The 288,358-nt window shown below is 41.7% G+C and overlaps 1 protein-coding gene and 1 long non-coding RNA gene across 2 annotated transcripts; one reads left to right on the plus strand and one right to left on the minus strand.

Annotated features, from left to right (window-relative positions):
• Positions 1-18,348: 18,348 nt before the first annotated feature.
• On the minus strand, positions 18,349-199,346 carry ADAMTS16 (ADAM metallopeptidase with thrombospondin type 1 motif 16). Its single transcript, XM_050793134.1, has 22 exons — positions 199,244-199,346; positions 191,461-191,786; positions 155,198-155,459; positions 151,288-151,487; positions 149,721-149,804; positions 147,452-147,611; positions 145,824-145,929; positions 137,397-137,534; positions 127,508-127,661; positions 115,408-115,503; positions 106,414-106,562; positions 104,512-104,684; positions 102,600-102,730; positions 100,467-100,590; positions 99,819-100,063; positions 97,614-97,752; positions 76,193-76,319; positions 35,953-36,154; positions 35,656-35,850; positions 33,138-33,362; positions 20,388-20,535; positions 18,349-19,647 (listed from the first exon to the last, which is right to left on the minus strand). The coding sequence occupies exons 1-22, from the start codon at positions 199,329-199,331 to the stop codon at positions 19,532-19,534; spliced, it is 3,588 nt and encodes a 1,195-aa protein (XP_050649091.1). The 5' UTR covers positions 199,332-199,346; the 3' UTR covers positions 18,349-19,531.
• Positions 199,347-255,222: 55,876 nt separating this feature from the next.
• LOC126957194 (uncharacterized) lies at positions 255,223-263,678 on the plus strand. The gene is made up of 2 exons (XR_007726691.1): positions 255,223-255,328; positions 263,355-263,678. It is a non-coding gene; the product is annotated as an uncharacterized LOC126957194 (long non-coding RNA).
• The last annotated feature ends 24,680 nt before the right edge of the window (positions 263,679-288,358 follow it).

Consider the following 288,358-nt stretch of genomic DNA (forward strand, 5'->3'; position numbering starts at 1 on the left):
GGTTACACCTGAGAGTGGAACTGCTATGCATATGGGAATTCTATGCTTAACTTTTTGAGGAACTGCCAAAAGCTGTTCCAGGCTGCAACATTTCACATTCCTGAGAGCAAAGTTTTAGGGTAATTTCTCCACATTCGTATCTAGACTTGGTATTTAACTTAAAAAATATATCACTGCCTTAGTGGATGTGAGGCACTATCTCCTTGTGGTTTTGCATTTCTCTAATGACTAATAATATGTAGCACCTTTGTTCGTTCTTGTTGGCCGTTTGTATATCTCCTTTGGATAAATATCCAGTTAATTTCTTTGACTATTTTTTATTTGGGTTACTTTCCTTTTTACTGTTGAGTTGTATGAGCATTTATATGTGTTGAGCATTTATATGTGTAGAGCCTATTTTAGTCCATTCTGGCTGCTGTAACAAAATACCTTAGACTGGGTAAGTTATAAACAACAGAAATGTATTGCTCACAGTTCTAAAGGCTGGGAAATCTAAGATCAAGGGAATAGCAGATTCTCTGTCTGGTGAGGGCTGCTCTCTGCTTCAAAGATTTCATCACCACATCCTCACATGGCAGAAGGGGCAAGGAAGCTCACTTGAGCCTTTGTCTTGAGGACTCTAAATGCCATTCACAAGTGTGGAGTCCTTATGCCTTAATCACTTCACAGAGGCCCCACCTCCTAATTTTATCTCATTGGGTATAAGGTTCTGATATGTAAATTGTGAGGAGACACCAACATTCAGACTGCAGCTGACCCTTCTCAGCTAACTCATTTGAAAATATTTCCCCCATTCTATAGGTTGTCTTTTCACTTTCTTGATAAGGCCTTTGGTGCATAAAGGTTTATACTTCTTAGCCAGGCGCCGTGGCTCACCCCTGTAATCCCAGCATGGGATTACTTGAGGTTGGGAGTTAAAGACCAGCCTAACCAACATGGAGAAACCCCATCTCGACTAAAAATACAAAATTAGCCAGATGTGGGGGTGCACGCCTGTAATCCCAGTTACTCGGGAGGCTGAGGCAGAAGAATCGCTTGAAACCAGAAGGCAGAGGTTGCAGTGAGCCGAGATTGCACCACTGCACTCCTGCCTGGGCAACAAGAGCACAACTCCATCTCAAAAAAATTTAAAAACAAGTTTATACTTCTCATGCAGTCCAATTTATTTTTTTTCTTTTGTTGCTTATGCCTTCCTTATTATAATAAGAGACTTGCGGTGGATAGACCTGGGTAAAAGACAGGAAAACAAAGAGAAACAGGAATTGAAGGAGATTCCTGGAGAGGTCTCTGGAATGAAAAGTTCTTGGGGTTTGTGACCCTAGAAACCACAAACTTTGTGGTCCTGGTGTTAAGGACAGAACTGCTGAGACTTGAGGAATGCGTGCACACGAGTCCCTGAGTGCCATGACCTGACGGCGTCTGCAAACAATGTCTCATGTGATTAAAACCAAAGCATGACCTCAGAGATGGGGACTCCTGGCACACAGCAGCTTAGAACTCCAGGGAGAGTGGGTATTTTCTTTACTTGAAAGCACTCTTTGCATTGAAGAAGAATGCACACTCGGGGGCTGCTTTCACACTCACTGTTCGTTTAACCCCGGTTTGTAAGATGTCATGGTTGAGGAGGAGAAAAGAAAAGGTATCTTCAATGATTAGTTTTGTTTTCCTTTGTCATAAGATGGCAACCGAGGAGTGATTTAAGGAGGTCTGAGATGTGTGCTTAAGATAATCCTTTTAAAATGGTAATTAATCATGACTGAGTCATAGACGACTCTATCAAAACAATATCTTACATTTTATAGAGTTTCAACTTTTCCAAGTATTTTTATGTCTTTTATCTGTTTACTTTTCAAGGGGAGGCCAGATCCAGCATACCAGCTTCCCATGCATAGGTCTTTCTCCTTATCCATGGTTTTGTGTGCATAAATATATAATTTGGGTTACCCACTTAATTTCAAATAATCCTTATTAAACACTGAGTATTTGTTAATCATCTTTACATCTGCTATTTCACTGATGAGGAAACATGGTTCAAACATACACATTTACTCTCTCAATAATTCCTGACCTCCACCCTCACCAAACTAAGTTGCAAGAAAATTGGGACCTAGTTGGAAGATAATCTTGGTTCTTCCACTCTGCACATATTTCCCCACTTATGATGCTTGTGGAAGGCTGGAAGAAGTTTCTCATCTTTTCATTTTTGGCAGACTTACTGCCTGAGAGCTTTGGCGTGCAAGATACCTCAGCCCATGAAACACCATCTGCTACTGGACAGAGACTCTTCCTCGAGGCCCCAACATTCTCCACCCTGGGCTTCTAGGCTGAGCCATCCGTCTTTTTCTATCTCTTTTCAGTAAGCTGAGGAGAAATGCTAAGCAGTCAGGTTGATAAGAAAATATCTCACCACCTGCTCCCATCCACAAGAGAACCAGGTGCGTTTGCAGGATGGATACTTCACACTCATTTTCTTGGGACTAGATACTCTATTGAGACAAGAGGCTCCTTCCTCATTAAATCACTTCCTCGGTTAAATGAGTGTATTTCTGAGATTCTAAAAGTAAATTCAGCCAAGTCTAAGGATATTCGGACCAAAGATGAAAGTCAGGTTGTTCTTGTGTGGATGGAAAGAAGAAAATGTGCTGGGGACCCCTTGATGTCCTGTGGAGGGACTGGGGGTGAGAAGAATGGATAAGGGTGTGGGGCTTGTGGGAGCCCAGTGGGGTTGGGAGGGAGCTGGGGGCAGGTGTGGGCTCATGCTTGCACATGGTGAGTGTGTGGCCCTGCCAGGACACCCAGGAGAGCTTGTCTCAGGGGCCAATTGACAGGCAGAGGCCCGCGGGGGAAAGATTTGGAGGTTGAAGATTAAGCAGGGAGCCAAGCGGGCACAGGGAGCCCTTGGGAAAGGAAGAATGGGAGTCACCCCTGCTGCCAAGCAGACAAGGTGGCCACGGACTGTCAAGGAGGAGCCATGCAGAGTCAGCCTGGGGGCTTTTGTCTTTCTATATCTTTGACACACAAAATAGAGAAAGTGAGCTCAGCTTCCAAAACCACCATGTGACCATGGTGAAAATCTGGAAAACAGGTTGATGAGAGTTTGCAGCACACTGGAGCAAGGTCATTGCTCTACTTCAGAGTCTAGGAAGGGGCCATGCCCTCCACTAAGGCCCTGAGAACTGTCCGGGCCCTGCGTTTTGCCTCTTGCCGCCCCTAGAATAGAACTTGTAGAGACCTTACAACTCTGTGGCTGACCAAATGCAAGTGGCAGCATTGTCCACACGCGGCCTTTTCCCCATTGTCCGCTGATCTGCCGTCTGTCCAGAAGCAAAACTCCCTCCCTGAGTGTGGAGAGCCGCGAGTATGTGGAGGAGAGACTGAGACAGAAAACACTGTCTGAGACGTACCCTGGGAGGCTGTGGGTGTTGATGTCCGTGTACAGACAGAAACGTGGTGGATGTGAAAAGTGACTGACCACAGTCCTAGGAACTCTGCCCTGCTGCTGAGGAGCGCCTGAGAAGGAATGAATGATGCTGAGAAGATCCTTGATGTTTATTTACCGTGGTTTCCTGTTTCTCAAAATGGAAGACAATGTCACTGGTCATGGGGTCTTCCCAGGCTGCACCCTCAGTGAAGACGATAATGAAACAAACTACTGTGCACGTGTATGTGCCTGCATGTGTGCATGTATGTGTGTACATGTGCATGTGTGCCTGCGTGTGTGTGCACATGTTTGTGTTTTTAAATTGTCCATGCAGTTTGCTCTATCTTGATAAAACTTCCAATGTTGAATTGCTGTGCCTACCACTTTAAGGCCTATGTGACCACCAATTTCTAAAAGCAGCATCAGGGCCGGGGACAGTGGCTCATGCCTGTAATCCCAGCACTTTGGGAGGCTGAGATGAGCGGATCACCTGAGGTTAGGAGTTCGAGACCAGCTTGGCCAACATGGTGAAATCCCGTCTCAACTGAAGATACGAAAATGAGCCAGGTGTGGTGGCGGGCGCCTGTAGTCCCAGCTACTGGGGAGGCTGAGGCAGGAGAATCACTTGAACCCGGGAGGTGTAGGTTGCAGTGAGCTGAGATCACGCCACCGCACTCCAGCCTGGGTAACAGAGCAAGACTCCATCTCCCAAAAGTAAATAAATCAATCAAAACAGTACCAGCTGCTTTTTTCCTCCTACCGCCTCTCCTTCCTTCATTTAAACTCACCAGGAGCTGGTGGAGGCAACGGTGAAGACACAGGGCTCATTTTGAAAATGGAAATAGAAGAAAGAATAACAAAATTCTTTTTTGAGAGAAAGAGAGAAAAAGATAGAGACATACATATCTAGGGTGGCTTAAACAACACACATTTATCTTCTCACAGCTCTGGGGGCCAGAAGTTTGAGGTGGAGGCCCCTGTAGGGGTGGTTTCAGGTGGGGGCTTCCCTCCAGACTCATGCATGACGCCTTCTCAGTGTGCCCTCGCATGGCCGTTTCTCTGTGTGCACAGAGAGCAAGAGAGAGAGGTGTCTGGTGCCTCTTCCTCTTCTTATAAGGACACCTGTCCTCTTGCCCCACCCTGATGACCCCATTTGACCTTGATGACCTCCTTAAGGTCTCTATCTATTTCCAAATACAGTCACATTTGTGGGGACACAATTCAGCCCATGACGTGTGGTCCTGAGGAGGGGGTTTGGGGTACTTAATGGTCTGGAAGTAAGCTTAGTGGGTACAGACCTATGACAAAGCATAGTACCTTCGAGAAATATTACACTCACTCAAAAATGATGGGATAGAGTTAAAGCTGAACAAATATTTGGTCTGTTTCCCCTCAGGCACTGATCCCCAGTGCAGTGATGGGCTATTTAGGTGCACTAAGTACAGAAGACAAATAGAGCTAGGGCCCCTTCTGCATTTGCAGGAGGCCTCCTCCAGGGAGGACAACTTTGTGACCTTCCAATGCTACAGGAGAAGGCGTGGCTTTCAGGTTGAGTGACAATGGGAAGCTAACAGCACACCATGGCGGAGTTATTTGGTGAAATGAACCAGGGGAAATGGCACTCCAGGGGGATTATGGAGACAAATGTAACCTGTCTTTCATTTATCCCGATGGTTTTCAGCCTGGTTTTCCTGGGGAGACCAGCATGCCTTCTTTGGCTCTGAGGAAAGGATGGTGACAACCAGATGTGCAAGCAAAGTGGGCAGCACTGCCCCTCCCCACGATCCAGGCACCCACCTGGCAGAAGTCCTCAGGCCTGGGTTCCCACCAGGGCTCAGCACTCGCTTGACTCTTAGCCCTGGGGCACCTGAGTGTTGCTGGCTCTCATTCCAGACTTCAGATTAAAGCTCTTAATGATTGCAGACCCACTACAGAGGCTTTGTGGTTCAGCCTCCAGCTGGGAGTCAGCTGGCTGGGTCAGCCGTCTAAACCCTGAAGTCGGAAGAAGAGATCCTGCCACTGAGAACCATGCCCAGAGGCTGGCACTGGTGTGGAGCTTTGCGAGACTCTTCTCAAGCATCCGGACCATGGAGGGGAGCCAGGTCTCTGCCTGGGCGACTCTAGAAGGCTCACGGGCATGGACAAAGCTTCTGCGAAGGACCACTGGCAGGAGGATTTGCCCGGTGGACAGGCAGCCTTGGATATTCTGACCTGCACTCTACTCACTCTCGAAGTACTACAGGTGGTTCTAGCTCTGTCGGCAGCAGGAAGTCTGTAAATGTAGCTGTAAAAATGTGAACAGGCATTGCCAAAATCCTTAAAAATCCTCCAGAGCCCACTTTGTCTGGCTTCTATTTCAGAGCATAACTTTCTATCCGTCTCCTATATTACATGAGTTGAGATTCTGTTTTAAAGTTTGGTGCATGACTTTAAGCAATGGATTAATTGAAAAATAGTAAGTGAAATGGAAAGGCTGGCATCTCAGAATTTTGGAGGAGCCTAAGGAATCCAATTTCTTTGTTTTATAAGTAACAAATCCAACAGCCAGAGAAGTAAAGTGAGTTGCCCAGGGTCACCCAGCTAGTTAATATAACTGCCTGTTGCACTCTGGAACCCTAAGGGAAGGGGTCATGCCTCATTTAGTTTGGAGCCTGGAACATAGTAGGTGTGGTGGGTGGTATTGTTCTGAATTACTCATTCCCTTTCTGTGTGAGTGCCGTACATACCCCACCAGTGACATTTACCATGCAGAACCTGCCTGTAGGAGTTCACTTCCCTGCCTCATTGACACTGGACTTGACCATGTGCCTTGCTCTGGCCAGTAAGGCATGAATATATGACAGAGTGCTGGTTCTGGGCAGAAGCATTAAGAGGCAGTTGACATTTCTAGTAGCTTTTCACTCTTTTTCCTCTGCCAAAACCACAGGACGTCCTGCGTAGGGGCTGTTCTTCAGCCTGGATTCTGGAGTGAAGAAAATGCAGAGGACAGACCCACAGGCAATGTGCAGCCAAGATATAACATCTCAAAGACGTGAACCTTTATCGTTGTAAGTGGCCAAGATCTCGAGGCTCTTGTTCCAGTGACCAAGTTGACAGATACAGTGGTGTGCAGTGACTATAGGTTGAATTAATGGAACGATAAATGACCAGGGATAAAGGTTGTTTCTTTCCATGCCCTCTAGATACTGTGGTGTTCATCTGGATTTCAGGCCGTTACTTTTACGAGTTGGTGATGTGATAAATGGGGTTAAAGTAGAAGAATTTGGGCAGGGACAAGGGATACCAAGATGAAGGAGCGTTCTTGAGAATACAGCCTGGGGCAGGTGTGGACCCAGTGTAGTGACACTGCCAATATGTATGCTTTGCACGGCTCTGCAGGTGACCAGCCTCAGCAATGTGACCCACAGAGAGCATCAGCTCCTGCTGCTGCCACTTCTGGTAGGTACAGTGAGTAAAGCCATTGTCTCGCCTGGTGGAGACTCAAAGCAGTTCCAATGAAATGGCTAAAGCAGCGTGTTGCATGTGTTAGTGAGCCTGTGTCTCCCCCGCCATCCTGGCGAGTGTGTTGTTTTGCCTTCTCTTGTCCTCCAAAGTGAGGTGATCCTTCTTGGATGATGAGACACATGGTTGCCCTACGGAGGGCTCAACTCCAAATGCAAAACTAGTTCATCTGGACAGTAGCAGATAGGACTAGCCGAAGACTAAGCAAAAAGTCTTTAATCACTTTGGGTTGAAGATAATTAAAATGAATCGATATGAAAAGAACTTATTATGTATCTATCTGTCCTACTGATAACTCAAATACACACACATTACTTAAATATTGCATTTGCATATCTGAACGTATGTGTAGAAATAAATCAGGATCTTGAATTCACAGATTTGTGTTTTCGATCCCTCATCACAGCATCCCTTTTCCATGTCTAGGTGATCAGGTAAAATTGAGGTTTGGTTCTAGGGCAAATGATCATCCCAGTGTGATCTCTGCTTGATCCTGGGACTCTGCTCACCTGAGTTATGCTCTCAACCTGGACGGGTCAAGGCATCTTTTCTCCCTGGTGAGCTCTTTTAAGCCTGCCATCGTGACACGGAGGACAATGACATGTAGATGGTTACTGAGCCTAGAGTCACCATAAAATGGGACAAAAATGTGTGTGAGAACCAGGGTGTATTCATCTGTTTTCACACCGTTGATAAAGACAAACCCGAGACTGGCTAATTTATAAAGAAAAAGGCAGTGTGCTGCCAAGATATAACGCGTTGAAGAAATGAACCTTTATTGTTGTAAGTGGCTGAGATCTTGAGGCTCTTGAGCTTGGAAAGCCAGCATACCAAGTTAACCCAAGATGAGCGCATTAGTCAGGGTTCTTCCGTGAAACAGAACCGATAGGATACCTGCATATGTACATAGACAGATGTGAATATCGATATATAGATATACGAGAGGTGATTTATAATGGGAATTGGCTCACATGGTTATGGAAGTCCCCCTTTATTCTGTCTGTGGGCTGGAGAACCAGGAAAACTGGTGCTGTAATTTAGTCCAAGGCAGAAGATCCGAGAGCTGTGGGGCTTGGGAAGGGGCTGGTGTAAGTCCTGGGGTCTAAAGGCTCCGGACTCAGGGGATCTCTGATGTCTGAGGGCAGGAGAAGATGGGTGTGTGTCCCTGCTCAAGCAGAAAGGGCTGATGTGCCCTTTTCTGCCTTTTTGTTCTATTTGGGCCTTCAGTGGACTGGATGGTGCATACCCACATAGGTGAGGGCAGACCTTTACTCAGCCTGTGGGCTGCATGCGACCCAGGATGGCTTTGAATGCAGCTAACATTAAACATTCTTTCTTAAAACATTGTGATATTGTGTGTGTGTGTGTGTGTGTGTGTGTTTTATAGCTCATCAGCTATCATTAGTGTCAGTGTATTTTCTGTGTGGTCCAAGACAATTCTTCCAATGAGGCCCAGGGAATCCAAAAGATTGGACACCTCTGGGTTAAAGGGACCTGGGCATCCCTTAACCCAGTCAAGTTGACACCTAAAATTAACTATCACAAAATTAACCAACTGAGTTAGTTGGGTGCTGGCCTCCGACGACCTGCTGATCTGTCAGCACCTACTCAGCCTGATAATGCTGACCATCTCTCTGCTTGCAGCAGTGGAACCGTTTTCCAGACTGGCTGCTCCACGACCTCACCAGGCTCCCAGGGGGCCCACGCCCAGAGGAATCTGTTTTCAAGCATCTGAATTTATGGCACTGTTGAATGGCTGCCATTTACTATTAGAGTTTCACTGTATTCCAAACTCCTCATGACTTCCTGAAAATGGTCTTTTAAAGAGTAGAATCTTCTACAGGGTAAGGGCAGACCATGAAGTCTGCGAAGCTGAGCTTGCAATGAGGCGATAGTCTGTTCTAGGATTCCGCAGAGGAAATAAGAGCCTATTAGGATGCTCTTGAGTTGTAAAAAATAAAGGGTACATTAAAACTACCTGCTGATGGCTGGGTGCAGTGGCTCACACCGGTAATCCCAGCACTGTGGGAGGCCGAGGCGTGTGGATCACAAGGTCAGGAGATTGAGACCATCCTGGTGAACATGGTGAAACCCCGTCTCTACTAAAAATACAAAAAATTAGCAGGGTGTGGTGGCAGGCCCCTGTAGTCCCAGCTACTCGGGAGGCCGAGGCAGGAGAATGGCGTGAACCTGGGAGGTGGAGCTTGCAGTGAGCCGAGATCACGCCACCGCACTCCAGTCTGGGAGACAGAGCGAGACTCTGCCCCCCCCAAAAAAAAAGAAAAAAAAATACTGATTATGTTTACTTTTCAACTATAAATGTGACACTGGAATCAATGATAATTTAGGAGCAGAAAAAATTTTGCTTGAGATAACTGAGATGGCCTCAGGCTGGTATCGTGTCCTCTGTAGTGTGAGCCAAATCATCCTAATTCACACTGCAATAGGTTTCCCTCCATTCTAGCAACCACAGAATGGCATCTGAATTAAATGTCAAAATATGGGACTCTTATATTTAGCCTTTAATCTTAATCTTGATAAAATATCTCCTTGCAACAACAACAAAAAAAAATGCAAAACATTACCGAATGAGGTGTTGTTTCTTTCCAAATGGTAGCTGCTTTTCTTTCTGAGGTTTAAAGTTTGCCATCAAATAGTAAGGGCAAAAAGTGAAGGCTTTCCCCTGAGCTATGAAATCCTAGGGAAGGCGCTTGTCTTTCTTGGGTATCAGGATCTCCCTCTATAAATTTAGGCCTGGACTGCAAGGTCTCTAAGATTCTTTTCAGTTCTGACAGCCTGCACCTCTGTGATACGTTTTGGCTGTGTCCCCACCCAAATCTCATCTTGAATTGTGGCTCTCCTAATTTCCATGGGTCATGGGAGAGACCCAACAGGAAGGTATTGAATCATGGGGGTGGTTTTCCCCATACTATTCTCGTGGTATTGTATAAGTTTCATGAGATCCGATGGTGTTATAAAAGGGTTTCCTGTTTGTTTGGCTCTCGTTCCCTCTTGCCTGCTGCCATATAAGACGTACCTTTCACCTTCCACCATGATGGTGAGGCCTCCCAGTCTCATAGAACTGTGGGTCCATTAAACCTCTTTTTCTTTATAAATTACCCGGACTTGGGTTTGTCTTTACCAGCAGTGTGAAAACAGACAAATACACCCTGGTTCTCACACACGTGTTTATCCCAGGCAGTTCAAATCTCTTGGAGCCCTTTCCACAGGGTCTCTGGTCTTGGTGAGCCAGAGCCCAGCATGTGATGTCCCTGGAGGCTGTATCCCATCTTTGCTTATTATTTTCCTCTTTCTTGGTACCTCTTATTTGGTACCATTCTTGCCGACCTTTCCCTATTTCTTTGACTTCCTCTTGTATAAAGTCCTTTCTTCTTGAACCTTAATACTCTGTGTTTGCTGAGGCACACTAGATGCCAGACCCTATCTAATCTCAGGACATGCACAGTTGGCTGAAAGCAAAGTTCCTACCCTTGAAGAAATCCCCCCAAGGTGAAGAGGCAGGAGGCCAACCAGCCTCACATGCGGTGGTTGGTGCTGTGATGGGGTCTCCACGACCCAGTACTGGGGGCTAGAGGAACTTGGGAGGCTGGTGAAGTCCTCTCAAAAGTACCCGTGTTTGAGAGGGAGGACCCCCTAAATAAACTGGACCTTTCCACCTGCACTGGAGAGGAAAGTACAGTGCTGGCTCAGAGGTGACTGGAGATTTCCAGTGAAAGGCTATTGCTAATTAGGAGGAAACAGAGGAATTTCAGCCCACAGTGAGGGGCTCTGCACACCCCACTGAGAAGCACAGGTTTTATCCACAAGTCCTTCACCCAGTGGCTGACTGTGATCTGATGGGTTCATATGGCAGACAGAATGAGAAAAGACAATTGAATGGCAACCATTTAAAAGATTATTGCAACCATCTAGGCAAGACGATAGAATAGAACACTTTTTAAGACCAGACAGTGACAACGCTCACTGGGAGTGATTTGGAGGGGGTTGTAGAGTGGAGTTGGAGCAAGAGAGGAGTCCAAGGATGACTCTAAGTTTCCAGTTTAGGACACTGTGTGAGTAGCGACCCCAGGATAGAGCAGACAAGAGGGATAACTTTGGGTGCTGAAGAGTAGGAAATGGTGAGCTTGGCCTGGGGTGTGTGGCATCACAGTGCCTGGGAGCTTTTGGAGAACTAGGAGGAGACAGAAGAAAGGTACGCCCCAGGCCCAGGAAGGTGAGTTCTATGGAGGAGGACATGTCTACAGCAGAGATGCTTGAGAGAGGCCATCAGCAGCTTTAGTAACAGCAGTTTCCTGAGAGAGAGCAGGGCAGGAATCAGAGACAATAGATGAGTGGGTGGTACTTGAGGGGTCACCAAAAGGGACCTCTCTCCCCTCTCCAGAGTATTTTTGATTACTTAAACTACAATGAGACACTGGAGCCGAGAGGGGTTGGTGACAATGTTTGATGTACCCTTGGCCCTCTGTCCATGCAATGAGATGCAACCACATGGTCTTTGGCCTCCAGCCATCTGAGCTCTGCACCCCGAGCCCCTGTGGCTGGGAGGGACGGAAGACCGGTGCACATTCTCTGCAGGTGTGCCCTGTGCAGAGTTTGGGGCCGCCGTTCCAGCAGAGTGCTGGGTGCTGTGACCTGTCTTATTACTGTGTCTGGACTGGGGTGAAAGCCCAGGGGAGGAAGCTTGCAATTACATTCCCCAGAGCAGAGCCTTGCTGCCTCTGCCAATGGCCCCTCCAGACACAACCGAACAACAGTACATCATGGGGGAAAGAGAACAGGGTTTTCTTCTGATGTACGCAGGAGCAACAAACGGCAAGAGGGAGTGAGCAGCTCCCTTCCCACAGGGGCTTCCAGGCGAGTGGCTTTGTGGTCCTCCTGCAGAGCCGAGGAGTGGCTGCTGTGTAGGGAAGGGCCTGGTCTTGCCCATGGACCCTGGACATGATTCCCATTAAGGGGACGAGCACTAGTGGCGGGTCTCAGGAGGCCCGCCTCTGCAGGATGTCCCAGATGACCCCATCCTCATGGAGGAAGTGAGAAAGCAAACACAGGGCCCAGGGCACACAACTTGCATAAGTGAGAGCAGGGTCAGGAGGGTGCCTTTGGAGGGACAGGTGCAGCACCTGGCATTGCTGAAGCTCTCAGAAGGGGACTGGGAGAAGTGGAACACCAGGGAGAGATCACAGGGTGGGCTCAGGGGGGTTCAGGGAGGCCTGGGGGCAGCCTGGCCTGCTGCCTTGGGGAGCAGACTCCGCTGGCAAACTGGCCTGAGGAGCCTCTGAACCCATCCCGTGCGATGCAGAAGTGAGAATTCCAGGCCGAGAAAGGGCCTGTGCTGAGCCCCTGGTCCAGGCTCACACACACTGTTCAGGATGCAGACACGATGACAGGGGTGGGGTGGGTGGTTCACATGGTTTTTGTCATAGGAAAGGTGCAGTGTTCTGGGGTTTTGGGGAGAGTTTCTTCACTTTCCCAAGTCTCCCGCTGACTTTCTCTGTTAAGGCTGCTGAGCTTGGAGCAGCAGTGTTTCTAGCTGGGGGGGGGGGTGGGGGTGGCATTGGAGAGCTGCAGGGAGACAGAAAGAGGCAGCCTGATTGCGGGCTGGGATGTGTCCAGCTGGGGCCAGCCCCGCTCCTCCTCCAGCACAGCTTTATTTTGTCTGGACTCCTTCACTCAGCCTGGAATATCTGGGGGCTGCCTTTAGTCCAGGGCATTGTGCTTCCTGCCACACAGGGATGTCCCCCTTCTCCCCCTCAGGTTCCATGGGGCAGCTCCTGGTGGGCTTCCCGGGGGTCCAGCGAGACTGGAACAAAGGCTCTCTGGGCCCTGTCCTGGCTCCGGAAGGCAACTGAGAAGCAAGTGGAGAAAATCCCCACAGGCAGCCCCCTGCAATGAGAAGCCTGGGTCTCACCACCTGGTGCAGCTGGGTGTCCGCCTATACATCAGCCAGGGCGCTGTCCAGATGCTAAGACGGCTGTGTAACTGCACCAGGCTGGCCCCCTTGTCACCCATCTAGGGCAGGCAAGGGCAGTGAGGATCACACTGTGATTCGTGAGAATCAGGTTAACTCAGCGCCCCCCAGACAAAGCCCCCCGCAGCCCAGGAACCACACAGCGACTGCTGGGGAGCTGCAGTTTTACAGCATGGTGGCCTGCGACTGAGTGGAGAGGGGAGTGAACCTGTGGATCCACTGAGGCTGAAGGTTCAAGATATTCATGTCAGGAGGGGATGCAGGTGAAGGAGGTCTCTCTAGACTTGGATTTTGAAGTCACCCCTGTGGTAGCTATCAACTTCACATCTAGAGCTTGTTTCCAGCCAACCATGCTGAGACTATATTGTGCAAAAACAAGGAGAAGAATCCCAAACCCCATCCCTCCAGATGGAAAGAGATTCTCGGCTGGCCAGAAGTTTCTAGAGTGCTCGGTGGGCAAGGCCAGGCACCTGCCTCTGAGGAGCTCTTGGAACATCAGGAAGCCAAGAGGTGCCGGCAGGAAGATGGTGGTGTACAGGGAGGGGCTGCGCTGTGGAAGAGATGACGGACATGGCCCGGCAAAGCCACAGAGGCCAAGATGACATGGGCACTGTGCGTCCACAAAAGACAGACCAAGTTGAGAGAGGAACAGGAGGTGAGGGACACAGGGTGAGGTGCGAGGTCACAGTTTAACACCCAGCTGTGCCATTTACTGGCTCCATGGCCTGGGAGAGTCACCAGGCATCGGTGTGCTGCTCCCTCTTCCTCCTGCCGTGGACAGGCCCATTGATGGCGCCTCCCCCAAGGGAGGGTCAAGTGGGGCTTTGCACATGAAGTACTCATCTTAGGGCTTGGCACACAGCCAGTGCTAAATATAGCCTAAGGCAAATGCAGCCCACGCAAGTTGGATGTTGTGATGTTGGCCATAGAAGCAGATGAAGGCTTTGGCCAGTGCTGATATGATCTAAGCCAGCCTCTCTCGAGCCCCTTGTGGGGGTGTGTCAGGCCAGTTGGAGTGGCCAATTGGGACACAGAGATGGCCTGGGTGAGGGATGCTAACCAGGTGCCAGGATGACGAGTCTTGCAGCCCCAACAAGCCGGGCCCTAGGCAACCCCTCACCTGCCACGCTACCCTTCTCCTGCCGGCATCTGTCTCAAGTGCACGGTCATGAACAGAACACAGGCTGGTCATAGGCAACTGATGGGCAGATCATGGGCAGGTCACAGGCAAGTCATAGGCAGAGCCTGGGCAGGTCACAGGCAGACCACGGGCAGGTCACAGGCAAGTCACAGACAAATCATGGGTGGATCCTGGGAAGGTCATAGGTGCTTCTTCCATCTGCCCCTCTTGCCCATGCTCTCGTTTCACTGTAAGAGCCCAGGTTGAAGAGCACAGGTCTCTGGTCTACCATTTCCCTCCTTAACAGAAGCAAATCCACCCCCTCATCCTAGCCCCATCCTGTGGTCATGGTCAACCTCATAGTACATCCATTTGCAGCCATACATTATTTCACTGCTGGAACATAAAGCCCTTGAAGGCAGGCCCACATCTTGGCCATTTTTGCCTCCTTCGTGGGACAAGGTCAGCAGGTGTCCCATGAAGGGCTACTGACGATATGATGAAAAGATTACTGAAAAGCCTCTGTTTGAAGGACAGAGGTCTGGAGGACAGCCCCAGTGCCTGGGTGAATCAATAAGACTGTGGTACCTGACGGCTCTGGGTTTTGGAATAAGCTGCCCCCAGCTCCCCAGAATCCCGTAGAATCCTGCAGAATCCCCCTTTCTCTCTGGCAACTCCAGAAAAAGCTATGTAAATTTTCTGTCAGAATTTCTGCTCTGTAAAATGGGACTGGGAATATCTCCTCCCATAAGTGGGTCTGTGCGTTGGAAGAGGTGGTGCAGAGCCTGCTGTGCCACGTCAACAGCTGGTGTTATGCACAGACCAGGCAGCCGGAGCACGTGTAGGACCAGCCATCCATTCCAGCGGCTGACATCCCGAGAGCAGGTGTCTGCCTCTGTCACACCAGTGGTAGTGGCTTCTCACTGGGTCCCAGTTACTGCAGGTTAAATCCAACCCCAGGGAAAGGGGCATAATGGTGAATTTTATGTGGCAATGTGGCTGTGCAGTCTTGAGGCAGAATTGCTGCTTCTCAGGGAAATCTCAGTCTTTGCTCTTAAAACCTTCATCTGACTGGATGAGGCCCACCCATATTACGGAGGGTACTCTGCTTACAGTCAATTGATTGAAATGTTAAGCACTTCACAGACGCAACATAGAAGGCCTGCCTGGCAACAATAAATAGCTTCCCAACCAAAAAGAGCCCTGTACTAGATGGATTCACAGATGAATTCTACCAGAGATACAAAGAAGAGCTGGTACCATTTCTGCTGAAACTATTCCAAACAACTGAAAAGGAGGGACTCCTTTCTAAATCGTATTATGAGGCCAGCATCATCCTGATACCAAAACCTTGCAGAGATACAACAAAAAAAGAAAACTTCAGACCTATACCTTTGATGAACACCGATGCAAAAATCCTCAATAAAATACTGGCAAACTGAATCCAGCACACATCAAGAAGCTTATCCACCATGATCAAGTGGGCTTAATCCCTGCGATGCAAGTTTGATTCAACATATGCAAATCAATGAATGTGATTCATCACATAAACAGACTAAAGACAAAAAACACGATTTATCTTAATAGATGCAGAAAAGGCCTTTAATAAAATTCAACACCCCTTCATGTTAAAAACTCTCAATAAGCTAGGTTTTGAAGGAACATACCTCAAAATAATAAGAGCCATATATGACAAACCCACAGCCAATATCACAGTGAATGGGCAAAAGCTGGAAGCATTGCCCTTGAAAACTGCCACAACAAAAGGATGCCCTCTCTCACCACTCCTCTTACACACAGTATTGAAGTTCTGGCCAGGATAATCAGGCAAGAGAAAGAAATAAAGGGTATATTCAAATAGGAAGACAAGAAGTCAACCTATCTGTATTTGCAGATGACATGATCCTACATCTAGAAAATCTCATTGTCTCAGCCCAAAACTTCTTAAGCTGATAAACAACTTCAGCATAGTCTCAGGATACAAAATCAATGTGCAAAAATTGCCAGCATTCCTATACACCAAAAGGCAAGCCGAGAGCCAAATCATGAATGAACTCCCATTCACAACTGCTACAAAAAGAATAAAATACCTAGTAATATAGCTAACAAGGGAAGTGAAGGACCTCTTGAAGGAGAACTACAAACGACTGGTCAAAGAAATCTGAGATGACACAAACAAACCATTCCATGCTCATGGATAGGAACAAGCAATATCACGAAAATGGCCATACCACCCAAAGCAATTTATAGATTCAATGCTATTCCCATTAAACTACCATTGACATTTTTCACAGAATTAGAAAAAAATCTATTTTAAAATTCATATAGAACCCGAAAAGAAACGAAATAGCCAAGACAATCATAAGCAAAAATAACAAAGCTGGAGACATTACACTAGCTGACTTCAAACTATACTACAAGGCTGCAGTACCAGCATGGTACTGGCACAGGGACAGTCTGGCACACAGACAAATGGAACTAAATAAAGAATGCAGAAATAAGATAACAAACCTACAATTGCCTGATCTTTGATAAACCTGACAAAAACAAGCAATGAGGAAAGGAATCCCTATTTAATGAATGGTGTTGAGAGAACTGGCTAGCCTTATGCAGAAAATTGAAATGGGACCCCTTCCTTACACCATATACAAAAATCAACTAAAATGGATTAGGATTAAAGACTTAAACGTAACACCCTAAGCTACAAAAACCTTAGAAGAAAATCTAGGCAATACCATTCGGGACATAGGCACGGGCAATTGTAACGAAAGCAAAAATTGACAAATGGAATCTAATTAAACTCAAGAGCTTTTGCACAGCAAAAGAAACTATCATCAGAGTGAACAGACAACCTAAGAATGGGAGACAATTTTTGCAATATATGCATCTGACAAAGGTCTAATATCCAGCATCTACAAGGAACAAATTCACACACACACAAAAAAAACAAAGAACCTCATTAAAAAGTGGGCAAATCACATGACTGGACACTTCTCAAAAGAAGACATACATGAGGCCGAAAAGTAAATGAAAAAAAGCTCAACATCACTGATCATTAGAGAAATTCAAATCAAAACCACAGTAAGATACCATCTCACACCGGTCAGAATAGTTATTATTAACACGTCAAAAAACAACAGATGCTGGCGAGGTTGTGGAGAAGAAGGAATGCTTTTACACTGTTGGTGGGAGTGTAAATGAGTTCAACCGTTGTGGAAGACAGTGTGGTGGCTCTTCAAAGACCTAGAGACAGAAACATCATTTGACCCAGAAATGCCATTACCGGGTGTATACCCAAAGGAGTAGAAATTGTTCCATTATAAAGACACATGCACGTGTATATTCATTGCAGCACTATTCACAATATCAAAGACATGATTAATTCAAATGCCCATTAGTGATAGATTGGATAAAGAAAATGTGATATATATACACCATGGAACACTATACAGCCATAAAAAGGAACAAGATCATGTCCACTGTAGGGACATGGATGGAGCTGAAAGCCATTATGCTTAGCAGACTAATGCAGGAACATAAAACCAAATACTACATTTCCTCACTTGTAAGTGGGAGCTGAATGATGAGAACATATGGACATGAGGTGGGGTGGGGACAACACACACTGGGTCCTGTCGGAGGGTGGGGGATTGGGGTAGGGGAGAGCATCAGGAAGAACAGCTAATGGATGCTGGGCTTAAAACCTAGGTGATGGGATGATCTGTGCAGCAAACCAGCATAGCACACATTTACCTATGTAACAAGCGTGCACATCCTGCACAATTTCGAACTTAAAATAAAAGTTGGAAAAAAGAAAAGAAAAAGAAAGAAAAGACACTCTGCTTGGGGCACCAGGCTGCTGTCCTGTGGAATTCAAATTAGAGGCTGCAACATCAACTTTTACCATATCTCCAGCCTGCCGGCCTGCCCTCCAAATTCCCAAACTGCCAGCCTCCACAATCCTGAGAGCCAATTTCTGAAAATAATTTCCTCCCCATCCCCCGCCCCACCAACCCTCTTGATGTCCTACTCGTTCTGCTTCTCTGAAGAAGCCTGGCTAATAGGAGTTGAGGTGGCACGGGGAGGTCCCACCTCCTTTTAATTAAATGCAGCAGGAAGCCACCATCACCAGTGGCCACCATCTCCCCTGCAGCCTCCCCTTTACTCAGGGGCACTTTCTTCTAGGCCATTTCGAGTTTTCTCCTACAGTCTAGAGCCCCATTTCCTCCGCTTTGAGACCTGTCTCCCAGTATGTTTGTTCCATCCTTTGATTTCAGAAACTAACCTTGTGAAGAATCATGAGGTAGTTCAGAAGCACACTGTACAATATAAACTTTATTATAAAGCTTCAGCAAATATAAATATCCAGGTGCCCCTTCCGAATGGAGCCACAGCGCCGGACAGGAGAACAGCAGCGGCACTGAGGATGGTGGGGGTAGGGGGGCATGCCGGAGACGCCGGGCAGATTCCCACCCAAACACCCGCGGCCTGGCTTCCCACCTGGCATTATAGAAATGGCCAGACTCACCAAAAAAAAAAAAAAAAAAAAAACAGATTAAAATCTCACAACACACAAAAACAACAAAACACAGGACTCTAAGGTTATTGTCACATCGGCTGTGTGGCTGACGTCTGCTACAGCAGAACCATAACTCTTCTCAGGATGGTAGGGTTTTGATGTAACCTATACTTCCGATCTGTCATTTACAAAGAAAAGCATGAAGAAATGGGGTTTTAAAAGGACACTCACTTGCAAATAACTGAGAAAGATAAAACATAAAATATAAAAATCTCTCCTTCAAGGCATGAATCTGAAAGAGATGGAAGCACCTTAGCAGGAATTTCATTTTTCTCATTTCCATAGGCAAAGTCCCAAATCAGAATGCAGTCCTCTGGCCCTAGAGATGACGCTGGCTCCGGCGGTGGCTCCAGGTTCCTAGTAAGAGATGCTCAGCAGCTGGGGAGGAGGAGGAGGAGCCTGGGCAGCCTCCTGGAGCTCCCCTGACCTCCACTCAGGAAGTTGGTCACTCCTGATGGCTTGAGGGGCCTCCCCAGTGGGAGGGGAGGCTGGTGAACTTGGGGGCAGATATTTTGTATGTTTTCCTTATTTCATGGCCTTTCCTTCTTTTTATAAGGCACCAGACATTAAGCAAGTTCAGCCCCGCCTGTCTTTTTGACTTGATTTAGCTGCAGTACAGGCAGGGGTGAGAGCTGCCTCTCCCGTTGTGGAGCCTGCCTTCTGCCTCACGAGCCACAGCTGTGCCTGCCAGGGTGCCACATTTCAGCCTAACAGGAGAGGCTTGTGCGCGGGGACACAGGTCTGCACGCAGGCTCACGGTGAAACGTGCATACATACACTCCTGGTCAAAGAGCCTAACACGGTTTTCTTCTTTTGGCTTTGATCTTCCTCGGATGTATTCCGACATAGATTGTACAGCTCATTTGTGGGAAATTTCCCTGCCACACAGCCACTTTCTCTGCCGTGGAAAGCTGTCCTGACTCACAGGTTGGACTTGGAGCAGGTCTTGCAGCACTGCTTGCCGTAGAACTTGTGGCTGCACATCCCGTGCGGGGGTACCAGGTAGCACCAACGGAAGTAGTCTTTGCAGAAGGCATCTGAAAACGAGCAGAGCTGCATTACTCAGTGATCCCGAGCGCAGTGGCTGATGTTGCCAGCTAATAGCTCTGTTTGGCAAATAAAAGCGCATTTGTCACACTCCGCGGCTGATGCACAAAGGCAGCCCCCCGGTCTGATGCGGGTCCTGTGGAACACATTATTTTCACAAGACCCTTCTTGGAAGCTTCCTGCAAAACTGAAATTTTCTTCTTGTGCTGAACCCACTCACTCAACCATGCATCTACCCATTGGAGTCTCTGTTGACTGAATGTCAATTCTCCAATCCTCTGGTTGAGCCAAACCACTCGCCTTCCTCGAGCCACATTATCTCTCAGAATAGCCTTAATGGGCGCCTGGCCATCTGTCTCTGCAATGCTGGGGGAATTTCTGTGTGCACAGGGATGGCATTTAGAGGGCACCCAGTTAATAAGGGAGGCTTTTGTTTAACCTAGGGAGAGAAGCTGCTTTAGTTAAGATTGATTCTTTACATACAGTGAACAACATTGATATAGGAAAGAAGTCATGCTTATGTCATGACCATCTATGTTGTCCTGGGGTGTCATGAGAGGCAGCAGGGTCAGCTCTATGGACCATTTCATTGTAGAACTGGAGAAGATGCAAAGACAGAAAAGGTAGGTCAGACGTAAGACCCTAACTCCAGGCCCTCCAAGGAACTGCTCCAGAAACCTGACATTCCAGCCCCATGCCCAGGCCATGCTGAGGGGCCCCAGGCACTCACCTTTCTTCTCTGCAATGGGGCAGAAGTGAGTGTTGCAGGCCAGGGAGGCCAAAGGCTTCTGGTGCAGGAGGCAGCCTGAGGCCGGCCGGCCCCCCACCAGGCACTGCACGGACCTCGTCTGAACGCCACCCCCACAGCTGGCTGTGCACTGCGAGAGCAACACACACATGTCACCATGGCCCCAGGCTCTCAGGCACCTGGTTAACCTCGGTGTGCCCACGTTTCTAAGAGGCCCGCTGCTGCAGGCCAGTGAGGGAAGAGTGACTTCAATGGGGAAGAGAGCCTCGTAGAGGCAGGTGGAGTTATGGTTGGCCAGGATGTGCGCGAGCGAGCCCCATCCCTGCTCACCTTTTCCAGAAGCAAGCACCAGGCATGCGCTCGGCCAGGCCTCAAGCAAAGCAGTCTAAACCAACCAGCTGACATAGCTCCTGGAACCCTTCCTGTTGTTCAGACAGAAGACAGCCTTGGCCAGTGACAGGACTTGCGCAGGCTGGGATTTGAACTGCTAGAGTTGGATGATACGGTCTCAACAGAGGGTTCCCAGGCTTGGGCTTTGTCGGGGCTGAGTTCACTTTTTTAAAAAGTAAGTATACTGACGGGTGTGGTGGCTCATGCCTGTAATCCCAGCACTTTGGGAGGCTGAGGCAGATGGATCACCTTGAGGTCAGGAGTTTGAGATCATCCTGGGCAACATAGTGAAACCCCGTCTCTATTAAAAATACAAAAAAAATTAGCTGGGTGTGATGGTGGGCACCTATAATCCCAGCTTCTTGGGAGGCTGAGGCATGAAAATTGCCTGAACCTGGGAGGCGGAGGTTGCAGTGAGCTGAGATCATGCCACAGCACTTCAGCCTGGGCAATAAGAGCAAAACTCTAACTCAATAAATAAATAAATAAATAAGCATACTGATTAAAAAAGCTGATATTCATGGATTATTATTATCTCTTCAAATTACAGGCAGCAAGGAAGGACAAACTTAGATCCCTCTGCCAATAAAGTTACGTACAAGTTATCCTTCTGATTTAAAAACATGAAAAGACTTAACATCTTGGTTTCTATTTATGGTATTTCAGAGAACACAGTTGCTGATGTTACCATCTGGGACCTGGCGCAAAGGTACTTACTTACCTGGACTGGGTTCTTCCCTAACTCTTGTCCTCAGGGCCAGCCCTTGTCACTGCTGGTTGGGGTAACCCCTCATTTCCTCTTGCCTCTCCACTTGAAAGCACTGCCCCCTCCACCCAGATCATTCAAGGTGATCTCTCTCTCTACAACTGGGAGTGGCTGGCCAAAATTAATCTCAGGTATGGATAGAAGGAGAAGTGCCTGGAAGTCTAGAGTATTTTTTGAGTGTGTCAATGATGGTTGTGTGGCCACAAGGAAACTTGTGCATATCTGGGGATAGCAGGCTTGTTCTCTGAGCCTAGCGTGAAAGAAGTAGTGCCCTTCAGGGAACGCCCTTGCCAAGCCATCCTTTCTGGTGGTCCGATGGGGAGAAGCTTGACAAGTCAATCTTTACAGTGGCACCATCACCCACATTCCCAGGCCCACCATGCATGAGGGTAGGCACTGGCAGCTGCTGGGGCTCATTTTGCTAAGGTGTTGGCATCCTATTGAAGCCTCCCCAATACTTGGAGTATCAACAGCACAGGGAGAGAGAGGGAAGGAAGGGAGTGGGCTTGGTTAGATTATCTTTCATGAGCCGGCCTAATGCACACACCACAGAACACAAGTGGGACCCATCTGAGATCAACCACTGCAAAGAAATCAGGGGATAGGCAACTAAAGAGACAGAGACACTGGAATCTGTGATTGAGTCATTTGAAAAATAAAACTACCCACTGTCTAGACTAAATCATGTAAATTGTGCTCAGACAAGGCTAGGGTTGGAATATGTTGAAAATGTAAGCAATTAAAGGAGCGCCTGCAAGAAGACTGGGTCAGATAACATTTTGGAAGTCCTGGCGCATGGTGGGCAAACAAAACAACAAAACTGTTGCTTTAAAATGCAAGGATCATACTGTGAAAAACTGGGGACACGCATGATTCTCTTTGCACCCCAAACCTACAAGAGAGTATGTCAAAGACCATTCCAGCAAGTGAAGGCATCAGGCCTGGGGCTGGTTCTCCACAGCCCAAACCAGCCTGCCAGTGAACAACCAGGGACTGAACCTTTCTGGGACCTCCTGCAATCAGAGCTTTGCAAAGTGACTTAAATCGCTGGGGACGGGATTCAGTGATGGAGCAGTCAAACATCTTTATCTGCCCATTGAGAGGAGAAAAGTTGGAGACACGAATGGCCCTGAAAGTCAGAAGCTGAAACTGTCTGTCTGGTTTTTTTTTCCTCTTTGGTTGAAGAATGGTTGAGCCCCTTAGCATGTGTCTGGAACATATCTGGGAGGCTTACTCCCTTTGCTTCAAACCCAATTTTAGCAAAAGTTGTCAACAATATATGACTATAGAAACTGGAAAAAATAATGTGGGGGAGATTCATGTTTGATTTCAGAATTATCAGGGTCACAAGGATAGAGCCAGATGCTGCCCATCACATATTACATCTTTCTGAACATTCTGCAAAACCACATTTCTGCCTTTTTTCTCCGCTGTCTGCATTCCAGACACCCTCTGAGCTCACGCAGCGCACCGAGAACCTTGGGGCTGTGGTCACTCTGCTGAGAAAGCAGGTCCCAGGAACTCATCGGTCACATCCGCCTCTATCAGTGTCTACAACATCTTTTGTTTCTTGGGTTAGATTTATTTTACGACAAGCAACTCAGGCAGAATTCCATTCTTGCTTAAGATATGCCTCAATTAGAAATCAAGAGATCTCACCATTGTTTTTGGGGTTTTTTTGTATCATTAAAACAGTTCCAAAATAATTAATATGTGGTTTGATTCATTTTTGTCACTGATTCACTTATTCAGCAGATTTTAATCACTGATATGGTTTGGCTGTGTCCCCACCCAAATCACATCTTGAACTATAGTTCCTGTAATCCCTAAGTGTCATAATCCCATAATCCCCATATGACCAGGAGGGCAGTAACTGAATCACGGGGGCAATTACCCCCATGGTAGTCTAGTGATAGCGAGTGAGTGAATTCTCACAAGATCTGATGGTTTTGTAAGGGGCTTTTCCCTCTTTCCTCAGCACTTCTCCTTGCTGCCGTCATGTGAAGAAGGACATGTTTGCTTCCCATTCCACCGTGATTGTAAGTTTCCTGAGGCCTCTCCAGTCCTGCGGAACTGTGAGTCAATCAAACCTCTTTCCTTTATAAATTGAGCATCTCAGGTATGTCTTTATTAGCAGCGTGAGAACGGGTTAATAAAATTGCCCACCTCCCCAGTACCAGGCACTGTTCTAGGCACTTGATACAAGTGATGAACACAATCAACTTGGCCCCGAGCCTTAGGACAGTTGCAAATCCTTGCTACTTATGGTGAGGTTCTTGGCCCAGCCACAGGGGCCTTGGGGGAAGCTTGTTATCAGGGTTGACTCTCAGCATCCCTGCTTCCAAGACGTACAGCATCAGAATCTGCACCATTCCCAGATGATTCCTACGTACAGGAGGTGTGAGAAGCACTCATCCTGAGAGTTTTACAATTCCCCGTGAAAAAAATTCATGGGGAAAAAGCTTCCACGTTTCTCAAAATTTTCATTTCTTTATGTAAGATGACAGACAGATGTTCAGCTGCACATTTTGGAAATATTTTGAATGTATAAAGATGGTTATATGCTTGGAGATGAAAAAGAAGAAACCTGAAAATGTATATTCACTTTTCATTCCAGGAAGAAAAAAATCCAAGTTATTCCTCAGTCTCACAGATACGATGGTTTAAAACTCAGCACAGCCATTTAGAATTCACCTTCCAGACGTTCCCTTGGATCTGTGACTTCAAAACAGATGGATCCTAAAAATCACCTGGAGCCTTGATAATCACACAGACTCCTGGGTGATGACAGAGGGGACAGGCAGGTCTGAGAGTGTCCAAGAGGCTGCAGTCCAACAGGTGTGGTGGGTAAGTCATATGACACAGCACCTTAAGGAAACATACTACTCAGTGGAAGGGGGGCCTGGGATTTGGATCTGGAAGTCAGTGCTTAGTGCTTCTTCCTCCGGCTTCATGGGATCCAACCTGAGCATCCTATCGATGAGGCAGTGAGAGGGGACACCAGGCTGTGCTGTGATGGTGACTTGCACCTGTACCTCCTACCTATCCACTGTCAGAGCCAGCTGTCCAAACCCCCATGATGGTGGCTTCACCCCCTGACTAGCAGCTCTCCAATTTGAATGTGCATTAGAATCACCCAGAGGACTTATTAAAACAGACCACAGGACCCCACCCCCAAAGGGCTCAAGCTTGAGTCAGTCTGGGTGGAGCCCGAGAGCCTGCACTTCTAACCGGGACTTTGCTGCTGCACTGCAGTGGGGGTCACACTAGGAGAGCCACCGCCCTAGGTTTTCAGAATTACACTGGGAAATGCTCTTCTGCCTTTTCTTATTTTTAGAACTGACTTCAGCCACATCTTAATCTAACAAAAGTGGTACATAGAGCCAGCATGTGCCCTGAGCAAACATTAGAGAGACTGAGACTCCTTTCCATCATTCTGGACAGATGGTTCCCCACCCTGCCCCACCCTGTCACAGCCTGCAGAGGACCTTGTGATCCCCAGTTCTACAGAGCTCTCTCCTGTCATAGACCCCTCTTCTGTACACACAGCAGTTTTACAGCGTTTGTGAGGACCTGTCTTTAAGGCTTGCCTCTCCTCCAGCTGTGAAAACTCCCCAGGGGCAGAGAAGGGTAAGCCTTGGCAGGCGTCCTATCTGAATGACTGGGGTTGATTCATCCCCCATGGGAGCGTGGGGCAGAGTGTGATACAGAAGCATTGCAGGCTCCCATGGCCATCATCGGGCTGGTTGTCCCACAGCCACCCAATCTTCCAGTGCCTTAGTAAGCCTCTTGGCCTGCGTCCCTCATGGGGGTACGCAGCACTGCCCAGTTGTCTACCCGGGGCCTGACGCCAGTCCCAGGTGAGCCCAGGGGCTCTTGCCAAGACTGTTGGATTTGGGAAATTGGGTGTGGAAAAGCATCAACGCAGTGTCCAGGGGATAGTTCTCCCCGAGGTCCTGCAAGCAGGGCCTTTTGGTCATCTTAGGACGCAATGACTTCTTCAAGAATGATGGCAGCTTCTTCTTCACCTGAAAGACCACCTTGCTGACTTTCATGCTCTAAGAGAGGCTCTGCAGATAGCCTTAGCCCCAGCCCCCTTCCAGCAAGTCTAATCCAAGACATGGACTAAGCACCAAGTTTCCTGAGCGCTGAAGTACTAGAAAACCTCTCCCTCCTAATCTTCTGTATGCTCCTGTTTCAGTGGCAGGCTCCATGCTTTTAGAGAGTTCAGCTCATGTACCAGGGATGAACCACACAACTACACAAACACTACTGGAGAATAGGAAGTCAATCCTTACCCTTAGTCATTAATAAAATAAAAGAGATGCATTTTGTATAAGAACATTTGCTTTTAGTTTTGTTTTGTTTTTCTGTTGTTGCTTTTTTTTTTTTTTGAGATGGAGTCTCACTCTGTTGCCCAGGCTGGAGTGCAGTGGTACGATCTCGGCTCACTGCAAGCTCCACCTCCTGGATTCACGCCATTCTCCTGCCTCAGCCTCTGGAGTAGCTGGGACTACAGGCACCTGCCAGCACGCCCGGCTAATTTTTGGTATTTTTAGTGGAGACGGGGTTTCACCGTGTTAGCCAGGATGGTCTCGATCTCCTGACCTCGTGATCCGCCCGCCTCGGCCTCCCAAAGTGCTGGGATTATAGGTGTGAGCCACCACGCCCAGTCTTTTTTTTTTTTTTTTTTTTTTAATTGGAGCAATTCCTCCTTGTTACATCACTGCTCTTTATGGAAAGGAGCTAGCGGGACTTGAGCCTGCCAGTCTCCCTCATGACTGAAGCTCTGGTGGCCTCTCTCCAGCATGCTCAGAGGAAGCATGACAACCTTGGGGCTTCAGCAGGGCAGAGCTCATGTCTCAGACAAAGGGAACAGAAAACAAACAAACACATGCTAATTCCTGGAGGCCACAGGCTTCACACACTTGTTTTCTTACCATGAAATCTCTCCTGAGAGGCCTGCTCTAAGTCCCCCTCTTTATTCCCCTTCCTCCTGAGGGCCTGGGTGTGCTGTCTCTCCCGGTTTAGAGCTTCTGCCCTGTAACTTCCCACTATCCCAGGACCAAATGTCCATGCTCATTTCAGGATGGGATGGCAGAGACCTCAATGGCCTTATTCACAGAAACCTCTGCTGTCCACATAACCGAGGTCGTGAATTTTTGCACAAACCCCACTGGTTCCAAATACAAACTCCCTCAAACTCAGGAGGTGTGTGTGGTGACCTTCTCTATCCAGCAGCAGGCCGGTTCATGTTTTTCTGAGCACCACATAATTTTGGAAGATGATGAGACCAGATTTACTGTGGAATTATCAGAGGTGGGAGACTAGATCAGGGTTCAGGGAATAACCCTGGGATGAACAGCGCAGTGCTCACGCAGCCTCATCGGTTGAGATGTCCATGCACTCTGTGTGTGTTTGTGTACACACGCAGGCACATGTATGCTCCTGTGTGCGCTTGGTGCAGGATGCAGTCTTATGCAGGCTTAACTGCCACGGTGGAAAATCAAATTCATTCTCTGACATGGCTGCTGCCCCTCAGTGCCCATGAGTTTCCAAATCAGTGTGTGTTCTGTCCTGGTCACAAATTGACCAAATTGTGGGCAGCTCCTAGAATGAGCCGGGGCTGCCCCACACTGCCCAGCACCGAGGGCACACCCTGTCTCTACATGTGGGGTCAGTGTCCAACAGGTGATTGCACGCAAGCCATTCCCAGACCAAATTAGCGTGGGAACAACCTGACACTAAGCCCAAATGACTGCAGTGATTTAAATCAGTCCCGGGCTGCCCTGCACCATGAAATGTGAAGATAAGCAAAACATTTAAATCAATAGAAATCCTGCAGACCAAATAATAGGAACGGCGATCTTTAGACTGTCGCAAGAATAAGCCTGTCTGGTGGCAAAGTTCAGCCAGACCCGGGCCATTCATTACTGTCTGACAATTTCCCACAGTGTGAAGGCAGAGACTTAGGCGCAAGTGCTACGGTAAACATAGCCCTTTCAGCCATTACCACCCCCAGGAAAAGTTACAACCTCAGAACGCAGCAGATGAATCATGGTGGATAAAGACTTCAGCCAGCTTATGGTAAAAACGACTTAGACAAACAGATTGAGTATCTCAGAACGGCAACAGCTATTAAAGATGCAGTTTAGGTTTTAGATGTATTTTAGGGCATACGTTAAATAATGATAAACCTTGTCTTCTACTTTCTAAATTTGCTGAAATCTCTGCAGTAAGCAGGGGGGTGGCGAACATGGGCTTGGCAGCCAGAGGACAGGGTTCAGTTTCAGGGTCCTCAGTTTCCTCTTTGTCCCTGACCCACATTTCTCACAGACAGACAGAGAAGGCAAAGTGTCTGCCTGAGAAATGCCTCGACTCAGCTGCCTAGCTCACTTGCTGTTTCACCTGGCACAAAAGACAGCAGCCTCAGAAGAAAATGAAAGGAAGGGGGCTGGGTACAGTGGCTCATGCCTGTAATCCCAGCACTTTGGGAGGCCGAGGTGGATGAATCACCTGAGGTCAGGAGTTCTAGACCAGCCTGACCAACATGGTGAAACCCCAACTCCACTAAAAAATACAAAAATTAGCTGGGCGTGGTGGCTCACAGCTGTAGTCTCAGCTACTCGGGAGGCTGAGGCAGGAGAATCCCTTGAACTGGGGAGGCGGAAATTGTAGTGAGCCAAGATCACCCCACTGCACTCCAGCCTGGTGACACAGCGAGGCTCCATCTCAAAAAAAAAAAAAAAAAAAACCCGAGAAGCAGACTGATACACAGCAATGCCGTCTCACACATGTACATCCAGAGCTCCAGTGAGCAGGGTGAAGTGTGGTGTCATTTGGAGGAGATTTTGAACTGGTTTTATTTTTGTAAAATTTTAGCTAATACTGAAGAAAGATTCCAGGGTGGATTAAATTGCTTTGGAATTTTGCTACGTCATACTCGCCTGGTTCATTGCAGCTTCCCGTGCAGGGCTGAGTTTAAGTTGGTCAGTGCTGATTTTAGGTCTCAGGTGGTGGTGGGTGTGAGTGAAGGCAAAGGGCTGCAGAGCTGGGGCTACTCCGGTTCAAGGGGAGTCAGGAAGGCCGAGAGTGGAAGAGCCAGCAAGTCCGTCCCTTCTCGATGTCCTGGCCACAGGGGCTGCGAGGCCCAGGGCCCTGAGGTCTTGATTCTGTGTCTCTTGGTTGACACAGGAGAAGTCCAAGTGCCAGCAGAAGGCACGGGCATTCAGTGAGACCCAGCCCCTGCTACTCACACACCCCTGGTCCTCATGGCTCCGGGCTAGGGCTCTGCAGCACTTAAAGCAAAAGAAGACGCTTGTCTGCAGGCAGCTGACCCTCTCTGGGGTCAGGAACAGACACAAAGAGACAAGGACACGAACAACACCCACGTGAGTTCCCTGGGGCTGCTGTAATCATTGCTACAGACTAGGGGCTTGAATCAACAGAAATTTATTCTTCCACAGTTTAGGATGCCAGAAATCCAAAATCAAGGTATGAGCAGCAGAGATGGTTCCTCCTAGAGGTCGAGGGAGAGCCCGTCATGCCTGGTCCAGAATCTGGTGGTGCTGGCAGCTCTCGGTGTTCTTTGTCATATGGGCACCACTCCGACGCCTGCCTCTGTCACCCATCACGCAGCCAGTGCCACCCACCACTTGCTCCCCACGTGAGGAGTCTCTGTGTCTTCCTGTGGTCTTCTCACGAGGACAGCCAGTCCTTGGGGTTAGTACCCACTCTAATCCAGGATGATGTCAGCCCAGGTAATTACATCTGCATCTATTTCCAATAAGTCTACATTCGGAGGTCCTGGGTGGACTTGAGTTTTGGAGACATTACTCAGCTCAGGATGCTGCCAATGAGACATGGTGTGGGGTCCCTCTCCAGACCAGTGGCGGGCTGGAAGTGGCCACAGAAAAGGGAATTGGGGGCTAGGAAGGATGAGAGATGGGCTGTGCAGTGTGGGTGGGGTCCTACAAGCTGGAGGATGGTGGACACGAGAGGAGAGGCACAGGCTTGGGGAGAGCTGGTCACTGTCAGGGACCAGTGATTCCAACTGACCAAGCATTCGGGGGATGCTTGGTTGCTGAGCTCAGCCTCCCTTGTTCACACCTTGACTCTAGCTGCCCAGCAGGCACCTGCACTGATTTCTGCACTCCTCTGCCTGCGGAGTGGCCTATGGTGGGTTTTGCCCCATTGGCAGGTCCGTCTCAGGAATTCCTCAATCCATAAAAACCCAATCAAATTGGTTACTAGGTGATCTGGCCACCTGACCGGGATGTGAACTGTGCATGACTCTTTATGAGCTCGTCTGGCCACATTCCATTTGCTTTCTCTGGCAGTGCCTCTCCCTCTTCTGATCACATGCACACACACACACACACACACACACACACACACACACACACACACACGGACATGGCCTGGATCTCCTAAACCCACACATGCACTCTCCTGCCCACCCCAAACCAGCCACGTGCTTGGGTGTGTCTGTTTCCACTTGCACCCTGGGTCAGCAGCCAGGAAGCACATGGTTGGCCAATGAGGGTTACCTTTGGCTTTTAAAGATGACACCATCACAGACAGGTCTCTCGACAGATGCACAGTATCCACGGACAATGAAAGAAATACCCAAGACAAGGGTGTGCTTTGATAGTCTGTGCTGCAGGAGGAAACTTCTCTAAAGACAGAATCTTAGTAGCTGCCGGGACTCGCTCACTGAATTTGCCTTTCCTTTAAAATTCACCATTCAGCAAATTCAGAATACTCAGTATGGGTTAGGTGCATGGCTGCCATATATATGGTATATCAAAGACAGTAAGCCCTCCTTATCTGTAGGTTGCACATCCCTGAAATCAACCAACCAAATCAACCAACTGCAGATCAAAAATATTTGAAAAAAATTTTTCACAAAATTTCAAAAAGTGCACCATTACTACACTGACTCCATGAAAATGAAATGATGTGTAGCATTGTATTAGGCATTATTAACAATCCAGAGATGGCTTAAGGCACCTGGAGGATGTGTGTAGGCTGCATGAAAATGCTGTGCTATCTTCTTTCAGGAACTTGTGCATCCTCAGATTTTGGTATCCAATTCCCATAGATAGAGAGGGATGACTGTATATGTGGTTTATGCATGTGTGTGTGTGTGTGAGTACGTATGTGTGTGAATATGCACACATGTAAATATATAGAATATACATGTAAAACATGTAGCATAACAAAGCAATCTGGATAAACATCATTTTTGATGGTTTTCATGTGATCCTATGTGCTTTGTTTGTTTGTTTGTTTTTTTGAGATGGAGTCTGTTTCTGTCACACAGACTGGGGTGCAGTGGCGTCATCCAGGCTCACTGCAACCTCTGCCTCCTGGGTTCAAGCAATTCTCCTGTTTCAGTCTCCTGAATAGCTGGGATTAAAGGCATGCACCACCACACCCAACTAATTTTTGTATTTTTTAGTAGAGATGGGGTTTCACCACGTTGGGCAGGCTGGTCTCGAACTCCTGACCTCAAGTGATCCACCTGCCTCGGCCTCCCGAAGTGCTGGGATTAGAGGGATCCTATGTGCTTTTGAGCAGCCTTGATCTATGCTGGCCTTACTAAGTTTGGGGCCCACTATGGGATGGGAGGCATGTCCAGGCAGCTGTTTTCTGTCCATACTTCTTTCAGCGCAGGCCCTGGGGGAGGTTGAGGGTGTGAGGTGCTCCCTGGGAGGACGTTCGCTCCTCCGTGGGATGGGCTTGTTATGCTGAGAGCTCACAGCAACACCTAGCACAGTGCAGGGACCCAGGCCAGGGTGGCCTGGAGAGGAGGATGAGTGGGCAAACCGGGAAGAGGACTCGTGGGAGAGTCCAAGCAGGGACTTCTCTGTGGACAGTGGCAAGAGGTGGGCAGAGAGGGAAGGCTGGACGTTCACTGCGGATAGGGTTATTCCTGTGGCACCAGGCACCATGCTGATCATTTGGGAAATGTCTTTGGAGAGAGACAAGGACCTGTGAAAGTTTTTCTGAGTGACAGAGCACAAGCCACAGCCCAGTGGCCTCTGGAATCAGATGCTGGAAACCACGGAGGCCCAGCTGGAGTCTGCAGGAAAACTCTTGGTGATGGGCGCCTTGGTGGCACGATCAACGTAGGACTTCACCTTGGGTGTGTTGGGGCAAATGCCACCTGTTATGGTCACGCAACCCTGGCGAGGGGCGGAGGTGTTTTGATAAGACGGGAAGCAGAAGCACACGCATGAGCTCATTTTTACTTGCTTTTTAGCAACCAGCATTCAGTCCCCATGACAACAGGCTCCCATCGGGTCAGGTCTTTGTTCTGCTGCCCTCATCCAGGAAAGGCAACCTCTGTCTGCCTCCCAGAAGTGGGGATACAGGGCAGAGGGTCCCGGGCAGCACCATCGCTAGGACCCAAGGACCCCGACACAGTGACTATTCTCCGAAGCCAGATGACGCGTGTGGCCCCCATTGAGCAGGTGAGCTTGTGCCTCTCAACAGCACTGTGGGGGCTGACTCTATGCCTCAGTTGCCTCATCTGTGAAACAGGGATGATAATGTCACCCCCTTAGAGGGCTAATAGGAGAGAGAAAGGACTTGGCTCAGAGCAGCGCCAGCACACGGGGCTCTTGGTGGGGGCTAGCTGTTGTCCCTGTGCTTATTCCTCTTCATTCCACTATGGGAATTCCTCATTCCCTGAGGGCCCAGTTAGGGACCCTCATGGAGTTGGGCAAGACAGTGAGAGAGCGCATGTAGGGGGCTGCTGCCACACACAGTCACTCCTGTTCCCTTCCGCCTGCTTCCCTCCACCTCCATCCTCCAAAACGAGAGAACCAGAGCCAGGGCCTCTGCAGCAGGCAGAGAACCTCTGTATAAATTGGAAAGAGGCTCACTCTCCCAGCCAAGAGATGGGAAAAGAAGGCCAGATAAAGTGCCACTCTGCTGGGCAGTCACGAGCCAGTGCACACGGTTGCGGTGAGCTGCAGAGAACTGAGTATCAGCCTTCGGAGCTCCTAAGGGGTCTGGGCCTACCATGACCCAAAAGCAGAACCACTAGCAGCATCGAGGGGGCGGAGCGAGGCGCAGGCACAGACTCCGACGAAGATGAACACAGAAACAAAGATCCCAAGGAAGGAACCCCCGCTCCATTGTGGGTGTGAGGCTGCCAGGGACCCCAGCAGGAAACAGCAAGGACTGAGGGTGGGCTGAAAAGAACCGTAAACTTACAACCACCTATTTATTCCAGGGCTCACATTCCTTTCCTGTTCACACTCGTCTCTGGGGAATTCAGCCCAGATTTTACCCAAAGCATTGCATTTCCTTATTCTTAATTGGGTGACATTTAGAGGAAAACACATGTGCCCAGAAGATTCAGCAACACTTGGAGACCATCCTCAGAAAGCCACACCCACGCGCAGGAACCAGGCCACCCGCACACGCTCTGGAAGGAAAACCTCATGCAGTGGCTTGGGCAGCTTTGGGAAAACATCGTCGCAGAAGCATCCCCGGGAGCCACGTGCCAACCCCAGGCCCGAGCTGTGCTCACCCACTCTCCAGGAACCGAGTGCCTCCCCTACCTGAGACCACGGTGAGGCAAACCAGCTGCCCCTCGAGGGTCCTGCAGCAGCAAATGGGGGGTGCTTGGGGCACGGAAGCGGGGCACAGGCACGTTCCAGCTCCAGGCTGGGCTTCGGCAAATGCGAGCACTTCTTCGAGGCCAGCTCTCGATACTTTCCGGAAACATACTTTTCAGCACATTTTAAGAATCTTTTCTGTGTTCCTCTTTCACATGTCACAGAGCACTAAAAATAGGAGAACAAAAGATGTCAGTGAAAAAAAATTCTCTTTTTTGCAAAATCTGTGGGTTAAAATATCAAAGATATCTGCTTGAACATTTGTATAAGTGTGAACGTTCAGTGAAAATTGTTGGACCTTAGCATTTTTAAGAGACATTATAGAATCCATCATTAAAAATAAGAGGACCTTGAGGGCATCATCCCATTTCACTGGAAAATTAAAATGTTGGGTTGTCATTGCTATTGGAACATACTGAAACTTAATACGTAAGTACATGTGGTAACTACCACGGCTCTATGGATTGATCCACCCAACTGCAGTGATGTTGGTTCCCAAAGCAGGGGCAGGTAGAAGAAACTCAGGGCTCACAATCTTCCCTAGGAATCCGAGTGCTGCCTGTGAGGAAAGGAAGGGTGCATGGAGAGCAAATCTCTTAGCTCCCCGCTAAGGCAGACTCTAAGCTTGAGCTGCTCCAGTTGCAGACACCCTGGCTTATGCAGAGGTGCCCTGTGCAAACCAGCAGCCCAGGCAGGAGGCTGCAGCCCCCGCTTGCCGGGAGAACACACAGGAGCAAGGTACACTGTCCCACCACAGACTGGGCACGGAGGGTCTCTGGAGCAGAGGTCCTGGCCCCCGGCGTTGCTGTCTCCTGCTGGGGTAGAGTGGACGATGTTGTGCAGCTCCAATGGACCTCTGGCTGAAATGCCCTCAGGTTCCCCAGCAGAGAAGCCCAGGTGGCAACACCTGCACAGGTCCTGACCTCGCATTCACACCTTTAGGCTTACAGGTGTGCTTTTTGTGCATCCTGATGGAAGATGGAGAGGAGTTGGAACACTCCTCTTGGTTGCTCGCTGATCCAGGTCTAAGAGAGAAACTCTGGCATGCGTGTGTGTGTGGTGTGGGATGTGTGTGTGTGCATGTATTAAATTTCAGGGCAAAGACTTTCTACCTGGACACAGCCCACAGATTATGTAGCCATGTCACTTACTTTCTGTAGACTCTGCCTCTAGGGATATGCACCCAGGGATGTGTGTTTTCCAATGACAGTGCATTCGGTTCTATGGGACACTCATTCCTACCCTCCAGGTGAAAGAGGGCCTGAGGTACATTGTTACCAATGGCAAGCTCACTCAAGCAAGCAAGGGTGCTCTTAGTTTTTAGTGACAAACTGGAACAGTGTTTCAACAGGATTCAATGCCTTGCTTGGCACTTCCTACCAATCTGAACAAAGAAGGCATCGTTCGAGGGTGGGGAAAACACAGTGCCTGATGAGACCTGGGTCCCTCCCTGAGGAGCGTGGGATCAGGGAGGAGCTTTCTTCCCACAACTGCTGTGGCAATACAAAGGCACAGCTCTGGGTTACGGTAATCTCTCAATACCCCGTTCAGACAGGTTCATGCTTGGCTGGTGGTGCTGTTACCACGCTGTGGGGTGTAAGATTTCCGAAGCGCTTTTGGAAGCATTTGGTCCGAAGCTAGTCATGAAACCATCAGTATTCCAAACTAATGATTCCAGTGTTAGTCCCATGATGAAGGGGTCCAGGACAGCTCCTGAACGGTGCAGAAGAAAGGGCTTCCCAGCCTCCTGCAGCACCAGGTGACCGATTTCAATAAAACTAACAGGAGAGTTTCCTTTCACAAACAGAACAGCTGCCCCCAGAAACTTGTCTCAGGAAATGGGTACTGTTTCTTTCCAAGCAACCCATGTTCTTCCTGCTCTCCAGGAGCCACGCATTTCCTGGAATGTGGCTACACCTGCCCAGGAGTTACATGATCCCCTATTCTCACGCTCACACCCCCTCAACCCTCTCGTCCACTGCTCTACGCTCAGGAGTTGAGTCTCCAGGGCCCTGCTGTCAATGAGACGAGTGATCCCCTATTCTCACGCTCACACCCCCTCAACCCTCTCGTCCTCTGCTCCACACTCAGGAGTTAGGTGAGTCTCCAGGGCCCCACTGTCAATGAGACGAGTGAACCCCTGTTCTCACACTCACACCCCCTCAACCCTCTCATCCTCTGCTCCATGCCGGACCAGTGATAAGAACATGGATGCCACTGTGTGAGATGCCCCCAGGACATGATTCAGAAGCCAAAGGAAATTAAGCAACCCCATGAAGTTGATGGAAGCCGAGAGGGTGGTCCGAAGCTGGCAGAACAGAAACTTGGCAGTGCAAGGAAGTCAAGAAGAGATAAAAAGGGAGAAGAGAGAGGAGCGGGAAGAGGAAAACCAGGAGAGAAGAGGCAGTCCTGGTGGGGAAATCTGGTCCACCTTGCTCCCCCGAGACCAGGGTGCACCTACCTGGGACCAGGCGGACACCAGCCACTGCAGCTTCTTGGGCTTGTGGCAGCGCTGAAGTAGACAGGCCTCATGCATCCTGGGCTTGGGCTCTGAGGTGCAGACAGTGTCGGGCAGCAGCTGCGCTCTGGCCGAGGGGTTGGTGCTCTTACAGGCCACTGCCCGCTTCCTCCACCCCTTCCCACAGGTGTGTGAGCACTGCACGGAAGAGTCAGGATCAGCACCCAGCAAGGGCCACGTGCAACACAGCAGATCACGCAGGGGCCCTGCCACCACCCATGCCAACCCCGCCCAGGTTACCTCTGCCCAGGGCCCGGTGCTCCATGCCGGTGGGCAGCTCTGAGAGTTGCAGGCCTGCCTGCTGGAGGGAGCAGGCTGTGGGCACAGGCTGGCCAGGACTGGCTCCGAGTCATAGTGCACGCGCCGTGTGCACTGCACGGGGCGGCTCTGGGCACCCCCGCCGCACGTCCGACTGCAGGCACTCCAGTTCCCCACGGACCAGCTGGGCAGGGACAAAGAGACCTCGGTGAGGGATGGCTCCATCACTCTGACAGAAGCGGCCCCACACCTGATGTGGAGGTGGCGGCAAGATTTCCCAGCCACGGTCATGCGTGTGCAGTTATTTTCAGTTCCACTGTTCCCGAGTGAGCTCTCCTACCAGAGTCTTCCTGCCCCTGCTGTTTCTCACCTTCCTGATCCTGATTCATGCTATGCCATTCTTTCCCTTCCTCTGGCTTTTGGGTTCCAGTGGACTTGGAAAGAACCCTATTCGGCACAGTGTGTCTGTTCTCTTCTTTTTTAAAAAATGCAAAATTTCAAACATATAAAATACAAAACATCTATGGGTTCCTGTCCACTCAACTTTCACAATTTCAGTGTATGTCCCCAACCCCTACTGCATTTTGAAGGTGATTCCAGACTTGAAAATATCTCATATGAATCTCTAAAAAATAAGGATTTTTTAAAAACATAACCATAATATCATCATAACATCTAGAGCATTAATGATTCTTTAACATGCCTGAAGAGTTAGTGTTCCAGTTCCCAGCTGTGTCATCAATATCCTAATTTGATATGTTTGTTTGAGGAATCCAAATAAAGTCCAGATTGTGCAACAGATTCACATCTTCTCTTGCAGGCTTTGGGCTTTCCCTTAAATTTTGTTTTTTTTTTTATGTTCGATGTATTCGTTAAAGACAGAGGCTCTTTCCCTTACTGAGTCTTCCACAGTGTGGAAGCTGATTTTTTGCTCATTACAGGATTCTTGGAATTACATCTCTGTGATATTGGTTCTTGCGTTCTTCTGTCTTCTATTTTTAATTCTTTAGTAGTTTGTTCTAGAGGCTTCTTCAGATTCTGGTTCAACTTTCTCATACGATTATTTCGTAAGTGATCACACATTCTTCCAGCAGGAGGCTCAAGATGTCAGAGTATCTTTCTTTCAATTTGTTAGCAGCTGTGGATGCTTGTAAATGTGTTTTTCTTTCCTGGTGATAAAAGCATACCCTGTCAACATGCACGTTGTCAGGTGATGGGGTGCGGAGTGAAGTTGGAGCCAGGCTTTGTCCAGTGGGGTCACCTTTGATCGAGACACTGTGCCTGAGTGTGTCTACCAAGACTCGGCTGGTTTTGCACAAGCCCATCTGCAGGAGGACTTGGTGTGCACCTTGGAGAGGTTGTCAAGAGGAAGGGGGAATCATGGCCCCATAACAGGGACTCACTGGGACGGAGGGCTTGAGCTCCCTCCTGGAGTCACTTCTGAGGACTTGACGATTTCCATTCATGTTAATTTCCCTGTGCAACCCCCTGTGGGCCAGTCACAAGGGGATGGGAGGGGAGCTGGCTTCCTCACCACCTCCTTGTAGCACATCAGTGCAGGGCACCAAGGGTCCCACCTAGGGGTTGCCTGCAAGGCTCTGCCTGCAGCTGTGTCTGTGCTGAGGATCCAGGGCAGGGGCATCCTGTGTTCCACTCTACAGCATTGCTGAGTAGAGTTAGGGCAACAGTGACTTGCTCCTGAATCTCAGGGTAAACCCGAGGACTTGTGAAGATACCCAGGCTTCTCCTTTGACCCTCCATCCTGTGCTCCCACACTGAATCCCACAGTCACCCTCAGGTTTAGGTGTCAAAGCAGAAGCCCAGGGAGCTTGGCCAGGAACTCCGGAGGTACCTCTGGCAGCAGCCACGGCACCTGGGAGAAGTATCCTCGAGGATGGCATTTGTGGACCCAAGTTACACAGAGAGAGACAGAAAGGAGAAGGGAAATCCACCATGATTCCTCCTACGAACATCACTGCGACAATTTCCTCACTCCTGCTTCCAGTGCTGTCTGTGTGTAAACATATTTTTAACATGGTCAAGAGCAGGCGGTATATGCAAGTTTTATTCAGCATTCAAAAAATTCATTGGCTAGGCTGGGTGTGGTGGCTCATGCCTGTAATCCCAGTACTGTAATTCCACGCTGAGGCAGGAGGAATAAGCCTAGGAGGAAAACTCTTAAGCCTAGAAGCTTGAGATCAGCCTGGGCAACATGGCAAAACCCTGTCTCCCACACAAAAATTACAAAAATTAGCTGGGTGAGGAGATACACAACTGAAGTCCCAGCTACTCGGGAGGATCACTTGAGCCCAGGAAGTCAAGGTAGTGGTGAGCTGTGATTGTACCACTGCACTCTAGCTTGGGTGACAGAGCGGGACTCTGTCTCAAAAAATAGAATAGAATACAATAAATAAATAAAAATAAAAATTCATTGTCCAAAACAAGCGTTTTTCTTATACTTCAAAGCCTTTATAAACACATTTCAGTGTTTCTCTAATTCCACAACCTGGATCGAGGTATGCAGATATCTAAGTAAGAAAATACAGACAAAAAGGTTCGGACCTCAAGCTCCAGGAGATCCAGGAATATCCTGAAACTGCCTCAGTTCTATGCATGCCTGGCTGGACGTGATTTCTGAGCAAAATGATGAGGGCCTCTCCTCAAGTTCTCCAGGGAGTCTGTGACTCAAGTAATTTTAGAGCCAAGGTTTGGACTCTTCTGAAAGTCCCGAGGATGAATTAGGTGGCAGAACCTCGAAGGAGAGGGAAATTGATGGGAAACAGAATTGATTCCACCCCGAACACAGAACACACCACATGACTTACGGCTTTCAGATCGAGCACCATGATAGTTTTACATTCTTTGGTTTGTAGAAGCTTTGAATTATTTTGCACCAAGTGTTTTTACGGAAAAGATACAATTGTAGTTTTAAGAAAATTATAAAAAGACTAAAATGCAAATTGTGTCCACATAAAAAGCAAACATGTCAGGGTTGTAGGAGTTGCCCTACATGGATTGTGATAATGCTTCAATTTTTCAGCGTCAACAAGATTAGTGTTTTTTCTTTAATTCCATGTTAAGCCACCTAAATTACATATCCTCATTATGAAAGACTGATTATTGGCTTCCTGGCTGTGATAATTCTGCAGGTAAAGCCTCTCGGTTACTCTGTGGCTGCTTCTGTGTGCTTTCCTGTTGTTTTTAACTTTCCTCCCATTTCTTACATTTGCTCTCTCAATCATGCAGCCTTATAAATTACAATGGGTGTTCTACACTGTGTTGGCTGTTCAAGAGCTTTTCACACCGCCTGGTTAAGTCTTCTGTCTCCACCACCGTAAGACGTTCCAACTGGGTGGATCCATTCTCTGCCTTCTCTCTTAGCTGCACATCATTAAAACAGTCCTCCTGAACAAAGCTCCTTCATACCACATCTGGAAACACCGAGTGTCTGTTTTGTTTAAAAAACCGAGCTTTAGGGGAATGCCTTCATTTCAGCTCACGAATGAGTCAAAATCCACGCAAGCTTCTGTGCTAATGTCTGAGGGTTCCACGAATGGTAATAAGCTGTGTTCAGTAGCTCACCAGTGGCCACAAGGGTTCTCGCTTTGTTTTGGTTTTCCTAAGTCCACCAACTGGAAGAATGCAAAGTGGCTGGTATTACCCAAATCAGTCAGTTTCCAAGGCAGGACTCTGGAGACGCAGTTCCCACTGACCCTCAGGACCTCCACTGCCCAAGGCTCCCTCCCAGGGTGCACCTTTGTGGCTCTCAACACTGCCCAGAAAAGTGATGGGGTTTATAGCCTTCACTTAACAGTCTACCCAGGATTTCCTGGTATCATCTAATCAATATGCAATATCCCTAATGCCAAACAGTCTTTAGTCATTTCTCAACAAAATGACTCCCTCTTCCCCATTAAAAAAAATTTAAATGACATTTTGGCTTTTGCATGTAATGCTTTCTTTGAAAATGCCAGTTTCCAAAAAGGGTTTAGTAATGTCCCTTGTCATGACGCACCACACAAGCAGATTATGTGTCTTAACGACAGCTCAGACGCAGAGGCCAGCCCTGGGCTGGACCCCAGCTGCTGCCTAGGGCCAAGCCCCACCAGGGCAGCCGTGTTCTGCCTGCGGCTTTCACATCAGCAAGTCTCCCTGAGCCTCACTTTCAGAATTTAGTTTCAGTGTCTTTTGTCTGCTGATTCTTTTTGAAATTTCACCATCCAGCACTCTGTGGTTCTATTTTCAAGAATAACTCTAGGAATCCTACACAGGAATCTCTCATAACACAATAAAGACAGAGAATAACAATGGGGCAGAACCCTTGTCACGGCACAAGCCTACACGAGGCATTGATGAGTGTCAGGGCTCCAGCTGCCAGCTGGATTTAGTCCAGAGGGGTGGGTGCTGGATGCCGTGAGATGCAACATTAGAACACAGCATTCATTACGCCGTGCCTCTTCAGCATCGGAGTTAACATGTGGGGACTCCTGACTTCCGCATGCTGGTGTGTGGGTCACAACTTCCCAGTAGGCTGTTCTAAATGAAACCGTTCATGTCACTGGCTATACCCAGATACTCAAACACTGCGGACTCAATGGCCCAGGGGTCAAGACAGCTGCCAACGTGGTCTGACAGGATCAATATTGCTTGGTTTTTGAAGACACAACAACCTTGTCTTCATATAAAATAGCAGCATCTTCACGTGTATAATTTAAGATCTAATGTAAGTAAATTGAATGTTTTAAAGATAACAATGCACATTCAACAATAAACAGATGACAACTGGAAAAATCTGCCTCTTCCACAGGGAAAACATTAGTTAACAAATTAACTAAGAGTGCAGGCCAGCTGTAAGCTGAAAGCACAGAACCCAAGATCAGCAGAACTTGGAAGACACTGATGTCCTAAGCCTGTCTGACAGGTGGCCAAGGGTCTTTTTAGCTTGTCGTCCTCCTCGGCTGGCTTGGGGATTTACTACGGGTCTAGGACAAAGGATGCTTCATCAGTATCACCTGGTGCCAGCTACACTTCAAGCAAGTTCAAAGGTAGAAGTCCAGCTCTGAAATAAACAATGATCTCCATGACCAAGTACACAAATGAGCACAACAGGTAGAACGAGTTATTAGACAGATTGCACCGTGCCCACACACGATGCCTTCTGGAGCAATGCACTGCAGTCTCCAAATCCTCCTAAAGTCCACCAGTCAGTACATCAGAAATCACATCCTCCAAAAACCCAGCAGTCAGGACATCAGAAATGACAGCAACATTCCAGCCCATCCCTCCCAGCCGCAGTTGGTTTTCAGAGATGTTCCTGACACTGCCTGGCAGGGCAGTACCCTCAGACTGTCTCCTGGGAGGTGTCCATCTAGGAGTTAATGCCAGGGTCTGGTCTGGTTTTTCACATGGGAACGGACAGCCCATTTCTGATGACTGGTTGGTAAGGATCAGGGCCCAGGACCTCAGGGCTCGCTGTGAGCATTTGGAAGCTTGCAACTTGACAATCACTTCATTTTCTTCAGCCTCAAAGTCAAACCACTTTGCCTGACTTGTGAAACCGAAGGAGAGATTTACAATGAGCCAGACAGACACCGAATTGTTTTCACCTCTAAATGCAGGATTTCTTCGCTGAAGCACACAAAGCCAAACTGAGGACATCAAAGCTCCCCGCAAAGGCGGCGCTGTGGGCGTCAACTTCAGGGACTGTGAGGAGCCAAAGGTGTGTGAGGAGTTACTGCTCTGAGGCCAGCATGCCATTTTTACCAGGTTTTCCTGTCTCACCATCCTGTCATCAGATCTTATCTTCAAAGGAATCAGTATGATCTACAGAGCTTTCAGTGATGGGGGAAAGACAGGAACATGGAATTATGAGACACACAGACCAAAGAAACTGACCTTGCTTTTCAAAACAGACAGCCTCAGTAATTCCCTCTTTCAACAAAAACCCCTCAGCAGAGGGTTCCTCTGCAGAACCGTGGGGGCTTTTGCATTCCCTTTTAAAAGGGAAACCAGTCAACTCTAAATGGCAACAGCGCTCTGGTTCTTGGGAGGCTGCGCCTCTGCCACTTTCCAGGGACGACTGGAAGAAAGAGCAAGGCACTCTACTTTTTTCCTCAGAGTAGGAGGTGTTCTCTTCTGTCTGGTGCTGACTCCTGCATCCTCTTTGCTGCGCTCCACAGCCATATATGCCATTGCTTACAGACCTCTATGTCTCGTGGGTAAAGGGCATCCAGAGCCAGTGGTCCCCATCTTTGCCCTCTATGTGTCGGGAAGGGCTCCAGCATTGATCACATTTACCAGCCTTGTCTTCTGTATGTGGAGACTGAGCTCCCAGAAGCAAGGAGACGCACATTGTACTGCCAGTCCCCTCTTCAAAACAGCACTGCTGTCACAATCAGAATCATTCCTGCCCTGCTCAAAAGAACAGGAGTATTTCGCCCTCTTCAGGTTTCTGTGCTGGAAGGGCACCTCTCCCTTGCTGCTTCTGTGCCCCTTCAACACCCACCCATTGAGCCAACCGTTTCTACTACAAATAACTTAACTTTGCTGTGGACTAAAAACTCCTGGGGTGGTAACACACGGGTAGGCAACCTAACGATCTAGACCTAATTCATCTGAGGTTGAGCCCTGTCTGAGTAAGAGGTAACTCCCTCTTTACCAGGCTTAACATCCAAGTTCTCATGCCCAACAGTAGCACAGAGGTGCAGCTGCCGTGGGCTCGCAAACACCTGCACATTCCTGGTCTCGCTCCTGTTCTGCATGAACCAGAAATCGGATGGCCTTGGCTCTCTAGGGGTTAGGGGTCAGGAATCTGAAATTGTGCAAAGCCCCGGGGGCCTGGATGACTGGCAGCTTTGGAAACATGATTTTGGAAATGTAACATTCAGTTCTTCAGAAAATCCCCGAGACTGACCACAAAAGTTCTGAGCTATCCTCCCTTCCCCTTTGTGGCCTCAATTTCTTGTATTAAAGTTGTACTAATTTTATTTTTCAACCATTATGAGGACTAACTAGGATGTGCCAATAAAAAAACTGGGGAGGGCAGGAGAGTCTGGTCAATCGATTCTTCCGGAGGAAAACAGATGCTTTCATTCCCTGTCGTTAGCATCTCAGCAAAGCCCATCTGAGCTCCTCTGAGGAGCAGGCTCTCTGGTTCTGCACAGCCCTCGTGATTTTGGAGAGCGTGTCTGCAGCAGGCTGCTGGCCCACAGCGCGTGACTTAGCCTCTGTGAGTGCAAAGTCATGGAAGCTTGAGTTCCTACCCAAAGAGGAACCCTCCCAGAACCAAAGGGGTTTCAGACCGGGGATGGACCACAGCTGCTTCCTTATATACTGACTCTTCCAATATTGAAATACAGATATCTGAAAAGTAAAGGTAAAGATCTCCAATATTAACGTTCTTTCAAGCCTCCTAAACAACTCAGCTTAAGAACTGTGGAGATATTCCTAGCCAAGGATGTCCTACCTCAGGGCAAGATCTTAAACTTCCATTGTATTTGGACATAGAAGGTTGTAATGGATGTACTGATAACTGTTCAGGGTACAAACGTTCTTCTGCTACCCCGACATGGAAGCACACAAGTGGTTTTCCAGTGGGTATAGAACTTCCTGTGCGAGAACCCTCGACTTTGTACTCTCTGGAGGGCAGAGCACTAGAGTATTCTCTGGATCTATTTCTGTGCTAGTGGCTCTCTACCTGTCGCTCCGTTCATCTCTGGACACTAGATGTGCTGCCTGGATGGGCTCCTCCTTGCCTACTGGTTTACTTCCAGCCTCGTTAGAAACTCTTCTTTAGTCATCCTGAACTGACACATGAGACTCACTGCGCCTCTTCATCCCTTGGCAAAGCACATTGGCGGCCGCCCACACCATGCTGAGCGCCAGTGGGTGAGGTGCCAGCCTTGCCCAGGGATGTCAGCATCCTTCTGCTGCCACTCCAAGGCTCGCAGGGAATGGGCTGAGTCTGTCCTCCAATCTGTTTATGGCAGCTGAACTTGTTATTGGAATTATGTAATATAATTAAATTTGGTGTAGGTCTATGAAACACGAGCATTAGAAAAGAAAAGCTGTTTCTGTGAAAACGAAGTAAAATCTTTGGAATGACTCAGCTGAGACCAGTCATTAAATGGCATTGCTGTCAAATTAGGTGTGGCTGAGACAAAAGTAAAATATTGAGGAAACATAAAAATTTTAAAATGACTTCCCACTCAGATAAATGGGACAAGTTTCATCCTTCTTTAAAGAAACTCAAACTGGAAATTATATGCAATGAGCATGCTCTATGAAATAATCTACTTAGATCCTTTCACAGGCAGACTCTACTCAAAAAACAGTTCGGCTCATAATTAAAAGAATTAGCAAATGAATGCACATTATGTCTTGTAAGTGAACGTAAATGTTTCAGGTACATGTGTGCATTTTTTAAAAATAATTTTTCCCTCTATCTACTTTTTTCATCAGAGTAGGACGTCTTCTGTCTGGTGTCGACACCCGCATCCTCTCTGCTGTGCTCCACAGCCATAGAAACCACTGATCACAGACATCTCGGTCCAGTGGTCCCCATCTATGCTCCCTCTTCCTTTCCTGTCACCTGCCCTTCCTGTGATCCCAGAAGTGGGATGCCCCTGGCTTCATCCTCCAGCCTTTTTCTGACCCCACCAAATCACACAGACTCTGCTTCCCAATTTTCCAGCAAAGCTACTCCCTCCTGTGTATCTGACATTCATGGTGGCTGTGCCCAGGCCTGTGATGGTTAATTTGATATGTCAACTTGTCTAGACTGCAGTAGACAGCTATTTAGCTGAGTGTTATTCTAGACATTTCTGTGAAAGCATATTTAGGTGAGATAAACATTCAAATCTGTAGGCTTTGCGTCAAGTTGATGACTCCCATAATGGGGGTGGACTTTATCCAATCTGTTGAAGGCCTGAATAGAGGGAGGTCTCCCCAGAAGGAGGGAATTCTGGGCTTCGGACGTGAACTGCAAAACTGCAACTCCTTCCTGGATTTCTGGTCCACTGATCTGTCCTGCAGATTTTGGACTTGCCGGTTCCCACAATCACATAAGCCCATTCCTTCGTTTGTCTCTCGTCAGCCAAAGAAAAGGCAGGCTTTTAAAGAATTAAAGTTAGTTTTCTATAGAAGTCTTATAGAGGATTGCAACCAGGACAGCCTTTCCCTCCCACAGGCACATCCACAACCAATTGGTTCTGGTTCTTTGCAGAACTCCAATATGAGATCCCTGTCATTTTTCACAGGCATTGCTCCTTAATTGTCCCCTAGCTTCTGAGTCTGAGTTGATAAAAGCCAATCTCCACTCTGCTGCTGAGAAGGAGTGTTTTCGGTGTGAACATGAACACACAGCACTACTATAATATTTGAAATTCTCCAAGGCTCCCCATTTCCCAGGACACAGGGCTCACGTACATGGACCTGTGGCCTCCACCCCCCACCTCTCTGAATGTCCACAAGCCCCAGTGGGTCAGTGGTTCTGGGAGTTCAAAGCTCCCAGGAAAGGGCCCCTCAGCTGTTAGAGTAAAGATGGGCTGTGTTGGCAAAGATACCACAGGATAGCAAGTCTCCAGTGTTGCTTCCTTTACGTCCAGACCTAAGGGTTTATTTGGTCACTCCAAGTACCTAACATGTCCACTGGTTGCTTTTTTACCAAACGCTCAATTTGGCAGTCTTGCCCTGTGTGTGGCCCCTGCCTCAGCAATATAGTAAACTCTTAACCTTTTAAAGGAAAGGAACGCAAGCTCACTGCAAGCACATTGGAAAGGCACGGACAAGGATAGAAACATAGCTGCTCACGATCTCAGGACACAGAACCCCCCTCTCATAGCATCCAAGCTCCCAGACAGACCTGACCACCTCCGCTCCGGAAATCCGGCCTGGGGTGCTCTCTGGCCAGCTCTTTTCTGACAGTGCTGAAGAGAGACATGGTGATGAAGGGACAGCAAGAATGAAACCACATATTTTAAGGGAACGAAAGAGACTGGTTTGCAGATCAAGAGGAAACAGCATGAAGGAGCTCTGAGGGTTTCGTCCTGGGCAGGAGGCCACTTTGCCCACTGAATATTTTCTTCTCACACAAAGGACTTGTGTGAGGGAACCGAGAAAGGAAGTTGGGAACACACAGCCACACGAGGCAGTGACTCCTAACTGTCCTCAGGTTCAATGCCACACCTATCGAGCTAAGAATGTGCCAGCGCCATCACCAGAAAACCAACGTTAGGAATTACATCTCATAAATTAAAAAAGAGCAAGAAAACCGTGACACCATCAGAGCCTTTTCCTGCCACCTGCACACAGGCCAGGAAATGGCCTGTCAAGGTGCCCTCCACCTCTGTGTCCTCCACTGGGTCCCCTAGACTCACAGGGTCATTGTGGCTTCCATTCCTGTGAGACGCACCGCCTGTGCCTTTCCCTCTATCCACGGCATTCGCTGTGTTGAAGGGAATGAAGGAAAGCCTGTTATCCCTGTCACAGACACCATGTGGGGCCCATGGGCCAGGCACCATAAGCCCGTGCACCCAGTCAGACCCAATCGAGGGCCTCCCTGGACATTAAGAATGGCTATGAAGAGGAATGACAAACAAATGTGTCCCAAGAAGGGGTAGATGTTAAGATAGGCTGTGCAGGAAGTCAACAGTGAAAGGTTATGGTGACAGCAGGGCAAGGAGGTCTTCAGTGTGGCAGGAATGAGGGCTGCTAGGACAGGGTCCGTGAAGACACTGGAGGAGGCAGTAGCAGGTCCTGGAGGGTCATGGAGGCCACATGACAGCATTTGGATACCAAGCAAATGACAATGGAAAGCAATGGAAGGCCGGACTTGGAGAAATGTCTATACTGGGTTTGTATTTTATTTTATATTTATTTTTTAAATTATTATTATTATTATTTTTTGAGCTGGAGTCCCACCCTCTCACACAGGCTGGAGTGCAGCGGCACAATCTCAGCTCACTGCAACCTCTGCCTCCCAGGGTTGAAGCCATTCTCTTGCCTCAGCCTCCCAAGTAGCTGGGATTACAGACTTGCACCACACCCAGCTAATTTTTTGTATTTTTAGTAGAGATGGGATTTGTTCATGTTGGCCAGGCTGGTCTCACACTGCTGACCTCAGGTGATCTACCCCATTCAGTCTCTTAAAGTGCTGGGATTACAGGTGTGAGCCACTGTGCCTGGCCCAGGTTTGTATTTTAGAAGGACTGCAGAATGAATAAGACACTAGAGGAATCTAGACTGTAGGTAGAAATTTCGACTCAAATCTCCTGAGGCTGCAAGGGTGAGAGGCTGGTGGCTTGACTATGACTAGAGCCTCCTTTCCATTAGAGGGGGCCATGCTGTCTGTCCACAAAACTTACGCTTTATAATTTGACATTTCATCAATGCCTCTGTGAAACTCACAGGACTGAGCACACGTAAAAATACTAAACATTTGTTGACCGGTTGACAATGAACATCACCCTCCTCAATTCACAGACACAGAGCTATGTTATTTCTTAAATATAGTAATATATATGTAATATATTAATATAGAAGTTTCCTTTTGGGCTCACCATAATGTACCTGTGTTTCAGCAGATTTGCTTTTGCCTGTGGATATAGAAATCCATAAAGTTATAACCAGGCACCAACAGGACAACACAAATCAAAGTTCTTTGTGAAGTCTTGCCCTGGTCCATGACCCTGGCTGGCTGACCGCCCGAGGACAGCCTTCCTGTGTCTGAGGCCTTGTGGTGCAGGGTTAGGGAAGCGGTGGCTCTGCAGTCAGGATGCCTGGATTCCAATCTCAGCTCCAACCTTGCCAGCTGGACGGCCTTCAGGAAATCATTGGACACCAATGTCTCCATTCTCTCCTCTGCAAAGGGGAGATGGTCACAGTAGCTTTTCTATGCAGTGCTGGGCAGGCTGGGAGGACTAGCAGGGAGGAAGTGCTCAGGAAGGGCTGGCTGTGGTTACCATGATTTCATTCCTTTGTCTTTTCCTCATCCTGTCCCCTGCCTCTTCTCCTCCTCAACCTCACCTGGGAAAGGGAGCTCATTCACATGTGGTCCACAGGATTCCAGACATTCAGTCCCTCAGCCTGTGTACAAGAGGGGAAGCCACATTTCCCTATAGCAGTATTATTTTATACTTAGTATATACATCCCTTCTGAAAATCAGCAAAGAACCACTAAAGACCTGACTGGTAAATATGAATTAAAAAAAAAAAAATCACAGAGACACAGACATTAATTTTGTTGTATTGCCTCTTAGTGATTTTCTGGCACGGGTAAAAATGATGTAATTATGTGGCCATTACATGGAAACTATGTGATTTTGGAATATTTACTCTTATAAGAACTCTTGAGAAATTTTAGAATTTCTAAAATGAGAAGGACGGGGAGGTTGAAAGAATGCAGAAAACAATGTTCCCAAGCAGTGGTAACTGGATGGATTTATTGATACCTAATGAAAAGAAAGTGAATGCCATCTCAATGACGCCGGAAGAGCCCGCACAGGTGTTCTCCACCTCGCCTGGGGAGAGAATGAAAGCAAATGGTCACAGCGGGAAGAACAGGCCTTTCATGTCCTATGCCATGAAGGTTTATAAGGGGAAAGAAAAGACTACCAGTGCCCCTTACAAATCCCTCCTTTCAAACAGAAAAATGATATTAAATACTTGATTAACTCCCAAGAGAAGCTGCTGAAGCCCACTGCAGCATGGAAACAAGAATTTTAGGGCCTCTATTTTGTGCAACACCTTTTTTTTTTTTTTTTTTTTTTGAGATGGAGTTTTGTACTCGTTGCCTAGACTGGAGTACAATGGCTCGGTCTTAGCTCACTGCAACCTCTGTCAAGTTCTCGTCTCAGCCTCCTGAGTAGCTGGGATTACAGTATGCACCACCACGTCCAGCTAATTTTTGTATTTTTAGTAGAGACAGGGTTTCACCATGTTGGTCAGGCTGGTCTCAAACTCCTGACCTCAGTGATCCACCCGCCTCGGCCTCCAAAAGTGCTGGGATTATAGGTGTGAGCCACCACATCCGGCCTGGGCAACACCGATATTAACATTCCCAGGGAGAAGTGGCCCTTTTGCCACAAAGTTCATGGACTGTGATCACGAGACCACTGACTTTGTTTAGATATTTTTAACAGCTGGCTAGGAAATGTCTTCCTCACACAGTTTAGGTGAAAGCCAGCTGCAAGAATACAAGCTTGTGTGTTACACGGATTTGATGATTTCGGATCTGACTTGCTTCTTTACCTAGGGAAATTTTCCTATCCTGAAGACAAGCCATTTTCTTGAGACAGGAAATATGTTTCCTAAAATCGCTGAGAAGATAAATTTACTAAACAATACGTCATCTAAGTCAACAAAAGATACTTGCACGCTAATAATGAGATGACCGCAGACTGACGCTAGCTTTAGGTTTTCTGAACTACTTGGAAATTCATGGCTGCAATGCCATTAACACTGTTATTTTGCCCAGATTGAAAGGTGATGTAGAGACAGCACTTTTGATTAAGACACGCATTTTGCTGGAGGATGCTTTCATATAGCCCAAAAGTTGGCAAATATCTTATTAAAGGACCAGATAGTAAATATTTCAGCTTGGTGGCGATCTCTGCTGCGAGGACTCACCCCTGCTGCATCACTAAGAAAACCACTGGAGAACCCGTGCAAATGAACAGGCCTGACTGTTCTCATGAAACCTTACTTACACAATCAGGTATGTCAGGCTGCACTCGGCGCACAGACCATAGGTTGCCACCTGCTGATTTAACCAATTCTACTTATAAATAATAGAATTGGACATATCTGCGAAAACCAGGAAACAACTAGTGTTTTTAAGCACCCAAGACACCTTACAAGATAGACCTGTTGGAGTTTAATACCTATGTCGAGCCTAGCCATCATAGATTACTAGGAGATTAGGACAAATGACCCCATTGTTGGGAATGTTAACAATGAAACTACAGCAATAACAACAAACAACAACAACAAGCCCCACGTATTAAAGCCTGAAGTTCTAAAAAAATATTTGCAAATCTTAAAGGGACGAAATGAAGCTTATGCAGACGGCTTCAAATATTGCAGCAAGTAAGAAAGCAAACAGCCGCATCTTACATGTAGTATATGAATTTGGTTACTAACAGCCACTCAGAATCAGTGGCCCTGCAGGACAAACCAAACGCTAGGCGGGGCACTAAGCTTTTTTTTCTATTATCTATTGACTGGTTTAATTTTCCCCTCAAACCAATGATGTGGACCGATGCTATTATTTTCTAAAAGTGAAGTGCAGAAAGGTGACATAAGTAGTGTGGGATGGGATTAAACCCAGGAAGCCCAGGGCCTGGACTCTCATGACTAGTTCTGGTTCCTTTTCAAGCACACACACACACCAAGTAACCCATTCACATACATTAGCCCACTGAACAACCTTACAGGGTAATGGCGTTAGAATTTCATTTCACAAACAAGGAAGCTAAGGCTAGAGACACCAAGGGCCCTGTCTGCAGCCACAGAGGTTGATGATGGTTAGCATTATACAGCTGGACGGCAGGATCAGGTAGCCCAGTGAGCCTGGGTTCTTATCCACTGTGCTGCATTGCTCCCAGATAAATACAACTTCTGCAAGCCTGGCTAGTCAGCTGGAGAAAAATCTCATGTGAGTTTGTAATTTAACATTGCTTAGCTCTAAAATGACCTGGGAAAAATGTATATATTTAGTAATCTTGTGGGCTTGAATATTTTAACTGGACAATGGCAATTTATGTGATGCCTATCTATTTTATACCCAGGTAACTACAGAATTCATTACTCCTGGTAAAAGTTGTGTATTTCTATTTTCTGGCTGATTATCTACTCAGAGCAGTTTTCCAAAAAGTCCTGAATGATTCAGTATTGAATCAGTGTCAAGTTATTCAGGGCCTTGATCGTTCCAAACAGGTTTCCCTTAGTCATTATGCACATACAGATTGTCTATAACATCTGAAATATCTTTTCCTGCCTCTCACCGGAGCTATTTCGTGGTATTCTAGAGAAAGCCTACGTGCCTAACATGAATTTAAACATTTCACGAGTAATGTAGGTTCATTTTTCTTTCTTTTGAAATGAATGACCTTCCCACAGGAGATGGTTTAATTCATTTCTCAAGGTGTGAAATGCAATTTAAATCGTGGAGGATTCACTAGCAACTGTATGGGCTTCCGTTCTTTGGCTTTTCATTTCTTGGGAACACTGTCAGTTTCCCATTCTATTACAGACATGAACCCTCCCCGCTGTAACTCCTTCCTTATGACAAGGATTTTAAAATGATGGCCTCCCTCCTCATCTAGTTCCGGGCTTTTCTGGCGCTTTTGCGTTAGGGTTTCTTAGATTAATACTTAGAAATGATGTTCTCCAGGCTCTTGAGCCATTTTCTGAGAATTTTTTCCAGGTGTCCTCCTGCAGCGAACCCGGATGCTTTGAGGCTGGCCTGCAGCTGCCCGGTTCCAAAGGCTCCTGAGCTCCACCAGTGCCAGGGCTGTGAGGGTCTGGGCCGAGCAGGACTGGCCAGTTAGGACCATCCACAAAGGTTTTATGTAAAGTCTTCAGTGACAGGGTCACCAGGAATCACCATAAATCTAATGGGTTTTAAGAAAGAAACCAAAGAAGTGGATCGAATCCATATTTTACACAGATCAAATCCACAAGCAAGCTGACACCGTCCGTGAAATCAACATCAATATCCCGCCTGGAGTCTCAGGGACATTCTTTGCTGTCAGGCAGTAAGAACATCTTGGTCACATCATTGGATCCACGAGCTCTCTACATTGCTTTCTAAGTGGTTAGCTTGCTCATGCTAAACAAAACTGGGAAGCGAATTTCCTTGCTTTTAAAGAAATTGGTGAAAGCAGTCAATTCCATTCAGCAACTGAATGATAAGGTATACCTCATATACCTTATACCTCTGTAGATGGGTCTAGGCAAAGAATTGAAAAGTGAAGAGTTGAAATGACAGCAGACTCAGGAATACTGACTGTCATTTCCACATAGGATTTGATTTTTTACAATGATTTGTAAGCATCTGTAAGTTTTATCTTTTAAGCTTTCAAATAGCTACCACGATGAGACTCAGGTATGAGGGCATCAGATGCTGCAGACAGTTTTTCTGGCCGATAGATGTTGTTAGGCCAGGGGTCTGCCTAGAGTATATGGCTAACATTTGACATCACAGTCATCTTTCTTGATAAGTCTGGAACAATTCCATTCTCTGCAGGAAGGACTTCACACTGTGGCACTTTGAGGAGATGAATCAGCTCCAGGAAATGAACATATTGAGTAGGTAGAACAATATTTATGTAACCTCCTGGCTCCCATCCCTTGAAACTACCTTTCAGATGCCTTCATTCTTCTTCAAGGCATCTTCAGATTAGTTATTTCTGATTTTCTTACTAAGTCTTAGGTACTCATTGGTTGAATCTTTTTCCCATCAAGTGGGTTCTATATATTAGCAGACACTAAAGGGTTATAAAAACGACTTAAAATATTTCAATAATATTGTTAGCTATTTAGGTTAGTCAGCTAAATAATTAGTTCAACAACAGTTACTGTTTCATTCTTTGGAATCAGCTTCCTAATGTAAAGCTTTAGCCATTACATCACAAAACTTATCAAATGAATCATGTTGAAAATGTCATATTTATCTATTGCTCTTAAAAACATTGGTCCAGAAAACTAAGGGAATATGAGGAGGAATATACTGTACTGGTATCTCATTAATGAAATTAGCTGTATTATAGTTGGCATAATTTATTGGTCTATGCTGCAAAAGAGCCTAATGATTCTCTGGTATTTATGTATATAAATATAGACATCAGAAAATACTCTATTTTAGATTTCAATGGTTTCACATGTGCTCAATATTCTTACAATGAGTTGGGGGTAGAGAAAGGCTGTATTTAAAGACGTCCTTCTCTAGTTCATCTGGTTTAAATGGGAAAGCAGCCAACCCTTGTAGCATTTATAATAATTCATTCTGAAGAGTCATATGTAGAACAAAGGAGCAGCGTCTGGGTAGTTTAGGCAGTGTTGTGATGTCTTCCTTGAAATGCCCCTATGATGCAAAGTCTACATACACACAAGTTGCAAGAGAGAATTGCATTAGCATTCACAAACTCAGGAAAGAACTGGGGAAATTAAATTCTTTGAAGTAAAGAAAAGGTTCTCCTGAAGAAGAAGTGAAGGCATCTGAAATGCTGACATTAGTGGAGAGTTGAATGCAGATGTCTAATGTACAGTTAGTTGTGTATTACAAGCTAAAAGGCATTAAGTGGCCTTGAACAGACAGTTAAAAATCTCATTGTCTTAAAGAAATCAACATCTATTGCAAGTCTCTGAACCATCTACCGTCAGATGATCCCTGCTGAGTAATCCAATGCCCAAATCCCTCTAGTTTATAGGGTTCCTATAATGCTAATAGCTAATGTTTAATGAGGTGCTTTATCTGCATGAAATTTTTAATTCTCACAACAAATCTGTGTGGTAGGTTTAATTATTGTGCACATGTCAGAGATTAATAAACAGGTGCAGAAATACTAATGAATGTGCCCAAGGCGATGCAGGAGCACGTCGTGGAGCCAGGATCCCAGCACAGACAGGCAGACGGGGCTGCACCCGAGTTTGGAACATCATGAGACCCATCATTTAGAGGCAGACCAAAGGCACACCCCAGATGTGGGCACACTGGCCACTGGGAGAGTGTGGCCACTGCCAGTGCTGGGGAAACCTTTCACAAGCATCCTTCACTGCAGGTGGAAAGGCAGCAGCATGGTTTTCAGACAGAAATAACGCTCCCGTTGGTCAACACACCAGATTCTGAGTTAATGTCTTTGGTAACTATCCATACAATAATTTGACAGGCATGGACCATTCTTTGATAGATTTATTTTTTTAAAAAACACATCTCTCTGAAACTTATTTTTTATTTTAAACATCATGGTGGTCATTTTGGGAGAGATGGTGCAAGTGAGGTAGTACAGATTCCTTTTCCCCAAATCAAATAAAGGCTGACAAACTGTGAACATCTCAAAAGAACCAAAACAAAACACTATTCTTGTTACAAGCCATTGATACTGGTTCCATAAAGCACTCAGAATTAATGTGCCAGAGGAACAAGGCCTGCAGCAGGGAGATCAGCTCCATTTTTGGTCTATAAATGCCTTGTATGGAAATGCCCTGGTCAGAATGAGTTGGGAAAAAACAAATCTCACATGGAACCTACAGAAAAATTACAAACCCCTCCCTACAAAAACACATATATGAAAAGGGCATATGGCATTAAAATTTTTAAAATATTCTGGAAGAAGACTGACTTCAGCAAATCAATTTCACAAAATGTGATTACACTGTCAGGTAACATAAGAGAGTGAGAATTCAATGATGACACCAAGTGGAGAAAAGAAGACAGAATTCTATCAACAGGAGCTGGCATGGAGCAACAGAGAAGCAGCCAGCAGCCGGGAAATCCAGGAGCAATCATCCTTCTGAACAACACTCCTGAGATGCTCACTCGCTGAGCAAGGAGACTTATACCATCAAACTTAAGAATCAGAAAGCTACGGCACAGAAAGACTGGCAAGGCCACTGGATCCACTTAAACAGACAATTCACCTGAACAACTGTGGTCAAGACTGTAAAACAGAATTTACATGCATTATTATTGAAGGGTTAGAGGTACACAATATAAAATTAATATTAAAGCTAAACTGAAACAAGGCAACTGCAAGCAATTATAACAAAGGTTGGAGCTTGAACTGAAATGAGAGGACCAGAAAATGAAAGAGGTGGAAATGTGCCAATAGCTTTATTTTGCCTGGGATGGTCTTTATGGCTTTAGTTTAATTTGTAACATTAACAAATCAAGAAAGAGTGGCATAAGCAATGATTTTAAATTGTAGAGGCAACTATAGTAGTATTAGAAATATACAGTATGTTTTCTAAATAACAAAAGGGTACAAAAAAGAAGACAGTCATATAGCAAAGGCTATAAAAGAAAAGTAAATGTTAAAAAACATGAAATAATTCAAATAAGAAGTAAACTTAGATGAAACAATATAAGACATATTTTGAAAGGTAACACACAAATAATATAGACCAATCTTATGAAATGTATAAAAAATTATAAAGAAAATACTATTAAAGCCACCAGACCATTAAAGAATACATAAAGATCAACTGGGGCTCATTACAGGAATGCAAGGATGGTTTAATTACTCACACACCCCAAGCTTCATTCACCTAAGGCTATATAATGAGATGCACTTTTCTTCACAAATGTAAAGTCATGACTGCTTACTTCTTTTGAGTGATGGAAATGTGAATGGGTTCAAGTGTTCTTCATAGATGGAGCTAACACAGTGCCACAGTGTCATCAGTCAACATTCAGCATCCTCTGTGACTCTCTGACTCTGGGGTCTTGTGAGTTTACACCTTTTGACTATTAAGCCCAGGATCCTGTGTGACTGGACAAAGCCAATCTTCTTGATAAAAGAAATAGTCACCAAGGATTGGTAGCCACAGAGCTTGAGGTAACAGTGTCCTGTGGGCTTTCTGGGGGTGAAGTGGGGGTAGGGGCATGGGTCTCTTCCTAGTGTCATGTACAGATTGTCACAAACTTTAAAAAACACATTTGTTAACTTCTTTTCTTACAATTTCTCCAAGGCCACTATAGAATAGTTATGTAGGAGAAAAGCCATGAGCAAAAATTTAGTCATGCTGAGAAGATGGAAATAAGTGAATGTTTTTATAATCAGATAAAAAATTACAATGTAATAGGTGATACATATCAAATAAGAGCCAGCACTTAATTGTGAAAATGCAGAAACATACCAACTGAGATCAGGGACAGGAAAAAATACATTGTAGTATTGTTCTAGAAATATATGCCATTGCCTTTAAACTAAAGGCAGGGGTGAGCAAGAGATATACACACTAGAGAGTGAAGCCAAAATTATCAGCATTGACTTATGATATTAAAATATAAGATTATTGTTTGAAAAAATGTAAAAATATAAAATTTTAGGATCTGGTTACACAATGAATATTTTACTCTATAAAAATAATACTAAATAAAATATAAAATTTTATTCCTGATATTAATAAAAATTATTCGACATTATTAATAAAAAATAAAAACACCGAAATTCCCCTACATAAATAAATCTATAAACTGTTCTTGAGAAAGTCTGTGACTAAAGTAAAAATTTTTAAAAATAGTTTCTGATAGGTAGCTTCCAAGCTTTTGAGTTTTCGACTTTGCCTAAATTTATCTAATAATACAATGTAATCGCAACCAAAATTTCAGAAAGATTTTTTTTATTTTTAAACTTGACAACAAGAATATAAAGTCCTTCTGGGAAAAATATTCAGGAAGAGCCCTAAACCTTCTAATAAAGACAGGTCTTGAGAGGTGGAATTTTCCTATTGGGGAGTAAGCTGTAGGAACCACTGCAGGGATGAAACAGTGGGGAGGAGAAGCCAGCGTCACAGGGAAGGGCGGGGAAGGACAGCCAGGCTTTGTGAACCACAAGTGGATTTAAGTGAGGAGAGGGTTGGCCTTCCAACTCAATGCAGAGAAAATAAATTTTTCGATAAATAGTGTTGGGACAGATTGGTAGGCATTGGAAGAACAACCGGGAACCTTACACTTCATTCCTTATATCAAAATAAATCTCATTTTGATCAAAATCAAATTTAATGTAATCAAAATGTTTGAAGAGAATATGAGTAAATATTTCATAATATTAGAGTATTAGAAACTTTCTAAGTGTATCATATAAACAAGAATCTATTAAGGGAAACTCCATTACAGAGCACAAATATAATGTGTAGCAGCAACAAATCAATGTGTCTGGCAAGATGCAACAATGAACTGTCATGATTGCTACAGTGTTAAATTAAGTCTTAAATTAAAATACATGTTTTAATACAAAAGTTTTAAAAATCTTTTATCATCATCATAAGCACTATTATCCATTATCTGAGTGGGTCCTGGAGGTTTTGTGAGGCCTGGAGCTTATGTAATTTAGGGATACCCTCTGTAAGAAGAGTATTTTCAAAATTACAAACTTGCAATTAGAGGAGCCTTAAAGCTTCAGCTTTCTTGGCTTCATATGATGCTCTCCTTCCCAATAATTACTATCATTTCTGCACTGACACTCCACTTGTATTCCCTGGACATTTCTGCTTCTCTTTTTAAAGAACAGTGATTATTTAGCATCCAATGGTGAATATTGCTGGCTAGAAGGAAAATAACTGGATTAACATTTTCTACTATAATTCAGTATGTTTATCAAACATGAAGAGATAGGGTAGAGTGAACAGCTGTGCTGGTTTACTTGAGCCTGAGAGGGTTTCCAGACTTGGGATTTCCAGTTTTAAAATGAGGACAGTTCGGAGCAACGTGGGACAAGTAGGTTCCCCTAGAGGTAATTTACTTTATTTTCTTCTCAATATATTTAACCATAGGCTTATATCATTTTTTCCATATTTCAATTGCTTTAGTTTCAATTTATTATTGCTAATTGTTACAATGAATGTCTTATGACCTATTAGTCGATGTTTTAAGCAACAACAATAGAATTCTGTTACTCAACAGGTAGGTTTAGCATGCGCTAAACCTCTCCACCACCATCCCCAATTCTAAGGAAGGCCAGGAAGGAGGTTCCCACAGCAGAGACTGACTTGGGGATACCAGTCAGAAGTGTTTAAATGGGAAATTCCAAGACACTTTCCCAATCTTCCCTCTGTGCTTCAGAGTGCTAGGCACACATGTTGAAGCACCCCAGAATGCACACATACCTCCAACTAAGTTGTCATAAGACACACAGCTTCCAACTAAGTAGTCATAAGACGTTCATTGTAATAATTAGCAATAATAAATTGAAACACACACACCCCTCCAATGTCCTTCACTCTGCCACAGGATCCTTATCTAGAGAAATGGATGAACCCAAAGGGAAGAATCTGGGAGGTGGCAGGGCAGAAATAAAAGGCTTCCTGCCCAGCCACTGATGAAGGAGTCTCTCAACACAGAAAACATCTAAGTAAAGTCTTGGTGACTCAGCCTTAACGTGCCTGGATTCAGGATTCAGGATTCAGTTCAGGATTATTAGATATTTATGGAAGATATCAACACACACAAAAAAGGAGCATAATGTACCACTCAGACACTGTGAGGAATATGGAGGAAAAATACTCTACAGATAAAAATACTTTACAGAAGACGAACAGAAGAGAAAGGAAAGAAAAAAGAAAAGAAAAGAAAAGAAAAGAAAAGAAAAGAAAAGAAAGAAAGAAAGAAAGAAAGAAAGAAAGAAAGAAAGAAAGAAAGAAAGAAAGAAGGAAGGAAGGAAGGAAGGAAGGAAGGAAGGAAGGAAGGAAGGAAGGAAGGAAGGAAAGAAAGAAAGAAAGAAAGAAAGAAAGAAAGAAAGAAAGAAAGAAAGAAAGAAAGAAAGAAAGAAAGAAAGAAAGAAAGAAAGAAAGGAGGGAGGGAGGAAGGGAGGAGAGAGGAGGGAAGGAAGGAAGGAAAAAGAAAATAAAAGGGAAAAGAGAAAAGAAGAAAGAAGGAAAGAAGGAAAGAAGGAATGGAGGGAGGGAAGGAAAACAAACTAGTATCTTCATAGAGAAACAAGTAGAGCAGGATGCTTTAAAAGAGAAGAAACAAAGACCAAAAAAGAAAGTGAGCATTTGAAAATATAAAGGAGGATAATCAGGTATAAAACAAACAAACAAACAGAAGCAAAACAAAAAGCAGAAAACCTGGAAGATAAAATTTAAAAAAACTTCCAGGACAAAAACACAAAGAGATGGATGTTTGAAAAGAAAACACAAGAACATCATAACATTTGTCTACTGTGTTAAAGTTCAGAAGGCAAGAAAGTAAACAAATGAAGGAGAGTATTAGTAAAATCTATTTTCTCCAAATTGAAAGGAACCACTGTGGACTCAGCAAATGAGTGAAAATACAAAGCCATTAAAGCACATAAGAAACCAGGAATAAATAAAAGTCCCTAAAGCTTCCAGAAAGGCTAGAGGAAAATGAAAAAAAGACAGTTTCCAAATGAAGGACTGGGGATTGGAGGAGCAATGAACTTCTCAGTAGCCACAGTGGATGGGAGACAAGGACATTATGCTAAATCTCCTGGGAAAAGTGACTTCTGCCCCAGAATCCTGCTCTCTTTGCTAGTTGAGAAGCCTTAGAGGCAGTCAGAAGATTGCTTCTGTGTTTCCCACATACAGACAATGCCTGGTATCCACAAACAGGGTGTTCATCATGGCAGAGACACACACGAAGCTCCAGGAGGGTGACAGGCCTGGACTGGAACAAGGAGGGCAGTGCTGGGAATGAGGAGTGCAGGGAAAAAGGGATGGAGAGATTAGCCTGTGTGGGCGAAATAGAGCGTGGGCATTTCATATGCTCATCTCCTCCTAACCTTTGTTCAAATGGCGCTTTCTGTTCAGTCTACCCTACCACCTGCACCCCCTTCTCCTGGAATTCTAATCTCCCTTTCTCCCTTCATTTTGTTTGTTTGTTTGGTTGGTTTTTTATTCATTTTTTTCCTCCCTTTTTTTCATTTTTATCCATGACACATCACTTTCTAAAATATGCTATCATTTAAAATACACTATGTTTATAAACATCTGTAAGTAAAAAAAATAGAAATAAACATAAAGTCAAAGCATATGGTCTAAATAAACACTGCATCTGTTGTTGACTCTGTGTCGCCCCCAACTTAAATACATGCTCCTCCAGCACGGGGAGTTTTGTCTGTTTATTCACTAAGATGTCCCAAGGGCCTGACACATAGTAGACACTCAATTATATTTGTTAAATGAATCCATGAACTTAATATATCTTTTGGAATTTATGTAACAAACTTAAGCAAACAAAAGTCAGGCAATCATTAGCTTCTAGACAAACAACATTCTATACATGAAAGAAGACAGAATCAGGGAGCTCTGCTTAGCTAGCAACAATAATAAGTAGTGATGACAATGAGCAACCATGGGTTCTAATCACGTAAGCAGGACGGAGGGACAGGAAGTTGGTGGTGAGAGGGCTGAGTGATATAAAACTGATAAAAGGTGCCACAAGAAGGCTAAGTCCTCACCTGCAATGGGCAATAAGATAATCTTTAAAATCAATAAATAGGAAAATGGCTATCATGCATGTTATTTCCAAATATTAGGATCCCAGAAGAAAACCAAAGTCACTGCAATTCTCGGTGCTGAGTCATTGAGGTTGGAGGTGGCTGGGGCAGGGAACTGTGACTTCTCATAGATGGCTTTAAAGTACAATACAATGTTTTAAACAATTCTCATGTGGTGACTAACTAATAAAAGTTCACTGAAATACTAGACATAAGAAACAAAACCTAAATTTAGTTTAAGTGTTGAATTTTAACAATTTATACAGATTCTTCTCTTCTCTTTAGTCTTTTTTTTTTTCTTTCTTTTTTTTTTTTTTAAGACAGAGTCTTGTTCTGTTACTTAGGCTGGAGGACAGTGGGGTGATCATAGCTCACTGCACCCTTGACCTCCCAGGTGCAAATAATCCTCTTGCCTCAGTCTCCTGAGTAGCTAGGACTACAGGTGCATGCTATCACACCTGGCTAATTTTTAAAATTATTACTATTTGTGTAGATGAGGTCTCACTGTGTTGCCCAGGTTGGTTTCAAACTCCTATCCTCAAGCGATCCTCTGGCCTCACCCTTCTACAGTACTAGAATTACAAGTGTGAGTCACCACACCCAGCTTAGTCTTTGTAAATTAAGGAAATAGATCACAAATGCATCAAAACAATGAAAGAGTCCTAACTATTGGAATTTCATTTGGTGTAAAAGTAAAATCAGACTCCGGGACAGTGTGGGTGGCTGGAGCTGAGAGAGGAATTCTTGCATGGATTCTTGCCTTGCACTGGATCCAGACAAACCCATGCATTCTAGAAGACTGTGGTCTTCCTTCATCATGACTGCAATCATTTCAAACCTTGAAATGATTCTGTGCATTCACTGGTCGGCCTGGTGAGCAACCACTCCTCTCTAGCACGTTGGCCCTATAGCTCAGGGGCCACTTCCAAACCATGTAGTCTGTGGCAGGTGCTGGGCTGTCTATCACTCAGTAAGTATCTGCCGAGTAACTGAACATATGCTGTAGTATATACAGTCTCCCCGATAAAAGCTGTCTTGGTGAATGGGGAGGAAGCTTGGTTTTCTTCTGTGATGTGGTTGAAGCATCTGTCCTTCCCCTGACATTTGACTGTTCTTTTAAATTACATTAGCAAACCTCAGACTGTGAGACAGCATGAGGGGAGATTTCAATCCAACTCTGTCATTGAAAGTCACAAATTCTAAAGTAGTGACATCTTCATACATTTCACGTCCAACACATTTAGGATGTGCGATTTTCAGAATCAAAGGATGGTTTAAAAGACCGCAAAGTGTCGCCATGTTTTCGTTAACAGACTTCAATGCTCTCGAAAACGAGGCCTAGGTGAGTATCTTGAAAGAAATCATGACACTAAAACGTATTTATTCTTAATAAACACAGGGTTAATAAAACAAGTTTTTGTTTGTTTGTTTGTTTGCGTTTTTGTTCGTTTTGTTTTGTTTCTCGTTTTTGGCAAGAAAAAAGGGAAAAATGAGGCTAGTGGTCATACTCTGAGGGAGATGTTCCCTTTCTGGGGCCAGTTGTGCTGGGTCCTATTTCTAGGCTCAATAGTCCTGGCTGACCCCACTCCAAATGTGAGCAGCCCCCCTGTGTGAGTCAGGGATGCCTTCCTTTATGTTCACTGGCCCAGTCTCTCTAGAGACCTTCCATCCTAGTGTGTCTGCAGCAGAGCACCTGACCCTTGACCTGCTGCTTTCCAACACCCCTTGAAGAATGTGCACAGAAAATCTAACAACACTGCATCACAGGTCTGCAAAAAGATTTCATCTTCAGTTTAAGCTCATCACAACTCACTTAGCTCTTTATGTAAATTACTTATTTCTCAGAGTTTTAAGATAATCATGTGTGAGTAATCCTGGATATTTAGCAAGTTATAGTTATTTATACTAGGGTCTGTCTTATCTATTTTAAATCAGAAAATAGTGGTCTTATAGCAGAATATATCACTTCCAGCACTAGTGGAAATGGAATAGAATAAAGGCAATTCTATGGATTCGTTAGAAATGAGCAGAGGCATGAAATGATAAGATGAAGAAAAGGAGACATGGTAAGTAGAAGACATACAGTAAATTGGTGAACCTAAATCCAAATATAACCACACTCCATAAGAAGAGATTTAGCTTATGTTAAAAGAGATAGGTTTGGTCGGGCACTGTGGCTCACGCCTGTAATCCCAGCACTTTGGGAGGCCGAGACGGGTGGATCACCTGAGGTCAGGAGTTCAAGACCAGCCTGACCAACATGGCAAAACCCCTTCTTTACCAAAAATGTAAAAATTAGCTGGGCGTGGTGGTGCATGCCTGTAATCCCAGCTACTCGGGAGGCTGAGTCAGGAGAATTGCTTGAACCTGGGCGGTGGAGGTTGCAGTGAGCCGAGATTGTACCACTGCACTGCAGCCTGGGTGACACAGTGAGACGCTGTCTAAAAAAAAAAAAGATTCTTCACTTGATAAAATCAAATTCCAGCAGAATATTATTTACTAAAGACATAGGAAAACATAACAACACTAACATATAAAATTAAAAAGAATTAAGAAATGTAAGACAAGTCAAAAAAATAAATAAATAAATGGAGCTGGTACCCGCAGTGTTAATTTCAGACAAAATAAATCATAAATTGGAAAGCAAGATTAGAAATAAGGATGGTCATTACTTAATAACAAAAGAACAATTCATGCAGAAACTATAACTACCTAACAATACAAAGTGGAATTTTAAAGTCAATGGCAAAGTAAAACTAAGAGAAGAAATGGAAAAAAAAATCATAATGTGAGATTTTAATAGACTTCTCTCAGAAGCAGAGAAAGTAGACAAATATAAAAACATAACAGATTTAAATAAGTAACTATGGAATTTGATCTAGTTGTCATATGAATAACCCTGTTCAGAACACATTCCTTGATTCTCACGGGAAATATTTATAACAAATTCCCATTGCTAAGTCATAAAGGAAGTCTCAAAACTGCCAAAAATAAGATAACTTTAAAACTTCCTTTTATTTCAACATAAGAACACTTTAAATAACAGAAAAATGTTATTTTTAAATAACAAAAAAAAATGAAGCTTCCATACATTTGGAAATATAGAATCACAATTCTAAATTAGTCATGGGTCATTGGGTCAAGAGAATAGAGCAGTGGTGCCTAATTATGTCTAAAAACAATATATTGAGTTCTTCCCTCCAACCCCAGAACCTTGATTCTGAATGAAGCTTGCAGTTTTCAGCAAATATTTCAGGAAGCACTTATCAGTACACTTGCAGTAATTGCATGGACATAGATATAAATAGATTTGTAATGCAATCTATCTATTCTATCTACCCACCAGTTTATTTTGTATTCTCATTCCAAAATATTTGAAGCATGTGCCATGGTTTTAATTATTAAGGGACAGTTATGCTGAGTATGGGAAATCTCAGTGAATTTTACAGCCAACCACACTAGAGTCCCAGAAAACAGAGTAATGAAAATATGAAAAATTTAATGATTTAACCTAAATAACCAGCTAAGTTTCCTGAAAACTAGAAGTATTCTTAAGTTCACAAGGTATCTTTCTGCCCTTTCTTATATGGATCATATACAAATATGTGTGTGTGTATACATATATACATTTAAAAATAAATGTGTATATATAATATATAATACACATTAGTATATTATATATTACACATTAGTGTATATATACACACATTAGTATATACATAATACACATCAGTATTTTAGTATATATAATATATAAGTTATAAGTATATATAATATATACTTATATATTATATATAATACTATATATTATATATTGTAGTATATTAATATAAGTTATAATATATATTATATATATACACACACACACACACATATAAAATACTAAAAATGTACTAAAAGTAAAACAGCCAAGATGTCCTTAAGCAGGTGACTGGATAAATAAAACTGGTGCACCCAGACAATAAAATGTTGTCCAATGCTAAGAAAAAACGAGCTACCAAAAGACACGGAGGAAACTTACATGCATGTGACTAAGGGAAAGAAGTGAATCTGAAGAGGTCACATGCTGTGATTCCAACTATATGACATTCTGCAAAAGGCAACACTATGAAGACAGTAAATAGGTCAGTGGTTGCCAGGGGTAGTCAGGGAGGGACAGATGAACAGGCGGAGCACGGAGGATCTGCAGGGCAGTGAAGCTCCTCTGTATTGTACTATCACGGTAGATCGATGTCAGAATACATTTGTCCAGTCCCACAGAATGTATGACACTGAGAGTTCGCGCCCATGTCAACGATGGACTTGGGTGGTAGGGATGTGTCTACATGGGTTCACACATTTTAACAAATAGAGCACTCGGGTGGGGAATGTTGATGGAGGGGAAGGGTGGATGAGTGTGGGCCTAGGAAATATATGGTAACTCTACTTTCTGCTTAATGTTGCTATGAAATGAAGCTAGAACTGCTGGAAAAAAATAGTCTTTAAAAATAAATAAGTAAATAAAACACATACACACACAATAAAATGAAAATCAAGCAAACAAAAAATAGAAACCCAAAGTACAAAATACTTTACAGAACTACTTACGTCACATTTCTAGACGTACAATGACACATTCACATTTAGAAAGTGAATGTTATATCCCCACTGCTTCTGCAATGGTTTCTATGCTACTTTTCAGTGTTTCATGAAATAAGTCCAATTAATCTGGCTTATGGTTTATTGTGTTTGTCTACAGTTATAACTTGACTTTCGTTAGAGACATATGTAGGCCAGTGTCTGTACCTGCTTAAATACATTTCAAGCTCATTGTTTTGGTGCGAAGTGACATCTTCTCCAGGAGAGATACAGTAATGTGTCATCTTTTATACCTCAGAATCAGCACTTGGAGGTGATTAGACAGTTTCAAGTCACGGCATTCCTACCTGATCTGGTGACGTCACACTGTAGCTGAACAGTTCCCTAACAGTGTTCATCTTTTATTTTATTTTAGTGCTGTTGTGTGTGTGTGTGTGTTTTTATTTTTTTTTTATTTATTTATTTTTTTTGAGACAGGTTTCACTCTGTGGCCCAGGCTGGAGTGCGGTGGTGTAATCAGTGCAACCTCTGCCTCCTGGGCTCAAGTGATTCTCCCACCTCTCCCTCCCAAGTAGTTGAGAGCACAGGCGTGCGCCACCACATCAGCTAATCTTTTGTATTTTTGGTAGAGCTGGGGTTTTGCCATGTTGCCCAGACAGGCTGGTCTCGAACTCCTGAGCTCAAGCCATCCACTTGCCCCAAAGTGCTGGGATTACAGGTGTGAGCCACTGTGCCAGGCCCAGCACTCATTCCGGAGGGGCCATAGCACTTCTCGTTTCCTGGTAAGACTGAGATTGGTTAGATGTCTTTGCAAAGGGCACAGTGGTGGGCAAACAGGTACCCAAAGACGATCAGGTGGGCCTCAGCACGGTGGCTCCTGTGGGTGAGCCACATAGTCCCATGCCCACACCACTGGACTCTCTCCCAGCAGAGCGGGGAAGCCTTGGGATCTAGAGAACGAAGCTCTAATGACTCTGGAAGGGCCCCTCACTGTTACTTCTTCCCCCTGCGAGTACTCCAAAGTTGAGTAAAACTGGCTCTCATTCCAGAAGCACAAGGAAAGAAACAGCAGAGAACTGCTGCCTGCGGACCTTTGAGGCTCACACCCATGATCCGACAACGGTATAGAACGGCTTCCTGAACTCAAGGAATGAGTGCATAGTAGATTTGCTAAAACACCCCGCATTCTAATACAATTCCCAAATATTCCAGAAAGCCATGTTGACACAGAAGTGGGGCTGCCTGCCACCCCGGCTGTGCCATTCGTGGGCCCCAGTACAAAACAAATGTGCCAGGCCCCTTGCTAAAAATCCTTTGGAGGCCAGGCCAGGCGCAGTGGCTCACACCTGTAATTCCAGCACTTTGGGAGGCCAAGATGGGCAGATCACAAGGTCAGGAGATCAAGGCCATCCTGGCTAACACGGTGAAACCCCGTCTCTACTAAAAATACAAAAAACTAGCCAGGCATGGTGGCAGGTGCCTATAGTCCCAGCTACTGGGGAGGCTGAGACAGAAGAATGGCGTGAACCCGGGAGGCGGAGCTTGCAGTGAGCTGAGATCGCACCACTGCACTCCAGCCTGGGTGACAGAGCGAGACTCCATCTCAAAAAAAAACCAAAAAAATCCTTTAGAATTTCACATCAGCAACAGCAGAGAATAAAACCACACAGGAGGCTCCTCTAAGCAGGGAGCCCTGGGGGCTGCACGGGTCTCTCTCCCAGGAAGCCCATCCTGCTGCTTGGGAACGCTCAGCTACTTAGATAATTAAATGAACCGAGATGTTCACTTCCCCAGCGTTCCTGTGAGCAAAACCCTCTCCTATACAAACACCACCTAAGCAACCAGGTTTCCTTTCATTCCCTTGGTAACCTGTGCATTACTGGGTGATTAGTATTTTCACGGCCTCAGATCGAAAAGAGATAAGGAACAACAGAAAAGGAAATTGCTCTCCCCTTTCCATTGCAAGTGCTTCTAAAGGAGAGCAGTGGAAATAAAGCTGCCCTGCTGAGCCTTATCTTTCATTTCTAGAGTGTGCAACAAGCAGGCAGAGCTACGGACCCATGTATCTTGGTTGTAAAAGGAATTATTCCACTAATGGGTTTTGTATACGCAAGAAGAATAAACCATCCAAATATCAAGAGGAGACGGGGCTACAGAGAAAACGAAGCATTTGATCACGATATGTGATCCAGACTCTTACTCAGCGTTATCTAGACTCTTACTTGGCGTCCCTAAAAGAGTCCTGAAAAACAGAGGGGGAAGTCTCCATTTACCATCTGGAAAGCATTTCCTCTTGTATCTTCAATCCCCTGTCCCGGAAGGTGTGTGATTAGTGTTAATGCTTAGAAAATGAGAGTTAAGATCAATGACCTGAAGAGCCACTCCATTTAGATAAACTGAGAAGTATAAAGGGAATAAATATTTGTGTGATTTATCATCCATGTTTCAAAAGCAAGTGATAAAAATGCCTGATTCATGCTAGAATGCAGATGGAGGCAGGGCAGCCACGGGAGGGCCGTGGGCTGCTTGTCTGGGCAGTGCCAGCACATGGAGGAGGCTCTGTGTGAGGGAGGAACGGGAAGAGCGAGAGCTGGAGGCTGAGCAGCTCCCCTGTCTGGGAGGAGCAGGTGGGAATTGCTGACGCCTGTTATTTCTCCAGGATACTCCTGCTGACCGAGGCTGCACAGACATTTTAAGAGAATCTCCGGCAAGACTTCTAGACACCCAACACCCTGCCCCCAGCAGAGACTTATGACTTAGGGGATCCCATCCGGCAATGCAATTGCAGGAGCTTGCAAGGCTGCAGGATGGTCTGCGGGTGCTGAGGAGGAGGCTGGGGCTCCAGCCAGCACAGCGGGTTTCCTTTTTCATTTAAGTTAAAAGTGAGAAGGCTATGGATTAAGATGTTTTACAGGTTCCACCCCTCAATCCTTGTGGGACCCTTCTTCAAGTTGAGCATGAAACACCAGATCACACCCCACTGAGCCCCACTTAGTGTCAGACAGAGCACGAACTGTGGGGAAGGAGAGCGCTGCTTATTCCCTCGGCGCTGCAGCTCCAGCTTTGCCAGGCTGCTGAGGACACAGGTCAGAGCACCTGCAGCCTCGAGGCCAGGGAAGCCTCGCAGGGAGACATAATTCGGTAAGAAAGATGCACACTCCATCCTCAGAGAAATGGAACATGGGTTTCCTGACCATTGAATCAGGAACAAAAAAAATTGTTAGTATCCAGAACATAATAGAAATATATTTTGCATTTCAGAAGAAAAGTAAAGTAGCATTTTAAATTAAAATCTATGCTTCCAACTCAACTGTTAATACAATGAAACAACAATCTCCAAGGGTTGATATGCAATGTAGGTCCATTATTCTGTATTTTTGCCATGGATAGTTTTGCTTTATAGACTAAATACCTAACTGTTGTGAATTTGTTTCTCCTTTTACAGCAACAATAATCATAGCCAAGATTTAGTGAGAGTTTATCACACATGAGAGCGTTTACGTGGAATCCTCACCTTATCCTAGCAGATAGGAGGCCTGGATCACGCCTGAAGTGGGGAAGGCAGGGTCAAGCCCAGGGAGGCAGGCAGTGTCACGGCTGCACCTTTGACAAGGAGCAATGCCGCCCCGCGTCTTTGTCTATCTCTGGCCCATGGATGTAACCCATGGCAACGAGGCCACTCCATAGAAAATTCCAGTGCAGGAGAGTTGTGGGAGGGGAGTCTGGAGATCTTGTTTCTCCTGTGAGACATAAATTTACTGAGCCCCACGGGCGATCAGGCCCCTGCTAGTTGCGGGCGTTGGATTAGGGGTGGGGAGATCGACTTGCTTCTCCTTAAGATTCTCCCAGACAGGAAAGCATGGCATCGGGTCCACAGAGAGCCTTCTGTATTGTCTCAAAGTTTCCCCTTTCAGAGGGCAATATGAACCTTCCAAAATATGCGGTCCACGTGTCAAAGGGTACCATCGGATGGGGGGCTCCAGGGTTGACTGAAGTGGATTTGAGGCAGCCTCAGTCTCATGTTTCTACCTGCTGTCGGATACATCAGCTCCAGCTTCCCCTAGACTGGCCCTCTGCTGCTGAACTGCACCTTTTCTTCCAGCACACGTGTGTGTTAAATTGTGTTTGAAAGAGTCAAGTATAGAAGATAGGACACAGCAGAACGCAGGGATGTCTCTGGCTCCGAATCTCTGAATACCAGAAAGACCAAGCATAGAGAGGCGGAGGCAGAGGAGGCCTAGCCAGAAAAACAGCAGGAACCACAGGGCGAAATGCGCCACTTATATGGAAAAAAAAGGTAACTTCCAAAGGCTCCTCTAGAGGCTCGGGCCGTCTGCCCTTTGTGATGGGAGGGAGGGCAGAGTAGGGGGTTGGAGGCAGAGAGATATTGGCAAGAGGAGGGGATGGTCATTGTTTCCTTCTCTTTAGTCTGAGGTCCCAGGTGGAGAGTGTGGGGCAAGGAGACGGAGGAAACTGCAGGTGACGTGAACCCAATGTCCTGGGAGGTAGTGAGTAAATGACCCAGGAATAGGTGTAAGGATTGTGTACCATCCTTGGGTGACCACACTTTTAGAGTGAGAACATGCGATTTGGGGGATAGCATTTACTGCTAATCTCCGTGTGCAGAGTGGGTCAAGAGTTGGGGGTATCCAGACTGAGGTGACCAGGGTAGTATAGGGGAGGTAGGGTGAAGCAAGGCAGCTCAGGCACTGGTGAGGGGAGGGTTCCAGCACTGCCATGGACTCTGCCTGGGTGGGGGCTCTGGGGTCCTGGGCAGTGAGTGGTGGGAAGACCAGCCACGCAGTGAGACAGAAGGACAACATCAATGTGGATCCTGAAGCACAGAAGCTGCATGACGAGAGGCATGGCCTGTCTGGAGAGGGGTGTTCAGGACCGAGAGGTCACAGGTGAGGTATGTATGAGCTCAGAATGTGGTTGAGCTGCACCAACTAGACCCAGCAGGGGAGGCTTAACAAGGGAGGGAGTGGTTCCCTTTGTGTGAGTCTGAGCTGGTGGGCAGCCGTGGGGTGGGGGGAGTGCAGTCCTTCTCCAGGTCACCAGGCTCGACTACCTCCGTCTTGGCCCTCTACTCCCCTAGGAGGTGACCCCTGCCCCAGGGGCTGCAGCTGCTCACTAAGGCTAGGCCCTGCTGCAGCCACAGAGGTGGGCAGAGGAAGAGGAAGGAGCAGCTGCCTCTTGAGGGCTTGGCATGGAGGGCACAGGCTCGCATCCCATGGGCCAGACCTCAGCCTGGGAGGACAGAAACAGTGTCCAGCCTGGATCCCCGTGCAGGTGGGTATATACAGTGTATGGGGCAGAGGCTTCTATTAACAAAGACAGGAAGGAGAAATGGACCTTGAGGGATCCTTCTGGGCAGTTATTGTTGACGGCAGGAGCGAGACACTGAATCAGGGGAGACCATTTGAGTGGACAGTCAAGGAACAGACAGGTGCATTGGAAGGATCCCACGGGTGGATTTAGTGTTGACAAACTGACCACAGCAGTAGCAGTAGCAGTCGCAGTCGCAGGAGCTGGGGTGACTGAGTGTCTGATGAGACCTCCGTTTGCAGCACGATGGTGAGTCAAGGATACTGCAAATGCTCCTATCTTGGGGTCCTTCCAGGGGAGCTCCTGAAGGAGGCTGATGTGAGGCAGATACTTTACACGGGAGACACGTGGGAACATACAAATATAGTTTAGATGTGTTAAGGAACAGTCGATTCCAGAAGCTTTGTGATGTCTGAGTAGTGCCTATTTCTCAACGGTGGCAATCCAGACAGAACCTGTCCAGCTTCTCTACAGAACAGCCCCAAGGGAGAGTGGAGTCACAGAGCTTGGCATGTGACTCCACACATTTTCTTTTTGTCATCTCACAACTGGGCAAACTGAGGCATCAAGAGGTGAAGCCACTTCCCCAAGGCCACACTGCAAGCCTGAAATGTCTCTTCCTGGCCTAATGGGACCATGGTTCATCCACGTCTCCTATGAACACATATTGAGGTCCCATGTGAGCCAGGCACGTTTCTCATCCCTTGGGATGTGTCAGTGGACAAAGCAAAGATCTGATTCTGATATGGGTACAGGGCAGGGAAGTGCTGGGAGGAGAAGGGCAGGGTCCCTGGTGAGGGCTCCACACTTGGGCCTGTGCCCATGGACCTAGGTGAGGACACGCATTTCTGTTTTCATGCCCAAACGTTGCATTTTCCAAGACCACCCTGGCCCACCATTTCCCCATCCTGTGCCTATACAAACCCTGAGACTCTAGCCAGCACATAGACAAGCAGCTGGACGTCGAGAGAAACACATTGTTGGAAAAACACACAAGCGGTCGGGTGTCGAGAGAAACACGTTGGTGGAGGGGCATGCTGACAGGCACCAGCAGATGCCGGCGGGGCCATCAACCAGAGTTTGTCTGGGACGGTCAGAGAACTCCACTGCAGAGCAGCCCAACTCCAGGGGAAAGACCACTTTCGCATTCTATCCCCTTTCTGGCTCCCCATTTGCCTCATTGAGAGCTACCGCCACTCAATAAAACCTTGTACTCATTCTCCAAGCCCATGTGTGATACAATTTTTCCAGTACACCAAGGCAAGAACCCAGGATACAGAAAGCCCTCTGTCCTTGGGATAAGGCAAAGGGTCTAATTGAGCTGATTAACACAAGTTGCCTAGGGAAGGCAAAACTAGAAAAGCACACTGTAACACATGCCCACTGGGAGTTCAGGAGCTGTAAATATTCACCCTTAGACGTTACTGTGGGGTCAGAGCCCCACAACCTGCCCATCTGCCTGCACCCCGTAGAGGTTTGGGCAGTGGGCCATCAAAGACGCGAGCCACACCCTCATTGTACACCCTGCAAGCAGGAAAAGGGAGCTCCTGTCATTTCAATTCCAAAGAGATATTTCCAGATAGTAAGTGTGAAAATTCTGTACCAGGAACAAAGATTTATCTAAATGGATACAAGAGGTGAGGATGACAGTCTTGGATAATGGTTGAGGGTAAGGGCAATTTTACCTGACCATGTAAGAAGCTGCTTAGATTTCCATTATCGAAATTCAATAACTGTATTATGGTCTCGCTTGGAAAGCAATGTTTGGACAGATTTAAAACAGGGTGAGACGATATAGAAACAGCAAACCACTAAGAGTGACAGTTAACGAGCAGCCACATAATCTCCTGTTGAGCATGTTCTACCTGAGGTTTGGTTGAAGAAGAAGTCTGGGTAACACCAGGAAGAGTAGCCCCAGGAGGAGGAGAGCTCCTTTCCCACCGGGCCCATCCCCAACATCCTAGGTTTCCTCTTGCAGTGAGTGTCAAGGAGAACATCCCTCTGGGCACTATGGGGGAGGCGGCAAGAGAGAAAACAAACAACCAACAAGCAGATTGCAACAATGGGCAACCATAATTTAAATGAACTCTTCTGCTCTTTCCAAAAAAGAACTGAAGCAGCTGCTAGCATTCTCCCCATGCAGTAGGACGGAGGCCCGTCCTAGGGAAAGGACGCAGTTGCTCCCCTCTGCCACTGCTTTTGCTTCTCTCTGCTGCCCTGAGGCCGCCCGCTCTCCTGCTTTCTATGCCTGGTCCTGTGGAGTTTGCAGATGCAAAGGGGTCTCTTCAGGGGTATCCCAACTATCACTTCGTATCTGAATTATGTGATACTTCAAAGCACACAATTAGGAGCCCAGACACTGGTAGCTTGTTCCTGTGTTGGGGTGAGTTTTCTCTAGCATTCTTTCTAGACGGGCTTCACTGAGTAGACCAGGGCCGACTAGACTGCAAGGCTATGCTTGATCCATTAATACGACTAGCTTGAGAAATGCATTCAAGCACTCAACATTTCCAATTACCCTGAGCTTTAACATCCTGACGGATTTACTTCCACATGGAACTAGTAACCCTCGTTCCTCCTGCATGTGAAACTCACACACGCGCGCGTGCGCGCACACACACACACACTTCTTTAAGTCTAATTTAGTGGTTTCCCCACTTCACAGCACTGGTAACTAGGTACCTTGAAGAACCACAGATGCTTCTCGCTTAACAAACCGGGACTAAACACGGTATGGAAAGAGGAATTCAGCACAGGAAGCGATGCTCCCAATTTCCATATGGCAAGGCAAGGACCTGCAATCAAGGTCACAGTGATGTCAACACCAACTGGAACGCACGCAGACTCCACTGTCTAGGGAGCAGGGGGTGGGAGGTCAAGTTGCTGCGGCAGTTGACAATGTTCTGTCCTTGGCCAAACTCTAGCCCGCTTCACCACAAGGCCTCACCTGGGCTTATAAAGTCCTGAACAAACACCAACATGGTTTCTGACAGCTCAAGGCTACATCCCTAAGATAACCCCAGCCCCTTTTAAAGTGCCTGTCTGAGAAATCTCAAGGCTTCCCAAAGCATTTCCTGTTTGTTCTGGCTGACACCTGAAGATAGGACCCCTGTCTCCCAGTCTCTGTGGGAAGGTGGGAGCCTCATTTCTATGATCGCCAGTTGGCAAACTGAGAGATTTCACAAGAACCAACCTTTCTTCGTGCTTTTTGCAGGTTTTCACCTCCCCAACTCTCCTGGGCCCTGGTTCTGCCCCTCCCCGCTCTTCTATTCTCCCTGTAAAATGCCTGTAAAATGTCTGTGCTGATCGAAGAGGAGTTCACTTCAGGCCACAACGTTTTCCCTATTGCAGCAGGGACCACTGACTAAAATCTCTCCTGACCACTTTACCCGGTATTTGGCTTCGTTTTTCTCTGACACAACTCAGCAAGGGGCCTCCATTTCCTTCGGACAGGAAGATCACTTTTGCCCGCAACGGTGCCATGCTACATACTGCCTCAGCCAGCCATGGGGTTTATTTCCTAAACGATGTGGGCGTGTCTGTATTTGGTGTGTCATTCCAGACACAGAGGGAGCCCCTGGTGAGTGGGCTGTGCTCTTGTCATGGAGCTCAGCACAGGCTGGAGGCCTGTCAGGGTGGGAAAGGCCAGCAGCCAGCTCTCCTGCAGTGGCCCACAGGGTTGGCTCAGGGACAGCTGAGGGCCGTGGAGCATCATCATGGGTGTGCATCAACTCCACAGGCCCTGGTTGATACCGGGAAGAGTCCCCCAGAGGGTGTCCCACGCCTCAGTGTGCTGCATCATTTTTTTTTTTTTTTTTGAGACGGAGTCTCGCTCTGTCGCCCGGGCTGGAGTGCAGTGGCCGGATCTCAGCTCACTGCAAGCTCCGCCTTTCGGGTTTACGCCATTCTCCTGCCTCAGCCTCTCGAGTAGCTGGGACTACAGGCGCCCGCCACCTCGCCCGGCTAGTTTTTTGTATTTTTTAAATAGAGACGGGGTTTCACCGGGTTAGCCAGGATGGTCTCAATCTCCTGACCTCGTGATCCGCCCGTCTCAGCCTCCCAAAGTGCTGGGATTACAGGTGTGCTGCATCTTAAGCACTTAATTTCTTGTGTAAATTCTGACTGCATCTCTCTCGATAGCAGGTCTTGGGAAGTGGTGGTTCAGGAACCGTGACTGGGGCAGAGCTGGTGGCTTTATAAGGTGACAGGTCCCTGATCACATCAGGGGCAGGTGTGCTGGGAGGACAAGATCTTCCCAAGGAGGTGTCCTCCTTACTGTGATTGCAAGAAGGGTCCTGGGTCTTCAGATGTTGGTAAGTGACCTCCTTCTCTTTACTGAGAGAGAGACCAGGGGTAACACCTCCAAAAAGAGACAGTGCCTCCCACCTTCCTGTACTTTATTGCCTCGGGGAGAGTGCCCAGCTTCATGCTTTTGAGGCATAGTTCAGCAAACTTGGGATCAATTTGCCAGCTATTGTGGATCTTTATCATCAAAATGTATTAGATTATCTTGTATTAAGTCTTCGAGTGCCTTGGGCTATTTGAAAGATCTAGTTGGAGCTAGAATTTCATTCTGTAAATATGTGATCTCAGGTGCATTTTAATAGAGGCAGGAGGCAGAGAAATCCTAGGCAGACAGGGGCAGGTCCCCATGAAACCCCAACTTCAAGCCAAAAACAGTCCAAAACCCACAGACCAGAGTGAGAACTTCCATTCCTGTTTGCCTACTCTCTTTCAATTGGTTTTTTCTCAATAATGCCTTTTAAGCAATCGAATGTTGCCCTTCCAATAGTACATATGGCCTGGCCTGCCCCCATCCTGTGCCTCTAAAGACCCCAGGCTCAGTTGGTAGAGGGGAGATGGCCTAACTTGGGGGAGGAGACCTGCTGACTTGGGGAGAAGACAACCTGCCATTTTCGTACCCTCTCCAGCTCCCCTCCCTGCTGAGAGCTATTTTCATCGCTTGATAAAATTATCTGCCCTCACCATCCTTCAGTAGTCAAGCATGACCTCATTCTTCTTGGATGCTGGACAAGAGCTTGGGGCCCACTGAGTGTGGGTACCAGAAAGGCTGGCCCTTTGCCCCCGCTGGTGGAGGGCAGCTGCCCCACACTACAGGGTCAGGGCTGACTGAGCGGCTAACACACCTCTGTCCATTGGGCTGTGGATGATGGAACTAAAAAAGCTAATTAGCACATTAACACCCACTCTGGGGATCTGGGGTCACGGGCACCCTTGCCTGGGTACCACTGTGTTCCTCTCCAGGCAACACGCCTGGTCTGGCTGCGGGCTTTACCCGGAGCTTGCTCCTGTGTCTTCAGAGCGACGAGCTGGATCCTGTACTCACTTGCTCACATGCTCCCTCCCACAAGGGGTTGAGTGCAGGAGGCCAAGTAGACAAGGCACCCCTGCTGGGAGTCCAGCAAAGAGCCTGAGAAAAATCTTGCATCAGTTTTCACAACCTTCTGTGACGTGTCCCACATAAAGATGAAGAAAGTGAAGAACAGCGGGATGAAGGCCTTGCCCAGACGTGATAGCTCCTGACAGTGCAGTAGGACCATGGCTGCCTCAAGGGGGTCCTTCCCCACGTCCTGCCTTAGAGAACCCAAGCTTGGGTTTAGGAACTCCTAGGGGCAGTAGCAGTGAGGGTAGAGTAGGGTGACAAGAACCCTGACTTTCTGTGGCTCCAGCCCTCACAATTGTATGTTTGCAAGGCACTGAGGAATCCAGGGTCCATTCCCCACTGGCAGGCCTTTTGATGCGTTCTTCCAGCAAGTTTCATTCGGCAAGAAAAGCACACACTAGTGGACAGGCCAGCAGGCTAAGAGAGAATGCATCATTATCACCATAGCGTGTTATCACTCCTGCCAGCCTGCAACCAATGAAAGCACAAATACAACAAATAGGACGCCATTCTAAGAATGTCCACTTGCAGTCACAAGAATTTCCAGACCACTTCCCAACTAAACATACTCTCTAGGTCCCTTGTCCAGGAAGCTCTTGTCCCCTTTGCTTCTCCACTGTTATGAGTGACATGATGGCCATCAGCACTTCTCTGTCTACATCAGGAGCTATAAGACTCGCTGAGCACGTCTGCAACCTGGGAAACCTGCTTTGATGAACACGATGCTTCTTACCTGGGAGGACAGGCGGATACTTTGCAAGGCACCAGCCCCGTGACAGGTCGAGTCTTGGGATTGCAGAAAGATGTATTTACTTGAAACTTCAGGTCTCTGTAGCAGCCCTCTCTCACAGTCATCTGTCCTGTAGAGAAGGATGAAAAGTAGAATAAAGACTCACATGCATGCCCCGCAGTAAAAGGTAGATGGTGAGCTAATAAAATCTCTTTTAAAAAATCTTAGCCACACTGGTATATCTTTGTGTTAATGACCAACTGGCCAACTATTAATATTCCACTTTTCTGACCTGTCTTCATAAGTTGTAATTAGTGAGTTTCATTCATTTTAAGATGTATATATTTTCCCTCCATATTTTTATTTTAACGTCTTTAAAGTCAACATTCGTTTTGCGATTGATGTCATCATACATTTGCTGAAGTGTACCTGCTTCTACTCTTTCCATAGCTGAAAACACCATTGGATTTTCAGCAGAAACACCAATATTAAATATGCCTGTTCCACTTTTCCATTTGAGATGACAACAAGAAACAGTAATAAATCAGCAGGAAACACAGACAACAAAACAACAAGCAGTTTGTCACCAGAGAATTCAGAGAGCTAAATCTGAAAGGCTAACTTTAACAATCATGGCTTAGGTGTTGCATAGAAGGAAGTCGATGGAAATGCAAGTTTGATTCTCAGCCTCTATCTATTTAAGACTTTGTGAACATTCCTATATTTGTTCAATATTTCAATTAATTAAATTTATCTCAAAGGGACTTTAACTTAAGTGAGGTACCAGGAATAGTCAATTCATTGAGACAGAAAGTAGAATGATGGTTACCAGGATCTCGGAGGAGGGAGAATTGGGAGCTAATGTCTAATAGTCACAGAGTTTCCGTTTGAGAAGATGAAAAAATTCTGGAAATGATGCTGGTGATGGTTGTACATCAATGCGAATGTACTTAATAGTACTAAAATGTACATTCAAAAATGGTGAAAATAGCAAATTTTACATATATTTTGCCACAATAAAAAAGAGATACTTTGGGAAGCTGAGCTGGGTGGATCACAGGGTCAGGGGATAGAGGCCATCCTGACCAACTTGGTGAAACTCCATCTCTACTAAAAATACAAAAATTAGCTGGGCGTGGTAGCATGTGCCTATATTCCCAGCTACTCAGGGGTTTGAGGTAGGAGAATCGCTGGAACCAGGGAGTTGGAGGTTGCAGTGAGCCGAGATCGTGCCGCTCACTGTACTCCAGCCTGGCGGCAGAGCAAGACTCCGACAAAAAAAAAAAAAAAAAAAATTACAGCTAAAAGACACTTTGAGGAATGATATTAAAGAGTGAATGCAGGACCAGGCATGGTGGCTCACACCTACAATCCCAGCACTTTGACAGGCTTAGGCACGTGAATCGCTTGAGTCCAGGAGTTTGAGACCAGCCTGGGCAATATGGCGAAACCCCATCTCTACAAAAAATACAAAGAATAGCCAGGCATGGTGGCATGCGCCTGTAGTCCCAGGTACTCAGGAGGCTGAGGGGAGGATCACGTGAGCCTGGAAGGCAGAAGCTGCAGTGAGCCGAAATGGTGCTTCACCACACTCTAGCCTGGATGACAGAGGGAAACCCTGTCTCAAAAGAGTTAACGCAGTAGGGGAAAAAATAAATAGAACCAAACTAGTGTTGATTTAAAATTAACACAAAATATTTGGGAGGCCAAGGCGGGCGGATCACGAGGTCAGGAGATCGAGACCATCCTGGTTAACACGGTGAAACCCCATCTCTACTAAAAAATACAAAAAATTAGCCGGGCGAGGTGGCGGGCGCCTGTAGTCCCAGCTACTTGGGAGGCTGAGGCAGGAGAATGGCGTGAACCCAGGAGGCGGAGCTTGCAGTGAGCTGAGATCGTGCCACTGCATTCCAGCCTGGGCGACAGAGCGAGACTCTGTCTCCAAAAAAAATAAATAAATATAAATAAATAAATAAATAAGCAAACACAAAATACATTCAGAACTAAAAGTGATTTTATCACTGCCTTTGGAAATACAGATGAAGGAGTCCTGCAGATTGGGCAGAACACCTGTTTTCACTCCTCTGCAGCCCAAGCCGTGTACAACTCAGATGGACCCAGACAACTCAGAGTTTGCTTATAAGGAAATACAACAAAGAGATTGTCTCCGAGGAGGAAAGGAGCAGACTGTAGACACCAGGCATGAAAATCTCTCATGCCAGTTCCACAGAAGTCAAACCCCTCCTGACTTAAAAGAGAATTGAAAGTCTCTAAAATATACATTGAAAACAAGTTTGACATTTTGGCGTTGCTTAGTCAAAAGGAGTGGGGCCATTCAGAAGGGAAAGTCACACTCCACACATTATCAGTTTTCTCAAGTGTAAAGAGGAGGGCAGCTCTCCTAAGTTCTAAAGCAGGAGCCACTGTAGGAGCTCATGGCTCTAAGCCCCAAACCACCCATTTTTTGGGGTTTAGCCCTTTGAGCATTGATAAAGCAGAAAGAGAAGTTACATAGGACCCTCCTAGTTTTGTAAAACCAGTCATCTCTCTGCTAACTTGGCAGAATTATATATTTAACCCAGGTAAGTGCATGATGCCCCCTTAAGGTGAATTTTGCAATTATTTCTCTGATTTTAGTGATCTTTGATCGGGAATAGGTTATTTAAAAATGACTTTGATACATACTCTAAAAATGTAAGAAAATTATTTTAACATATTGAGCCTCTTGAAAGAGAATATTTCTATGAAAGAACAAGATTTAAACCGCTACAGACTAAAAGCAAGAGGACTAAGGAGGCATCCATTGAAGATGGACCTAAATCCCTTTGGGCAACAGAAAGACAATACAAGTAAATATTTCTAGTACTCTGGTAAGTTTGCAGTTTCAACATCTGTTCTAAAAGATCAATTTAGGAAAATCAAAGATGGATTTGGGATTGGCCTTTGATTGTCCAACATCCCCCCAGGCAGGTGTAGTGGAGGTGGGGGGAGGGAGCTGCTCAGGGCAGCCTTTGAAAGGGGATGACACGGTGGGGCGAGAGTAATGCTAAAAGAAAAGAAAAACTCAGGATTCCAATTCACTACGCCAAAAGGAAAAATCAAGCTGAAAACTGAGTCATGCAAAAAGCTGCCTTTCCTTTTGTTCCTAAAAAGAAAGCTGCAGATACAAGGTTAAACACCCCCACTGGTAGCTACCGCATGTTCACCTTATCTGGTGTACAGTGCCAATTTACTGAGTGAGATGAATACTCAGTTGACGATTCCCTGCCTGCTCCTTTTCCCTTGCGACCTGTTGATTCAGTAGTGGGACCATAACCTTACTCTTTCCCCTCCAGTCCACTTCTCCCCTTTAAATACTGAAGCTCTCAAAATAAATCATCTTTGGAGAAAGGCACAAACCACAGACTGTGTTTCTGGGATTCTGTCTTCCTTTCTTCTGGCCTATCCTTAATCTCGGCAAAATAAACTTCTAAATTGACTGAGATCTGTCTCAGATACTTTTTACAGTAAACAGGGTGGATTTCTAGAATTCTGATGCTCAGCTGCCTGAACCTCGATTCAACAGATGTGTCCTTGTGTTGGAGACGAGAGTAGAAGTGGAATCTGCAGAAGCCTGAGTGGTCACAGGATCCCGCTCCATCCGTGATGCTGGACAAGGCTCGGTTGCAGCTCAGGTGGGACTCAGCGGGTCAGAGACATGTGCAGGTGTGTACAGGATTCACAGAGGTTGTGCACGATGACCCAAATCGCTGCACAGTGGAAAGGATGTCCCAGAAACATATAACTGTCAGTGTCCCTGAGATAGTAGTGGACCAGCTCTGTGAGCCAACACGTCACACTCAACACAGACACAGGTACCGAGGGGTGGGCAATGATGTGCCCCAAATGCCTCATAGTCAAGGCCTCATAACCACTTCCACCCTCAGGAGGGAAGAGCAGCACTCTGTTCTGGATCAGCTTCTGTTTTCCAGCAAATGAATGTCCTTTTAAAAATGGCATTTCCTTTTAAAAATATACATACACATGCACACATTCCTGCCACTCCCAGACTAAAAGCCCATTTTTTTTCTGTGTTTAAGCTCCGGACTTCCCAGCCTTGCCCTTCTAGCCCTGTGATGCTGTGACCCTGCCCTGCAAGCTCTTCTATGGTCCTCTGACTCCCCAGGGCCGTCCACCTGCTGTTCTCTCCACCTGGGGTGCTGTGCTCTACCGCCATGCCTCTGGGCTTCCCCGGCAGGTTTCTTCTCATCCCTTTCAATCGGAGTCAAATACCCGCTTCTTTAGATTCCTTGGCTCACTGGTTCTCAAGCTTGAGTGGGTATCAGAGCACCCTGGAAGGGCTCATTCATTAAAACAAGGAGTGCCAGGCTCTGCTTCTAGATTTCAGCTGCAGCACGTCTGTGGTTGGGTCTTAGAGTTTGCATCTCTAACAAAGGCTCAATTGCTACTGCTGATGCTGGACCAAGGACTACACTTTGAGAAGCATAAGTCTGCTCTGGGCAAACTTAGAAGCCACCATTGATTTCTATTTCAGTTTACCCCAGTGTGATTAGTACACACAGCTCCTAAGACCCCTGGGATCTCTGGAATACGGAACTTTCAGTCCTCACACCCTGACCTCACCAACATCCAGAGAGGGCAAAGAGGCTTGAGACCTGGCTAATCACTGATGGCTGATGATTTAATCAATCATTCTGATGTCATTCAACCTCTTTAATGATGGAGTTCAGAGAGATTGGTAGTTGGTAAACACATCCACATGGTGGGGAGTAGCACATCCCAACTCCATGGGGTCAAAAGCCCCTGTGCGGCCGGGCGCGGTGGCTCAAGCCTGTAATCCCAGCACTTTGGGAGGCCGAGACGGGCGGATCACGAGGTCAGGAGATCGAGACCATCCTGGCTAACACGGTGAAACCCCGTCTCTACTAAAAAAAAAATACAAAAAAAAAAAAAAAAAAAAAAAAAAAAACTAGCCGGGCGCGGTGGCGGGCGCCTGTAGTCCCAACTACTCGGGAGGCTGAGGCAGGAGAATGGCGTGAACCCGGGAGGCGGAGCTTGCAGTGAGCTGAGATCCGGCCACTGCACTCCAGCCTGGGCGGCAGAGCGAGACTCCGTCTCAAAAAAAAAAAAAAAAAAAAAAAAAAAAAAAAAAAAAAGCCCCTGTGCTCGGGACCCTTCGAGACCTCAAGACCTATGTAACTCTTCGTCATTTGTAACCTTTGTAGTAAACCTATGATTGTAAATCAAGTGGCTTCTTGAGTTTTATGAGCCATTTTAGCAGATTAGCAAACCTGAAAGGGAAAGTTTAGCAGATTAGCAAACCTGAAGGGGAAAGCCTGTGGGAACCCCTGACTTTGTAGGCAAGTTGTGGGTACCCATGAGACCCAAGACTGGAAACTGGCATCTGAGAGGACAGTCTTGGGGAATTGAGCTGTTACCCCTCTGGGGTCTGAGGCTAATTCCAGGTAGTCAGTATCAGAATTGAACTGAATTGTAGGACACCCAGCTAGCAGCATCTACAGAATTGGAGAACTGGTTGTTAGTGTGGAAAAACCCCACTGATTTGGTGTCAGAAGTGCTGTGAATAAAAACAGTTCATGTCCAGCTAGCTCAGCTTTATACACATTTGCCCTGAAAAAGGGTAGCAGTAACATCTTTTCCTTTCAAAGCATCCCAGTTGTTTGCATTACGTTGTAGTTTGCATTACGTTGCAGTTTGCATTACATCATTACATCCCTGTTTGCATTCCAGTAATGCATTACATGGTGACTCTAATTATAAGGTTCTGTTAACATTTGTGTGTCATCTGTTGGAACAGATTTCTCAGGGGCAGAGTGCATGTGTTATTCATTGTTATAATTTCAGTAGTAAGCATGGATTTGTTTGTCACTTCACTTAGTAAGTAGTTTTTGAGTAAATTCTGTTATATTCATTAACTTCTAAGCTTGGACAAGTTACTAGTGGATTAACTAATACTTATTCCCCCAAACATCATCAAAATGGGGTATATTCTTTTCTTTATATATTACTTAAGGGCAAACTGGGGCACAATTTCGATGACTGACTCATGTATCAATGCTGAGATGCAATTTGAAGATGTTTAATGAACCCACTTTCCACTCGCTAACTAGGGCTGAGAGACTATTAAATTAGAAGAAGAAACAAATGTTTGTTTTAAAATGTTCTGCGGAAAATCTTACAGACTTCCTTAAGTGTAATAGTTATGATGATCCAATTTAAATAAGAAACATACTGAATAATGATACTATTTTTCTAAAACTGTTAGAGGTCTAATGAATACAGGTGAAAATTAATCTGTTCCTCTACGTACAATTACTTTTCAAGTTTAAAGTCCATTTTTTAATTCTTAACTAAACTCTTATGGCTTTTAAGGAGGTGTGATTCTATAAATAATGGCTTCAGTTTGGTTTCCTGTTTTGAAATTAAAAACATGTGAAATTCAAACCTTTTGTTCAAGTCTGAATAAAGAATCATGCCTTTATGATCATTGATGATTCTATGCAAGGTACAGTCTCTTAACAAAGCAAATAAGGAATCTGTTTTGCTTTGAAATAGAAACAGAAGTTGACTTTATTCATGGCCTTAGATTTTTTTCTTATTGGAGACATTTGTTTGGCTTCACTCTTGAACTGCCTCAGTGTGGGCAAAGTCCCAGGTCCAAGTCCCAGAACTTTTACCTGTTAATTGGATAACAGGGAAGTCTGGATCTAGTAAGTCATGTGATAATTTAGTAACAATGTAGTAAAAAAAATTTAAAACTCAATGAAAAACACTGTGTTTGTCCAATGTATGTGCAAGTTTTGCCTCAGCCAGTTATTTTTTAGCTGTGACTTTAGAAACCTTTTGTTTTCCTTAATGAGACTTTACTAGCATTTTAGGCAACAACATTCCTTGTTATGTAGCACAGCAGTGCATATTGCAAGACTTTTAGCAACCCTGGATCCTGCCCACTAAATGTCAGTAGCATCCCTCTCCCAATTATCATGACAACTAAAATCTGTCACGGGTTTCCAAATGCTCCTTATGAGGGACAGTAGAAGCTTCAGTTGAGAACACCGATGGATGACAAGCACATAAGGTAAGTATATAATTAGGAAATAAAAGAGGAATGTAAAGTGTTCCTTTGAAAGTTTTAGCAATTAATAGAAATAGAGCAAAAAGAAGAGCAGGTAGCAGGTTCCAAAAAAACTTACTTAAGAAAATGATGAAAATGCTACAAAAGATAATCCATGGAATGTAGCTAAAGCAGTACTCAGAGGACAATTCATGGCCTTAAATACTTATGTCAATATATGAATAAGAATAAAAATAAGTGAATCAAATATCTTTAATTAGGATGTTAGAAATAAAGGATAGCCCAAGAAAGCAGAAAGAGGGATCTGATATAGAAACAAAAGTCAATATATTAGAAACAGAAGTCAATATGTTGAACATAATAACATACAACTTGCATACCTTCTTCTTTCGCACTCTCCTCTGTATCACAGGTTCTAAAAATCAGGAGTACATTTTCTAACTCTCTTATCTGTGAAGCTTTCAGTTCGATCCCACCAATCAGAGGCACTAGCATGAGATTTGGAAGGTGAAAGAGAGTGAGAAGCCACATGCTCCCATCTTTGGAAGCAGTGGATGTAAGGATAGGTTTTGGCAGATGCAAAGGTCTGTGGCCATCTTCAAACCTTCCCTGGGAATCACTTGCTCCAGTGCTGGATTACCTGTAATCATCACCATTGATCTCTAAAAGTTTCTGCAACTTTCTGGCTTTTCAAAATCCAGAGTAACTCTGAGAGCTACAGATGTCTGGCCTTTACTCCTTCAATCTTTCTATTTTGTAAACAACCAATCCTCTGTATTAATTAACTTCTTGCTTGAAATACCTAGAAATGTTTCTATTTTCTTGGTGAAACTGTCACTGATTCATTGACTTCATGAAGAAAATAAATAGTAAGCACCAATATGCTAGATAAGAAAAGAGAATAAGAAAATATTTACATGTAGAAGAAATGAAAATAATCTAATGGGATACTACTTCCAAATATATAAAATTAAAATTTAAATTATACATTTAAAAAGATGGTTTTCTTAATTAGAAAAACTAACTCCAGAAGGGATAAACAATCTAAGTAGTCCAATTACCACACATAATAATATAAAAGCTTACCAAAGATCTAACTCCTTCAAAAAGCAACTGATTCAGCTGCTTCAAATATATTTTACCAAATGCTAGGAGATAGTTAACACCAAAGCTATTAAATTGTTCCAGAGCATAAAAAATATGAAAGATTTCTAGCATTTATAGAAATGAATGTAGTATATTTTAGCACACAAAACTACAGCTCAATAATACTTAGGAATATTAATGTGAAAAATACCAAATAAATTAAGAGAAGGCAAGATCAAATAGCATATTAGAAAGAAATAAATCATCAGATAATGATTCACAGCAGGAATGTAAGGATGGTTCAATGTCAAGAAAATATGTTAATATATTTCACCATTTAATGAATTAAAGGACAAACATAAACTCCATAAATGTAATAAAGTTCAGCATTTCATAAATTTACCCTCTATTTTTGATAAAAATATTAATGAAACAGACAACAGATGGATATTTACTCACATCACTGTATCTGAATATTTGTATGAGTTTGTGTGTTTATGTGTGTATGTAGGTACTTGTATGTTCATTTAAACCTAGAAGCTAGCACTATGGGAAACACTAGAAATATTACTATTAAAGTCAGAAATAAAAAAATTAACTATTATTAGTTAAAATTATTTTGGAGATGCTGGCTGACACAATTTGACAAAATATAAAGAATATAAGGAGTATGAAAGTTATGACAAGGGGAAAGCTTATGTGGTATGATTATGTATCTAGGAAGTTCAAGAGATAGGTGTTAAGATGGATCTGATAACTGATTATTGGAAGTGGGAAAAAGAAAGGACTAGAAACAGGGAGAGCGAGATGAATGATCAGAGATTCTTGGGTAACTTGAAGAAAATCAAACCTGACTGTAAAAAGTCCAGAGAAGTATCTGAGGTAACTGGGAAACTGACCCCTGTTGCCAAGAAGGTGTGAATTCACTACAATGGGGCAAACCAAGCAAAGGTGCCCTTCAGGCCACCGTAGGTGTAGGACTGACAAAACAGAGATAGAGGCAGAGATTCATGCAAAAAGACACAAGCCCCTTCCTGGGTAGTGATGGTGGGGAAAAGCATTTGATAAGCCATCACTCTAAGGGAGAATACAAAGAAAGGAGGGCCCTGATCTTGTTAGACATCTGCATTCATGGAAATAAATAGGTCTTGGAAATCCAGAGGAAAGAAGTTTCAAGGGAGCAGTGGCCAGCTGTCGAAGGCTGCAGGGAGGCCAGCGAGGAAGTGCTGAGGAAGAGCCTATGGATGTGGTGACCAGGTGGGGTCTGGATTGAATGATCCTCGAAGATGATGTGGATTGCAGAGATGAAACTGAGGCACTGGGGATGAGTTGGTGGTCCCTTGGTGGGAACGCAAGCAGGAAGTACAGATTGCACTGATGAAAACCTTGTGAGAGGAAAATAAATCTTGGGACTTCAAAATTACTAAGCTAAAGGGAAAAGTCAAGCTGGGAACTGCTTAGGGCAAACCTGCCTCCCCTTCCGTTAAAGTCATCCCTCTGAGGCTCACCTGAGACAAACGCATATCTGATTGCTTCCTCACCCCTATTGTTTATGTAAAAATGCAGAACTGCTGAGCCAGACTTAATAGTGTATTCAGTGGAAGGCTGATCAAGGACTCTAAAGAATGCAGCCTGTTGTCTTTTATCTACTTGTAATCTGGAAGCCCCCACTTTGAGTTGTCCCGCCTTACTGGACTGTACCAATGTACGTTACACATACTGATTGATGTCTCATGTCTCCCTAAAAATGTACAAAAGTAAACTGCACAGGCCGGGCGCGGTGGCTCAAGCCTGTAATCCCAGCACTTTGGGAGGCCGAGACGGGCGGATCACGAGGTCAGGAGATCGAGACCATCCTGGCTAACACGGTGAAACCCCGTCTCTACTAAAAAATACAAAAAAAAACTAGCCGGGCGAGGTGGCGGGCGCCTGTAGTCCCAGCTACTCGGGAGGCTGAGGCAGGAGAATGGCGTAAATCTGGGAGGCGGAGCTTGCAGTGATCTGAGATCCGGCCACTGCACTCCAGCCCAGACGATAGAGCCAGACTCCGTCTCAAAAAAAAAAAAAAAAAAAAAAAAAGTAAACTGCACTACCAACTACCTTGGACACATGTCTCAGGACTTTCTGAAGCTGTGTCATAGCAGTGTCCTTAATCTTGGCAAAACAAACTTTCTAAATTAACCAAGACCTGTCTCAGATATTTTGCATTCACAAGCTTCACATTGTAAAGCAAAGAAGGAAGAAGAGGAGTAGGAGAAAGAAGAGTTTACGATTATGGAGGCCTGAGCACATTTAAGAAAAAGGAATGGTTGGGAAGGAGAGGGAAGAATGACATTGAATGAAAAAAAGGGTATATTTGATGATAAGAAATGTGGATAATGGGATGAAGAGCACCAGTGGAGAATTTCATTTAGAGAGGAGAAGCATCCCCTCTGGGGCAAAAAGAAATGACAAGATGAGTAACAGAGGACCCTTGAGAGAAGGTGGTGGGAGCAAACTGATGCTTACATGTGGCACGGCCTTCCCCGCATAGGGGAACGGAAACTGCCTGGTGTACACGCAGAGACCTAGGCTGATGGAGACAAAAACATATGGAACCTATTGCAGCATATTCCATCATAGGTTTGGCTTTCAATTTGCTTCTGAGGGTAAAGTGTTGACTTTAATCCTTAAAGATCAGTAGGGTTTGGGATTCTGTTAACAGAAATTGTTTTCCTCTTTTTACAAAATTACCATGATTAAAGTCATATTGCGGGGGTGGGGGGGCAGTCTGCTAATGATCCTCAGGCTTGCTTCCTGGGAGTTCTCCAGGGAAGCCTTTGTCTTCAGTTTTCTCCCCCATGCACTAAGGCATCTCCACTCACCTTTCAAAGGTCATAAAGGCTGGCCTTTCCCTATCCCAATGCCTGAGCGACAATCTTTTGATTGCCACTTTAAAATTAACTGCTGCATTCAGTGGAGTTATTGTTTTTCCTTAAAATGCAGCTTTTCCCCCAGAGAAATCATTTTCTCCTTGTGACTTCTGAATGCCAGAGATTCCAGCAATCTCTCTGGGGGCTCCCTGGAGTACAAGCCAGGAACTGGTGAGTGTCCTTTGCATATAATGTGTTTGGAAAGAAGTCCCCTGGTGAAAACACAATGGAAAGCGACTTTCCTGTGCATCCTAGACACTGAGACATAGTATTAAAAGCACCGACTACTTGGCCTCATGCCCAGGGCTTTTGATTCAGCAGGTCTGGGCTAGAGGCCCAAGAATCTGCATTTCTTAGGAGTTCCCAAGTGATGCTGATGCTGCTGGCCTGGGGTCCTATGATTCAGAGAGCATCTCAGTCACTCTTCCACAAGATTTCTTACACAGTGATCTTACCCTGGCAGGCACCCAGGTTCATGAAAGTGAAATCAGAATCTTCAGAACTCAATCTCTTTTCAGTCTCTGTGCCATAGAATTAAAAATTTCTGTGTGTGTGTCACACGCACACGTATTTGTAGTCAGGACTTTCCCAAGAGAAAAGGTTTTAGCCTTTTAGAAACCACCCCATTTGAAACACTCTCCATAAAAGTGAAGCCAATGTTTGTAATTTCTAAGGAACTTTCTTTAGAGTATGGAAGCATTATTTGTTTATAGTCTGTTGAAAGTAGGAATAACACTTGGATATATTAATAATTGCTCAAGAATGTGAGCTGCCACATTAGAATTGGGTTGTTCATGCTCATATCTAAGGAGAAACTCTCTGCAAATGAAGGATACAGATGACATAGTGACATAGAAAAAGCCGATCACTAGACCCCTCCTGAAGGGAAGGTATGCATTTGCAGAGCTGTGCATGGAGGGACAGACGGGTTGGGTGCACTAAGATGCTTAACAGTGATGTCTTTCAAGGAGGGGTGTCTCAGGAATGATTTGTGTTCTTTACTTTACATTTATTTATGATACTTGTAATGAAAAACATGCCCAAAACTTGCAAATTTCAGCCTTCATGAAGGTGGATATCCTGTCTTGCTGACACCCTGGGCAGGCTTGGCTCAAGGACACTGGGGAGGAGGCCCCGACTGCTCTGAACTTTCCTATCTGCCTGCACTCTCTCTGTCCACCACTACTCTAGCCTCTTCTTCCCCTGACTGCCCAGAGGGTTCTGCATCCAAAGAGGCCTAAGGGGTGAATGGAGGGAGGAAGGAGCCAGGGGCTACCGGGTAGCTGACATTTGGTTTTACTTTGATTCATCTTATATATTGCTGACTGACCAGACCACAGAACTGGAGAGGCCTTAGAGGCCTCCTTAAAACACACATCTCTGCCTGTCCAGGAGTGAACATGTGCACACACGCAAGCACGCTCGCGCGCGCGCACACACACACACACACACACACAGAAGAGGCAGACAGGGTGATGAACCAGTTGAAGTACCTTTCTCAGCAGAAGGCAGAATAGAAGTTAGTCCCAAACACCACCCTCTCCACCACACCATCCATCACACCAGGGTCCTGCTCCTGGATCCTGGACCCTGTCAGGGATCACACAGGTGTCACATGGTTGGGTTACTAAAGAGTAGGTTTGAGTTACGCTTAATCCAGCGCTATTGGGAAACACATGAGATCAGAAGGTCTTTGCTTGACTGGAGAACCTGAAGTCGTAGGCTGGTCAGGGACATTCAGATTTCTTCTTCCATATCTTTGATTTTGTCCCTTATTTTCTGCATGGCTCCTATCAGACCAGCTCCCCTATAGGATTTCTCCCTAAATCCTCTCTCAAACTCTTGCTTTTCTGTTGTCAGTTTGATATGAACAGGAGGCAGGGAAATACTGGGTAGAAGAGGGCAGGGTCCCTGGTAAGGGTTCCACCCTCAAGCCTGGACCCACAGCCCAAAGTGAGAACTCTCCCTGTTTTCTTGCAAGAATGTTGCCTTTTGGCTTCACCTTGCCCCCTGTCTTGTGCCCATAAGAACCCCAAACCTCAGACTCAGTGGACACACACATACACAGAAGCGAGAAGCATCTGAACATCGAGAGGAGAAAAGTAGCAGGACATTGGAGACTGTGGTTGGAGAGGAGTTCAGTCAGGGATGGTTGGAGAGGAGTTTGGCTGGGGACAGCCAGATTCTAGGGGAAGATTATCTTCCCACTCCATCCCCTTTCCAGTTCCCTTTCCTGCTGAGAGTCACTTCCACCACTCAGTAAAGTCCTCCACGTTCACCACCCTTCGATTTATTCCTGTGACCTGATTATTCCTGGACGCTGGACAAGAACTCAGGCACCAAGATGGCAGGGTGTAAAAGGCTGTCACCTGACCCTTCACTGAGCTGGTTAATACTTAGCAGTCTACAAATGCTAAAAGAGCACTGATTGTAACACAGGCCCTCTGGGGCTCCAGGAGTCTCAGACACCCCTTCCTGGATGGCAGAGCTACGAGAGTATTGTAACACACTTGGATGCTACTACAGGGCCCGGGCAAAGCCTGCTTCCACCACACAGGAGCCACCAGCCAGTTCCAACGTTCATTCACTCTGGTTCCTACATCCATCTGCTTGTGTGCTCCTTCTCATAAGGGATTGAGCACAGTGACTGAGTAAATAAGTCACCCCCTTCCCAGGTCTCATGCAGGGAGTCAAGGGCACTTTCTCCTCTCATATTCAGAACACTGTGCCAATCCATGTTTCCATTCTCCAGTAACAAGACATCTATTTCCTACATATCCACCTCCCATGTAGGAAAAACTACAAGAGCTAAACCTAAGCAAAAGAAACTACACTCCAGTTCTTGCACACTCTGTTTTCAAAGGATTTTTCTTGGGTCCTTAATCAGAGACTTTTGATGACAATACACATGTAATTTGCTTGCTCAAGATCTTGGATTAGTCTACTTAGACCTAAAGTATTCAGTTCTTGTATGGGACATCAGCAAATCCTCGGCCTTCAGGCTCCAGGACTTACAGCATTCTTTTCCAGCCATCACCTCAGACTCAGACTAGAAGACACCTCTCTGGTTACCCTGTTTCTGTAGCTTGCATACGGTGAATTACGTAAGCCAATCTCTCCCAATCAATCTCTTTTTCTCTACATAGATAGATAGATGAGTAGATAGACAGATACGTCCTTTTGGTTGCTTCTCTGGAGAACGCTAATATACCAAGCCATATAAACAGTAATAGACACAAAAGTGAATTCAAATGTTTATTCCATTGACTAATTTCATATGTATGAATATTCTGAAAATGCAAAAATATGTACAGACAGCCATATGTCCAACAGTATTGAGGCTTTCCAAGGTCTATTATTATACCAGATTTTGGATGATTATGTTTTAGATTCATCTCACATGATGGAATGGAGTCTCCTTGGCCGTTTAGCTCAGGTATTACTTCTCTGGACATTTATGGAGACTCAGGTATTATTTCTCTGACTAATGGCACGTCCATGAAGCAACTTCTCAGCAGTACTTACAATCACTTATCTTTGTCAGAAAGAAAAATCACAGAGTCTATTTGAATGCCAGAATCACAGAGGCCAATTTTCTAAATGATCTATATTAATAGATAAAAGAAAGGAAGGGCATAAGCTTCAAAAGGTAATGTAAGAAACTCAGAGAGAACAATCCATTAGCTGTGGAAAGACAAACCCTGGCCATGGGGTGGTGAGTTTGATGAGCAATGTGCTTGGGCACTGCTTTCATCTTTTTACAGAAACCAACTCTGGCCAGGTCTTTGGAAACCACTTAAAAACCATCATGTTTGCCAGACCGTCTAGAAGAAGAGTCTTAAGTCTGAAAGATCATGATTTCATCAAAGAATTGCTGAGTTTTCCATAATTCGAACTATAGAATGAATTCCAGCTGTTGCCAAATGCTTTATCCTCCTTTTATAAAGAAAAAGAAAAAAAAAATCAAACCAATTCTGTAAGCAAAATTACATGGAAAACCAGACGATGTTCCACAAACGAATGCATGAGCTCTCAAAAGAAGCATGCATTGTTTCTATCACATGTGCTAGATATATTACTGATGCCTCATGCATGAGCATTACAGAACCTTGAACTTGGAAGAGGGAAGACAGCTCAAGAGAACTGGTGTATTCCTGGATGCAGTCCAAATTCTGAATGGTTCCCAGTGTATTTAAGTGCCAGGTTGGCCCGGCATGATCGCTGTCGACACATGTTATCTCAACATTTACTAGAGCTTGGAGGCTGAGGCACCTTCACATGTCTTACCAGAGGCAGATTCCCTGCTTCATAGGGAACTGGCTTCACTAGCTGATTTCCCTGACAGCCTTGACCTGTCAATGGCCAAGGGACATGCAGCCCATCTGGATATAGGTAGTAATTACCCATTTTTAAGGCTCCAAGTTTGCAGACTTAAGACCTGTGGGCAAAAGAGACCTGCACAGAGAAGGTGGAGAAGAACAGGCCATGGCCACATAGTGGGAATGTGGGAAGGACCCTGGTACCCCTGATGAGTGGAGGCTTGCTGCAACTGCACAGACTCTGGCAAAGGGAAAGAATTATTCCTGCTTTTTGGGAAGATGTGGGCTTCTTTGTTTGACCCTGGAGCTCTGAATACACTTGAAGAAATGGGCCCGGGTGACATCACACAGCCCAGGCCCCTGAAGAATACACCCCACTCTCTGGAAGACAAACCTTTGTTTTTTTCTCTGCTTTTTTGGGAAGAAAGGGGTTGGTGGGGAGGTAATACATTTTGTAATTTATAGGGACTTAGATAAAGAATGAAGAACAGGAGACATTTTTAGTAGATCAGCTCAAAGGTGACCCAAGGCAGGGAAGAAGAAACCAGAATCATTTCAAGTTGAACTCTGGGACCCAACCCTTGAGCCAAAGTTTAAATATGAAAGAGACACACCCACTCTAGGATTCAGAACATTCCAGCACACAAAGTGAGGATGGGGAAGATCTCATCTGAAGCAGTTCCTGTGAAAAAGATCTAGAAATGTTAGCCAATCAGATGGGCAATAGGAACCAAAACCCACTACTGCTCTTTAAAGCCATCTCACAGCAATGGAACTCAGAGGAAGACAGGCGTCCCAACTGCAGCTGAGCTGAGGCTCTTCCTGTGCACAGGCCTGGAGATCTCTCTGAATTCTCACAGTTCTTGGAACGCAACAGAGTCTACCATCTTGCATTGTCAGACATGGGCATATGAGTAACTCCTTGCTCCAGACTGCAAGTGATTTTGAGGACAGAGCCAAGTATATACCATCTGTCCTTATACAGTCCGAACTCAGCATAGTGGCTCACACATTTAAGAAAAAATTGCTGGATCGAAGTACTCGATTCCCCAATTAAGATGCACAAATGTAAGATACCTCAACTAGCTATGACACTAAAGAGGTACTAAATAGTTTTCATGCAAAGCAACACCTACTTTGGCATTTCATTGTTCAATTCAGATAGAGAAGAAATCAAGCAAAGGTCTCTTGTATTTCCCCAGGTGGCTTTAAGATGTTTAGGGTTCAGATCCAAACACGTAAGCATTTGCTGACTGATGATCAATGAATGAATGGATAAATGGATAGTTTGATATCAACAAAGTAAGGCAAGTTTGCAAGTGATTTCAATCATTTTTTTCAAATTTAATCCCTAAATGAATTAAAGCTTAAGTCCTAGAAATATCTGTGGATGGTGAAGAGAATATTATTGAAAAAAATGCAAGAGAGGATGGTTTTCAAGCCAGTTTTAAGATCTGTCTGAGAAATTTTTGTTGTGAATTGGATGAATATTTCCATTTGAATAAAAATGCATCATCCCCAGACATTACAGCATACAAGTTGGACAATTTAAGACATAGGTAAAATTTTAATAAGTATTTTTATTTGGAAATAAATCAGAGGTTGGAGATTAGTGATTTGGAATACATTGAGCCTAGTGAATTGTAGATACTGACTTTAAAAGAGGACAGCATATATAATTTTGAGAAAAAGCTGATGTTTTGACAAGGTAAACAAAAGTCTAGTGAAGTCATTACCACATCAAAAAGTCTCCCTCTCAGAGACAGACACAATAGGATAAACTGCTTCTGAGCAATGTTGTTGGCATGCGGTTTCCTTATTTGAGTTTCATACCCCATTACCGATGCCCCAGATAGCCACTGAGTGTCCAGTTAGGGCACAACGAACCAGGAACATTGAAATTAAAAAATGCAATTATGTCCTAAAAGTGAGAGGAGAGAAAAAAGAAACAGAAGAAGCTGTCAAAAGGGAGATAAAAGGCATTACTTGGCTGTGTGAAAACCTTACTTCCTACAGAGAGATGGACCCATTGTAAGAGATAAGGAAATGAGATCTCTTTAAATCAAAAAGAATTATCCGTCCTCTTTTGATGCGAAGTAGTGTTTCTGGACTGAAGCAAGAGGTGGGGGAAATTTTCCAGCTATTTTCTTCCCATTCATGAATTCCATAACTGCCACTTGTAGACCCTTAAATTCTCAAAGAGAGAGCTAAGAAAAAGATGATTTAAAAGTTTCAAATTCAGAACATCAGAAAGTCTATGCAAGTAGAAGCCTTAAAATTTCTAAAATATGCAGATAAGATGAAAATGGCATCTATACGTTCCCTTTTCCTTTGGGAATCAGGTCAAGAATTTTCAGGTGATGCACTGACCTAATCTTCTAAGAAATGAGAACAATAATCAAAGGTTATTATATCACGCTCACTGGCAAAGTTAATTATTCTCTCACAAAATTGAAAAACTGAGAATGAGACTCATATTGGATTTTCACCCTCCAATATCAATCATCCAAGCAGTTAAAATATGCTATTGTCAGATACCACAGAATTTAAATAATCTGATTTAACTTTTGAAATTTAGAAGGCTCCAACAGGATACAACTAATGAAGCATTTAATACACTCAAAGTAAGTGAGCATTTAGTTCTAAAGGATCTATGTCATCAGATATCATCAACTCCTGAAATCCTAAAGTTCAGCAAGGCAGAGACAGTAAATTCTGATAAACTGCTTAATCAAAATAACCACTTAAAATTAAGTAATGAAGTCTTGGGATATAAAAGCCCTTGTCTCATAAGCAGTCACTGTAATTAACATTCAGTGAATAAACTATCTTAGTTAAGACTATTGGGGGAAATTTTACAAGTCCCCCAAACATAGATCAAGGGAAAATTGAATACGAGAACTGAAGAAGATCAGCTTTCACCCTGAATGGCCATGAAACGTGAGCACCGCCTACGTGTGAGGTCGCCTCCTCATTGCTGATATTTCAATCTAATGTTCAATGGACTGCAACGCCCATTGCCAGGTAGAAGCTGTATTAGGAAAGGAAGACAGGAAGTCAGAGAACACGTTATGCTTCCCTGGCAGAATCATCTTTGTTAAAGAATGTGAACATCAGTAACAAGCTAAGTAGCAGTTTGGCTGTGGTTGGGTGACATAAGAATGGGAATCAGTAAACCTGTTTGAACCAAGTTACCTGCTAATGATAATAAGGATTGCTTCCAGGCATTGATATTCATACAGTCTTTACACTTCACAGACATGAAACGTGTCAGGCCTCTGCGCCCAAGCACGCTAAGCCATCATATCCCCAGTGACCTGGACGTATACATCCAGATGGCCTAAAGCAACTGAAGATCCACAGAAGTGAAAATAGCTTAACTGATGACATTCCACCATTGTGATTTGTTTCTACGCCACCCTAACTGATCAATGTTCTTTATAATCTCCCCCACCCTTAAGAAGTTTCTTTGTAATTCTCCCCACCCTTAAGAAAGTACTTTGTGAGATCCACCCCCTGTCCCCAAAACATTGCTCTTAACTCCACCACCTATCCCAAAACCTATAAGAACTCATGATAATCCCACCACCCTTGCTGACTCTCTTTTCGGACTCAGCTCACCTGCACCCAGGTGAAAGAAACAGCTTTGTTGCTCAACAAAGCCTGTTTGGGGGTCTCTTCACACGGACACGTGAAACAAAAGGCTGGTTCAAAATTTCTAAGGAGCATGGCCTGATGAAGACAAGACTTGAATCTGATATGGCTGCCCCAAACCTGTGGTCATTCTACCCTTACCCTGTCAAAGGTTTTGACAAGATAATATATGTGAAAGCACATAGTAGGTGCTCAATACATGGCAATAATGTGTTTCTTACTTTCATCTTGGTTGTGTAGAAAGTAATTCTGGGGATACTAGGGAAGGAAAGAGAGAGAACAGGAGAGAAAGGCTGTGGTTTTATGCATCTACAAAAACAGAGGAGGATTGACTATAGTTCAAACCCTGCAGTATACAATTTGCAAGTGTTCCTCTTACTAATCATACAAACGTGGCCAGTGACAGGGTGCCTTGATTAAGTTCTGAGTCTCTGTCCTATGAAGAGGTCAGGTTTTTACCAGGAAGACGGTAGAGCATCATCCTATAGGAGGTGGGAAAGTACAGACATCCTAAACTCCATCCAGCTGTTGAATTGAGAATCCCTGTTTTCCACTGAAATTGAAAACAAACAAAACTCACTGGCTCTATAATGCAGCTCTTTAGAAAAGTGATTTGGGAATAGATTTTGGGTTGATTTCCCCCAGAAACTCTCTATTCCTTAGGGATAGTTAGATGAGTTGCAAATACACTAATCATTCATTCAGTGTTTCAGGATACTGAGATGAGTAGCCTGGTAGTAGCTGAGAAAACTAAGAGTTCCTCTGAATGCTTGATGCTCAAAGGAAAGACACCAGTGAATCTGGTAGACTGAAACAGAATCATCGACTGGCCATTCTCTATAGATGTTTCCATGGAATTCATCGTACATTTTTTACCAAATGAAAATGTACAAGAAAGAGTTCAAAAATTCATACTTTCCTTACACAAATATGAAGTTTTCTGATTCTATTGTTATCCTAACCAATTATCATTTATTAGAAGATCCTAAATAGGAAGAGGTAAAATCAAGTGCATTCAACATAATCCACAAAAACATGGGTATGATTGTAAGATCAGAAGGAAAAGGAAGGAAAAATACATATGGTTAGGAATGTTCCATGTCACACAGAGAGAAGAGCATACAATGTCCTTCTGTTCCACTATTTCCCAAATAAAGTAAACTGGTGGCTGACTTGGGCCATATCACTAGTGTGAGATTTCCTTCATATTTCTCTCTGGTCACTATTAGAGCAACGTGCTTGCTATCCTTCTGTGTAGAAGGTAGTCATGTTTTTCCTAAGACAGTATTTCATTCAGAGTCATTAGCTTTGCTAGCATCCATAATTTAACTATTTCATCCTTAGTTCATACTGGGGAGAATGAACATATATCAAGCACATAGTGTTAACTTTTAGGACTATTTAAGTTTTTTGTTAATCTCTCAGTTTTCCTTTAGTTTCTTCATCTTATTTATTTACAGCAACTATTGAGAACATACCCATTTATTTTTATTTATTTTTGTTCATTCATTACCTTATTACTTTATGCCAGTTCTCATTTATGAATCATTTTCTTTTACTTAAACATAATATTGTCAAATTAACTTATTAGTTATTAAAACCTGGATTGCAAAAAGCTGAAATCCATTTGGCCAGATGGAAACTTGTATATTTTATAAATATCAGACAGAATTTACTATGTTGTTTTAAGCTTGCAAATATTTACTCATTACTATTTATATCAGACAGTCAGTACATATTGGCTCTAGCTAAAAACTTTCTTTAAGTGCAATTAGCTTTGCTGATTTAAATGTGAGCTTCCATTGTTTATGGTATGAAGACGACAAGGCACTCAATTGACACGTGCAGTTCTTTTTGACATGTTTTTTCTTGATGTTTTCATTGCAACTTTCAAAATATTCTTTTATTTTCTGGGCAAATCTGACTATACAACTTGTAGGCAAAGCTCTTTCCAGGAAACATTTTGAACAAGATTAGTTAGATCAAAAAACCCACTTTAGGACAATGTATTTTCCATGCAAGTGTCTGTTTCTCACCATCAACATGATGTATCTCATAATTACAGTGACTTTCATTCGACTCATCTAAATTAACAAAATCATAAATTAGATGGAAAGTAGGAACCAATGCATCTGTTGACTTCCTCAGAGTCACACACTGAAGCAGATAAATTGGAAAAGGCAGCTCAGGCTGACAAGCGACACTCAGGACCACCACTCCCCACCTTGGGAATGTCACTGCTACCGGCAGGGAGAAGCCCCGGGCTACTCATTAGGACTCAAGAAAGGCCGGTGCAATGTACCCCATGGCTGAAGGCTCATGTGCTGCCTCCAGGAGCAGCATTAGAAGGGACCTACCCCCTCCGCAGGACACGGAGCACTCAGAGCGCACGATGGCCCAAGTGTAGCTGGGCTGGGCAGGGGGTTGCTTCTCGGCCCCTAAGCGAGGCATGGAGTATTCCCAGGCAACACCTGGGTTCTTTCCCTGAAACAGCAGCTACAAAATAAGAAAGGGGAAAAATAAAACAAATTAATGCAAAACCAGCAAATACATGCTGACGTGCTTTAGACTACTTAAAATAACAATCAATCAACAAAAAGTTTATTATGATGATAAATTCAGACTATCATCCAAACTTTACATAAAATTTTTGAACAAGAATAACCCTCCCATCTAGATTCAAGCTCATCTAAAAAATGTCTAGACTTTGTACCCTTCTCCTTACAGTTAGTGTATGTCTACATGTAAAACTTCAAACACTTTTGCAGCTTAGAAAAAGCATTTTTAGGTTATCATTTTTTAATTGTTACATAATAGATACACATATATTGGGGGTACATGTGATAATCTGATACAGCCTAACAAGAGCATTTGACTATCTCCCTTGGTGTTTCTTTGGGATCCTCTGCAAATCCCCGCATCTGAGTAAATCAGAAAGAGAGACCTACAAAGCGTCATCACACTTCCTGGTGAGTTCAAATAACCCAGGACATTTCAACAGCAATAGGTATGATCCATGCCTGACCAAAGTTAAGTTAGAGCACTTTCTACTGGGAGAGATGAAGGAGACTTTTGCCTACTGGCAGGTACCCGTTAAGTCCGCAGGAAAAGGTGTTTTATTAGTAAAGGAGATCACTGAGTCATAGTTTAGGGCATGGAATGGGTTTGGACTCTACATTTCCTAGCTTGAAACCCAATCATATGGACCAGCCACCATTCCTCTCATAAATGTATTAGATCCTTGAATTTTGATTGGAAGATTTTTCTAGAAAACTCACCATAACCTGTTGACATAAATCCCATGCCTGCACCTGAGAGTCATGGCATCCTGATATGATGCCCATGTAGACCAAGATCCTCACCCTCCCCTGAGTACCCTGGCCCCATGCTCCATCCTCTGCCTGATGACACATCTCCAGTCTCAGTGGTGCTGATGTTGTGGGACAGGTATAAGCCCAGGACAGGGGGTTGCACTGCAAGGTCATTGAGATACTCTCCAGCCCTGACATTCTGATCCTCTGCAACTCTTCTTCCATTAAGAACAGTTTCCTAACAAGCCCCACTTATTTTCAACTCGGAGGCATCTCTCTTTCTCTCTGATTGTTCAAGCTAAAAGCCTTAGATGGTGGGAGACATGATCAAGGAAAGAATTCAAGATAAATATGTTTATAAAGGGGTAGAATGAAAGAGTTCAGGGGCAGGACAGGAGAGGGAAGTAGGACCTGTGCAGATGCAGCAGTTGCTTCACCTAAACCACACCCCGACTGCCAGGGGAGGCATCTCCCAGGAAGACACAAGAGGATGAGATAGGGCGGCCAGCCCCAGGGAATAGGTGGGGGTATCCAGGTGGCTGTACCTCCATAGCAAGGTGTAGGTCGATGGGGCAACTTTTGAACCAAGAACCTTCTTTCAACTGTGCACAGAAATATAACAAGGTGGGGAGTTAGAACATCCACTGCCCACCACTGCCATCTGCACAGTTGCATGTGATAGATGGTGTTGTCAGAATCTGACTATATTTTGCGAGCCTCCGCATTCACGAGTAAACAGAACTGCTCGGTTCAGGAGGTGACCCACCCACTGGACACTGAGTTGATGTGACGGCAGAGCTGTGGCCAGCCAAGATCAATGCTGTGACACAGGCAGGTCATCACACAGCAAGGGGCTTCGCCTCTGGGCTCTCTTCTCCTGTTGCCACAGAACACAGCAGAAATGCTGATCCCACCCCAGACACAGGTGAAGTCAGAGCCCACCTCCCTCCCTCAACAGTGGCCACTTCTCACAGCCGTCGAGCATATAGGACAGAAGAAGGCTTCTGCAAACATCTACTGCTAAAACCCCCAAATGGGAACACAGGTGAGCACTTAAATACAAATGTAATCATACACCAAAATGTGAATGATGATAAAAACAAGTCTGCTGCCCCATTCCAGCTACGGATGGATCACTCTTTTTTATAACTGTTTACATTCTTCTTAAAATTATGCCAACAGCCATGAATTTCCACAAATACCAGAACACCCCCAAAATCTAAGCCCCAAAACCAAGAGGCTGGACTTTACCTCCACAATCAGTGTTTCATTGGTTGGTCCAGCAGCGATTAAGTTCTCGGGCTCATTAGAGGACCGTCTGTAGTCGAAAGTAGTGCCTGAAAATTTGTACCGGCCGGGCCAGTCCACGGTCCAGTGCCCATTCAAGTAGTACCTTCTGAGGGCATTGCACACAGAAATGTAGGAGGTAGAGACATTCATTTCATAGATGCGGATACTCCGGGCTCCAGAAGGAATGGTGACCATGTGATAATACTCTAGATAAAGGAAATGGGGAAGATACAGCTTGTCATTCCATAGGGCAGAATCTCTAAGCAACCTCAGTCCTCAGTAAACGAAACCTGAGAATCCACATTTGGAACTGGGGGAAGATGTGTTCTGGTGACCAGTCACCTTAGAACTATACCCGACTGCTTTTTATTAATTGGAGCAGAGCTCCTGTGATGTTCACTCTTCTTAAGAACAATTTTATTTCAAATAACTTAGCAAACACTTCCAATCAAAGCAAGAGGCTCGAGAAGCCAAGCGCTAGCTGAGACAGGAAGTGAGGCAGTGGAAGGTAGGCCTGCTATTTTCACTGTCGCCTCAAGCTCCTCTGCTAGGAAGCCTCAGTTACAATCTTCTTTGCCCAAGGCTTGCAGGTAGCTCTAAAATACTTACGGTTGGTGTGGTGGTGCTTGGAGTAGAGACCCCTGTGAATCGTGCAGGCTGAGTTATTCCCGTTACACACCCCACAGACATCTTCAACAGCATCAGATCCAAGGACATTGTCACATCCAACTCTCTGGAGGGCCCACGAGGTCACATGTCATTCATGAAAGAAAGGACAACACAGCAATACTGTCACCAATCTCACGCGAGAAACTTCCTCCCCACTAGAGTTGAAAATTTCACCAACGTAGGGTAGTTAACAAATATTTATTGGATACCTAATATGTGCACAGCGGGGCTACAGTGTCACCCTTCAAAAATGTAGGAAGCTTTTAAAATGTGAATCGTCACCTGTCCTCTTTAGTATTGTTACACAAGTGGCCCTAAATTAAATCTGTAGGTTGTCATGTTGGAGTGATGGGTGAATTTCAGACTGACCTAAAGGGCTTAGTACAATGACAAGCAATGTGTCTACACAAGGTTCTAACAAAATATGCCATTGTGGGCTTTAATTGTCTCATGCAATGACAGAGAAGGAGCAGATAACACACAGAAATTCTCCTCAGTAGTAATTACATAAAGGGCATGTTTATTCACTTCCTTAGAATTTTAGGAGCTCTTTAAAATTTCTCTGATGTTCGTTTGTATTACATTTTCTAACAAAGAGAATAGGCTCTATATGCCAAAAAAAAAAAAAAAAAAAATCCACTCAGAAGCAAAATAACTACAATTCTTGGCTTGAAATCCACAGGGCCAGATGCATTTCAGAACTTAGAGTGTTTTTTTTTTAATTTCAGAAAGGTAATAGATGTTATGCATGAAATGCATATGAGAATCCCACAAGGGCCTAGGTGGCATCCCATAATTAACTCATGAATGTTTCTATAGTAAAGCCCTACATATTTATGGTAAGTGAGATAAATAAAACCAATCAATAGTCTCATATCAGTTCAGGAAAGGCTTTGCCACCAAACAAATTCAGGTACCCCCGCCATTTTCACAGCTTTTTGGATTTCAGAGTTACAAATAAGGGATTATGACACTATATCATTAAGAATCCTAAACACAATAAAATAATGAACACATCAATTAACAATTAGACAAAATTGAGGACTGTACAGCTGAGGTACAATGAAAGAGATCTTAATGGAATCATCCAGCCTAACCCTCATGTATTAAAAATGATTACACTAAGGATCTCAGTAGATGACTGAACTTTACCATGGTCGATAATTTAGGGGAAGTGAGAACTAGAAAACATGTTTTTGGACTCCACAAGATATGCAGATTGAATAACTTCTTCATTTGAAACCCCATTGTCTACATGCAATGTGTTTGATCTGCTAACACCTTTGCTTGGTTTATAATAACATTTTTTCCACCCCTTCCCTCTGCCAGTCAAGGTAAGGGTAACATCAGTCACTTATGTTCATTTAGCCACCGACACTTCTCCAGCTTGTCTCCTGCATCCCTGTCCGCTCACCCTCCTCAGCGAATGTGTAGCTGCTGTATGTTGCTGAGGCCTCTGTCCGAGCTGCAAAGTGGCCCAGGCTCTCACCCAGCCCTGCTTCACTGACTCTCCACACTACTGCCCACAAACTGCAACCAAATCCTGTGGCTCCACTGTTCCCAGACTCAATACCTGCTCTATGTACATGGACACAGGATCCCCATCCAGCCTTGGAGATGGCCTTGAAGACTCTCTTCTCATCCCAACCCTTCCCACAGCTTCCCCCAGACCCCACTTTCCCTCTGGGCATTCTGATGACTGAATCAGCTGCTAGCAACCCATGCATCTGGCACCACCACGTCCCCTCTCTATTTTCCTGACATCCCTCTTCCAACTCATCCTTTCAGATCTAGCTTGGATGTGGATGTTGCCTTCTCCTAGGAGCCCAACAAATGTCCCAGACCCACATCTAAGACAGAATGGGCCCCTCCCTCTCGTTATGCTCTGCACACACTTCCACTGCTGCAAAGCAGCGTGTCATCAATGTGTTCTTCTGGCTTTCTCCCCACTGGGCTGTGACTTAGAGGGAAAGGCTTGTCTTATATGTCTGGTCTTTCTAGCCTCTACGGGATGCCTGACACAAAGCAGACTGTCTGGAATCATTTGTTGAATGAATGAAGGATCATGATTACCTCACATATCCCATCTATACAAACATTACGGCTATCCTCCGAGCATGGAGTCCCATCTTTGACTTTATTTGACAAAGAAAAGAAGAAATCAAATCCTTCTGCGATACAGTAGAGTTTGCATAAGTCCTGATCTTAAAAAGAAATACACACACAAACACAAATAAGAAAAATACTTAAGCTCTGATCATTTTTGCTCTGAATTTTAGATAGACTTTCTTTCTTCCCCCATAAAATAATTCCCACACAATAATACATTACAATGGCATTTTTAAAGGTTGGCTCATTATGTCTTGTTTTGTTTCTTTAAATTTATTTATTGCTTCACTATTAAGTTTTACTCTATAGTGTCCTTTAAGACCTTTGATTTTTATACAGTGTTTGGCACATAGTAGGCATTCAATAAATATTTGTTGGCTACAACATTAATGCTTTACTGTTTCACTAGTATCATTAACTACTATCTTGTAGACATGCAAAAAAAAGAAACTACCATTTTGTAGTAATACACAAAATTCTTACAGATAAAATGTAATAAAAGAATCAAAAACATCACTGAATTTCTTAATGCATTTGGTAAAATACATGAAAAATTAAACAAATAAAAAGAATAACTTAGATGAAATCTCTTGAGAACAATGTTTTCTATAAATATATTGTTTTAAAATATTGGTACCAAGAGAAATAGGAAGTTTACTTCCTTCCTAAATAATCCATTTGAAGGTTTTTTGGTTTATATTTAATATGAACTTTTTTTTGAAACCATTTTTCCTCTTTTGTTCTCTTCTTAGTAAAAAAGGAGACAATTAATGATGAACATTTTTTCTGTCTTAGAAATATTTATAGGCCTGAGATTCATCTACAAGTATTTTCCTTATCATTCAAGATAAGAGGCACAACTGAATAATTCTAAGAATCAAATTTAGTGTGTGCTTCCATGATGAATGAGTTTATTCACTAAAGATTGGCAGTCAGGAGGAACGCACGCACGTGTTTGAATCATGATTTCAAAGTTCATTCTACCTTTCTCTCTCCCTAGCGGCCTGTATCACACTGGCTTCATTTGTACAGATTTAGGAGTAAAGGGACAACTAAACGTGCTTCGGGGAAATTGCTTGTAATTTCCTTTCAGAATTTTCTAACTGCATGAACCTGACACTGTGAAAACACTGTATACACTGAGATGATGAACGTGAATGTCAGATGGGACATCCCACTTGTCTATGTCCAAAGGGCTTCTGTCATTTTTTCAGGCAATGTTCCCAGTTTCAAGCAATAAGATGATTAGGTTTTCTTTGAATTTCTCCTTAATTATGCCACTTGAGCTACTGACCTTAAGTTATTTTAATCACGGAAACACACTTATTTCTTTCCCAGTGGTGAGTAAAGTCTTATACATGCCACAAATAAACTTCTTGGTTTATAGTTATAGATCAATACTTTCTGAACATAGTATGCTTCAAAATTACTCCATTTTCTAAAATATACTGAAATTTCTCTTTCATTCTTTGACAATTTTAAGTATTCAATGGGTAACTGGCTTATAGCAACAACTACTGTAATTCTTAATTCATCAACTACTGTAATTCTTAATTCAAAAACATACAGATTCAATTTCCACACAGGAGCTATCTTGTATTTTTTTAATCACTTCTTTGATGAGTTTCATTGTACTATGCACACCCTTTCTATGTGGTGTGTTGATTTCTGACCTCTTGGCTGGTCAAGTTTAGATAAGAAGTCATGACAGTGGGGTTGGCAAAATAAAACTAACCTCCAGAAGAGAACATGTGACCCTCACCTCCCAGAGCAACATCTGGTTTATTTGTGCACCACACTGTCAATCATATACTTCTTTAGAAAGTAAAGGTGGTAAAGCACAAGGCTTATTACCCGAAAGCAGTTTGAGATTTACCTTCCACCTGAGTGTAAGGCTTCCACTTGTAGTGTCGCCCTCTGAATCGTCTGCTGTTGTGCTCGGCACACTGAGCGGCGCGGAAGTCAACACTGTCCCGGGGACATTTCTGACTGTTGCAGAGCTTCAGAGTGCGAGTGGAGCCCTCGCAAAACTTCCCTCCATGCGACGGCCTAGAATGTGTATTTTGAAGTCAGAATTTTCATATTTGAGTAGCTACCTACATTATTTCAAATTAGGCTTACTGGAGAGATGAAGCTAAGAGTGTTAGAGCGGGTACTTAGGGAAAGTGGATTTCTTTTTTTTTTGAGACACCCTCACTCTGTTGCCCAGGCTGGAGTGCAGTGGCACAATCTCGGCTCACTGCAACCTCCACCTCCTGGGTTCAAGTGATTCTCCTGCCTCAGCCTATCGAGTAGCTGGGACTACAGGCATGTGCCACCACGCCCAGCTAATTTTTGTATTTTTAGTGGAGACAAGGTTTCACCATGTTGGCCAGGATGGTCTCGATCTCTTGACTCCATGATCCACCTGCCTCAGCCTCCCAAACAGCTGGGATTACAGGTGGGATCCACTGCGCCCAGCTGGAAAAGTGGATTTCCAAGTGGTCAAGAACACATTCTTGCACACGAATGGTAAGGTTGTGCTCCCTTTTCCATTGAGTGAATCCTTTACAAGACCAGATAATGAAAATGTGGTACATATACACCATGGAATACTATGCAGCCATAAAAAAGGAAGAGATCATGTTGTTTGCAGGAACGTGGATGGAGCCTGGAGGCTATTACCCTTAATAAACGAATGCAGGGACAGAAAACCAAATACTACATGTTCTCACTTATAAGGCAGAGCTGAATGATGAGAACACAAGGACATATAAAGCGGAACAACACACGCTGAGGCCTGTTGGAAGGTGGAGGGTGGGAGGAAGAAGAGGACTACAAAAAATAATGAATGAATACTAGGTTTAATCCCTGGGCAATGAAATAATCTGCACAACACACACCCATGACACAAGTTTACCTATGTAACAAACCTGTACTCTATCCCTGAATTTAAAATGAAAGTTAAATTTAAAAACTAAAAAATCAAAGCCTCTTTACTTCCCCACATTGGTGATGCTTCTCACGTTCATTCTTTCTTCTTAGAGAAGCTGGAAATTAAACCACTTGCTGTGAAGGGAAATATATTTGATGGAAAACTAAAAATTTGTTTTTTTCTGCATACAAAAATTGTTCTTATTGATCTTATTTATTTGTGTTCTATACACTTTTCTTACGACTTATTTGTTTTAATCAGATCCTTGGTATGTCAAGTAAATGTGGTTAAAATCCAATTCCTGAATGTTACTGTTGGTGCTGTTATTTTTTGCTGTGGTCAGGTAGTTAGAAGCATCTTAAGATATAGCACAGAGAGGCAATTAAGAAATGCTTGAGTGAAATACCTTTCCTACTCAGTGCTTCTTACAATCATATGCATAGCACAGACTTACTATTAAGAGCTGAGACCAGGCGTGATGGCTCATGCCCATGATCCCAGCACTTTGGGAAGTCAAGGCGGGTGGATTACCTGAGGTCAGGAGTTCGAGACCAGACTGACCAACATGGTAAAAATCATGTCTCTACTAAAAATACAAAAATTAGCAGGGCAGGTGGTGGCACCTGTAGTCCCAGCTACTCGGGAGGCTGAGGCAGGAGAATAGCTTGAACCCAGGAGGCAGAGGTTGCTGTGAGCCAAGATCACACCACTGTACTCTAGCTAGGACGACAGAGCAAGACTCCATCTCAAAAAAAAAAAAAAAAAAAGAGAGAGAGAGAGAGAGCTGAGACACAGGCATACTGCTTGGAGGGTTGATGGCATGGAAATTGTCGTTTGTGCGGAAGGAGGTCAAGGCATACTTACTTGGGGTTGGTGCAGAGGCGACTCCGATGAGACACTCCCCCTCCGCAGGTCCTGGAGCATGGGGACCAAGAAGACCAGTCTGACCAGTGGCCATGGGTGGGCTTGGGGCCTTCATCACCATATTTCACACACTGTCCTCCCCGGCACCACTAAAATTTTCAACATAAATAAGTTGACTTGACTCAGACAGATAGGTAGATGGGTTCATCTCACCACTACTATAAGGCTGAGTAGTGGGAAATTTTGCAAACTATGCAGATGTTAGCCTCCCTACCCTCAAGTAGCACCTAATATAAATACAGTACATTCAATGTTGTTTTTTTCCTTTCCAAACCTAGCATCCTCCTATAAATTTATATACAGGGAAGATGAATAGAAAAATCATTTTCAAATGTCTGCTTTCCTGGAAACTTAACACATTTAATGAAGGAGTGTTATCTGAATACTCAGTCTCACTGTTTAACTCCCAAGTCAGCGAACTCTGACCTGTCCTGAAAACAAGGTGCTTTTCACATCTCATGTTCAGAACAGAGAGAGTCTCAGGTAGGAAAGCACAGCTGGGGGCTCCGCATGGCTCAACACCTTGTCATTTCAGGCCAGTGCTCTGTGCTTTCACCCCAAAGCACCTGGGCTCAGAGCCTTGGGACGATTAACCGATGCCACGTTAGAGGTCACGCAGCTTCCAGGGCGATGAAGCAATCCTTGTGGAATTTCATCTCTCCCCACGAAGGCTGGAGATGCTATCTGTTCCCCTTTCTCCAGAGAAGTGCTCATTCGTTTTAATTCATGCTAAATTCCACGTAGCAAATTCACTGCACCACATATCAGCGCTATGCACTATTTAACATGGTGTCCAACAGTGGTGGTTCCCTGGGTGGTTTGGTGTGGACTTCTAAGATCTTAAAGGTCCAGACTGTCTGTTGGGAGGAAGAAGGAAGATGTTTGTCCCTTGTCCTGGCCCCGGTGGAGTAAGAAGAACTTGGCCTGTGGGCTGGGGAGACCTGAAGTCAAGTCCCTTTTTACCTCCAAGTTTAGAGCCACTAGATTTGTACTGAGAGAGAGAGAGAGGAAAAAAAAGAAAGGCTACTTCCATAGGAGGAAAGTAATACTTCTATTATTAAATGATATATTAGGGTAACACATATCAAGACACTGATATTTGACCAGTGTTGCCACATACTATGGCAGTTCAAATGGCTCCATTTAATGCTATTTAAGTAAGAACAATTCAATTTAAAAACAAGAAATTCTGAGGAGTAAAGCCTCATCCATTCAATTTGTCAATTTTTTTCTTTAAGCAAAACAACGTCATCTCTTCCATCCCTACCTGCCCTCGCCCCAGGTGTAGAACAAAGTCCACTGTCTTAGGCTCAAGGAGAAGCCCATTGCCGGGAATAGGCTCCTACTCTTAGACAGCCTCCAACAGGCGTGGGGACAGGAGGGAGGTTGCACTGGTTGTGCAGAGAGGAAGGAGCTGCCAGGTGTGTACTACTTGTCATTGTTGTTTATTTTTTTCCCTTTCTTAAAACCGTCTGGTCATAGCTTTCTAATGCAGGAGACATGAAACATGAAAACAGAATTTCAATAGGTTAAATAACTCTGAAAATATTTCTGGGAAAATCTGTCTTGGTTCGAAGATGAACAGGATTTGAAGCCCCAGAATGAGGTCAGGTTAGTGGAAGACAGGAGTGCTGTCTCGAAAGCAGGATGTTTATCAAAGAACCACTGTTTTTTACCAGGAATCTGTGAGCAAACTCAATGTACATCATAACATCGTTGTTGATTTACTTTGCTGTTGTTACTTGGCAAAGTTCACAGACTCAGAAAGGGGTACTGGCATGGTAATAGCTTTCACTCTTCTGTTTTTGTAAAAAGCTTATTTTTTAATGAAAGATTTACAGATACACACAAGTAGAGGAAATAGCACAGGAGTCCTTGAAATCTGCAGTCCTGCCTCAACATTTATTAACTCATGTCCGGTCTCATTTCACCTAAATGCCCGTCCACTTTCTCTCTCCCAACACTGACTCCCAGACTTGAAACCATTTCTTCAAAGCTCTTTCACGAAGGGTTCCCCAAATTAAGAACATTAAAAAACATAACCACAACACCATTGTCATACCTAGAAACCTACAATCAGTCCTTAATATCATCAAATGTCTAGTAAGTGTTCAAAATTCCAATTTGGTGTTTTTTTTATTTTTCTTTCAGTTAACATAGAATCACAATCAAAACACAGTTCATTTATTGCATTCAGCCGACATGCTTCTCATGCCTCTCTCCACATTCGAACTCTCCCTTGATGTTTTCTTTTTCCTGAATTCATGTGATAAAGGAATGGATCTGTTTGTTGGGAGTTTCCCATACTCTTGATCTTGCTGGCTGCATCTTGGGTTCCCTAGATCTGCTGCAATCAGGCAATTGGATCCAAGGCGTTGGTAAGGTTCAGAGTTGGATTTTTGGCAAGACTGAACCATTGAGGCTTTATGTATATGCACACAGAATGCCTGGTAAGGCCTCGAGCGTTGGTGTTAGGATGCTTCAGTATTCAGGGAATATAGGCTGACTGGCAAAGGTCCCCAGCTTCCCAACTAATACTTTTAGCAGCCATTAACAATCATTTCCTAGATCCTTTACATCTTTGAGTGTTGCAAGACTAATGATATTCTAAATCTTTTCTTTTTCATGATTGTCTGGATTACTTCTTTTAAGAAAAAGCAACCTTCATCAAATACCTTGGTACCCTGAGTTTGAGATTGTACAGGAAAACCATGATGCTTTTCTCTAAATGATAAAGAAAAATATGCTAATGTCATATGTTTCTTTTGGAAATGTTGCTTGAGCTTCCTCTTGACAGGAGCCAGACATCTTTGGAAGGCTTCTAGCTTTCTGACTCAGTGAGGTATCCCAGGCTCATCTTGTACATTCCTTGTGTGGGGAACGGGTGCTTGGTGTTAAAAAAAGTCAACACTCACCGAGACAAAGGATCTCTTAGCAAGGCTAGTTTACTCTCTGCAGAAAGGGTACACTTGCCAGCAGTTTTGCCACCAGAGTACACCGAACAAAGGATACAGGGTCATTTATAACCTGACACATCCACCCTACTGCAGTGTCTGGTTTCCATTGGCTGGAATGGGATCTCACATTCTCTATTTGTCCCAATTGGTTAGCACCTTAGAACTTCTTAAAAGAGGCAAAGGCAGAGGACAACAAAGGAAGGAGGAAGTAACTGTGGAATGCTGAGAAAGGTAAAAGCACCTTCAAATAAGGAAGAGGAACAGGCTATGGCCTAATGCTTGCTTGGACCAGTATAAGCATGACAGGGCAAATATTTAGGCTAAAATGTAGGAGCTAAGAACACAGAGTACATTGATTTCTTTATTATGGCTAGCAGATATCTAAGAATGTTAGCGCGGGTCTTTGAATAAATTGTGCTTCTAAGGGAAGTTACTATTTATTCCTAATTAGATGGGGAGAGAAGTCTCTTTGAAGAGGAACTTCTACTGCACTTTTTACACTTGTTATAGGCCTGGAATCATCCATTTACATAAGAAGTTCTGGCTCCTTTTATTGAGAAAACTAGATTAAGAGGTTGTAGCCTCTTTAAAAATTTTAATTTTAATTTTTTCTTTACATTTTAATTTAATCTTTAAAAATTTTAATTTTAAAGAAAAAATACTTCATTAGTTCTTAGAAATGTATTAATTTTAAATTTATGACTATAAATGGTACTTAACTTCTTTGATTTTATATATGTATCTCTTTTATATATTAAAAATCTTGATTCTTAACAACATAAGCACATTTAGTACTTCCTTTATCCTAGCAAAATAAATCCATCAACAATAACGTGATTACTGAAAACAGTTTAAAATTATTTGTAGCATTTTTTTCTCCACTGAATCTATCCCATTTGGAATGCACAGACTAATTACTGGAGTTTAAAGTCTCTTGAAATAATTCCTCTGTTAGGATTCTGGTTGAGCCAACAACTTGATACATTAGGTCAAAATGTTTCATTCTGCCTTTGATGTTTAGGGATTATTTAATAGCATTTTAAGTTATCTAAAATAATTACAAGCTTTTCAGCATTTAGGGTTTATTCTTTTTAATGTAAGCAAATAGCTATTGATTAGTATTTACTTTTCTTTGATAAATGACAGCATATTACTCAGATGTTTTTCCATCCTACTTTTCCACTTAATTTGTTCTGTACATCATTCCACAGAAGTACATAGACACGACCCTCATCACATTTTTACAGATACATAATATTCCACAGGATGTTTATCCAACTAGTCCTCTATCGATGGTCATTTGCAGTATTCCAGTTTTTTGCTGTGATAATGACTGTTGCAATTCCTTGTATTAGGCTGATGCAAAATTAATTGCAGTTTTTGCAATCAAAAGTAATGAGAAAGGAAATAGCAAAATATGCATGTATTAAGTCGATGCAAAAGTAACTTCGGTTTTTACATCTTTTGCTATTTCTGTTAGAGTATACTTAAATGATTTTCCTAATTTTAAAAAGTATTAAAACAAAAAAACTTTGAGAATCTGATGAGAAAGCACTATATCTTCTGCTAAGGGGGTTGTGGGAAATATAGGTGCATGTAGACACACACACACACACAATATTAGATCTAATTTTAGGCAGATAATAGATGGGTGAAGCCATCAGGTCAAGATTAAGAATGCTATGTTAAATATACATATAGATTTCCACTGAAATACCAATTAGGTTTCTTAGGACTGACTTTATCACAGTTTTGTGTCTTATTGACAGATACTGTGACTTATGAAAAAGGCTTTATCTTAGAGAGGAAGATGCCACAACAAAGTGCCTATGCCTGTGGCGATTGCTGCTCACAAAATAAGCACGTCACACTTAAATGCAGCAGATGCAAGGGAGCAGTGTATCGAAGCAGAAAAAACAGCACTGAGTCATCAAACGGGCATCACAGATGAGCTCTGCGAGCTGTGTGACCTGGGGAAGGCACCCATGTGCTCTGAGCCCCGTGTCCTCTTCTGAAATTAGGGATGATAGAAACTACCAGAATGAGTTCAGAGGGAGGGTTCAATGTAAGGACTAGGCCAAGTGCCTAGCACTGGACCTGATGGAATCACATAGTGAGAGCTGGTTTGATTTCACAAGAGGGGTCCTCAGTGACCAAAGAGCTAGAATCCTTCAGGCACGCATCTCAACTGTGGCCCCTGCCCCTTGCCCTGGATTTCTCCTGGGGTGATCACAGAGGAACCCAGGGCCTTTCCCAAAAGAGCTCTAGAATGTCCAGTGGGGACTGCACTAGGCTACCTGTAGGGCTGCTTTGAGGATGAAATATACACAATGCACTAAGTTTAGCATTTGGCATTAAAAATGAAATAAATATCAGTCTATGTTACCACCTCATACAACCACTGTGGAGCCTCAGCAGCATCCTTAGTAGCAGAGAGAGGAGACAGGGTCCCATCAAGAAGAACAACATTGGGATACTGACCGCTGGCCACACACACATCTAAACTGATAAACCACAGGGGCACATGCAAACCAATGACAATGACACACAGACACACGACTAATATCAAAAGGGACTGTTTACGTGAGACTTGGATGTCTAACATGGTTTGGCTGTGTCCCTACCCAAATCTCATCTTGACTTGTAGCTACAATTCCCATGCATCATGGGAGGGACCCGGTAGGAGGTAATTGAATCATGGGGGTGGGTCCTTCCCATGGTGGTCTCATGATAGCGAATAAGTCTCATGAGATCTGATAGTTTTATACATGACAGTTTCCCTACACAAGCTCCCTCCCGCCTGCCGCCATGTAAGATATAACTTTGCTTCTCCTTTGCCTTCTACCATGATTGTGAGGCCTCCCCAGTCATGTAGAATTGTGAGTCCATAAACCTCTTTCCTTTATAAATTATCCAGCCTCAAGTATGTCTTTGTTAGCAGCCTGAGAAAATACAATGTATGAAAGGAAAATAAAATCTCGGAACTTCACACTCACTATACCAAAAGGAAAAGTTAAGCTTGAGAACTGTGTCGTGCAAAAACCACCTCCCATTTTGTTTCTAGGGAGCTGCGAAGATGGAAGGCCACGTGTCTCCACGGGCGGCCTCCCTCACAAATTACTCACAAGGAAATTCTTTGTGGGCCTCCAAATCTTTACCCCAAAACAGAGCTCTGTTGAATTTCACCATGACCATATGAATTAATGAATTAATTTCACCATGACCATATGAATTAATGAATTAATTTCACCATGATCATGTGAATTAATTATCTTCACAGATACAGGACAAAGACAAGACTAAAACTCACCTCTCCACCCACCCCAGACAAATGCATATTTGCCTGCTTCCTTGACTCTGTTTTCTTTATCCTCACAAATCCTCAATCTCCACTCACATGTAAAATGTGGATTCAGTGAGTGTTGACTGAAGCTTCAAAAGAATGTACCTGCTGGCCTCATTTGCCTACTCTCCCCTCTTTTCTTCTTTCCTGCTTTCCTTGCTTCTCTTTCCTTTGTTTTTGTTTTTGTTTTTTCTTGTTTTTGCTTTTGTTTTTGTTTTTGTTTTTTGAGACCAACTCTCCTTCTGTTGCCCAAGCTGGATTGCAGTGGCACGATCTTGGCTCACTGCAACCTCCATCTCTGGGTTCAAGTGATTCTCCTGCCTCAGCCTCCCGAGTAACTGGGACTACAGGCACCTGCCACCGGGCCCAGCTATTTTTTGTACTTTTAGTAGAGACAGTGTTTCACCATGTTGGCCAGGATGGTCTCGATCTGTTTACCTCATGATCCGCCCGTCTCAGCTTCCCAAAGTGCTGGGATTACAGGTGTGAGCCACCAGGCCTGGCCTCTTTCCTCTTTAAATATTGAAGTCATCAAAGTCCTCTTTGGAAAGAGCAGAGGTCACAGGTGCCCCTGTGATTTTTGTCCCACCTCCTCCTAGAGCACATCCTCAACTTTGGAAAAGTAAACCTCTACATTCATTGAGATTTGCCTCAGTTATTTGCTTTGACTTACAGAGTCCCACATTGGCCACTGAACAACCAAGTACCCTGGACAGAACACTTTATTGCTTTGGACCATGGTTCAGCTGTGTAATTTGTAGGAACCTACTCTATGTCAATATAGCCTTTTTTTTTTTCTCAGTAAAAAGGAAAAAGCTATATTTGAAATACAAGGGAAAATAATGTCAAATATCAATGGAAATTAATTTAATGGTGCTTTTGAGATACATAAAATGTAACCAGAACATACAGGTTATTTTGAAAGAGCATCACAACTACATTACCTGGGAAAAAGTAGCACCTGACCACAAACACAGCAGGATGCCTGGAGAACCACCTCCTGTTTCATGCAGGCAATAGCTCAAGGGCAACGTCAAAAAGGCTGTTGGTCTTTTAAGAAATAGGCATAATTTTTCAAATGACCACCTGAGGAATCCATTTTAATCAATGACAGAAGAAAAGTCATGATTATCTGCAGCATAACATTCAAGTAAATTACCTGATGTCCTTTGACAATTAGAACTTCCACGCCGTATCTCATTATACTCATTTTCTTTCAAGAAACTGAAAGCATTGCTATTACATTACGTATTACGGATTAAATCAACTGTATCACTGGATCACTAGCAGAATTCAATGAATTAGAAGAATTCAATGATCAATCTCATGCCCTTTGAGGAACTGAAAAAAAAGCATATTAGCAATGTGCCCAGAATGAATGGTGGCAGGGGGCTATTCTCAATAAGTTTATCTTATTTCTGTTCATTTCTTCAGTTGGCACTGCAATAATTTAACCTGAAAACATGTGTTAGCGTTGTTGTCAACATTTTAAAACCTTTCTGTCTGTGGTCACATTTGAATATGTGTAAGATGTGATGTATTTTCTCTGGTATTTAAACATAATAGAACAATGGTATTTAGGCATGTTCAAATACTGTACTAGATCAATGCCTAAATATCATTTCATATTCACTAATGCCACTAAAAACCTCAGATACATAAAAAGCAAAAATACTTATAGTGATAATTTGGGTCCAGGATCTTTCTTTCTTCATCAATAGTCTTTTACATTTAAAAAATGCAATTACAAGTTAAATCAAAAGAATTAAAATATTATGGAGTATTATGATAATCTTTTAAAGTTTTAATAATGAAATTGTCATTCTTTACCATTTAGTAATAAACTTGTTATCCTGTATATTTCTTTTTTTTTCCGACTTTTATTTTAGGTTCAGGGGTACATGTACAGATTTGTTACATGGGGAGGTTACATGTCACTAAAGTTTGGCGCTTGAATAACTTCATCACCCGTGCAGCGAGTATAATATGGGATACTTTTTCAACTCTTGCCCCCTCCCACCATCCCCTCTCAAGTAGTCCCCGGGGCATATGGTTCCCATCTTTGTGTCCACGTGTACTCAGTGTTTAGCTCCTGCTTATAAGTAGCAACATGCAGTATTTGGTTTACTGTTCCCGCATTAGTTTGCCTAGGGTAATGAACGGCCTCCAACTGCGTCCACATTGCTGCAACATCTTGTATACTTCTTCTTTTCTCTACTATAGCGCCCTCTCTTCTCACAGGGGCAACAATAGGTGAAAATGATGTGCTCCAGGGTCTTCAAACTGATGTTCTGTGACTTTCACAGCACTGTTTAATGCTGTTCCTTTTCATGATAAATGGTCATCAATGGCTTAACGTTTCCCTTCAATAGACTGAATCTGTCATCATCTATTGTCTGATTTCTGTGTCTATGAATTCCAGGTAGCTCATCAATTTTATTTTCACAAAAGTGAGAAAAGGATTCCTCTTCACATTATCAATATAAAATAAACACAGTGTTTGATAGGAGCATGGGTATGCATATGTATATGAGAAATACATGTTTTAAAAATACCTACGCAAGAGGAGTAAAGATGCATGGGTTGAAAGACTAGCATCTGAAGACGATGCTATACCTATAGTTAGTTTCTTACCATGTCATGCCCACAAATAGTGCCTTCTGCTGCTGGCATAAATTTAGTCTCACATTTCCTTCCAATACGATGGCACCACAGGGCTTTACAGATGTCCTAAAGAAATTTTTTAAAAGGTCATTAGGATTACATCATATTGTCCATTCATCTACAATAAAAATATCACTGAGAGATTTAAGGTGAAAACAACAGATATAATTTACAAGCAAATGCCTACTTAGCAATATGATAGCATATAATAGAGTGAGGAGTAAGGAGACTCATGTTCTAGACTTGGTTCAAATTAATTCCATCTCTTATACTTTATTTGTTTTATTTATATATTATCTATTTAACAAAATTATATTTTCTAAATTAAAATGTAAAATATGCTTAATTCAGACACTGCAGAAAACTATGAAAAGTTAAAAAACCTAAACTTAATATTTCATAATGTATCCTTCTCAATCCCACCTTCCATGAATCTCTCCAAGTCTGAATTCTTATTTTTAAATTGAGAATGTTTAGGATGCTTGTTAGCTTGTCCATCCGTCCATCTGTCCATCTATTTATCCATCCATCCATCCATCCATTAATCCATCCATCCATCCATCCATCCATTTCACCATGCATCTACCATCCCCAAATCTGTGATTAAAGCTTAAAATATGTGAGGCATCTTGCCAGGCAAGAGGTTCCATTGTGAATATGACCCTCTTTGCTTCTTGGTTTTCATAGGGTAAAGAAGGAATTTGCCGTAAATCACCAATTAGCGCATACAGAAAGAGATGCCCCAGTGATAAAGATTTATAAACTATAAAAGACTCTCCAAGTGCAAGGAATTGTTTTTACTGAGTTCAAAGGAATGTCTCAATGAAGGGCAAACAGTAGGACTTGTGAAATGATGGAACCTTCTGGAATGCTGGTGGTAGACTCAACTAGACAGGTTGAAAACATTTCTTAAATTGTCTGCACAACTGTTCAGAATATTTAAACAAGTGCTGCATTATTCTCCAATAAATTACATGGCTGCCTCTACTGGGTGATTCATGTTATGAGGAAAATGCAGGCAGTGAAGCACATCAACATAGTGCAGCTGGGAAGATGGCACTTTGCTGCATGGTGATCTCACTCCATATTTCAATCATGTGAAAAGAAGGTTTTCTGCATTGTGTGAGTCATCTCATGAAGGGTTTTAACACTAGTTCTTAAATCTCCTGCATGTATTTCATTATATACTTAGAAGTTAAGGTACTTATTAAAGACACAGCTTCATATTTTCCCTGGCTGTATCTCCTTCACTAATAAACCAGATTTTGGAGCTTGAAATATTAACAAGTAAACGTTCAGTGTTTTAATTCAGATATCAATTGCTTTCATATTGTGCTATGGTTTAAAATCTCATATGGTTACAATCACTGTGCAATTAAATGTCATGATCTTTTGCGTCCCCTGGGATCCTCGCCCTTGTGGTGTGTTGTGTTGACGGCCAGGGCTTTGCCTGGCTGAGGTCTTTGTCAGCAGGGAACAGACAGTGATGCTCCTATGGCTGCTCCCATGAAGACTGCTGCTGAGCACCCTGGTTTGCTCTCCTTCAGACAGGCTTTAATTATGTTCATTAGTATATGGTGTCAGGGGCCTCTGTTCTTGGCCAGAATGGTGTTTAGAGATAAAGAGTGTATGCAGAAACCAAGGAATCCATGAATTCAAGGGCCCTGAATGTAATTCTCCAAATAGACAACTGGACAGTTCTATTTGCTTGCAGGAATGACAACTTGATAGAATGCCAGGATAAAAATAAACTTCCTTAAAACCACAGCCTGTGCACACCGGCTCGATGTCTGGGTGGCAATATGATAGGTCAGAACCAGAGCTAGGGAGAGAGGTGGGGCAGCCCCTGGGTGGCTCACAGAGACCTCCTGGACCGACGGGGCATAGAAACCTCCTGCTTCAGGAGGCTGAGCACGCATACCTAAGGAATGAATGAATGAGTGTGAAAGCAGATTCCTTCATACTGAATGAATGAATGAATGAATGTGAAAGCAGAAGCTGCTCGTGTGGTTGGGTGATCTGGGAGATGGCCACAATGGTCTAGTAGAGTTTGGGATTCCTAGGCAGACAAGCAGATCCAGTGTAGATTTTGCAGGCAGATCTGGGCAGGCAGGACCCCTGAGTCCTCAGTGTGCACATGAGGATAACAACATCGAATCGTCGACTTGTCCTGGGGGCCAAATGCTGTGGTTATAGGTAATGTGTTCGCCTCAGGGCCTGGCACCCAAAGTAAAGGCACGAAGGCACTTCACATTTCCTTTCTCACTTTAAGGGCTCGAGGAGACAATGGCACAGGTCTCCATCTGCGTTCAGGGCTCTGCCGTGTGACTACTGTGACCTTAGGGAGTTAGGGTCCTCATTCACAGGGCTGTTTCTAAGACTACTCAAGATAATACAAGGTAAATTGTGTTTTAAAATGTTAAATTTTTTTACTACGTTCCTTATCATTATCTGGTACAGTGCTTGCTACTCATCTTTCAATAAATGCTTTCTGGGCACATTGAATATGTACTCATTTGCTCCTGTAAAAACCAGTGACAGAGGACCAGGAAAACTTTACGTACAATAACATTAGCAAGAATCAGGAAACTGTGATCATAAAAAGCCAAAGATGACTTAAGATGAACACGATTCAGACTACCATTCAGAGTAATTTCAGAATATTCTTATGTTGTAGTTTTGGGGGAGCATTTTGCAGAATAAATACTGACGAAGATACTGTTAAAGGGATGGGCTTTCAACTTTTTAAAGTATAAAGCCTTCAAATATAGGATGCTGGTGACAGCTCACTGCCAAATCATGTGGCTCTCTAATTCAGTCTGTGACTCGGCTCATGCCATCTCTCTTTTTTTAAGCCTCATTTTGGAGCCTGCTCAATCCCCAACTCCAGTCCTCAAGGCTGGAATAAATCACAAAGTTAGAAGAAACTTGAAAATCATATAACCTATGGTATTGTCTTTCGACATTTAAAACATCATTTGGGACCTTGATATCCTATAGATGTACTTCCCTGCCATTTAATAAACATGACACTCTGTCCCAGACAAACAAATAAAAACTATAGTGTCTTAAAGAGTTGTGATGACAAAATAAAAATAGTGTACATTCTCACTCACATATGGAAGTGAAAAAATGGATTTCATAATGGTGGAATGATGGTTACCAGAGGCTGAGAAGTGTAGTGGAGGGGGATGGGAGGAATAAAGAAGAGTTGGTTAGTGGGTTCAAAAATACAGTTAGATAAAAGGAATAACACCTAATGTTTAGTAGGACCATAGGGTGACGATAGTTAACAATTTATTGTATATTTCAAAATAACTAGAAGAGTGTGATGTTCCTTACACAAAGAAATGATGAACATTTAAGGTAAGGATATTCCAGTTTCTCCGCTTTGAACATTACACATTATATGCCTGTACTGATAATAGGAGGTGGCAGGGAGGTGCTGATTAGAAAAGGCAGGGTCCCTGGAGAGGACTCCACCCTCACACCTGTGCCCACAGACCTAAGTGAGAACAGACACTCCTGTTTTCATGCCCAAATGTGACATTTTCCAAGACTACTCTGGCCTGCCATGCCCCGATCCTGTGCCCACAGAAACCTGAGATCTTAATGGGCACACACAGTGGCTGAACGTGGTCAAGAAAAGCAGAGGAACAGACCAGCAGACACCAGCAGACTGGCAGACCAGTGACGGCGGAAAGATGAATGACGCAGCAAAGGAAGAGAGGAGGGATGTCTGGATGCTAAGGGGAATTCAGCTGGGGGCAGCCAGAGAAGGGTCTGGCCACTGGGCAGCCTGACTCCTGGGGAAGACCATCTTCCCACTCCATCCTGCTCTTCCGGTTCCCCATCTATCTTGCTGAGAGCCACCTCCATCACTCAATAAAACCTCGCACTCATCTTCGAGGCCACGGGGGTGACCCAATTTTTCCAGTACACTGGGAGAGAGCTTGGGATACAGAAAGCTGTCACACTGGTCCGCTGCCCTTGGAATAAGGCAGAGGGTTTATCGAGCTGGTTAACACAAGTCGTCCACAGATGGCGAAGCTGAAGGAGAGCACGTAACACATGCCCACTTGGGCTTTGGGAGTTCTGGGAGTTGCAGACACCACTCCTAGAGGCGGCCATGGGGCCGAAGCCCAAGAGTGCTCCCCATAGTCTCTGTACCTGCCTGTCTGCATGCTCCCCCTAGGGGTTTGAGCAGAGGGGTGCAGAGGAGTGAGCCACAACCCTGTTGCATGTCCTGCAAGAAGGAAAAGGGAACTCTTCTGTTTTAGTATCAATGTATTACAAGTACCCCATAAATATGTGCAACAATTATGTATCCATAAACATTAAATAGAAAAAGTTTTTAAAAAAAGTAAACTACAAATGAACAGCCAAAAACCAATTGTTCCCTCCAACTTCATCAGTTTGACTTAACTGCTAACTTCATGGTACATAACATACCATGATTTTATTAAAGCACTATTGTTGTAGGTCGTTATATCCTTAATGAAACTTCAGAGTCTTCTTGGAACAAAGATCCTATTAAACATGGTTCTAGAGTCCAGGCAGTTGGAATGTAAGACTTGCTGGGTGTTGGGGGAACTCCCAGTTTAACAGCAGTACCTAAGATGCTGAGGTGATCAAATTTCAAAGCAATTCTGGTGACTTATGTTTCAGATTGCAGGGTCAGGCCACCGAAGCAACACTGACAAAGCATGATAGGTACACGATGAAGACAACATGTTTTTAATAACAAATACCTAACTTGGATAGAAAAGAGCCAAACCTATGCAGAGTATTCACTCTTGCTTTATCTTTGCAGCTAAGGTACACTACCTTTAACGAAGCCTCTCTCTTTTCATTCTAGTCCATAATTTAAGAGTTATGTTCACAAAGACCAATTTCAGTAATATAAACTTGGTTAAGGTTTATCATCACAACATAACACCCCAGGTAAAACCAACATTTTCCGATGGCTGGGCTGAAACCGTATTGTGGTGCTTCAATATTGTGAATGGCACACCACCAGATTCACTTCCTCAAATTGTCTGTACCACATTCTTCAACTCGAGATGGATTACGGACTTAAACCTAAGACCTGAAACTATAAAAATTCTAGAAGATAACATTGGACAAACCCTTCAGGCATTGGCTAGGAAAGAATTTCATGACCAAGAAGCCAAAAGCAAATGCAATAAAAACAAAGATAAATAGCTGGGACCTAATTAAACTAAAGAGCTTTCGCGTGGCAAAAGGAATAGTCAGCAGAGTAAACAGACAACCCACAGAGTGAGAGAAAATCTTCACAATCTATACATCTGACAAAGGACTAATATCCAGAATCTACAATGAACTCAAACAAATCAGTAAGAAAAAAATACACAATCCCATTAAAAAATGGGCTAAGGACATAAATAGATAGCTCTCAAAAGAAGATATACAAATGGCCGAAACGTGCAAAACTACTCAACATCACTAATGATCAGGGAAATGCAAATAAAAACCACAATGCAATACCACCTTACTCCTGCAAGAATGGCCATAACCAAAAAATCAAAAAACAGTAGATGTTTGTATGGATGCAGTGAACAGGGAACACTTCTATACTGCTGGTGGGAATGTAAACTAGTACAGCCACTATGGAAAAAAGTGTGGAGATTCCTCAAAGAACTAAAAGTAGAACTACCATTTGATCCAGCAATTCCACTACTGAGTATCTGCGCAGAGGAAAAGAAGCCATTATTCAAAAAGATACTTGCACACGCATGTTTATAGCAGCACAATTTACAATTGCAAAATTGTGAAACCAACCCAAATGGCCATCAATCAACAAGTGGATCAAGAAACCGTGGTGTATATACATGATGGAATACTACTCAACCATAAAAAGGAATCAATTAACAGCATTTGCAGTGAGCCAGATGAGATTGGAGACTATGGTTCCAAGTGAAGTAGCTCAGGAATGGAAAACCAAATATTGTATGTTCTCACTGATACGTGGGAGCAAAGCTATGATAACACAAAGGCCTAGGAATGATACAATGAACTTTGGGGACTTGAGGGGAAGAGTGGGAGTGGGGCCGAGAGATAAAAGGCTACAAATATGGTGCAGTGTACACTGCTCGGGTTATAGGTGCACCAAAATCCTACAAATCACCACTAAAGAACTTACTCATGTAACCAAATACCACCTGTACCCCAATAACTTATGGAAAAAAAGAATGCAGTTACAATCGATGTTACAGTCAGATATACAGTGCATTGTCATTATTTTTCAAGCAGTGAGATGCTTTTATTACTAATCCTGATTATTACTCCACATCAGTGGACAGAAAAATCCATTGTCATATATGTGCCCTGTATTATATGTAAGTATGTAAACATACATATACACCAAATATACATTCACATATACAAAAAAAGGATGCATACGCATTTACATTGTCTATTCACTTTTCAAACTAAATAGTGTTAGGTATTTAAAACAGATTTATCCCTTCCTAAAATATCATCCATCCATCATCTAGATTAGTATATTTCTGAGTGAGTCTACTGTGCCCAGGGCTGGTCTGGGCACTGGGTCATTTGCTTCTTATTGTTATTTCTTGTTTTATATCCTCCCATTAAGAAACTTCCTGATCTCTACATTATGTCTGAACAAAATAGGCCCTTTTAAATAACAATTCAGCAGGTGTTCATTTAAAAAAATAAGTTTTACAGTTTAAATTGTTCTGAGATGTTTCAATTCACATAGAAAATAAAAAAAATCTCTTAACTGCCACGCCATATGTAATTTTGAGATTTGATGACTGAGAGTTACTGGCCACACAAATAGCTTTTAATTTTTAAAAGAAAATACAAAGCTGGGTGCGGTGGCTTACAGCTGTAATCCCAGCACTTTGGGAGGCCAAGGCAGGCGAACTGCTTGAGGTCAGGAATTCAAGACTAGCCTGGCCGACATGGTGAAACACTGTCTCAACAAAAAATTAGCTGGGCATGCTGGCATGTGCCTGTAATCCTAGCTACTCAGGAGGCTGAGGCTTGAGCCTGGGAGGCAGAGGTTGCAGTAAGCTGAGAGCTGGAATGGTGCTACTACACTCCAACCTGGGTGATAGAGCAAGACTCCATCAAAATAAATAAATAATAAATAAATAAATAAATAAATAAATAAATAAATAAAACACATAAAGTTTGTGTTAAAGAACATGTTATATCATAAGGAATGATCTGACATGACGTGATTTTAATGGATGTATTGTTTGTTTAATTTTAAAAGATACTTTACTTCTAGTGTCCACTGTAAAGTAACTGGTATCAAATTCACTTTTCTGCAAAACAAAACAAAACTGCCACAAAACTATGAAATTATATACACCACATATATGGACCAATTGTTTTAGGTCTTGACAATAGTCAACACAGTACTGTGATGCTCAAGAGAAGGAAAACACGTAGGAGAATGCCACATTTGCCCACCTCTCTTCCTTGGAGCACTTTGCAGACCCTTGCTGTGGGGAGGTGCATCACAGGTGGATGATAGCAGTCTCACTGATTGGAGGATGCAGAGGTCAGAGTTGAGGCCTGTTCAATAGCTAATTGAGAGTCGGCTCATATGGAAAAATGTTACATTGGGCTGGGGGTCCCAGGTGTCTGTCTTAGGATTTGCTACAGGTCCTAATGGTAAGGGGTGAGCAGCTGCCACATAGGAGGATATTCCGGGTGGCCTAGCAGAGGACCACAGCTGCAGGATGAAAGCTGATGAGGGCTTCAAGACAGAGGATGCCTAGGGCTGGGAGAAACTAGAGTTTTGGCTCACACAGAGTAGAGAGACCTCAATGAGCATCCTGGGCATTCAGTGGAAAGCCCAGAAGTCCATGCCTCATGGAGAAGAACCACACACGAGAGTACCGGCTACACCACAGGGCCCAGAGAAAATAGAAGGAGATGAGCCCTAATGAAGAATAAAACAAAGTCTTCGGGGATCAAAAGGACTCACCTTATATGTAATAACATAATATAATAGAAATACCTATAACATAAAATAATATACTATTCAAGAAAAAGTAGAGATAATAAATGAATAAATGGGAAAATGCAGAACATAAACAGAAACTATAAAAAATGGAATTCTGGAACTAAACTTACAATAAGCCAAAGGTATATTTCACTGATTTATCTAAACACTTTTCATCCTCAAAACCGAGGATGAATTCTCGACATTTTCAGATAAAGAAAACTGAAGATAATTCGCAGTTAGCAGCTATGTGCTAGAATAAATACTAAAGGAAGTTCTTTAGGCCTTAGGGAAACGATATCACTTTGAAACAGACCTATAGGAAAACATAGATACTAAACAGTAAATATAAAAGATGGTCTAATTTCTTGTCTTATTTAAAAGCAGCTATTTTAAAACAAAAACTACAACATTGCATTTTGTGGCATTTAATTTGCAGAGAAATGAAATACATGTCAATGATTGAAAAAGAGGGACACATGGACTTATTTGTTGTAAGGACCTTGCATTTTGCAGAAAGTAGGCACAACGTTAATTCTACCTAGGCTCTAAGGATGCATGCTGTCATCTCTAAAGCAACCACTATAAATTAACATAAGGAAGTATAGTTAAAAAGCAAGTCAAGGTAAAATACTAAATTAAAAAAATAGTTTAATCTAAAAGAAGGCAGAAGAAAGGGAACAGAGAAACAAAACAGAAATGAGACTAATAGAAAACAAATAACAAAATGGTAGATTTAAATCTACTATATAATTTTTACATTAAATATAAAGAGATTAAACATGCTGGTGAAAGGTCAGAGACTGTTCAAATGAACAGAAAAGCAATACTAGGCAAAAGGATGTTTACAGCAGACACATTTTATACAAACACACACATCAATTGAAAGTAAAAGAATGGAAAAAGTGATCATGAAAAGAGAAATCCCAAGGGAGCTGATGTGGCTATATTAATATCAGATAAGTAGAATTCAAGCAAAGTAATATTACCCAACAATAAAGGAGGGTATTTTACAATGTGAAAAGAGTCAGAAGACATAGCCATTCTAAATGTATCTGCACCTAATTGTGAAACTTCAAAATATATAAAACAGAAACTAATAGCACTAACATGAGAAATAGAAACATATGTAATCATTGCTGGAGATTTTAACACTCATCTTTGTGAAATTGATGGAACAAGTAGGAAATATGATGGATGATGCAGAAGGTGTAAGAAATATTATTTTAAAAATAGTTGTTTCTTGAATATTCTACCCAACCACTGCAGAATTTATATTCAAATCTCCACAGAATGTTCACCAACATAGATCATATGCTAAGCTATGAAATATGTGTCAATACATTTCAAAAGAATATGCAGAGTATATTCTCTTAACAAAATTATGAAATTAGAAATCAAAACTAATAAGCTATCTGGAGAATTATTTGGCAATTAAATAATATTTAATATGTTTCTACATAATATGTTGGTTACTGAAGAAGTTACTAGTTAAATTAGAAGATATGCTTAATAATATTAAAAACCCAATATGTAAACATTTTCAGAATACAGCAAATGTGCTTAGAAAGACATGAATAGCTTTACATATATTAAATGGTTATATTAGGAAAATAAGAAAGTTTTAAAGTCAATGATTCAAGCTGCTACTTCAAAGAGCACGAAAAAGACATGCATACTCAGCCTTGGAATATAATAAAGACAAAACAGAACTTAGTGAAATAGAAAAGAATCCAACAAACAAATTTTAAAAATTAACATTAAGGCCAATATTGATGTTTTTGAAAGGATTAATATGATAAACTCCTAACTAGACTGATAAGAAAAAAAAGATTTTAAAATACATATTATCATTACGAGGAATGAAAGAGGATATATCATTATAGATCTTACAGTAATTAAAGGAATTCATAGTCATTTGTTGAAAAAATATCTCCTTTAACGTCACTTTTAATGATTTCTTTACTTTTTCCAATGAATTTGATCAGTCTAGCTAGGAGGGTCTTCTGAATAACGCTTTATCTGTTAGTGTAGTTGAATCAGTAATTACAAAAACCTTTTCATACACAGAACTCACTGGTGAATTCTAATCAACATTTAAGGAAGAAACAACACCAACCTTTTTCAAACTCTTTAAGAAAACAGAAGAGGAGGGGATACTGTCAACTGATTTTATTAGGTCAGCACAACTCTGATAATCAATTCTTGAAAAGAAATTATGAGAAAGAATTTTCCCAATAATATCAATCAAGAACACAAATGTAAAAATCATGAGCAAATATTAGCAAATCAACTCAGCAGATTATAGAAATGAACAATAGATCACAACCTAGTGAGGTCATCCCAGGAATGCAGATTGACTTAACATTCAAAGTCCAATGGAAAAAACTAAAGATCAATCAATGTAATTCACCACAGTAACAGAACAAAGGAGGAAACAATATAACTATATCAATAGATGTAGGAAAAAATTTGACAAAATTCAACACAATTGTGTGATAAAATCTCTGAACGAATTGGGATTAGAGATGAACTTCCTCAGTGTGATAAGGGGTATCTGTATAAAAACCAACAGCTAACATCATACTTATTCATGGTGAAATATTATACAATTTACTTTTAATATTAATATACGGAGCAAGGTAATTATAATGTTCAAGAGCAGGCAACATTTAGCAATTATGATAGAAATGAGAATAATTGTTACTTACTGGAGTCAGGGAGGGGTTGAAAGAGGGGCACAGGGAAGGTTCTGGCTTTATGTAAATAAAACGTGTCTTGATTAAGATGCCAGTGACATGGGAGAATACATTTGTTAACATTCAGATTGCACATGTAAAATGAGTGTGTTTCTCTGCATGTAAATATTTCCTCAAGAATAAAAATGCACCTTGCATTTAACTTTTCATTGCCTATGTTTTCCAAATGACACCAGGGCACCATGAATGACACAGTCTGTGGTCACAAAGCTAACTACCATGGAAACCAGAAGCATGATCTAGAAGATCCTACCTTTGGGAAAAAAAAAAAAAAAAAAAAAAAAAAAAAAAAAAAAAAAAAATTAATTTTTTGTCCATTTTCCTTAACAAACAAAGAAGAGTAACACTGAAAAAAAATTTCTTAGGGAATTCACATCTTCTGCCCACAAGAAAAGGCACTATTGAGAATGGCTGCTGCTGCTGCTGACGGATTTACAGCTCTTGTTCCAGTCTGGGACTCCCCAGCCGAGGAGATAAGGATCCAGTTCTGGCACAGAGCTGGAATTGAACTCTGGGGGAGCTCTGCTTGACTTTAGAAGAAAGAAGATTATCACGTTAGATTTAAGTTGGGAGTATTCCCAATGCATTTTGAAATGTGTGGAAGTTTCTGGAGGACTATATTTTTTTCTAATTTCTTCTTGATTTTATTATAAACTAGAATAAGAGAAACCTTAAAAATAGTTACTTTTATTTAATTTATGGGTAGCTTTTCCTGTGTTTGATAGAGCAGGTTCCTAAATCTCAATTTTCCCTTTCTAGCAAGAGCATATGTCTCTGTGTTACATGAGGAATTTCTGTTAGTAAATCACTCTGGTAAAGTTCCTGGGGTTGACGGAGTAGATACTACCTTCTATGAGAGACAACTCTATAAATACCTTGTTTGAGGGAAATTTATTAATCAGTAGCCCTAGGTAGGCTGCTGCTTTATAATAAAATATGCTTATATTGGGAGAGAGGAGGGGGACTTTGTTTTTTTAAAACCATTTTTAAAAATGCAGAGTATTAATTTGCCAACTTACACTGACTAAACGTTATTGCTGAACTCCCACATGATAAATCAGAAAGAAAGATCCAACCTAACAGGCCAAGTCGGCTCTCAAATGAAAATTGATACCCACAACAGTATCTCCTGTCATCTTCTTTGCCAGTGAAACATGTGTTCCCTGTTATACAGGACCAGCCTTAACATACAGGATTTGACATTTGGTAGGTACCCAATAAATGTAGAATACATCAACATCAGTTACACTAAATAAAACAGTCTTATGAATCATGTTGCATTGAGCATGTGCCAATAATCACTTGCCTTTTTAAAGTCCAGCATGCAGAGCTTGGCTTTCTCTCCGAACTGCCACTTGCACTGTGTGTTTGCATCATATAATTCTCCTGGCAATTTCTCAGGATACTTATATTCCTTCACAGGCTTTGGTTGATCAGCAAGGCAGATAGCTTGAGCAGTGCTGAAACAAAGAGGAGATGAGCTACTAGTAACTGCCCACAGAGTAACCAAAGGACATACAACTAATTATGCCCTTTTACCCCATGCAATTTTACAGCATATATTGTGTATACCAAGAGGAGAACTTTTTGTCTCCTGAGGTACAATATAATGTTTATCTTAATTATATGTAAATACAGAGACTTCAATTTCTGAAATTATTTATTATACATTGTACTTGTTCCAGAAAGATGATTTGTACTTATTAAATTTCTTAAACTTATGAGGAAAAGTGCAACTGAATAATTACAGCCAGTTTTCAATGTGAGAAGCTCTTATGATGGACACCTTTTATGCACTTTTCTTGCCAGAATCAACCAAAAGATGGGCATTATAAAAATAAAGCACAGTTTTTCCAAAGACTGGAATTTTCTTTCTTTCTTTGCTTTTTATTCTTTTTCCCTCTAGGGTAAGGGACACCTGTATATTATCTTCCAGATTCTAGAGGTTCTTCATGGAACACTGGATTTCCACCAGCAATGCTCTATGTTCAGGATGATTTCTGATGACCCCCAAGTCAAGCAGAAAATTAACCTTGCTAAAATTCATTGGAAGATGGCTAAAGACCAACTAATAATTTCTTTTTCCATAAATAGATTATCCTCTTCTCTGCCAGGATGTTCTTTGGTATAATTTATGCATTTGGTGAAGAGTATTTAAATATTTTTGTGTTTTCAAATAGCAACTAAATCCCTCCTATAAATTTCAATAGGCCCTTCCCCGAGAAAACCAAAAAACAAAAACCTATAATCACAATATAATAAACAATGGCAGATCATCCTCCAAAATTGGCTCTGAATGGTTGTCCACCTTGATTGGAAGATTTCTGGCTCATTTCTAGGACCCCAGTCCCACGTTCCACTGCTTCAGAGCTCAGGACTCTGTGCATAAAAAGCAACAAATAGCCCAGATGGGTTCTCTGTGAATTACACCAGAGACTAGGGAAGAAATTACACTAATTCTCTACAATCACTTCCAATAAATCAGAGCAAAGGGAATATTTCCTAAATTATAAGATGAGGTCAGCATTATCCTAATATCAAAACCAGACAAACATGTCACAAGAAAAGAAAGTTTTTCTTATCTCTCATAAACATAGATACAAAAATTCTCAACAAAATGTTAGCAAATTGAATTCAACAATGCATGAGAAGAACTATACACTATGACCAAGTGGGATTAATCCTAGGTCTGCAAGGCCTGTTCAATATTCAAAAGTCAATTAATGTAACCTATTACATCAATAGTCTAAAGAAAAAACACATGATCATATCAATAGATGAAGAAAAAAACCATTTGATAAAATTTAACACTTATTCATGATAAAAAAAATTCCAGCAAACTAGGAATAGAGGAGAACTTCCATCTACAAAAAATATACAGTTAACATTATAATTAATGGTGAGAAACTTAAAGCTTCTCCACTAAAATCAGGAACAAATAAGAATGACTCCTCTCACCACTCCTTTTCAACACTGTAATGGAAGTACTATCTAGTGTAATAAAGCAAGAAAATTACATAAAAGGTATACAGATTGGAAAAGAACAAATAAAACTATCTTTGTTCATAGACGACATGATTGTCTATGTAGAAATTTGAAAGACTCCACCAAGAAATTTCTGGAACTAATAAGTTATGGTAAAGTTGCAGGATAAAAGGCTAATACACAAAAGTCAATTGCTTTTCTACATGCCAGTGACAACCATGACAACCGAACAGAATTCATTGAAAATTAAAAACATGTCATTTATATTAGCACCCCAAAAATGAAATAGATATAAATCCAGCAAAATATGTACAACACCTACATGAGAAAAATCTACAAAACTCTGATGAAATAAATCAAAGAAAAAAACTATAGAGAGGTATTTCAGGCCCATAGATCGGAAGACTCAATCTTGTCAGGAGATTAGTTCTTCCCATTTTAATCTACAGCTTTGGTGCAATGCCAATCAAAATTAAAGGAAGTTGTTTTAAGGATATAAACAAACTGATTCTAAAGCTTATATAGAGAGGCAAAACACTTAAAATAACCAGAGCAATACTGAAGGAAGAGAACAAAGACTGACAACACCCACCTTCAAGACTTACTATAAAGTTACAAGGAATGGACAAATAGATCAGTGGAACAGTATAGAAAGGCCAATAATACACCCACATACACATAGTCAACTAATCTTTGACAAAGGAGCAAAGGCAATGGAATGGAGAAAAGATAGCCTTTTAAACTGGTCATACTGAAACAACTGGGCATCTAAACGCAAAAAAATTAATCTGCCAGGCACAGTGGCTCACACCTGTAATCTTAGCACTTAGGGAGGCCAAGGATGGTGGATCAGTTGAGGTCGGGAGTTCAAGGCCAGCCTGGCCAACATGATGAATTTCCGTCTCTACTAAAAATACAAAAATACTAGCCAGGCATGGTGGTGTGCATCTGTAATCCCAGCTACTCAGGAGGCTGAAGCAGGAGAATCACTTGAATCCGGAAGGCAGAGGTCACAGTGAGCCGAGATCACACCACTGCACTCTAGCCTGGGCAACAGAGTGAGACTCCATTTCAAAAAACAAAATAAGATAAATAAATAAATTTTAAAAATGCATGTAAATGCAGACCTTATACTCCATACAAAAACTAACTCACAATGGATCATAGAGCTAAATATAAAATGCACAACTATAGAACTCCTAGAAAATAACATAGGAGAAAATCTGGGTGACCTTGGATATGACAATGGCATTTTTGATACATCAAAGGCACAACCAATGAAAGAAATAATGACAAGCTGTACTTCATTAAAATAAAAAATGTCTGCTCTGTGAAATAAATGTCAAGAAAATGAGAAGACAAGACACGGAGTGGGAGAATATATTTGTAGAAGACATAGCCAATAAAGGACTGTTACACAAAACATACAAATAACACTTACAATCCAAGAATAAGAAAACAATAAAAATAACAAAAAGAATAACAAAAAGTGGACAAAAATCTGAACAGACACCTAATCAAAGAACAGATATAGATGGCAAATAAGCATATAAAAAGATCTCAACATCATATGTCGTTAAGGAATTGCAAACTCAAACATCAATGAGACACCACTACACACCTCTTAGAATAGAGAAAATCCAAAACACTGACAATGTCAAACGCTGACGAGAACATGGAGAAACAGGAACTCTCATTTACCTCCAGTGAGAATGCAAAATGGTCCAGCCACCAAAAGTGTGGGTGCAGAAAGGAAAATAACAATAAGAATAACAAAAAGTGGACAAAAATCTGAACAGACACCTAATCAAAGAACAGATATAGATGGCAAATAAGCATATAAAAAGATCTCAACATCATATGTCATTAGGGAATTGCAAACTCAAACATCAATGAGACACCACTACACACCTCTTAGAATAGAGAAAATCCAAAACACTGACAATGTCAAACGCTGATGAGAACATGGAGAAACAGGAACTCTCATTTACCTCCAGTGAGAATGCAAAATGGTCCAGCCACCAAAAGCGTGGGTGCAGAAAGGAAAATCCTTTCAGCCATTTTAAAAACAATCGACCACAATAACCATATGGATAAAATGAGTGTTGACTTTTTTCCATGCCATATACAAAAATTAAGTGGTCTACATATGATAAGCAAACAATAAAACTTGTAGGAGATCATGTGGAAGAAGACCTTTGCAACTTTGGGACGAGTAGAGGTTTTTGGTTTTTTTTTTTTTTTCTAGCAGAGTACAAAAGCACCAACCCTAAAGACATATCAATAATTTGGACTCCATTAAAAAAATAAAAATTTCTATTTAGCAAAGCCACCATTAAAAGTGTAAATAAAATGTCACAGAGTCAGAGAAGATTTTATAATACATATATGTCAGAATGGGACAAAATGTTTATATTCAGAATGTATACAATACTCTCATCAAGAGAGAAGAAAAACAACAGGATCTCTTTATTTTACATGCACAAAAGATTTTAGCGCTTTACTAAGAAGGTTACTCAAGTGGCCATTAAACATATAAAATGTATTCAGTCTTATTAATTAATACATTGATATGAAATTTCACACTACCAGATACCTAAAATGAAAAATATCAACATGACCAAGTGTTGGGAAGGATTTGAAACCATTTTGAAAATTTCACAAACACTTCTGGGAGTGTAACTTCACACAGTCACTTAGGAAAGCTGATTAGTACTGTCTATTGCACCTGTGCATATATATTTATGACTCTGAAAATTCCATTCCTATATATACTCAGAGACATATATGCAAACCAAGAGAATATTCACAGTGCTGTTCCTTGTACTAGCCAAAAATTGGAAACTCAGATGTCTATTACAAATTGAATAAGTTTTAGTATATTTATATATTTAGTATGTAAGTTATATGCAACACACTAAGTAGACTAATGCTATATTTAGATGCAGGAACAAGGATGAATCTCACAACTGCACAATGGTGCATAACTCCTGATTCCAATATACAGTGTTCCATGTCAGGAGTTAAAGAGCTTGAGAGATCTTTTAGTTATATCCCATCATTTTTCAGTTAAGAAGACTGGGGCCCTCAGAAAAGGCTATATTACCTGTCAAGGTCAAGACCTTCCCAGACATGGCTGAGCAAGACATGACCTGATTCCCTCAGTCCTTCTCTCCTCTGCAGGAAAGTGCCTACCCTCCAGTCTTAGAGTCACACTAGCACTGCAGACACAACAACTAGCCATGACCTAAGATGAGCCTTGTATCTCAGAGCAGGATGTGAATTGAAATGTATTATTTTCATTGTGTGCAAAAACACGCTTAATGGGCTCTCAGGTCAGATCTCATTTCCTATCAACAGAAGTAGTAGGGGGTATGGCGCCACTTATACTCCCAGTTCCCTGTGATGTTGGTCACCATTCTCATGCTTTGATGTGTTCAGATTCATATGATCAGAGAGCTGGCATTTTCACGGATCTGCAGAGCGTGACTTAAATTTTTAAAAAGTAAACTGAAGATGAGTCCCTGTTGTCATGAAATTTTAAATAATGAGCTCAAATTTCCCTAAGTCACAGGCCTTCGGGATGCAGACATGAGTAATGTGATGAGGTCTGTGTCTGTTAATGGAAAATGACAAATGACTTTATTGACTCGGTTGATGAATTCACTCCAAAAAAGTATCAAGCCTTCATAACTCTACCAAGAATAGAGAAAAGTTGTGCTGAAAACTTCAGGCCAATTGAGTTCCCTTATATATTTTTTTTCCACTATCAAATGCTAGACTACTAATAACGAGAACAGATTCATCTTAAAAGGTAGCCATTTATCCTTACTCATTGTTGGGATCATAGCCAAAGAGCTACCTAATTGGTGGAGAATATAACAGTATTTTGATTACTTGGAAATCAGAAAGTCAGCAAACAATCAAACAAGACAGTCTCAGATTCATTAAGTCAGTGAAAAAGTCAAGATTTAACACACTGTAGAAGTGTCCAATTTGCAACTGGTTTTCGAGTAAAATGAATCTTAATAGTGAACTTGACAACAAGAGACTTTCTTGGAAAATTTCACCATTCAAGAAAACAAATTTGTAAGCACGTAAAACCTTACCTATTTATTTATACTCATGTGGTCAGAAAAAATTAGTAAAGTCCCTGAAAATAAATGTTTATCATTGAAATGCTACAGAAGCGTTTTGCTGGATTCACACAAAAACACATCAGCACACTTCAACTTATAGTTCAGGTGTTCCAGTATCATAGAATGAAAATGGCTTTTAATTTCAGTATCTTAATAATCACTCTTAGGACTATATTATATCTTCAAGATGACAATCTATTTTCAATGTCCTCAAAATAATTACTCTCCGAGAATGTAATTATCTTTTCCATGAGTCTGCCTATATTTTTTTGGCAGTTTCAAAACTTTTCTTGGACTTTCATTATGCTGGTTCTCACTGCACACCCAAATTATAATCCACTGATTTTTTAAGTTGTCAGAGGATATTTCAAAGTAGAAAAAGTGTTACTGTATCTTCCTCATAACCATTAAGATGAAAAAGAGGGTTAAAAAATTCTGAATCTAGAAAATTATAGAAAGGATCTGGAATATAGAAAACTCCAAATTTTCCTCGTTAACGCAAATAAAAGCATGCTGAGCCTAAAGTGAATAATCTTCCTTGTTTCCCAAAGTAGAATTTCTACACACACACAGAGAAAAATGTGAACAGCTGCAAGAAACAGCTAAAAACAATGTTAACAATCCCCAGCTTGACTCTGAGAATACCATGCAGGGAAAAACAAATGCTAAATGTACTCCTATACATCATGTCAGTTGTAGAATAGCTTTAACATTGTCTTTTTTGGTAATATAAATTTTTTTTTTAAATGATCAAGTATATATTCCCAGAATATGGGTTTATATTACCAAGATACACATGTTGTCCAAACTATTGCCACTTATCCTGGGTGGCATAAACTATGAAACACAGTTGTTCCTTAATGTGTTAACATACCTTGACTTCGTCCTTGGAGTAGGAACACCAAAAAGGACCAAGCTAGAGGAACACAGCCCCTGGAGGCTGATGATCAAGATTCTGGCTGGGAAGATGGGAAGCCAGGATCCCTAGAGAATGAGGGAAGAGGCAGCCATAGGGGCAACCCAGCCCCAGGTGAGCCCTGGGGCAACAGGCCACCAGAAAGTAAGCTGGAGTAAAATCAACAGAAGTACTGGTGTGATCCTACTCAAATAGTGTCCTAGAAATAAGAAGACTTAATTTGTGCAACAAAAAAAAAAAAAAAGAGCTGTATTAATTAAATAAATGAATAAAAAAGGAAGAAAGAAAACAAAAGAAAAAGTAGGACACAAAGAAGTAGGTCAGTGAAAGGAACCAGAGAGGCCAGTTGAACACTGAAGAATCTACAGGATCTAATAGGGTAGGGGAACTTTGCTCTTAGTTCTCAGTTTGGAATAACTGGCTCCTAGTTTTGACTGAAAAGACATGTACTTTACAAAGACTCGGAAGGCAGATAATCTGGTTTCCTAGCCTGGGGACTTCTTGGGTGCTGCCAAGTTATTTTTTTCTTCCGCCAAATCTGGTAGAATCTCCGTGGAGATTATTTCATTGGTCATGCAAACAACTAAACTCATCTTACTGTATACATTAAATATGTGTCTTTTTGTGTATTAATTTTAGCTCATTAAAGCTGTTACTTAAAAAAACCTTTGCTTTTGTTGGAAGTATTGGTAGTTGTCCTACTTTTTAATAATAGAAATATAATTCCTTTCTTGTCAAATTTCAAACTTTCCTATCACAACTAGCTAGTTCCTTAGAATCTATACATTTGTGTCCTTCTCTGTTCTTCATTTTAAAATTTTTATTTGCTTCTCCTCCTCATCTAACTTTCAACTTTACTAGTAATCTTGTGATTTCTTGTGAAATCTCCTCCAAATTCTTAAGGTGGTTGTGTTTGTTAATGTTTCCCTAGAACACTCCCTTGAATTAAGAATAATTAAGAATAAAGAATGCTTTCTTTGATGAATCTCAAAAATACAATTTTCAAAAACATTGTGAATGAATTTAATTGAGGACTAAACATGACAGCCCATTTCCCTTCAGTATTTTCAAGCATTCGTGTATTTTGAAAATAAGGAAACATTTTTGTGTATCTCCTCTACTAGAATCAGTGAACTACTGTGAGTCAGTATGTTTGTTAAGAGCAAACACAGTCCTTCTATGTGTCTGGCAAAATAAATTTCTGGCTAATGAATAAATATATCCTCCATCCTGAATAAGAGTAGGTCTCGGCCGGGCGCCCTGGCTCAAGCTTGTAATCCCAGCACTTTGGGAGGCCTAGACGGGTGGATCACGAGGTCAGGAGATCGAGACCATCCTGGCTAGCACGGTGAAACCCCGTCTGTATTAAAAAAAAAAAAATACAAAAAACTAGCCGGGCGAGGTGGCGGGCGCCTGTAGTCCCAGCTACTCGGGAGGCTGAGGCAGGAGAATGGCGTGAACCCAGGAGGCGGAGCTTGCAGTGAGCCGAGATCGCGCCACTGCACTCCAGCCTGGGCAACAGAGCGAGACTCAGTCGCAAAAAAAAAAAAAAAAAAAAAAAAAAAAAGAGTAGGTCTCGCTGCTAGGACCAAAGAAACAGTATTCCTTAAACAGCAAAGGTGCAAATCAGTGTGTCTTCAATGAGGAGCAAAAACATCAAGCCACAATTTCTCCCTGGCACTGCTGTTCAATCTGAGAAGCTGTGTTCAGAAGTGAAGAAGAGGAGTGTTGAGTTTAGGTGGATCCAGCATGTGGCATCCACTCAAAGCTCATGAATGGAGATCCAGCATGTGCCCTGCCTCCGCTGTTTCTCACAGATCAGTCATCTTCAAGACATAAAAGCTGCTTTCTAAACACTCTCATTCATCTTTTTAGTATCTGAAACAAATGATTTTGTTAGTACTTAAAGATTTAAAAAAAACAATAATAAAGGCTATGATTGCAACAGAGTTGCTTTTCCTCTGCTGGCTGCATCCATTGTCCTTGAGATAAATACAGAGAGATCACCTCTAGGGTCCAGAACGCTGGGTTCTACTCACAATTTGGCCACTGACTAGCTGGTCCCTCCAGGTTTCAGTTACTTTTCTGCAAAAGGATTTGGGGTTCATCATGTGGCACAGATGACTCTCTGTCACCTAAGCACATGGGTAGAGGACATTTCTCAATGCCCTCTGCACTTCTGGGCGGTCATATGAGTTCCTCCAGGAACACCACCCTTGTCCCACACACCTTCCTGTGCTCTCTCTGTCCTCAGTCCCCAGATGGCTGCAGTGGGGAACTAGGTCCTGGAAGAGGAAAGGTCACAGGATGGAAGAAACCTGGGTCTCTGAAGGACTGTGTGGAGCAGAGACATTCCAATCCACACTAGACTGTAATGTCAGAAATAAAGTTTTGGCTTAAGATTTAAACCAAACTTCAAACTCAAAGCCAAAGAGATTCAGGGAATAGTGTATAAACTAGCAGTTCTTAAGAATGTTTCATAAAGTTCCTCATTTCTCTGAAATTTTAAAATCTACTATTTTTCAAGGGTCAAACCCTACCTCCCTAATGTTTTATCTCCTAAATAAGTGTTTAGAGAAAATTTCTAAAAATATTATTGACGATTACAGATTAGAGCTAGGTTAAAGTTTATATACTCAAGTTTCTTCACCTAATGAGGAATGCATTTAGTAGAAAAAGAAAGAGAGAGAGAAAGGAAAAAAAAGAAAGGAAGAAAAAAATGGAAGGAAGAAAGGAGAAGAAAGAAAAAACTAAACAGAAGGAAGAAAAACCAAAAAAAAGCTATGCTTTATTATTGTGTATACAGCTGTGTACATGTATGATCTTTCTATTCACTTCCTGAAGATTCCTAGTTACAGAAGTGAGAATAGTAAAACTTAAATGTTAGTGACAAATATTTTGGTGAGTGTCTTATGGCTCCCTTTTAGTCTCAAGCCACTGATTCCCTTTGAATCAATGTTGGATTAAGCCAGCAGGCCTCCATACTCTAAGGAGATTTTTAGCAAATTCTTAGGTCAACTGAATGTCTCAAGACACCTTTGAAGGGAACCACATCAGGAAGCACAGCCTGGGGCTGCTTGCACAGGATCTGGCGGACCAGGCAGTGAGCATCAAAGGCACTGAAAGATCACAAGACCAGCTCAAAGAGTTCCTACCTTAGAAATTTGTGTAGATACTGGCGGCTGCAGGGAGACCAGGAGAAGACCCCATTGCGTCCTGCCAACGTAGGGGACATGATGTTGCCCTCGGACTTTTTGCACATGTTCCCTTCTCCATCATGAATCATGCCAAAGCTATGAGAGAGAGAGAGATGTTTCTTTCAAAAAAAAAAAAAAAAAAACAGTTTAAATTATCTAATACCCTCTAACAATTACAAGTCAAGACTGTGAGACTCCCTCACCCCTGTATGCTAGGCAGGCAAAAATAAAAGCCACAACAGCCAACTGGTTGAGAATATTCATGTGTTCAAAGACAGTTTCTGAAGAACGGACCATCCACCAAATTGCCTGAGAGTGTACATCAATATCAAAGCAGAGTAAATGTCCAGATGCCTGAGTTTTGAATGGGGTGGAGGAACTTGGGATCTTCTTGATTAGGCTAACACTGCTCAATGTTGCTTCTTTTTCTCCACACTCTTTTCTGCTCAGCAGGATCGTTAGAGTTTCCATGGGTGTTTGTTGGAAATATAGATGCCAGACTTCTACCCAGGAACTGTTGACTCAGAAAAGAGAGATCCAGGCGTCTGAGCTTTCCAAACAAGCTCCCCAGGTGAGTTTGATGCTCACTGCAATTTGGGAACTACAAACAGCTACTGCAACTCACGTGGGCTGACATTCTGTCTCTAGCCCCACCTGGGGATGTTCCAGCTCAAACTATTAGGCCTGCACTACTGGAGGCTGTGATGGATGGGCAGCGCTTGACCTGCATCCCTCTGTCTATTTGGAGAGAGTAGCTCCACGGAAACCCAACAGATGACTATGGCTGAATGTATCTGTGGGTGTCGTTTGAAGCAGCATGGGTTACTTTTATGTGAAAACCACACCACTTTGGAGATCCACACCTGGCTCAGAGTACAGGTACATCTCAAGCTACAGCAGCTATAGGAACCCTTAATAGGGGCCATCAGAGGTGTTCAGAGCCCACGATGCCAATCAACACTCACTTAATAACACCTGAGAAAATGGAGCTGTGCACCTGGGAGAATCACATTTTCCAGGGCTGCTACCTCCCTCACCAGCAGGTCTGCTTCTTCTTCTTAACCAGTGAAAGCTGTAGGAGAGCCCTGAGTGCACTCAAGGCTCATTTCAATGATCCCATTTTCAATTATCCTAGAAGAACACAACATACTTCCTTGGGAGATGTTATAGCTCCGAAGACCTCCCATTAAGGTAAATACATTCTGTCAGAACTAAGCCACTATTGCCATTAACGTCTGGCACCTAGTCATTGTATGGATTCCCTGAGCACAGGGTCCCATTGGTAAGATGCAGAGAAAAGGAGGAAGGCAAGAGAGAGGGAAAGCAAAGAAGGACATGGTGGTTTCTAGTTATGGGGGACATTATGCTGCCAAGAATTCCATAAGGAGTGGACAGAAGGCAGCAGGGACAGGAAGACACCAATGTAGGGGAAAGTCAGCTCCAAACGGTGTCAAGAGAATCTGTACTTGTTACCTAGGCTGAAGACACATTTGTCTATTTAACTGCGTTGCTTAGAGCTATTTAGTAATATATTACTAGAAAATAATCAACATTTATAAGCACTCACCATTTTACAGCTGTTATGGTAGGCTTGTAACCTATATTCTAATTTAAAACTCAACACAGTTCTATAAGGTGGCTTTAATATGAAGACAGCAAGACCGAGGACTGGAGAGAGACTTCATCCAGGGTTGCAGAGTCAAGGCTGAAGCCTGGACACTTTGGTGTCAGGGCCTAGCCAGGATTCATGTAATAGTGTAACCTGAACGTGATTGAAGACTGTATCCAAGGAAATCTGGCGTGCAAACACTGCTGAATTTCTGCAAAATTCCTGATCAGTACCAAGGATGATGTAGATGTAGTCATTTTAGCCTCCACCCATTCTCTGAAGTTCTATTAAAGGCAATTAATCAAGGCCAGAGGAACCGCACGGCAGAGGAAATGTGTCATGGCTGTGAAAAAGATTCAGGCTGAAATCCCAAATGGCAGGCTGCCTTAGGGAGAAAAGGGGGAACACAAAATACCAAACTACCCTCCCCTGTCTGGCCCTTGAGCTGCTAATAAAGAAGACACATTATGGTCCAGAAATTGCCCTTGAGAAATTTGCTATCGCGTCTACCTATCTTTCTAAGGAATTCAAAATCCACAATGTCCCAAGTCTGGGGAAATCTTGGTCTTCAACTTTTACATTTAAAGTATTTTCAATGATTTTTTTCTAGTATCAAGTCTCAAACTCTGATGCATCAACATCTGAGAGATACACAGCACAATGTAGCTACCCAAGCCTGCAGTGGTATAGTTCTAATTTTGTAGGTTGAGGGTTAGGACCTGGCTTTTGGGCATATTCTAACACACCCCCAGGTGATTCTGATGCCCACCAAAATCTCAGCACCACTATTTCACAATTTGTGTCTCCAATCAGTACAATGCCCACATTTGTAATGCAATGAATGCCAGCAGATCAGCATAAAAGTAGCACACAGTGATCGCATTTAATACCAACATTAATAAAATCACAGAAGAATGAATAGAACACATTTTGAGATAAGGTTGCTATTTGGCAACAAAGAAATATAACTATATTCAAATTATGCAGACCAGAGAATGTATCTTGCTCCTGTGCACCATAGTACTTTAAAATGGTTATCATCCCATTTGCTAAAATTGTAAATATATTTTATCTTTTTCTCCCTTACTAGTTCATAAGTTTCTAAAAGACAGAGACTCCTCTTAACTAACCCACTGCCAGTGGACTTGACGGTACATAACAGGTCTCTATTCATGTTTGTTGAGTGAAGAAACAACAACCTTTCCAGCCATAACATACCCAGACATAAACCTAATTTCAGATTAAATTGAATTTGGGAATTGTATTTCAATGTCATGCTTTTATTGTGTTCTACAATATTTTTGAGTGATTCAATTACTCTTGGGAAGTATTTGTTTATTATTAATGACATACTGAGAATGCTGAACAGCCAACCAAGTGTTCATAGAAGCTGTATCACTTATTTCAGGCTGTTCAGGCAGTAGTGGTTAAGGACATGAGACATTCTTTAAAGGAACCATGGGCCAATGTTATCTGGATGTCAAAGTCTACCCTTGGCATAATGATGGCAACCACAGGTAGGACTGAACTGCCCCGAGCCCTGACGCAGGCTTCATGCAGGCGTGTGGAGAAGCACAGCTCATCCTCCATGACAGGCAGAAGGCTGAGCTGAAGACAGCAGTCGTGGGGAACTGAGGGACATGGTCAGGGAAGATAATGGGAGAGAGCATGGACTGTGGAGGTGGAGGGACCTCAGTCAGGGTCTTGGCTCTGTCATTCACAAGTTGCTTGATATTGGGCAAATTACTTGACCTCTTCCAAGCCTTGGTTTCGTTATATATAAAATGGGATAGTAAAACCTTCCTAACGAACTGTACAGAATGCCTGGGACTGTGCACATCACAAGGAAAATTCAAAACTTCTATTCCCTTCTATGATCCAAATGGGGTCTTGGTCAAGTCACATAACACCTAAGTGCCATTCATGGTGGGTATGCGTGTGTGCATGCACGTGTATGGGAAGGTCTGGCCAAATGTCAACGGATTTCTAATACTTGTTGGACACAGAAACAGAAAAGAAATCCTAAGAGGAAAGACAACCAATGTAAATGGTAAGAAGTGATGCTCTGACCTACCACAGCTCCCCAGAGAGCAGCCTAACAATCCTCAGTCCAGATGATGGTTAGAGGGGCTGGCTTTCTCCAATATTCTTCAAGTCTTTGAAAATCACCATGTGCCTGCCAGGTGCACTGGAAGATGCTCCAGACTGATGACAGAGCACAGCCACAAACGGGGTGGAGGCACTTGTCATCATCAAATACTGAAAAGGGCATCGCTAGTGACTGTGGGTGAGCTGAATGGTATTTTCAGGTTAACTAGTAGTGACACCAATAGTGACACCAATGCTGCTTTTTTTGTTTTGTTTTTGAGATGGAGTCTGTCTCTGTCACCCAGGCTAGAGTGTGGTGGCATGATCTCGGCTCACTACAACTTCCACCTCCCGAGTTCAAGCAATTATCTGCCTCAGTCTCCCAAGTAGCTGGGATTACAGGCACCTGCCACCACACCTGGCTAATTTTTGTATTTTTTAGTAGAGATGGGGTTTCACCATCTTGGCCAGGCTGGTCTTGAACTCCTGACATCATGATCCACCCACCTTGGCCTCCCAAAGTGCTGGGATTCACAGGAGTGAGCCACCATGCCCAGCCCAATGCTGCTTCTTTTAAGAAGGCCTCCCTGATCGTCCCTGTGTGGTCTCTTGTAATACCAACAGCTCTCATTACTTGATCTCTTGCGTGGCACATCTAATCTTTTCTCTTAAACTTTCAAAGGGCGTAGATCACAAGTCTTTTTATAGACTCCTACACAATGCCTTGCTCTCGGAATGCAAACTGTGCCCATAAACTAGGGAAAATGCAAGAGACAGACTGATGAATAATGAATACTTTTGAACACAGTTAACACATTTGTTTTAATAGAGCCTTAATGGTCTCAAATGATAATGCAACTTAGCTATTTAAGCCTATTTTATATAAGTGGAATGTATACAGCTCAAACAATGCAACCTAAATTACACTTGCATATATGAACTATGGAGCAAATAGTGCTCTATTGATTTTGCAGATGGGAAACGTAGGTGAGAGCTGTTAAGGGGACATTCCCTGGTCACCACCAGCCTGTGGTAGCACTGTGCTGATCCAGAATCTGAATCCCAGAGCCCCACCCATCAAATGACATGACTTCCCTTAGCAAATGGGAATTTTTCAGATGGATTCATGCACAGATGACATATTCTCCCAAAGGTGCAGTTCAGGCCTTGGTGTATCTGTGCCAGTGCTTCAGCACCTGCATTAGCAAACCACATGTCCTGTGTCAAGTGATTTAACATAACCAGGAAACTCTCCTTTTACCACCAGCTTAATACAAATCCCAATTCAATCTGTTGTACTACAGGAGAATACATATCTCAGTTCTGGTTCCAGTCTCTGCTCCTCTCTTTCCAACACAAATCCAAACACCTGTTCTTAGTAATTTCTATTTTTAGGTCACATTCCCCAGAATAAACTACATGACATTTTGAGATTAAAAAAACAAATGGAATTTAGGAGCACAGATTGGATGGACACTAACTAAAATCTTTATTTGAGTTAAAGATTAGAAACCTATGGCTTGCAGGCATGCAGAAGTACTCCTCCATCCCAAATAATGTCCTCTGAATGTCAACAGCACTGAAAAAGTAAAATTTACCTTTGAAGCAGGATGTTTTACATGTTTTTTACAGTAAAAGTCATAATAAATACAGAATTGCTTTTTAATTCTTGAATTACAGAACTCAAAAATTTGACTCTGCTTGGAGCTCATTGATAAAAGCAGACTGCTGATGCTCTGATGTTTGTTCCATGCATCAAACATTCCCTCTTCCAAAAATTAAACTCACTAAATAAATGAACTGAACAAATGTGTTTATCTTCAGTTCAGTTCAACTAAGATACATGGAGTTTTATTATTGAGTCTTACACATCACAAGCTTTCTCATTTGAAGTGGTGGTCACAGCTAACAACTCATTTGAAATGTTTACTCCTCACGTGTTGCTTGCTCATGCCCTGCATCACTCATTCCCCTACTCCATTCATACACATTTGCTGAATATTCCACACAGTCTCCCCTAAGTTAGCGAGGGCAACAGAGGGACTGTCCCCAGTGGTCTCCATGGTTTGAGCTGTACGTGAAATTGCTCGGCGAATTTTACAAAAAGTGCTCCACAAAAAGCAGATATTACTATTGTCATTACCATTACTGCCGTTACTATTATTACCAATCATTTTGGCATTTAGCACATGATAAATACAATATATTTCCTATTTTCTCAGCATGGGCAGAAGGGTTTTCGCTGACAAGCTCCAGGTTCTCTGTTTTAGAGAACTTGAAGAAGTCAGGTGTTCTGGCAGTTAATCCTGTATTAGCAACGGGACTCTCCTTCATCCACATGTAGGGCTTATTTTTCTATTTTTTATAAACGGTCTCATTCTGTCACCCGGGCTGGAGTAGAGTGGTGCAATCTCAACTGACTGCAGCCTCAGCTTCCTGGGGTCAGGAGATTCTCCCACCTCAGCCTCCCAAGTAGCTGGGACTACACAGATGCACACTACCATGCCTGGCTAATTTTTAAAATTTATTGTAGAAATGGGGTCTTACTATGTTGCCCAGACTAGTCTTGAACTCCTGGGCTCAAGTGATCCTCCCACCTCGGCCTTCCGAAGTGCTGGGTTTACAGGTGTGAGCCACCGTGCCCAACTGAGCTTCTTTCTTTATTCACATCTAGATTCTGACCTTCCAGGAAAAAACATTTTTTTTCTTGTTTGGAGAAAATCTTTTTCCAACTACATCCAATTTGAGTGAGGAAAGGAAATAGTAATAACTGACTTCTAAGAAAAATAAATGCCAACATCGATACTTGTTTGGCACTGAAGACCCACTGAGGGCCTTGTGTTGGATGCCTCGAGTTTAACTTAGCTAAGTTCACCACCTGCAACGGCTGGCACTGCCAATGCCCGTATCTCAACTGCTTATCAAACGTTCACTGGCTCAGCCCTCAGTGACTTAAATATTTCTTGCCTTGATTGTTTAATTAAATTCAGGTATGGTTCAGAGGACAGCAAGAGCTTCATGTTGTTACAATAATGAGGGTTTTTGAAGTTTTAACTCTAGCAGACTATTAAAAATACAACTATGATTCAGCTGAAAGCTTTATAAAGTGAAGGTGTAATTTTCTAAGCAATGAAATAGTCAATCATTACCTGCAATGATGAAGGGATCAGTAATAAGATATGAAGCTTCATTTTTCAGGTCATCAGTTTGCACACAGCCAAAGCGTGCAGAACCTTCGCATTAAACACAAGCGCATGTGTATACACACGCACACATACACGTACACACACACACACACACACTGCTTTGAACAAGTCTGAGGCCTCAGTCCATTTTCCAATAATGGATAAGTTAGCTTTGCAAAACCACAAATCACAAACACTTGCCTTGGTTTTCCTTTTGCCAATAAAATCAGGTTGAAATTTAAAAAAAATAAAAACTTACAATTCCTGGTTGTAAATTTTTCTAGGAGAAATTTCAAGTATTGTTTCAGCATAGCAGGAAAATATTTGCATTCCAGCTGGTGGTTCTGGTATTAATCAGGGTGATTGCAGGAAGTCTCCAGCTGCTTGGGCAGCAAGTGGGCCCTTGAATTTTTTATTTAATAGATGGCACTTCAAGGTAAAGCAGCTCACAGAATTTTTAGCCCCAGAAATTGTATTAAGAATAATAGTGTCCACAAATAATTGCTAGAAATTGTTCACTCTACAATTGTAAGCATTTCATGTAAGGTGAAAACACTAATGACCCACTGCCCATTGCTGAGGCCACCAACCTAGGACTGGCCTCTGTGTTGAGCCCCCAGGCTGGTGGGGCTCCCTGAGACTTTTATTTCAGAACCATTAACGGTGCAGTCAGAGGTGGAGTAACAGAGGCAAATCAGTTCCTAGAGGCCTGCCCGATCTCTTGTCAGTACCCATGCTTCCAAACTCTGCTTGGAGTACCAATGAAAAATAGCATCTCTATAAATTGTAAATATATATACACAAACACACAAACACACACACACACACACATACATACATACATACAAGAACACAAACACGAGGGTAACAACAGGAAGCAATGGGAGGGTTGACACTGTTCTTCATCATTTAGAGTCCCCTGTTAGCACCCAACCACGGAATGAGATCAGCCCACCAGACCAAGTTCAAAACACAGGACAGAGGAATAGGGGCAGATACAGCTATCCTCAATCTTAGGCACAGGTGTACACAGGAGTGTCAGAGAAAGACCCAGGGACATGGAAACTTGTACATTGCTGTGGCTTTAAAATGTGCATAGCCTAAGCAACATGGTGAAACCCCATCTCTCCAGAAATTACAAAAATTAGCCAAGCATGGTGGTGCATGCCTATAGTTCCATCTACTTGGGAGGTTGAGGTGGGAGGATTGCTTGAGCCCAGGAAGCAGATATTGCAATGAGCTGAGGTCATGCCACTGCACTCCAGGCTGATTGACAGAGTGAACCTGTCTCAAAATAAGTAAATAAATAAAAATAAAATTTGCATGATGTGGCACATAGAAACAGAAATCCTAAGTGACAGCATTTTATAACTGTCAATGGCATTCTCGTTGGATATATGTGAATTCCCTTCATGGACTTGATGTGATAAGTCAATATTTCTATGGAAATCATCCAGTAAGGAAAACACATGGGACGTCATCCTCCCATGGAGATGCACTTACTTGTGTCCAGACTCATGGGCAATGGTGAAGGCCAGTCCAAGACCTGTGTCTTCATTAATCGTGCAGCTGCGATATTTACTACACATTCCACTTATGGGTGCAAATCCTATGAAGGACAAAGATCAAAAGAATACAGAGCAGTGTTGTAATAAAATAAAGCATGGTATATTTATTTTCTTCCCCTTAATGAAATTTAGTTCTTGTGTTCATATGGGGAAATATGTAATGGGAAGCACTTAGATAACCATATAAAGGGCATTTGATAACGTAGGGGAAGGGATTCCATTCCAGGGAGCCCAAGGACTCTCTGTATTGTGGAACACAATTCATGGTTCTATGTAATGTTCCTGGTGCAGGCTCTAACTGGGGCAAAACAGAGAGGGGAATCTATTGCAGATGGAGGAAAGTCTTTGCCTTATTCTAAACATCTATGTTCCCAAAAGACCAAGTGAAAAAGTGCTGTAGAGAACGGGTGTGCTGGGCGGTCCCCAAGACCACCCCCGGCTTTAATGATTCACATCTGTCATAATGAGCATTTGTCCCACTCACAGTTATTATTTAATATTGCAAAAGGATACAGGAAAAAATCAGCCAAGGGAAAACACATGGGCAGAAGTCAGGAGAAAAACAGGCACACACATCTAGGGGTCCTTTCCCCGCAGAGTCACACAGGATGTGCTCTCTTCCTCAGCAACGAGTAGTGACAGTGACGGTGAATGTTGTCCACCAGCGTCACTCATTAGAAACTCAGGGTCCAGGGTTTTCTCTGGGAGCTGGTCACATAGGCACCCACTGCCTGAAGTGTGCCAGAATTCTAGACCCTCAGAAGGCAACCACACTGTACACACAACGTAGGCACAATGAGCCACTGGTTGGAGGTAGGGCAGTGGGAGCCATCCTACAACCTGAGTTCTCAGAGGCCAGTCAAGAGCCAACGGGGTAAGCAGACCTGTCTAAGGACAAGCAGCCAGGACACCACGTTAACTTGTTTTTGCACAATAAGACTAACTGCTGTTAAATTGGGTTTTATCTAAAAGTTTTTATAAATAAAACCCCTTCCTCCCTAAGAACTTGGGAAGAAATGGAGAGTTAGAAGAAATGTTCAGCAGAGTCCTGGTCAGTAGCACAGTGTTTCACACAGACCATCTGGAAAAATCCCAAAGTGCTGCCTCTAAGTCACACCCAGCCCTGTAAATGTCTGAAACACTGCTAAGATTGAGACACAGACAGAGAAGTGAAAAAAACAGGAAATATAATATGGTCATAGTAACTCCACAAATACACATCAATGTACTATTTCCACTAGATAATGAGAAAGCCTTCGATCTACCCACCCCATCCTCACAAACAGTAGAAGAAACAGAAAAAAAATACATTTATTATGTTAGAAGAGATAGGAACTCTGAAATCTGTGAGAGACATTCACTTGCTCAATAATCACTCTTGATGAATGCAAACACACTTCTATGTTTGGCTACAGTTTGTACAGGGAAGTGGGTCTTTACACCTTCACTAAGAAGCTGCTACTGCTTATTAACAAGGAACAAGGGCAAAAATACTCAACACTGTACCACGGCCAGGGGTGCCCATTCCACACATGGTCCTCACACTCTGCTGGAGGTTCTCACCCAAAGTGTCACAGGGCTCATTCTTCCAGGAACATATATCCAGGCCAGTCAGTAAGATGGCGTGGTCATGACGAGTCCCATCTTTCCCCATCAATCCAGACTGCCACTGGCAGAAGCTACTTAAGGTGTGGTCTGCGTGATGACTTATCACCAGCCCTGGCTGTGCAAGAGACAAGGACCAAGGACCCCATGATAATGGAGAGAAAACATGTTATAATGCATTGGCATCACAGCAAACTATCATTGACCTGGATTTCAAATACATGGCTGGATCTGGATGGCATATAAGTTAATGCATGTATTTTATGTATTCTATAAAACCTGTACAGATCCAGTGTACACATTTATGGACGTTTCTCTAGTTCCATACATAAACAATTGAAATGTATCTGGCCGATCCTGAATGCATGTTCAATGACCCAAGAAAGATTACTTCTGCGCATGAACTTTTTGTATTCAAAAATCTTTAAAAAACACTTTTCAAAATTAAGTAAAGCCACAGAATCATTTATACCTGGCTTTGCACATACATATACAAAAACACGTCTAGACAGCAATATGTTTATCTCATAACCAAATTAAGCAAGTGGGATTTCCAATAAATAAGTCTTTTAATATTTATTATTACAGTGTTCAATGAAATATCTTTTCTTCAAAGGCAGTATATTTCTGAGAGGAGGTAGGTCAGTTGGTAAAGCTTTATTTCTGGAAAATAAACTGCAACTAAAAGGAGACTTTGCAAGCCATGTTCAACTTCCTCTGTCTCTATCAAGTTCGGATAACACAACAATGAAGTAACAGGGTGTAGAACATTGGAACTCTTGGGAACGGAAGAATTTGAGACATAGAAGAACATGCATCAGACCAGGCTGCACCAAGTTTTTTGAATCTTATTCACCGGCATGCTCTAGTTTCCTATGGCTGGTTGGACAACACCAGGTTTAATTACCTCAACTTCAGGACACTGGCTTGTTTAAAGCTTTCACTGTTAGAATGTTGTATTGAAATTTTTTCTCTCAGTCACTGAATATGTTTTCTGCTGAAATGTTTATTTTGTTTTTCCAGAAAGTCAAATATACCCAAGTTAAATGCTACACATAAACACGGGGGCATGCCTTGCGTTCTTTAGCAGGTGATTTCCAGGAAAACTGCATTAATTAAAGTTAACACAGGTGTACGATCAAACGATAACCTCGCTTATTCTTTGCAGCTTGGATGAATTCCAAGGTGAAAATGTTTTAATACAAGGAATAATTAACCTGTCACCTGAGAAGCCCGGCATGTTCAGCAGCCCCCTCCCCAACTGCGCACTCACACAAAAGACAATGAGGTCGTATCTTCCCTGACTAGTCAGACTAGAAATAGCCCGTCCACACATGCCCCCACCCTGCACAGAAAAAGAGCAGCATCCCAGGACTTTAACATCGAAGGTGTCTTAGATCTTATGAATGATCTCAGGTTTCATCTAAAAAATTCTTTATTTTATAAATAAGAAAACTGTGGCTAAAAGGAGACTCTGAAAATGTCAGCAAGGGTGGAGCTGAGGCTGGGCACTTGGCTCCTGTCCAGCACCCACTCTTCTTCACCCAGTCAATGATTAGCTTGGGGAAAAATGGAAGTGAGAGCCTTTTGTGCCTATAATGCCTCCCCGTTACTTATGCCGCGAGGTGTTCATGTCCATCCTCACTGTGAAGGGACCACCTCTATGCATTTACAGGGGTCACAAATGAAGGCAAAGGATCTTTAACCCACTGCTACCAAGATCCAGCGTAATCTGGGTTTTTAAAGCATGCAGTGAGGGAAACGCACTTGAGAGTCCGTAGAAATCTTAATAAAAATAAAAATATCAGACTGCAAATGGTGGCAAATGGTGAGGGTTAAGAGCTGGGAGATAATCGAATAAAAAGCAGAAAGGGCTCATTGCCACTGGCATCCTGAAAGCTCATGATGGCTAAGATATATTGTGTGCTATGTATTCGTAGTGTGTGTCCCACCTATATGCTGAAGGCAGCTTTTACATGCCATTTTCTTACAGGCCAATTAAAGGATAATTTCTTACCACTTTTGCACAAAATAAACCCCACAAAAACTCCAAAAAAAGTTTAAAAGAATTGAAAAGACACTCATTTGCAGTAAAACACAAAATATTAAATACTTGTTGCCCTCGAGAGAGAAGAACCCATAGAACAATTATATTAAAGAAAAACGCATTATTTTGCCTTTACTTTTCTGGGAGTAGAAAGAGTAGATAGTTTCAAAGATAAACTACCTGTTCATCCTCTAGAAGAATCAGACCTACAATTGCAATGTTGATGTTTCCTCCTATTGTTCCATCTTTGAATAAAGCAGATACCTGAAAAGGACAGGAAATCCATGTTAGCACCATAAATGGCATTTCCCCCCCTACTTACTAATGGGCCTAGAATCCAAAGCTCTTGTTCTTCAATGACAGAGCAATGTTAATTTTCTTGTATTTTAAGCAGACAGATATATTAATCATATCCCTGTAAAAAGCCGAAGCTTCAGGTGGGAGTGGGGTCCACCTCTTACTGTTAAACACCTATGAAAGGATCACAAGACTGTGGGTTGGTAAGTGTTCCTCTTAGAATTAAAGAGGAATTTTAAGCTAATCATGATGACTACAGAAACCAATCACTTCTCAAGCTCTTCTGGCAAGGAATTCCACAAGTGCAAGGGAAACTCGTGCACTTATGGGATTCCAAGAGGATACAAGAAAGAGAAGGAAAAAATCATGGTAATGAGATGATGAGAGAAAGACACAAACATTAGAGGTGATAGATCATGGAAGTGGAAATTAATGACCAGAGTGGCATTTGGGATGGTGAGCAGGAACAGCACGACTACCATGGAATGCAACCTGAAGTGATTTGGCACTGAGCTGTGGAAATACTGGAAAAGCTCTACAGAAGAGTGGCAAACACTTCCACACATCAGAGCAGTTTGCTGAGGACAACAGGGCAATGCTTCGACCCCGTGCGGTGGGAAGGTGGCTCTATTTCACTGCCTCCTCGGCTTCCTGGGAGACCAGAAACCGAGGGGTTCAGTCTACCAAAAATGACACTAGCCATAGTAATCATATGACATCATCAAAAGATGGGCACATTCAGGGGTACTCTGTTTATTGAGGCAGAAGAATGTAAAGACATACTTTTAAAATATTGTCGTTAAAACTATTCTTAAAAACACACTTTGGTGACCCAAGATTTTGTCTTCTCTTACTTAGATTTCACGTACATGAAATGAGGCTTAGTATACCTCTCATCACTCTTCAGTGATTAATACAGCTGACAATTTGAGACACAAACACATTTAACCTGAGATGATATTCTAAAAGGTTGCACTTTCCCTCTGTTTTTATAGATAAAATAATTTATATTTAGCATTTGAACATTAATATTTCTAAAAAGTTGGGCATTTCTATAGAGCCATCTAAAATCACACATCTAATGCTGATAATCAGATTTACTGCACTACAGCATCCCCTTAGAGATTTCCAGTAAATATTTCCAGTAAATAGACACTAGTAAGCCCAAAACATCTCATAGGCTTACAGAGGCTTATTGAGAGGGTCAAATGATTTTTTCCTACTGAATTAGTCTATGAAGTTCTGAAAATGGCTCTTTTCATTGGAGCATGGAAAACTAAATGAGTTATCACCAGTAAAATATTTCTCATATATGAAACATCAATCCACAGGTAACAAGTAAATCCACATGTTTCTTATATGAAACATCAATACACACACACACACACACACACACACACCCCATGAAGTGCAATGACACAGATGGCCTCAACTGGAAGGACGATCCTACCATGTTGAGTATCGTGAGCACGTAGGTCGTGATATTTTCATGGCCATGGTTTTGCATCATCTTTTTGTCGACCACCACCAAGGTCTCCACATTCAGTTCTTCATTTCTATGGGACCTCAGAAGAGAGCGCTTATGCCGTAAGCAAGACTTATACTCATCTGGCAAGATGAAGAGGTCTTCCTTGGGAGGCTGGGGCATGTCTATGGAGGGACATATGGAGGGCAAATGAAAGCACAAGTCACACACAAAATCAGAGCCATAACTCATCATAGAGAAATTTGGTCTCAAAAATGAACGCTTATGATAAAAACCACATAACCTTTAAAACCTTGTGATGCAGAAGCTTGTATTAAAGTAGCACCCTAAATTTAAGTAAAATTCATGTAGTCTAGGCATCATGGAAATCGTGGCTGTATTTCCCTTTATATAATTTCATCCTAATTTAAAACAACAAGAAAGGGCACTCTTTGACTCTGACTCCTAGCATCTGGTAGCAAAAGGGTTCAAAAACTTTGAGCATAGGGATTTGTAGAACAGATTCCTCTGCAAAGACAAAGCAATGGAACAAATAATTACAAGAACACGAGCTGGCTGGCTTGCACTGTTTTCCTACTTGAAGACTTTTAATGACTTGACAATGTTTAAAGTTGATTTCAATGTCTGGACACATAACTAGCTTGTCTACACTGTTTCCAGTGGATTATAAAATGCTTGAGGCAGCTCCACTTCACTGAAGAGCTTAATTTCCTAGAAAGTACCATAAATATTTATGTAATTTGATTAGAAGACAAAGCATACACTTTTCTCTTGAAGTAATCCCTTTAAAAATATTTTTGGCATGTATAATCGTTAGGTTAACACTACATTGAAAACAATTAGGTTTAGTGGATGCCTCAGAAAATGTGGTTAAAATTGTTTCGTGTGAAAGTGGACTTCAAAAAGCCCAGATATTTAGGTGGCGTGCACACAAAATCTATGCAGACTGTATTCGAGGAGCATACTGTAAGCAGATGCTATTTTGTTTGACTAGTGCATCCAACACATTTTATTTTCCTTTGCTAACATACTTCCAAAACTAAATAAAGCTTTTGGAGAATAATAATGATACCAGCTAATGTTTATTGAGCACTCATCATTTGCCATTAATGTTTATGCAATGCCCACAGGTGTGAGCCCCACCCTAGGCGACGTCTCTGGGTAACTCGTGCAGTCTGTACCCTAGCCTGAGCACGGGGTTCTAAGGATGAGGTCGTGAAGGCAGAGGAGAGGAACATGACTTGCTCACACCCCTTCCTTCGAAAGGGTTGGAAATGGCTACCAGATTTGGACAGTGTGGTCCTAGAGCTCTTGTTCTTAATTACCACTGGTGGAAAAATGTCTTTAGGATGAAAACAACATGTTAGCACAGGACCCAGCAGCTGCAGGTCCTCAGTATTGGGGGCAGGGGTCAGAAACTCCGTGGGGTGGTGATCTCATGGGCCTTGGCTCCGAAAACCCCTCAGCAAAGGACTGCCCCTTACTATGGAGCTTGCAACATTGTCCCCAGAACACACAGGCCTCAGCTGCACACCCACCATCACCTGAAGGGCAGCCAGTCCACTAATCAGCCTGAGGTCCAACCTCACTATTGGTTTTCAGCAAATCAACCTGCCTCTGTTTGCCCTTTTCCACCGAAAAATGCCTGAGTGAACACAGAAAAGGCTCCCATTTTCGGAACAGGAGACTCTAACAGGAAAGAACCATTGTAAGCGTGAATTCTACCAAGACAGAAGAGCAGGACTGCCCTGAGTTCAAGGGAAAGTCCAAAAGCCTCAGGGACAACATGGAAATATCAATGCACAGATGGCACAGGGCCCTGACGATGTGCCCATGCACAGGTGACACAAGGCCTTGAGGTGCATCACGCGTAGGTGACACAGTGTCCTGGGGGGTGCATCTGTGCATTGGTGACATGGGGCCCTGGGGGTACAGTGCATTCACGCACAGGTGACACGAGGACCTGACCTGGGGGTGCATCCATGAACAGGTGACACAGGGCCCTGAAGATGCACGCACCAGTGGGAAGAACTGCTGTCAATTCTGTTGATTCTGCTCACTTTTCCGGGGACTGGGCTGGTCACATGGCCCCTGGCCACTCGAGGCCCAGGAGTGCAGTACCGTCACCAGCATAGCCCAGAGGGGACAGAAATATGTGGCAAACTAAACAGCAGGATATCAATCACCAATGTTCTCCACCTACAAGAGGCATTTTGTTGAGCTTTCTTTCTCTAGTTTTATTATGAAGACCATGGGAACTTTTTTAAACTTTTCAAATACAAACTGTATTATAGAGTTTAGTATCCTTTTTAAAATAACTGCCTTTCACTTACCACCACTATTACGATTCTGAAATGTCTCTCAAGGCAACATACACTACACACACACACACACACACACACACACACTCACATGCCTATGCACACATGCCCAGATGTGGACACCACTGAGGGTCATCTCTACCGCCTTGCACACACAGCTGTGCCTAAGCTGTGCCACCAGCCTGAGTGATGGTGACCACCTTCAGAGAGGGATGAAAGGATCACAGTCCTCTCACAATGGTCTGCATTGCTTGATGTTTTCAAGGTCCACTGCAGCATCTGCTTAAGAGCCTGGTGTGTGGTCTGTCAAAGCGGTTAAGACGGCCCCGCTCTCTCTCCTGCTGAGATTCAGGTGTGTGGGCCACTTTATCTCCTTGGTATATGGAATGTGTCCTGCTCTGACCACACGCACACCATGAGCCCTGGCAGCAGAGTCCTGGCTCTGACCTTGTGGATGCCTCCAGCATGCATCTGGGTCCTGACCTGCCAGTCAAGGCAGCCTCGGGCAGCTGTTGCTGATATGCACACCCTTTTCAAACACTCACCCAACCTCAGGATTCCCAACTCTCTCAGCCTCCTGCTCACCTCCCTTCGTTCTCAGCATGGTTCTTCCTGCTACCTCCCCTACACCTGAGCCCACTAAGCTCATCTGGGTGTGACGTTTTCAAGTCATCTGAATGCAGCATATGACTTTTGGGGGTAGGATGAAATGGGTTTGGAGGACGCAAAGGCACTGACGGCTTAACAAGCACTAATTCTGTTGTTGTAGGTGCCAAGAGATTTTTGTTCATTCACTCATTCAATGAGATTCACTAAGTACTTGCAACAGGTCTGCCTCTATTCAGGGTGCTGGGTAGAACAGTCATAGAAACCAACCAAGCAGGAAACGATGGGCTGGGGGGAGCAGGGGCTGTCCAGAGGCTCCTGGGGAAGGTTCACCCAGTGATGTTTGAGGAGAGAGCTCAAGGAAGTGAGGCACATCCCACAAAGTACCCCACTTCGATCCCTGAATTTCTGAGAGGTTTCTACATAAAATGTAAATAACAAGTCATTTCCTAAATGGTCATGACAAAAAAGACTTTGATAAAGCCTCGGTGATAAATTGTATGTATATTATGTCACACTGAGTCTGCCCTTTTGATGTGGTAATGTATATAAGTATGCATATAAATGAATTGCCTCAGCAGGAAAACTATGTGGACTTGAATAAATCGAAACCTCAAAAATATAGAAGGACTGAGTAGTGATGCCAGGGTTCTTTTGAAGATGTCTGGTAGATTCTTTACTTCTGCACACTGTGTCATTTAATCTGCCCAGGAAAGAGTTCTTAAAAAACATCATTTACCATTATCCATCCATCTGCTATGGAGAGACTTCCCGTGCTGAACTTACAGATAAGGGACTCTCTCTGGAATCATTGCTTCAGTTTAGCAACGACAGATCAATAGATTTCACCTCGTGGCAGACACGCTTTGAAGAAAATGTACAAGGTTCCATCAGCTTACATAAATGTCAGAATCACTAAATACACGCAAAGATTCGCCCTTACATACATTTCTTGCGTCTTCCACAGAAATGCTGTTTTTGTGGCAGTCCCAGGTGAAGGTCACTGCTGTGCAGGGGTTGATGCGCCAGTTCCCACGTCCTGGAGGTCACCAGGACCTCACTGGCCCCAGGAGCATGGGGCTCTGTGGATCTCTTATACAGTATGTGGGATGGGGAGCTGCCCTGGGCAGCGCTGCCGAGTTTCCACAAGAGGTGTGAAGGAAGTGGCTTTAGGAAGTAATCTGCCTCTTCTGTTCGTATCATGCCTGACTGGAAAAAATAAAAGGAAAGACAGAAAACACAATTAGACTTTCTGTTTCAAGCCAGGGCCGATTCTCCAGGCACCGCATTTGTTATTATTCTCTCGGAAGCATGCTCTTCCCTCCAGTGAGAGCGAACACTGGAAAGGTTCAGAGACCCCGGCTGAGAGTTAGCAATGGGAAAGGCCTCACACACAGCCTCAGCTCTCTGGCTCTGCAGCCCTGCAGAAAGGCCGGTGTGGAGCTGCTCCAGGACTGGACTCCAGGAATGAGAAAGGGACAGAGGGTGCACAGCATACCAAAGTCAGTTAATTTACACCAAAAGTAATGATGGTGCAAGAAAGAACACCTGCACACTTAAATATTAAATATTCATGTTGGTGAGGGGTCTCAGATAAAGCAACAAAAATTAGAATCCTAATAGGGTAATGTGCAAAACTCTGTTAAAGCAAATTTGAAAACAAAGCCAATGTTACACTTTCTAGAAAAGTGTAACTTAACAAAATTAATCCTGAGGAAAGCATAAAAAAATTTTCTTGGGGAATCTGGAAGGTTTTTCTAAGCAAGATATTAAAAGGAAATAGGAAAGCAGTGATTTTATAAAAATACTAAAAATGTCTGTAGAGCAAAAAGACTAAACGCAATGTTCAAAATCGTGGAGACAAAATCGACAGATTGCTTTTTTATCTTTTAGGGTGACAAATATTTTTAAGATCTTGGTAGCACGATTGTTGGTGAGCCTGAGGACAAACAGGCAATCTTGCATTCTGGGAAATGTAAACTGAGGCCCCACTTGGGGGGCAGCCCCAGGGCCAGCCCATATATCTGTGCACTACAGACATTAGGAGTTAAAGTGCACAGTTCAACTCCAGGGGTTAACTTTTGGGAATTCTCGCCAAATATTTCTTGTAAGAATTTCTTAAATGTCTGTGAACCAGGTGTGAATGTGTATGGCAGCATTGTTTATAATAGCAAAACAGCAAAAACAAAACTAAAAATAATAAAAACAGGAAACAATTTAAATGGTTACCAGTAAATTCAGGATCAATTTTTAAAGTCCATTTATTTAATTGGAGGTTATATAACTACTAAAAATTGGAGTTATGTACTGATGATAATTATAATTAAACATGTTTTTTAGTTCCTGAAGCTGAGGCCCACGTTTTTTATATACTACCTATTGATTACTCATCAATAGGTAAGTTCTGTAAGGTATCAGTGTCCCCGTTTTATGGGTGAAGAAATAGAGATGTAGAATGATTCAGTAATGTTTTCAAGGTCAACTGGCTAGGAAATATAGTGTAAGAATTCGAATGAAATCAGAGTACATTCAGAACTTGTAAGTTTAAGGTTTATACTACGGGGTTTCCAAAAGGTATTAATCTGTTAAAAGTGTATAATAGAGTATATAGTGTGCTCTCAATTATGTTCATTTTAAAAGTTGTGTATCTACACTTAAAGAATTCTCTTGGATGACTGAAGATAAATTCAAGTCAAATTGGATGGTGGAACAACAACCATCTTGAGGGGAAAAGCCTCTTCAGGAGGAGAAAGTTGAGTAGGAGGGATGCAAAAGGAAAATTATACTTCATTTTTATAGCTCTGCATTACTCAAGTTCAAGTCTGTGCATTCCTTCTTTTAAAATAAAATCAATGGCATTGCTGGATCATAGGATTATAAATGAATTTTTAAATTCCTAATAAATGTTATTATATATTGCTCTAATTTTATAATGCAATCAACTCCTATGGTACCCATCAGGGTACCATTTAGAGCTCTCCAACACTGAACTATTAGTATTACTATTGTGCCGATTTTTTCAGTGATTTTACAAATCTGGTGCTGCACACTGACTGAGACACTCACTAGGTATTCTCAGCTGCTGACCCACGGCTTCCAATGTCCATTCTAAATTTGTCTCTGATGTGGGAAGCTTGTGTCTGATTCTTACTTGGAGTTGTGGGGAGACTTCCCTTGCATTAATGTCCATGTAGTGAAGCCCTGTGTGGGGCTGGGCTGTCCTAGGTGAGTCTGGGCATTTGTACAGTGTGAACTGCAGGCACGGAGGAGCATTTCCTAGACCTTGAGAAAATGCCAAACACAACTCTCAAGGAAAATAGGGTTTGGGGTGGGAGACATAAAAGAAAGAGAAGAGCAGGTTTATCAAATATAGGGAGAGGAAGCATTGGCTGAAATGTTACCACTGGGGGTGAGGGGAGGCAAGACCAAGGTAAGCTTGGTAGACTATCAGTGAAGCCATCAGCACCACCATGGGAGGTAGACCTCCTGGGGCCCAAATACCACATAGCCATGGGAAAGTGAAATTCTTGGAATTTATGCCCAGGATTGAGGGAGGGGGCAGAGGCAGTCTTTCCTGCAGTGCTATTCATGAATGACTTTGGAACCTTCTTGGCCTTCTAGAACTTCGGGAACTAAACGAAGACACGACAACACTTTACCTTTTGCAGTTCTACCAGGGAATGCCAAGTGTGAAATAAATTAAATAATGGTTAGAGCCAATTAGGTTTCAACCTTTTTGCATTTTAACTAACTGAGAAGCGTAAGCAGTCATCGATGTGTTCAACCTTGTATAACGCTACCCAATTCGTTTCTCCATTACCTAAGGTAACCAGTTTAGGTATTAAATCAAAAAAGAAGAAAAATTCATGCATGGCTTAAAACAATAACAGCACTTTTTGATATGCAAACAATTGCTCACTTTTCAAACCACCCCTCAGAAGATGATTGGCTCTTTAAGAACCTAGAATAGACGTGATTCAGTATCCCCCCTGCAGGTTGCAGCAGACTGATAGAAGGCAATGGCCGGGTGAATTGGACACTGCAGAATTTATCATCCCATTCTCATACTTATTAGCTGTGTGACTTTGGATGATTTACTCAGCCTTTCTGTGCTGTTCTGTCATCTAGGATGCAGATATAAGAACAGCTACTTGTCACGAGTTTGTAAGACTTAACATTCTTAAAGTATATGATTTAGTGAACATTCAAACAAGATTTGCTGAATTAATAAAACGAAGGATGTAAAATATCATACTTTACCCTGATGATCTTTGCTCTCCTTCTGATAATTCAGAGAGCCCATGAGGAATTTTTCACTCTGCAGTTGGAGATCCCTCTGAAGCCCTGAGTGTTGGTGCACCCAGCACCACAATCATCTCAAACACAATTTTGTTTCTGACTTGCTGCTTTGCTTTTTACACTCTTTCTGGCTTCCTGGCCTACACACTTGTGATCTAAGACAGCTGTTTCCTATTCAGAACGATCTCCTCCTTTCCCCTAGGCTCAAGGCTACATTCTGGGTGGCCCAGGCTAAGAGGACCAGATCCCCAGGCAAAGGTGTCCGACTGCAGTTGGCAGATTTTTGAATTTTCCTTAACAAAGTCGTTAAGCATTATACTTATTTCATTAATAATTTAGTCTGAGTCACAATATTCAGTATTTAAATAATCTCCAATTTCATTAAATACATAGAGCATAGTAACTGATAAGACTGATATTTTGATATCCCTTGATAAACAACAGATAAAAATACAAAAAAAGTTACTTCATTAGCTTGTTGCATTATTAGTTTGCAAGCTATTCTAAAAGATAAGGTAAATTGCAGAAGATTAATGTTTTCTTCTTATCAGAATGAAGAATATTTGTTTGGAAACTCAAAATGTCTAGGGGAACCTGCCTGTAGCTCACAGTAACCACTGGAATGTCAGGCGGGTGGATTATTAACCAGGCTTCAGAAAAGGCCAAGTCCTTCAGGCTTTGCAGAGGACAGGCTTTGTTCTCACAGGGCCTGCCTCTCTCATGATCAATTCTGGAAATCATTTTACATTAGAAAACTCACCAAACACTTATGTTGCCTTCATAAGAAATGAACGAATACGTGCTGTGTTACTGCTGGGAAAAGCTAGTTCTGAGCAATGTAAGTAAAGAAAATATTGAAGCTTGGCAGTAGGATGTTTACTGTAGTCTATTTGTTGTCATCCATAATTAAAAGTTGGTAGATTTGTATTAATTGTGATTTGTTGAGATTCATAGAAACTGCTCATTAAAGTTTTCATGAATCAAAAAAAAAAAAATAGAAATTAAGAAGAAGTGAATAAATGCCCAATCACTGAGGTTATCTCTACTGCAGTGAGAGAGACTCCCAGTGAACCAGTTCTAAGCGTGTCTCAGGTGACACCCTGTGCCCTATTCATGAGAACTACCTATCAATAAACACAGTAAAGAAGAGAAAGAGGCATTATGAGAAAGAGCCATTTTCATTTTCAAGTGATTTCATTTTTACTCTCCTCCATCTTTTCTCCTGAAGTGTCATTTGTTTTGGGAATATTCTATGCATTCTAGGTCTTCTTAGTGATATTTCAGAAACGTTAGACAGTTTCAACTTTTGTCAAACTTTAATCCAAGTGAAGCTTTGCTTTTCATTTTCTTCCAATCTCAGAACCAAATAGGAACCTACACCGAAAGCCGCAGTGAGTCTTGTTGTGTGATTATATGTGATATCTTGAAAACAAAAATTTGGCTAAAATTTTCTAAGAAGTTTAAATAAACCAAAAAGCTTCCTTTTTCTCCAAGAAATTTTGTATGTTTCTTTTTGCTCCTCTCTCCACTGCACCTGACTTAGGCACTGGGCTCACTCAACCTTTCTGTCTTCAAGGACAATGGGGCTGATACGCCGGTCACAAGAATCACACATCGTCCTAAACCCAAAGAAGTCCAGGCTTCATAATTTCAGTCATTTGCTCAGCTGTAAACTTGGTCCCTGGTCACTTTCCAGTTGCTTATATATAGACTCAAACTACTAACGTTTTGACACTGGACACTCTGACAAAGTTTCTGGTTAAAGCTGAGTCTTGTCAGTGATGAGTTATTTCCATCATTCTAATCCATCAGAGAGGCCTCAGTCCTTGGTTTCTTACAAAGCCCAGTTCCTCCTACAGTGACATCAGCACACATTTGTAAAACATGAATATCTGTTGTTTGTGCATGAGGAGGAGAGGGGGTAAGGGTGAGGCAGGGCTGGATGAAGGAGAAGCAGGACTGGGAAGGAGTCATGTGGAAGTTGACTGGATAAAGGCATAGATGGAATTGTTGAGTTCTACCTGGATCTTGTGGCCTGGCTAAACTGGACCAGTGTAATAACCATCCCAGTAGCAGAAGTGTGACTTGGGTGAAGTGCCAACTGTCTACATGCCCCACAAATACTGTCTCAGATGGCCAACCTGCCTCCCATCCATGGTTTCTGCACAGCTGGGCACACCTGAATCATCAGCCAATCAGATTTTGATGAATTCTATGGCAGCAAGAAGGCTAGAGAAAGCAGACTATAATTTAATAGTATAATTTAAGAATGCACTATCATTATCCTTGGTTATTCCAAATTATCACGGACTGTGGATTTACTCAAAACCATTCCTGTATCTATATGGCCCTTGTTCACTAGGAGAAGCAGTGATTTTTTTCGTATGTTAAAATCTTATCACTGAAGCCTCAAGGGTACAACACTGAGAACATTCACATTTCTGGCCTTGTTCTTAGAGCATGAAGAGCTCTCATATTTTTAGTATTTAATACTCATATAATTCACCTGGACATTAATTAAATTTACCAAGATTTCTTGCCAAACTCTACAAGCTAATCTTCATAGTGATATAACTTGGTCCCTGGTCACTTTCCAGTTGCTTATATATAGACTCAAACTACTAACGTTTTGACACTGGACACTCTGACAAAGTTTCTGGTTAAAGCTGAGTCTTGTCAGTGATGAGTTATTTCCATCATCCTAATCCATCAGAGAGGCCTCAGTCCTTGGTTTAGAGCTTAGATGATTAGAGCTTAGATGAAAATGATATTTGTGACTTCCTCCATCCCTGGCTGAAGAAGGAATCTGGAGTGAAAGGTGATCCTCTGTTAGGGGTAAATACTTTTTACCCATGTCTTAGGGTTTTCTAAGAAGGGAAGGACACAGGCGCACAGGACTTCTCAAACCCAAAGTGCAAGAAGGAAACTTTTCAGTGGGAGAGAGGACGTTCTCAGCATTGTCCTTGCCTGTGGTGTCAAGGGGAGGGTCAGGTGGAGGCAGCCAGCTGTGAGTGAGGAACAGCACAAGCCTGCTGAGAAGCCAATATTAAGAAGGCAGAGCCAGATGGCCAAACAGAAGCTTCCACCAAACCTAGAATAATATATGCAGAGAAAATATCCCTAAAACGTGAAGGAGAAATAAAGACTTCTAAACAAACAAAAGCTGAGGTATTTAATCAACACCAGACCTGTCATCCAAGAAATGATAAAGAGATTTCTTCAATATGAAAGAAAAGGACATTAGTGAGCAATAGAGAAATCATGTGAAGGTAGAAAACTCACTAGAAATAGTAAATACACAGAAAAACACAGGATTTTATAATACCGTAATTACGTTTGTAAGTCAGTTATATCTTGAGTAGAAAGACTACAGCATCATCAAAATAATAACTATAGCATCAAAAATAATAACTACAGCAACTTTTTGAGACATGATACAGTAAGATACAAGTAAAAGCAACAAAAAGTTAAATGCAGGAGGACAGAGTTAAAGCACAGAATTTTTATTAGTTTTCTCTTTGCTTGTTTCTTAGTTTGTTTATGCAATCCTGATAAGCAGTCATCAGTTAAAAGTAATGAGTTATCCTGTAATCCCAGCACGGTAGGCGGATCATGAGGTCAGGAGATCGAGACCATCCTGGCTAACATGGTGAAATCCCATCTCTACTAAAAATACAAAAAATTAGCTGGGTGTGGTGGCGGGCACCTGTAGTCTCAGTTACTCAGGAGGCTGAGGCAGGAGAATGGCGTGAACCCAGGAGGCAGAGCTTGCAGTGAGCCAAGATCACGCCACTGCACTCCAGCCTGGGGGACAGAGTGAGACCCCATCTCAAAAAAAAAAAAAAGTAATGAGTTATAAGATATTATTTGCAATCTCATAGTAACCTGAAATAAAAAAAAAAAGATACACAAACAGTAAAAAGCAAGAAATTAAAACATACCACAGAGAAAATAACTTTCACTAAAAGGAAGACAAGAAGGAAAGAAATAAAAAGCCACAAAAAAACCCATAAAACAAATGACAAAATAGCAGGAGTAAGTCCTTACTTATCAATAATAAAATTGAATGTAAATAGACTAAACTCTTCAGTCAAAAGACATAGAGTGGCTGAATGGATTAAGAGAAAAAAACAAGACCCAATGACCTGTTGCCTACAAGTAATTTCACCTATAGGTATACATAGACTAGAAATAAAGTAATAGAAAAAAGATATTCCATGCAGATGGGAAGGAAAAGGGCTGGAGTCCTAAACTTATATAAGACAAAATAGATTTCAAGACCAAAACTACAAAAAGAGACAATGAAGGTCATTATATGTTGATAAGAGGGTCAGTTCAGCAAGAGGATATAACAATTGTAAATATATATGCACTCAATATCGCAGCATCCAGATATAAAAAGCAAATTGTTATTAGAGCTAACAGATAAATAGATCCCAATGAAAAAACAGCTGGAGATTTCAACGCCCATTATCAAGACAGAAAATCACCAAGGACACATTAGAATTAATCTGCATTATAGACTAAATGAACCTAACGATATTTACATAACATTTTCTCCAATAGTTGCAGAATACACATTTTTCTCCTCAGCACATGAATAATTCTTAAGAATAGACCATATGTTAGGCCACAAAAAGATCTTAAAAAATTTTAAAAACCCTGAACTTCTATCAAGTATTTTCTCTAACCACAATGAAATAAAACTAGAAATCAGTAACAAGAGGAATTTTGGAAACTATACAAACACATGGAGATTAAATAATATGCTCCTGAATGACCAGTGGGTCAATGAAGAAATTAAGAAGAAAATTAAAAATTTATTTAAAAAATGATAACAAAAATACACCATACCAAAATTTATGGGATAAGGCAAAAATATACTAAAAGAAAAGCTTATAGGTATAACTGCCTACATCAATAAAGTAGAAAAACTTCTAATAAACAACCTATTGGTGCATCTTAAAGAACTAGAAAAGCAAGAGCAAACAAAACCAAAAGTTAATAGAAGAGAAAAAATAAATATCAGAGTAGAAATAGATGAAAGTAAAACAAGAAAACAACAAAAAGAACAACAAAATGAGAAGTTGGTTTTTTGAAAAGTTAAACAAAATTGGCGAACCTTTAGCTAGACTAAGAAAAAAAAGAGAGAAGACCCAAATAAATAAGATTAGAGATTACAAAGGAGACAGTACAGAAATACAAAGGATGATTAGAGGCTTCTGTGAACAGCTATATGCTAATAAATTGGAAAACGTAGAAGAAATGGATACATTCCTAGACACATACAAACTACCAAAGTTGAATCATGAAGAAATCCAAAACCTGAACAGACCAATAACAAATAATTACATCAAAACCATAATAAAAAATCTCCTAGGGAAGAAACACCCAGGATCTGATGGCTCTCCTGTTGAATTTTACCAAACATGTAAAGAATTAATACACTCCTACTCAAACTATTCTGAAAAACAGAGAAGGGAATAGTCCCAAGTTCATCCTAAGAGGCCAGTATTATCCTGATATCAAAACCAGATAAGAACACAGCAAAAAAAAAAAAAAAAAAAAAAAAAAAAAAATGAAACTACAAGCCAATATCCCTGATGAACATTGATGCAAAAATTCTCAGCAAAATACTAGCAAACCAAATTCAGCAAGACAAAAAAGATTATTCATCATGACCAAGTAGGATTTATCCCTGGGATGTAAAGATGCTTCAACATACACAAATCAATCAATGTGGTACATCACATGAACAGAATGATGGACAAAACCTACCAAATCATTTCAATTGATGTTGAAAAAGCATTTGACAAAATTCAACATTCCTTCATGATAATAATCATCAAAACACTAGGTATAGAAGGAACATACCTCAACACATTAAAAGCCATATATGGCAGACCCACAACTAGTGTCGTACTGAATGAGAAAAAAGCTGAAAGCCTTTCCTTTGTGATCTGGAACACAATAAAGATGCTCATTTTTACCACTATTATCCCAAATAGTACTAGAAGTCCTAGCTAGAGCAATCAGACAAGAGAAAGAAATAAAGGCATTCGAATTTAAAAAAAAGAAGTCAAATTATCCTTCTTTGCCAATGAAATAATCTTAGATTTGAAAAAATCTAAAGACACCACCAAAAAATTATTAGAATTGATAAATTCAGTAAAGTTGCAGGAGATAAAATCAGCATACAAAAATCAGTAGCATTTCTATATGCTAACAATGAACAATTTGAAAAAAGAAACCAAGAAAGTAAATTCATTTATAATCGCTACAAATAAAATAAAACACCTAGGAATTAACCAAAGAAGTGACAGATTTCTACTATTAAAACATTAAGGAAACTCTCCAGAACACTAGAATGGGCATTTTTCTTGAATGTACCCCATAAGTACAGGCAACCAAAGCAAAAATGGACAAATGGGATAACTGCAAGTTTAAAAGCTTCCGCACAGCAAAGAAAACAATCAACGAAGTGAAGAGGCAACCCACAGAATGGGAGAAAATATCTGCGAAGTACCCATCTGACAAGAGATTACCAACCAGAATATATAAGGAGCTCAAACAACTCTACAGGAACAAAATCTAAGAATCTGATTTAGTAATGGGCAAAAGGGCTGGGCGTGGTGGCTCACGCTTGTGATCCCAGCACTTTGGGAGGCTGAGGCGGGCAGATCACCTGAGGTCAGGAGTTCAAGACCAGCCTGGTAACATGGAGAAACCCGTCTCTACTAAAAATACAAAATTAACTGGGTGTGATGGCATATGCCTGTAATCCCAGCTACCCGGGGGCTGAGCCGGGAGAATTGCTTGAATCCAGGAGGTGGAGATTTCCATGAGCTGAGATCGTGCCATTGCACTCCAGCCTGGGTGACAGAGTGAGACTCTGTCTCAAAAAATAAAGAAATAAATAAATAGAAATAAAAATAAAATAAAATTTAAAAAATAGGGGAAAGTTATGAACAGACATTTCTCAAGAGAAGACGTACAAATGGCAAACAGGTATATGAAAAGGTGCTCAACATCATTAGAGAAATGCAAATCAAAACTACAATGTGATATTCTCTCACTTCAGTAAAATGGCTCTTATCTGAAGAACAGGCAACAAAGTGCCGGTGAGGATGTGGAGAAAAGGGAATCCTCATATACGATTGGTGGGAATGTAAATTAGTATACCCACTCTGTAGAACAATTTGGAGATTCCTCAAAAAACCAAAAATAGAGCTACCATAGGATTCACCAATCCTATTCCTAGGTACATTTCCAAAAGAAAGAAAATCAGGATATCGAAGAGATGTCTGCACTCCTATGTTTATTACAGCACTATTCTCAAAAGCCATGGTTTGGAAGCAATCTAAATGTCCAACAAGAAACAAATAGATAAAGAAAACATGGCACATGTACACAATGGAGCACTATTACATCACAAAAAGGAATGATGTCCTGTCATTTGCAACATGGATGGAACTGGGGGTCATTATATTACATGAAATAAACCAAGCACAGAAAGACAAACGTTGCGTGTTCTCACTTATTTCTGAGGAGCTAAAAATTAAAACAATTAAACTTGTGGAGCTGGAGAGTTGAATGGTGGTTACTAGAGGCTGAGAAGGACAGTGTGTGTGTCGGCGTTGGGAGCATGGGGGCTGGTTAACAGGTATAAGGATATAATTAGATAGAATGAATAAGATCTAGTATTTGATAGCACAACAGGGTGATTACAGTCAACAATAATTTATTATACATCTAAAAATAACTGAGAGAGTAGAACTAGATTGTCTGTATCACAAAAAAGCGATAAATGCTGGAGGCGATGGATATTCTATTTACTTTAGTGTGATTATTACACAGTGCATCAAAATATCTCATGAATCCCTGAATATATGCACCTACCATGTACCCATAAAAATTAAAAATGATTTTTGAAATACAAATTTAAAAAATAAAAAAATTAATTTAAAAAAGAAGCTGATTTTGATGTATGAAACTCATTTTGAAAAAAAATTTTTTTTAAATTATCCAAAATTATTACAAAATCTCTAAAAATAATGTGTTGCCTAAATCTGTTTCAGAATTGACGCTATTCATGGAGACTGAATGTTCCAGGCAATGAGGAATGAATGTGGGGTTCCTCCTAGGTCCTTCCTCAGCCCTGTCTGGACATTTAACACAACTGGAGGGATTGTCTGTCTGTGAGAATTCAAAGCAGCTAAGCATGGACATGTTCTGAAGACCAGTATTTCCTCCTACATGAAAGAAGAAATGTTGCCAGAAGCAACACAGTAATACTTATTAATAGAGCTTCCATTTACTGAGCCTACCATCTATTCAGGTAACTGCACTTCATAGATATCAGTCTATTGGTCTTCACTGTAGATCTGTGAAGAGGCTGCAGGAACTGATGCCTACCAAGGTTAAACAATCTACCAGAGTTCCCAAGCCAGGAAGTGAGTGAATTCAAAATCAAAACCCAAACCATCTAGTCCCCATGCCATGGGGGTACCATGCTATCTATCACTACCTCACACGATGGAGGAAGCGGTATTGCACAGTACAGGGGGAAATCCAGGGCTCAGCGTCTAGTCCAGCTTCAATGTGTTAGGATGCTCCTGACTTAGCTTGTTAGCCGCCTGGGTAGTGATTTCTCAGAAAGATAACATTATTGAGCAACATTCTCTTTTTAAAAAATGTGTTGAAATCTGTTAACTCTCTTGCCTTTATCTTTGCTGCTACACAGGTCAAATTCTAATCACGGTTCTGTGAAACATTTTTCAATATATGCAGTTAGTCATGTCTTACTTAACTATTCTTTCTTCCATGCCAAATATCTTTTGGCCAGCCATCATAACATTTTTACATAAATGTAAGCCTCTCTTCCTTCTGTGGCTCTCCTGGGTCCAACACCAGTTTTTCAATGTTCTTCTGAACACACATTTCCAAACAGGGAAAACTCAGTGAAAGGATTAGATGTGGAGGGGTTAAGTAATATGGTATGAGATTTCATGATCTGCTCAGCGTCTTACACATCATAAACTCATCAACTTTTTTTCATATCCATCATTTTGAAAACTGGCGTCCTCAATCCTACTTCTGTAAGTGAAATGTCCCCCAAATTTCAGTGTACACATCTAGGAAATCGTAGTAGCTTGTTAGCAGTGCTGTTAAATCATTTCTTGCCCATTAAAAATATGCAAGAAGAAGATGTGCAACTGGAACAAAGGTGGCCACAGGTTTGGACACCGTGGTTTAGAAGAACTTCTGCCCTAAGAGGAAGGCAGTTTTCTTGATGACGAAACCAAAAACCATAGACTGAAAAAACACAATCATTTACTGGGCCCTCTCTGTCCTCTGAGTGGAAGCAGCATAAGCAACCAGAGGTACTAGTAAAGCAAAGGCTGCTTTCCCTGTCAACTCTGCTCATGGTTCAGGCACCACCTGGAGTACAGAATGGGAAGCTGACTTGCTACAGCATGGGAAATATTCTCTGATGTGGTCACAGTGGCTGCCCAGCCATTAAATACTCACCTTCTATTAGGCATAATAGAATTGGCCAGTGATGGGGGAGGAAAAGAGAGAGTGTGGTACATCAGTCCTTGGAAGTACATTTGACCCAAAAATGAAAGTAATGTAAGTGTCGTGCCATTTGCAAGATAACCAATGAGTAGAGTGGATTTTCGTGAACAGCTCCCCCTCACTCGCTGATGTTGATTCTCCAGCATAGTCAATGACCCAATATTTAGAGATGCAGGTGAAGTGCCTTGCATTAGTTCAGCAGAATCAAATTAGGAGGTGACACACATCTCCAGGGAGTAGACATCCATTTCTGCTGTCCGCACAAGTCCAGGCAAGAACCCGAGGGCACATGAGCAGACGAGAACAGGAACTCAGTAAGCACCCTCTCAGCAGACACTGGGCATGGATGACCTGCTTCTCACTCAAAAGGGAGCCACAGAAGAAGTCTGTGATTGGTTTATGAAGATGCAGCAAGTACACCTAGTGAGCAATCATGTGATTAAATGTTAATGGTGAGAATCAATGCTGCAGAAAGGCAAACCAGCCATGTGGAGGAAAATCACTAACGGCTCTGTCAGATGCAACAGAGGAGGACCAGGGCACACAAGGCTCAAGGAAGGTGATGATACTGAAGCCAGCTGAGGCCCACCTAGGAATTCCACAGCTTACCTCCAGTCATGAGTGGTCCCAGATAGTACAACTGACATGCAAAACAAAACTCCAGGAGACTGAATGTGCTGAGCAACGAGGAATAAATATGGGGGTCCTCCTACGTCCCTCTTTAGCCTTCACTGGGCATTTAACAAAACTTGGAGGGGCCTTCTGTGAGAATTCATAGCAGCTAAGCATGAATGTTTTCCATAGACCAGTATTTCCTCCTACATTGAAACAAGAAATGTTGCCAGAAGGAGCATGGTAACAATCAGTAAATAGAACTTCCATTTACTGAGCCTGTCTTCTATGCAAGGAACTGCATTTCACAGACATTAGTTCATTGGTCTTTGCTGTAGACCTGTGAAGAGGCTGTAGGAACTGATACCTATGAAGGTTAAACAATCAACCTGAGTTTCCACGTCAGGAAGTGAGAAGTCAAATCTCAAACCATCTAGTCCCCATGCCATAGGATACCCATGCTATGTATTGCTACCTCATGCGATCGAGGAAGTGGCACCGCACAGTACCATTGGGAGGAACCCAGGGCTCAGGGTCTATCCCAGATTCAATGTGTTAGGATGCTCCTGACCCAGCTTGTTAGCTGCTCCTTGCTGATTAGTAACTACTAGATCAAAAAGAAAAGAAGATTATAATAATTAGTTAATTACGAAGTGGAAAATAAGGGCTCTGTGTACAATAAAAATGGTGATAGGTACTTATGGTGCAATTAGTGAAATTTAAAGTTCTGAATGCTTTTTTTTTTAATTAAAAGTAAAGAAAATAAATAAACTAGGCATTAACTTGAAGAGTTTTTTAAAAGTGCAAAGAATGACCACCCACAAACCAGAAAGGAATTAAAAAAAAAATAATAATAATAATAATAATAAATTCCGGATAAGTAAAGATGTAAAAGAGTAAGACAATGTAAATATTAAAGGAATCAAGACAATTCAAGAGCTAATTTTTAGACCAAAATGGACATGTCTCATAAAAGTGGAATGAATGAAAATGTTAAAAAGTCAAGAAAATAGATGATATATGACTGAGATTTAAAATGAGTGATGGAACTTTTCTTGGAGATTAAATGTCATCATAGTAAGTATTCTTACTTTACGTTAGTGAATTTGTTGTTACATTTGTAGTTATATTTGCTGCGCTTTTCAATTCTATGACATCTTTCAGGCCAACATACTAAAAGGATCTAAGTCTATTAGAGGAAGCCTTCCAGAAGGGCTGTTCAACACGGTAGACATGAGCCACATGTGGCTATGCATATTTAAATTTAAATTAATTAAAATCGGATACAGTTAAAAACTCACTTCTCCAGTTGCTGAATAGCCCCACATGGGTATTCAAATTTAGTTTAAATAAATTAAAATCAAATAAAATTTAACATTTAGGCCTTCAACTCCTCAGCTGCCACACGCGGAAGGAGGCTACCGTACTGAACAGCACAGATACTTGTATCCCAGGGCAAAGCGCTAGTGGAGAGCAAGGCTATGGAACCCTGGGTAATTAACACATCTTTGAAAGCTTTCTAAGACGAATTTGCTAGACAAAGGAGAAGTGGCTACAATATTTTTCTGTGAGTAGCACACAGAGCCCAGTTAGGGGCAATCTAAGAAATCACACTCACTAGCACCCTTGTAAAACTGTCCCCGCTAAAATATTTAGAACACGCCAACCTAGACTGATTAATCAATAAGACTGCTTTGATTGACACAAAAACATCTGAACTCAGAACAAACAAAACTTAGATTTTGAGATCCTGTACCTGTACGTTCCCAAGACACAAAGAGAGAGATTGAAGGAAATGATCATCAGTCAAAAGGCTGAATATATTCCTGGGACCTAAGACACCCCATGTCATATTTAGGCATGAATCTCATTCCATATTGTGGAATAGACTCAGTCTTTCTTACCCAGGGAGTGCAGTGTTTTTGTTCAGTCATTCAGTCACTATTCGTGAACTGCCTGTTATGAGACAGGCGCTCTACTAGACAACACTCTACTCCAGACACAACAATGGATAAACTAGGCAAATATCCTTATGCTCATGAAGCTTAGGTTTCAATGTGGGTGGGGGAACTGATAATAAACAGTAGTCATCATAAAATGCAAAGCTCTCAAAAGAAGTTAACAGGTAATGAGCACTACAAAAAAAGAAGAAAAGAAATCTACAATTCTGGATGAAAAGGGACATCCGAGTGCAGGAAAAAGGGTTTGACTTTTACATAGGGTCATCAGGTAGGGTCATCATTAAATAGGGTTATTATTTCAGTGACAGTTTTGATGAAGTGAGCAGCTGACTGTGAGCGTGAGGAAGGGAAGGCCTTGGGCCCGGCGGAGGGAAGAGACGCTGCAAGGACCTGCAGCTCCACGTGACAGCCACTGACATGTGTGTTCTTTGCAAAATATCCACATATGATACTTTCACCAATTAAAAATAATAATTCAGCAGAGCCTTGTTTTCCGACTGGAAACACTGTCTTGGAAATTATCTTCCAGCACATCATGCAGAAGGGACAGTTCCAAGTTTTGGGGTTTTCTGTGCCATCTGGGACATCACCATCTTCTTCCTCAGAGAGCAACACTTGTCATCTGGCTGCTATCACTCTGGACCCCTTTACAATGTATTTATTTACCTGCTGCTTTATAAACCAGATCACACTCTACTTACAACCTTGCAGCAACGTCTCTGGGAATACAGCCCAGCACCCCCCCTCGCGGGAAGGTTCCCAGAAAGTGCACCCCTGGCCAGTGTTGGTTCCCCCCAGGCTCTCTGGGGGCTCAGGACCCTCCAGCCATGCCACATTGCTCTTAAAGGTAAAGCTCATATTAGACCCAGGTCTGTGGCCCACACAGTGGCCATTGGAGAGCCAGGGGTGGCTTCTGAGGTCGTAGAGCTGGTGCAAGTTCTGACTTTTCCTGTCTTCAAGACATGAGCTCCGTGTGTGTGTGTGTGTATGTGTGTATATGCATGTGTATGTGTGTATGTGTGTGTATGTGTGTGTGTATGTGTATGTGTGTATGTGTATGTGTGTGTATGTGTCTGTGTGTGTATGTGTATGTATGTGTCTCTGTGTGTATGTATGTATGTATGTGTGTATGTATATGTGTGTATGTGTGTATGTGTGTGTATGTATGTATGTATGTATGTGTGTATGTATATGTGTGTCTGTGTGTATGTGAATGTGTGTGTATATGTGTGTGTGTGTGTCTGTGTGTGTGTCTGTATATGTATGTGTATGTGTGTGTATTTGTGTTTGTATGTGTGTATGTGTGTGTATGTGTGTGTATTTCTGTGTGTGTGTATGTGTGTGTGTGAGATAGTGAGTGCGGCAGGGGGACAGAGTAACTATATGTCCAGAGATCTAGTTCCTATATTTGCAATTAGAGGATAAATCCGTAACTATTTCACAGGATGACTGTGTAGATTAAATAAACAAACTTCAAAGATGGCAAAAAAAAGATATTTTAGAGCTATCAATCAAGATTACAGGACATATTTTTAAAGAATACAGGCAGTGTGTGGGGACCTGTGGAAGACAGGAGATAAAGTGGGTGCAGGACTCTGTGCTGTTGAAAATGACCTAAAGGCCAAGGGCAGTGCGAGTGAGTCGCAGCTGATTCAGGAGAGCTATTGCCTGAATAAGGGCAGAGGAGGTGGCCGCACTGGCAGGCGGGGCGAGAGAAAGCCAGGCACGCACATTTGTTTCTCCAGAGGCCATGGGTCCTGAGGGGTTGTCACCTGGACCTAGAAGCCATTGCTGAACTCACCCACGTTTTTGCACTCACACTCACTCCATCCCAGTGTGCGACCCCATGGTGCCGTTCCCTCTGGCCACAGCAGGCTGCCAGCCTGAGGTCAATTCTATGCCGAGCTCATCAAGTTGACACTTAGCTCATGAATCAGCTGTTTTCTCTATTTAATTCTGGCACTAGTGGTACTTCTCCCAACCGGTTTTGCTGTTGATATGTAGTCTCTCACAACAATGCTCTTCAGGATTCAGGTTGCAGGAAGATTATATCATATTAATAGTTCTTCTCTTAGTCATACCAACATTGACGGCATTCACCTATTAACCACCTCCTACACCTCTGCCTCTGTCCCAGGTATTTTAAACCATATTATTATATTATCCATAATCCTTGGAACAGATTTGCAAGGTAGGGATTAGCAGCTGCATTTGTGTAGATAAGAAATTGAAGCTCGGTTAATCCAAATGTCCATTACCTGGTGAATGGATAAACACAGTGGGATACAATGGGGCGCCACTGAGCAATGGAAAGGAGGGAAGTACTGACAGACACAACGTGGATGAATCCAAACACATTACACTTGGTGAAAGAAGCTGGAGCAGAGGATCCAACGTTGTATGATTCCATTTCTACGAAATGGCCAAAAAAGGCATTGGAGGTGGGAAGCAGACGAGTGGTTGCTGGGGCTGGGGTGGGGCTGGAGTGACTGCTAAGGGGTATGTGAGTGCTTTCTGGGTGCTGGAAATAATCTAAGATGGAACTGTGAAGAAGGTAGCACAACTCTATATTTACGAAAACATTACTGAACTGTGCACTTCAAGTGATGAGGAGTAGTTATGTAAATCATACCTCCGTGAAAGTATTCAGAAAATAGAACAAAGCTGAAGCCCTGGAGGGTGACCAGGACACGGTGAGCCCAGGGCTGGCGGGCATCTGCTCCAGCCACTCCCTCCACACCGTGGTGCTTCCTTGGTGCCCAGGGCGTTGTGCTCTTGTCATTCAGAGAGAGTAGCCTAGGAAGAGAATCAGTCTAACAACGCAGCACGAAGACTCAGAAGACTGACTAAAGGGCTAGATTCCTTACGAAAGAACACACAGGCAACTAAGAAAGCTGAGAGACTGCAGCCAGTGCCAGGAAGGCAGCGTGTGCCAGATTCGCTCCCCTTGACTTATGCAGAACATGGCAAGACTGTGGAAAAGAATCTTTCCTTCTTTTTCAGCAATGCCACTCTAAAGGCAGCTACGATCTGAGACCGGTAGTTTCCCGCCTCCTCCATGCTGCCACTGCACAGCGCAACCCAAAATGGAAGGTCAGAGATATTTTCACTTGTGGGTTCCCAGCTGTGGGCATACAATAGGAACTGAATGCATCTTCGCTGAAAACGGGACTGGTAGGTTGAGGGTTATCTATGGAGTTTGCCACCTTCTGCATATCCACCCATGATCCTCAGAACTCTTGTCTGTGAGAATCACCTCAGAAGATCTTCCTTCCCCGAATATTCTGCCTCAGCTGGTGTGGGTGGGGTGTGATAAAGGACACGTTTAGTAAGATTCATAAACTCAACACTGGGATACACCACACGGGTCACGAAGGCCTAGGTCCTTTTCACCCTGAGCTCTGTTTGTTGTGTTTGTTTTTCTCCTTGGCCCTACAGTCAGGGAGCAGGACACAGCCTCTGCAGGAAAGCATGGTATAGTGGGGTGTCCAGGACTGCTAGGACACAATCTGACTTTATGTGGAGTTTGTTATCACTGACATTTCCTTATTCTAAAGCAAGTTGACCTTATATACCGAAATTTTCTGATGGCAATAGATAAATATAGAAAGCAATAGTGAGTACAACAACTGTCCGTTAAGTTCACTGACCCAGACAGAAGACATGGCCTCGTCATGGCTTTTGCACTGTAGGGCCTGAGGATGATAATTTGTACCAATACTCATATTCTACGTAACTTCCCTTACACATGGAACACCCCAGGCCATTACCTTAAACATCTGTTGCTGTGGCTACCAAATTTGACCATTCATAAACTCTAGTCCCAGTTGTATATATGACTGCATGTACTCTCATACATGTCAGAATCCCATGGGGATTAGAAAATTATGACTGATCTTTCAGGATGCTAGCTCAAATTGTATAATCATCAGATGATGTGGTAACTACAGTTCAGATGAGATTTGGGTGGGGACACAGCCAAACCACAGCAGGCAGTGAAGTTATTTATGCTTAGGTTACCCAATAAAATAATTTAGCAAAACAAAAGGTTTCTAAAATGAATTTTCTAAAATCACTATATAGCAGTGTGTATGCATGTCATTCATTAACAAGGATGGTTCCTGGCAAGTTACATATTTTTCTCCACAAAATAAGTAAATAAAAAAATAAAAATGCCCCAGCACCTATTCTCTCAGCAATTTGCAGGTGAGACCCTCACCCTTTTTGGTCAGGCAGTGGTGGCTGTTATTACAAAGCTCCCTGAAGTCACCTTTCCATCAATTCTCCAGAAGCATTTTTGGCTTGGCCACATTAAATGGAAATAATGCTGTTGAAACTATTGCTGTTATGTCCACAATAAACGCAGAATTCCAGATAGCTGTGAATCAAGCTGAACTAAGGAGACCATCCACTCTCCAAGATTTGAAATCTCTGTAGGCTTCTTTCAATTAGTTTTTGATTTAAAAATGCTTTAAATGTATGTGTTTCTCTGTCTGTCTACCTTATTCTCTCTTCCTCTCCTTCTCCCTTCCCTTCCCTTCCCTTCTCTCCTTCTCTCTCTCTCTCTCTCTCACTCTCCCCGCCCCCCTCTGTCTGTCTCTCTCTGGTCTTTCATCACCCAATCATATAATCATGGGAGCTGATAATCACCAGAGCTATGAAAGTTAAAGAAGCCCTCCAGAATTCTCCGTAGGAATTCTGACTTTCTCAGCAAGGTCACGCAGAATTGCAGAGCTGTTCCCCATGCATGCACCAAAGTGATTAAAAGCACAGACTTTGTACATCTAAGTTCCTCTTTTCCTGCCAATACACAGTGTTGCCCAAACAATCAATTAGACTCCAAGGATGCTCATGGGAATGTTCCTGGAAGGAGATACAGATGCCTGGTCGAATGCTCAGCCTTTACACTGAGATCCCATAGCCACGGTGTGGTTTCCGGACTCTCACCCTTGTTAGACGTCAACTTTTGGTAGGTTAGATAATGGGTCTGATTGGCAGATTTCCCTTAAATAAAATAGGAATAAAAACGTTTCTCATAATATTAATATAATTAAATGCAATAGTAGTTTCTGTAATGAATCTGCCTTTAAAAATTTTTTAAATGCCTGGCATACAGTAGGTGCTTTTTTCAATATCAATTATTTTCACTACTTATAATGGGTACATTTTCAGATGTTATTGGAAACTATTCAAATTATATCACTGACACATACTTTAACGTGCATATGTCTATGGGAATAAAGCAGAATTCACCATAGGCTTGCTCCATAACCACCAAACATGGAAATTAGATTACAAGTATGCCTTGGTACTGGGGTACACTAAAGATGAGAAAATGTTTTTCTCCCAAGCTCTGGTTTGGGAGTTGGAGAAAAGGGATATGTATGTTGAAAAACAACAGTGAGATAAATAATGCCCTTTGCATAAAACTTTCACAGTCCCTATCCCTTGCCCCAGCCATTGTCTAGTTACAGGAAGCAGAAGAACCATTTGTGAAGACCCACATAACTGAAGCAGGTCAAAGCCTAAGAATGTGTCTGCTCTTCCTGTGCTAGAAAATATATTATTGAGTGCGACAAAAGCTACTCTTCTAGGTAAGGGCTGTGAATGTAGGCTACAAGAATGGTATTAATGTGAAGAGAAAAATAGTGGAAAGGACGTGTGAATGGAAGGTGAATTAAGACATTATGGAAATTTGGAAATTTAGCTCATCACAAAAGAAATTATCCACCAGCATCCGACCTTACATGGTGGCAACAGCAACCAGACTCTTCTGACACATCTATGTACTTATCGATACTTTGCCCAACATGATAATTAACTGTCCATTATACTTATGGACTCTACAGTTTCACCCATATGTGCATTGGATCTAGGACAGCTGTGTTATGTCTTCTTATCACATGACAGAGCCTGGAGTCAGCCACATCATTGACAAAGGGTGGATGAAATGCTGAAACTGGAGAAAGAAGTTGGTTGTCGTTGACTTTGAAACCGAGATCAAACAAAAATGACCTCTTGAAAGTTTCCAACTCGAATCCATTTTAGAGTGCAGAAGATGAAGGTGAAATCTAAACTGTGAATAATTGCCAAATAAGAGGATTAATCTGCAAACTGTACAATGGAATGTGATACAATGTCAAAATGTAATTAATATGCTTGGCCTTCAGGTTGGATATGTCTGTTGGATAGAACAGATAACTCTTGATTTTATGATAGTATAGTTAATGCCATGTGCATACAAAAATATAGATAATAAACTACTATATATATAACTGAAAGCTGACGCTCATTAATGTGATTACTAACGTATGGGCTTTTAAGATATTTTTACATTTAAATTGCAATCTGTGAGATTAGCAAATTATTCCAAGATAGTTAACACTTTAAGACATATGTGCCCAAATCTATCGAACACTGTGTTTTTTATATACATATAAAGGCACAGAGCTCCCAGGGCACTTGTCCTCTCTGGTGGGTCTAAAAGCTGGGTTTGCCAATTCTCAGCCAATGGTGCACACATGTAACTTAGGCCTGAGGTCAAGTAAAGCTGTTTTTTTTTTTTTCTTTTTGGTATATTTTTAAGTTTGTAAAGCTTTAAGTCAAGGTAAGGAGCACTTTCACTAGTTTAAGTAAATGGAAACTTGTGCATGACCCAGTCAGTATTGGAGAAACAAAATTCAGAGGAAATTATTGATCCCATAAAGATCTTGCACCTACCACAGCCTAGGGCTGCAGTTGCAGGTATTTCAAGACTTTAGACTTGGGTCTATTTCAAATATGTGGGCATAGACAATTCTTCTGCATTTGTATAAACCAAGTAGCTCTGGTTCTTTGTCTAGTAGAGGAGGTATTGCTCTAGCTTTTCATGGGGTAATCACAGGAAACTTCAAAGTGCTGGGAGTCAGCGGGCTTTAACTAGACTGCATGAGCCCACAGCTATTTCCCAATGGACAATATATTGAACTACTGAAGGCAGAATAATCATGATGGACATTAGATCCAAGAAAGTTTTAAAGTAGTAAACATATAATTATGTTACATGTCAAAGCCACACTAGAAATTCACAACAATGGTGCTGAATGGTGAAAATAAGGCTAAATCAAATTTGGGCCTTCTTAAGGAACAGATAATGACTTTTGCTTTTACATATGGTCTGCCTATTCTGCATAGCCCTTTATTCTTAAACATTCAATATTTACTCACCCAAGTCTTCTACACATACTTGTACATTTCAGCTAGAGATGTGCTATAAAAGATCTTAGCTTCTTTTTGGCTTATTATCTGCACTCTATCATTCTTTATTTATTACCTAATGATAACCTGCAAAGGGAATAGTAAAAACTCCCCCATCTTCAGTTAGGTAATCTCTGCAAATAAAAACAAGGTTTATGGCTCCTTTGACTGCTGCAGGGGGAATACAAGTCAAAATGCTGGTTATGCTGAGCACTTCCCTTGTTTATGATAACTTGCTAAGCACAAGTGATCTCTCAGGTGTTGGGAATAGGCAACTTTCTTCCAAAATGTGGCTCTAAACATTGCAGAAGACTCTCACATTTTAAATAGCTTGCTCAAATGATTTGTCTTTTTATCATCCTAATTGCTTTCATAAGTCACTCTGAAGGTTCTAATGTAATAAATAATATTCTAATGTAATGTAATAAAATACATTCTAATCCTATTCCCATCCCATCTGTGGGACTTCTCTGAAGGTCAGTATAACTTCACCTCTTGGTTCCTTAACTCTGTTTGAACTGGCTTGCGTTACAAAATGTGCACTGATTTTCTGATTAGATTTTATTTGTATTACACAGTTCAATAATGAGTGGTGGAGGGGGGGCGCTGAGGAGAACAAATACTTGTTCAGTTCTTACTTTGTGCCAAGTCCTGTATTAAGGGCTTTCATATGTTCTTACTCAAAACTCACTCAGCCCTAGGAGGCCACAGTGTTAATTGTGAATTAAGAAAGCTGAAGCCCAGGGTAGTGAGCTAGCTGGTTAGTAAGACCTGTCTGACTCCAAAAGCCATGTTTTTCATCATATTTTCCATTTACTTAAGAAGCATTTTTATCCTGCTTCTCGTTTGAATGTTTGTCTAAGGCAATATCTTTCTTTGCATGTAGAGTTCATGTTTTCCCGCTGATTTATTTTGCAGAATGACTTCCACCGTCCTTCAATTGTAGGTTCTCTGAAGTGCTTGTTGATTCACTTGGTTCTGGATTTTGATAAAAGACATTGATTATTATCTGGTTTATCTTAACTAACCAAATAAGGTAAATGTTGAGCATGTTTCTGATTTTACGAGAAGTGCCAGCTTTTCATCTTTGAGCGTCAGTATAGACAGTCACTGCATCACCTTTTGTGGAGGACGCAGGGTGGTGCAAGTGCCTGTTCACAAGAATCCTAATACATAATAGGCAATCTCTCTTTGGGGTAAGCTTGGTAATTACATAAGACATGCCTAAGAGACTGAAGCACAGAAATTAGGACGTCTCTATGCTTAAGCAGTAGATACAAAAGGCTAAGAGCTGGACAAAGGCCACTTAGCTGCTTGACTCGTACTTCACATAAATTGCATCATATCATGTTACTTAAAGTGTATTGCAACATTTATTATTTAGAATTTGTTTAGAGATTTTCTTTATCTGTAACTAGAGAAATGACTCACATGGTTAGGACTGAAAAAGTGCTCCCCTCCCATTGGCCTTTCCTGAGATCATCCACATGTGAACAGCACTTGCCTCATTTGCTTCCTTGATTTTGAGATATACTCCTAGGGCCTCAGAGACACTCCTTAGACCTGCATGATGGCTGGGGGAATGCATGCTTCCCAAATGCAACTTAGGGCCAGTTTTAGATTGGGTCTTTTGCAGTCAATGCACTCCCTCTGTAGATACAGTGACTCTCTCCAGCACAGATACAACTAGCATCTTTCTTCCATCCATTTACCCATCCATCAACTTATGTATCCAACCATGCACCCATCTTCCCACCCATCCATCCAGTTCCTTTCGTGGGCTGGGAACACTGCTAGGCAGTGGTGGTACTGTAGGAATCGTAACAATCATGGAGCTGCCCTTAAAATGCTCTTTGTCTATTGAGAGGAAGGGGTAAATACTGAACTAGTACCTCAAATAAGAATTTAATTGAGATAAGTCTTCTTAAAGAGAAAAATAAGGTGTGGTATGGATGCATAAGAAGGAAGCCTGCCCTGACTTGGAGCAACAGTGAAACAGTGTGATATTACTTACGGGAGTGACTTTTCAACTGAGACCTAAACAACTAAGTGACATTTAACCAGAAGGAATGGGACGGTAATTGTTTTACAGGCAGAGGCAACCGCATCCGCTAAAACCCTGCGGGGATGGGGAGTTTCTTTATTTTGGAACTTGCAAAAAGTTGGTGCAGCCCCCTTGCCCACTTTTGCTGGAAGTTCCGCAGGGCACAACTTGAAGTGCCTTCTGTGGAGGAAGGCTCAATCAAAAATAACATTCTTTGAAAAAGTTCTCAACAACTGTGGATGTAAAGAGGGGTTTACCACATTGAAGGAAAAGCTCTTGCTTTTTTTCACCTAAGAAGAAAAGACTCATACAAATTTAAATTATGATAAAAGAATAAAAGGACCCTAGGGTTATTGAGACAATTACTTTCCACAGATTTTGGATACTAAAAGAAATCACCAACTGCTTCAGCCACATTTCACTTGACATGTTTTGCATCCAATTTCTAATGTATTAAGGGATGTACAAATAACTATTCAGTGACAGAAAATTAGAGCCACCAGATACATCATGTCACTACTATTGAAGCTTCCTATTATTTTAATACCATTTTTAAACTAAAGGCAACCAACCATTTAATCATATGTATGAAGCTAGGGAGTGATCAGCATATGATTTTTTAAAAATTTTATCCCAGTGAGACTTATTTTTGCTTCAAAACTGCTAAGATTTTACATAATGCCAGTACATGCCTTATTTGGTATTTCCATTTGTTATTGATTAAATATGAAGAAAAAATAGAAATTCAACCTATTTTTAGGTAGATATTTTTTCAAACAAATTATTTTAATTAGTTTCTATATATTTCTGTGAAACTATAGGAAAGAAGATACAAAATTAGCACTGATTTTGCTAGTAATTTACAATGCTGATTTACTTGATTTTAAACACATGCTGTTTTTCCTAAAGAAAAAAAAAAAAGCTAAACTCTTAAGCAGTGAAAAATACATTCAACAAATGACAAATGATGGATGTTGTTATTTTGAAAGGAATCAAAGTCAGTAAAAATGATCCATGCCTGGAATCACTGGGGATGGAGGATCAGCAGGAGAGCAAGTGCAACTAGGAGTTTCTGATTCACTGCTGCAGCTCATGGCACTTGAGTGTTGGTAGGGGATTACTGAGAACAGCTGTTGTCCACAATCACGAAGGACAGGACTCCATTGAGTGTATAGATTCCCTTTGATACAGAGTCTGGCCTCAGGCCTCTAGATGATGATACCCTAACTTCTTCTTCAGGAGTGATTTAGAGTAGCCAAACTCAGACTGAAAATAGACACACACACAAGCCCCTGAGTGCTAATTTATACCTGAATGAGTCATGAAATACAACTCCCAAGCCTACTGAGGAAACTGTTCCTTCTCCCTCCTGGCAAGCTGCACAAGAGGCTTAATTTTAATCAAAGCAATAAAAGAGGTCAAGTGCAGCCTACCATGGGGGAGGAATGTCTGGACACATTGTGTCTGATAGTTTCAGCTCCATACCAGAATAAGCCTGTCACAAGGCCTAGCAAGGTCTAGTTAGTGAGCCAGCCCATTCTTTTCCCTATATAAGGCTGGAATATTCCTACTTCGGTTTTTGGGGTCTCTTTTCCCCCATCCAAACCAGTGGTTGTGTAGATGATTTTTGTAAGGCAACGGAAGTCTTGTTCCTCCACTGTAAAAATCATTCATTATTTGAAGACATTCTTATTGAGGGCTTTACTACATGCCAGGCACTACTGAAAGTGTTGGGGATAAAGAAAGAAAAAGTCAAGCATCCCTGGTATTTATTCTCTCAATATTTAGGGTAGTAGGCAGCTTGATTATACAAAGAAATCACCTCTCAACTCAAAGCTTTCCCTTTAAACTCTGTTTCCTGATGTGAACCTGAAACTATACAAATCCCATTTCCGTTTTGCCACCTGCTCCCTATTCACATCCACCAATAGCCCACACAATGGGGACAGTCTAAGGAAGGTGGAAGAACTGGCTCTTTCCTGTCTAGCCCCTGCGGACTGTCTACCCCTCACTTCCTGTCTGTTCCTTGTGGACTTCCTGTCTGTCCCAGTGGGCTTCCTGTCAAGCCCCAGTGGACTTCCTATCTGCCTCCTCACTTTCTGTCTGTTCCCTGTGGGCCTCCTATCCCTCCCAGTGGGTTTCCTGTCTAACCCCTGTGGACTTTCTGTTGGCTCCCTCACTTTCTGCCTGTTCCGCATGGACTTTTGTCAGCTCCTGTGGACTTTCTGTCTGTTCCCTCACTTCCTCTTTGTCCCGGGGGGTGGACTTCCTCTTTGTCACCAGTGGGCTTCCTCTCTGTCTCTGGTAGGTTTCCTGCCTCCTGTTCCTGTCATTCTGACTTCACCTTTGCAGTGGCAGATCATTCTAGTTGCAGCTGCTGATTCCGGTTTGTAGCTTACTTAAAGAACAAGCTACAGTGTTTTCCTTCAGAGTCCTAGCACCGGCCAGCTCCTACTACTAAGGGATTTGAGGCCCAGCTCCAAATTTCTGAATTTTGAAAATCCCAAACTCTCCCCTAAGTTTCCGCAGCCCCAGGGGCAGTATATGCTTCTTGTAGTTGTTGTCTAGGGTGCTTTGATATTCTCTGTTTAATTTTTCAGTTCTCAAGTGCCTACTTAATACATTGTATTAATTCTCTCTCTTCAAATAATTTGTGTGGTTTCTGTCTCCTGACTGGACTGTGATTGATACAGTTAATGATAAATGCCAAATAGAAAAATAAAATAGGAGTAGGAAGTGAGAAACAGGGATAGGAATGAAACAGGGACTGGACGAGTTTAGATGGGTGGGCCAAGGAAGTCCTTAACAGACCTCCTATCTGTTCCTTGTGCACTTTCTGTCTGTCCCAGTGGGCTTCCTCTATAGCACCAGTGTACTTCTTTCTTAAAAGGTAACATTTAAGGAGGAAAAAAAGGTCACATGCATGTTAAGCAGATACAATCAGACTGCTCTCATTAAACCTCAGGCAAAGCAAGATCCTGCCTTCAAGGGCTTGGTTTCATTTGGACTCTTTTACTCTCTTTGTACTGGACTTTTGCTTGAGCAAGCACTCTCTTTAAAAGGAGATTTCAGACATCCTGTCATTCAGACAGTCCCAGGCCTGTATCATCCCCGAGAGTCTGGCCACAGGGTTCATCTTCTGTTACACCCAGGGAATCAACTTTCAGGTCTGAGCATTACTAAGAAGTCATCTCTTAACTCCAAACTCTCCTTTTAAACTCTGCTTTGTGAGGCTGAGGCTGGGACTCTACAAATCCCATTTCTGCTCTGCCACCTGATCCCTATTTCATGATGAAGAAGTAATATCATCAAGTGATTCTTGGTGAAAACATTGCTGGACAGAGAATCTGAAGACACACCATAGACGTGTCTGACTCCACACAACTTTGTAATATTGACCAACTGACTCTAGTCTGCTTGGATCTCAGTTTCATCACTTCAAAAATGAGAGAAGTGGAACAAAACCATAGATTTTATAGCTAAAATTCTCTAGTCATCTAATTTTTGTTTACAACTGACAGTAAATTAATAGAAAAATCTGTCATCACTTCAAAGATGAAAGATTACCTTATAAAATATTATTTGATCTAATGAAATATATTAATTTCTGTTAATTTCAAAATTGCACTATTATATTTGTTCTTACATAATCAGCAGAAAAGTAAGAAGAATTATCTACATTTTCAATTAGTTCTTCACAACCACCTTAAATTTCCTAGTCACCACTGGCTTTGGCCATTCTTTATCCAAAAACCTAGCATTTACTACATCTGTCTCACATGCCTCCCAAGACTGACATTTTTATCTGCTTATGCCATCAGCAGTCTTCTCAGATAGTGACACCTTTCTTTCAAAACTTATAGTATCTCTTCTAATCATTCCCCACGTGGGTTCTTCCTTTCTATCCCTATTTTATTACCCTGGCTCAAGAACATTTTTTAAAGTCAGTTGAAAATCTGGCAGCATTTCAGACAGTTGCCTAAGATTTATTGAGTGTTTTAGAAAAATCTCTCAGTGACTAGCACTTCCAGGGAATCCCTGGAGTTTGTGGGTAGAAATAAAATCCAGTACAATTCAAACCAGGGCCCTGAGTAAGTTTCAAATCAAGTGAGAGTATAGACAGAACTGAGAATTACAAGATTTACAAGTTTTCCAACATTTTTTAAAACAATAATTAGACTTTAGGAAAAATGATACCTATCCTATACATTAATGCCTTGACAAACATCATGTTTTATGCAAGAGGAATTAAATTTCATGCAGATTTTATGCCAATGGCAGTCGACAGATTATATTAATTTTTTTCTAATCCAAGTACAGAGCTTTCAGAAAATCCTAAGAAAAATCTGTTCCCATCATATGCAACAGAAAACATTTTTAAACAAACCTCACTTAAAAATATTGACTAATGGAGTTTCTAAAAATAGTTTTGTTTAAAACCCTAGTGATTGAACCATTTGTTAATAAAGTATACACTTCAAAAGAAAATTTACAGTGTTTGACATTAGTCATAGCAAGAAATCAGATGAAGTGGATTATAAAATTAATTTTACTTTTATTAATACCCAAAAATGGAGGTTGAGAAGATACAGAATTTCTGTTTGTAAATTGGAAATACAATCACTCATTACAAGAAAAAAATGAACTTAGGTTAATGTTTAACAAGAACTTTGGGATACAAAGATGAATAATAAAGGACTCTTGAAGAGTTCATAGTCTGGTAAAAAACTGTAAATAAATAATTATGGAATAAAGTACACATATGTGCTTTAATATTTACACACTGCAAATTTAACATTACACACTGCAAATGTGGTCACTAAGCTCAAACAGCATTAGATGCTGAGGAAGATGGCACTGAAGTCGAAACCAATGAGAAAGTCATTACCCCTTAGAGAAAGTTCAGGTGATACAATGCAAATTCATGTGCATGAGCTCACAAGTCCCTGTAAGGCAGCAACAGCTTCATGATTAAGGGAAGTGAAATAGTACTGTGGTTTCAAGTGCTAGTTCTGGACTCCCACGTTTTGAAGAATTAGCTTTGGGATCATCTGTAAGGTGGGGATAATAAAGTGGTCTTGTATTATAATCTGTAAAATATGTTAATAATAGTGTCTATTGATGACATACTTCCAGAATGGCAATTTGAGAAGCATGGTGGGATTTCACCCCAGTGAAAGAACTACTTACTTGCCGAAAATTACACACATGCATGCACACATATGCATCAACCATTTAAAGTCCTTGGAAATTATCTTAAGGGTATAAAATATGGAGAAACAATTATTGAAAAACATTTCAATAAACCTTGAACAGAACAGTGAAATTTGGTAGCATTTGAGCCATGGTCTGCTCAAGTCTTTAGGTTGGCCCCAGCTCAATGCGACAGAAGTTCTTCTCCAGACATATGTAGCCAAGAAGACAAAGAATCCCTATTTCCTTACCCCCAACAATGTCTATTCTGGGACTTCATTTGCACCACAGGGGAGGCAAGCCACTTGCATCTGAAATTCCTTCAGTTCCATATTGCAGAAGCTCTACTCCAGGCAGGCATGGCCATGAGAACTTGATTCTCTTCTGCCAAGCAGCCCCTACACATAGAATGGGCACTACTCTCCAGGCCTGTCAGGCCAACAGCGATGAAACCCTGAACACATCCACTGCATCTCAATTGCAGGTTAAAGTTTCAAGACAGGAAGCAAAACCAGGGAAGACAAGGGGTTACCATCCCAACAGCTGTACTCATAGAGTATGGGTGTCACAGTGGGAGAAGCAACCCACTCTACCACTCGCATTTGCAATTCAGTGTCTTGGAGGTTTTGCCCAGGGGAAGAGACAGGCTGCATGAATAAGGAGCTTGCCTCCAGTTTCTGAAATTATTTGGAACAGAATGTAGGAACTTCATGCCTAAGGGCATTTTCAAAAATAATAAAGATTTTGGTTGTGAGTAATTAACAAGAACCATTTATGACAGCAAGGATGTCCCTGGAAGACAATGTACTAAGTGAAATAAGCCAGAGACAGAAAGACAAATACTGTATGGTCTCACTTATACGTGGAATCTAAAAAAGAAGTTGAATACGTAGAAGTAATGAGTAGAGTATTGATTAGAACACTCCTTCCCAGTGGCAGAAAGGAGGAAGAAATGGGGAGAAGTAGGTCAAAGAATACAAACTTACAGTTACATAGGATGAGTAAGTCTAAAGACCTAACACACAGCATGATGATTATGCTTAATAATACTGTATTGTATACTGAAAATTTGATCAAAGAGTAGATTTTAGGTGCTCTTAACTAACACACACACACACACACACACACAAAGGGAACTATGGAAAATAATGGATACATTTGCTTGGCTCTAGTAATGATCTCATTGTGTGTGGTGTGTGTGTGTGTGTGTGTATAAACATCATGTTTTCACCTTAAATATATATGATAAAAATACATTAAAAATAAAAATGGGCCAGGCACAGTGGCTCACACCTGTGGTTCCAGCACTTTGGGAGCCTGAGGCGGGTGGATCACAAGGTCAGGAGTTCAAGACCAGCCTAGCCAACATGGTCAAACCCCGTTTCTACTAAAGATGCAAAAAATTAGCTGGGCATGGTGGCGCACACCTGTAATCCCAGCTACTCAGGAGGCTGAGGCAGGAGAATCACCTGAACCCAAGAGGCAGAGGTTTCAGTGAGCTGAGATCGTGCCATTGCACTCCAGCCTGGGCAACAGGGCGAGACTCCATCTCAAAAAAATAAAATAAAATAAATAAAAATGAAAAAACAAATAAAGGAAGCCATGATGGCAATGTCATACAGAGAATTTGAATGAAGATACATTTTTAAAATAAATAAAAAATTTTGAAATTAAAAAGTACAATACACAAAATGTAGAATTCATGATGGGGCTTAATAATATATTTGAACTGCCAGGATAAAATCAATGAATTTGAAGATAAACAAGGAATACATAAAAAAATGAATGAAGGAAAAATGAATGGAGCCTCAGGGAAATGTGGGACATCATTAAACATATCAACATATGCATAATGGATACCAAAGTATACATGCTAACATATGTGTAATGCAATATGCATAATAAACCACAGTGAAATAAACAGTTGACTTTTCACCAGAAACAATGAAAGTCAGAAAGCAGTAGGATGACATATTGAAAGTGCTGAAAGTAAGACAACAAAAAACCATCAACCAATGCAGAACAATTCTACAGATGACTATGACCAACCGAGTCCTCCCCATTTTCTTCCTTGCCATTCTCAATAATGACTGCAAAATGTGCTGGAAATGCAACATCATGAGATAGGAGGAAAGGGCAGAAACAACCTGGACTCGGTTGCAGTCCCTGCCTTGTAGTATGATGTGATGACTGCAGAACTTGTCCAGCACATCATGTGCCCAGGTATAAAATCCAGGGTGGGCTGCTTTCCTGGGTGCCTCAGCCATGTTGCATGCACAGACAAGACTTCATCCACTCAGACAGCTGTATTGAGCCTTGTGTAGCAGTCTGTGATTATTCCTAGACTTCTGCTGTCCCTTGTTGCCCTACCTATCTCTAAGTAAGAAACCCACTTCATGTAACTTGTGTGTGGGGGTTGCTGTCTCACCAAACTCAGACAAGCTGCTAACCTCTGCACAATGAACCCTCTTCCAAAGCCAATAATCTCTACCCAGTAAATCAGAACCACAATGGATATTCCTTCATACTCACTGGGATGGCTATTTAAAAACAGAGAACAATAACAAGGTTTGGTAAGAATGTAGAGAAACAGGAACCTTCAGACATTACTGGAACAATATAAAATGGTTCAACTAATATGAAAAACAGTTTGAAAATTCCTCAAAATGTTAAGTGTAGAGTTTCCATATGCCCCAGAAATTACACTCCTATGTATTTACCCAAGAGAAATGAAAACACATATTCATACAAAATCCTGTACACAAATGTTCATAGCAGCATTATTCACAGTAGCCAAAAAAAGTAAAACAATAATGTCCATCAACTGATAAATAGATAAATAAAATATGTGGTATACTTAGCAACAAAAAAGGATAAAGTACTGATATGTGCTGCAACATGGATGAATCTTGAACACATTACGCTAAGTGAAAGGAGTCAGTCACAAAGGTCACACAGTGTATGCTTCTATTTATAATCAACGGCCGGGTTAGGCAAACCTATACTGTCTAGGATGGGAACGGGGAGATTAGGGGAAGGAGAACTGACCATAAGAGGTTTATTTTTGAGGTGATGCAAATGTCTCCGATTAGACACTAGTGATATTTGCACATTTCTATGAATATATTAAAAACTACTGAATTATACAATTTAAAGGATGAAACTCTATTAAACGAATAGAGCTAATTAACTCTTTAAGGAGTGAGTTACATCTGAATAAAGCTGTTTTTAAAATAGTACCTATTTCTTCGACTTATCTCCAAGCTAAGTGAGATAACCATTGTAAAGCTATTAGCAAAGTATAACATTCAATAAGTTATTACTGTTCTTTGTGCTATTGCCATGGTCATCATTGTCTCTTACTTATAACTAGCCCTCTAAGTCTATCCATTATTTAACCAAGTACTAGAAAGTACCTACTAAGTGACACACATTTATGTGCTTGTGGTTGGTGACCACAAACAGATCTGTAACAACAATTTGGTAGAGACATAAATACAACAGGGATCCTTTTTCCAAAAATTACCCTTATTTAACTAAATAAGAAATATTTTAAGTCAAGATACTTGGTGGCAATACCAGGGTAAGTTCTAGAAATAATTTTAGGGTTTACAGATCTCATTGAATAGATTATACTTGGGTTTAATATGCAAATATTAAGGTCTTAACGTTTATAGGTGGTGTTAACAGGATGTGAGCTTGGCAGATGCCAGCAGTCTTCTCCACGACTGCTTGTTACTCCTTCATTTATGGGCATCACATTCTAACTTTACTATGGACTTGGTTTCTGGATCGTTTCCAAAATCCTATCCTGACACTCTCCACCTACCAGCAAGGCACGCAGAGGCATCCTCCTCTGGGTTCTTCTGGCTCCCATGTCTGTCCCTGTTTCCTCCCCCGTAGGGGACTTGCCTGTGTCCTGCCTCTCTCGTTAGACAATAAACTCCTGAGGCCCAGGTCTGCTGGGCTGCAGCCATACGCAATTCTCAAGGTCATTCTGTACTCAAATTGTCATTGTGAACATGAGATTTAGGGTACTATGTTTGTTTAGTTTTTCCTTTCTTCTTTGTGAATATTTATTTACTATAGATAGGATAACACCTCAATGATTCACTTTCATGCTATTCCTCAAACCGATCATTAGTGGACAACAGCAAAATCCTTCCAAATGCAGAGTCTGAGAATCAGGGTGAAAAACTATATATCAGTTTGGAAATTGCATTGTCTTACAACGGTAAACCATTTTCTCTAATTAAATGACACAAGATATTATGTGAGAATTAAGCAATATATTTTTAAACCCGAAAGTAATGTTCTTATCCTACAAATTAAATAGATAGAACGGAATATAGAGCATTTCCTGCTAGAAGAGATCTTTTCAAAGTGATGGCCTCTGGGCTCTGCAAAGATACCTAAATAAGAACAGGGCTCTTTCCAATGCCTTTGATTTATCCTGTCTTATGACGAAAATCCTCAACCTCACACTCTTAAGTCTGGTTGAGGTCACATTTGTAGTGACCATCTATGGACAAAATATCAGTAAAGCTGGACTACAGGTATTTGGAAGATTAATGGAGAAGACATATAAATTTCTCTTCCAGCAGCTATAGTATCAGATACCACTGTTTATTATCCAGAGAAGCATTTTTTTCTGTTATTTATAATTTCTTTATCTTTCATTATCATTTTACACTTACTTTACTGTTAACTTTTCCTGTTAACTCTGATCAAGCTCAAAAAGCGCCAGAAATCTCAAGCTATTGCAAAGCACCTCGATTCAGGGAACAGACTCCAGGGCACAGCTCAGCCACCCTGGCTCAGGGAGACCCAGGGGCCTCAGGAAGCTTGCATCCCTGCTGGGTTAGCAAGAAGTACCTCACCAATTTCCACAACCAAATCCAAAATTACCCAAGGGTAAAGGGCACGGCACACCTCGTTGCCACACAGATGGCTTCCATTTCTGGTTTAAGCCCTTGTGAAAGAAAACCAAGGAAGATGTATCTTCATTTTGTGCATTTCATGAAGAGTTCTAGTCCGTTAAGGAAGACTTATTTTTCTTGGGAGAGTGTGAAAGAAATCAGCCCCATTGTCTTCATGCTTAACAAGAGCGCCAAATAACCACCACCCTATCCCTAGCAACTCAACCCAAAAGTTTCTTATGAGTGAAATAGCAATGAGATCAACTCATATCAAATTTCCCTAAAAAGCAGAATGTTAACATTTAAAAAAATTTTTTTACAGGTTTAGCATTTACATATATTTAGTATTTTAAGGAATTGGTTATGAATTCAGCATCCAAAATTCACACACAAAATCTTTATGAGATGTGGGGTCTGAATTCCCTCTCCTCAAAGAGGGAAGGAAATTTAAGCACACTGATAGCTTTTTCTAGAAAAGCAATAAATGTCCCAGACCTGTTAGCCAAACCTTTAACATCCTCAAGACCTTGAACCTTGAACACATTTTCACTCTGCTGTCTAAGTCACACTTTGCTCCTCTGCACCTGAGCAATTCATTTGTTGCCAAGAATCTAAGAATCTCCTAAGATTTTTCTCCCTAAATATATGAAAATATTTTAAGAAAAGTAAAAAGCAAGCCAGTGATATTTTGACCTGGGTAGGCCTGAGGGATGCAGGTAGATTCTTAGCTCAGCCAGATGCCCCCCTCTCTAGGGTCCCTGTAAATCGCAGCACCAGAAGCATCGAAGTGATGTGCCATTCCAAACCCGATATGCAGGACACGGGGAATGCACCCTGGATTCATCAGTCCAGGAAGACCAACAACGCCCTGCCATGGATGAATGCCCTAATGTGTAAGCAGATTATCATCATCAGAATGATAGATGTACAGTATTCAAAGTCTTTCACATATCTGATCAAATAATCCTCACGGCCAATCTCTTGAATACTGTTGTTCTATTCCAAATGAAGACATTTCTTCAGTTTCTGTCAGTTAGAAGCTGTAAGTTGGAGTAAAAACATCCCCTAAGAAGCTAAAGAATTCAGATTTGGCCAGAGGTTCTTATACACAATTTTCAAACTGAAGTGCTCTTCCACAATAATTCTAGAACAGCAGCAGCAGGGTGGGTGTGCGCACTGTTTCCAAATAGGCCAGAGGAGGCAAACAATGTTTTTTGGAAAGTTTTACTTGGCAATATTCCTCCTGCTTAATCTGTGCTGCAGTACAAGAAGAACATCTATGTGAACTCGAGGGAAAGTCCTGGTTACACTCTCCTTTCCACCATCACCAACCTCGCCTCCCTAGCTGGGACTCGCGCTGTACTCACCAAGCCTTGGCAGGTTGAAAGGGCCACTGACGAGTTTCTGTGGGATCGCAAAGAGCCTTGATAGAAACAGAAGTCCTCTGGCAGTAAAGTCTGCACAGACTTAGTGCCTGTCTTTCCCAACGTCTGCACAATAAAGCCGGGAGCCACCAGGCTGCTGGAAGTCCTCAAATCCATGTGGAAGTCATGCCTGGAGCCTTTCAGCCGAAGGTGAAGAGACTCAACCCCTGACATGGTCACTGCTCTTCGCCGCCGTTGATGGTGCATGATTTCGTGGGACACGTAATCGCCCCTGTGGTCAACCTCGTAGGCAGAGACCAGGTCATATTCTGGAATCAAAAGAGTGAGGAGAGGCTGAGTCATTTCAGGATTCCGAGAAGAATCAGGAAGTCTTAAGATATAATATTATTTTACCACATGATCTTTCCACCCAGTCAAAAATGACGAAGAAAAATGCAACACCTACCCATACTGAATTCAAAGTGTGGAATACGGAACATCACAGTTTCAAGAAAAAAATGGTAACAAAGTCCCCATAATGTGCTATTCCCAAGCCAGGAAATCCTACAACACTTAAAATGGAAAATAAATTATTGATCAAATAAAACCAAAACCGAACTTTTAGGATTGCATTTCATAAATTGTACTAATAACTATCAAATACAATCATTTTATAGTTTTCAAACATACCTTCAGTCACATTATTTCTGTTTCTCACTGAGCTGATAAGAAATTTTACCTTGAAAACATCCAGAATTTTTCAAAAAGCAGTTAAAAATAAAAATATGGTAGGCACACTTTTCTGCTAATTGTCTAAAATGTTTATTCATGATATCATGGAACACAGAAGAGAAAAGGCAGGATGCACACACGGTCCAGGTCTGCCAAATGTTGACATTTGGAAATGGTCACGTGTGCGTTTGTTCCTGATAAAAACTGTTGGTGACCCTGCCATTGGCCTGGGTTCTTGGGACTCGATCAGGTTTCACATCGAGCCCTTCTGAAGACATGCACCACGTTCACCTTCCCACTGAAAGGTAGCGTATGCTGGTCTCCATCATATTCAAGGAAGTTATTTCTTTTTAAAAAGTAAAGAAAACCCCAAGGAGCTATCAAATTTCAGGGGACCCATGTAGGTCTGCAGGGCTGTAGTCAGAGGCGATCTTTCCAGGAATGAATTCGGTGTTCACTGGGTCACCACCTTCTCAGCAGAAAACAGAGGGACACCCTGAAGCTCCACCAGCATCCTGGGCAGTGGTCCTGGGCTGCTTTTCTGTAAATATCGTAGTTGTCTTCTCCAAGGAGGTTTCTCTCCTTCTCGAAAATGGTCATTGAGTTTTCGTAGTTACAAGTAGGATTTGTTCTCTCATTACCACCATAACAATATCATCTCTGCTCTCCACAGTTCAGGGGGAGGGTGTTTCTGTCCTAGACAGGCCAGAACTTGGATGGGAGAAGAAGGAGTAATGCCTGCCCCAGCCAGATGTTGCTGCGTGCCACCTTCTCAACTTAGACCTGGGCTTTTAGGTTATGTGAAGGTAACTTTATTAAAATACTTTTTTGTTAATGATTTGTTAGCTTGTTTTACACCTATTAAATACTTATGCATTGGTATGTGTGCCTCCAACTGTAAGCGAGCACTGGGCCTCCACGTGTTAGGAGAGGGCCTGCGCCCTGGCCTGCATTTTTCTAATCACGAGAAAATAACAGCTCAGCATGATGCCAACCCTTTCTCCAAATTTATGCTGAGATGTCTTTGAAAAGGGTCAGAGTCAGGCACCAGAGCTGATCTCTCTCTAGCGTAATGATGAGGAGGTCGGTCCTCAGAGACTCAAAAGTGCAGCTTCCTCTTACTAGTTTAAGACCCTGGTTCTCATGTTCTGTTTCTTCCCCTTTATCACCAACATGTGCGGTTAAGAGACTCTTCTGTCAGGTGCTTCATAATCAGGGCCCTTCTATGCTTTGGCCTGAGTTGGACAGGTTTTTTGGAATAATAGGATAATATAAAATAGCATCCTGCACAAGGGGCATTTGGTTAGAAGTGAACAGTACTTGGTTAATCATATTTTTCTGGAAAAAGAAAGTTTTCCTTACAACTGAAACTCTTTCAGTGCAGATACTTGTCCACCCAATTCTGTCCCATCCTGGCAGGAAATTGGGGGGTTACAGAGAAAGAGAGACTGGTAGCAGCTAGTGAGAAGTCTGAAAGGCCGGTGTTGGGCTTGAGAGAAGTGAAGGAGGCCAGGATGGATGGCAAGTGTGCACACAGCTACGGACAGGTACTTTGATGGTAGCTGGCTGAGGGGCACAGCATGTTCTGGCAGACAACTTGACAACTAACCATTGAGATTTATAGCAAAGTCAGTAACTTGTGGTCTCATAGGTAAAATACACTGGAATTATTTAAAATTTAATTAGGAAAATGAGAAAGTCAAAAAATCTGGTGACATTGTATCCAATGATAGAAAAGGGAGAGCACAGCAGGAAGCGGCATGTCTGGCACAGGTATGTAGATTCCAGTCTGGATTTGAGCCACTCACAAACACAAAAGTGAAACGTGCACACCTGTTTGCTTTGCATTTCCCCAGGCCACTCTCCCAGCAGTGAGACTTCTGCCTCTCTTATGCCTGGGTCTCTGGACAGAGGGGAAAGGCCAGTGTGATGCAGGGATGTTAACAGCTGTCATCTGCCGTCCCAGCCACTCAGGGGCATGCTCCTTTCCTCCCACCAGCTCCTACCACTGTAGCTGAAGCAGGGGAAGGATGACAGAAGGCAGGATGGCTTGTTCCAGACAGTGGCAGGTCAGCACATTTTATTGTGTATAAAAAGGTGATTACTCTTTAAAAAATCAAATTATTCTCAGATGAAATAAGCCATATTCTTACGACCTTTATTTTGGAGAGAGACAATACTTGTCCTTTATTGGGGGCTCATATAATATTTACCATGCAAAATAACTACTGATAAGCCACTTTTACATAAACACAATGCTGTGCTAATAAGCATTCAACAACCTGCTGTCTGGAGAAGAATGACCTGGATTTTGGCATTTGCCAATTTCCCTGGTGTAAATCTTCCCTCCCATGGCTGATTTCAATGACTGCTGTGCCATCACTGAATATGCAGTGTGCAGAGATACGCAGCAGCCCCCACTGTGTAGGATTTCTGCCATACAGATGCAAAAGAGGCCAGTGGTCTCAAGAGCCTAGATTATTATCAAATATAGTGAAATAATTATGAAATGATGAGCTTTGAGCATTGCAATGTTTTTAATATAATTAATTTCACTGTAAATTTATGTATTTTATTTATTTTCACAGGGATTGGTGTCTTTATTAATACAGTATTTTTTCCATAGATGGCAAAGATATATTTGAAAGACTTCAAACACAATAATCTTGCAAGAAGAAAAGTTTGTCCTATCTAAAAACTCATATATACAAGTGGTAGGTTCATAACCTCAACGTTCAGGCAAACTGAACTCCAAGAAGTCCTGCAAGGCTCCCGTGAGGTCCCGACTGTCTTGGGAGAGCTCAATTCCAAAAGGCTGTGGGAGACGGCCAGAGCTCCACACCTCACCCACCTGACAGGAGCTTCTCCCATAGGCTCCACCCTTCCCGCTCTTTCCACAGCGGGCTGCTTAGATGGCACCTGACTGCAACTTGCTCCAGACTCAAAGACGGAGCCTGTAACTGTCCAAGAGCAAAGGAATGTTCACGAACACCCTAACAGGATAGCAGGGAAGGAGAATCCAGAAAACAGAGAGAAGGGTGGGGCAGGTGGCAGGAGATATATTGCCTTTTAAATAGAAATCAATCGCATTAACAAAAAATCAGTCCACCACCAGCCACCTCTTTCAAACACTGCTGATGTCAAGAAAGAAAAACGACACTACCTTCCTAAAGTCTGCTTTGGCAATGAGTTGCAAAAGCCTTCGACCTAGGAAATCACCCTGAGGAAATAATCTCAGATGAATTTTAAAAGGTTTATGTAAATATTTTCATGGAAGCATTATTTGTAATGAGGCAAAATTTTAAACAAGAATAAACAACAGATAATTGGTAACTACATTACAGTAAAGTCATAGAAAGGAATACCTTAAAACTCGTAAAAAAAGATACTCTAAAAGAATAAAATCTAAAAGATTATTTCACCACATGAGGCAAAGTTCATAATATAATGAGCTTTCAAAGTACATGGTAAGCTCTGAAGCCAAAGTGACCTTTTAAAAGAAAAAAACAATGTAGCCTGTAAGGAACACAGGGTGATAAGTAAATTCTTGCAGATCATCTGGACAAAATGCAGAAGATAAATAATAAAGGTAGAGGGTGGTAGGAAGAGAAACTAGCACAATTCTATTTTATATTCTCTGCACTGTTATTATGTTCACTAGTGATCATGTGACCACTGATTTTTTTTATTATACTTTAAGTTCTGGGACACATGTGCAGAACGTGCAGATTTGTTACATACGTATACACGTACCATGGTGGTTTGCTGCACCCGTCAACCCGTCATCTACATTAGGTATTTCTCCTAATGCTATCCCTCCCCTTGCCCCTCACTCCCCAACAGGCCCCAGTGGGTGATGTTCCTTTCCCTGTGGCTATATGTTCTCAGTGTTCAACTCCCACTTAGTGAGAACATGTGGTGTTTGGTTTTTTGTTCCTGTGTTAGTTTGCTGAGAATGATGGTTTCCAGCTTCATCCATGTCCCTGCAAAGGACAAGAACTCATTCTTTTTTTATGGCTACATGGAATTCCATGGTGTATATGTGCCACATTTTCTTTATTCAGTCTATCATTGATGGGTATTCGGGTTGGTTCCAAGTCTTTGCTCTTGTGAACAGTGCTGCAATAAACATACGTGTGAATGTGTCTTTACAGTAGAATGATTTATAATTCTCTGGGTATATACCCAGTAATGGGATTGTTGGGTCAAATGGTAATTCTCATTCTAGTTCCTTGAGGAATCACCACACTGTCTTCTACAATGGTTGAATTAATTTACACTCCCACCAACTGTGTAAAAGTGTTCCTATTTCTCCACATCCTCTCCAGCATCTGTTGTTTCCTGACTTTTTAAAGATGGCCATTCTAAATGGTGTGAGATGGTATCTCATTGTTATTTTGATTTGCATTTCTCTAATGACCCGTGATGATGAGCTTTTTTTCTTATGTTTGTTGGCTGCATAAATGTCTTCTTTTGAAAATTATCTGTTTATATATTTCACCCATTTTTTGATGGGGTTGTTTGTGTTTTTCTTCTAAATTTGTTTAAGTTTCTTGTAGATTCTGGATATTAGCCCATTGTCAGATGGATAGATTACAAACATTTTCTCTTGTTCTGTAGGTTGCCTGTTCAATCTGATCACAGTTTCTTTTGCTGTGCAGAAGCTCTCTAGTTTAATTAGATCTTATTTGTCAGTTGTGGCTTTTGTTGCAATTGCTCTTGGTTTTAGGTCTTACATTTAAATCTTTAATCTATCTTGAGTTAGTTTCTGTATAAGATGTAAGGAAGGGTCCAGTTTCGGTTTTCTTCATATGGCTAGCCAGTTTTCGCAGCACCATTTATTAAATAGGGAATCCTTTCCCCATTGCCTGTTTTGTCAGATGTGTCAAAGATCAGGTGGTTGTAGATGCGTGGTGTTATTTCTGAGGTCTCTGTTCTGTTCTATTGATCTATATATCTGTTTTGGTACCAGTACCATGCCGTTTTGGTTACTGTAGCCTTGTAGCATAGTTTGAAGTCAGGTAGTGTGACACATCCAGCTTTGTTCTCTTTGCTATTTTGTAATTACTTCAGCCACCAAGAACAATTTGCAATAATAGTTTGAGTCATGTGCCTCTTTAAACAAAATGTATGGCTACAATTAGTTATTTCAGAACCAACTTGTCTAATGGATACCTAGACAGGCGACAGTAAGCTGACCCCAGCAGTCACCAAGGATCTTCTAGCTCTTCTGCTCCAGGTCAGAGGGAAACAGGCAACACTGTTGAGCAGGATCTTTTCTCTGGTGGCATAGAAGCTTGTTGTGGATGTCCAGACTCACACGTTAGCCTTTCATAGTTAAGGAGCTAAAGTGCATAGACGGTAGGGGAGGAGGGTGTGCTGTGTCCACTGGGCTAGAACGTCACTAAGAAGGGTTCGGTTCTTTCCCTTCAGGTTCTCACCAAGCCAGGTAAGTCGTTGTCATGGAGATGTGACAATAGCCGAGGTGCCAGGTGTTCAGAACAGCACGCTGACACACCACTCCCAGAGAGGATGCTGAAGCGGATTGAATCGCTTCAAGGGAAAAGCACAATTAGGCAGGAAGCCCTGGCTTTTATTCTTCTTTCTTCTGTGTCTATAATGTGCTTTATCTTAAATAAAACTTCATAAATGCCATAAACTATTGTGGAAATCTCCTGAGTCCCTCCGGAATTTTCATGATTTTAGGGAACTAGATTTTTTTTTTTTTTTTTTTTTTTACAAAAATCTTACTTAAAAAGGTGAATTAGAATTGGCTTTTAAAATTGTAAGAATTAACTTTTAAAATTGTAAGAATTAACTTTTAGTATTGTAAGCAAAACGCTAAAAGGGACAAGGACAACCAAAAGAAGATAGTCTGTAAATGGACAGATAATTAACTTTCTCTTGTAAATTCACCATGACAATTTTTTTAACATTTTATATCATTTGCACCTAGCGCCCCCTGGTGGTTCTCAAAAAAGTCCTATGGTGAGCGTCAATCTGATATTGGTCACCTTATGTACTATTTGTATAATCATTCGGTAGGGAAGAATTTGAAAAGTTAATGCATATACTAAATTCTTGCCTTTATGTTATTTTATCAAATTGAAGTAACTATACTGAGAAATTCTGAATTATTAACTCTTTAATTTTCTAGATCTGGGAATATATTGAGAGAATCAAATCTAGTTCTTCCTATAAAAGTCAATTAACATTAATATTTGATATGGCAATTTATTGTTGGTAACAATGCCAAATAATATTTATTAACTGTCATTAGATGGGTTCAGGTTAAAAAAACCACCTAGCAACCAGTGTGACACACCTGCTTTCTCATCTACCTGATGCAGTATGAAGACACGGAGATCCCTTCCCATAAGACAGCACATCTGCAAATGTCACTTGTAAGTGGCAGAAGTAAAAGCATGCATTGAAAAAGAATAAGACTTGTCCCCATGTCACACTGTGGCCCAGGACGTGAACGTTGCTGATGGTGTCACAATAAGCCGATAAGCCATTTCGGGCACTATTATGTTTGAAGTACGCCCTGATTGTTGGAGCATTAAATTTAGTACTGAGATGCTAAGCACTTGTTTTACCTCCTTCACTGAGAATAAGCAACCATAGAGAAATACTTTAATTTATAAAGGAGGAGAAAGAGGGGTTGGGGAGGGGAAGGAGGATCCGAGGATGTAGGAGGGGATGGAAAAGGGAGTAATTTGCTCTTTATGACGGCTTTGATGCATACAGATAGCTTTAGATTCTTCCTAAGCAATTTAGAATAAAATAAAATGAACTTCCTCACCTTCTCCCTAATGTTATACCAATCACTCTGGCAAACCGTTTTGCCAGGGAATGAAATACAAATATTGGTGGAAGTCCACTCATCGGTGCTCGCTCATACAGTTAAAAAAAAAAAAAAAGTGCACAATAGCATCTTAAAAGTAGGGGTCCACAGAGTCATGAACATTCACAGCACCTAATAAACCAGCGGCACGGGGATTACGAGCTGCTAAATGGCAAGGATTAGAAGCCCCCCCCCTCACTGACTTACCACCCTTTTCCATCCAGCCTGGCCGCTCCGCGGGTGGAGGAGGACGCGGGACGCTGGAGCTCCCAGGCGCTGCCGCTGCGGGTCCCATGGCGCACGCAGGTGCCTGCGGAAAACAGCGGCGACACCGCAGTGAGACGGCGGGGGCCGCGGGAGAGGAGCCGCGGGGGACTCGCCTCCAGCTGTCAGGACCCGCGGTTTCCGCGCGCTGCCGGGAGCGCCCGGGACTCACCTGTTCGGCCACCTGCGCCAGCAGCAGCCACAGCGCCGCGCAGCCCCGCCATCCGCGCGCGCGGGGCTTCATCCAGGAGCGCTCCGAGGGGCTAGGGGCCACCGGAGGTCCCCGGCCGGCAGCGTGCGAGCGGGCAGGGAGCACCCGACCCAGGCAGAGCGCGGGAGGATTCCCCACAGCGACTCCGCCGCCGCGCCGGGGTTATTACTGGGACTCCGCGCGGCGCGGGGGGCGGAGTGGCAGCCGCGGCGGCGGGGGCGGCGGGAGCCGTGGGAGAGCGGGGGGCGGGCAGGGGAGAGAGGAGGGGAGGAGGCGAGGGCAGAGGGGGTCAGAGGACCGATGAGGGGAGAGGGCAGGGACAAAGAGTGGAGGGGAGGAGGCGAGGGCAGCGGGGCGCGGAGGCGGAGGCGAGCGGGGAGCAGAGGGAAGGCGGGAGACTGCGGGCAGCGCCAGGGGAGAAGGACGTGGGAGGATGGAGCTGCTCACGGCCCGCAGTCCGTGCCTCGCTGCCCGCGTGGGGACCACGCGGTTGGAGAGGCTGCTGGGCACCGGCGCCGGCGATGCTCAGCATGGACCTCCGGCCGGTGCGCTCTCCTGCCCTGCCTTGGGGCTGGGGACTCGGCGGGACTCCAGCTGCTGCAGTCGCTCCGCGGGCTCCCACCGCGGGGGCCGCACCAGCGCTGCCAGAGGCCGCGACACCTGTAGCCCGCGGAGTGCGGCTGGGCCGCGCCTCTGTACCCGGGCACTGCTGTGGGGACACTGGGTGCGGAAAACCGGGCGCCCGGACATGGGAGAGCCGCGGACGTGCTTCTAAAGGCGTGTGCTTCGCTCTGAAGTTTGCGGCGTGATCGGAGACCTGGAGGCCGAGGAGGAAGCTCTTCCCCCACCCCATCTGCCCCGGGATGTGGCGGCGCTCCTGGCCCCGGGGTCACGGCCGCCCTTGACTGGCCGGGCCGCAGGTGCCGGTGACCGGCTGCTGGGTGCGATCCCTAGGGAGGTCTCAGGGCTGCGGATGGGCCTGGGTCTCGGCTGCCACAGGGGTGGATCGGGCCACTGTGTGCACAGGGTGGCCAAGGAGGCAGCAGGTGTGCAGTCATCGGACTGGCCAGGGTTCTGCGTAGCTGGATGGGGCGTGTGAGCACGCGGGTTTATATGTGCCTGGGTGTGCGCGGATGTACATCCACACCTGAGTGTGTGCGAGTAAATGCTGTGAGCCCGTAGGACTGCGCGCGTGGGAGTGCATGTTTGCACATGTGTGTGCGTGTGGCCCTCCCTGTCCCTGGCTGCTCTCCCACCACTCACCTTCTGTAGGTCCTGGGCCTTCAGCCGTCCTTTGGTTCCAGTGTCCTTCATAGCCAGCTTAGCTTGACATTGCCTCTTTTGCACACTTTGGAGAGGGGAATGAATGAGGGAAATGGTGTCTTGGGCTCTTTCTTTGCCCAGCCTGTCACGAACCTGTGGGTACCCAGGGAGAGCTCTCAGCAGGCGCCCTGCTAGGGCTGTCCTGAAGCCGCAGACCGCCTGGCTGTGTATGGGCATCCCCATTCCATAGCAACACACACTCCCTCTCTTATTCATTTATTTGAAACCATTCTTCAAAGTGCAAATATTTTTACATAAAGACTGGCATTGGGATGGACCTTAAAACACCCGCCACCCTTCCCCTCTGCCAGTGCCTAACAAATGTCTGCCTCAGCTCACACCTCAGGGAGCTTACACTTACCTGGAAGGGGGATTGGGCAGTGCATGGAAGTCTCCACAATCTCCTACCGGCAGAATTTCCCTTGTCCTGAGTACACTGCATGCTTGATAAATGGGGATCTCTACGTACTTCTAATTGTGTCCAGTGTAACATGAAAGGGAGTGAGATTTTTTCGAGTCTATCACGTGGAGATAACCAGGGGCCCTCTTCTATAAGTTCAAACAAATGGAAAAAAAGAAGAACGGCTGATGTAAAAGGATTCAGTCTTAGGGAGTGCTTAGAAAGAGTAAGACCAGAACAGTGCTTAATGAGTCTCTTTTCATTGTGAAGAAAGAAACAACATTCTTTAAAATGACTAGTGTTTCCTAGTTCCTCTAGCTGTGCATGGAATTCAGCACTCATCCTGCAGTATGAATGTCTCCAGGTAACACAGAGGGGTGGTCAAGTCCAGGCTATAGAGGCCAGATTGGGAGCTGAGACGAGCAACACACGAGTGGACCGAGTTTAAGACTGGCCATCGAACATGGTGGCAGTAACTGGCAGCTGCCTGTCAGTCTCAGAGAGGGATGGAGAGGGAGGGGAGGGGCCCGGGCAAACTGGAGCAAACATGTCTGCCTTAAAAGGGACTCTTGGCACTGACTGGCCAGTGCATGGGGTGCTGCCATACAGTGCTGGGGCCCAGACCTGCCTAATTTTTAAAGGTAAAATGGAAATCTCAATATGTATATGGAGTTTCTTCAATTTAAAGGTGTCCCAGCAAAATAACCCTGAGAACAAATATTGGAAGGGTCAAAACAAATCGCCAGCCTCAAAGTCCTTCACTTTGCAACCCTTCAAGAACGTAGCACTCTTAACTTTGAGGTCAAAGTTTAGGAAAGCAATTTTGTCATCATTTGTTTAGATCCAGGGTCAGAAAACTCACTACTGCCCAAGATCAAATCTGGCCAGCTGACTCATTTTGTAAATAAAGTTTTATTTGTTTGCAGAACATCTGTGAATGCTTTCACGATGGCAGAGTTGAGTCACTGCAACAGAGACTGTGTGCCCTGCAAAGCCTAAACTATTTACCATCTGGCCCTTCACAGAAAAATGTTGCTGTAAATTATTTAGACCATTCACAGTTAGCACTTGTTTCCTTTCAGACAGAGGTTCTCATTACTTAGGAGGTCATTTTGAATATCAAGTCGATGTTCCAATAGAAAATAAAAAATAATTAAAAATAAAAACGAAGTGCTTCGCAAAGGATCGGTGAGAGTATCTCCTAGCGGCTGCCTGCTCTCCCCTGCCCAGTGCCCTTTCAACATGAAAGGAGACAGGGGCCTTTCTCATGTGGAAACAAACGGCATTTTAGATTATAAGGATGAAATTTTGTCATAACCCTTTTCTAAACTGCATAAACTTAACTAAAGCAATGCAAGTGGGCACATTACCTCGTATGTAAAACCACCATCCACACAACTGAAACAGAGAAGCATTGGATGTGTTTAGTCTGTAATTTTGTTCCTTCCTCATCTCACACACAGCTGAAACTAGTCAGGTTTCAAAGAAGTTAGCGTTGTATTGTGCATCAACACTTTTCTTTAGTGGCAAAAGTTACAATGATTGTATGAAAAATTGTTGTAGTTCATATTCTTTTCTGAAAGATTAGAGTCGTTCTTTATTACTTTATACAAATTATAAGGACACAATGTCATTAAAACACCAACACAATAATATCAAATAACTTTCCAGCTTGGAGGCCTATGAGTGGCTCTAGTCCTTCTTTGCAGGTTGCAACTGAGAAAGCCAAGCCCCAGGAAGGTCAAGCAGGTCTGCTGACCCACCGCAGGGCCAGAGCGCTCAGGCCTCATACACTTACTCCTTCCCAGCCCTGCTCTTGGCCCCTCTGCAATAAGATGATTTATAGACCGGAAGTAGTGAGACGCTGCACTCTCTCCCGGCGCTGACAGTACCCCGACAATGTGAGAAAGTCACATGGTTAAAACACAAGAAAAGGATATTTTGACAGAAGAAATATGAAATGAATCATATAAAATGTAGACCTCACTATGAAGTTGGACTGAGTATAACTTTAGAAATCAGAAGGTGTTGGAAGACCTGTGCCTGGGGAATGGTTGCCAACACTTGATCCGTCCCCCTGTATTTCCACAAGATCCTGCGGCCACGTTCTAACTGAACCTGAGCATCTCAGCTCCTCAGTGTTAATAGGATTAGAGTCCTTCCCTCCACACGCCAAACACGTCCTCCAAATGCCTAGGCAGTAACGAGATCGCGTCAGCCCGCGGTTTATACGAAGATTCTGTTCATGACTGCACTCTTGTCTCTGTCGTCCTCCCTTACTTTGAGACTGGACTGTTTTTAGTAAAAAGAAGAAAAGAAATTGGAAACCAATGATGATCACAATATGGCATTTATAAGCTCCTTTCCTTTTACTATTTAACACAGAAAAATTTAGGTTAAATAGTAATAATGAATCTAATTATACAATAATTATGTATTTTTTTCTAATAATAAGTTAAATATTTGTTATTATTTTATTATTATTGCTATTGGTATTTCATACCACCTCTTGCCGTGAGGCCCCTCACTCTTCCCCAGTGCTGAAGCTGCACAGAGAAGGTCAGTCACTCAGACACCTCCGGAAATAAGTCTCAGCACTTTTTTGTGAAGACTTCGGGTCCATAATAACACTGGTTTCTGCCAAACATACTTTCTTCTAATGGGTACAAAGGCGGCATAATTGTCAGAGCCTGATGTATCAGTTAGCTATCGATACTTGAATGCTATCGTGTTTTGGCTTAATTTTTAGTTTGACTATGACTGGCAAAGCTTTCTTGGTATTTCTTTTCTCCTGGAATGGAGATTGGTTCCACACTAGTTTCCTTGTCCCAGGTTTGGTCCTGGCTTTAAGAGTCAATATTTTATGTGTTTGCTGTTTATATTTGTATTATTTTATTCTTGCACTACTTTAAAGATCTCCCTGAGACTAGGTAATTTCAAAGAAAGGAGGTTTAATGGGCTTACTGTTCTGTAGGTTGTATAGGCTTCTGCTTCCAGGGCGGCCTCAGGAAACTTACAATCATGGCGGAAGGTGAAGAGGAAGGAGGCACGTCTTACATGGAGGGAACAGGAAAAAGACAGAGAGAAGGGGGAGGTGCTACACACTTTCAAGCAACCAGATATCGTGAGACCTGTATCACCAGAACAGCAAAGGGAATATCCCCCCCCACCATGACTCAATCACCTCCCACCAGGCCCCTCCTCCAACACTGGGAATTATGACTCCTCACAAGATCTGGGTGGGGACACACAGCCAAACAATATCACTATTTATATGTTTCTTTAGACATCTTCTATCTGCACCCCAAATTAGAAATATTTCCCAAAATTAATATTCTCAGTTTCTTCTGAATATATTTATTATTTTAATACATTTGCAAAATTATAGATTTAAATTGCTATTTATTTTCTTACAAGGTATGAAGTAGTGATCTAATTTTCAGGGTTTTAAAAGATTAAAAATATTCCATTTTTCTCAATTACTTGTATAATTCACTTCTTACCACCCCATGTATTTAAAAATTTAACTTTGTTTAATAATACATATTTTGAGTATTTTTTGGCTTTCTGCTGTCAGTAAAACACTGTTTTGTTATTAATATATTTCATTTTTTATTATGATAGATTTTTGACACTGGCTGACTTATCTTCTCTTATTACTCCTTTTCAACAATTTTCTGTCTATTCTTGTTTGTTTACTCTTTCAACATTATTTTAGGTTTATTTATATCAAGTTTTAAAATCCCATTGGGATTCTGATTGGGATCACATACATTTAAGAATTAATTTAGATAATACCAAAATCATTAAAATATTCAATATTATGAGACAAGTAATACATTTTTTCATGTATTCCCATTTTAAAAATATTTCTAAATATAAAATGTTTATTTTTGTTCACACAGTTATTTAACATTTCTTATAATGTTTATTCCTAGGATATTCATATTTTTATTGAATTCAATTGGCTCATTGTATCTCATTTTCTAACCAGAATGTTAAAATAATGAAAGGAAGCCCAGCCAGGTGCACTGCATCAGAGCATGGACTCTGAAACCAGATGTCCAGGGTCTAGGGCATAAATCCTGGCTTGCGCACTTAGTCAGTATGGACACATCACTCAGCCTCTCCGAGCCTCAGTGTCCTCATCAATAAAGTGGAAACAACGATAATGACAATAATAGCACTTACCTCATAACTGTTACAAGGATTAAATGAGTGAATATTTAAATAATCTTAAAATGGTTTTTTAAGATTTAAAAAACTTATTATTGCTATATATGCAGGGTTTTATTTTAAATGAAATAAATAACTTATAGAAATGGTACAGATATTTTATTTTCCAGTTTCTTCTGTTTTTACGAGGTCTAATAAACTTCTAATTCACTTGCTTGCTTTTTCCAAAAGGACAAAATTACATTTTCTCAAATAGTTGTCTCTCTTTTTTTTTTTTTTTCCTGGTATTTACACCTTAGTTTTTCCCCTACTTTAGCCCATGGACAGGGTTTCCAGAGACAGCAAAATACTGGTGATCAGGAGCACAGCTGTCTTATTCCTAACTGTAGTGGGAATGGCTCTTGCATTCTGTTCCTAAGGATGGTATCAGCCCTTGGTTTCCAGTAGATTTGTTTTAAGATGCTATAAAGAGTTCTTTTCTAGTTTGCTAAGAAGTAGTAGTGGTAAGGAATATTGAATGTTTAACATCATCTCTCTGGATTGGTTTTCTTCTTCAACAAACCCAAATCTCCAACATGATTCTCATTCTGGAGATTAAGAAACTGTGAGAAAGGGGGGATTTTTAAAAACCTTTTAAGTAATTCTAATGTATCCCTCTGGTATGGGTTGGGGGAGTGGATGTGTCTCCTTTTTCAATTTCTAAAAGTTTTAATTCTTCTTTGCCCTATTAATTAATATAATTACCTAACTTAAAAAAATTGAACAATGCTGTTCATGAATTTATCCTGCTTTGTTTTGGTATGTTTAAATTATATTGATTAATATATAAAATTTAAATTTAAAGTATATTGATTAATTCAAATTTAGAATATTTTGTTGAGTATATTTATATAAATAATAAGAAGAGATATTGGTCAATTGTGCATGTGGGAGGGTGTCTGTGTGTTGTCCTTGGACATACTGCAGTGTAAGACATAAAATTAAGGGTCACAATTATATGCTGCCTTGACATCTGGTAAAATTGACAATCTTCCTTATCACTGGGATGAAGCAGTATCTGCCTATTCCTGAGTAGAAGATTTCAGTCTTCTGCCATCTCATGGAATTGGTCAAACAGGCCAATCACACCCTCCCATGGGAACGGGCATCTCACCCTCTTGATACTACAAAGTCTTCTCCACAGCCCTCATTGTTCAGTCCATTCCAAGTGCAGCCCCACGTGGCCCTCCATGGAGTGTGGCATCCTCTTCCCCAGGCTGTGAGTGTCCATTCCTCCTGCCCAGCGCATGCACCTGGCCCTCCCCATAACCTTAGGGCAGGAATTCCTCCCTCACCAATGGGGCAAAAAAGAGGCAATTAAAACACATTTGCCTCCCTTTTTACATTTTGTTTTTAGTGCTTTGGCAACTTGTAAAGTTAACTGGAAATTTTCCCAAATGATTTCTGTGTTCTGCAACATTTTAAACAAGTGAAAATTATCTGCTTCTTCATGATTTGACAAAACACTTGTACAATTATTAGAGTCTGATTTATTTTTTGGAGGAAATGTTTTGCCTAACTATTCAATGTGTTTTATCGTTAATGGCCTGTTATGTCTTCCTCCATCATCTTGAGAGCTCGTTTGGAAGTTTTAAAAGGTGAGCATAACTACTCATGTAGGCTTGACTGAAGACCAGTCCTCTTCTATTGGGGATGACTATCCTCTTGGACTGAGTGTGCAGCTTTGGGAGAGATGCACATGGAGCAGTGAGGGATGAAAGGGACACCTAGCTAGCCAGCCAGATCAGCCCAATCCACCCTGACGATCAATGGGGTAACAGATATTGCAGTCAGATTGCCTTCACTTCCCTTCTGTCTTCTTAAAGCAGTTTTTCAGTTTATGTTTTCCTATAAGAGAGTTCCTTTCATCGAGATCTTCAATGAGTTTAGAATAGTTTCTTACTTTTCTATTAGTCTCTCATTAATCATGTTTAATTATGAACAATTATCTACTTATTGAGAATCCACCAAGGAAGTTCCTTCCCCATTAAGCTTATTACTCAGCTGGGAAGACAACATTGAACAATTACTTTCAATGTTTCAGTGATTGCATATTTTGAAGAAATACAGAGGGCTGTGTGAATGGTTACTGTGCCTTATAATTTTATTTTTGGACTTTATATTTTATTAAGAATATGTTTATTAATTGGGCTCTTTTCCAAACACTTCACAAATTCACGATAATATATTTAATGTAAATATATAAATATATGTGTCTTTCCTATCTACATTTATAAATAGTTTCATCCATTTTTTTTTTTTTCCTGGAGAAAGGGTCTTGCTCTGTTGACCAGGCTAGAGTGCAGTGGCACAATCAGCTCACTGTAGCCTCAAACTCCTAGGCTCAAGCAATCCTCTTCCCTCAGCCTCCCAAGTAGCTAGGACTGGAGATGCATGCCACCATACTCAACTAATTTTTAACTTTTCTGTAGAGATGGGGCCTTGCCTTGTTACCCAGGCTGATTGCAAACTTCTAGCCTCAAGCAGCTCTGCCATTTTAGACTCCCAAAACACTGAGATTATAGTCACAAGCCACTGCACCAGGCCTACCCCCGGTTTTGATCAGTAAAGTCTTCATTCTTGTCCACGTGTTCTCCATTGTGAAGTTAATTTTTCCGAATTTGATGTTTGTTAAATTGGGGTTTCCTCTTAAAACCTAAATGTATATTTAACATAACAGTGTGTTTTATCACACCCCCTCTCTATCATCCTCTCTCCTCATCCCCAATCCCTGCAAAGAAAACCCCTGTCATTGGATGTTGGACCCACATCAATGACATTGTAGAGTACAGGTATCTGGCATCTGCTTGAGTCCTGACTCTGTTCTTTGTAATTCGGAAGCCCATTACACACGTATGTTGTCGAGCATTCTTTGTCTTGTCTAGAAATTATCTCCTGGCATTAATTTATCTTTCTCTTCTTCTGTTTCCTATATTACTTCACTGGCATTAAAGTATTTTTCTTATTTTTTTTTGAGTACTAATTCCCTTTTACTTTGCTCCACTGTGTTTATACAGTTTGCTTCTACATATTTAGTTTTTATGACAAAAAAGTCTCCATTAACTGAGTAAATCATTCTATGTTTTTCACCTTCACTTTTAGCTCATATTTCTTTAGAACTTCGTGCTCTTGCAGCAACAATTCAGATATTTAGCCCAGAACACGTCAACCGCTGTACCTCCTCTTCCCTTCTACCACCACAGAGCGGAGGCCAACGTGGAGTGAGGAGTTCCCAAGGAAGAGGAGGGAAAATCTTGAACTGAAGTCAAACTATCATGGGTTAGGAACACTTGGGACAAATAGTGCATGTTTGACAATTTATATCTGCTCTTTACACTACCAAAAACATCAGCTTGGAATAGAAATTGTGAACCACAGCTTTTTGTTCTCTCAAACATGTCATTGTTGTGATCTGACACGTACTTTTGCAGAGGAGAAATCTGGAAACAAGTTTGGATTTGTTATTTTACTGGTAACCCCTTTTGCTCTTCAGACGGGATCCTCATAGGATTTTCATGTGTCTCTGACCTTGTGTTTTTCAAGCTGTGTCTGGCTGTGCATTTTGCCATTCATTTTGCCTGGAACAACATGAAATTTTTTGAGCCCTGCAATCAATTTTGTTTTGCTTTCCAGCATTAGAAAGATCTATATACTTATGTGCTTATTATTGAGGACATATAATATTAAATGAGTAGCATCTAGCATTACAAGAGATAAGCTGAGAGTTTATACAACTGTGAAACCATACAATGACAATGACAATTACTTTTAAAACTATATATGCATATGTATCTTTAACTTAACGAGGTTAATAAAAATAGTATGCTTCACATTGTTCACAATAATTTCAAGGATCAGAAAGGGAAGAAGTGGCAGAAAAGTGAAGTGAAATTCTACAAAATTGTCTTACAGGTGAGAGAATACTATTTTATTCATAACTGAAAATCAGAGAAATAAAATCCTTTTGAAAAGTCAAAAGAAAAATATTGATGATAAAGAAGAGCAGAATATATTATAGAAGTAAATAAATGTTGGTTATTTTAGGGAAAAAAAGCCAAGTGTAGCAATAGAAAAATTCAAATTAGAAGGCATAGGATGAATAAAATATCCAAAAAACCCATAATCTGTTATATGCAATAGATTAAATGTGTTTATTACAAAACAAGGTCTTAGATTTTTCAAAGAATTGAAATTCAACAGTATATTTTAAAATACACACATACTGCAAACGAAAACTGAAATATAAAATTAAATTAATTGTTCCATTAACATTAAATTAATTTAAAATATTTTTTCAGGTAAGTAGATAACAAGGAGAACAAGATATGAGCATGGATACATTTCTCGACTTTCAAAAGTCTTCATGTTTCCATCTGTGTAGTGGACATGTTAAAAATACAATCCAACTCAGAAGGTTGTTATGAGAATAGAATAGATTAATATTTGTAAGGAACTTAGAACAATACCTGCAACATAGGAACTGCAATGTAAGTTTAATATAACTTCAATATAAATGAAATTTAATACACTTAAATGAAAAATAACACGAATTATTTAAAAATAAAACAAATGGGAAAAATAGCTGGCGGTGTCCGATCAGTAAAGACCAAATTCAAAATCAACATGAACATTTTCTTTGTTCTAAATGTTGCTTCCAAATCTGCTTGATTTACATGGGAAATAGTTCCAGTGATCCTTTCAGGATAAAGATTGCAGCTCTTGAACAGAGTTTAGCATTCCTGCATCCCAAAGACCAAAAACTGCAAAGCAAATCTGTTGTGACAAATCTGATTCATTTTTCCCATATCGTATCTCATTTGTAAGTACCTTGAACTAATGGGAAAACTTCCCATCAGATTCACAAAAATTATGGGAGAAGACAACCCAGTCTTAATCTTTGCAAAAGCATGTGGGAAAAGTCTGGATTATTTTCAGAGATAATGAATATCATCCATGATGTTGCAAACGCCACAGTTTATGATGTTCTTCATGCCCTGGGACAGATTCAAGTGGAAATTTTGATATGTACAACTAATTAGCATCAAGACTCCATTGTGAAGTGATTTTAGTTCAGCTGTCTCATTCTATCTCCGAGAGATGAAAAAATTCAAGTTTCCAAATTATGAAATTCCAACTTGGTAAGCATACAATACAATTTTACAGACTAAGATCAGTATACTTATAATAACAGTATTGTTTCTTTTATGAACAAAATTAACAGTGTTTAAAATCACTAAAATACAAAAATCTAATTAACTTCTGATAACTGAGCAATAATTTCTCATGAGAAATTTGAATACCTAATTTTCACATCTTGATAATCAAAATAAAAACATCTCAGTCTCTAGCTTTTTCCATCTGTCCTCTCAAAAGAACTGATGAATTTGACTATTGTTTCTGAAATATCCTTAAACCAAATCAAGCTTGATAAGGTACATATCTGATAATTTCCTTTAATGCAATTTAGAATGTAAAAAACAGCATATATAATAAAGCAAGGTAAATCAATGGAACTGTGGATTATACTTTTTCAAATGCTATCTGACTTAAACATTTAACATCTCTCTAGCAAGGACAGACACTCTGATTGTGAATCACTAGTTTGAACACTGAAAAATCACTGTGTATAAAAAGCATTGCTGGGGAAAAAAAAAAAAAAAAACAAGACTAAGGAAATGTCATTCTCTTTTTTTCCTATCCCTTCTGAGTCATAGGGTTTGACCATACTGATATGTTTTTCTCAGAAAAGATAATCACTCCCTATCCCCTCACCTTAGTTTATGTTCTTTATCACTTTTCTACTGCCTGGAATCACATAACATAATTGTTCAGTGCTCTGCTGATCATTTGCATTCCCCCTAGAATGCCTTGATCACTGCTGTATCTCTTGTACTCAGAAAGTGCCCAGCATGTGGTGAGGTTGGATACCTGTTAGTTGCCTGGATGATGGAACAGGTCTACATTCAAGTTTCCTTTTTGCCTTTTATGATATTCAAAAAAAAATCCATGGTTATTACTTTCCTGAAACAGTAATAGAAGAGCTGATATCCTCAAGCCTGTCCTCAAAAAATTCAAACTCTGCTTTCATGATAGGCAAAAAGTAGGAGCTCTCACTACGTATTTTAGCAGTGCAAATTGTTGAAAGAATGACCTTATTTTTTCTGCCCAGAGACACTGTGGCTGGCATAGAAAGCCCTCATTTTCCAGTGGAATGCTTATTAACTGTGGACATTCAATCTCCGTACCCCTTCTCTCATTCCTTCCCTCAGCAGTCAGCACAGAGTAGAAGAGAATTGAGACCTTTATATTTTAGGACATGAAGAATGTTTAAGCCTTTATTTATTTATTTATTTATTTATTTATTTATTTATTTATCTTTACCCAGTAGCCCGACTTCAAGGAGATGTTTAAACCTTTCAATTCAACATATGCCAACATACTTTTAAATTATTTGGGCTGCAACTTTTTCATTCTTTAGGATGGGATGACTAGAAGTGAAGAAGTGTTAATCAGATTCCAGGGAAGGCACTAAACAAGGGGAGGACTAAGTGGGGCTTTCATACCTCAATAGGCACTTGGCAAGGAGTCTGGAACTGCCAGTGAACAGAACTGGGCAGGATGAACAACAGATCAACCAACACAAAGCAGCACAGCAAAGCCAAGAGACAGGAGTGGTTAAAAGGCTGGGGTGGCATGGGCATGCATAGAGGCAGGTGCTAAGAGTGAAGGTCAGTCAAGGCACCAGAGGAGCATGCCTTGTCCATTGTCAGGGCCATGGAGGTTAGGTCAATTTCAGATATGCTACAATTAACTCTCAAAGAACACAATGAACTCATTCTCATTCAGCTGTAGTCTTTTGTGGGAGTGGAGTAAGGATCGGCTTAAAGACTCGAGATGATAGACCAGAGGCAGCTCCTGATCACTACTGTCAAAGAGAGGGGACAAAGTGACGAGTAAACACTGACCCTGCAAGCTGATTATCTAAGAAACCATGTGGGGATCCATCAAAGGAGTGAGGGGAGAACAGAGAAGGATGAAGCTGAGTAGCTGCCCATCTGGGATTGGTGTGGAGCCAGGAGAAGCTCCTCAACATGGGGAAAGGGTGAATGAGTGAGAGTCCCCCCGGGATCCAAACTTCCCACAAAGGCCTGTGAAATGCTGAGAATGAGATACTCCCTCTAAACCTCTTGGCCTCTAGACCAGTGAAGAAAGTGCCTGCAGATTTGTGGAGGCAACACTCATGTCTATGGGGGCCCATGTGGGCCTTGGGGTCTGCGGAAGCCTGGTGCCAGTGCCATAGCCCCTATGGAGGCGACAGTCACAGTGCCTGGGAGCAGTAAGATTGCTCCACAAACCCACACTAGACAAGGTTCAATGACAGCTTCCAGCAAAGTGGTCCTGCTTCTGCCTGAATTTTGTGGGTATGTGCAGCCCTGTCTTTCCCTAGAAAGAACTGGAGAGCAGAGCAGATAACTCCACCCACCCTCACCACTCCTAGTTGAATGGGTCATACTTGATGGGACTTCCAAGACAGTGGACCCACTTCTGCTTGAACTCTGCAGGTGGGCACAGCCCCATGTTCTCCCAGGAAGCACTCAGATGTCAGATGGTGGAACAGACGATTTCACCCACCCTCATTGCTCCTAGCCAGTCGGGACTCACTGGCTTGGGTGGCACCCAAGTAGGAGGGGAGCCCTCACTCTCAGAACACTGAGAGAGGTGAGACACCTGGGTTGGTGGATTGGTGGAGGTTGGGCCATACCTCCCTCTGCAGAGCCAGCCTGGGAAGGGCATGGCCTGTCTGCCAACCATGGCTTCTGCCTGAAGGATCCCTGTGGACCAGAGCACCTAACAAAGAAAATATGGGTGCAGAGCCAGTGATTGGTTGGAGCTCTTTCAAAGCCCAGAAGCAGACCTTGTGGCGGGGGAGGTAATCTCTCTTTCCCCTACCACAGAACACTTCTGCCAACAGTGCCAAAAGGCTAAGAGCCTATCTGCTGGCCAATACTCTTAAGTGCCACCAACTGGATTAAAGCCCACAATACAACACCAAAATATTTTGCCAGTATACAATGCCTGTGAAAACTAAGAAAAAAATCCAGCCACAAATAAAGATTCTGCACAGAGTCTTGACTTTCTACAAACACCCAGAAATAAAGCCAACTGACTATACTCAACTTATACCACAGTTAATGGAGCACCAGCCTTCATGTATGAGAAAGCATTAGTGCGAGAACTCTAGCAACTCAAAAGCCAGTGTGTCTCTTTACCTCCAAACAAACACACTAGGCCCCCACATATGGTTCTTAATGAGATGGAGATGACTGAAATGGCAGATGTGGAATTCAGAATCTAAATGGGAAAGAAGCTCACTATGAGTTAAGAGAAAATTGAAAGCCAATGGATCAAGTTGAGGAAACAATTTCAGAGCTTGAATATTGGTTCTTCCAATCAACTCAGTCAGACAAAAATAAAGATAATTTTAGAAAATGAACAAAACCTCCAAAAATATAAAATTATGTAAAGAGGCCAAATCTATAACTCATTGGCATTCCTGAAAGGGAAGGAGAGAGTATAGAAAATTGGAAAACACATTTGAGGATATAGTCCGTGAAAATTTTCCCAATCTTGGTAGAGAGGAGGACATAAACATTCAAAAACTACAGATAACCCTTGCAAGCTACAAGATGATCATGAGATCTACCAAGGCACAGATTCATCAGATTTACCAAGGTCAATGCAAAAGAAAACATCATAAAGGCAGCTACAGAGAAAGATTAGGTTACCTACAAAAGGAATCTCATCAAACAAACAGCAGACTTATTACAAGAAACTATACCAGCAAAAAGAGACTGTGGGCCTATTTTTGGCATTCCTACAGAAAAGAAACTCCAACCAAGAATCTCATATCTTGCCAAACTAAGATTCATAAGCAAAGGAGAAATAAAATCCTTCTCAGATAAGCAAGCACTAAGGGATTTTGTTACTACCAGACCAGCCTTACAAGAGATCCTTAAGGTAGTGCTAAACATGGAAACAAAAGATTGAAACCTGCTACCAGAAAAACACACAATCAAGCACATAGCCCAGATAAAATATAAAGAAACTACATAATCAAGTCTACAAAACAAACAACCAACAACATAATGACAGGTTCAAAATCATGTATATCAATGTTAAATTTTAAGGTAAATAGTCTTAAAAGGCTCAGGGTGGCAAGCTGGATAAAAGGCTCAGAGTGGCAAGCTGGAAAAAAAGTTCCAACCCTCTGCTTTCTTCAAGAAATACATCTTACATGTAAAAACACCCACAGGCTCAAAGTAAACAAACCAAAAACAAAACAAAAAACTACAGAAAGATTTACCATGCAAATGGAAAATGAAAAAAAAAAAAGTGTCACTAGTCTTATATCAAATAAAACAGACTTTAAACAAACAAACAAAAAACAATCAGGAAGGATAAAGAAAAGCATTACATAATGATAAAGGATTCAATAATTAACTATCATAAATATATATGCACCTAACACTAAAGCACCCAAATTAATAAAACAAGTTTTTCTTGTCCTATGAAAAGACTTAAACGGCAACATAATAATAGTGGGGGACTTCAACACTCCACTGACAGCATTAGACAAATTATTGAGGCAGAAAATTAACAAAGAAATTCTGAATTTAAACTCAGTACTTGACTAATTGGGCTGAATAGAAAACTACAGAATACTCAACAACCACAGAAGATACATTCTTTTAATGTACACACAGAGCATATTCTAAGATCAATCACAAGCTTGGCCATAAAGCAAGTCTCAATAAATTTTTTAAAAAAATGAAATCATACCAAAGACACTTTTAGACCACAGTGCAATAAACATAGAAATCAATACCAAGAAGATCTTTTGAAAATACACAATAACGTGAAAATCAAACAACTTGTTTTGGAATAACTCTTGGGTGAACAATGAAATAAAGCCAAAAATCAAAAAATTATTTGAAATTAATGAAAATAGACACACAACGAAATCTTTGAGATGCAGCTAAAGCTGCATTAAGAGGAAAGTTTATATTGCTAAATGCATGCCTCAAGTGGTTAGAAAGATTTCAAATTAATGATCTAACATTGCACCTAGAATAAGAAGAAAAAAAGAACAATCCAACCACAAAACTGGTAGAAAAAAAGAAATAAATAAGATCAGATAATAACTTACCAAAAATGAGACCCCAAAGTCCATACAAAGGGTCAATGAAACCAAGAGTTGGTTTTTCAAAACAATAAACAAGATTGATAGACTGCTAACTAGATTAACAAAACAAAAAAAGAGAAGATCCAAGTAAATGCCATAAAAAATAACAAAGAAGACATTACAACCAATCCCACGGAAATGCAAAAGATCCTCAGAGACTATTAAGGACACCTCTATGCACACGTGGTAGGAAATTGAGAGGAAATGAATAAATTTCTGGAAACATACAAACTCTCAATTTTGAACCAGGTGGAAAGTGAAAATCTGAATAGACCAATAACAAGTTTGAAATTGAATCAGTAATAAAAAAATTTATCAACCAAAAAGAGCCCTGGGACAGATAAATAATATGGTTTGGCTCTGTGTCCCCACCCATATCTCTCCTGCATTGTAATAATCCCCACACATCAAGGGCAGGACCAGATAGAGATGACTAAATCATGGGGGTGGTTTCCCTCATACTGTTCTTGTGATAGTGAGTTCTTGCAAGATCTGTTTTTAAGGGGCTCCCCACTTCGCTTGATGTTTATTCTCTCTCTTGTCACCCTGTGAAGAGGTGCCTTCTGCCATGATTGTAAGTTTTCTGAGACCTCTCCAGTTATGCAGAACTGTGAGTCAATTAAACTTATTTTCTTTATAAATTACGCAGTCTTAGGAATTTCTTCATAGCAGTATGATAATGGATTAATACAATGGATTTACAGCCAAATTCTACCAGACATACAAAGAAGAATTGATACCAATCCTACTGAAACTATTCCAAAAAATCCTGGAAGAGGGGCTTCTCCCTAACTCAATCTATGAAGCCAGCATCATCCTGACATCAAAGTCTGGCAGAGAAACAATGATAAAAGACATTTTTTGGCCAATATCCCTGATGATTACAGACACAAAAATCCTTAACAAAATATTAGCATACTGGAGCACATCAAAAAGTTAATTCACCATGATCAAGTAGGCTTTATTCCTGAGATGCAAGGTTGGTTCAACATATACAAATCAATAAATGTGACTCACCACATAAGTGCAACAAAAAACAAAGACCGTATGATCATCTTAATAAATGCAGACAAAAGCTTTGATAAAATCCAACATTCTTTTATGATAAAAACCCTCAACAGACTAAGCATCAGAGAAACATATCTCAAAGTAATAAGAGCCATCTATGACAAACCTACAGCCAATGTTGCACTGAACAGAAGAAAAGCTGGAATTATTCCCCTTGAGAACTAGAACAAGACAGGGATGCCCACTCTTACGTCTGTTATTCAAAACAGTACTGGAAGTCCTAGCCAGTGTGATCAGGCAAGAGACAGAAGTAAAAGGCATCCAAATAGGAAAAGAAGAAGTTGAACTATCTCTTTTTGCTGATGATATGATTCTATACATAGAAAACCCCAGAGACTACAAGAAAAGGCTCCTGGAACTTATGAAGGAATTCAGTAAAGGTTCAAGATGCAAATTAATGTACAAAATCAGCAGCTTTTCAATATGCTAATCATATTCTGTCTGAGAACCAAATCAGGAACACAGTCTCATTTACAATAGCCACATAAAAGTAGAATACCTAGGAATTCATCTAACCAATAAGGTGAAAGACCTCTCCAAGGAGAACTACAAAACACTACTGAAGGAAATTAGAGATGACACAAACAAATGGAAAAATATTCCATGCTCATGGATTGGAAGAATCAACATTGTTAAAATGGTCGTACTGCCCAAGGCAATATACAGATCCAATGCTATCCTTATAAGAATATAAAATATTGTTTTTTCACAGAATTAGAAAAATCTGGGCACTTCCAAGATGGCCAAATAGGAACAGCTCCAGTCTACAGCTCCCAGTAAGATTGATGCAGAAGACGGATGATTTCTGCATTTCCAGCTGAGGTACCTGGTTCATCTCATTGGGACTGGTTGGACAGTGGGTGCAGCCCATGAAGGGTGATCCAAAGCAGGGCAGGGTGTCAACTCACCTGGTCAGGACAAGGGGTTGGGGGATTTCTCTTTCCTAGCCAAGAGAAGCCATGACTGACTGTACCTGGGGGATCAGTACACTCCTGCCCAAATACTGTGCTTGTCTCATGGTCTTCACAACCAGCAGACCAGGAGATCCCCTCCCGTGCTGGGCTATGTGGATCCCACACCCAAGGAGCCTTGCTCTCTGCTAGCATAGCAGTCTGAGATAGACCTGGGACATGGGAGCTTGGCAGTGGGAGGGGCATCCGCCATTGCTGAGGCTTGAGTAGGTGGTTCTATGCTCACATGTAAACAAAGCGGCAGGGAATCTCAAACTGGGCGGAGCCCACTGCAGCTCAGCAAGTCCTACTGCCTCTCTGGATTCCACCTCTAGGGACAGGGCATATCTGAAAAAAGGCAGCAGACAGCTTCTATAGACTTAAACCTTCCTGCCTGACAGCTCTGAAGAGAGCAGTGGCTCTCCCAGTATGGCGTTCAAGCTCCAATAATGGACAGACTGCCTCCTCAAATAGGTCCCTGATCCCTGTGTAGCCTGACTGGGAGAAATCTCCCAGTAGGGGCCAACAGACACCTCATACAGGTGGGTGCCCTTCTGGGATGAAGTTTCCAGAGAAAGGATCAGGCAGCAAAATTTGCTGTTCTGCAGCCACTGCTGGTGATACCCAGGCAAACAGGGTCTAGAGTGGACCTCCAGCAAAATCCAACAGACCTGCAGCTGAGGGGCCTGTTTGTTAGAAGGAAAACTAATGAACAGGAAGGAATAGCATCAGCATCAACAAAAAAGACATCCGCACCAAAATGCCATCTGTAGGTCACCAACATCAAAGTCCAAAGGTAGATAAAGCCAAAAAGAATGGAAGAAATCAGAGCAGAAAGGCTGAAAATTCCAGAAACCAGACCGCCTCTTCTCTTCCAAAGGAATGCAACTCCTCACCAGCAAGGAAACAAAATTGGATGGAGAATGAGTTGAAGAGTTGACAGAAGTAGGCTTCAGAAGGAGCTACTTCTCCGAGCTAAAGGAGCATGTTCTAACCCATCGCAAGGAAGCTGAAAACCTTGAAAAAAGGTTAGACGAATGGCTAACTCGAATAATCAGTGTAGAGAAGAGCTTAAATGACCTAATGGAGCTGAAAACCACACTATGAGAACTTTGTGGCGCATACACAAACTTCAATAGCTGATTTGATCAAGTAGAAGAAAGGATATCAGTGACTGAAGATGAAATTAATGAAATAAAGTGAGAAGACAAGGTTAGAGGAAAAAGAGGGAAAAGAAACAAACAAAGCCTCCAAGAAATATGGGACTGTGTAAAAGACCAAATCTACATTTGATTGGTGTACCTGAAAGTGACAGGGAGAATGGAACCAAATTAGAAAACACTCTTCAGGATATTATCCAGGAGAATTTCCCCAACCTAGCAAGACAGGCTAACATTCAAATTTAGGAAATACAGAGAACACCACAAAGATACTCCTTGAGAAGAGCAACCCCAAGACACATAATTTCAGATTCACCAAGGTTGAAATGAGGGGAAAAAATGTTAAGGGCAGCCAGAGAGAAAGGTCGGGTTACCCACAAAGGGAAGCCCTTCAGACCAACAGTGGATCTGTCAGCAGAAACGCTACAAGCTTGAATTGAGTGGGGTCCAATATTCAACATTCTTAAAGAAAAGAATTTTCAACCCAGAATTTCATATCTAGCCAAACTAAGCTTCATACGTGAAAGAGAAATAAAGTCCTTTACAGAAAGGCAAATGCTGAGATATTTTGTCACCATCAGGCCTGCCTTATAAGAACTCCTGAAGGAAGCATGAAACATGGATAGGAACAACTGGTACCAGCCACTGCAAAAACATGCCAAATTGTAAAGACCATAGACGCTATAAAGAAATTACATCAATTAACGGGTGAAATAACCAGCTAGCATCATAATGACAGGATCAAATTCACACATAAAAATATTAACCTTAAATATAAACAGACTAAATGCCCCAATTAAAAGACACAGACTGGCAAATTGGATAAAGAGTTAAGACCCATTGGTGTGCTGTATTCATGAGACCTGTCTCATGGGCAAAGACAAACATAGGCTCAAAATAAAGTGATGGAGGAAGATCTACCAAGCAAAGGGGAGGCAAAAAAACAAACAAACAAAAAACAACAACAACAAAAAAACAGACTTTAAACCAACAAAGATCAAAAGAGACAAAGAAAGCCATTACATAATGGTAAAGGGATTGATGTAACAAGAAGAGCTAACTATCTTAAATATATATGCACCCAATACAGGAGCACCCAAATTCATAAAGCAAGTTCTTAGACACCTACAAAGAGACTTAGACTCCCACACAATAATAATGGGAGACTTTCAAACCCCACTGTCAATATTAGACACATCAATGAGACAGAAAATTAACAAGGATATCCAGGAGTTGAACTCAGCTATGGACCAAGCAGACCTAATAGACATCTGCAGAACTCTCCACCCTAAATCAATGGAATATACATTCTTCTCAGTGCCACATCACACTTATTCTAAAATTTATCACAAAATTGGAACTAAAACACTCCTCAGCAAATGTGAAAGAACAGAAATCACAACAAACTCTCCCACAGACCGCAGAGCAATCAAATTAGAACTCAGGATTAAGAAACTCACTCAAAACCACACAACTACATGGAAACTGAACAACCTGCTCCTGAATGACTACTGGGTAAATAACGAAATGGAAGCAGAAATAAAAATGTTCTTTGAAACCAATGAGAACAAAGACACAAAGTACCAGAACTTATGGGACACATATAAAGCAGTGTGCAGAGGGAAATTTATAGCACTAAATGCCCGTAAGAGAAAGCAAGAGAGATCTAAAATCAACACCCTAACATCACGATTAAAAGAATTAGAGAAGCAAGAGCAAGCAAATTCAAAAGCTAACAGAAGGCAAGAAATAACTAAGATCAGAGCAGAACTCAAGGAGATAGAGACACAAAAAATCCTTCAAAAAATCAATGAAATCAAAACCAGGATCTGATTTTTTGAGAAGATCAACAAAATAGACAGACTCTAGCAAGACTAATAAAGAAGAAAATAGAGAAGAATCAAATAGATGAAATAAAAAATATAAAGGGGATGTAACCACTGATCCCACAGAAATACAACCTACTATCAGAGAATAATAAAAACACCTCTATGCAAATAAACTAGAAAATCTAGAAGAAATGGATAAATTCCTGGACACATATACCCTCCTGAGACTAAACCAGGAAGAAGTTGAATCTCTGAATAGGCCAATAACAGGTTCTGAAATTGAGGCAATCAATAACAGCCTACCAACACAAAAAAGTCCAGGAGCAGACTGATTCACAGCTGAATTCTACCAGAGGTACAAAGAGGAGCTGGTACCATTCCTTCTGAAAGTATTCCGATCAATAGAAAAAGAGTGAGTCCTCCCTAACTCATTTTAAGAGGCCAGCATCATCCTGATACCAAAGTCTGGCATAGTCACAACAAAAAAAGAGAATTTTAGGCCAATATTCCTGATGAACATTGATGTGAAAATCCTCAATAAAATACTGGCAAACTGAATCCAGCAGCACATCAGAAAGCTTCTCAACGACAGTCAAGTTGGCTTCATCCCTGGAATGCAAGCCTGGTTCAACATACACAAATCAATAAACATAATCCATCACATAAACAGAGCCAATGACAAAAAACACATGATTATCTCAATAGACACAGAAAAGGCCCTTGACAAAATTAAACAGCCTTTCATGCTAAAAACTCTCAATAAACTAGGTATTGATGGAACATATCTCAACATAATAAGAACTATTTATGACAAACCCACAACAAATATCATACTGAATGGGCAGAAACTGGAGGTATTCCCTTTAAAAACCAGCACAAGACAATGATGCCCTCTCTCAACACTTCTATTCAACATAGTATTGGAAGTTCTGGCCAGGGCAATCAGGCAAGAGAAGGCAATAAATGGAATTGAATAGGAAGAGATGAAGTCGAATTGCCTCTGTTTGCCAATGACATGATTGTATATTTAGAAAACACCATCGTCTCAGCCCCAAATCTCCTTAAGCTGATAAGCAACTTTACCAAAATCTCAGGATACAAAATCAAGGTGCAAAAATCACAAGCATTCTTATACACCAATAACAGACAAACAAAGAGCCAAATCATGAGTGAACTCTCATTCACAATTGCTACTAAGAGAATTAAATACCTAGTGATACAACTTACAAGAGATGTGAAGGACCTCTTCAAGGAGAACTATAAACCACTGCTCAAGGAAATAATAGAGGACACAAACAAATGGGAAAACATTCCATGCTCATGGATAGGAAGAATCAATATCGTGAAAATGGCCTTACTGCCCAAAGTAATTTATAGATTCAATGCTATCCCCATCAAGCTGCCACTGATTTTCTTCACAGAATTGGAAAAAATGACTTTAAACTTCATGTGGAACCAAAAAAGAGCCTTCATAGTCAAGACAATCCTGGGCAAGAAGAACAAATCTGGAGGCATCACACTTCCTGACTTCAAGCTTTACTACAAGGCTACAGTAACCAAAACAGCATGGTACTGGCACCAAAACAGATACATAGATCAATGGAACAGAATAGAGGCCTCAGAAATAACACCACGTATCTGCCACCATCTGAACTTTGAAAAACCTGACACACACAAGCAATGGGGAAAGGATTCCCTATTTGATAAGTGGTGTTGGGAAAACTGGCTAGCCCTATGCAGAAAACTAAAATCGGATCCCTTCCTTACACCTTAAACAAAAATCAACTCGAGATGGATCAAAGACTTAAACATATGACCTAGGACTATAAAAATCCTAGAAGAAAACCTGGGCAATACCAATTAGGCATGGGCATGGGCAAAGACTTCATGTCTAAAACACCAAAAGCAATGACAACAAAAGCCAAAATTGACAAATAGGATCTGATTAAACTAAAGAGCTTCTGCACAGCAAAAGAAACTGCCATCAGAGTGAACAGGCAACCTACAGAATGGGAGAAAATTTTTGCAATCTATCCATGTGACAAAGGGCTAATATCCAGAGTCTACAAAGAACTTAAACAAATTTACAAGAAAAAAGCAAACAACCCCACCAAGAAATGGACAAAGGATATGAACAGACACTTCTCAAAAAAAGACATTTATGCAGCCAACAGACATATGAAAAAGTGCTCATCATCACTGATCATTAGAGAAATGCAAATCAAACCACAATGAGATACCATCTCACACCTGTTAGAATGGCGATCATTAAAAAGTCAGGAAACAACAGGTGCTGGAGAGGATGTGGAGAAATAGGAGCACTTTTACACTCTTGGTGAGACTGTAAAGTAGTTCAACCATTGTGGAAGACAGTGTGGCAATTCCTCAAGGCTGTAGAATGAGAAATACCATTTGACCCAGCAATCCCATTACTGAGCATATACCCAAAGGATTATAAATTATTCTACGATAAAGACACATGAACAAGTATGTTTATTGCAGCACTATTCACAATAGCAAAGACTTGGAACCAATCCAAATGTCCATCAATGATAGATTGGAATAAGAAAATGTGGTACATATACATCATGGAATACTATGCAGCCATAAAAAAGAATGAGCTCATGCCCTTGGCAGCAGCATGGGTGAAGCTGGAAACAATCATTCTCAGCAAACTATCACAAAATCAGAAAACCAAACACTGTATGTTCTCACTCATAAGTGGGAATCGAACAATGAGAACACATAGACACAAGGAGGGGAACATCACACACCAGGGCCTATGGGGGATTGGGGGGTAGGGAAGGGATAACATTAGGAGAAATACCTAATGTAGGTTGCGGGTTGATGGGTGCAGCAAACCACCATGGCACGTGTATATCTATGTAATGCTGCAAAAAAAATAATATTTAGAAAAATCTATTCTTAAATTCATTCAGAAGCAAAAAAGAGCCCAAATGGCCAAAGCAATCCTAAGCAAAAAGAACAAAGCTGGAGGCATCACATTACCCAACAACTTTAAACCATACTAAAAGTCTACAGTAGCGAAAACAGCATGGTACTGGTACAAAAACAGACACATAGACCGATGGCAGAGAATAGGGAACCTAGAAATAAAGCCACTCACCTACAAGCATCTGATCTTCAACAAAATTGATACAATTAAGCAATGGTGAAAGGACCTGAATTTAATTTTTGTATAAGGTGAGAGTTAGGCGTCAAGTTTCATTCTTCTGCATTCAACCCAGCAATCTCATTACTTGGTATAATATATATTCAAGATAAAATAAATCATTCAACAAATGGTGCTGGCATAATGGGTTAACCATATGTTGAAGGATTAAACTTGACCCCTAACTGTCATCATAGACACGAATTAACTCAAGATTGATTAAATATTTAAATGTAAAATGTCAAACTATAAAAACTATAGAAAAATACTAAGAAATACCCTTCTTGACATTGGCGTTAGGGATGAATTTATGATTAAGTCAGCAAAAGCAATGGTAACAAAAACAAAATTGAGAAGTGGCACCTAATGAAACGAACGAGCAAAATTAATTACCAACAGAGTAAATAAACAGCCTACAGAGTGGGAGAAAATATTCACAAACTATGCATCTGACACAGGTCTAATATCTAGAATCTACAAGGAACTTAAATCAATAAGCAAAAACAAATAATACAATTAAAACATGGGCAAAGGACATGAACAGAGACTTCTTCAAAGAAGATGTACAAGCACCAACAAACATGAAAAAATGCTCAATATCACTAGTCATCAGCAAAATGCAAATCAAAACTACGATAAGATACCATCTCACACCAGTCAGAATGGCAATTATTAAAATGTCAAAAAATAACTGATGTTGGTAAGGCTGCAGAAGAAAGGAATGCTTATACACTGTTGGTGGGAAAAAAAAAAAAAAAAACTAGTTAAGCCACTGTGGAAAACAGTTTGGAGTTTTCTCAAATAACTTAAAACGGAACTAACATTCAACCTAGCAATCTCATTACTTGGTGTATATCTAAAAGAAAACAAATCATTCTACCAAAGAGACACATGCACTCACATGTTCATCACGGGACTATTCACAACAGCAAAGACATGGAGTCAACCTAGGTATCCATCAATGGCGGATTGAATAAAGAAAATGTGGTACATCTACACATGTAATACTATGCAGCCTTAAAAAAGAATACAATCATGTCCTTTGCGGCAACATGGATGGAGCTGAAGATCATTTTCCTAGGAAAATTAACACAAAAACAGAGAATCAAATACTTCACGTTCTCACTTATAAGTGGAAGTGAAACAGTGAATACACATAGAAATAAAAAGGAAAATAGACACTGGGGACGACTAGAAGAGGGAGGGAGGGAGGGGTGTGGTCTGAAAAACCACCTATTGGGTACTATGCTCACTACGTGGATGACAGGATCATTTGTACCCCAAACCTCAGTGTCATGCAATATACCAATGTAACAAACTTACACATGTAACTTTAATCTATAATAAAAGTTAAAATTATTTTTAAAAATCAGAGGAAATGGGATATTGAAAAGGAGAACTTTCCATTTTTCCCTATTCATGTGATAATAGCTGTGGGTTTGTCATATATGGCTTTTATTATGTTGTGGTATATTCCTTCTATATCCAGTTGTCTGAGAGTTTTTTTTATCATGCAGAGGTGCTGAATTTTATCTAATGCTTTTTTGACAGATATTGAAATGAGCATATAATTTTTTGTCTCTCCTTGTGTTGATATGTTGTATCTAATTGATTGATTTCTGTAGGTTGAATCATCCTTGTATCCCTTACATGAATCTCAATTAATTATGTTGAATGATCTTTTTAATACATTACTGAATTTGGTTTACTATTAATTTCATGAGGAATTTTACATCTGTGCTTATCAAAGTTATTAGCCTGTAGTTTTCTTTTTTTGTTGCATTTTTTATTTGGCTTTTGTATCAGGGTAATACTAATCTTGTATAGTAAGTTTGCAAGTGCTCTTCTCTCCTCCTCAGTTTTTTGCAATAGTTTGAATAGGATCAGTTTTAGTTTTTTAGATGTTTGGTAGAATTCAGCAGTGAAGCAATCAGTTCCTAGGCTTTTCTTTGATGGGAAACTATTACTACTTCTATTTTGTTCCTTGATACTGGTCTATTCAGGTTTTGTATTTCGTTATGGTTCAACCTTAATAGGTTGTATATGGCTGGGAATGTATTTATTTCTTCTAAGTTTTTAAGTTATTAGCATTGAGTTACTCATAATATTCCCTAATGAGCCTTTGAATTTCTATAGTATCAGTTGTAATGCCTCCTATTTTATCTCTAATTTTATTTATTTGGATCATGTCTCTTTTTTTCTAGTCAGTCTGGCAAAAAGTGTGTCATTTGTTGAATCTTTTTTTTTTTTAATCTTTTCATACCATTAATCTTTTGTATCATGTTTTTAACCTTAATTTTATTTATTTCTGTCCCAATCTTAACTATTTATTTTCTTATATTAATTTTGGGTTTGATTCACTCTTGCTTTTCTAATTCTTTAAGATGCCTCATTAGGTTGTGTACGTGAAGTTTTTTCTACTTTTTGATTTAAATGTTTATTGCTGTAAACTTCCCTATTAGTACTGCTTTTGCTGTATCTTATCCATTTCAGGATGTTGTGCTTCTATTTTCATGAAATTATTTACTTATGTATTTTTATTTTTATTTGTTTATAATTGTTAGAGATAGAGTCTCACTTTGTCATCCAGGCTGGAGTGCAGTGGCACTATTATAGCTCATTGCCACCTCATATTCTTGGGCTCAAGGGACTCTTCTGCCTTGGCCTCCCAAGTATCTGGAACTATAGTTGCATGACACCATGGCTGGCTAATTTTTAAATTGTTTGTAGAGACAATGTCTCAGCATCTTGACAAGGCTGATCTCAAACTCCTGGGCTCAAGTAATCCATCCACCAACTCCCAAAGAATTTAAAAATTTTCTTCCTATTTTCTGCATTGTTTCAGTGGTTGCTCAGGAGCCTATTGTCTAATTTCCATGTGTTTGTGTAGTTTCCAAAGTTCTTGTTACTGATTTCCAGTTTTATTCCATTGTGGTCAGAAAAGATAATTGACTGATTTCACGTTTTTCTTTTCTTTTCTTTTCTTTTTTTTGAAATTTTTTGAGACTTGTTTTGTGATCTAACATTTGGTCTATTTTTGAGAATGTTCCATGTGCTGAGGAGAAGAATGTATAATGTGCAGCTGTTGGATACAATGTTCTGTAATTGTTTATTAGACCCATTTAGTTTATGGTACAGATTGAGTCCAGTGTTTCTTTGTTGATTTTTGATATGTGTTGGCTCTGTTTCCCTACCCAAATCTCATCTCGAATTGTAATCCCTACATGTCAAGGGAGGGACCTGTAATCCCCATGTGTCAACAGAGGAAAGTGATTGGATTATGGGAGATTTTCCCCTGTGCTGTTTTCATGATAGTGACTGAATTCTCATGCAATCTGATGGTTTTGTAGTTGGTTGTTTCTTCTGCACTCTCACATGCTGTCCTCTCTCCTGTCGCCGTGTGAAGAAGGTCCATGCCTCCTTCTTGATTGTAAGTTTCCTGAGGCCTCTCCAGCCATGTAGAACTGTCAGTCAATTAAACCTTTTTCTTTTATAAATTACCCAGTCTCAGGTAGTATCTTTAGAGCAGTGTGGAAATGGATTTATACTATTTTCTTTCTAGACTCTGTCCCATTCTAAAAGTGGAGTGTGAGTCAAACTCACAGCTGGTATTATTTTGAAAGAGGAAAAATGGAAAGCCCTTCCTCTAAGATCTGGAACAATACAAGATGACCACCTCCATCACTTTTATTGAACATAGTGATGAAAGTCACAGCCAAAGTAATTAGACAAGAGAAAGAAAGAAAGGGCATCCAAACTGGAATGAAAGATGTCAAACTTTTCTTGTTCACAGATGATATGATCTTATATTTAGTAAAACTTAAAAACTCTACCTAAAAAAAAACTATTAGGACTGATAAACAAATTCAGTAAAGTTGCAAAATACAAAATGAACATACAAAAATCAGTAGCATTTTTCTATACCTGCAGCAAATAAATCTGAAAAGGAAACCAAGACAGTAATCCCATTTAAAGTTGCTACAAATGAGATAAAATACCTGGAAATTAACTAACCAAAGAAGTAAAAGATCCCCAAAATGAGAACTATAAAATATTGATGAAACTATGTGAATAGAATATAAAAATCTGAAAAGATATTCATGTTAATGGATTGGAATGATCAATATTTTTAAAATGTTCATACTACTCAAAGTGATCTACAGATTTAATGTAATCCCTATCAAAATAGCAATTACTTCTATTTCACAGAAATAGAAAAAATCCTAGAATTTATACGAAACCACAAAAGACCCAAAAATAGCCAAAGAAATACTGAGGGAAAATAACAAAGTTGGAGGCATCACATTGCCTGACTTCAAATTTTACTACCGAGCAATAGTAAACTAAACAGTGTAAAAACAGACACATAGACCAATGAAACAAAATAGACAACCCAGAAATAAATTCACACATTCAGAGTCAACTTATTTTTGACAAAGGCACCAAGAACATACGTTGGGTAAGGGATGGTATCTTCAATAAATTGTGCCTAGAAAACTGGATATCCACAGGTAGAAGAATCAAACTAGACCTCCATCTCTTGCCATATAGAAAAATCAAGTCAACGTGAAAGAAAGACTTAAATCTAAGACTTAAATTTTCAAAATTACTAGAAAATAACATTGGGAAAACTCTCCAGGACTTTGGTTTGGGCAAAGATTTCTTGAGTATGACATCAAAAGCACAGGCAACAAAAGTAAAAATGGATAAATAGGCTCACATCAAGCTAAAAGCTTCTGCACAGCAAAGAAAGCAATCAAAAAAGTGAAGAGACAACCCACAGATTGGGAGAAAACATTTTCAAACTATCCATCTAACAAGGGATTAATAATCAGACTATATAAGGAGCTCAATCAATTTGGTAGGAGAAAAACCCCAAATGATACAATTTAAAAATGGGCAAAACACTTGAATAGACATTTCTCAAAAGAAGATATACAAATGGCCAACAAGTATATAAAAAAGTGCTCAACGTCACTGATCATCAGAGAAATGTTAGTCAAAATTATCATGAGGTATCATCTTACTCCAGTTAAAATGGCTTTTATCAAAAATATAGGCAATCATGGATGCTGGTGAGGATAGAGGGAAAACAGACCCCTTCTACATTGTTGGTGGGAATATAAATTAGTACAATAACTATGGACAATAGTATGGAGGTTCCTCAACACACTGAAAATAGAACTATCATATGATCCAGCAATCTCACTGCTGGGCATATATCCAAAATAAAGGAAATCAGCATACCAAAGAGATGTCTACCTTTGCATATTCATTGCAGTATTATTTACAATAGTCAACATACAAAAACAACCTAAGTGTCCATCAACAGATGAGTGGGTAAAGACAATGTGGTGTATATATATATACACTATGGAATATTGTTCAGCCATGAAAAAGAATGAAATCATGTCATTCATGGCAACATGGATGGAACTGGAGGTCATAACATTAAGTTAAATAAGCCAGGCACAGAAAGACAAATATCACATGTTCTCACTAATATGTGGGAACCAAAAAAACTGAACTGCTGGAGGCAGAGAGTAAATGATGATTGCCAGAGACTGGGAAGGAGAGTGAAGGGGAGGAGGAGATAAAAAAGAGATGGTTAATAGGCATAAAAAATGCGGTCAGATAGAACTAGTAAGATGTGTTTGCAATAGGACCAACATAGTTAGCAACAATTTATTGTATACTTCAAAATAAACAGAAAAGTGGAATTAGTATGTTCCTAACACAAAGACATGCTGCTTGCCCTTCTGCATTGGTAGGATGTGTGGCTTAGCACAACATCCAGCCTGTATTCATCAGCCATCTCCTGCCTTTCCTCCCCACCCAGATCTCCAGAAATGCAATGTAGCATGCTCAAAAGCTAGTTCCAAGCCTATCCTCTTCTGGAAGCTTCTATCTCCAAATTGAATTGCAGAGGTGTGGAGTAAGGTGCTTGTCTACTATGAAAAACAATGCCGGAAGTAGAGGAATAGGTCTCTAGGTTTTGAGCTGTTACAGAATTGGCGATACTGAATCATGTGACATGGAGTGGGAAACAAACATGGTATTTTTCCAGCATTTTTAAATGTGAGTACTATTTGAAGAGGCAAAGAACAGGTGGAATACTGACTACAAAACAAATGTCTTCATTTGTCATCACTCCCTCTATTTAAAAATGTGTTTTATTATCATTATACAGGTATGATGACTCATCATTGAACTGTCATTCAATGGTCATTGAAAAACTGGCGGTGGTGTTTGTCCTTTTGATGAGTAGAAATCCTTGCAGATTATCTATCCATCTTAGATTTACATTGGTTATGTTAGTTTTTTCCTCTCTTTTCTCGCTCCACCTCTCTCTCTTATTTTTCTTGTACTTTTGATATGCCCTTCAATTTCACTTTAACTGGAATGTTCTGCAGTATTAACTTTTAAGTTAGATTTGGATGCTAACAAATCTGCTTTTTACCATGTTTGGACATTGAGCAGTCTCTTAACTCTGGGATTCTTCATTTTCCTATCTGTAAATGGGACATGAGACTAACAATTTTACATGTCTGTGGAAAAAAATAAAAGAGAAAGGCAATTTATGTAAAGGCAAAAAACACTTAAATGTTGTTTTTACCTACTTACCTACCTATCTATCAAGGAAGGTTGATTTATTTCAGGTTCCATTGTGACTTTTGTAGTACACTCAGGCACTATCTTCTTCTATCTATACTATAGAATTAATCTCCACTACCATTTCACTCATCTGTACAAAGCTTCATGTGGTCTAACTTCCATCCATTGACCTTTTTGTTGATCAAGCAAAATTTCTTAATTTGACTTCGATTCTGGTGCTGTTTCTCTGGACACAGCATTTTCCTTCTCTGCCTTTCAAATGCTTTCAGTGTTTTATACATTGGGCCAATGCTATATTCTTCTTGAAGCCTGACTTGCATACATGATGTCTCCATTTATTTGTCATCACTTTCTCTATCTAAACATGTATTTTATTATTGTTATTCAGGTATGGTGAATCGTCATTGAAATGTCATTCAATAGTCATTGAAAAGATAGTTTGTTACTCACAGATCCCAAGAGGAGTAGGAATGCCATACCATGGAGGTCCACATGGGGAAATACTAGGTTAGCTAGGAGGCAGAGGGAGTAAGAGGCAAACATGAGCAAGAGCCTGCATTGTGGTTTCTTCAGGAAAGAACAGGGTGAGACAGTATAGACAGGCTTTGAATTGGCTAGTTTTAATAATTTCAGCACACACTGGGGGATAAGAGGTGTCCCTTATCTGCCATCTGATGCTGGTATAGTTAGGACAGGAAAGTAGCAGCCCTGAGTATAAGTGTCAAAGTTGGTGGTCCAAGCTATAAGCTCTGGATTGGTTGATTTGCATATGGAAGGTACATTTGCAGGCAAGTCCTTCAATATATCTGGCAATTAGTTAGCCCTGGAAGGGGCAATCTTTCCAGAGACGTGGAAAGATTATCCATGTCTTGGGTTTAGAAAGGTGATTATAAATTGTCCTAGGCACAGTGGTAACCAATAAATGAAATTAAATAGAACATGCATGCTTTGTCTATCCAATACTCATTATTTGACCTCTAAATGAATCATTAATTAGTAATTTTAGCCTCATTGCTTTTATTTCTTTCATTTTTTCATCTCTTTTAAAAATCCAATGTTTCTATCCTGCTACCACATTTTTATCATGTGCTATATTCTACATATGTATTGAATCTCTAAAGAAAACATCACAAAATGTGAAAGTGCTAGTGATTCATAAAAGAACTGAAGCATAAGCCCTTCTATTTAAACAATGCTTATCTTTCCTTGACTTGCTATGTATTTTGATGTCTTTATTCTTGGCAAATCCTAAGAAAGCTCACTATTAACTCAGTGACAGTCACAGCCCAGGGGACTTCTCTAATTAAGTAGGCTGAATATAAAAATGCACATTTATTTTACACATGTGTGTATGAATATGTATGGTGACTGAATTCATTTCCTTTTGGTCGCTTGAGGAATCTGGAGAGGTGTTCTCCAGCTGCTCCCGGCAGCTTGGGCTTGGTGGCCCTGCTCACACTGCTGAGGTGATTCCAGGAGACAAATGCAGGGTCAGGGACCCAGAAAACCACAAGACTCTGGGAAGCTTGCCATAGCTTTTCTTCAAACCAATCTTTCAAATACGATTTGCAGTCGCCTCTTTTTCTCAGTGGGGAATTTGGAGGATAATGGAATATTTGTACAGTATGTGTTAATCTAATGATCTATCTCTTTTAACAACTTCAAAGCATCATAAACACAAGACACTCGTTAATGCTTACATGTGAGGCACACAGCTGGCCAGACCATTCTGATTCTGAGTCTTGACAACAGCTTTTGGAAACTGCTTATGTCTCGCTGTTACATGAGACACCATCTCGAGAAACATCTTTTAACTTTCCTTTTTGGGCACAGAATTTCAGGAGTAAGTATGCCACAAGTGTTCAGTAGAACTGTCTACACTATAGGGCTGATGAGTTGAATGAGCTGATCCCATATTGCCACCCACTGACTAGGGTGGTCCTCTTGCCTCACCAATCCACACAATGAACTTTATGTATGTGTCAGATAAACTTAAGGGCACATTCATCACATTAGTGATGTTGCAGCTGGGGAAGAATTGCAGGTGGTGTCGCTGGTTCCAAGCTCCTCTCATGTGCTTCTGTCTTAGATGGACAAGCACTCCTCCTCTCTATCAATGCCGTTTCTTCTATCCATGCTCTGGATTCCATCTCCTGAACTCCTAGCTTCCTCTGGATTCTTGCTGCTGGTACCTCAGTTCTCTCTCCTGTTTCTTCTGTATTTTCCTCTTACGTGGCTCTCTCTCTTTTAAGAACGCACCCACTTCTTTCCTACCATTAAAAGGGTTTTCAGAGTCCGTGGCGTGCTTAAGCTACTATCATAATGTTCTTCTCTTTACTGCAAAAAGCCTGAGCATCTCCCCTTCCACATCCTACATACCCTGAGCAAATACCAGAAACTTCTCTGTAAATGTCACTCATGTCATCTTGATTGCCAAATACGACAGCCTTTTTTGTTTTTCTAACTAAATTTCTTCTTCTCACATTCTTTTTCTTTAAAGGATAGGCCCTAAATTCTGTGTTCTTCCATTCTCGACAGATTGTGCCTAAATCCAGAATATTGTAACCACAGCTCTGTTCTGGAGCACAGAGATGCTATCTAGAGCAGCAATAAGGAACACAGACGCCAGACCCCACTCCCTGTGGGACCTGGGCAAGTCACTCCATGTCTCCATAACCATCTTTAAATAAGGTTAACTACAGCCTCTACTCACAAGATTGCTACAAGCTTTGGATGTGCGAATATATGAAAAGTTTTTGAACAGTTCCTAGAATGCAATAGGCATGCTCATCTTTGTTATGTTTTTCTTTTGCTTTATTTTATTTTATTTCTAGTCTTAGCCTCCTATTTCTGGTCAAACACTGATGTTCATGCTAGATATTGGGCACAGGTTTTATATAGGAACTCAATCTATGTTTTTTCTCATCACACCGCATAAGATGAACATTTTTTTTGTCACCCTTTGTCACCAGCTGTCCAGTATTTGGTTTCTGAAGAGGTGGAGACCTATTGCCAAGAACAGAGAAGTCTGGCCACTTTGCACATGAGTTTGAATTGTACGTAAGAGGAGGACTGATCATATGTCTGGAGTTAGAGGAGAGAGCTTCTCAACTCTTCAATACCACTATTTACGTTTGTTAAGGATTGAAACTTTGGAATTAATTCAAGTGGCACTGTGAGACTCTTCCAGATTTGGCTAACACTTGTCGAGAGCCACTCATTTCTAGTGTATTTCATGTAAGTTGTGCACCAATTCTGTTGGGTGGTTAGTATTTTCCATTCACAAAGAGGAAAACTTAAAATATCCCAAACCAGAGAACATTATTTTATCATTTAGGGAGTGGCAAATATAGTACTTGACTCAGAGCTCCTGGGTCTAATTTTATTTTATCACAATCTACTAACAAAATGAATTTGAATTTTAGTAATAAAGAAAAGAAGATATGAAAAAGACAATAAACTATGAAAGAAAGATATGCCTCCTGATCTTTGGAGGGCAGCCACTGGCTGGGGGTCTTCCCAACTCAGTTCCTCCTGCCCTGTGTCTATGTTGCCCTGCAGGCTGGTACTTATGAGAATCAAATATGGTTCATGGAATACTGGAGCCATTCTCATTAAAATATGACACCTTTCATGACAAGTGGCCTTGATATTTCAGGGGCATTTGCAGACCTCAGGCTCTCGCCTCTTTCTTCACCGTTGCTATGATAAAAACCCGAAGCCTTATCCTACACTTTCTCTTAAAGGAACCAAAAAAAAAAAAATGCACCTTCAGTCACATTGCTAAGTTTCATTGTGTTTATTCAAGGTCATCAAAGAGAAAGACAGACCACTGTAAACAATGACAATAACAAACATACTTAATGAATAATTTTAATATAACAAGTGGCAGTTTTTAATAACCAAAAAGATGATGCTTGCAAATGAACAACCAGAAAATAAAATGTTTAGAGATTAAAGGATTAAACAAACAGAAAACATTTTCAAATGTTGATTGAAAACTAGAGTTTCCACAATTTTGAGCAAGAAGAATAAAGCTGGAGGCATCACAATTCTTGATTTCAAAATATATTTTAAAACTACAGTAATCCAAACAGCATGGTACTGTTGTAGACACAGACATATAGATCAAAGAAGCAATAGAAGGCCGAGGCGGGCGGATCACAAGGTCAGGAGATCGAGACCATGGTGAAACCCCGTCTCTACTAAAAATACAAAAAATGAGCCGGGCGCAGTGGCGGGCGCCTGTAGTCCCAACTACTCAGGAGGCTGGGGCAGGAGAATGGCGTGAACCCAGGAGGCGGAGCTTGCAGTGAGCCAGGATCACGCCACTGCACTCCAGTTTGGGCGACAGAGCAAGACTCCGTCTCAAAAAAAAAAAAAAAAAAAAAAAAAGAAGCAATAGAAGAAAAGGGAGTCCTTGTACACTGTTGGTAGAAATGTAAACTAATACAGCCATTATGGAAAACAGTATGGAGATTCCTCAGAAAAATAAAAATATTTACTATTAGTATTAATTAACTATTAACTATGAAACATATCACCCAGCAATCTCACTTCTAAGTGTTTATTCAAATGAACTGAAAAAAGTGTATTGAAAAGTTATCTGTACTTCCATATTCATTGAAGTATTATTCACAATAGCCAAGACATGGAAGCAACCTAAATGACCTTCGATGAATGAATAAAGAAAAAAATTGCGGTATATATACAAAATGATATATTATTCCACATTAAAAAAGAAAAAGAAGATTCTTCCATTTGCAACAACATGAATAGATGTGGAGGGTATTATATTCAGTTAAATAAGCCAATCACAGAAATACAAATACTATATGATTTCATTTACATATGGAATCTAAAATAGTCAAACTTACAGAATCAGAAAATAGAATGCTGGTTTCCAGGAACTGGATAGAAGAAAATAGGAAGGTGACAGTTGAAAGATACAGAGTTTCAATTATGCAAAATAAATAATTTTTGTGACTCTACTATGCAGCATAGTGCCTAGAGTTGATAATACTTTATTATACATTTTATAGTCATGAAGAGAGTAGAAGATGTTAAGTGTTTTTATCACAATAATAATAATAATAAATAAAAGGGTAGGAGGAAAGTTTTGGAGGTGAGGAATAGGTTCATGGCACAGATTGTGGTGGTGGCTTCGTAGGTGTATATTCATCAAGAGCTACACATTAAATATCTACAACTTTTTCTTCATTAATTTAACAGAATGGTTAAAAAGACTAGACTTTATATAAAATATAACTTGTTTGTTTGTTTTTCCATGAAACAATGACTTAGAGAGGCATATAAAGAATGGTTAATTTTGTTTCAGCAATACAAGAAAAACAAATGTGTTTGGTTTATTAAATATAACCAATTTAATACATCCAGCACTATTACCTTTGTTAAATTTTTTCAGCTCAAATAAAATTCTCTTGCCACTTCTAAAACATTTGTTTTTCCTGGCTAACATAGTGAAACCCCATCTCTACTAAAAATACAAAATATTAGCCGGGCGTGGTGGCAGATGCCTGTAGTCCCAGCTACTCCGGAAGCTGAGGCAAGAGAATGGCTGAAGGCAGGAGGCGGAGCTTGCCGTGAGCAGAGATGGTGCCACTGCACTCCAGCTTGGGAGACAGTGAGACTCCATCTCAAACAAACATTTGTTTTATGATTTTCTATTGAACTGTTACTGATTGAGCATCAGTTACAGCCTTGCCACTGGTGTTTCAGGTCAGGTTCTGGATGAAGATCTGACCCCCCTTACTGCCTCCTGAATTTCTAGTAAGTGAAAAGAAGAATGGGGTAAATGGAAGAAAACTGGCCTTGGCACTGACACATGGGAAAAGAAATCCAATATGCCATGCATACACAAGAAACACTGAAGAGTTTCTGCAGGGCAGAGGAAAGGCAGGGCTGGCTTGAGGTAAGAACCAACAGGTAAATAATGTGAGACAATGCCCACTGGGGAAATCAGCCCAAAGGGAATCCGGGAACACAAGCCACTGGGTAGACAGGGCTGCAAGCCAAGACCAGAACAAGCGGGGACAGAGATGAAGGGCAGAACCAGACCAGAACCTTACAGAGTCAGTGCCTACACTCCAGAGCTGAGACAGAAGAGGCTGGGATCATTGGGAATGGGAATGGTGTCAGGAAAGCCAAGTGAAGATGATGCACAGAATACCATTTGGAATTCTGACCATTGAAAATTCACTTTGTGAAACTATTTTTAAGACAGAATAGCCTTTTCTAATTAATCTGTAAGAGCTTGCTATGGTCTGAATGTTTATATCTTTTTCAAATTCATATGTTGAAGTTGTGGCCTTCAAGGTAATGGTATTAGGAGGTGGGGTCTTTGGGAATTGGATTAGTGCCCTTATAAAAGAGAGCCCTGAAAGCTGCTTGCCCTTCCAGCAGCTGAGAACACTGTGAGAAGATGGCCATCTATGAACCGGAAAGTGACCCTCACCAGATATGGGATATAGTGTCTTGATCTTGGACTTCCCAGTCTCCAGAACCATAAGAAATAAATATGTTGTTTATAAGCCACCAGTTTAGGGTATTTTATTTTAGCAGCCCAGGTAAACTAAGGTGGAGCTCATTAATATTAAAATAGGAACATTTTCTCTTATACTGTTTATGTTACACACGTTTTCTTCCCAGTGGACAATGGACTTTTAGCTTTCTTCTAAATCTTTTAAGCACATGGGTTCTCAGATCTATCAATGTTTTCCTGCATGGGTTTTGGCTATGGTGCCCCCTGAAACGTCTTTCCCAAACTCTTCACCTCCCACTGGTGCCTCTTCCCCACTGAGTGACGGGAGGTTCTCCATTTATTCACATCTTTATGTCCTCTGAAAAGGTCTTATAGTTCTGTTCACAAAAGTCCTGTATATAAATTCTGTGCCTCCTATTAATATTGTTTTCCAATAACATTTTCTAAGCAGTTACTTCTAATTTTTAGAAGCACTGGGGTTTTTTCATTTATTTTTTTTAACCAGTCTTGATTTTCTTGTGTTTTTCAGCACACAAATGTGCGTTTTATAAATACTGATTATTTACTGCTAAAACTTTCTGTTATTTGTGACTTCTCATATTCCTTCTGGTCTTGTAGTAATACTTATTGCTTACAGAAAAATGTGAATTACAAAAATAATGGCAAATAACCTTGCTTCGTTACAAACTTTAACAAGAATAACACTACTATTCCAAATTATTTATAACAACAGCCATGCATTAGTCAATCACTAAGTGTGGATCCGGAGTATGCAATTGTTTCTTGGTATCCACAGGGGATTGGTTCCAGGACTCCAGTGGATACCAAAATCCACAGATGCTCAAGTTCCTTATATAAAATGACATAATACTGTTGGCCCTGTGTATTTGAGAGTTCTGAACAAGAGGAATCAACCAACTGTGAATGGAAAATACTTTTTAAAAAAGAATAAAATAATAATACAATAATAAAAATTAATACAAATAAAAAGTAGCAGTATAAGTATTTACATAGCATTTATATTGCATTAGGTAATACAAGTAATTTAGAGTTGATTAAAGTTATATGGATGTTCATAGTTCTATGCAAATACTGTGCCACTTTATATAAAAGATCTGAGCATCCACAGATTTTGGTATCCATGGAGGTCCTGGAACAAATCCCCCATGAATACCAAGGGATAAGAGTATTTGCATGTATAACAGTCTACACATCCTACTGTATACTTTTAAACAACTCTGGATTAATTATAATACTTAATACAATGTAAATGCCATCTAAATAGTTGTTATACTGTATTGCTCATTTGTTGTTGTTGTTGTTTTGAGACCGTGTCTTGCTCTGTTGCCTAGGCTGGAGTGCAGTGACCCGATCTCACCTCACTGCAACCTCTGCCTCCTGGGTTCAAGAAATTCTCTTGCCTCAGCCACGCAAGTAGCTGAGACTACAAGCATGTGCCACCATGCCTGAGTAACTTTTGTATTTTTAGTAGAGAGGGTGTTTCACCATGTTGGACAGGCTGGTCTCGAGTTCCTGACCTCAAGTGATCTGCCCGCCTCGGCCTCCCAAAGCGCTGAGATTACAGGCATGAGCCACCACACCTGGCCTCTGTATATCTCTTTATTTATATTTTTAAAAATTGTGATATTGTTATTTTTATTGTTAGCTATTTTTTCAAAGACTGTTGATCCGAGGTTGGTAGAATCTATAGATGTGGAACCTGAGGATACTGAAGGCCAACTTTATACTGTATAAAATTCTATAAAAAACTTTGTGAAACTATTAAAGTAGATTTTGTTTAATCCCTTGATACCACAATGTGATGAGCTCTATTAATTTCCTAAAGTTAAATTATTCTCCAGTCAATATGAACTTCTGGGTTGATAGAATTTTCCCCCTCAGAGCATTGTTTTGGCAGATTTTATTGGTAGTGAGATGCCTACTCTCAATTTAACAGTGGTTCCATTGTTGGTATTTTTATTTTCTCTCCTGCAGAACCACCATACACAGTCGTTCATGTTATATACTTTACAAACTAAAAAGTGCCATTACAAAACAGTCCATGTGCAGTGCACAGCCAGTGAAGCTATGAACAAAAGACTTTTAGTTTTCAGGTTTTCTAAAACACATTTGTTTCCATTTATTCTAGTCAGCATATGACGTACACGTGGAATCTGGATTCTCACGTCTCTTTTATTCTGGAAACCCTTTAGCTATTAGCCATCGCCAGTTTCAATATTGGCTTTCTGTCACTCTTTCCTGCTCTCTGCTGGCGATCCTATTTAGACATGTCCTTATTTCTGTCAATCTGCCCTACATAGTTCTTAACTACTTTTCCTATTTTGTATCAAAATCTTCTTATCTAATTAGATTCTATATCTGTTTATTGTTTTTCATCTTGTTTTTATTTTATTTTTTCACTCTGGGCTTAATCCTTAAAAAATTCTTTTTAGTACAACTATCTAATGTATTAACTATTTATTTGTAGCCAGCATATTGTTTCTCCCATCTGTTGTTAATTTCCATTTTAATGACTATTTTTAACTCTAAGTTTTGTTTATATTTTTGGAAGTATTTTTTATTTAAGTAAACTTGTTGATTCTAGCATGGTTTTAGAGTTTCAGAGAAATTGTAAAGATAACAGAGTTCTCTTATACTCTGCACCTGGTTTCCTTTATTGTTAGTGAATATTTCAGGTGAGTATTATACATGTGTCACAACTAATAAAGCAAAATAATACATTATTATTAACTAAATCCTTTACTTTATTCATATCTCCTTAGTTTCACCTACTGTTCTTTTTTATTCTAGAATCCCACTCCGGATATCATGTTACATTTAATCATTGAGGCACCTTGGTCTTTTCTTGGCTGTAAGTGTTTTAAATGAATGTCCCAAAAACTTTATTAGGAAAGACTGGGACAAGCTCTTTTTTACTAACAGAACAACTGAGATCCTCTTTTTATATCTGTCGAACCCATACTGAACTATAGTTTGTCTTCATGTGCACATGCTCTATAGGGAACTCTTAGATGAAAGTTGCTCGAGTGGTTTCCTGATTTGCTGAGATGGTGTAAAAAGGTATCTAAGTAGTGATCGTATCAACTGCTGGCATCAATCTGTTGTAGAATATACATTATTTTTCTTTTTTGAGATGGAGTCTCATTCTTTAGCTCAGGCTGCAGCACAGTGGCGCAATCCTGGCTCACCACAAACTCTGCCTCTTGGGTTCAAACAATTCTCCTGCCTCAGCCTCCTGAATAGCTGGGATTACAGGCATGTGCCACCATGCCTGGTATTTTTAGTAGAGATGGAGTTTCACCATGTTGGCCAGGCTGGTCTCGAACTCTTGACTTCAAGTGATCAGCCCATGTTAGCCTCCCAAAGTGCTGAGATTACAGGTGTGAGCCACCATGCCTGGCCAGAATATACTTTTAATTAAATAATTTTAATCTTGCTGCTTCTACTTTACTTTTTTTTTTTTTTTTGAGACAGAGTTTCACCTTGTCACCCAGGCTGGAGGTTTAATTGTTTTAATGTAATAAAGTTTTAGAAAATCCATTTGGAAAACAAGGAAGAATGCAGTAGAAAAATGGCAAAAGATCTTAACAAGAACTTCATATACCCTAAATCTAAATAAATATAATGAAATAAATATTAAACATGCTAACATTTATTCACAATGAAAAATGTAAGTCTACTTGGTATCAATCAAATATATAGCACAATTGACTGATCAAGAGAACAGTAAGATGCTAACTCTCTTAGGTAACAGAACTATCAATGGTGCACAAGCTTCAGAGGATTCCATGATAATGCTAGTGGCAGCAGATGCTGTTGCTGCCCCACCCACATCTCCTCTGTACCATGATGTCAAAGCAGACTAGTCTGACTTCCAGCTGCTGAGCACCAGCTTCTCTTCCACCAAGGGCTCACTCTGCCGCAGGCTGCTCATTCAGGGAACATAGGAGGTAGAGGAAATCACACCCACCCTCTAACCAATAACTTAGTGAAGTTGGTGGTGGACACCTCAGTGCTCAACCTTCTCTGGGGTGCATACACTGAGGTATATGCTTCATTCTCACTCTCAGGGTTCCCCGATTGGTAACTGGCTGGCTCGAACACTTACCACTTTTCTTCGCTTCTCTTCTGATGTTTCCCATCATCTGTTGACAGATAAACTATTTGCCTTTGAATTTTTATGTCGGGGTCTGTTTTTTGGGGGAACCTAAACTGAAACACTGATATTTGTGTAACTGTGAACAGCTTACAAGAGGCTTTCCATTCATGATGTCAGCCTTATGATGTGCATAGGTGGAGTTACCGTGTGATTTTTACAGCTACGTTGAGGTTCAGAGAAATTGAGCGATGTGCTCATGTTGGCAAAGCTAATTGAGGAGCAAATACTAAAACCAGTGCTCCTGAGTACCACCTCCTTTCCTCATCTCCAACTTTGCCAGTCAAGTAGATAGAGTCAGTACACAATTCTCAGTTAGAAGGGATAAAAACTGGAACAGTTTTGTAACTGGTCACATACATGAAAGCTACTTGCCTCTACTTTAAGAATTTTTCATTTTAAGGAGAGTAGCCAAGCACAGTTTGCCAACGGAAGTTATAGTAGGAGAGAAGGTTTAAAGCATAATCTTTGAAACTCAGATTTGCCCACAAGTAGATCAAAGTTATGTAATGAACACATTTTCTTTGCAAGAAAGAAAAACCTCCCTGAGGTACAGAGAACTGGGCAAGATCCTGCCTGAGGCCAGTAAATGCTAGGCTGATTGATCTGCTGAGCTCAGTTCTATGCCTGGCTTGTTCTCTGAAAACAGGGCTCTTAGTTCATGTTGGCACAGGGCTACTTAACAAAGTTGGACCCAAATGTTGTGCTCCTCATTTGATAATTACATTCTAGCATTATTTTTGGCAAGTTTTTAACATGGAAAAGTATGTAAAACATACACAATATAAAGTAACAAAAGTAAAATCCTGAAGTTTGACTCAAAAATACATGAACTAAGAACTCTTGAGGTATGAAAATAGATTTTACGGAGAATTTCTTGGAAAGGGGGCAGAATGTGAAAAACAAACAAAAATACAGCAGGTGAGTGTACATATCTATCCTTGCACTTAAGCACAGGATGAAGAGAGGCCAGAATTAGCAAGCCTACTGGCATTTCCAAGTCCTTATGGAGATTATAGCCACCAAAGAAATATTTTATAAGAAATTCGTGTTGGAAAGGGTAAAATGAATATGCTTGCAGCCAAGAGAATACTTCTCAACATGTGAAAGTCATATACAACCTGCATCCATGAAGCCAATGAAATCTATGATCCCATGTTGGCCAAGGGTCCCAAGTGCCACCACTACATTGCTGATGGAATCAAAACAAGTATGAAAGTTTTCTATTTGGAAGGTTGTGGAAACATTCTGGGTATCAGGCTTCAGATGGCATAGGAGCCACGTGTGGCCAGAGGGGTGACTAAAGGAGCCAGCAGTCTGTGGGGGTGCTTGGAGCACTCTAGGCTGTCTACATGAACCCTACAAATCAATCTTACCCAGGCCCTTGGGCAGAGTTCTCCCTCTTCCATACTATGATGCTTTCAGATGCAAACTTAGTCCTGGTCACTGGGCCATCTGGGATAGTCACAGAACTTAATGCATTTATGTAAAACAAGAACTGTCATTTGTAATAGTGTAAGCATATCCTTTTTTTTTTTTTTTTAAAATCCGGAATACTTGTGAATCCTTTTTTTTTCCTACATGCTTTATGGAGCATTACAGGACAGAGATAATCAGTCTAGAATGTCTGAAGCACTGTCAGCTGGCCCTGGATGTCTATTTGTGGGAACCATGGTTTATATCTTGGAAGAGCCATTTAACCTCCTGAGAATTAATTGTCCAAATAAAGATTGTCAACCATTCATTTGTTATATGGAATGACTTTTGAGGCCCACCATTTTTCTCTTAACATCCCAACATTTTATTATTGATGTAATACATATTCATACTTATAGACCCAGTTTACTTACTTAAATTGCTATGTAATATTCCATTCTATGAATATCGATTATTTATCTGTATAACCTTTACAATGACTATAGTAGGGTGGAAGTGGAAGTGGCACCACTCACCGTCACCCCTAGTAATCCACTAGCAAAACTTTTGCTTCCTATTCTGCAACATTATGTTCTGCTGGCCTAGAGGTCTTGGTTCCAGAGGGAGGAATGCTGCCACCAGGAGACACGACAATGATTCCATTAAACTGGAAGTTAAGATTGCCACCTGGACACTTTGGGCTCCTCCTGCCTTTAAGTCAACAGGCTAAGAAGAGAGTTACAGTGTTGGCTGGGGTGACTGATCCAGACTATCAAGACGAAATCAGTCTACTACTCCACAACAAAGGTAAGGAAGAGTATGCATGGAATACAGGAGAGACGCTTCAGGAATGAAGATTTGGGTCACCCCACCAGGTAAAAAAACACTGCCTGCTGAGGTGCTTGTTGAAGGAAAAGGGAATACAGAATGGGTAGTAGAAGAAGGTAGTCATCAATACCAGCTACGACTGCATGACTAGTTGCAGAAACTAGGACTGTAATTGTCATGAGTGTTTCCTCCTTATTTTGTTAAGAACCTGTTTGTGTATGTATAAACTTGTACTAAAAATATATTTATTTCTTTTTTCCTTTATTATGTGACATAAGATTTATTGACTTATATCAGAATTTAAGTGTTGTTAACTTTATGTAACAGCATTTAGGTTAAGGATTAACGTGCTTCCGTTGTATGAAGGATAGCTGTATTATGTTAGATGTAATTATGACCTTATTATTATCTTCACTGAAGATTATGTCTGATTTCAGGAGATGTGTATGCGTTCAAGTTGACAAGGGGTGAACTTGTGATGGTTAATATTGAGTGTTAACTTGATTGGATTGAAGGATGCAAAGTATTGTTCCTGGGTGTGTCTGTGAGGGTGTTGCCAAAGGAGATTAACATTTGAGTCAGTGGACTGGGAGAGGCAGACCCACCCTCAGTCTGTGTGGGCACCATCTAATCAGCTGCCAGTGTGGCTAGAATAAGGCAGGCAGAAGGAGGTGGAAGGAGCTGACTTGCTGAGTCTTCCAGCCTTCATCTTTCTCCCATACTGGATGCTTTTGTCCTCAAACATCAGAGTCCACGTTCTTCGGCTTTTGGACACTTGGACCTACACCAGTGGTTTGCCAGGGGCTCCAGGGCCTTCAGTCATAGGCTGAAGGCTGCACTGTTGGCTTCCCTACTTTTGAGGTTTTGGGACTCAGACTGGCTTCCTTGCTCCTCAGCTTGCCAATGGCCTGTCTTGGGACTTCACCTTGTGATCATGTGAGTCAATTCGCCTAATGAACTCCTCTTTCTATAAACATATATCCTGTTAGTTCTGCCCCTTTAGAGAATGCTGACTATTACACCGTTTTGGGGAATTATCAACCCAGCATCTGGGATTGCAAAACCATAATATCTGATACCTAATATGTGCTAGTTTGTCAGGAAACACTGGTGGAGTTTTTCTTTAGGGTACTATTTATTCTTTATTTACAGTGTTTATAAATTCAACTGGAATTAACTTCTCTTATCATTAAAACTTTAAAAGTGTATTAGTTTCATTTAAAAAGAAAAAAAAAACCTATCAAAGTATTTGGAAACCTATTTCCACTTCCTCTTTGGGCTCCTTCAATGTAACTGGCATGATGGTAAAGTGAGGAAATGAATGTGAAGGTCAAGTTCATGGGCTAAGGTCCTCTGCTGTGTATAGAGAGACAATGAGGAAGAGTTAAGACTTTCATTTGCCTTTGAAATTCTGAGTTGCTAGTTATAGAAACTAATGTAAATTGCATAATAATTTTGACTCAATATCCACATTTGTACCCGAGAATAATTCCTTTCTTGACCATTTTACACTTATGACTGTGAAAATCACAGAAGATGACTTAGGCCAAACTGTATAATGGCACAAAAAGTTAAGTAATTTAATATTATGCTATTGATAGTTACAATCTTCCCTAGAACTGTATACCTTTATATCATCATTTTTCTAGTAATTTAGATGGCCTTATTAGTAATAGGGGAAAAGTATTAAGGGAATTAGGGGAAGGGAAGGTGGAAGGGAAGAGAGGGAGAAGGCAGGAAAGGGCTTATTCCACACTGTTGGTATCTCATCCACCAGCTGTCTTTATTCTAGAGCTCAAATACGCTTTCAGAAAGCAGCAGGTAATAATAGTTTTTTTAAATTGAATTTTAAAAATGAATTTAAAAAATTTTTTTAAATGAATTACAGGTAGTGAGGGTAAAGCTGGCTTTGAGGGAGCTCCCAGATTATAGTCCCAGGGACCATAAGTAGAAAATCAACAGGGTTTGGTTAATATCTGACTATCAGAGAAAGACACGGCTTTCCTCTGTACTCATATACAACACTTGTGTGACCAGATGTGTGTGTGTGTGTGTGTGTTTTCCCCGACACCAACCCATTCCTCAACTTTCCAGAAACCAACTGGATGTTCTACAATCAAATTCAGTTCTGACACTATCTCTCTGGAGTTGATGTTGGATCCCATAAGATAAAGGCTCTGCCCACGTCACATGCCAATCACAATCCATGTTGTCCCTAGAGCTGCTCTCCTTTCTTCTGATCAACTGCCTATAAACCAGAAGTTCCTATGACCCCCTCCTTGGGCTTGATCATTTGCTTTAATGGCAAACAGAACTCAGGGAAAAACTTACATTGCTGGTTTATTAGAAAGAATATGATCAAGAATACAGAAGAACAGCCAGATGAAAATGTGCATAGGGCAATGTCTGGAAGAGACCTAAGCACGGAAGCTTCTGTCTCCATGGAGTTGGGATGCCCTACCCCCCCTTGGCATATAGATGTATTCTCCAACACAGAAGCTCTCTGAACACTCCAGTTCAAAGATTTTTATGGAGGCTTCACCATATAGGTATGATCAATTATTAACTCAGTCTCCAGTCCCTCTCCCTTTCTTACAGGATAGGGGTGTGGGACTGAAAGTTCCAAGCTTCTAGCCATGGCTTTGTGTTTCTGGTGACCAGCCCCCATCCAGGAACACACCAAACCATAGGAAAATAGATGCTCCTATTGCTAGAAAATTCTATGGGATTAGGGGCTATATGTCAGGGCATAAGATAATATGAGGGGTGGTCTCCTACCTTACTCTAAGAAAAAATAATTTGTTACATGCAAAGTTAACACACACACATATTACAGTGGTGAGTGTCCACAGTGGCATCTGGAGGAAAGAAATCTTTTGGATTCCTCACAGAAACCGTATAAAAATGACCATGCTGTTTCCTGGATAAGATAACAGCATGTGGAGTCTGCCAGTCACTGGGACTGTCCAGAAATTAGGAAGGCCTATGGTCTATGAGCCTCGGATGTGAAGGCATGATACTGTGATTTTGGTGATCCTCATGGGCTGGTCAAGAAGTCTATTCCAAAAGGATAATTCCCAATAGATTGTTAGACAAGTTTATCAAGTCTAGGATAAAAACTTAGAATGACAATACAACAGGCATTTGGACTAAAGTTTTAGTTGTACTTCCAAAATGCACTTAAAGGGAATTGTAATGGTTGAATTACACATTTCAATGCATGTTAAGATGCGGTATTTTTAGAAACAGTTCAAGTATCAGAAAAGCAGAAAACAAGCATCCAGTTGTGGGGCCTCGGGAATGTTTACTCTTTACCTTCTGAAGGTTCACTGAAAATCAAATGACAAATGGAAGCTTAATAGGAGAAAAGAGGCATACAAATTTATTTTAATGTGCTTAGCATGAGGGAGTCCCAGGAATATGGTCACTCAGTAACTCAATAGGGTACGAATGCTTATGTACTCATCTTCCTAGGGGAAGGGAAGCTGAAAGGTGTAGGAGCAAGTGATCTTCAAGGGAATGAACAGACCCAGAAGACAGAAATATCTTGTGGATGATTCTTTTTGGGAATTAAATGGGACCTACAAACAGACAACAGTTTAAAACAAAATTCGAAGTGATTGTTTTAAAAAGCTAAGTTGACTAGCTTCAACTTCAGGAAAACATTTTTTAGTGATTCCAAGCCAGAATGGTGGGAGAAAAATGGAAAACATTAGTCTGGAGGGTCAAGCAAGCCCAGATATTGGAAGAAACTACAAATTCAGGATTGCAATCCAGATTTTTTTTTTAAAGACAAAAACTCAAAAACAAACTGACAACGCTAGAATCAAACAAGTACAGTACAGTTTTTTATTTTTTCTGAAACATGATTTTTCTTTTTCTAGTCTCTTCATTTTTACCAAAGATAATCACAGTAGGACCAATTTGTTTGCAAAATTAGTCTTTGTTCTGAATATTCATATATATAAGTTCAGCAAGGATAGTGATGTATGATACAGAACTTTGCTAAGTTGGGTTTGTTGAAACTTTTTCATAAGGAATCTCAAATCAAACCATTAGAAGCTTCTCTAGAATAAGTAGCCAACCCAAATATTTGACTTGCCCCACACTGCCTGTTTAACTTGGGTTAATTACTCTCTTCTTGAGGTCTTCCAAGTATCCTGAGGTTCCTAGGCCTGTCAGAAAATGACATTATTTACTTAACTATGGTGTCAGTAATCTTGTAAGAAAACTGTGTAGAAAAGGTGCCAGGCCAGTCTTTCCAAGAGGCTTTTTATTGGTTCCATGAAGGTTAACCTCAATCCCTCAAAGCAGTCTGTTCACATATGAAAATATGATATTCCAATCTAATCTGTGGTAAAATAACCAGTGTTTCTAATTGTGTCCTGCTATAAAAGAAAACAGATTCATATTGAATATATGCAAATAACTATAGTGTCATAAAAAATATCCATGAATAGCTTCTAAATTCTGGAGGGATCAGGTAGAAAGAATGATAAATACTTTGATTCTGTTTACAAAAGTATACCAAATTGCTGCGAGTAATAGATAACTTTAAAAAAAAAAAGTTGTATAAACTCTGGAAAACAAAACATGAAAAAGAATCAGAACAAGTCTTAGAAAAGCCAATTAGGGGAGATGTTAAGCTTTCCAAAAGGCCAGTAGTGTTCTAGCTAACAAGGCTTAGAAAAAAATTTGTCTAGTTGACTAAGACATTCCCACTGAAGATATAGTATTTAAAAGAGATCACAAAAGAATCAGAGCTCTTAATTAAGCTGACATTTGACTGTAGAGCTCTAAAAAATTCTTTTAAATATATGAGTAGAAAACCTTCTGTCACCGAAGCAGCTGGCCTCTGCTGGAGCCAAAGGAATGGCAGCTGTGAGTGCAATGTTCCCCCACCCAGTCCCCTGTCTGGGAGGATCCCAGCTTATCTGTTCACCAATTCAGATACCAGAGGTGGTGGGAGGCATGTCGCTTCGGCCCATTAGAGGAAGAAAAATAAATGAGAAAAAAGATACTATCGCACTCTAGATATAAACCAAAGCTTTAAACCAGAGGTATACCTAAACAAATGACTTAAAACCAAAACAAATAAGCACATGTGATACTAAAACCAAGAAGCCCTTTATGGGGTTAACCAAGGTCTCTAAAAAGGAAGCAAAAGCTGCAGGCTTTTGAAGATCCAGACCCCTCACAATGATGGCTGAAAGAAGGGAAGGTTTGCTGGTGGCAAATGGGGAGCGGCCCACATCTCTGGCCATATTCTCCAGGGCTCTCACCTTTTTGGTTGGCTACCTGTACTCAAAAACCCAACAAGCTTGTACAATGATGGATGGAAAATTCAAAGAGACAAACAGTAAAACAAATAGGAAATCAAAAGCTATCCCTGGAGGAAGAAAGAATGATAATAAATGGGTACCCCAAAGGTCAAGGAACATACAAATAATTTAAACTAATTCTCATAAATGCTTTCTTTTTATCCCCTGAGTTAAAGGACTTACATTTCCAAGGGACTGGCCCCCCGAAAGGGAATCAGGGAATTGAACCGCATTCAGGCTACAGCAGTATAAGTGCCCAGTTTAAACCTCTGGTCTAAGGGTAGGTGCCTTTTTTGACAAATCCCTCAGGGAATCCAAAGAAGACAGTTGGAACATTCAAGGATTTTAACTATTGTTTCAGGTTAGATTTTTGTTCTTCTGTTTTGTCAAGAGAATTTTAAGGCTAGTCATGACATTATTATGCATCTTTCTTTTAACTTGATCCTTCCATAAATATAAATAAGACCTTGCTTAGAATGAAAGATTTCTACAAAATTTTTAAAATAGAGGGGTCTTCTAATGCAAATAATTTGTCTTCTGGTCACAGATGATTAGACCTTCCAGTGGTGTACTTATTTCAATAGTGACTCAATCTAATAAGCCTCTTTACAGAAAGACCAGGAGGTCACCTTCCAGGCTTAGGATACATTTTTACTATATAAACAAGAGGCATTCCTGGAGAGGGCATAGAAGGGGCAGTCCTTACGATCCTCAAAAATTCCAGGCTAAGAAAGCAAAAGGACTTTGCTGCCCTGGGTGGTTAAGGATGGCGTAGTGTGAGTGATGCCTCTGGTCTCAGAATCACATGGATGCAGGGGCATGTGGAGGTGGCTCCAGTAACAGGCCTGCTCCCCTGGGCTGCCAGGCGGGCACTTCTGGGACTGAACTTTTCCAGTACTAGCCAGACAATAGAGATGGAACTTATTAAGACAAACTCTCCTGAGAGCTTGGCACATTCAGAACAAAGAGTGCTGCTTACAATTTTACATGTCTCGAGATTCCCAGTCCTTTCAGAATGGTCACTAGATGAAATCTGAAGTCATGCTCCCAGCTGGTAGAGACCGGGGGGAGAAACTTCTCACATGGTTACAAAAGCCACGTACTCAGGGTATAAATCAAGATGAAGGGAAACCTTATCAGGTTTTCCTAAGGTATCCCTCTTTACAACAAAATGACAAGAAGACAAAGACAAAAGAAAAACGAAGACTATTTCTGGAAGGAAAAGGTTCAGGCCATATACATATTCATACCAAAAGTATACCAGAGTTGCTACCCCTAAGACTAGCCATACAATGCTTTTCTTTCATTAATCTTAAATTTGGAAGAGAAAAAGAGATGTGTAGTGATGATATTTCACAGAGAGAAAGATTTCACAGAGACAGAGACTGGGAGTGTGAGAACTTATCATCTTTTTTTTTGTTTCTTTGTCACATCCTGGGTTCCCTTGACTGTGGCTTCCAGAAGAGCAGAATGGTTTGGGTCTACCCTGCTCCCTGTGCCAAATCTGTGGGACTGAAGGGAAAGATTCCCCTTTACCCTCTGAAGGTTGGTTGAAAATCAACCCACAAAAGGCAGATTAATAGGAAAAAAAGTCTGTATTAGTCTGTTCTCATGCTGCTAATAAAGGCATATCCTGGACTAGGTAATTTATAAAGGAAAGATGTTTAATTGACTCACAGTTCAGCATGGCTGGGGAGGCCTCAGGAAACTTAACAATCATGATGGAGGGGGAAGCAAACACATCCTTCTTCACATGGCAGCAGCAAGAAGAAGTGCCAAGGAAAGGAGGAAAAGCCCCTTATAAAACCATCAGATCTGGTGAGAACTCACTATCACGAGGACAGCATGGGAGTAACTTAACTGCCCTAAGGTTCAATTACCTTTCACCAGGTCCCTCCCACCACATGTGGGGATTATGGATACTACAAGTCAAGATGAGATTTGGGTGCGGACACAGCCAAACCATGTCCAGGAGGTACAAACTTATTTTAATGTGCATAGAATGGAGAAATCATAGGAATGCGGTTACCCAATAACCCAATGGGGTATGGATTCTTACATGCACTTCATCACAGGAAAAGGGGAGATGGGGCTGTAGGAGCAAATGACCTTTGGGGAGAATGAATGGACCCATGGGGCAGACATCATCTTGTGAACAATTATTTTTGGGAATTGAAAGAGACCTGTGAACAGAAAAAGCTCAAAGTCTCTCTGGGATCTGGGTGTGGTCTTTAATTTTCAATCTCTTCCTCTGTGACACGAGTTTTAATCTTTTCCGGTTAATGAAATTTCAGGGAAGGCAAATGTGTTTCCCTCTGACATGTCTGGTTTCTCGGTAGATACAGACATTTCAGAGAAGTTTTGTCCTGCGCTTTGGGAGAGTCAGAAGATTGAGAGGTGATGGTGTGATGGTGCGGGGGAGTGAAGGACTGACAGATCTTGTGACTTTTACTTTTTTAGTTCACACATATTTCGAAGGGAAATATTCTAGTTTCCTACACAGTCATGGCTCCAAATAACCCAGAAACATAAAAAGAACTTGTAGCACAAGATGAGTTTCACTTCCGTGAACACTTGAACAATCTACTCATGTCATAAGATGAACAAACATGACTGAGCTGGCCCAGCAGCTCCCAGTAGCGGTTTTCCCTTCTTGCTGAGTAATAAGACCCCTTGTTTTTTATTCTAAGTTGGGCACAGGGGCCATACTGAATAAAGACTACATTTTCCAGTTTTTGCTGAAGCTTGTTGATGTCAAGAGATCAGTTCTAGCTGGCAGAATATAAGCAGAGCAGAAACAGGTAATGTCCTCAGAGGAACAATGCTTTTTTCTGCCTCCTTCTTGCTGGATGGAAATAGATACAATGGCTGGAGCACTAGTGACAATCTTGGACAATGAACTGGTAATTATGTGCGGAGAGCTGAGGAGGGTGCCATCCTCAGAGATCAGGAGCCTCCGAAAATCCTGCGAAGCCCATCCCGTAGCCTGCCACCTCCTGGCCAGCTTGTCTTTCGTGAAAAAGAAATGCATATCGGTTTTGTTTAACCCAAGTCTACTACTCCTAGGGACAGAAGGAGTGATTAACTCTCCTATATGTGACTTCCAGGTTAGAAGACTAAAACTCAGTTCCAGAATGACTCACAGTTATCTATAAAGATGAGATAAGAATAGATATCTTAGGACACAAAGGGGACAATAATTTCCTAAAATGACAGAAGGAATTAATGTTTACTTTTTCAAGCCTTGTTAATAGTTGAAGTAAGAGCAATATGTTTTTTCTTTATTTATATTGGTATTCACATGTTAACTCTTCCCATGTTAATGAATTGATGTGTTCCTTACAGTTTGTCATCATAATAGGGTAGCTGTTTTGAATGTTATTACTTTGCTCACTGTCAGTGTACTAACTACCACTGTTTTTTCTTGGACATCAAGAACTGAAATACGCATGCTCAGCTTGTAGATTTAAGTGTCCAAGTCCCTCTGCACATTGCCAGTTTTCATACTGAGTTTTACATGAAGCCTGCAGGCACATGGGAGTGAAACTGAGGACATAAGACAGCCAAGATGTGATGAAGCAAACTGGTCTCCCTTTTGCATGATGAGCAGTGATGGACGCTGTGAAATAACATCCTACCTGACCCAGAGCTGATGGGACAATGCCTGGGTGACCTGTGTTGCTCAAACCAACTCTCGACCTCGGTTAATTGTTCACTCTTTACATAACTTATTTCTGACCTCAAGTGGTATTTCTACTGTTCCAGTGACCACACTCATCACTGACTAACTGAGGTTAACACAACACACTGCTGTAGTCTCTCAAATTCTTTTTGAGCCTCCCTGCTATATATTATCCTGGGACTTCAATTTCCCTCCAGCCGAGAGATTCCCCCTTTTTCCAAGCAGAGTGAACTCCTTAGCGCCCAGGGTGGTGGAGCCACACTGAGGATCTTGGCTGAGGTATGGCCACAGACCAACTCACCCTGTGCTAAAAGTGGAGGTTGTGGCAATCTTGCCTGAACAGGTATAGTAGCTCTCCCCACACAAACACACAATACACACACAAATACACAGCCACTCCACTGTGGGGAGAGACAGAGAGGAAAAGAGAGAGAAAATGGTCCCCATATTCCCTGGGGTGTTCTCAATTTTTTTTTTTTTTTTTTTTTTTTTGAGACAGGATCTCACTGTCATCCAGACTGGAGTGCAGTGGCGCAATCATGGCTCACTGCAGCCTTGACCTCTTGGGCTCAAGTGATCCTCCCACTTCAGCCTCTGGAGTAGCTGGGACTACAGATGTGTGCCAGCACACCTGGCTAATTTTTATATTTTTTGTTGCCATGTTGCCCAGGTTGTGCTCATCTGACACTCTGGCTTATAAAAATAATTTTCTAAAGTATCCACTTTTTCCAAAGTTGAACATACTGAAGCAACTTGTCCAAAGCCAACGTTTTAAATAAATACTGAAAAATAAACAGAAGTGACCAGCATGGTGGTGATGTCACCAACAGCAGCCCCTGTTCGGTGATTAAAGGTTCAGTGGTCCTGCTTCCTGTCTATACAACTTCCCACTCATTGCATGGGTAGAAAAGCTCATCCTGAGGCCCCCAGCTTGTATGCCAGCATCTCCTCAGAGCCAGCAAGGCCTGGAGCACGTGTAGGGCAATGGCAGTGAATGGAAGAGCAGCGATGTGTGAAGTTCAAGTTCTCCCCTCTTTCCCATGAGGTCCACTGCTGTTGTGTTCTCTTCTCCCTATTAGGTTACTCTAGGCAGGTTAAGAGCAACCCTAATTATTCAGAGAATCTTAAAGTCAGACCTGGCCACATTGCTCCTAAGTGTACCAGGAACACAACACCCTCCATTCTGATGATCAACTCTGGCTAACAGTCCTACAGCACACACTCTCTGCCAGAGACTCTGTTTATTAATTCTTTAATCACCACCAGTCACCCTTTAAAGGAGAAACTGTCAGAGGCATTTGAACCAGAGTGATTCCATCTTGAATGAAGGCTAGGGAAAATGAGGCTGGGACTGGTTGGGCTGCATTGCCAGGAGTTTGGCATTCCCAGCCTCTAGATGTTTACAGCTACGAGAACAGATTAATAATGTTCACTAAACAGACCCAGGTTCAGGAATGTCCTGACATTCTGATATCTTGAGAACAAAAGCATTCCTAATTTTGCTTTAAAGATAACATTGATTCATGCAAGATATAATAATTAATGAAAATTAATCCTTTATCACAAACTCTTGTAGTAGAGCCCATCTCCCATGATTTGTTGTTGTTGTTGTTACCCTGTATATAAACAAGCATTATACCTAGGGTGGGTGCCCTCCTCCTCTTATTTCCGGGAACACCCTGCTCTGCCTACGGAGTAGCCATCCTTCCTCACTTTCCCGATAAACTTGTTTTTTCTTTATTTTATGGCTTCGTCTCAAATTCTTTCTTACATGAGATGCAAGATCCCTCTTTTAGGGTCTGGATCAGGACCCCTTTCTGGTAATAATACTGTTATTATCCTTACCTACAGATGAGGATGAATTATGACAAAGAGGTGTTAAGTGGTGGTCACAGCTGGAGAGCACCAGGCCATGCTGGGGTTGGATGGGTTCTCCTGGCTCAGAGTCTCTGCTGTCATCAAGCATCCTCTGAAGGATGCTCCTGTCTTCCCCAGGGACCCTTTTCAGGTTCTCAGAGTTTTGTGTCCTATTTTACTCAAGGGGTTTCTTTGGCCATGGATGTGGAGGACACGCTTGCTATTGACAGCTAGGGGTCATCGCGCTCAAGAGAGGACTATCTTCATCACACTGTTTTGGCCAGGAGTTAAAAATTTACCACTTTCACGATGATTCTCCACCCCTCGGTTCCCCTGGAACACCAGCTTTCTGTGCATGAATATCCTAACCTCCTGGAGGGAAATAATCACTGGCACAGGCTGTCTTTTGAGGTTAAGAAGGTCCTTAACAATGAATCCTTACGCTAAGCGCATGGCTTATGCTTGCTTTTTTTTCCCCCCACTAGGGAATGAGGAAATGCAAGGGAATCACCTCGTTTATACTCTGGTTTCCTTTCAGTACATTAAAGAATGCCCTTAGGTTGACAATCCAAGCATTAACAGTTAGCACGTGTTTGTTTCATGTTTGCACATTTTTTTTGGCAAACACCCAATTTCCTCTCTACCATTTCTGACCGTCAAGGCTCACTCTTGTCTTGGGGGTAACTTGAAAAGTGAGTAACCAGGATTTTAGCTAACATAACCGAAGTCACAGTTGCATGATATAAGTGCTGATTTTGTCCCTGGGATGCCCTTGCAGTTAGCTTTTGAGTGCTCTCCACATGACCAAGCTGTGCTAAGCACCTTTTCATTGTGTTTCACATGCCTTTTGGGGGTTGTTTATCACAGATGAAAAAGAACAAAGACAAAAACAAAACTATTTTGGTGCTTTAAAACATCATGATCAGTAACCAGTTTCTATTCTACACAAGAACACTTTTTAGGATCACGCCCTCCCAAAGGGCGTGCTAACAGTTGTTTCTTGATCCAAGATATCTGTGATCAAACAAGTTCCAGAAACGCAGGATTGGACCAAGCAACGTGAGTTTCTTGGAGCAGAATAGTCCTAGCCTTTATTCTGCTGGGGAATCTGCAGCTCCCTGTGAGGGAAGTCCAGCACTGGACAGCACAGGCTTAACAGACAGAGGAGAACTTTCCTGAGGGTCATTGCAAGGGATCAGTATCTGTTAAGATATTATTTACAAAATGATATACTTGATTTAGGATTCTAAAGGTGAATTTCTGTGGCTTCTGCTTGCAAACTTTCACGTATTCTAGCTAGGCAAACATAAACCAAAACTAAAATTCTAAGCCACCCAGCCAACTGAACGGACCTCCCTTCTTGGCCAAGGGAATCCCAAAGAAACTTCAAAAACCAGTTCAGGTCATGATGGAAAAGGCAGCCAGACATGCATTATTATGCCCTCCTCCCTTTAGGAACTTAGGCACAACAAACCAGCATTAATACTGAAATGGAGATCTTCAGACTGATAAAACGGACTCTTTGTAGCAACAAGATACCAAATTCGAATTCCATCCTGACTCTGGTATAGCATCACATGACAAAAAACAGATCCTGAAGGAAATCAAAGTATTTTACTCCACTATATATTAATATTTCTTTGACATATTTTGGAAGGGCTCTGCATAGCCTTCTCTTGTGAGGGAAATTTGCATTTTGTAGAGAATCTCCTTCCCTTACTAGATCTTTTCCACAGAGTCTGACACCTTTTAAGGTTGGAAAAGAGACATTTACCGTGTATTGTCTCTGAAGTCTGCTAACTGGAGGCTTCATCTACATGACAAGAACCTTGGCTTCTACAACCTCCCTTATCTTAACTCAAGTATGTCTTTCTGCTGACTACAAAGCTTTCAGCAAAGCTTAACTCTTTCAACCAATTGCCAATCAGAAAATCTTTAAATTCAACCTATGACTTATGAGTCCCCTCGCTTCTAGATGTTCTGCCTTTCCAGGCTAACTAAATGTAAAACTTACCAATGTATGTCTTTATCAATAACTTATCAATGTATGTCTTTGCCTGTAACTTCTGCCTCCCTAAAATGTGTAGAATCAAGCTGTAACCTGACCACCTTGGTGTGTTCTCAGGATCTCTGAAGGTTGTGCCCTGGGCCAGGGTCACTCATATTTTACTCAGAATAAACCTCTTCAAGTATTTTACAGAGTTTAGCTCTTTTTTTTTTTCATTAATACATGTAAGACAAAGTGAAAAGTTAAGTAAATTAACTATAACATTATGCATTTACATTTGGAAAGTTCCAAAGGTGTGGTGGGTGGTGGAAGGATTCATGAGAGAAGTGCCTAGGACAAGCAGCATGCCATTTAACAAATGCTTTCATGTTGCTCCCCTTGAATAAGTATTGCTTTTTCTCTTTACAAACTAAAGTTTATAAACCAAAGTTCTGCTCACATGGATACTAGAAAACATTTTCTACAAGCAGCCTGGCAACTCATTTGATGGTGTATATGACCATCATATATATGTACATATATAAGTACACACACACATACATACATATACATGTATGCATATATACCTGTATATATATATATGTGCACATGTATATACATATATACACATATACACATATGCATATGTACACAAACACATACATATACATAACTGGCAAATGGATGCCCAGTTTTTTCTGAGGATAATGAGACATAATTTGTACATTGTGGAAAGAAAAGAATGAACAACTAAATATTGTGCTTTAAAGTTAATTTTGAATCGTGACGTAATTCTTCTCCTATATTATCTGCCTATTTACTTCATAAATAAATGTACTAACTGCCTCTGAACTGTACACTTAAAATGGTTACACTTTAAACTGTTTAATTCTATACTATGTGTAATTTAGTTCAACAAAAACAAATCAGCAGAGGCTGAATGTATCCATAAATATTTATTGTCTCACCAATCAAAACAGAAATGGCATACTTTGCAAAGAATAGGGTCCATTTGATATATGATAGTTTTGCCAGAGTTCTCTATTTGTTAAAATAATTTTAAGTAATTTGTTTTCATGTATGAAGTCAATGTAAAAAAAATTATGGCGTCTTACCAAAAAATCCGTAACTCCAGTCTAATCATGACAAGACATTAAATAAATCCAAGTTGAGGAATATTCAACAAAACACCTGACAAGCAGTCTTCAAAACTGTCAAATACAAGAAGACTGAGAAGTTGCCACAATCAGAGGAGATGAAGGTAGCGTGAATAAATGCAACTTGAAGAATTGGCCGGGTCCTGGCACTGTTTGGTCTTTGTGCCCAGGAAACCACCCTGGTGATATGGAATCCTGCACTGGACAGAAGGGTGTGTTCTGTGGAAAGACTGCTGAAGTCTGAATGAAGTCTGGAATTTAGTTACTAGTACTGCACTCATATAATTTTTTTACTTTTGATAAATACACAACAATAAATTATATGTTGGGGCAAGAGAACCCTCTGTCTCCCCTGTTGAGGTTTGATACTTGAGTCTGAGAAATGAACTGAAATATACTGATTAACAGGTGATAAGACATAAATTTATTAGGTGCTTGGAGACATCACAATACCTAACAATCCGACAAGACTTATATAACCTTTTTCATAGGGGAAACAGAAGCAGGGGCTCTAGGCACTGTTAGAAGAAAAGTAAATGATTTTTAGGGGAGATGAGTGGGCTTGAAGAACAGACAAATGCCTGGGACAGTCTATCTGGGCTGTGGGTGTGATGTCCAATCTAGTCTCTTCTCCCATGAGTTAATCTTCGTTGTTTTATGAAATTATAAGAAGCAGGCTCTTGACAACTGCATTACTTCCAAAGGAACTTCCCTTAGTTCAGGAAGTGAACCTCAGATAAGGTCCTCTTGCCTGTATTTTTGAAGTGGTAGAGGGACAAGAGTCTTGTACGTGGGGTCATAGAGACCTTGGTTCTGGGGCCGCTCCTTTAGTTCGAAGAGGCCAGCAGGTCAAAGCACTGTACTTTGAGGCATTGTTTTCTGAACCCCAACGTATGTAAACTGATGACATTAGAGGCAGCTGGGTGGCAGATACTTGGAACTCTCTGTAGTATCTTTGCTACTCTCCTATAAATTTAACATTATTTCAATGAGAAAAATTTTAAAGTAAGAAAATAATGAGATTGAGAATTTTTTAAAGTTTCTTTTAAAAGTTTATAAATAAATGGGACTCAGTCATCTAGAAATTCAGGTAATTTTATTTAGGCTATCTAGAAATTGAATGATTCTATCATCTTCAACTTAATTGGTTGGTTGTATGTCAACTGAAATAGATGAAAGTTTCAACCCCTTCCATCTTTGGTTGTATGTCTAGGGGAGGTTCATTAACCTCTTGGCGCTTCAGTTCCTCATCTGAGAAACAAGGTATTTTAGTCAGTTCTGGCAGTCATAACAAAACCCCATAGGTTGTGGGCTTAAACAACTGAATTGCATTTTCTCAGAGTTCTGGAGGCTGGAAGTCTGAGATCAGGGTGCCAGCTTGGTTGGTTTCTGGTGAGGGCTCTTCCTGGCTTTTGCTAACAGCCACCTTCTTGCTTATGGGTCTTTCTTGCTTGTGGGAAGGGACAGAGTGAGCTCTCCAAAGTCTCGTCTTTTAAGGGCACTAATTCTGTCATGGGTACCTGTATTTAATCCGTTCTCATACTGTTATAAAGAACCACCTGAAACTGGGTAATTTATGAAGGAAAAAGTTTAATGGGCTCATAGTTCTGCAGGCTTAACAGGAAGCATGACTGGGAGGCCTCAGGAAACTTACAATCATGGTGGAAGGTGAAGGGGAAGCAAGCACTTTCTTCACATGGCAGCAGGAGAGAAAGAGTGGGGAGGAAGTGCCACACAGTTTTAAACCATCAGATCTCATGAGAACTCACTCACTATCATGAGAATAGCGAGGGAGAAATTCGCCTCCATGATCCAATCACCTACCACCAGGTCTGTCCTCCAATTGGACAAAAGATTTGGGCACGGACACAAATCCAACATATCAGAATTCCACTCTCGGGACCCCATGTAAACACAATTAAATCCCAGTGTCCCACCTCCCAATACCATCACATTGGAGATTGGGGGTTTAATTTATGAATTTCATGGGGACACAATTAAGTCCATTGCATGGGGAACTGCACACCAACAAGGCAACTTGTTTCTGCTGAGTGACATTATGTTTACAATGTTCTGTGAAGTTGCTGCCATGTGGCTGCCCTTCACTGAGCACCAGGACTGTTGTGTGGCTGTCAACATGATTCCCCAGCACCTCTGTGGATATGGACAGTGATTCATGGATTTAGGTTCAGCATCTCCCTAAAAGGGTAAGATATTTAACTACGTTAAAAAGTGACAGATGACACCACTGTCAGGAATAGATACAAACTCTGCAACTCTTAAGTTAATCCAGATCATTTACTTGACACAAGCAACTTCACATCCATCAGGAGCAAAAGGGGTTTAAAACTCCATCCATACCAGAGTGATAAGCTCAGACAGTGCAGGATAGGGGACAATAATGACACATTAGAAAAGAGGATGACACAGCACGGAAGGCAGAAGGCAGGACCTCCATCCACACAACAGTGATGGCAGCAATGCCACCAGAATAGAAAAGATGTCGGGGAACACTGTCTGCAGAAGGGCATTAGAACTGGATCCTGAAAGATCTGGATCTGAGGGACTCACCGGAATATAAAGGGGACAAGGAAAATGCAAAGAGTACAAAAGAGTCTGCAGGCCTGTCCCCAGAGATGTCAGGCTGGAAACAAATCTGACTGGGTTGTTCTATAGGTACACCTCTCTGCGTTTCTTTGTACATGGTAAAACACTTGGGAACACAAAGCCAGCCAGCAGGACCGACACCACCACTTTATTTTGACTGAGCCCCAGCTCCAGAGAAGAAGCTTAGAGCCAGAGCATCTTCCTCCTGAAGATACCCTCTCACTCACCTCCTCTGTTCCCTGAGCTGTGCATGAAGAAAGGGCTGTAATCAGGAAGTGAGTTTTTGTCTAAAAGGGTTGAATTTCAATGGGTCAAGACTTGGATGTCATAGTGTGTGATGGTTAATATTGAGTATCAACTTGATTGGATTGAAAGATGTAAAGTATTTTTCCTGGGGGTGTCTGTGAGGGTGTTGCCAAAGGAGATAAACATTTGAGTCAGTGGGCTGGGAGAGACAGACCCACCTTCAATCTGTGTGGGCATGATCTAATCAGCTGCCACCATGGCCAGAATAAAAGTAGGCAGAAGAACATGGAAAGACTAGACTGGTTTAGTCTCCCAGCCTACATCTTTCTCCTGTGCTGGATGCTTCCTGCCCATGAACATGGGACTCCAAGTTCTTCAGCTTTGGGACTCTTGGGCCTTTGACCACAGACTGAAGGCTGCATTGTCAGCTTCCCTACTTTTGGGGTTCTGGGACTTGGGTTGACTTTCTTGCCCTTCAGCTTGCAGACAGCCTATTGTGGGACCTCACCTGGTGATTGTGTGAATCAATATTCCTTAATAAACTCCCCTTTTTAGACACATCTGTCCTATTAGTTCTGTTCCTCTAAAGAACCCTGATCAATACACAGTGCCATATGCAGCTTTTATTCCAATGAAGTTAAACCTGAGAAAGAGGCCACACAGGTGGTTCTCCTCTCTGCTCCTCAGAGGAGAAGTCCACTTGCCTTCTTGGTGACTGACAGGCTCTGAGGTTCCTGTCTCATCGTCGGTCATCCTTTTTCCACCCCAAACTCCACAACAGGTCGGGACACTCAGAAGCTCAGAGAAGTGTGCATGTTTCTACATTGCTGGACAGCTCAATGCTCACGTCCCTTGAGCTCTCCAAGGCTGACCTTTATGTCCTGCAGGAAGGACATTTGAGCCAGCCTGCATCCTCCACAAAGCAGAGCCTGGGGTGAGAAGTAGGTGCCAGTCCTTCATGAGGTGGTGAGGGTGGAGGATAAGGGAGGTGAGACAAGAACACTGTGAAGTAGAAGTGGTGTGATGTCCAGCATTGCCCCTGCTCCAGGCGCTCCCAGGAGACCCACCAGCCTCTTAGCAGGCAGCCCTATGGTCCACAGGACTTCTCCAGGAGAGCTGATGGGAGGCATCGCACCTCAGAAAATTCTGGAGAGGGAGGGAGGGGTTCTTCCATCTACCTTGCTTCCTCCTACCTCCCTCCACCTTAGAAGAGCTGCCTTATAGGCACTTCCAGGTGTCCCCTCCCGTCCTGTGCAGCGGGAAGCCAGGCCAATGTTCTGGGTCATGGAATTGCATCAGTGTCAAGAAGGAGGCTGACCAGACACAGGCAGAGCACAGAGCATGCGGGAGAAAGAAAGAAGGGTCAGAGGAGGCTGAGAAGGGTCACAGGGCTGAGCTCTCAAAATGGCCCTAGAAGTGTTTTATCTTTCCTCGTTTTTGGCATTTTAAAAAATCGTCATTCGGGCATGACACAGCAGGGCTGGGCCAGAATATTCAGCTCACTGAAACACATGCTCAGCTGTTGTTCTGGATAAAGGACGTGAGGTAATGAATAATTCCTGAAGTTTGGTGGAGAATTTGGCCACATTTTAAAGGCACTGGAAAGAAAAACATTGTTTCTGCATGTTAGTGAAAGAGTAGTGAAGAGCACAGTGGGGCAGTGAGGCTCAGGGGTGAGAAGCAGCCAGGGAAACAGGATCCTGAAGAGGATGCATGGTCTTGATTATCTGGGATGATGCTGGGAATGCTGACGTGGAACCTGCTCCTTTTTAAGTACCACCTTAGTGGCATCAAAGGACTATGGCTGTGAGTGTGTTGAATAACATTTAGATACGCAATCTGAATGTCTTAGTACAGATTGCCAGGTCTAAGAGAGAGTATGTTTTCATTTAATAATAGCTTTGGAGTTCTCATTTCTCTCTGGTGGCATTATTCATTTCCCTCGGGCTCCTGGTTTAAAATGAAGGGTTCATGGATTGGTCTGATATCAAATCACTAACACAGCCAACACCAAAGTGAAAAGAGAGTCCCAGGAAGGGCAATGAGCCCAGTGATCTCGCCATTTTGATGGTTCTTATAAATCCAAGCATTTGCTAAAATTAAAATGGCAACTTCAAAGCCAGGCACAGTAGTAATCGAGAAGCAAAATTAGTACATTGCTGGAGAAAATAGAGAGAGAAATTAGAGACTAAAGTCCATTTAGACTGACAAAGGATGGAGAGGGAGAATTCAGAGGAAACAAAGGGAAATTATACATTATACACATACACACTTAGGATCAGGGACTACAAGGCCACACTGTTACCATGAAAAGCAGACTGTTAAGTTTTATGATGCTAGGAGACAAATGCCTTCCAAGAAGAAGTAAAAAATCCCACTAGGTTTATACAATCCTAGCCAGCAAAGTTTATGCTTTCAGAAAAATGTGTCTGAAAACAGGGAATTACAACACAAACCATTGTGTACCACCCCCTCCTGCCCTGGGGTTCCATGACGGCTTTCACAGATAGACATAGGAGATATTGAACTCGAATTCTGCGGTGCATGGGGGTTTCTTTGCCTCTGGTGGAATTCCTTTCCCTCTGAAATGCCATTATTCTCAAGGACAGTTTTCTTTCTCCCTGGCTTATTGTCTGAGTAAGCCTTTATTGCAGGCAAGGAATCTTCGGCTACACTGGGCAGTGCCAAGAACAGTCAACAATAAACAAATAGTCATAACATTCAGCAGCATGTCCGTTATTGGAATGCGTAAGATAATTGTGGAGCAGGCTCAGGGAGCTTTGCATTTCTCTCCCTCCAGTCCCGGAGATTGCTTGCAAGTTTTCCTTCACGTTTTAAAAATATTGGAGCTGCTCCTTAAATATTTTAATGGCCTTTGCTCCCTCACATTCACTTCGACCCAGCTTTCTGACTTAGCCCTAATAGGACATGAAGCTGTCATCTCTACCCAGCATTTGCTATGTCTACTCAGAAGCCTACTGTTTAAGTTTATTGCCTATTTCTTAGCTGGTATTCTTAACTATCTCTTTCTGATATGGTCAACTCATAGATTTTGCTCTCATGCTTTGTGTCTATGCTTCTCTGCCAGGCAACAAACCCTGCAATTTGCTTTTGAATCCTACAACTGAGTACTTGGATGGACAGGGTGGTTTCAGGATACCTTTGAGGGATACATGTGAAGTTGGAAGCCCCGTGGCATGGAAGCTTCGCAGATGTTGCTGTCTCCATGGATCAATTGCAAACACAATGACCTAATGAGCAGAGAAATCCCATCTTGGAAAAAAAGAGAAAGCTGAGTCTACAGAGCCCCTACTTAGGAGTCTAAGACTTGATAATCAATTGTGAAATATGGAATCTAACAGAAATTTAAATTCTATCTCTATTATATTAGGGTTAATAAAAAAGGGGCATATATGAGTAGTCTTTAAAAATTTCTTCTTGTGACTCCAGTTCAATAGGCTGAAATGAATTCGTTTAATATGACTTTCCACATTCTATGTTAGCCATTTTATTCTTTGAATTATCATATACACAACATTCAATACTATTTTAAAAATAAATATCCTAGAGTCCCACCTCATACCATTTGCTGAGATTTTCCATTTAATTTTCTTTGATGTGGCTTCTGGTAATGTGGACGTGCCTGTGTGTGGATGTGTGTGTGTGTGTATGAGAGAGAGAGACAGAGAGAGAGAGAAATAAATGTGTACAGGTCACTCTGGAACAGCAGGGGATTAAGGAAGCCAAAGCCTGCATAGAAAAAAAATCCATGCATAACTTTTGACTCCTCAAAACCTGAATCACTAATAGCCTACTGTTGACTGGAAGCCTTACTGATAACATAAACAGTAGATTAATGTGTATATTTTATGCATTCATAACATATCTAACATTTTGTAATTGTAAAAATATTTCTAGGCTACACAATTCACTTGTGAGTTTTTAAAAATTGTTAAAAACCTCCAAAATTTTTCCAATATATTGATTGAAAAAAAAAATCCACATATAAAAACCTGTGCAATTGAAACCTGTGATGTTAAAGAGACTATTTTACTATGCTTTCAGCATGCGGGCATTTAGTGGGGTTGGTTGGCTGGGAAACTTACCCTAAAGCTTTCGCCGACGTAGAATACACTGGATATACAGCACAAAACAAAATTACCAGGAGGACTGAGTTTCAATGGAGTGACAAGAATGTTCAAAATGAATAAGATATTTTCAGTGAAGGTCAGCACATTTGAAGAAGTAGGTAAAAACGTAGATAAATCTTATGTAATATTTACTCAGGATAGATGATTTTTTTGTTGTTGTTGTTTCTGAATACACTTTATTTTTAGAGCAATTTTAGGTTTATAGAAAAATTACAGAGAAAGTACAGAGTTCTCATATACGCCACCCCCTCCTCTCCAGTTCCCCTTTTACTATTAACAGTGTGCATGAGTGTGGTATATTTGTAACAACTAAGGTACCAATACTGATGAGGTAGTTTGAATAGAGCCTCTGACTTGGACACCTAAGAGTTCCCTGCAGAATGGCTGACTTAAGATCTGAATCTAGGTTCACCTTCTTTTGCATCTACAGTAATGATAGCCTACCTGGTTTTATTTGACTTTCTTCAAATTGAAGCCTTCTTCTAAGGCAAATTCATGGAGGTTGTCTGCAGGAAGAAGGTGGCTGAAGCTCTTCTCGCAGTCCACTTCCAGGAAAGACACTGCAGGAGCAGAAGAGCTAGGGCTCCCCTTTTTATTACTCTCATATCCTCAGCAGGGCTCGGTGTGAAATCGGGAACCGGGTACTGTGAAGGCAACTATAAATTACTAGGAAAGAGTACAACTTATTTCGTAAGTGCATTTACACATCCTTTTTAACAAAAATACATAGTTTGAAACATGCCAATTCAACCCAGCAGAGTTGCTGACTGCTGAAAGCGCACAGTCTGCGACTTCACAGTCCTGTAGGTCTTATGAGCTCAGATTTCTGAAAATATGTTTTCATTCATCTGAACAGCCCTTACTCAGAAATCGGAATTGAGGGAGAAATGTCAAAATGGAGAGGACATTAAGTGTTTGCTAATGCATTTGACTTTAGTTTCCTTGGATTCAATTTGGCAGCACGTATTTAACTTAAAACTCCCTTAATTATTTCTAAGAATAAATGGAAAGAAAAAACTCCCTTGGCAGAGACAGGGATTAAATGTGTGAGACCTGGAGTGTGTTGGGGTGGTCGGGGGACGGCCAGCACTGGCTCTGCCTCCGCAGTGGGATGATCACGACTCGACTTTATCTGTCTGGGTTGTCATTCATTTTAATTCTAAAATGAGTCCTTCTAGTTCTAAAGATAATTGTATCTGCAGTTAAATAATTCTTAGTACATGATCATAGGAGGACCAGAAATATAATCTTTCTTGAAATCAAATTAAACTCAACTTCAAGTTAAATCCATTTATTTGTTCCAAAAATTGTAGAATTGCCCTTAATATTTCATCTATTGCAATGCCACAACAGGTGTCTTCATGGCACAATCTCCACGGTGTTGACATCTTTCTGGGGAAAGAAGGTTGAGGAGGAGAGGGACATCTGTGCTTTGGAAGCATCATCCACTGTTCATCCCTTGGAGACACTGTGATAGTGAGTAATTTCTTATCACAGTTGTCATCGACTTCATTGGGCAATCTGTTAACTAGTGGTGTTTCAACTGCTTTTCCTTAGGAAAGAAAAGAGAATTAGATCAGTGCCATAAAAAAGTGGGCTTTTTGTCTGCTTCTTTTAAAAATTTTTAAATAAATTGCTTTCTTTTCTCCTCCTTAATCAGTGTTTCTCAACCCTGGAAGCATGTCAGAACCACCTGGAGAGCAATAAAAATACCGATGACATCATCTGGGCCCAGGCCAACTAAACCAGACTCTCAGGGGAAAAGGGCTGACTTTTTTTCCCGCCCTCTTGAGGGCGGGGGCCTGTTTTTCTTTCAGTTCTTTTCAGTTCCTTCCCCATAGAAAGAACTGGTCCCGCTAGTTGTCCAGAGACCACACTTTGAGCCACTGCCTCCTCAGTGACTTTTAAGGCAGTAGTTCTAAAGTGTGGTCCCCGGACAACTAGCAGCACCAGTATCTCCTGCACAGGAAGTGCCAATTTCCTCCCAGCCCTGCTGGTTGAGAAGCTCTGGGTGTGGGTCCAGCAGTCTGTGCTGTAAGGAGCCCTCCAGGTGCTGCGGCGGTGGGCTGAAGTCTGAGAACCACCCATCTAAGATCTGTGGCTTCAACTCTCCCATCTCGAGTGCAGTTTCAACTTTCTCTCTACCTTCGTTCAGCTGGCTCCCAGTGTGCATCTAGGTGTCCCAGCAATGCCTTGTATTCATGTCCAATACATTATTGAGTCTTTCCTTGTTTCTTAAACCATCTGTGCTCCTCACCATGATTCTGACGTTTAGACTCAACAACTGGGAGCTGTCTTCAGTTTCACCTTGTTTCCTTCGTCTGGCAATTGATCTGTCCCGGAGCCTGTGTGCCTCTCCCTCGCCCTCCCCTTTGCCACAGGGCTGGCTATGCTCTTATTATCACTCTGCCATGAGCTCCCACTGCCATGAGCTCCCACAGAAACCCTTCTGGAGAGGAGGAGGACTCTTTCTTCATCTTCCCGTCTATCATCCTTATCACCTTGTTGCTTCGTTCCGAAAAACCTTCAGTTCTCATCAAAGCCCTCTGCCTCTCTTAGCACCATAAACAAACAGATCCATTACTTCACAAAAATTAGTACCAGAGCCAAGTCCCTGTCTCCCATCTGATCTGGTGACATTTATCCAAAAGCAACCAAGTTGCTTTTCTGTGTGCCCTCCTCAGACCCCAGAGGCTGGCAGCGTGAGCCGCCCCAGGCTTCCTGCCTCTACAACTGGCATCACATCACATCGCAGCTTCTGCTGGAAGCTCTCTCCTGAGGTTCAGCCTGAATCTGTCCTCATATCTGTCATTCATCCTTCAAGAGTCAGCTAAATTTTGACTGCCTCCCACCCAGAAGGAATCACTTCCTCATTTGTGCTCCTGTAGGATTTACTTCGTAATATTTATAACACTTGGTGTGAGTCTAGCTTTTGTAATGACAAACAGGACCTAAACTTAGGAGTCAGTTCTCTCTCTCCCCACCCAGGCTTCATAAATGGGTTAAGTGTTGGCTTATTTCTTTCTCTCCTTGGATTTTACTCCTTTACCTTTAACTTCTTTAACCTTCTGCTCCTATCATCTGCTTGGATGTCCGTGGCATCAGTCAACACATATAAGCAACGCTTTGTCAGGGGCCTCTCCAGACAGGTTCTCTATAGATCTTTTTCTAATTTTCTTAATGGTATTACCACTATCAATGATTCAACGTGACTCCTTGAAGGTGTTTCTGACACATTCCCCTTCCACTCCCATATCTGTAACTTGCTCTAAAGTATTGACTCTTTCGTTTTATTTATTTATTTTTTATTTTTTTGAGACTGAGTCTCGTTCTATCACCCAGGCTGAAGTGCAGTGGTGCCATCTCATCTCACTGCAACCTCTGCGTCCCAGGTTCAAGCGATTCTCGTGCCTCAGCCTCCCGAGTAGTTGGGATTATAGGCACCTGCCACCACATCCAGCTAATTTTTGTATTTTTAGTAGAGATGGGGTTTGACCATGTTGGCCAGGTAGGTCTTGAACTCCTGACATCAAGTGATCCACCTGCCTCGGCCTCCCATAATGCTAGGATTACAGGCATGAGCCACCATGCCCGGCTAGTTTTATTCTTTATGATAGGAATTTTCCTCCTTAGTCAACAACCCAGTTGATCTCTTATACATTTATGCCGGCTAAATGTGGAGCAAACAGGCTGGAGCAAGTCTTTGGGCAAGAATGACCTTCTCCTGTGTTCTCCACTGTGAGTGCTAAAACCCTAACGCCATAGCCAGGCAGGACAGGACCCCTGGCAGCTATAGCTCTGTGCAGAAGGGACAATTGTTAAGAATCTACAGAAGGCAAATGCAGATGTGCTTATGAATGATTACCCCACATTACGGTAATCATGGTGCACATCTCACTTCCATTCATAAGCAAAAAATTAACTTCGCTGTCTTTTGCCTCACCTCTGGACACATTCTTAGCTTATCAAATCTCCCGTCTCACCCTTGAACACTTTGTCAAACAGGTTTCCCATCTTTTCCATTAGTTTCAGTAGGACATGCTCATTTTTTAGCAATTTAGAAAGTTGAGACTGTTTCCTATTTCAATTTCTCATGACACCCAAGACGTCCATCCTTCCCTATGGAGAGGCTATCACCAGCTTGAGAATTTGGAGCAGGAGAATGCCAGCCTGCCTGGTTTTCCTCGCTCCTCCTCTTGGGTGGAGGCCAGGACTTGGAAAGGGGAGACATAAAGGGTTAGAAACTCTTTCTTGATGAGACAGCAGCCATCTGGGTTAGTGCCATGTTCCTGATAAGCAGTGGGGGCATGTTGGCTCTGTCTCTCTCTCTCACGGTACCTACAGAAACCTCACAGACCTGCTGTCCACTCTGAGCCTGTGGTTCCCTGGCAAGGTCTGAGCTCTGCTCCTATACTCGATTGTGGCACCCTGTGCCTTCTGTTCCAGGATACCCCAAAGTTCCTTTCTGCTAGAATTGCATCCACTGGTAGGCAGGGTTCTTGGTAGGGCCTTCCCCATGATGCAATCCTAGCTACTTCTGGAAGCATCTTCTTGGGCCATGGGACAGGTCAGTGTCATGCCCTAACCACTGGCACAAGAGCTCCCCTCAGCTGGCCAGCAGGGGCTGCTCCTACCTGCCCAGGCGAGCGTCTAGTGTCAGTGTTGGTCTCCTACAAACTCTGGGAGGCGCACATTGAATGCTCTCCCCAGAGAACTCCCCTAGGGCTTCCCAGGGAGCTTCTGCAGCTCAGAAAGCCCCCAGCAGGCGTAAGGGTAGGGAGATAGATGTGAGTCTTCATTCCAGCAGATCACCTTTGCTCTCTGATTATTTCTCTCCAAGACACTTGTTTGTTTTGATGTGGGAAAGGAATGTAGAGCATTCCAATAACTTTGCCTGATAAATCCTCAACCTTTTTCTCACTGTAAATCATTAACATTTTCTATTATACTCCAGAGGTGAGTGAATAGTCTCAGAACCAGTTTTGGGCCACCACATGGACTATATGCACAGTTCTGCATCTCTTTTCAGAATGTGGAATGATTGAGACATGTTTTTCTCAGCTTTGACGCCTCAGGTGAGACCAGAAAAAAAAATTAACATCTGGCTGCACAGTTAATTGTAGCAAAATATATATGAGGTGCCTTAGATTAGCAAGTTCAAATCCAGATCAGAGCTAACTCACTCCAGAAAAGACAGAAGCTCCATAGCCTAGGTGGTATCTGTCTCGTTCAGTCCAACTGCATCTTCTCCCACACTGGCCATGTTTCATGGTCTCATCCGCTTTCCATTCTCTTATTTTTCTCGTCAAGCTTCCTGTAGCATGGGAAATTTCCCGTGTGCCTCTGTATGTGCACACATCCTCATGTACACTTAATGTACACTTAGCTGAGCATATATTCTCAGATTTTAGAAATTTACTTGATCAATATTAAAATTGAAAGGGGAAATTTTAGTCAGTTTTGTTCTCAGGGCAGTTTTTCTTCTTCTGTTAAGCTTTACAAAACTATGTATTATCAGTGTGTGACTCCTCTCCCAATTCACAGCTCCCTGGGGCTTACATTTTTAAATTATTTTAATAACATCCTGGTGCACAGTGCTCTGTGCATTTTCTGACTGAGCACCCTGGGAAGGCTTAGGAGGGTCCCAGAGGGAGTCAGAGACAGGAATCTTCTTTTCCCAAAGCCCCAGTGGTTGGTGTTTAAATAGTAAGTAATTTCCTTTTGTCTCTAGAAGTTCCATAGGCAGATTGCCAGCTGCCTTGGGTCTGCAGCTTTTGACTTTGCCAACCTTTAAGATACTGACTAAGCATATTAGATTAAAAAGGAAAACTTTATTTTCCCATTATTTATAATTCCTGTGTTTCCAAATCAGTTTCTGTAAATATGTATCATTATTATTGAACAAATTCTGCATTAAATTAAAATGAAAATATTTCATTTTACTTATAATTCACAACCATGCTTATTTCCTAATTATTTTACTTTGAATTATTAGATCAGGTTTCCAAGTTTAGCTCTGTGTTAATTTGCACAAATGATTGGAGGTGGTTTGGGGAGTGTATAAAAAGGCTCAACCATTTTGCTATCCACAAGGTGAACATGTTCTTTGCAGTAGTAGAAACCGAACTCTTCTGTTTTTGGTCACTGAAACATCCATATTAAAAAAACAATTTTAAAGGAAACCCTTTAAATGCACATCAGCAAACACATGAAAAGAGTCTCCCCAAAACGATAGATTAGTTTTATTCCAGGAGGGCAGCAGAAAGAATTACGGGAAGGGTCACTGACACGGGTGTTTTCTTCTTTTACCGAGAGGCTGACCAAGAATTGCCTGCGGAAAGCACCTCTAAAAAGAAAGAATTCATCAGGACGTGGGCGGCTAGAACTCAAATCATATGTGGTCGCCATCTTGTCGCCTCACTCCATATCCTTCATTTTGGTTCTTCATTAACAGCAGAGGCTCGGCCTTCCTTGGACGACTTTTTGAAAAGGTTTTCCATTCTGCAATTTCACACTCACATTTTGAAAGAACATATAGTCAAATCTCGATTTCTTAATTAACATCAAGAGTGAAATAATACCTCCTGGATGAGTATTACTCTTCTTCCTTTATCCAGTTACCATTTCTGAGTTTGGAGTGAAGTCATACAACATTTTCAGTGCAAATTTAAATTTTAAGTATAAAGCAACAATGTTTTTTAAAGTATTTCATTAAGCTTCAAAAATACATGCATGGCAATTGTTTCTGTTTAAATAAATGCTTTAATGTTGTCCATTTCTCAGATATCTTTCTTCTGTACCATCCTTTCCTCTTTATTGATTTCTTTATCCTGGTTCACTTAAAAAAATCGTGTGTTACCATCCTGGCTAACATGGTGAAACCCCGTCTCTACTAAAAAATACAAAAAAAAAAAAAAAAAAAAAAAATTCGTGTGTTACAGGGCAGGGAACATCACACACCGGGACCTGTTGTGGGGTGAGGGAATGGGAGAGAGATAGCATTAGGAGAAATACCTAATGTAAATGACAAGTTAATGGGTGCAGCAAACCAACATGGCACGTGTACATATGTAACAAACCTGCACGTTGTGCACATGTACCCTAGAGCTTAAAGTATAATAATAAAAAAAATTTAAAAAATTCGTGTGTTAAAAGAGGTATTAAATGATATATTTCCTATGTTATTTAACTTTTAATTAATTTATTTTGGCTGTTGCACATGTATGAGGGTTAGCTGAGTGCTGAACTCAACAGTCATAATCATTTTCCCTTCAAACTAGGTAAATATGACTGCAGACATCTAAACCAATCTGATTCTGGTTTCTTTGCAAGAAAATTGTCCATTCCAAGTAGATGTAGGTTTTATTTTCTTTATATTAAATAAAATAAATTAAATTAATTTGTTTATATTAAATTTATATCAAATTAAATTTCTTTATATTAAATATATTTTCTTTATATTAAATGGTCTTTCAATGATTTTTAATTGAAATTTAGAAGTCAAACCATGGAATTGGAATTGTACCAAAGCAGTACCTCAGAATCTTTTTTAACATAGGCAACCACTATCAATCGGTAATAATTGGTGCACAAGATGAAAGCTATTTTCTACCTCTTCTCTAAATAATAGGAGGTTTTTAAACTAACTTTCTAATTCATTAATTAGATTTTCTGTGGTAGCTTGTATGTTACTTCTATTACACTTCAAAATTTGGAAGTCAGCTTTTTATTTCCCAGAATGCTTTGTTTCTTCCATACTGTTTTGTGCTTGTGGCAGGCTTAGTATGGTGGTTTTGATGATTTAAGTTTTTCTATTTTCCCTCTCAATTTATAGGGTCTCACTCCTGTCATTCAGGTGGGAGTGCACTGGCATGATCTAGGCTCATTGCAACCTCCACTTCGCAGGTTCAAGAGATCATCCAGCCTCAGCATGCTGAGTAGCTGGGATTACAGGTGCACACCACAGCCCCCCTAATATTTCTATTTTTAATAGGGTATTTAGTGTTTTTGTATTTCTAGTATTTTAGTTTGCTTACATTCATTGATGAAGACATTAAGAATTGACATCACTCCTTTGGTAATGGACTGAGTGTACCCTCCCCCAACTCTGGGTGAATATGACCAAGAAGAATTTCTGCTCACTCAGCTCGTTTTCGGTCCTCAGACACCTGGACCCAAGAGTTTCTCATGGGCCCTGGAAATTCGGGGGCTGAGAGGCACTGCCCCTATTTCTACAGAGGCTTCCCAATAGTGAGTAGGTTGTGCCTGCTCAGTCTTCTACCAAAGCTGTTCCATGTATCAGGCACGTAACCAGACGCTCTTTATACTTTACAAATTTGATAATCTCTTTTCATATTGCATTGGTTTTGACATTTCGTAAGAAATTGGGAGACGTTAAAGATTTGCATGCATGGCTTTATACATTTTTGAGGGTATTTTAAAATTATCCTTTAAAGTTTTTTAAAACCTAGCACTTTAGAATCCCCATTTATAAAATAATGTTCATATGATTAGCTATGATAAATTGAAATGTCACTTGAACTCTTTTCTCATCCCACATCACAGTAATGTAAAGTACAAAGTCTATTTGTCTTTGGGTTGGAGTTTAAACATTTAGTGCTCTATAGTTAGTTAGCTTTCATCTACGACTCCCAAGTTGCTGTGAATGTTTTGTAGGATTATCCCTTAACAAATATGCAGGAGATATAATTGGAGCAGTTATTACTATTTCTCTCTTAAAATATGGGACTGAGGATGGAGTGATGTCTGCCGCTTTGTCATGGCCATGTGGTGATGTGTCTGGCTCACTGGTCAAGTATCTGTCCACACAACTATGACGATTTCATGTTTTACACAACTTTCTCTCCTTTTCCACCCAATTTTAGCCTTTTGGGCTTCTGTGCACACATATACTGCCTTCATAGCACTCTCAAATGACTACATCCCATTGTGTTTTGCTACATGTGAAGACCATGGTAGATTTCAAATTCTTGAAGATGAAAGATCTTCAATTCTCTAAAACGGCAATCCTAAAAATTAAAACACCATTTTAGAAGACGGATACATTCTCCAAGTACAACAGAATGTTTTTAGGCAATTATCGATCACATTTAATAAGTAGAATTTTGCTACAATTTTTGGGAAATTGACATTGAGTCTATGCCCAAATTATTATTATTAAGTATAATTAATATAATATAACAACTTATATAACTTAACTTATATTAACTTATATAACTTAATATAATTAATATATTAAAGATAATTATTAAGTATTGCCTTTTCCACTAACACCTTCATCAAAGTTCTGTTTTATTTACATTCCAAACCATCTTTATGCTGTGTTTGAAGTGCACCTAAAAGTAAAGAAGGAGCTGGTATGGCGGGAGGGGTGGAGATCTATAAGCCAAATTGTCAGATCTTACTCTCCGAATCTACAGCTCATCTGCTCCTCTGCAGAAATCTATAATGCAGACACTCATGCAGAGGTAGCTTCTATACCAGCAAAGCAATCAACTGATCAATTAGAAGGAACAGAATCTAAACCTTTGACCACTAAAACGGTATGTATTTGAATCATAACAAATGAATTTGGTAAGGTAACCTCAATCTAATTTGTATGTAAATTATCATGTTATTCTAAAATATTAAGCTTTTACTCTATTTAAATCATAAGCAAAGAAAAAAATAAAGAAATTCTTCAAATGTCTTTTTAGCAAAGCCAAATATTGATAGCATTCAGACTTCTTTAAAAATAAATAAAACTTGGCATTGGCTGCCTGGAAAATCACTTCAGGACTAATAATATTCCAGGAAATATATCTCAGCTTATGTTAAGCAAGAGACATAAACTGTGTGACTTAATTCAGCTGCCTGGGATTGATTAAAGTGTAACCAGTTGCAAATATAATAAGAACCTATGGGTGTGCTCTAAGCATAAAACTAATGTTGGTTCAAAGCATTTCTTCTGGGTCATCAAGCCAACATCAGTCATGAGGTCTAGAAAGATCATTGGATGGTTACTCTCCGCTACCTTTAAAAGATATTTTACCCCTTGATGACAATGAAAAGTAAAAGAATCAGTGTGTCTCAGCCTTTTCACACTACTATAGCAAAATACTTTAGATTGAAAAATTTATAACTAATAGAAATTTATTGACCATAGTTCCAGGGGCTGGGAAATCCAAGACCAAGGTACCAGCAGAATCATTGTCTGGTGAAAGTGTACTCTCCTTCAAAGATGGCACCTTCTAGCTACGTCTTCACATGGCAAAAGAGATGAACAGACTCCCACAAACCCTTTTATAAGGGCAGTAATGCCATTCATGGGGCCAGAGTCCTCATGACCTAATCACCTTATAAAGACCCCACAACTTAATACTACTGCATTGCGAATTAAGTATTAACATGAATTTTTGAGAGACACAAACATTTAAACAACAGCAGAGTGGAAAATCTAGCTTAAACAATTATTGGAAGTTAAAATACTTGATCTATTAAGAATGCAACATCTTTCTTCCTAGCAACCTCTAAAATTAATAGTGGGAGATAATGTGGTTATCATTGTGAAACAAATGTCAACAGACATTAAAATAAATTTCCATTCCTCCCAAATCCAAATTGTATCTTTACTTTCCATTTGTGAAAAACTCGCTCTCTCTCTCTCACACACATACACATGCACAATATATATATATATTTTTCAAAAGATAACTAAATGGACACCACAAATTATAAAATAGATGAACATAACCAAAGCAACAATGATTACAATGACCAAAAATGAACACATTCATACTATGTTGTAATAGTGACGGATTTGGCCCAGTAACCTGCCCTTGCAGCAGTTCTTTTATTGTCTGTGATAATTGACTTACATGTTTTTTGACTTTGAGACCTTGTAGGATTTCAAGTTCCCTTTCCTTTCTCTTCCTTCCTTTCCTTTTCCTTTTCCTCCTTCCTGTCCCTTTCCTTCCCCTTCTTCCTATCCCTTTCCTTCCCCTTCTTCCTATCCCTTTCCTTCTTCTCTTTTTTCCTTCCTCTCTTCCGTCAGTTTCATCTTTCAAACAAAATATGTATTGGATCTCTAACGGGAGGTGGGAAACACACTGTACTCTGGGGATGCAGTGCAGAGTCCACTGAGACGTGCCTGCAGGAGTGCACAGCAGCGAGCAACGTGACTGAGTAAAATTCTGAGAGCACACAGAAGAAAGGGAGTTTTTTTTGCCTGTGTACTCTGGAAAGTTTCAAGAGCCTAATACTTCAAAAAATGTGTCCTGAAATTGCAATTTATATTTTACCAATAAAGAGGGAGCAGAAAGCTGAGCAACCAGAAAAGCGAGTGGGAGTGTGCAGAGCCAGTGCGCGGTTTTGCAAACACAGCTGGTTTCCGGGGTGAGCAGCTCCTGGCATGTCTGGGGGAGTAGGTCCTTTTTGGGATGTAGCTTGAGGTAAGATTTAGAAGGATTTTAAGGGCAACGATGAAAGGATTGACATTTATTTTGAAGAGAGTGGGGCCATGTCACATTTCTGAGACGGGGACTTTGTGAACTGATCTGTGTTTTCAAAAGGCAACTCCCATCATAAGACTGGTAATAAATCAGCAGGGACATGTCTGGAAGCTTTATTGTTTTATTTTGCACATTGAGTTCTGTGGTCCAACTAAATCAATTTTCTTCTTTGATGTAAGTTAGAGGTCAAAATTCATTTTTTCAATGTAGATATCAGATTCACCTAGTGCTACTTATGGCGATTCTAAGACTTATCCCACTGATTATCAGTAGTTTCTTCATCACAAACCAGGTAACCATGTGGTAGGTTGGTTGCAGAAAGATCTTAATAAGTCTCCCCATATCCGCTGCTTCAGTTCTATAATTTTTACTTCTCTCCAGCTCTGCCTTGGACTCATCCATGTGACTTATATGAACCAATTGGATGTGGAGAAAATAATTTCAACGTACACTACATTTCCATGTGCCTTTTTGCATAATTGGGCTTGCTGGGATTTGGCTGTCTGCATTTACCATGATGACATGTGTGGAGGGATTGAGGGATGTGAGAGGCCCATGGATGAGAGCTCAGTCATCTCAGCCATTGCAACTGAAACCATCATAAACCAGTCACAGCCACTGACCCCAAACATGTCAGACAGCCCAGCTTCCATCAGCAGAGGCACTCACCCAACCTGCAGCTAACCACAGATGAGACCTGCAGTTGACCACAGATCCCAGGTGAGAGTAGTAAAACTGCCCAGCTGACCACTAATGCATGAGAAATAACAAATTTACATTGTTTTAAGGCATCTGAGGATAGTTTCTAAAACATCATTATCATGACAATAGGTAATTAAGGCAGAAATGCTATGAAGAATTGGGGTGCTGGTGCTGCTATAACAAAAATCTGAAATTTCTGTCATTGCATTGTGGTCAAGGTTGGAGGAAGTGGAGGAAAATCAGGAGTCTGGAGTTACAGTGACCCATGTCATGTGGTGGTGGAACAAATTGTAAAGCCCTCATGCATGCTAACTTGGGAGACAGCAAATGTACTTAATAAACTTTTGGATTTGAACAATTAAATTTGAACAATTAAATTCAAAAATTAAATTTTGAAGCAGAATGTTGAATGTTCAGCTGGCTCTTAGAGCTAAGTGTAATAAGGTATTGCAAGAAAGAGATGAGCTAGAGGAAGAATGGAGCATTTTGCAATCAAAATTTAGAGGGAATATGGAAGTGCCAGAATTTTCAAATTCGAGAGAGAAACTTGTTTCTCATCTCCAATATTTCCATTAGGTTAAAAAGGTCCTCAGGATAAAATTATCATCTATGAGTGGAGACTAAATTAACAATATATTTGTAAGATCTTTTCTGATGACCTCAGTACATCCTCTCAGCTAGACAAAGGGATTTTACATATCAGTACAGTAATCAAAATTGAAAATGTAACATTGACTCAATACTATTTTTAATCCATATTTCATATTCAAATTTTATTAATTTTCCCAATAATGTTTTCTGTAGCTACCTTTCTTTGTTACATGCCAGGATCCAATTCAGAATTTGACATTAAATTTAATTGCCATGTCCAGTTTGTCTCCTTTAATCCAGGAAATTTACTCAGCTTTCATCTTTTATGATTTTGACTTTAAGAATTCAGCCCAATTACTTTGTAGCATGTTCCTCAGTTTGGGTTTGTTGCATGTTTCCTCCTGATTGAATTCAGGTTATGAGGTCATGCTTTTCTTTTCTTTTGGCAGAAATATTAAAGAAGTGATGTTTCCTTCCCAGGGCGTCATAACTGTAGGCAGATGATGTCCATTTGTCCTATTATTGAGGATATTAACTTGGATCACTTGGTTAAGGCTGTGTTAAGTTAACCCATCCCAAAGTTTTTATTCCTGTTGTAAAAAAGCAAATAACATTGAGTCTATGTAAATATTATTATTTAGCAAACTTACATTCATTAGTTTTTGTGTCCACTGAAGAAGGCTGCTTGGATGAATTGTTGTAGTACCATGGTGAAACTGTATTTTCCTCAACATGCATAATGCCATTCAGAGTTGTTGGCTATACATTACACATCAATTCTAGTTTAAGCAGGAAAGAGACTTATTTAGGCATACTAGAGACTCTCAGAGTGTGTCACAGAAGGCCAGAGAACCATCCTTTGGTAGAACACCCACGTGGCCCAGCAGGACTGCCCCAGCAGAGGAACACGGAGCTGTGGGCATAACCCCTATAGACAGCACTGACAGTGCTGGGCCTGGGTGCTATGGCTGGCCTGGCAGAGGAGGTTTCCTCCCTTACCCTCACCACAAAGGATGCTGCAAAGCACCTGCTTTTGAGATTCTCTGGTCTCTGAACAGAAGCCTCACTCATGCCTATTCAAATATGCTTACTGTTAGAGCCAAGGTCACATGCTTGCACCTTAGCTGCAAGGGAGGATGCAAAGTGAGAGCTGACTTCTTCCTTATGAGGGCAGAGTACCAGCTCACAACATGAGGAATTCACAGCCACTGGAGAGAAATGTTAGGAAGATTTAAAAACTTCATAATTTTTAGCAGTAAAGCTTTTCTCTTCCTTCCCTCTTCTTTCTTCTTTTTATTTCTTTCCTTATTTTTTCTGATATTACCTTTTATGATATTAAAACAGCCATTTTATTCTCTTTTACTTTCTTTAAGTTTATTCATAGTTAAATAAATGGGACTTATTCTAAATTTTTTCAACAGTGTCAAAAATTATTTAGGTCCTGTATTCTCCTTCCACAATAGGACAAGCGGCATGGTATTCGTTAGCTGTTAACTAGAGGACCACTTAACCTGTTGTCTAGAATTTTAACCACAACTGTTTAATACACAGAAATCAAATTTAGACACAGAATTGGTTATATGAACACATAGATGTTAGTAGGGTCTTTACTGGGCATAGTTTCATAATCCCCACCATGCCTCCATAGGCACTTTGCTTTTTTTTTTTTTTTAAATACGTAGTCCTTCCTTTCAATGCAGAAAGCTTGTAAACTATCTTAAATAAGACTTAAAATGTCTTTATTGCATCATAAATTCGAATGGTCATGGATTAGAACATAATTCAATATTGATTTTCCTCCCTCAGTACCCTGAGGATACTTCATTGGTTTCTTCATCAATTTGCCAGTGATGTGTCTGTGGTTATTCTTGCAGATATTTCTTTTCAAAACATTTTTTATAACTTTTACTTTTTTTTCTTTAATTTGCTATTCTAATCGTACTAGATTATGTCCCAATATGGATTTTTTCCTTAACTCACTCTGAACTCAGATTAAGTGTCGTACAGAAGACGCAGAGCTTTTAAGTTGGAAAATAACCATTAACTTTTAGACTATTCACTTCTGCGTCATCGTCTTTTCTTCTAGAGTTGCCACTAAGAGTGTTTGGAGTCTCTCAGTCTATCTTCTGTATCTCTTAGTTTTCCGTATTTTAAAAATAAACTCCCTTCTTGTTGTCTTTCTCAGTGCTATCTTACTATGTGGAAATTGTTTGGGGAGCTCAACTATATCTTGTTCTCCACTCCCATCTCCAGTTTGACTGCCTAAATGTTTGTTGTTTTATCACAAAGGTTCAGAGAGATTCATTTTCTTATGGATTCGTACATTCACGCATTTACGCATGCTTTCAACAAGAATTCATTGAGTATTATTGCCCCGTGCTCTATGCTGGGGGTGAATATTCCAAAGATTTTAGGTTAGAAAATGGACTTTTTTGGTTTTTTACATATTTTTATTATCTTAGTTCAAGATAAGGAAAACGTGATCACTGATAACATAAGTCTCAGGATATCGTTCTTAAAATGTGTTAAATTTAAATTCCAGAAATTGGCTATTGATAGAAAACAGAGGTTTTTTTCTCTCTGACATCTTATTCCCTGTGAATAGGTGTATGATACTTCCTTCCTGTGGTCATTTAATGATAAGAGCCCCATTAACTTTTATACAATGAAAAAATTCAGGCCACCTTCAGTTGTCTTTTAGTTTTTTTTATTTCTACAATAGAAGTAATTAATACTTTTCAGATAAATGGCTATGGTTAAATCATATGAAAAGAATGACAGGGTCTGCTTTTTTCCTTCCTTTGTTCTTCTTCCCCTTCTTATTTCTTTCCTTCCTCTGTCTGTTTTTCTTTTTCCTCCTTTCATCATATATATGTTACCTGTATGGTACTAACTGCTGGCAATCATCACATCAGAAACATATAGTCCAGGTATCCCAGGACTTCAGAGTCTCTAGAGCCGCAGAGCTATGGTGATTCTAACCATAGCAAGTTGACTGCTGTACCAGTGTGGAAGTGAGACTGGAGCGGCTCAACTCCAAGACCTCTCTATAAATCAGAAAAACTCTACAGAAGAGGTGATGATTGAATTGAAGCTTTAAGACAGGCGAATAAGAGAAAGGAAACAGTGGCGGAGTTTTAGCATAAGCAGCAGACAGAAAGATCAATTGAATTCAAACCCCAGGTTTGCCTTTGATTGGCTGTGAATTTAACAAGTCACTTAGTGATTACTGTAAGGTTCTGTTTCCTTATTTGCAGCATGGGTTAATGACAGTATCTGCCTCAGCTGGCTTATTGTGAGGAGTACACCAGGTAGAACACACAAAGAACTTGGCACAGCGCCTGGTGAAGGGGGAGCCCTCCCCAGGGATGAGCAGCTACAACTTGTAGTTGTTCGGGATGGGCCGGTGCTAGTGTTGCTTCCCTTCACTGTCAAACCGCCAACACTCCGCTGCTTGCATCAGCTTTGCTGAGGTCGTGGAGCTCACTGGAATAACGGTGTGCCCCCTGCCTCCAAGCATTAAGTACCATGTTATGATCGCTGACCACTACTTTTCTGGGAAACTATCCACTCATTTGCCAGCAGCCCTCATCAGCTCCTAGAAACCAGGTGCTTCTGCTCGGCTTCCTACTGGGACCAATGAAGCAATGGAGCGAAGGTACGGGGATGACCAGTCAGATGCTGCTGCCCATGGGGAGAAGCACATGCCCTGAGGGCCTGATCATGAGGTGTCCAGTGTCAGAGCCCCCTGTTGGGAGGGAGTGCAGGGAGCCTGAAGTCAACCATCCTCCGGTGGCTTTGCTCTGTCATCCTGAAGGACTTTGCACAGACCCTGATCAGAACAGAAGCTGCTGAGGCTGAACATGGGCCCAGGGACTTAAGTGACTCTGAAACATCTTGATCACTCCTCTGGATCCCAGCAGTTATCCCAAAGGCAGGAAGTAACTTTAGGATCACTGTGATTAACATGTAATCAACCAATCAATTAATCAACCAAATAGAACTTGCTTTGGCATTACCTTCTAAAGGAAACAAACTTGGTAACCTTGTTGAATGACTCAGAGCAAACAAGCCAAGTGCTTTGATAAAATCTGAACCCAGTTTGTTACGAGTCCAGTTACTCCAACTTCTGAAGTTAGAGGACATTCCCATTATTTTACTGAACTTCTGATTTCTTGTGAGGTGAGAGATACCTGTGTTTGTTTAAGGTCCCTTTATTCCTCATTCTGAGAATAGATCAGGATGCAAGAAAAGCCTGGTCTGCATAGAAAAATACCTGAAGCAAGAGAGTGACACAAACTACTTGCATGGAATCCTTGGCAAAGAGTTTATATTTGAGCAGGGGCTACTCTCAGGAATCTCCCTCCACCAAACCCCTAAGACCTCCTAGACCTCTGGCCCAAATTTAAACTGTGGAAGTCTGGGAATAGCTCTGTCAGGCTTTTTCTTTCCTTTAGAAAAATATTAACCTGAGCACTCTATTTCCTAAAAGGCAAATACTCCATATTCCATCTTTCTCTCAATTATTGTTAATAAGTATTGAGTACTTGCTTAGTGGGCCATCGTTTGACCCAGCAGTGGGAATCTAGGGTCCATTCGTCATCCTGCTGTTGCCATCTAAAGCAAATATGGAGGATGCTTGGATGCAAAATGGGGAGAGTTGTTAGACTTTAGGTAAGGAATTGACAAAACTTGAACTTAATAAGAAATTAATTAATAAATAGTAAAACTATATTTCTCGCCTGAGCTCCCCTTTTCTCTTTCCTGAATGGTGCAAAAGGTTCAGATATGCTAGTAACAAGAATAAAACAGCACGTGTCATTGAGAAGAAAAAACAAGAAGGAAAACTTAGCCATCTGCACCAGAGAAAGCTCTTTATCTGCTTACAGTAAAGCTAATAAAGGTGGGGGTGAGATCTGCTCCTGATTCCCGTCATGAGGGAGAGGGAAAGATGAAAATGAGTACTGAGTCACCCAGGGTCAGGCCAGGAATTACTGTGTCAAGTTCTGTCTTAAGCTTCAAAACAGAGGAAAGAGGCAGAGGAGGAGAACCAGACTGACGACCACAGCCTGCATCTGGAAGACTGAGGCCAGACCCAGCACCCACACCCCCATCCAGAGGCCCATGCAGCCCAGACATTCCAGAGGCCAACAAGGCACAACTCCCATCCAGAGACCCCTGCAGCCCAGACATTCTATAGGCCAGCAAGGAGATGCAGGTGATTTCAGGTGTGTCTCACCCAACAAACGCTTCTGTGCCATCTGCTTGCTTGGACCCCTCTCGCCTGGGCTTTCATTGTAGGAGAAGAAATTATAAATGTATCCTGCCAAACAAAGAAAAACTCTCCAGTTTCAGTGAAAACTTACAAGTGATTTCAGAACAATGACAGGCTTCTTAGAGACTAAATAAAATGAGTTGAGATTACTTTGGATTATCAAGGCAACCAAAGAGATAGAATCAAACCCAACAGTTTTCTGCCTTTAGCTGGAGAAGCCCAGAGGTCTTTAATGAGGCAGCCATTCTGCATATCCTTGCCCCTTCCACAGATAGGTCCAGGTATATGCTACTATGCTAAAACTCGCTGCAAATGCTCATGGTCTCCATGTGTGCCCTAAGCTAGCTCAACAAGCTCTAATTAGGTGACAGTCTACTGATAGGGCACTAGGATCCCTTCTACATAGCATAAGAAGAGAAAAGGGAAAGGGTTTTGATTCAGGGTCCACCTTCACATGACTCCTGCACTAGGCATTCTAGGAGGGTTTCACAGAAATGGCTCTGTACACGGTGTTGTGATGTTTCAGATGAGTAACTACAATACAAGGCGACACGCTGCTCCTGCTGCCATTAAGGGACTGGATGAGAGTTCATCAGTAAAGGGATGATGCGTCCAGTGAAGGAGGGATGCTGGATGCGGGTCATTAAGGGTCTTGGCAGGCAGGGGGATCTGGTTGCATTTCTTTCTGGGAATGGTGTGCAGGTGGGTGGAGGGCAGTATGTTCTAAGGTGAGTTAGGGCTAAAGCTTGACCAGAGATTAGGAAACCAGAGAGGAGAAAAAGAGGAAAATGCTTACTAATATTACAAAGGACATTTCACATCAATCTAAGAGACATTTATTTTACTAGTTCAGCTGTAGATAGAGGGCATTATTAGGTTTCAAAATATCATCATGGCACACTGAAGTTAAAACAGATAGGACAGGGGCTGGGCGCAGTGGCTCGCATCTGTAATCCCAGCACTTTGGGAAAGTGAGGCGGGTGGATCACCTGAGGTCAGGAGTTCGAGACCAGCCTGGCCAACATGGTGAAACCCTGTCTCTACTAAAAATACAAAAAATTTGCGGGGCACGGTGGTGCACACCTGTAATCCCAGCTACTCAGGAGGCTGAGGCAGGAGTATTGCTTGAACCCAGGTGGCAGAGGTTGCAGTGAGCCGAGATTATGCCACTGCACTCCAGCCTGGGTGACAGAGTGAGACTCTGTCTCGAAACAAACAAACAAACAGCAACAACAACAGCAAAATATAGATAGGACAGGACACTGACTATGGGTCAGCAGGCACAGCCAGACATTGCTGCTCTACTCCAGACCAGTGCTTTTTCCTGTGCTAGTCACTGACTGAACACAGCCACTGAGCAGTTGAAAGTAGACTAGTCTGAATTGAAATGTGCTGTAAGTATAAAGCACACTGTATTTAAAAGATTTAGTACAAAAAGAAGTAAACATCTCACCTACGTTTTAACATTGATTACATTTTGAAGTGATAATATTTTTAATATATTGGGTTAAACAAAATACAAAATATATTATTGAAATAAGGTTCAACTGTTTCTTTTTATTTTTCAAGGTGGTTACTAAGATTACTAAAATAACTTTTTTTTTCTTTCTTTCTTTTTTTTTTTTTTGAGACAGAGTTTCCCTCTTGTTGCCCAGGCTGGAGTGCAATGGCGCGATCTCGGCTCACTGCAACCTCCACCTCTCGGGTTCAATCAATTCTCCTGCCTCAGCCTCCCGAGTAGCTGGGATTACAGGCATGCGGCACCACACCCGGCTAATTTTGTATTTTTAGTAGAGACGGGGTTTCTCCATGTCAGGCTGGTCTCGAACTCCCCACCTGAGGTGATCCACCCGCCTTGGCCTCCCAAAGTGCTGAGATTACAGGCGTGATCCACCTTGCGCGGCCTAAAATAACTTTAAGCTGCCTGTGTAGCTGGAATTATTTCTCTGTTGGGCAGTGCTGCATTAGACAATGAGACCCTGGAAGGTGGGCAGTGGACCCGGAGAGGATCAGAAGAGAGGCTGACCGGCTGCCTGGATGGGTCTTTCAGGTGAGGAGGTGGAACCCCAAAAGAAGTCCATTGGGAATAGGAAGAAGGACATCCTGTTGGAAAGATACCCTTTCTGGTTTGGAAACAGTAAAATGTGTGCCGTGCAAACTGTTTTTAAAACACTGAGGTGTTTAAGTAGTTGGTCCAAGGTCACATCTCAGTGTGGGTCAGTGTTGGGAACTGTAAACCAAGTGTGTCTAAAGGAGGTCACCTCCCAGGGCTCACTCCTTTAGTAGAAATTCGGAGACGCAAGCCAGGACAATCTACTTGAGTGGGCAAGAAAAGTAACACGCATGGACCAGTCACCTGTGATTTCCTTTCAGGCACTGGCAACGTGCGCCTCTTGGTGAAAGCTCCAGGTGGTTGCCTTTCCCTTGATACAAAGAGGGGTCCAGTTAGCGTCAGGCTTGCTCACCAACCTTTGTTCATGTGTAGGCGCCTAAGGTTGCTGCCCACGTGTGTTCAGGAGGGTGACTTCCTAGAGCTGTGGAGCTCTTTTAAACTTGTAGTCTTCTTTCAGCTCCTACAGGAAAAATCTCTATTCGATATGTCTGTGGCCCTACAACTTCCCTAGGCTGTTATATTTTAACTAGGATTAATAAAGAGGGGCTTTGCTGATCAATTTTGAAAGGTTATACTTTATAAGCCCATCTATTTTCTAAACCTACAGCACAGATTTCTGTATTTTTCCATGTGGATAATTTGAATTCTTGGAGTGCATTTATCTGTTTTAACAATATTTTCAGTTGCCAGGTAAACCTAAATTGCATTTTTAAGCTTGACCTGAGGAATATCAATGTGTCCTATCATTTTGGCATTTAAAAAGTTTTCTTTCAATTCGATGAACATAAAACTATTCCTCTAAAGACAAATACAATGGAGGCTTGAAAACATTTTGGTAATGCATTCAGCAAAATGAGATTGCTTCGTAATTGGATTAAGATGTAATAGTCTTTGGGGAAATCATTTAACCTCATGGAGCTTGGACAGTTCCTTGGCTGGTGAGGAAAGTTCACCTTCAAATAACTTATGAGAAACCATAGGGAAAACACTTTCCAGAACAATTATGGATTTGACTATGGCGGTGATTGTTCTTTGCACAATCGCTCTGAGGCAGGGCTGAAAAGGAACTGGGTCAGAGGCGAGTTCCGTCTCCCTCATACCCTTTCCATAGGGCAGTATCAGATTCGGGCTCCTGACAAAGGAAGCCAGTCGAATGACAGCCCCTTTGCAAAGTTTTTCAAAGTCTTTGAATCAATTTCCTTTGTGTTCTCAGGCCACTGAGATTTTCAGACACAAACCAAGAGGATTGAAAATATCTCTTTTCAGGGGAAAAAAAATAAAAAGAGTGGATTTCAAAGGCATATATCCTGGTTAGTAATTCTTCTCAGCTCTTCTCCATCACTGAAACTGAAACACATTACCCTCCTTCACTAGAGTTTTCTGTAAAAACTACACCCAAATCACCTGGTTATGCTTGAGCCAGGACTGATTAAAACATTATTAAAATTTGGGCAGTTCTTTGTTAACATGGGAAGTCCCATGGACTGAGCTCAATTGTCCTATATGAAACTGAACTTTCATCCTAAAAATCAGAAGTAGCTGGTGTTGGACTCACCATGATTCCAAACTCACCTAATAGCTGCTTCTGATAATGCAATTTCAGTCAGGAGCACAAGAGAAGTGCTCGTTAAAAGTGCTCATGGAACTTCATTAAAAGTTCCATGTTTGACCAAAACCCTAGAAAAAAAAAAAAATCAGTCAGTATTTTCAAGGTCCCACCTGGCTTGGTTCATCATCCACAATCAAACGATTGAACAAAATGCATGTGCCTGACCCAGGTTCTTACTCATAATGTTTCTATCTGAGATGTGAAGTTGCTATCACCTGCTCATAGTCAGAATATTTAAAAATGAGAGTTCATGGTTTTAGTTGAGACTGTGTAACAGCCCCCAAGAAAAAAAAACAAGGGGAAAAAACTGGATGTGGAAAACTTAAGTTTTCTGCAGAGTTTGACAAAAATCACCATGTCTATCAACATGTGGCTTCCAGCTTCAAGAAGTTTGTCTCTTTATGTTGAGAACAAGGACAGAGTAGAAAAGCAGAATAAATATTGGATCTAAGGTCTAAACAGATCTGCAAAGTGCATCAGCCCTCAAGGACCAGCTATAGTATCTGCCATCTTTTTCTTAGATGCTTTGCTTCTAATTGCATAGATACAAAATGTTATTGTAGATGAATCCAGTTATACAAATGGGACCAGGAAATCCAAAGTGAAACATTATAAAACAGTCACAAAAACTTATTATATTCTAAAAGATATCTTGTCATAATAAAAGAGCAAAAACAAAAAATCAAAAAACAAACAAAAAACTGCCAACTTCAATTTAAATCAAAGAAGAGAATAAGTGGGCAAATACTTTTTCAGGCACATCTGAGAAATTTTGTTTCAAATATCCTGTATCATGACACAGGACAGAACTCAGTAAAGGATAGATTAAGATGTGCCAACACATGAATCTAGACTCCCTGGAAGACAGGAAATAGGAAAGAGAAAACTCATTGCAGTGGTGGAAAGTCTACTTTTGCAGACAGGCATGGGTGAGTGTCCTCTGACCAAACAGTGGAGCTGTCAGAATGAGTTCAGATGAAGCCTGCACCCCAGTGCCCTAGACTAGAATTCTTGCCTCTGTCGTGGGTACATAAGACTTGATTGTGTAGATAGGGGGAGCTGAGCCTGCGATTGAGGATTAACTGTCGTTATTTACTGGAAGAAAACTTGCCCCTGACTTGGTTACTTTGAGTCAGTCTGAGGTACCCACTGTCCACTCTCCTACTGGGGAAGGTCAGCACCAGCTTCATTCTCCTGACTACTGTGCCCTCCGCATGCTTCCAAGCCCACCACGTTCCACCAGGCTCTGCTTACCTCCTGTGAGCCTTGGCTCTGACCCTTATTGCAGCTCACGTCTTGCCCACGTGGCCTGGTTGCTTGGTCTTTGGCTGATGCTGAGCTCTTCTTCAAGGGCTTGGCTTGGACCCCTGCTCTAAGGATTCTTTCTGGGTCAAAGCCAATGGCAGGAATTCCTGCCGTGTTTGTTCCTGATCTAAAGCCCAGCCAAAGGTAGAAAACAGGGGTCCAGGCCAAGGATGTTTTGTGGAGATCCCACACAGCTGTTGACTATTAGCAAGCAGCACTAGTATCATTGACGGTACGAAAAAAGGTACTCTGCTCTCATCACCTCATTGTGTCCCCTCTCTTATCTTGGCAACAGAATGATTGCTACTGCTGTTTTGTAGATGAGGAAACCAAGGCTCAGAGGTAGAGGAGCACAGTCTCAAACCCGATATCTTCAAGTGTCGGTTTTCATGAAGAATAAATGAGATGAACTGAAATGAAATGAACTGATTATATGAGATGAGCAATTACTTATCAGTTTCCATCAAGGTAATTAGCCTCAATAGGCTTTTCCTGTGAAATCTACTTTAGTTTGCAGGGCTGTTCCGAATAACCTCAATACAGAGATTACTTGGTTTCGCGGTGCAGGATTCTGTTCACGTCCCTTGGGTTTCACAACTGCTTAGAGATTTTTGACTAACCTGATCTCTTTGAGCAGCTATATAGAAATTTTATCATGTGATTATTAAGCAAAATAAAACGACAGAAAGAGAGACAGAACAAAGGACAGAAACATGTATATTTACCAACATACAGGCACAGATACATATGTATATATGCATAAATATGTATTTGTATATATGTGTATGCATACACCCCCCCCCCCACACACACACATCTTTGATTCTTGATCCTTG

Source organism: Macaca thibetana, chromosome 6, assembly GCF_024542745.1.
Source record: "Macaca thibetana thibetana isolate TM-01 chromosome 6, ASM2454274v1, whole genome shotgun sequence".
Taxonomy (NCBI): domain Eukaryota; kingdom Metazoa; phylum Chordata; class Mammalia; order Primates; family Cercopithecidae; genus Macaca; species Macaca thibetana.

Bases quoted from the DNA above. Each gene is read 5' to 3' on its own strand.
- ADAMTS16 (XM_050793134.1), bottom strand. From the start codon at position 199,331: ATGGGACCCGCAGCGGCAGCGCCTGGGAGCTCCAGCGTCCCGCGTCCT. The intron at 155,460-191,460 runs GTGAGTACAGCG...TATTTTTTCCAG, and splicing joins TTTCAACCTGCCAAGGCTTG to TCAGGCATGATACGAACAGA. The intron at 115,504-127,507 runs GCAAGTGATTAT...AAATTTCTTTAG, and splicing joins GCATGCTGGACTTTAAAAAG to GACATCTGTAAAGCCCTGTG.